General features: G+C 39.3%; 1 protein-coding gene across 6 annotated transcripts; it reads left to right on the forward strand.

Annotated features, from left to right (window-relative positions):
* Positions 1-19,833: 19,833 nt before the first annotated feature.
* Positions 19,834-154,105, forward strand: SRBD1 (S1 RNA binding domain 1). 6 transcript variants are annotated; one of them, XM_072856763.1, is made up of 24 exons: positions 19,847-19,973; positions 20,929-21,141; positions 21,318-21,428; positions 26,069-26,257; positions 27,580-27,662; positions 28,094-28,259; positions 29,305-29,667; positions 31,172-31,338; positions 32,392-32,509; positions 32,650-32,788; positions 35,657-35,753; positions 37,173-37,308; positions 42,964-43,067; positions 47,602-47,709; positions 53,835-53,992; positions 55,190-55,280; positions 56,355-56,462; positions 85,518-85,609; positions 99,702-99,784; positions 133,112-133,218; positions 135,813-135,989; positions 138,722-138,874; positions 150,450-150,634; positions 153,118-154,105. In XM_072856763.1, exons 5-24 carry the CDS (start codon positions 27,580-27,582, stop codon positions 153,405-153,407), a joined length of 2,925 nt encoding a protein of 974 aa, XP_072712864.1. In that variant the 5' UTR covers positions 19,847-19,973; positions 20,929-21,141; positions 21,318-21,428; positions 26,069-26,257; the 3' UTR covers positions 153,408-154,105. The 6 variants fall into 6 exon arrangements, with proteins under 6 accessions (XP_072712863.1, XP_072712869.1, XP_072712864.1 ...); XM_072856765.1 differs by having other exon boundaries at positions 19,864-19,973; positions 21,053-21,141; XM_072856764.1 differs by lacking the exon at positions 19,847-19,973 and adding an exon at positions 19,984-20,271.
* The last annotated feature ends 99,206 nt before the right edge of the window (positions 154,106-253,311 follow it).

A 253,311-nucleotide genomic window follows, 5' to 3' on the forward strand; every position in this document is an offset into this window, starting at 1 on the left:
ATTCCAAATGCCCAAGGTAAGATTTAAGTAAACACAGTCTCCATGGTGAGTTTAATGACCTAGCATCTCTGTGAGATCACACATGCATATTACGGAAGTCTGAATAAATACAGACAATATTAACACAGCATACAAAATAATATAAATAAACCTTATATTTGGCTAATTACATATACAATCTACTGCATACATAGCTAGGCCCCGATATCTAATTTGAGCCATCTGCACTTTTCCATGCGCCGAAACAAGCCAAGGTTTGGTTTCACAAATCATTTTTTCTAAGACGACTGCCTGCATGAATAAAGATTTACAAGCTCACTTAGGATCAGACAGCTCAAGCCTTACACTGCTTAGGAAAATACACATACCTTGCACTGTTTGCATTTAGTTTTATATTTTATTTTTTTTATTATACTTTGGGAAAGCATGTTTATGTCAAGACTGAGCTTTTAACACTAAGCAGTTTTTAACTTACCAAAAGACCCCGGAACAATATTCTTAAAATCCAGTAACTCGGGTACATTGAGCAACACAACAATGCTTCCTGCAAAATTCATCCGAAAAATTGGCTCAGTGGTCTCAAAAACTCTAAGTAACAGACAGCAAAGAACATTCCAACTGTAATTACCGTTTTCCACTTGAAAGTTTTTTAAATATTTGTTTGCTTGATTTTTTTTTCCTGTTTTCTTGCTGTGGGTTTGGAAGGATTTGCTTCTTTAAGAGTTGAAGAGCAAATGCTGTTCTTTCTATTTCTCACAGGAGGGTCAGGAGAGGAAGATACAGCACATGCAATATTTCTCTGGCAGAAAGGCAATAAGAAGCACTCTAGGTGCATTTCTGTACTCTGTTACAAAGGCTACAGCAGAGTAGTAAGCCATGCCCTGTAGTTATTATGCTTTAGGTATTCTTCCCAGCTGTGGTTTTTTTTAAAAGGACACAGAGGGCCTACAGGTACGCAGACTCAGGACTGGTTAAGGAGATCTATCTACTCCCCAGAAGTAACTTTTCCTGGTAGAAGTCCCCCTGGTCAGCCCTCTGAGACCAAACTGCACGTAGCTTTGTGTCAGGACTGCTCCCGGCGTACGCTGCTCACCTGCGGGAGCATCTGCACGTTGGTGTTTTGATTTTTCATGAGTGTTGCCTCAGCCCGACCGATTACTTGGCAGACAACTGCATCGTTAGGGCGTCCTGTAAAGCTGTAAGGAAAAGACCCCTGAGAGATCATAAAAGCGCAGCCTATTTGCACCAGCTTCTATTTGCATTCTTGCTTTAGGAAAGAAAAATACATCACACGGGTAACGGACAGCAACGATGGCAACACCAGCATGCAGTCATCTGCAGACAACAGCCTCCCAAGGCACGGGTTTACTCCCGCAAATCCCTCTCAGGCTGCTCGTCTCCTGTTTCACACCGAGTGGCAGGGGCAGGGGTAGGGGCAGGGGCAGGGGCAGGGGCAGGGGCAGAGGCAGTGGCAGGGGCAGGAGCAGTGGAAGTGGCAGGGGCAGTGGAAGTGGCAGGGGCAGAGGCAGAGGCAGTGGCAGAGGCAGTGAGAGTGGAAGTGGCAGTGGCAGGGGCAGTGGAAGTGGCAGGGGCAGTGGCAAGGGCAGGGGCAGGGGTAGGGACAGGGACAGGGAGGGACGAGCAAGCTGCAGGCAGTTTGTTACCTTCAGTCAGCCCCTGACCTTTCCCTGGCCTGTGACTCCTCAACAGCTCTGTGGAGAAACAGCACTATCTGGTGGAGGGAGTGAGTAAAGTCCTTCCAGGACTCACCATGGGCTTTATTCAATTAGTGCAAGCCACAATTGCAACTGCTTCGGAGGTGTGCTTGCCCAGAGTTGATTGATAGTTTGACTGGATTTTCAAGAGGATTTTTTTTTTTTTTACAGTCCCAGTGGCAGGAGACTATATCTGGCTGAGTCTTTACAAAACCAATGCTTATATCAGTTTCTAGAGCTTTCCTGAAGAACTGCTTAAACCTTGGAGAAATGTCAGCAAATTTTCAGGATTTTCCAAATACAGCAATATGAAAGAACAAGAGGAGCTTTTGTGTTGTTTAATTTTTAAAAGAAGTGTAATTTCTTAAAGTTATACTAAACAGATGCACAAGGAATAAAATCAGGCTTGCATGCAGGAGAGATTTTCAGAAACATCTTTATGTCAAAAATGAAATAAAAGCCAGAACCCAAGTTATAAACCTTGTGAAATTTGAGGAACTTTGGCTCTGAATCCACACTGGACATGAACATAGTCCAAGCATCATGTATGTGAAGATGTTCACTACTATGAATACATCCACTGAATTCCTTTAAACTTAATGGATATGCTTATAGAAGTGCAATAGTTGAGTGTTAGTGGGATCAGTCCCCTCCTGGCAAGAAATCAAAGATTGCTGGTGAATGCTGACTATCTTTGAAAGTCAAGTTATTATTCAGATATCTAATTTTGGACACACAGTTATGAAAAAAGCATCCTCAAGAGCATTTTCACTCCTGTCATGCTGCAAATGATCTTTAGGGTATACCAATAGCTAATTCATCTTTTCCAAAGATGAACAAAAAGCTCAGTCTCACTGAACTTGGTCCAACCTCCAACTCCATTCCAAGGTTACCTTTGTGTCCAGCCAATTTCCTACTAATTTATTCTTCACTTGCAAAGCATGTACCTGAGGAAGTTACTTAAGGCACTCCTAATGTTCTCTGTGAAATGTCTCAGCAAGAGAGATCTTGTCAATGTGTGATTAATTAGCTCTCCAACTCCTTCTAGTTTAATTATACTTTTGGTACTCTTCCCAACCTCTTTTAAAAGAACACACTAAACTCTACCTCAATTTGTTAGCTTTCATTAGGAATAAATCTCTCAGAAAATATCTGCATTGCAACTGATACGGGGACTGCAGGATTTGCAGCTTTAAGGTACCTGGTTCTGGCAGACACAGTGACACGGTGACTTCAGTGCAGTGTCTACCAGCCAGCCTGATTTCAGGCATGCACCTGGTTTGCTAGCCAAGACCGAAACCCATGATATCTTCTAGCAGTTCTTATCTGAGCTAGATAGATTAGAGCCAGCTTAAGCATATCTCCATGTGCCACAAAAACATACCACCAGTTGCAGAACATATGCTTAGGTCACATCTGGACTAGAGACTTCTGGCTCAGTTAGGCAGGGCTGTAGAGCAGTACGGTCCCAGACAAACACAGCTGTGCCAGGGACTGTCACCATTATGTTTTTTTAAATTATTTTCTTGCTTGTGGATGGTGATTTTATTATACTGATATAAAAAGCCTTAGCGCCATACGTCTCTCTGGAAAAATACAGTGGTATTTCTATACTGGAAATGTATTCCAAATATATAAATAGGCACCTACTTGGTCTAATGCACGTATCCTCTCAGCCTTCACATATATAGCTTTCCTTGCTGGCAGCATTCACTGTGGGTTTGCCATTTGCAGGACTGTTGCTATTCTAGACATGTATTTGCTGGAGAAACTCCTGGAGGGTAAAACCCATATCTGATGTGGGTTTGGTTTATCAGCCCTCATCTAGGGAATTTACAACAGGTTTCTTGGGCAGGGAACCTTGCAGTTAACTGGCATTGCTCAGGACTGTAACAGGAGTCTGTTGATATGCAGACTCAATTATTAGATTGTCCTTGCTGGGAGTAATTTTGGGACAGAGTGACAAGGAGAGAATTCTGGAATGGATCAGGCTGCAAGAGAGGAGCCCCTGCCCTAAATCAGCCTCTACACTTACACAGGGTGAGCCTTGGAAGAAGTGTTTTTCTAAAGGTACAGCTCACTCTCCGCATTAGGACCAGAAGAGGACAGGAACGTGAACTTCAGTCTTGCCTTTCCAGGCTGTTGTTTTCTTGAGCAGCACACAGAAAAAAACCCCAGTATATATGCTGCTTGAGTGAATGATTTTGTATCATACCGCCCAAAAAAACCCAAACAAACCTAAACCAACCATGCAGAGTAAGTAGGGAAAAGGACGGGTCCTTTTCCTTCCTTTCTACTCTACCAGTTAAGCAATTTCAGGCAAGGAGCAAGTGTAGTCTAGTGCTAAATGCAATTCCTTTCATCATAGGGAAGCTGGTCCTCAGGCTGTCACACGCAGCTGAGGGGTCACACACGTCCCTGAGGCTGGACACGCAATGCCTTTGGGGATCGGTTGCCATTTATCCATACTCCTGTTGGCTTTTGCTCTTTCTATTTCCCTCTGTAGAGAACCACAGTATTGTTGCTACTGGAAACTGTTCCCCATTTGAGGTGGACTTCCCCAAAAGAAACTCTCTGAGGGGATCTGAGTGTGTTTGCCTCCAGGAAACGGAATCATCTCTCCGCTTCCTCACACACTACAGGAGTGCAAGCCATACAACATACGGCAGGATACAGCATATTCTCCGCAGAAGAACAGGCTAGAAAGACCTACTGTTCTGCTGAAGTATTTAGTGTGAGTACACCAGAAGAAATTTTAAAAATAAGGGAAGCTGCAAGTCAGGGCAACTTGATATTTGCGTGCCTAGCCATCACTGGATGTAGTAAGGTTCCTGAGAATAGTGGCACGGTATACACAGTTAACTGAAGCATAGCTAGGATTCGTCTTACTGTCTTACCCAGAACCCTGTACAGGGTTTGGAGCATCTGTCACTATTACCTGTGACACTCGAAGGCAAACTCATTTCACAGTTGATAAGCCGCAGCAGAGTAGTAAGTGTGCCCAAGGTGTAACTATCATTACCAGCTTCTGCTAATTTTTTTGATGATTTTAAATTATGCATCAGTTCAGTAGTATCAATTAAATATAAAAAGAACATGCTTTTCAAAAGTAGGTATTATCACCACTTTACAGAGAAGAGGACTGAGAAAGAGAATGATTAAAGGGCTACATTTTGGAAGTGTCTCTGAATTTTGAGTGCTTTAATTGTAAAATATCTGACTAGAGATATTTTAGGTATCTCGAGTTAAGTGGACAGTTTTGAGAATTTAGTCCTAATCACCTGCTTAAAATCACACATGAAGTCATTAACAAAGTCATTAATAAAACCTGTATCTCACGATTCCCACAGCCTTCCTCCAGCCTTTTCCCACTGTAGTATTCAAGAACTCAGACTTTTTAAAATTGAGAAACTAAGGCAGAATAAAGAAGTGATGTAATGATTTATGGTATTTGCAGTATTGCCAGTCAAGACATGTAGGACATGCTGAGCTATGTTTTCTACCTGGCATCAATAACCAGTTACGATGATGGCCAAAGTGTAAAAAGGCCTATATGTAAGTGTATAACACTATACAATCTGAAATGTCAGGATTTGGGACTCTTCAGTAGACTTATTCCTGCACATGTCTTGGAGAACTGAAATGTAGTACCTAGCCACACAAGTACATAATATTTATGTCTTTAAAGTGGCTAAAGCCAAGCTTCATTTCCTAGTATAGTTGCCAGTTTCAACTCTTTTAAGACATGGACAGACCAGCAATGGTTTTTGCTCTAACATAAGAGAAGGAAGGGAGTCAATGCTGGGAGAAAACTTTGAGGTGTGGACTGGCAGAGACATCTTTTCCCACGTGGTGATGCCTAATGGGCCTCTACTGGCAAACGCAGAATAGAAAACAGTTGACCACTAAACTAACATGACTCATGACTTTAGAGTTCACAAACAGAATAAGACCCAAATGATGAGCAGGTCACAGTTACTCCTCCACAGTTTATTTTACTTTTTTTTCTCCTTTTTACGTTTGTGGATGTGGTTGTAAGTTGGTCATACTCCATTTTCTTCTGCATTTAAATGCCCAAAACATACCCACCTCACTATCTGTCCAGCTAAAAGCTTCATCTGTTTTTCTTAGTCTTTTCTATACTGGACTGTAGAAGCTTTCAATAATGCAAAGAATTTCTTCCTTCAGTGTAATCCCAGTTTCTTCTAACACAGCACAAGAGGGGCAGAAGGCAAAGGATGTGATCCTGCAAAGCAGAACACTTGAGGCAAGACAGGGCACGATCCACTCACATTACATACAGGTATAGGGAACTTCTGAGCCCAAGCAAAGCACTACAGGTCTGAGTTAGTACTACTTAACTAGTAATTATATCTCTGTAACCTCATAGCTTTCTACAAAACTTTCACACATCTATCCTCAAAGCACCCTCTTGACTTTCATACTTTCATTTTCAGATTTGATAGCTATTCTATAAAGGCAAAGAAAATTTGTATTTGATCTAATTAAAAAAACGTGTTTTCTTCCTCATGAAAATGAAAGGAAACAACAGTTTTGGTTTTTATTTTATCTAAAGACATTCAAAAATAAGTCTAAATTTACCAGATAACTTCCAAGAGACATCCTTTTGCTCACTCTCTACCATAAATATTTCTGCTTTTGGGCATATCAAGCATTTGGGGGCAAAACGAAAAAAGCAATAGTATAGACTACAAATGTTCAGTATCTAAAACCAATCTAGCTCTCAACTGAAAATAATCCATCATGGAATTTAAAGTTTTCCTATGAAAAAATAAGTTTGGGGGTTTTTGGTTTTGTTTTTATTTTTTAAGGAAGCAGACACTCCAAAATAAATGTGAGAGTGCTGACTGCCTTCATCTAAATCTTATACAATTATGTCAGTCACTTCTTGTTATCTGAATTTAAACAAACTAACAGGGCGATACTTGCCCTCATGCTGCTCTTGTGAAGTCAAATAGGTAACTGATCCAAAGGAACCAAATGTAGGGCTGCTGACTCTTAACAAATCCAAGATAGGACAAGTTACATGAATTATTTTTTCCAGGTAGTCTGAATGTTAATTAAAATGTTTAAATTAGATTAGTTACAGCATTTCTTTGAAAAAAAAATTAATAAAACCCATTGTGTATTTATCTTTTGTTCTGGCTATAACTGTCAAAATAATGTGATGATAATGTATGTCATAATCATAAGGGCATGGCATTTTTTCTGAAATGCTATTCAAGAAAAATGTTTCCCATCTCTAAGTTTAATAAAACTGAAGGAGTCCCTTGGGACTTCCTCAATACCCACAGTTTTAAAATTCTATCTGAGTCTGGGGAATCTGGTATCCTTCACCCATCCTTAGTGGAAGTGGAAGAAATTCACTTCATCTAGAGGTCTAGATGTGATGCTTTAAAAAGTAGCATAAAGAAAATATTAATGTTTCTGCTTTTGAATTACTCCACTATTCTCGTAGGTACCACAGTCCCTACACTACCTCATTCTTAATAAAATAAATAATTGAAAGTATATGTTCATTCAGATAATGTAGTACATCATTGCTTCACTTCTGTTTTCCCCCATTTATTTGTTTTAATCTGTTTGTTTATACTGACATTAACATATCTTTGTATCGCTTTCAAAGTAATGAGATTTCTGTTTTGTGCTCTTATGCTCCATTTTGTATTTGAATTTTTTAGACTACATTTAGCCTGGAGAGAAATGTTGGCACTTTATTTATTAGGATAAACACATACTTATAAATTAAAGGAGCACTGTTCCTTTATGTACCTCTTCCTCCAACATATGGAGATAGCTTACACTTGCTCCAAAATACAGAAAGCTGCTATCTGTACTAAAGAGCCATAAGGGAGAGAGGAAGGAAAGGGGGGATAGCAATCAGGTTAAAAACTCTAATATGGTTTTATAATTAGTAAGCATTTAGTATCACAGAAACAGCTATTATGCAGTATAATCAAAGTAGAATTTAATCGGTAATTCTAACACATTTTTCCAAGTCTGTGCTGATATATTTGTAACTTTACAAAATACTTATTTTGGACTGAAACTGTTCTAGTTTTGCCTAATCTTTTTTATACAAAAGTTTGAGTAATATCATTCCAAACATTTCTAAGTTATGTGTGGACTAATAACATAACCTTTTTCAGATGTTTCAGTAGCATATTTTATGCCTGAATATTTCAATAATGGCAGAGGACAGAAACATCACACCTAGTTTGTTTTGGGGTGTTTTTTTTGTTTTGTTGTGATCTAAGAAATGCCAAGCCTGGAAAAATTAGTATAATTGTTTCAAAGTTTTAAATGAGACATTTTCCTCAAGAAAACTTTGTCTAGGTTTCTTTTTCTTCTCACTCTAAAAGGACAGAAACTAACAATTTCAAATGCACTGGGATATCTAAATATTGAATTTCTGGTCTCCAGGGCCAATGACAAGATCATGAGGCAAAGCTCCCATTGTACTTAGCACCTTTTAAAGTTATGGTACTGCACTGAGATATAATGGATTGAAATACCTAATTTTAACAACCTCTATTTTGTATTTTTGGAAAGAGTTCAGATGTCTTCTGCTGATTCAGAAATTTATGCATCGACTGGCTCGCCATGAATATCTATCAGGAAAACAGACAAGCAGAAGTGAGAGTGAGTTCAAATATTTCAAGTCTGGGATTGTTTGAGTAAAAAACACTGAATTCTACTTCATCCATTAGGTCATTAATGGAATAGTTCAAGCCTTTCACTGAAACATAATACTCCTTACTTTGGGAATACAAGTCTACTGATGAGAGACAGCGTTCAGAAAGGTATTTGAAGTTGGCAAGCTGTGACATGTTGCCACTCGCCTTTTTCCATAAGGACAGTGCATCACCGCATGGAATATAAAATGTGGATGGTTTTCTTCTTTCTTGATCATTAGTGGATTGCATGAAATGGATGATAATGTATTTATTGTAAGCTGTCTGAAATACCCTTTATAGGGATTTTTTTTCTAGCTTAGCGGGTGAGTGCTTACTTACGGTCAGGAGACAACCAGTAGTTGTATCATAGCTGTTCCGAAGCCATGAAGCTATGTAGTGAAGCATATGTTCAGTTTAAAAAGACATCTGTAACTTCAGCAAAGTGCTTCAGAATAAAAAAGGACATGTAGTGCATATACAGTTTTCTGAACTGGTTCCCTATTTGACATAAGTGAGTTCAGGGAGCTTCAGCTGAAGATAGGGGAGACTAGGCAGCAGCGAGGTACTGCGCTGGAAGGGTGCAATTACTGCAACGGAAAGGCACAAATGCTCCATCCTCAACAGATGGGAAATACAGGATTGATTTACAAGGCATGATTAAAGTTAAACATGTTCCTGGGAATTGTCCTGGATAGGAATGTTTTCTAGATTTGTCCTTCAAACAGCTGTTCAACATACCTCCATATATCCTTCTGTTTTACAAGACAGCTTCCCAAAACTCTCTTAGGAGGGCAATCCAAAATTTATTTAATTCAATGGAGGGCCTTTCCAAACTCTACCGGAAACTCACTCAGTACCTCCTTTAATGGGTCAAGCACTGGGACTTGCATCTCTGTGTTTCTCTTTCAAACTTCCAGTTAACTTTTTTTCACAGGGACACTTTATAGAGAAGCATTTCTGGAACTGGGCAGAAGAGATCTATCTACGTACACACAGGACACTGATCATACTGGTCATTTATGGCAAATCAAGATTGATCATACTGGTCATTTATGGCAAATCTTCATGACATATGCTAAAATCTGCACACAGCACTCCCATCACACAAACAGGGAGTACAACAAGCTCAGAAGAGTTTGTGGCTGATCTACGAGTGAAAGATTACATATACTTACATTAGTACTTCAGATCCCTGTGATAGCCTTTCTATGTGAAACTGGTGATCATACATATGCAATCCATTTTTGCTAGATACAGTTTCCCTGACACAGCACTTTCTGATAATAGCTTACCCTCTAGTAAACATCAGTTTAAGCAGCTTGTAGTAAACTGGTAGCTTGACGATACAACTTTCCTTGGACAGATGAAAAGTGGTGCTAAAGTAATGTTTCTGCATATAAAGGATCAGAGTCAGAGCCCAGTCTACATTTACTACTGGTACTTACAGTGGATGACAACATTTGGATATTTATTGTACCAACAGAAAAATGTATCGTGAACCTATCAAATATTGGGACACTACAACAGCTTCAGGACAGAGGCTATGAAAGTTTAGGGCTCTCAGGCTCTTTCTTTCCAATTATTAACTGTTCACTCTTGAGCCCATCTTCTGATGGGCTTGTTAGACAAACCCTGCCTGCATGCAGTAGAGGCTGATACCTGGGCATGCAGCCCAGGCTGATACAGGGACACACTCATCTTCCAGATCTCCAGAGCCGTAGGAGCAGGAAACTCAGACAGCTCATATCCCTATTTTTCTCTGTTCTCTCCTGGAGCAGTCATGTGTTATCTTACTGTGCCTCTGGGAGAGGAAAGGGAGGAAGAAAGGAAAGATACAGAGCGGTGGAGCTGGGCCACAGGGAAGAGGGCAAAGGGGAGTAATGGGAGTGCTCTCTGGTATTGTGTGTATTTACGACTGGCATACTGTTGTGACACTGGGTTATTGCCCATCAACAGCATTTATTACTGTTGTTACTGAAGCAACACTGCCGAAGTAGGGGTTGTTACCTGATGTCATTTTGTTTGACAACAAGTTGAGAACACAAATATCTGCATTTTTGGGGGAGCTGATGTTGAATTGCTGCACATGTATTCAAATACAAAGAGACAAAACAAACAAGTTCATTTGATTTTGTTTCCCATAGAGAATCTTTCTTGTTATCTGCTTTCTTGTCACACTACTGTCAGGTCTAATAACATAGGCGTCATCTTCTACTCTGAATTATCTTCAGAGTTTGTCTTGCTGATTTTTTCGACAGTAAAATCTTCAATCACAGCCTGTCCAAGATACAATGGAGCATCATCCTGCTTTTTCAGTTATGACAGATGTATTCCTGCACCAATCCTGTTCATTCAGAATGTTGTAAGGATTTGTGTAGGTTTTTGCCTAAAACAACATACTGGTTGCTCTCATTTATTCCTGTTCGCATAAACTCATGCTGTTGATTTTCACTTTCAGGTTCTTACGCAGCCCATCCCCACTCTGCCTACAATGGCTGCTTCCTAACAAGATGTCAACACCCTTCTCTGATCACTGACTCGTAGGAGCAGGCAAAACTCCTTTCTTACTTTTTAATTCAAGTACCGAAGTGCTTTTCCTATGCTGCCCTTGTGCCTAGAGTTCCCCAGAGACACCTGCCCGTCTGCCCACTGGGCTTCAGACTCAAAACTCTTCTTTACTGTGACACCTACAAATGTGCACAATACCAGTCTGCTGTTCTTCTACCTACAGCTTGGTAGGATCCTGCTCCCTCACAGCAGCTCCCAGATCTTATGATAATATTAATAGAAACAACAATAAGGACTGAATCAGCAAAAGGTATTTCATAGACTTGTATTCTTTCCGAAAGGTCCACATGCAAAACCAGCTTCATCTGAATAATGACAGACTAGGAAAGAAAAAATAAGGGACTTTCAAACCCTTATGTAGGTGCCCTCTCTATACTTGTCACATGTGAACTTGTTAAATCCCTACCAATAAAAGGTAAAAAGGATGAGCAGGCTTTCTGGTTTTACCAGCAGTAGTAAGCAAAAGCCCCAGAGTTTATGGGCAATAACTCTTCTCCTTCACTGAATGTTAGAGATGACTGTAAATCTACCTTCAAAGGTATTTTAACCAGTGTCTCTTCCTATAGCAGCATGGTATTCAAGCTATTTAATATCACCTTCCCTCTCAAAGATTGATCACACATTTATTAAGATACATCACTTTGATCTTCTAGCAATTTATCTCACTTTTACTACCTGTAACTGCCATTTTAAAGAGACTTTTTTTAAAGAGTGGGAGTTTCAAAATAATATTCTCTAAATAAAACATCCAAATCCCCATGGTCACCTAAAGCCTTCAATATGTATTTATAAATCCCAACTATAAAGTAAGACTAGCAAATAATTGCATTGCAGTATATTTGGTGACATGACTGTACGTTTCTTCACCAGTGAAAGGTGAAGTGGCCAGCTAAAATGAGAACTAAGCAGCTAATGGAAGAAGACTTCATTTAGGAATGCGAGGAAGTGTAATATGCCACGCATATCCTAAATTAAGTCTCATGGCATTGCAGAGCTATGACTGCAAAGTCATCGTGTGTATATGGGTGGGAGTCGGCAAATAGCTGTGATGGAAGCTCAAAGTTTCTCTTTAATCTTGTAATGTGTTCACTGGTATTTTATTTACAGAAGCAATTACTTCTGGCTATATATAGTTAGTTGCTGTAATAGTTATTTTACAGAAATAGCAACCAAGTTTTATGTGTCAACATTCTCCATTCACTGGAATTTTTGGAACTTCTTGTCAGGGAATGAATGACCTGCGATGATGCAGGGTAACAGAGACAGAGACAAGCAACCAAACTGGCCATTTTCTAGGCCTGCTAGTACTATTAAAGCCAAGGTTGCTGGTCACTCTTTCTTGAACCTCACCACAGTGCTTTAAATCTAGCAAAAGTGAGGCATTACCTATGTTTATGCTACTTCCAAAATGTTGGCCTGGTGACCAAATACTGTACACACTTTGAACCGAACAGATATTGCGACCCAGTCTGCAAGACTGGCTGTAATTATTTAACAGCATGGTCACTAGGACTACTAACAGAACCATTTCCAAAGTATTTTTAACAAACCCGCAGGCTGCCATGCTAGTAAAAATGCGGACACACGTTATGACCACAAGCAGAAAGCAAGCCCTACCTTCACCCGGGGACGGCCACGCCATGGCCTAGCTGTTGGCGGCAGTCATCGGTGCCAGAAGGGCTGGATCTGAGAGGAAAATGCATCTCTGCCTTCAGCCAAGAGCCGCATCTCTCTCAGCTCTCACCTAGGACCAGGCTAATCCACCTCCTGCCGCAGCTCCGCTGAAGACGGTGGAATTTCAGGCAGGTGACAAAGGCCTTACGTGACCCTTATTTTCATCTTTACAGCTGTGTGGACTTGCCACATGCATAAAAACCCACTTGAAGTCTTTTGAGTTTTAAAGCACCAGCTCGCTTTCGAAGATGGGAAAAGAGAGGAAGCGATGACTGCGAAAGAAGGAAGTTCTCTAAATGGTTATTTGTGTCAGGAGACCTAGTGTTATGACTCCATTTTGACTACATACAAACTTTCTTATTTCAAAATTATCCACGGATTGCTTGGTTAGAACTGTTTAAGTATGCTTGCGTAAACTGTTGTGTCACTAAGTAGCAGACAACAGGGATCATGGCAAACATCACATACTGTTACTGTCCATGCACCGGCTGGGACTGGTCAAAATTTTTCTGGCAGGAATTTTCCTGTAAAATCTACAGTTACTAAAATCTAAGATTCTTATGCAGCCCCTTTATATGCTAATACCTGAGCGTATCATAGTCATTATTTATCCTCACACACCGTTTTAGGAAACGTTACTAGTAGCCCATTTTACCGATGAGGAACCGAGGCACAGAGAGAGTCTCTCATCGAAGGTCACACAGGACATCTGTAGCTGAGAAGGAAATTGAGATGCAGATTAATGTTCCCTAGACCAAAGCCCTTTTCATAGCTTGCTGAAAGCATCTGATCAATTTGTAAGCACTTAAGCTGCTATTCGAACAGACGGGAATAATGGACACATTTTGAGGCCCCTCCACTTGGCAACATCGTCTCCTGTTTTCAGAAGTGATGGATTCAGTCCCTCTGTAACAAGACACGCGGCTTCGTGGCTGTTGAAGGTCCCAACCCGGGTGCTTCTGCAGAGTCAGGAGAGGAAACTGGAGACTCTGATTTGCCTCTGAGGTGTCCTAGTCCCACAGGCAGGGAACTGATAGGCAAATATATATATATACACGGGGTAAAATAAAGAGGATAAATGCTTTTATATGGATAATAGTACAGGAATAATGGGTTTTGCTAGTTCAGTGGACTAACTTTGAGTGAAGTACGTCAGTTCTGATTCCCCCAACTGTGACTTTTTCCAAAAAACTGTTGCAGCCTAGAAACAAGTTTACTATAATCTTGAGCATGCTTATTTACAGAAATAAGAACTGACCTCTAGAGAAGTAGAATTGCTCTCTAGCAATCCCTAAGCCACCGTTTGCTTCTGATTCTGAAGACACCTTCTCTTTTGAAATAGATACATGCAGTAACCCAGGAACAATAGTCTACACTTCAGTCTAAACATCCTTTGATATCCCTTCCCTTCCCTTCCAAGACTTAGTTCTTTCTCCATTTCCTTATGTATATAGACTGGACATACTAGCACGTAACGGACCTTCAAGACTAATTCTGCAAAACAGTTGCTGGATCAGCTGGGAGGAGAGCCACACTATCTTCCTCTCTGCAGCTGTACAGGTAACAGATCATATATGGAATGCCAATGGATTTTGAAGATGCAGGATATGGTTCTCTACCTGTGCACGAGGCATGTAATTTGTCGGTGCCTTCATCCTTCACAACAGGGAAACAACAAGGCTGTGAGGATAAATACCAGTGCTTTCTGGAGCAATTCAGAAGGTCTTCAAACACACTCTGACAATAGGTATTTCATCCTATATGTGCATAGGGATTCTACATCATATGGACCATGCACCTGGCGTCACCCACACATAAAGAAGAGCTGCTCTAAACATGTACAGAGCAATTACACAGCAATGGCCAGTAGATTCAGTAGGTGTCGGACTAAGGAAGTTGTTTGCAGTGTCTTCTTCAAAGTGGAACTTAGGATCTGAGCATAGAGGACCCTCATTCTGAGAAGGCATCACGATAAATACTGTAAAGACTGTGGGGCATTCAAAGTCTGCAATGGTGGAGGTCACATGAGTATTCTGGCTAGGCAGGGCATAGGCTAAAGGCAGGGTCTAACTCTCTGACCAAAGCGATAAGCTTGCAGTAGTGGCAAAAGTAACAGTGACATGGAGCTTCCATTTACAAGTGCTCACTACCACACAAAATAAAAATATTGGTGCTTTGTCCAGCTGGCAAGTACAAAATATGAATACAGTGCAAACTATTTCTTGACAGATCTCTGCTTCTGCTGATTTCTATCAGTCCCAAATGAAATGGTTACTTAATACAGACCACCCATATCACTGCTGGGCACACAACAGCGTTTAGGAGTCAGAGGCACAGATGAGGATGCCACCACACTGTATGTTTGTACAAATACAGGCAGTGAGATGGTCTCTTTCTCAGAGACCTTTCAATATAAATATAAGGCAGGAAGAAACAGAAGAAAACAAAAACAGATGGGGATTACAAAAGCACTTTGAGAGTATATTGGCAAGATGGACAGTAGACTCAACACTGGCCATGTTCTCCTAGGCCTTGTAGACAAAGAAAAATTGAGGAGGTTTTGAAGCAGGGCTTTTTTTTTGGCAGATGCTCTTATGACTGCATTGTTTGCAAAAGGCCTTTGCTAATTAATTGGGAAATTACTGCTTTTTTCTTCTGCAAGGCCACGCAGACAGGTGCAGACAGATACAAGCAAGCTCTGCTCATGCTCTGAGCTGCCCAGACATAAGCTAGCTTCCGTCTGGAAGATGTAGAGTCATGTTAATGTGGCACCATGCCCAAACTAACATACCCTGCCTCTCAGCAGTGCTCATTAGCTTAGGTTCATACACTTATCTTACTTCTGGACTGGGGCCTTCCGGTGTCTGACAAGCTACGGGCACCAGCAGAGTTCTCCTGTCTTTCTGGCCTCCTCTATGTACATATACCTTTATGTCATTGCTTGCTGTCACCTTTTGTTGAAAAATGGACTGTTAAAAATCACCAATTCTCTTCTCCCAGTTGCACTCCTAAGGAAATTTTTGTCAGTCTGCCAAGATGATAACAAAACACATGAACATCTCATGGTTCAGCTCACACCATCACCAAAGCAGCAGTAATGGCTGCAGAAGAAGCTAACTCACGAGCTGCCAAAGCACTGAGCTAGGAAACAGGAGTATGGATTACATTCTTTATGAAGCCCGAGTACAGACCATACGACCCTCAGCACATTCCTGCAACGTGGCCAAGAACCAGGTTGCACTCTCATACCATAAGTGATCCAGCATCTGCCCCCAGTGGCAAATTTTCAGGAGCACTGCGAAGGACTGGATTTCCTCCAGCTCTTGAGGAGGAGAGAGCAAGACCCAGCACATTGCCCCACTGGCTCACCTCCCTCCCTGACATTTCAGGTGGCGTCAATTTTCCAGCTCCCAGAAAAAGAGAAGGAAATGCAGCTATGCTGCTGAGTTTCTTCCCACTGACCACTGTTAGGACCCATAATCCATCATCCTACACTAAAATGACAAATTTGACTGGTTTTATATTGAACTATGGTTACTGTGGAAAAGATACAGGATTCAATCCCCACTGGTAATATAGGACATGGGACAACTGCACTCAATTTAGTTTTTACCTTTCTATCAGACTTATGAAATTGCACTCAGCCATATGAGAATGCTACTGAGAATGCAACATGAAGGACACAGTGGGGGGGAAAGGGACAATTCAGGTTCCTCATCAGATTTTAATTCTGCCTCCTTGTGGTTATTTCAGTATGACAGTCTCACAATTTTCCATGGGATGTCTCCCTTCATCAGTAAGTATTTGCACAAAGGGCAGTATAAAGATTACACAAGGAGCTCTAAGCAAGAGGCTTTTTGCTTGGCTTTGCAGCCTAAATAATACTCTTTAAACACAGCTTTAATAAAAACATACCAGTTTATACTAATATATAGATGAGAGATTTTACCGCGGTAATACCTGGACTGTCTTCTGCAAGCAAGTATACACTTGTTTGATCTAGCCTGCAGACTTGCTAGGAAGCCGTAACAGCATAAAGCTGCAGCTCATGCACTCTCCGTTAGCAGGGCCCATGAGTACAGGTTAAGCAAGTGCTGCACTAGCTATGGCTACACAGCTTTTGGCCAGCACAGAGCACAGGTGGATCTTTTGCTTGTAAAAGAGCACAAACCCATACCTGGTGCTGAAGAATTTTTAAGCCCGAGCTTGAGAAAGCATTCTATTCAGGGCAATACTGGAACAGACTGACACTTAAGTCCTTCTGAAACCAGAGGGGTAATCTGTGTTTAAACTTAGTCCTATGCTTTAATCTGCTTTTTTACTATTTCGCTATCCTGAACAGAGGTAAATGTAAGCATGTGCTTTCCTGAGTGGAGCTCTAAAAGCATTAACATGCAGCAGTTCAGACAATGATTTATTGGTGTCAAGTCTAGCCCGTATCAAAGAACAATAACACAAAGAACAAGAATTACATCTGGGACATGAAAAGCTATTTCACTTTGGAACTGTATTGCATTGCATTAGAAAGTAAATCCTACGCATGTAAGAGAGGAAAAAAGCCTTGTATGATTAGACTAATTTTATTGAAAATTATCCAAATTAGAGAGTTTCAAATTTTATATACTTAACTTGAGTTTACAACTGGTTGATTCTTTTGAACTGAACTTTGAAATAATTGGGTAAATGCCTTTTTAAAGGTTTAGAGAAACGTCAGCCTTAATCTTTTGCAGCAGGGGTCACTATAAACAAATCTAAAAAAACCTGCCAGCATAGAATACATATGCCAGAACAGACAGTAAAATTGCTGATTATAGATAAGGAATGGTGTCACTGTAGGTGAGCATGAGAAAAAAACCCAAACATTTTTATATGGATAATTTCTTTAAAATCACTTGTACAGGCTTAGCCCATCCTGACAAGAATGGTGACCTAATTTCAAACTATTAATAGAAGAGAAATAAAGTTGACTACATGATATATACTTAGACATAGGAATTTTAATGCAGTGCATCAAAGGATTCAGATGATACAGGCAGTATTTTTATATTCTGCACAAAGTTTCACTGTAAGTATTACAAAATATAATCAGAGCAAGTATTTAAATACGATTTTAAAGCTATTTATAGCCACAATCTTTTGTCCTTTGTTATATAGTGCACCGCGTTCCTATATTTAAAGGTTGTTTTCACATTGGCATAAGAGCAGCATCTGATCTGAAATATAAAAAATCAGAACCTTACCTATTATAAATGACGATGTTTCAGCTGAAAAACTGTCTGAGGTTCTAACATGATTTCATATGTATGACATTAGCTGGTTAAATTACAACAGCTCAGTCTTAGCAATGGATATTTCCCTAGTATTAGACTAAACTACCCTTTGCTCAGCTCTTACTAGGACAAAATTCCACGTGAATCAGCTCTGAGCCTGCAAACACTTACACACTCGATTACCTTTAAATATGTGAACAGTCCTGTTGAGGTCTGTGAGTCAGATCCTCAACTTGTGTAAATCACAGGCCCTATTTAAATCAACAGAACTGTAACAGTTTATATCAGCTGAAGATTTGGCACCAGAGATACAACCCCCTGCATAAAGACAAGTATGTGCGTAAGTCTCTCTCCAGGCCCCTGAAAGCTATAGAGGTCAGGTAAACTTCACAGAAAGAGAGAGACGGCATTGAGCATTATTGTGTTTAAAGTCATTCCAGACCGTTGAACACACATTTATTATCAAGTCAAGATGAAAAATTATGAATTATTTAAGTTTATTACACCTTACGTTACATTTAAGATGTTGCCGTTCCAAGGCTGGAGGACAGCTGGCTGGTAGTTATGACCACGAGTTACAAATATTTATGATACAAAGCAGAAGACCTTTTAGGGTAATGGAAGCTCGAAAGGCGGCTTTAATGTAACAGCCTACTTGCTCCACTCTTCTAGCCATGGCTCCAGAAACCAGCGCCCATTAAACTTTACGTATGAGGTGGACTTCACAGGATCCTTGCTGAACATTAACTTAGTAGATAGAGATGAAAAAGGAATAGATGCAGAGATTGCGGGGCAGCATAACTTTATATGAAACTTGAAGATGGGCGACTGACACTTGGACACTTTTTCCAGCACTAGAGTGCAAATGTTTATAGTTAGAAGGGAAAATAATGCAAGTGCTAGTCTGCATGGGTGAAGGAACACGACCATCCTATGTGTATTTGGATCTACATGCTCTTATCCACTCAGTGGGCTGAGAGAAAGGGCATGTATTTATTTCTATGTCTTCTGCAGCCACCTTTGGTACAGGGTCTCAGCTTCACGCAAGGACGATTTCTGCTTCCCAATACCCCTGTGAAAAATAACTAACCACACCTTACGGTGGGGGATTTTGGCTAGCAGAAGCAGTGGAAACATTTCTAACACCTTTCAAACTCCCACCAACCAAGAAGTGAACCCGGACACTTTGCATCTCCACCCTTTGGCCTTAGTTTAAGTGAAAGGCGGCCGATCCTTTCGCATGGCAGCAGGCGCAGGGACGCTGGCCCCACAGCCCTCACCCCGCGCAACGCGAGGGGGCAGCCGGTAACCACCAACACGAGGGGAGGGGGAGAGCCGATAACCACCACCAAACACCGTCATCGCGTTGCACCTCAGGCACCTCCAGGCCGCGCTGGCCGTGGCGTGCGGTGCTGCTGCGTATGGACCTCCCCGGGGAATCCGGCAACCGACACCCGCCTGAAGAGGCAGGGAGGGGGCAGACCTGGCTTGACCGGACCCCCTTACTCAGGTCTGCCGAGGCGCGGGGAGAGACACCCACGCCTGCACGGGAGGGCCGGCTTTCACCCCGCCCACCGCCGGCACAAGCCGCGGCCCCAGCACACGAACTGGCGTCCCGCCGCCGGCCCCGGCCCCGGCCCCGGCCCCCCGCTCCGCTCCCCTCCTCTCCCCTCAGGGCGCGGCGCCGCGCCCCGCCCGCCCCGCGGCCGCCGCTCCGGCGCCACCTGGCGGCGGCAGCGCGGCCCGCCGGCCCGGGGCCTGCCGCCAGCGGGAGGCGGCGGCGCAGGGCGGTAGCGGTCGGCCCCGCCGCCCCGGGGGCTGCCCGGCCCCGCCGGCCCCGCTCGCGAACCCCCCCGCCGCTGGCGGGAGCCGCGGGGGCGGGGCAGTGGGCGGGCCCGCTTCTGGCCCCGCCCCCCTCCGGTGCCCGCTTCCTGCGGCGCGGCGCGGCGCGGCCGCCGCTTCCTGCTCCTCCCCGCGGCGCGTCGGGCGGGCGGCTCCGCCATGGCTGCGCTGGCGGCCCTTTCAAACCCGGCAGCCGGCAGCAGGGGGTAACGTCTGGGGAAGCCTCCCGCCCCTCGCCGGGCCCGGGCCGAGGGCGCGGGCGAGGCAGGGCGGGCAGCGGCCTGCGGGGCTGCGCTGGCCCCGCCGGCCTCCGTGCCGGGCCCCGCCGGCGCCGGCAAGCGGGGGGCTTCCTGTTGTCTCGGTCGTTCAGGTGGAAACGAGCCATTTTCTTCCTGGGCCTCCGTTTCTGTTCCCTGCCTCTCCCCCAGCCCGGCGGGAAAGGGTTGCTGGGGGCTCCTCTCGCCCTGAAATAGTGCCCGCGGCCCCGCTGTGCGAGAGCCGCGGGTGAGCGGGAGCAGCGATGCGGGCGGCAGCGCCCCGGGGGGGCCGGGGCAGCCACCGGGCTGGGGCTGGGGCGGGAGGGTGCGGGGCTCCCGGCCTCCGCCGGCATGCCTGCTGCGCGCCCCGCCTCCCTTGAGGGCAGGAAGGGGCTCGTGAGGTGGTTTATTCCCGTGGTTCTGCCTGGGAACTGGTGCCCTTCCCGGGCATGGGGGGTGAGAGTTAGCTCAATCAGTCCTTCCTCTTGAATGCTGTCAAGAGATCTGAGGAAAGTGGGGTGTTGTTCTGGGGGAGAATGGGGCTTCGAAGTACATAAAGTGTGTTTCAAGCTCAGTCACGTTTCTGGGCTGAAGAGCGGTGATTTGGATGGTAGTGAGTCACCAAGCAACAAACAGTGCTGTACTCTCAACTCCCCTTGTGCCTGCAAGACTTCTAAATGAATGTTACTGGTGTGATGAACTGTGCTGTGGCTGTCGCCACGCAGAGCAGATGTGCGTCCTTCAGGAGCGATCCCATCCCATTGAATTAAGCTGGATGGGAGCGTTACCTTAGGGCTAGTTTGCTGGATTGGAGGAAAGGAGTAGCTGCACACGATGTAGCAGTCTGTTGGTGGATCAGAAGCAGTATCCCCCTGGTTTCAGATCATGTTCTCTGTTTTTATAGGTGGTTTGAGATAAGTTGTTTAAAAAAAACACATGGAAAGTGTTCGTTCCCCTGCCTTCCTGTGCACATCTCTTCTGGTTCATTGACAGGCTGCTGCCTAACACAGGTTGTCCCTTTTCCCCAGTGGGACAACTGCTTATAGGAACAGGCTGGGAGGAGAGTGTGCTTTCGAAGGGCACAACCTTGGTGGTTTGCCTTTTTGGTGGTACTTCTGTAAGTAGTAGCAGTAGGTGGTACTCCTACTAGTCTTATACCTTTTCCTTTCTGATTAGCGTTGCGGACTGTTTTGCTGTATGTATGTACCCTATATGTCTCTCCCTTTCTTTCTGGCTGTAATTTTCCAGTCAGTATTGGAGTCTCCTGATTTGTGTCTGCGACTCCTTTCTCAGGCAGTCCTGACTGGCTTTGTGCAGGAAAAGTCCTTGGAAATCTACAGCACCAGCTTCTCTGAGCAAAAGTGTCTGGGAGTTCTCCAAGGTTTTAACCTCAAGAGGACTACAGTAAGTTGGATTTATATTTTGAAGTACAACTTAGTTGTTATAGGTGATAAAAACCTTCTGGAGTGATAGAGCTGTTTCCGTACAAGTCCCTACTATCAGTCTGCATAGCATTTTTCCTCCTTTGCTGCTGACAGCATGCTCACACTTTGATTTCTTCTTAGCATGTTATTCTAGCATGCAATGGAGGTGTCTTAAAATGACAAGCAAAATCAAACTGTTGAGAGCCTATGTGTAATTATTGAAGTGGGCCGTTCTGCTGCTACTAATAATGGTCTGAAATTCACTTGTCATGTGGGATTCGTAGTGCTTTTTATGTCCTACCCCAGATGCTTGGTGTTATAATAAACTGTCATTTGGCTAGTACTGTGCGACTTAAGAAAAAGCTAAAATGCAAGATTCTATTATACTTGCTATTTTCTTCATGCTAGAAAAGCAGAGGCTGCAGAGCAAAGTTTGAGGAGCTTCCTGCATAGGCAGATTTCCTTTCTGGAAGGAACGCATTACCTTAGATTAACTGGAAAAGAGCTTTAGAAGTTCTGTGTCCTTTTCTGCTGCAGAGGGATTTTTTTGCAGTTACTGAAATGAAATTAATTTCCAAGTATACATGTGGAGGTGGTGTTGTGTTTGTTTGGTTCTGTGTTGTTTGTTTGTTTTGTTTTTTTTTTTAAATCCTGTACCTTCAGGTAGAAGAATCTGTTTGAGTTGTAAGATGCAGTAGACTTTGTTGATATTCAGATCAATATTTCTCTAGTTATGAGGGATTTATGTGACTTAATGTTGTAAGGTTATGAGATCTAAATTTGCTGTAATGTCATAATCATTTGATCATACTGTGAAAGTATAATCTTTTCTGTAACTTTCAACTGTTAAATACAATTTTTTTTCTGAAGTGCCCTGTAGAAGATGTCACAGTCTATTAGGATTACTGGAGCAATTTCTGACTCTGAAAATTGTTGCTCTAATGGTGGAGCTACAACACACAACCTTGTGCTAGTGCTGGGCTTTTTTGGGGGTTTTGGGAGAATGGTGGGGGGAGGGAGGTTTTTTTCATCTAATTACTTTTAAACTATTATTAAACTTTTCTTTCTACAAGCAGTTGCTTATGCCACCTGGATTCACATATGATGAAATTTACTTTTAATGGGTTGTATCTTTGCATGAATAGGGAGATTGAAGAGAATATCAGTCTCTAAATGAGGCTTGGATTGCTCTTTAACATAAGACCTTTAAAGCCTCAATCTACTTATATTCTACATGCTGCCTAGAACTCCTATTTGGGGAGAGAGACCAGAGGAATGATTACTTCCCTGCTGTATGTTTTGTGCATATCCATGTTAAGATTCTGTACAGTGGAGTATAATAAGAGCTATGCTGTCACTCTTCTTTATTCCTGGCGTGGCCCAACACCAAACTACACTAGCCTTATTTTAATGAGTAGCTGACAGGCAGGGAGAAGTGTGCTATTTACAGCCATCAGGGTAGCTCAAATGCATTGTGGAGCTCTGCACTGGATGCAGAGAATAGAAGTGGTGGGAACAAAAGAACTGGCAACAAAACTGATGCCAAACTATTTGGAGAGTAGACCTGGGAGATATACGTATCTACAACAGCAATGGTTTAAATAGTTTCAGCTCTTCTTTAACTCTATCTCACCTGAAACCAGGACAGCTGGACAGCGTAACAGCTCTGCAAAGTCCTCTTTCATTTTTAAGTGGGAACTACTTTTGAAGAACACGCTGTAACTGTTTTGGGTTTTGTGGAGAAGCAAAGCATTAGTGATGACTGAGTGTGTGAAGCAATGAGAATTCAGGTGTTATAAGCACTGATTGCTTAAATTGCATGTGCTGCCTGCTGTCATTTGGGAGATGGACAAGCAGAAGAGTTTTGATTCTCTTGAATAGGTGATCAAGGGTCTAGTATGAAGGTTCAGTGTTAAGGTTTCAGCCTGTTGTACAGAGGCAAAATATTGTACATGGACCAATCTGAAATGAAGCAGGAGTTGGGAGCTAAAGTATGTGGGCAAGGCTGAAGTTTCTAGCTCCTAGCTCCTGTTGCCTGGCATGGAAGTAAAATACTGTTGGTGAAATTTTATACAACATGTAGAAAATAAGAAAAAAATAATATGTTAGCAAATGTTACTTGGAAGTTTGCTGGCCTCACGTGTGAGGACAGCTGCTAGAACAGAGCTGTAGGAGTTCAATATGCCAACTGGCAAGCCAGTGAGATCCTACACAGGGATAACTTGTGTGCGTCACTGGATACTGCGTGTTTACTTCCTTCAGGTGATAAGTACAGGAGGCACCAGTAATCCAGGCACTGCAAACACCTGTGCTAAGGTACAGCAATACTGAACATGGACACAGGAGGGGAAAAATGTTTACTCTGACTTGTGTCGGGTATAAATTGGTTACTCATCATTTTTCAAGAAGCAATCAGTTTTGTAATTGGCTCTTCTACCTCTATGGGACTTTTCTGGATTTGGGAAGGGGACACAGATCTATGCAAGCTCTAGTTTCTTTCCTCAGAGTAGAAACCAGCCCTCACTTTGCATATGGTTACCTGGAGGTGACAGAAATGGAAGAGGTAAAGGCAGTTTTCCCACTGAGGCCAGTCTATCTGGAAAATATAATAGGAGGTGAGCGGCCAACTTCATGCCATTTTGATCCCAGCATGCTGCGGGAGGGTGAACTTCCAAGCTTCCTCAACACTTGAGGCAGGAGACATGAGGGACCATATCCCAGTAGAAGCAGAGCACAGAGCAGGCAATAGCTTGTTTGATTGCCTTGTCATGTAGTCAGCGCAGTCAGCATTGTAGATGCCCCATGTGGAGCATAACTGTGTTTGCCTGTTTCTTGAGTCTTCCAGCCTCACTTCAGGGACTGTCTCTAAGCTTTTTTTAAAAAAAATCTGTAATAGTTATTTATCATAATCAGTGGCATTTAGACTTGTTGCTTTTCCATCCTCTTCCCTGCCTCCCCCTCTGCAGTGAGTGAATCACAGAAGGACTGTTTTTCTTAGTCATTAACTGTAGGTGTTAGCACACCCTAGCGCAGGCAGCTCAGAAGGAAAATTTAGCCCACAGCTGTCTGGCAATTTGGAATCAAATCAGAAGTACTTCTGAGGATTCAAATAAAAAAATGATTCTTTGTAAACAAAAAGAATATATGTAGCAACTGCAAGATTCTTTTTCTACAAATATAAAGTACAGTTAGTTTGATGTGTATGTTATTAGAAGGGGAGGTGGTTATGACTTGGCCCCACCTCACAGTGAAACATCGTGACTTTTTTTTCCTTTGTGATACCCCACGTTTGATATTCATCTCACAGATGTTCTTGGGTATTGGGCTTTTATTTTGAGTTGTAGAACTCTATTTTGGCTTCTGACCATGGCTTGTCTGTTCATGGGGAGTTATTCTGAAATAAGTTTTGTGCTTTAAATTCACATCTTACCTTAGTTCAAATTAACTTTAAGTGCAGGTACCAAAGCCTTTAGGAACAAAGTTACTCTTCCAAAGAAAATTTAGTAGATTAATAATATAATTAAAGTTGGAGTTTATGTATCTGAGGCCAGTCCCAACTCACTACATGCTTATAAGAACTGACACAATATTGATGAGTGGGACAGAGGACAGATTCTGTGCTGGTCTTATCTTCTTTGATCTTCTGGATCAAATGTTGTGATACTTTTCCAGCTTTCTGAAGGGCTGCAACAAACACTTAAAAGATGATCTAATTATTTTTTAAAGTGGAAAATCCAAGAAATCAAGAGAAAAACACAAACAAACATTGAACTGTTCCATGAAGACTTAGCCTTATTACATATCATTTTCTATTCTATTTCATGCTTTCCTATACCATTTTTATATTTGCTATATGGTAATTCTCGGACTTAAGGATGTAGGAGCAAATACTAATTTGTTCATGAAGAATGTGGAAAATGCCTGGTTTCATAAACCAAGGAGCTCATCTCCTATTCTTATGCTGATACAAAGACTTAAATCAGTCACCAGTGTCGGATGGCAGGAAGTACAATTAACTTTATAGAGCAAGCTTTACTCTTGCCATAATCTTACTTAATGTAACAATACAAATGTTGAGATATTTTGAGACACTGCCCTTGGCCACTTGAGGTGAGAGGGAAATATTAGCAGAAAAAAGACCTTGTGGATGAGGCTTTCCTTTTACCTGGGCTTTTGGGTAAGCCCCAAAACTATCATGGTGCTATGCTGAGTGTCCAAAACTGGCAGGGAAGTTTAGAGCGCGGTGTTACTTAGGAGGAATGCTGACCTCAGGTGAGAGAACATGCCTGTTGGCTTTTTCCTTCTTCCTTGCTATGATTCAATGGGTAACTATGAAGAAGCTGGTTAGAGTGTTTAAACTGATCACTGGCTTCCAAAATTTCCTGGAATACTAAAAAATACCTACCTAGTTGGATTAGCTGAAGAAGCATGACTGATAATGATATTGTAAGCTAAACACCTAGTTTGCAAACAGAGAGAACTGTGATACCTAACCATGTGAAAAGTGTCCCAGTGCCTGCAAAAAATGGATCAGAGATTCATCTGGGTCAGGTGTTAGCTAATTCTGGAAATCTTGGTGCTGGAAACATGAATCATGTTTTTTGTTTCTCCCATTCACAGATTAAAGTACAATATAAAATAGAAACATTATTTTCATGCCTCTGAGGTAATGGGAATAAAGAAATAGTTAGTTAAAGACTACGATAATGCCTGTTCAGCTATAAAGAGCAAAAGAAAACGGAGAAGCAGAGTGGCTGGTTGCAGGTGTCTCAGAACTGGCAGTGAAGTGTCACCTGGGAAGCTAATAAGGTGAGTAATATTTTTTGTGTTCTGTGGAAATTTCTGTTTTCCTGTGGTAGACGTGTATTCTAACCAGTCACATAATGGGATTTCAGTCGGTGGAACAGCACAGAAATGCTGACCTGCTACTGACCATGAGGATTGCTACAAGAAGGCGTTTTGCAAGCAAGCTAATAGCTAGTGCTATTTGATGTGGGCCTCATAGTCCTCATTCTGCTGTGGTGCTGAAAATGGTCACTTAAATTCTGGTACTGCTTTACAAGGAAGGCCATTTATAACAATAGTTATGCTTCTAGTGCTTGAACAGAGGCCAGAATGAAGTTCGATTAAAGAGCATTTCACCCTTGAGTTAAATGGCACTTTGCAAAACGCTTATCCAGTTTGTATGTGCAAACATGGGACTTTAAGGCTCTCATCACAGTGGTAAGGCTGGATCAAAGGTCAAGGTGCAAAAAGTTTTTTGGGTAAGAGAGCTGGAGAATAGAATGTGAAGAATGATGAAATTGTACCAGATATAGGTAAAATATGTTTATGAATTTTATAGTTATAGAAATGCATTTTTTGTTTGTTTACTTTTTCAATTTTAATTTTCTGGCAGGTAAAATTTTGAGCGTACCTAAAATTCTCTAACTAAAACTGCCAAATACGATTATTGAAATTCATGGTCCCAATCATTGCCAAAAATTCTGTAACTGATTAACTGAAATGCAGCTATTGTAGGTGTGAACCTTGGGTCAGGAGAAAGTCTGTGCCTTCCCTTTTTACCTTTGGTAATTGTTTTATGCACTTCCTATATCCTAATGAGCAGCTCTTTCAAAATCATTGTTTTTATTATGCGTACAAGCAACGGGTAATCTTTAAAGGTGAAATTCTGGATCAAAATGGACAATCTTCTTGTAGTCCTGTTCACATCAAAACCATATGCAAGCTCACTTTACTAGATCTTAATTTTATTTTCTGTGCTGCTTAGATTGATGGAGGAAAGACTGTCACAGTATGTAAGCGAGACCCAATAATATGTCTGAGAACCAGTACTCTTTTTGCTAGGATAGCTTTACATGTGAGCCAAATAATTACCTCCATTTGAAGAGGAAAATAATTTGAGAGGCTATACTGATGGTTTGTTTGTTTGCTCAGTAGAAAAGATTGTTGAATGTGTGCTGCTGTGGCCTAAATTCTTGGATACTAAGAAATCCAAACTTGCTCTGGAGGAAACTTTTGTGATTGGTGAAGACATTACGAGGGCACATTTGACAGTCAGTTAAAGGGCTGAATAAGAGAATACAACTTCAACCAAATGTTCTATTTCTCTCTTCTCACCTCTGTTTCAGATGTCATCTCTACCAAGGAGGGTGAAATCTGAAGCCAAAGCCCTTATATCAGAAGATGATGAACTACCTTCATTTCTTAATTTGTAAGGTTACTTTTTTCCTTTAGGATTTTTTTTAAAAGTTTATGCTAAGCATGAGCAATTGTGTAAGAACAACATTCAGTTTCTGAGAGGTTGATTAAAAAGTTTTAATGCACAAAACTTTGATTATAAAACACAAATTACCTATGCTGTTTCATGCTCACAGTGAAGATAGGGTGAAACTGGATTGCCAGTTGTCCAAAGAGGATTAAGTTTGTACACATCCTAGTGACCAGCTTCAGGAAAGCTTGGTAAATTGTTCCAGCCATTAGCTCTGCAACAGCATGAAAGACCTGTATTTGTTGAGTCTGCCTACCTTTCTGTTCATTTTTCCTGTTCACTTCCTTTCATGTCAAAAAACAGTCAGACTGGCTTGCTTGTGTATTTTTTTTATTCTTCTCATAAGCAATATTTTTCACTCGTTTGTTTTTCAGGAGCTCTGAATCAGAGGAGGAAGAGGAGGAGTGGGAGCCAAAAAGCAAAATCGCCAAGAGATCTCGGTTGCCAAAGAAAAATGAGGCAAAAACGAAAAAAGTTGCTGCTCCACGGTCAGCTGTGGCCAGGAAAAAGGTCAAGAAGGTAGCAATAAAAGAGGAAATGGTGAGTATCTGTAAGCAAGAGACATTTAATTACTGTGGTTGGCAAGTAACATGAGCAGAATTTTTCCAGCTCTGGTTCACTTGGTTGCCTGAGTCTGATCAGTGCATCTGATTCCACTCTTACTGTGAATATTCAGTATGTTTGATAAATGTGGCTTTCTTAAGTATTTAAGTGTCCCAGATCTAGGGACCCTCCTTTAAAATTTTGGCCAATGATAATGGGACATGGTTTTCCCTGGAGATCTTTTTCAATAACAAAAATAAATACCTCTGTTCTTCTTCGTGTAATGAAAACTAAACACTCTAATATCTCTGGTTTCTGTGTTGCATCTTTGATGTCTTCTGCCTTTTCAGCAGCTGGGTACCACAACAAAAAGAAGGCCTGTATTTATGTTTCCTTTCATGGCTGTTCGACCCAGAAAGGATCACAGTTTTATTATGATGAATATAAGATGCACTTCTATCAGAAGTTACTTACTTCTGTCGAAGATTAACATTAGAGGTCAGGTCATGACAGAAGCCAGTCCTTCTGGTTTATACTAATGTTTCTGAATGTTTTTGACATATGTGGCATATTGAGAAATACATTCTTGCACTCTGAAGATCATCTCTGGGGAAATTCACGAAAGAAGGTGTGGCTTGTCCAGGGTTACACAACATCTTAGACCAAATCTCAGTTCCAGTTCCCATGCTGCACCTAACACCTCATTAGAAGAGTGCTTCCCTACCCTGCTTTTCCTTGTTTTGTTGAGATGAGTGGAGGTAAGGACTGTAGGGTCAGTGTCTTCTGAAGGAGAGCCCAATTAAAGTCCTTCCAGGATAATTTTATTTCATCTTTTAAATCACAGTTCTGCTGGGTATGTTTGTATCTTTTCCTCCACGCAAGATGTATTTCAGGTTATTTGATTTCTGGCTTGGCATTTGCCTGCCAGACAGAGACATCACTTGAGAAAATGATGGTATCAAGTCTTCCTAGGTTTTAACTGAAATGTTGAACCAGTTTGTAAGAGTCAATACTTAATAAGGTTTCGATGCCTTTTTGGCAGGATGTATCCTTGCCTATTGCTCCTGCAGAAGATAATAGAATGCAATTTCTAAAACCTAAGGAAGATGATGTAGGCACTAAACCAAAAACTTTAAATCAAAAGCCAGAAGTGCCGAAAAAAATGGAAATAAATTTATTCCAAGGGAAGAATGTAAAGAGTTTGGAGAGTGATGAAAAACCCTCAACAAGTGTTCCTGTAATGGGAAATCAAGTGAAACATGAGAAATCTGAGGAGGATTTTGCATTCGATGAACCACCTTTTAAAAAGATTAAGTCCACTACATGTCCTGAAGGAAAGCCGGTAAAAAACCTAGGAGGCAACAAAGTAAAAGAAGAATTTGAAATGAACTGGGATATTGTACAGGTATGAGATCTTTTCCTTTTCTGAGGTATCAATGAAACGATTTCCTACATAATTAGCACTTAATCTAACATACAATTTGAGTCCTCTTGGTGTCAGTTGGAGTGTCAGAGAGTCATTGTGCTGTTAAGTAGTCATTAAACCTCTGCTTAAATTGTCATAATACATGTATAAATATAAATGTTGGTTGGTAACTGTTAAAAGTTAAAACTTTAACATTATTCAAATATCTGTGACTTAGGCAGTCTTTAGTATAAAGCTAGCCTGTAACAACAGTTTGCACATTTCTTCTGTCTCAGCACATGGGGGTTTTTGTGGATATAGTCAAGTGAAACTCCTACGGGAAGGGATGCTGAAAGATTTGGGGTGTCTGTGTGCATAGTTTCAGAATTTTTTAGTGTAGATCATTTTGTTGTAGAGACTCACTTGAGAGTGCGTATCAATTTACAGTACCATCAAGGAGGAGATTGCATTCTTGGAACAACAGTGACATCAAGGGAGATATCATCTTTGGTTTTGTACGATGTTAACTTTGAAGCTGTTCAGATGAAGACCGTTTTAGGATAGGTCCTGTTCTGGGAGGCTGGGTACAGTTATGGAAGATTTTAATATGAACAGAATGGGAATAGATTGGGTACATCTTATTCATCATCTTTAGTATTGCCTGCTTAAGAAAGCTGTAAAATTTTGTTCTTGAGTCTTCTGAAATATTCCTGGAAATGCAGATGGAGAATTTGATCTTTATGTATTGCTGCTCTAAAAGCAGTGAACATGATTGTGCAGGAGTTATATTTTTAGGCTTCAGAACAAAACTTTTGAAAGGCTTTTAAATCAGCTGTCTATGGGAATAACTGTAGTCAAGTACAAACAAACTGTGATAGTTAAAATGTTACAAAGCTAAGTTACTTATATTGTTTGTCCTCCATTCCGTATTGATACACTATAACTTTAGAAAGCCCAATTCATACAAAACCATGTTTAACTTTGTGAGGCTGGATTCATCTTGAAACCTTAAATAATACCATGCTAGTTCCCAATTAGCTGAGTGGGATTTGGATTGGCTTTGGATTTGTGGGGTTTGTTTGTTTGTTTTGTTTAATCATGAGGTATGTCAGTGTTGGTTTAAACAAAAAAGTTCGAAGTTTTCTGAGTTGCCATGTGCAGTTTGTTGTCTTTCTGTTTGTTTGGGGTTTTTTTAATTGTTTGTTTTTTTTCTGTTCCCAAGAGGCACTCCTTCCTGCATTTTTTTTCTGTAGTTACAAGTTTCTGGAAACATTGGTTGCTGCATGTCTTTCTGAAGTACTGGGTGTGGTGGCTGGATGCATGGGAAGCCTGGCATCCTGTCTTAGGGAGGACAGTAGTCCCTGCTGGCCAGCATAATATTCGGGGGGTGGTTTTGAACTTTGATTGAGAGGCTGTTTAAAGCAATTTATCACCTTTTTAAAATGTTTGGGGTTTTTTGTTTGGTTTTGTTTTTTGGTTTTGTTTTTTTTTTTGCTTGTGACAGGCCTTGTCAGAAATAACAAATGTTGAACCATGGGTGTGTGCAAACTTAATTCGCCTCTTTCAAGAAGAAAACACAATTCCTTTTATTGCTCGGTATCGAAAAGAACTCATCAATAATCTGGAGGCCGATGCCTTGCGAGAAGTGCAGCAAACATTGGAAGAGCTACGGTAAGTAAGTTAATAGAGGGAGGTATCTGGGGGGGGAGGTAAGTAACAACTGGCTGCTGCTTCTGTGTCCCTGTTTTAGCATTTTGTACACACTGCAATTATAAAGGAACTCCTAAAGAAGAAAGTTTAAAACTGAGGTAATTATGCTCGATGCCTGTTTTTTACTCTAAGTAACAAGAAATTTAGTATTATTAATTGCCAAAGAAAAACTAAGATCTTAAACTTTCTGCAGTTTTAGTAGCTTACAGGTCCTGGAGATACCTAGCCCAATTAGATGTAAGCTGCGCCCTTAGAAAAAGAATCACTGAGAATCCCTTGGCTCCCCACTTGGAACAGTGAAGCCTCTAGTGAAGAGCACTTCCTGAGGTTGTAGTGCATCAGGAGGGCAGGCTAAACCATCACAGACCATTGCAGCAAAGAAATGATCAGCAAAGCCTGCTGTGGGGGTGGATGAGATTTGCTCTCACTACTTCTTGCTTTTGGGTGGCTGTATGTTCTTGAGATGGCAAGGGAACAGACTTGCCAGCTATTCTGTCCACATGGTATCTTCCTCCTTGTACTCCCTGGTTATCCCCTAGCAGGAGATTCTTTCCAAAGAGGGAAGGTGGCCTGAGATAGTTCTTGCCTGAACAAGTAATTTAAATCATAACAAAATACCTTTGCTGCTTGTGGTTGCTCACAGGTATCTTATTGAAGTTCTAAGAGTTTAAAGTCTGGTACCCTGTACTTGATACTGCAGAACTGTCTTGATATGAATTACAACTGCAAGTGCTCATCAGAGTGGATTTAATTTAGGGCCTTTTCATTTGGCTTCCATGCCAGTAATCTTGCAAAAATGCCACAAGGTATTTTGATACAGTTTTGAACTAACTGGAGAAAGTGAGTAATAGAAACTCTTTTGGATTGTCATACTTGTTTTGTTGAGGATTAGCATGAGATACAATCTTCAGTGGTTTGAGAGAGCTTCAGCAGTGTAATAAACAAGGTCACAATCAATAGCCTTTTTAATCCAGTATGAAATGTGACTGTTAATATCAATCTCTTGCATTTTAGTACCGTTGCGAAGAAGACACATACAATGATACAGAAGTTGAAGAAAGAAGGGAAACTATCCGGATGCCTTTTAACAGCATTATTAAATTGCAGAACTTTGGAAGAATTAGACCATGTGGTCAGTACACTAGCCTTTTTCAGATAATCCTTAGTTTAAATGTAATCTTGCGTAACTAAATAGTGCATAATACAAAGTACATAGCATGACTGAAATATTTCCTTGCCTTTTAATAACTGTATTTTTTGTTTGTTTTGAAGTCTGCTCCTTATAAAACTGGGAGTAAAGGCACCAAAGCCCAGAGGGCCAAGCAGCTGGGATTAGAACCTGCTGCTCTCTCCCTTCTGCAGAATCCTATGGAACTCAATCTCTTTTCTTACATTAGACCTAATACCAAAGGTAAGCACTCTGCTTCTATGAGCAGTAATGTCTTAAATGCCTGAAAATGTTTTAAAAGGGAAATTATTTTAATTGTTCTGATGTTGCATTATGCAACTATTTTAAATTGCACAGTTCTTTTAGCAGTATGTGGTAGATTTTCAATTTAATGTCATGGCTCCCAAACCTTTCCGGCCTTTTTGTGCTGTAAATAGTAGTAATTCTGGTATACCAGGAGACAGAAGTCTGGAGACGTTAGAGTATACTCAACATCTGTATTTACTGGTAAGAGAGAGGGTACTGCACCACACACCTGAGACCTCTCCGTGGTTCTACTCTTACTTGAATTGTTTACTGAAGATTCAATGCTGATGGTATAAGGGGTTTATGCTCATACTTTTTACTGAGGTAAATGTTACCCATCAAAGCATATCTTAATAAAAACTGGCCTTGGCGACTGGGAGCAAGCAGGAGAGAGTTTTTGCTATTGAATGACAGTAAGGGTTGGAGGAGGTGTCATCTCTGAAATTTGAGTAGGAACTTTAACGATATGATTGTCACACGTAGACTGCAAAATTGTGTTTCTTTGTGAATGCAGTTATGGGTGAATCTGTAGGGGGCAATCTCTGACAATAAAATACAAAGATTGCTGCAACCTTCTGTATGGTGTTAAAATAGAGAAGTGCTTTTCTTCTTCCCTGCCCCAACATTTATTTTCTGAATTTTAATGTAAAAGTGCTGAACCTACTGGTGAGGCTGATTCTTTCTCTTCCCCCTTCTGTTGTTCTTTTATTTTATTTAAATACTGTTTATATAATGATCCTAACTTTGCATTGAAAATCAGTTACCAAATATTCAGGTTGTTTAATTACTGCATTTTAGCATATGTCATTATTTCATACAGCAGTACCTTGCAACCACATATCTGACTGTTCTGGCAGAATGTAAAGAGCCAATTAAAAATCTTCACGGTGAAAGTTCAAATAAATTATTTAGGATGCATTCAGAAGGGAGTGCTATTTGTTGCAACATAAACACTTCAATTTTTTGAATTGGTACACCTGTTTTCAATTTTGTGCTAAAAATAATGTTGCTTAGGTTTATATAATGGTTAGCATTTGAAAGGCGTATCAGAAGTTACAAACATACACGAACTGGGTCACTTCTATCAACTTGGGAGCTAGGTTGACAACGTATATACAGTTTGAGATCAGAGTGAATTTCTGTTAAAGGGATCAGCCATTTGCTGTGAAGAAAAGTTTTCATCAAATCTTAATAGTCGGTTATTTTAAATTCTCAGTGTTTTTAAACTTATACTAAAAATAAACTGAAATAAAAACAGCAGTTCGTGTTTGAAAGCCAGATATTTGAAAGTTATGGAAGTAGGCTCACCAGAAAACTTTGTTCTTCCATTTAGTTGTATGCATGGTCCAATATTTCTCTAATTAAACAAGTATGTGCTGTTTTTACAATGGACACAGTTAATGCCCATGTGAGTGTTGCTTGTTGAATGGGAACTTTTTGATTGCTACTTTCATCCTGATTGGTTTTGGTCTGTTCTATCTCATTCAAATTCTCTGCTAGAATTAAAATAATGTCGCCATGTACGCTTCTGGTACTCGAGTGTCTCCTAATAATTCATATTCAATATAATGCATGTGTTATAATTCCCTTAGCTTTGTATTCTGATGTTACATTACTTTTACCATACGAAACACTAACTCATAGATGTAAAGAGCCAAATTCCACAACTTCCAATCAGTTCAGACATTTAATAACATATTCTTATTCTCACACTTTTATTTTTTTTTCTGGCAGGTACGTTTAGCTTCCGTTTTTTAAAAAGGGGCAAGATTAATTTTTTTATAGTGTGTAACTCTGTAGCCAATCAGAAGCAGGGTTCTGGATTTAATAAAAATATTAGTTATTAGAGCTATATAGTTTTTTTTAAATGGCGTTAATAAAGCTCTTCCAAGATATTGGTAGTGCATCAGACAGCAGAGTAAAAAATAATGTGTATTGAAGGACACAGTAAATCCTGCACCTGCCAACTCTAGGATTCTTGCTTTTTGCTCTGAAGCATTTGTTACTGATTGTTGCTAGGAACAGGGTTAGATATATTGATTTTAAAATACAAGATGTCAGTTTTATTTCATTACCTTCTGGTTCTGGTCCAATTCAACCACTGTGCTAAGGAGAATGCTGTGCCACCTCTTCTGGTCTTTTGAATTGAGAGATGGTTCTGTGTGTTGGAAAGCTGAATGATTTTTATCAACTCTCTAGGATACTTTGTCTATGGAGACATTTTATAACTTCACTGTTTGAACAGTGTTTCGTGGGAGAGGATGAGAGTACCCTGACCTCAGAAGTGTCACTGTGCAAACTCCTGCTACAAACCGGTGGAAATATAAAACTATTACACAGAGAAAGGACAGGATTGCCTGCAAAGATTTTAGACAGTTTCTATATCAGTAGCAAAACGTGTAAACTTGTGCTGCAATTACTCATTTTATTACAACTGCAACAATTATACTTGAATATCCAATTTTACTGTTGTAAATAATTAATTTGCATCATAAATGTCAAGATCTGTTAGCATCAAAGTCACATAATTAGTACTTTTCTCTCATTTTAATGTCATTTTGATTTATGGTACTGCATTGGTCACTTTAGGCTCATTAAAAATTGTTTCAGATGTTTTGGAAAGGAAGCTTAGTTAAAAAAATTCAAATGAACTAGGATTCTTCATTGAAACCTCTGCAAATCAGTTGGATATCTTGCATCAATTTTCTTTCAGCTTGTATATGTTTTATTAGTGCTTGTGCAGTTGTGTAAAGTAATTTTTTCATATCAGTTTTTTTATAATTATTAACTGTTATTTCTTCTAAGGACTTTCAACTATCCAGGAAGTAGAGGCTGGAGTACAGCATATTTTAGCTGATATCTTTGCTAAAGATAAAGATACACTGGATTTTATCAGGAAATTGTAAGTTTGATTTTTTTTTTAATTTTCTAAATTTTCCTGGTTACATGGTAAGATTCAGCCTCCTAGTGTGCAGATATGTAATTCATTTTTTTTAATGATGTGAAAACAGTGTTACTGTGAGATTGCATTAGGTCCATTCCTTGACTTGTGCTGGAGATGTTCTTTAGCCTTTCTGCCTATCTGGCTGTCAGTGGAGAAGTCTCCCGTGAGCATGGCATGATACTGTGACTCCCAAAGACTGTTCCATATAGAGCATATCTCCCTTGCAGTTAGTGATCTCTAAGGGAAGGTTTTCTCTCCTTATACTTCTTTCAAGCTATGACTTTCCAGAGGTGTATCTACTCCAATATTTACTATTTATTTGTTATTGCTCCAATATTTACTGCTTGACACCAGTCAGTGTAATTAGCATGCAGTGATGGTTGATTTTGGCGTTGGAGGGCAAGCAAACGTGACTGTTTTTAGAGCAGAAGTTACTGATCCTTTGACTGTGTTAGCTGACTTTAAGTTTTCTTACATTACATAATGACTTCAAGGTTATTTGTCATGTCCAGGAGGATTGATGTGACAGAACAATAGTTGCTTGTTGTTTTTCTTTTTTCTCTGCTGCATACCAACTGGGACAGAACAGGGTTATCAAAGAACAGATACCTTCCTAGGAGCATGCAGCGTTGGTTTGAATCTGCTTGGTTCTGTTTAGTTGACTCTTGTTTGCTGTTTATTGTGAGTGATGGCAAACTTCATCAAAAGGCTAGAGCACAGCAATGTGATAATTTCAACGATGGGGTTGTTTTGTAAAGGATGTGCTGTCATTACCAGACTATCACTTTCATTCTTTTGACCACTAGAAGCTCCTTAATTGGATACACAATGCTCTACAGATACATCCTGTTGATCTGAAGTGTGTTGTATGTATCATGACAAACATTCAGGAAGCTATCTGTTTGGGATCCCTGTTACTCCTAAAAATAATGAAAAGTTTTACGGGTGTTAAGTGCTCAAAGGAAGAAATTAATTCTGAGGCTAGGCAGATTCAAGAGAGATGTTGCATTTCTATAAAATAGATAACTGCTATAATTTTTTTGCAACTTCCCCAAATTTGTTGTGTGAAGTTGAACCAATAACTGACCAAACTGAAGTGCAGATGGTGGTTTTTGAGTATCCATTCCCTTCAGGAGAAGGGCTGCGTTCAGCTTTTTCTGAGGTCTGCTTGAATTTCTTCTCTTGGTATGTTCCAGTCAGTATGTGTTATGTCAGTCTTGGCATTAAGATATGTAATACAGTTCTGCAGGTAATTGGAGTTAACATGACTTGTAATGGGGCAGACTCCAAAATTCATTTTTATTTAATACAAGCACTAATGACTTGTTACAAGCTTCATGCTAAAATACCTTATTAACATTGGTTTCTTTTATTCAGATGTCAGCAAAGGTACATTTGTATCCAGTCAGCCTTGGCAAAAGTGTCGTCCAAAAGTGGAAATGAAAAAGATATCGATAAATTCCAACTCTACCATGAGTTTTCTTGTAATATAAAGAACATTCAGCACCATCAGGTACACCTATAAATTTGTATTTTTTCTCAGAATTTTAACTATAGCAAAGGTGGCTTTGCTTTTTAATTTTCTTGCTTAAAACTGATTCTAAAGATACTTTATTTTGCTTTTCAGTTATCAAAGGCGATAGACTTTCACATTCTTCAAATTCAAATGCAGGACTAAGCTGTTAAGCTCTGTCTTAAGAAACTGAGCAGACAACTGCTTATTCAGAATGTCCATTGTCTAATTCATTCTCATTAAACCAATATTTATAATCACCAATTTCAATACTGGCATGATTTATTTTCAGCGTGTGTCATGCCCTCCCTCCCTTCCCCCACTGACAAGTGCATAGCAAGTGTTATCAGGACGGGGATAAAGGCTAAGCAATAATTTGTGGTCTGTGGGGGTGAGACTGGGGCATTGCGTAATAGAGGAAGCTGCTTGGTTGGAGTGTAAGTATTTGAAGCAAACTTGGATAAACTTATTCGTTGTTTCTTTTGGATGTTTGCTGCAGCACTGAGTCAGAGTGCTCTGAGCCATTTGACACTAAACCTGTCAGGTGAAACTGGTGAGAAGTATTAGGGAAGGATCCAGAAAATTGAAATTGAAAGTGACCTATAAAAGCAGCTCTTGTCAGCAGCAACGTCATGTAAAAGTTGAACAATCAAAATAGAAAGGCTCGGGGGAGTATCCCATGCGCTACCCCAAAAAGGATTTGTTTTGCAAGTCATCAGTATTCCCTTCTGTGAAGCATCTTTGGTTATCCTAAGCCCCAAGCCTAGACCGATGTGAGCAAAAAAAGAAATGAGGGTCAAAGCAAACTTACTAGCTGATGAGAAGCTGTTGACTTGATAGCTAGGCTGTCCCTGTTACTGAAGTTCAAAGGCTGAAGCGTGATGCACCCAATGCAACTGTCAAGACCTTTGCCCTGATTCATTACTAATCACCAAGTGAATTCTCTTGTTTTGGTCACCATTACCTAGCTTAAAAAAAAACCAAAACAAAACCCCAAAACCAAACCAAAGCAAAAAAAGCCACACAAAAAAAGACCCTCTTAGCTGCTTGCAACCAGAAATGTCCTTTTCCTTTAGAAGGCTGCCTTATTCTACAGCAGAATGCTTTTCCTTTTATATCTATGATATGCTCTCATTTTCTCTCTGCTTGCTATTTTAAAACAGTGTGATGTTTTGGATTAGTAAAGGATTTTCTTGCATGTCTTGAAATGAATTTATTACAAAAAATATTTCACAATGTGTATGGGCTAAGTTTAAACCCTCCCCCCAATATGGATGGTGTTAGGTGAAAGACTAAATTACTACAAGTGATTTTAATAGACAGGCCTTCTGTAGATGTTTGAAGAGGTACCTGTAGTTGTTCTCTTTGTAATAAGTATGAACATTTACTGTATTTATATCAGTAATTATTTGGTGAAAACTTGCTTCTGGAGAGTCTGGAAGAGTCAATAGAGCAAGCTAAGACTACTGTAGTGACATATCACAAAGATTTGTAGATTCATCAGGAGATTAAGTGTTGTGCTGTATGGGGTTTTTGTTTGGATGCTTTACTGTTGAATGAATACTTTGGCTGTCAAAGACCGTTTACTTTTTTCCTGCACTGAGAGTGGCAAATACTGAGATATGCAATGTGTATTGGGTGTACAAGTGTTTCCTGGGATGACTTAGTTCTTGTCCAAGGCATCCTTTTTTTTCTGTTTTACATAAGGAAAACTGTTGCTTAGGTAAAGCCAGGGCTAGAAACCAGATTTCCCAAACCTGGTCAGCACTCCGACCATGTGGCTGCACTGTTTCTTATCCAGGATGTGTCCTTGGTTTGTCTGTTTGATGTTAAGGTTAACTTGATCTGTTCTGGTTTATTTCTCCTTTTGTCTGTTACTAACCTTAATGCCTCTTTCTTTTCCCATTCTGGCTCTCCAGTGAAGTAATAACCACTGTTCTTGCAGCTGGTAGTCCTGTAGTCACAGGATGTTTTTGCGCTCTTATGTGTTTTCTTTCATCTGTATATTACTGCTATTGACTATTCTAACACATTGAATATTTCTCTATTATGAATCTTAAAAGTCTGAGTTGTTTGTGCTTCACTGAGGTTTCAGGGACCAAGGTATGTCAGGGCTCTTTTGTACTAGTGGAGGAAAAAATGCATTTTATGATCATGTCTGACAAGTGCAGTTTGCAGTTCCCTGTTTTGTAAAGATACTGTAATTTCTAAGTTCTGTTGATTTTTGGTTCTTTGATAGTTTTCCAGTTCCTTTCTTTGTCTCCCTTTTGTGTTTTGATGATGAAGTGAGGAAAGAAAAAAGTGTTTTCTTTATTTGCCATTTCTTCCTTAAGCTTAAACCCTAGTATTGTACTTCTGAAAGTCTTTCTCATAACCTTCAATTTCTTTATTACCCAACCTTACTACCCTGCTGATGCAAATTACCATTTTTTTTCCTTTTTTATTTTCTTGGGTTATAACCATTCCTTTTAATACCTAAAAGTCTAGTTTTTCCTTCGCCTAAGACTTTGAAGAAATACTTCTTTTCTGCATTCAAAAAGCTGGTTAAAAATGTGTTCTTGAATCTGCTTTGGGAGAGGTGTATATATCTTCAAGTGAAGAAATTCTCTGGTTTGGTTCAGGATCTTTAAAAGAAGCTCATACCTAAAAAAGACATAGGGAACCCTGAAACTCGGAGGGATTTATAAAAATTACTAATCCCCCAGGACTGCAGGTTAAATAGCTGTGTTGGAAGAACACTTGCAAAGTTCACTGTTTTGAAGATCTTCTCTATTCCTTTCATGACTGCGCACAGACAAGTGTTCTCAATGCGTTTAGCTAGAGGCAAAAGTAGAAGTCAGGTTTAAATCACCTCTTGCAGAGTTGCAAATAAGGGATTCCATAAAATACTGCACTGAAACTGGTCATTGCCTGAGTATGGAAGTGCTAGTAATCTTAAAGGTCTGCGTACAACCCTAACTCTGCTCTAGTTTACATGTAAGTAAAGGGGATGGGCAGTAAACTAGCATGTTACCTATAAGAGAATAAGCTGTGTCTTTATGACCAAAGCATTTGTAGCCATGAGCGTGCCTTGCAGCGTGTGTTACAATGAGGTAAACTGGTGTGCAGTAAGGTGTAGCTTGGTTCTGTGGTTCTGCAGCTGTCATTGCACATGCTGTAGTTCTGGGTTACTTTCTGTGCCGTTGTCATTTTGTATGTTGAGACATGCCATGAAATAATCGGGACTGGCGTGAAGTTGGGTTGTTTGACTGAAAAAATTAAAATACTGAACCTGAAATGAGAAAAAAAACTTATTTGTTTAAAAAACCTGACTCCAGATTTTGACATGATTGGATGCCTGTGGGTGTTTCCAGCTGGAACATTTTGCTGTCAGGAGGTTCAGCCACAGTTCCTTCCTTTGGCAGCAAGGAGAACCTGACTGGACTCTTAGGATGTAGTTGGGTAGCTACACCAACACTGTCATAACTAAGGAAAAAAAATCTTTCAAGAGTTTATTTGAATTTTTGACTAATTGTAAATAGTTCAGTGTTTGTGTATGCCTTGGGGTTGCTTTCCTCTATTTGGAGATGACTGAATTGGTGGGAGGAAAAGAATTCATGAATAAAGTGTAACGTCTGAGGCAAGTGCTCTATTTTCAATCTCATACTTAAAAAGGAATTGGAAATTAAAGTCCTTGGCAAAATATAGAAAACTTATTCAGTGAGTCTAAGTAAATCTGGAACATAGAGGAGAGCTGTGCAATGTGAAGGATGTTGTATTTTTCTGATAAACCGAGTAAGGTTTGATAAATCTTGTGACTAGATCAAATTACTGTTCTTGCTTTCTGTTAGAAATGTATGTTGTTTTTATTAACCCTTCCCCTGGATCTGATCCAGTCTTGCACAAAAACAGTCTTTCTCCAGAACTGAAAGTTTACTTTGTGTCTAGAATAGCTGTATTTGATCCTGTTACTTAAAAAAAAACCCCAAACAAACCCACCTTTATTATATTAGGGGGAGAAATTCAGTAATTACTTTCTTAACTGAGCATTTCCTGGATGATACTTCTTCTCTGAATGCATGTCACTTAAACAATCTGTCTATCCTGTTCTAAGAATAAAAATGTAAAAAACACTCGTGACTGCAATACAGCTGGTTTAAATTCAGGTGACTGACACATTCTGCGGACGGAGTGCCAGGAAACAAAATGTGATGCAAATATTGACCCCGCTAACAGTGTGCTGAATGATGACATTATAATTCTATCAGATGCATTCTCCGTCATGAGCATCATTTTGATTTCATTTTAGCTTGACATTTAACTTTCTCTCTTTTTTTTTGAAAAATAAAATCAGAATAAACATGAAAGCATTTGATTTGTTAAAATGTGTCTTTCTAATCTCTACATGAAAACATTTGCTTTGGCAGTCAAGGTACCAGATGCTATAATATTTCACATGCAATCTTTATTATTAGCTTTGTTGTTCAATGATATGTCAGGCCTGGTATGTCACAGGAGCGGTAAGGCTGAGGAATATAAATTGGTACTATGTCCTGGAGTCATTTTAAACCATTGTATTTAACATATGTGACATGTCTGAGTTAGCTAGTGATTGAATTAAAGTTCATGATTGACACAGAATGCTCTGTTGTGACAGTGCTCAGGGCCTGCTACATACAGCAACATGTGTAGTCATACAGGAATGTCAACTTCTAGAAGGGTTTTTTTTTATTTTTGCACTTTGAAGTATTTTGAAAGGGAAAATGAAATCTAAAAATGTGTAGTTTTTATTTGTAGCTGCTTCTAACTTATTCTGTTTCTAAAATCTCTTGACCAGTGAGTTTTCTTGATAAATACTATAGGGATTGCTTCACGTGAACACTCATCATCTTTATAGAGAGGTTAGACTAGTAGATACCCACCAGTATCCTCCAGGATCCACCACTTGTATTGTGATCTTGGTTTTAAATGTAGAGGCACAGACTTCCATTTGAAATAGAGCTCTGTGTGCAGATAGTATGTGTGCAACCAGGTTTAGCTTTAGGTCATGAATATGCAGTTGTGTACACAAGACTCTGCCAGAAATATGTGCATACATTTTAAGGCTGGAGTGTTAATATTAATGTAAAGAGTGTATCTACAATATTTTCAGGCATTTATGAACTAAGTGTGAATAACTCGAAAATTCACCCTCTTTTGAATTAGGCTAATTGCCTTTGTGTCACAAGTTCTGATTCATAATTAATTTTAAATTTGGATTGATCTTTGGAAGCAAAATGAAGCCTGAAGCTTAGGACTAACTTTTTCCCTTTCTGATCTCTAGTTCTGATTGGTATCACTTTTGAATTAATTTCTTGAGTTTTAATTTTGGTTATTAAACAAGATTATTCCAACAACTAAATTCATGCTGACTTGTATTATAAGTGTGTTTAAGATAAACTGGATCTTGAGATTGCAGACTCCAGGAAAAAAGTATGATTTGTTATGCCACGGCATGATTTAATCTGTGTTTAAATTGTGGATGTTATCTGTACATGCTAGTACTTTGTGAACTGATTTACTGTACAACCATCATGATTTGCTAGAGAATGTCAAGCAAGTGCGTACACAAATGTTAAGTTTATCTTTTGGATATTTTGTGTGTCATCTGTCTCTGCCATTTATGTTTGCACTCAGATTCTGGCCATTAACCGAGGGGAAAATCTGAAGATCCTGACAGTGAAGGTCAACATTCCTGACGGGGTGAAGAATGAATTCTGTTGGTGGTGTGTCAATGAAAGGTCTGCATGGATACATATTCTTACAGAAATCTTTTTTTTCTATAGACAGCTGCATACTGAAATATACCTCACATGTCTCGTTACATTAAGAGAACAATTTAAACAAATACTTATTAGATTAGATGAAATTAGCAAGTGGATAATTCTTATTCTGTATTTCCAACTGGTGTAGCATTATGCTGAAGAGATCATGCCTTTGGCCATATTTGGGGAGTTCTGGCACCATTCTTCAAGCAATTGAATTTTTAAAAATTTTGGGTTATTCTTTTATTTCTTACTGATTTGCTCTTACAAGTTGCTTTCCTTGAGCCTGTAGTGAGATGTTTGGTGTTGCATAATTTTGAGATTTTTTTTTTGCAAAAGTTTAGGTTAAATATATGGGGTTTTGTGCAAATATCTCTGTCAATCTTTTTCTTGGAAACCGCACCTTGATATCGTCTGTTGGAGAATATTGTGATCCAAACCGTGCATCTTCCCTGCATGTATAAAAGGCAGGTTTCTCTTTCTCAATAGTTTGAGATACTGGGCATTGTTCTGAGGATGTCTTAGAAACGCCTACCTTTGCATCCTAAAATTGAACAACCAAAAGGAGGAAAAAAGATAGGAGAAGATGCACTTTTTTTAATTGTAAAAAATTGTATACTGTGATACTGCTTTAGCATGCATTTTTCTTCCACACCAAGTCCCAAGAAAAGGATGTGGTAAAAATGTTCCTTGTCACTGTAGAAATTTAACAGTTCTGCTTTCAACACGCAAGCCTCCGAAAGAGTTAAAATATTGTTTGGCCAGATAACATAATACAATCTAGAACTAATAGTAAGTAACTTTTTTTAGGAAAGTATCAGGATTCATAAACACACCTAAGTTTCATTCTAGTTTTATTATCTGTAATGGAATTTCTGTCCTCCCCCCAAGATGTATATTCTGTAAGCAGAACGTATCTGTCAGTCTTGCTTTTACTGTGTCTGTGACAGAATTTGGAAGCACTGTGAGCCACAGATAATGGAACAGCTTGTCACTGCTACACAAATGAAAGTGGGATGTAAATTGAGATATTTTTGGTTGATTACACTTTTGTGAGTCATTCTGAGATAAAAAGAATATTGACCTTGGAAACGGAACTACTTATTAATACTTAGCATTCATGAGGCTTTTTGCTATTTAAGGACAACTTCTCCACCATCAGAAAACTTCAGAAGGAATGATTTTAGTAGATCTTGGTGCATTAACATCTAGGACAGATTCTGATCTTCCTCATTAGATTGACAACTGTGTTATCAAATTGACAAATAGTAATTGTGTATTCTGCCCTGCAAGCTTGGAAATGACTGTCCAAGGGTGGGAGTTGCATTCTTTTCATTGCATCGATTTACTGATGAGAGCAGAAGGTTAAGAACTCTTGTCTGAGGCAAGGATTTCCGAAGTTTGCAAAGGTATTACCTAATTCACTGAAGGTCACACTCAAAATCAGTTGCAGAACCAGAAATGCCACCTTGCTACAGAGTTTGGCCAGTATTCTAGCCACAAAACAGTCTCACCTCCTGCCTGTTGAATTAGTAGCAAATATGCTGACCTTTATGTGTTCTTCTGAGGCAAAGTTTTTAGCATTAAATGCCCCTGTGATGGAAGGTGGGTTTGGAAGACTGGAGTTCTTCATTATTTGCATTGACCTCCATGCACATGCTCTCCAAGATGACTGTATTTTCTTTGCAAGTTCAGAGTACTAGCCTGTAGAAGCATCTATATTTCCTTGAAATTCAGGTTTGTGCTGAAAACTCAGGAATATCCTTATGCCTGACCCTATGGATTGTATTTTTCCCCAAAAGATGGCATCTCTGTGGTTTGACAGCCAACGTAGCTCCATTAATACTAGAACTTCACTGGTCCCAAAGACTTAGTTGTGAAATGGGACACAGAAAAAGTATCATTGAGAAACAGCTGGAGAGGGGCTGCTTAGCTGGCTTTCAGTGTAAAGACAACATGGAATTGTTCCTTGGGAAGGGGTGAGATTTTGTTCCAAAGAGGAATTGCAGCGTTGAAAATGAGGTCTGGTGTTTGACAATCTTTTTTGGTTTCCAGACAAAATTCTCAGATCCTATGTAAAGGCCATGGTACAGGCCTTAAAGACATGCTTTATCTGTGGTTACCATCTTGGTACAAGTTTCCTATAATGTTTTGGAGGAAAACAAAGCTCTGCTTTTTGTGCTTCAGGTCTAAAAGCCTAACTGTGCTCTTCCTGGAACAGTCGTTGATTAATACAAGTGGTTCCTAACGTGGGCTGTGCTAATTCTGTACATGTATGGTTTCACCCTCTGAGGTGGATCAGTAGTCTAAGCCATTTATGCTTATGGTGGTCCCAGTTGCGAGCACACGCGTGTGGAGAGCTGATGAGCGGAGTAAGATGATATTATTTATGTGGAACTTTTCTAAATAGGGCTTCATTTAAAGGGCTTCAAAAGTCGGCTCTTGATTAAATAATCAAGAAAAATCTGTTCCTATGGGGAAGCTTAACTAGGCTGTGATGATCTTTAAAAATATACACACATGCTTTTGCTTTGTTTTTTGCAGCAAAGTGGATTTTTCTCTTTCCTCATGAAGTATTGGAATGCTTAAAATGCAGTGTTTGCTATGATTGAACTTACTGTTCGGATATTTTTGCATTTGTAGAAATTTCTAATAGGATGTTGCCTACATTTTTACTTGTATATAGGCGGGCAATAAAAATATCTGCTGTGATAACCTATTTACAGAGAAAAGGTTTGCTAACTAGCTTTAATGGATGGAAGAGAGGGGGAAACAGCTGCCAGGTTTCCAAATTCATTCTTATTTGTGTGGAGGATACTTTCTGGGGGAGTGCAGTCATACTTGCCACCTGTAAAAACTTCATTTTTATAGAATTGGATGGCAATAAGAGGGTTTGAAGCCTTTGCCAGTTTTATATAGGTATGGAAAGAGTCTCTAGTTACAAATAAGTATAATAAAACTATTTGCAAAAACTGTTAGCAAAGTGATGAGGTCATGTGGCTAAGCACTCACAACTCTGGATGTTGTAAAACTAAATGGTAAGCTTAATTCTGCTCCTATGTCTGTCTGCGTTAATGCAGTGTTGACTTGATCACGCGTTTCTCAACTATTATATGCACAGACACTTAGAAAAGCTGTTTTGGGAAATTGTAGATGCCCTTAAATAGCTGAAAAGCTGTCTGGGTAGGAGCAATTTAGGATTCTCAGTATTTCTGAGTGAGTGCAAGTAAACAAAGTCAAAAGTAAAATTCAGTCCTGTTTTTGCCTGGGCCTGTATCTGGACACATTATCAAATAGCCATAATTCTATCATGTTGCATTTAAAAATAAAACACTTTACAAAACTTACCCCGACGTATTAAAAAAATATGTATGTATTTCACTTTGCAGTTAGGGACCCAGGCATGTAAAAAATACACTAAATGAAGAAAACTCTGAATGTTATCAATATTTTAAAAAGAAATAACAGGTGGGCTGTAATAGAAAATGTTCATAGTCTTTTCTTCTGTTTGAGTATAATATATGTGGCTGCGTCTCCTCAATCTTTGTCCCTACTCATTGGGTGGACGGTCTCAGTGAGTCAGTTCTGCTTGTTCAAGGACCTCTCCCCCTCTGCCCCCATAGTAACTTGCCCAAAACAAAAAAATCAATGGAATAAATATCTGGGATCTCTGTTCTGGGGAGCTTTGAAATGAGGTGTATTTTAGGACAAAATTTGAAGTAATTGTCACTGTGGCTATGACCACTGTGCACAGTTGTCTTAGAAAAGGGAATGCTCCAAAGAGTTTGGCTTAGAAAATGTTGGGAAATAGTCTTGTGTTTGCTTGGTATTGTTTATTTTGTTTTCCCTTTTGCTAGAATATTATTTATACTTTAAATATATCAGCAACAGGTAAAAGAAAAATAATTTGCAAATTTGGGTTTTTTTGTCATTGTGTGGTTTTTTTTTTTTAAGGACTGCTGCAAAATTGATAGATTTCATTTTGAGTTTCAATAGAGATACTCAAAGCATTCCAAATGAAATTTGAATTGGGTTTCATTAATTGACATAAGTTTAGCTCTTGATTTTTCTGTCTGGACACAGTTGCCTTACAGCAGTAGCTCTGCAGTGACACTCACAGAGGATGTTTAGTCATTTTTTTATGTATAGAGGAATAGCAAATAATGCAACCCTAATGGAAATATGGAACCAAGTTCTTCATTCAGTTGTGGTAAGCTTTGACTTCTCAGTGAAGAGTAACATTTTTTTATATTTTCTTTAAAACGTAAAATATTATTGCATTCTAATACCTAACAAAGAAGAGAAAAGATAGGCCTTGTCTCTTGTCTGATAGAACCATGAGCAACTACTCATTCCATTCATATTTGAAGCTATGATTTCATTGCCTAATTATAGTAATTCAGCAGTTTATAGGACATTACTCAATGTAGAAGTCTTCATTTGTTTTTATCTGAGTTTTGCATATGTTCTTAAAATATTTTTTTATTTTTCTTTTTCTGTTCTTTTGCAGATGGAGACCAAAACAATTTTTAAAACCAGAATTAATGAGGATACTACGGAATTCGGTAGAGGATGCATATAAACGCCTTATATATCCTCTCCTCTGTAGAGAATTCAGGTAAGCCCAGAATGAATGTGTATTTTCATACTGCCAATTTCTTAACAATTCCCTCCCCAACTTTTTATTAGAATATCTTTTATCCATTTGAAAACATCAGCATGTTTTTAATGCTCTGTGCTTACAGAAGAAATGAACTATGTAGTCTTGGTTCTGTAGATTTAATTTGTGACCCTATCCAGTTTAGGCTACAGTAGAGAAATGATCTTTCTGTGAAGACATTTTACATGTTTATGTATTTATTGCTTGTACATTTATCTAATAAAGTACAGTTTAGAGCTACATTACCATAATACTTGCATCTTTATCCTTCTATTAGCATAAACCATTATGCCATTGAATTTTCCCAGCATCTCTTCATGTCACAGCAAAAGTACTGTCAGTGACATTTTTCTGACTCCTATTTTACCTGTCTGAAAGAAACCAGCAAAGTAATTGTTCTGGTTGGAAGTATCCCTCATGTTTGTCCACAACACTTTGTGGTGAACGAATCAGTCATAATGTTAGTCTGATACCATTTTTTGTGGGCATTGTGATGGCTCTAGAGAAGTCAGTAAACTTATTTCTGGTGATACTGTAGTAATGATGTCATCAGACAAAGTGGGACTTCTAAGATCTGTAATATTGTTCTAAATTTAAAGGAAATTTAAAACTTAGTATCAAAGTAACATTAATTAAATAGGGTATTTTCATGGTGTAGTATAGGTGTTTACCACATAATGGAAATTATTTAATGTGTCAAAAAGTCTACATTCTAAAAGAGTTATCTTCTAATGGCTAACAGTACTGATGGTGTGATTCTTCTCTTGAATACAAGAGAAGCTCCCCAAAGCATAATATATTTGGTTCTGGCAAGGCTTTCTGATATGTGACCTAAATTTTAATACCTGTTTTGAGGTAGTTCAAATGGAGTTTAGCAAAGAGACCCTGATTCTTGGACCAGAAATGTTGAAATTACTTGTATCAAAATGGCCTGTGTTGGTTATTCAGTACCTAAAATCAGCAATCACATTCTGAACTTTAGTTCTTCTGTACCTGCCTGGCTGTGCTCTTACGTTTCTGTTCAAAATTGAGTTGTTTTCCTGGCACTGTTCATGAGCATAATTGGCTGGATGTTCTATGTTCTTCCTCTCTGAAAAGAACTGTCAGGTAAAGTTTTGAACAGCAGATATTTCCAGTGGCTTTTGGGTTTTTTCACTACAGTATGCTGTGTTTGCTCGTTACTTTGCAAGCAAGATTGCTTCACCTCTTTTGATTAGTGAACCTGTTTTTTGCTACTTTGAATTTCACAGATTTTTGAAAGTGCTGAGTTCACTTTTTTTTTTGTGACCGCGGTACATGTAGCTACTTTAGGGGATGCACTGTGTGTTGTTTGGCCAAAATGATGAACATCTCATGATGGTGAGTCCAACTGTTGTCTTCTGTCACATGAATGTGAAAGTGGTTGTCGTTCCTAGCCTTCTCTACAATCAAACTCTTTTACAATAAAGAAAAAAGACTTACCTTTTAGTGGGGTTTGATTTTTATCCTGTATAAGCAAACTGACATAAGGGTTCTTCAAGGCTCTTTTATTGTGTTTTTGCTTCGTGGTTCCTACCACAGGACTGTTGTGGCCTGTGTGTGGTGTATAGCACTATGAGGGCTGCTGCAGCAGTAGGTTGCTGAAGATTTTCTGTTCTCTTAATTTACAAAAAAAAAGCTCACAAGTCATAAATGCAAAGAATACAAAGCTTGCTGCCTGTTCCTGGGTGGATGTCTGCTTATGTTTTACTCTCTGTGATAATTTTGCATGATTGGTGGTGTCTGGTTAGGAAAAGCTGAAACATCTCCTATAGAGAGGAATGCAAAGTACCTGCCAGTAGTATTCATGGTCCATGACCACTTAACCCTTATCCTCCTTTTATTCTCTTTCCGCCCATACCAGAAGCTGATTTTTAGGACTCTTGCAAAGGGCTGCTAAAGTATTCAATACCTCCTTTTAGCATTAATATTTCCAACCCACCCCCCGCTGTTCTTTTTTTCTTTTCTTTTTATTATCATTAAATGTTGGAACAGAAAGTTTCCAAGAGTGTATTGAAATTTCTGGTGCTTCTAGTGATCAGAAGAATGAAACTTGCCAGCAAGACAGTTACCTTATTTATTGTTTAATTTCCTTTCTTCCACTCCGTCAGATACCATCATTTCTTGTATCTGGTATAATAATGTCCAGTGTTGCTTTTGGCTCTTTGAAATACATTTTATTTTGTTGCAGTACTGCACGGAATGATTCCGTCAGGTTTTGATGCAAGTGATGTGGCATGGACATATTTTTAATGGATAATCCTTTCCTAATTTTCCGTGCTTTCTCAAAGTGAGTGCTTTCTCTCCTGGGTCTTCAGGGACACAAACATTTCTCTGTATATCTTGTTTCGCACCTGAAGCTAGTTTGCAGATATTTTTCCACGGAAAGGATTGCCTCTCAGACTGTATATGGAAGTGGGGCATTTTAAATCTCAATTTAAAAACTGACTCATAACATTGAATATAGAAGCTAGTAGGTTGTGATTAGGTTATTTGCTTTTATTGCAATATACCTGTTAGTGATACACAATCTGAGAGCTTCACAGAGTTCAAGGGAGAGGCTTGAAATTCTGACTTGGTTGATACTTTTTCATAAAGCAGCAATTGAAGGGTTTGGTTTGGTTTTGTTTTTTACAAAATAACCATTCCTCTCTTGTTTAGAGAGGAGGACTGCCATCCGCCTCTGCCTTATATCTCTGCCATATTAATGAGAATTGTCACAAATTGGAAAAACATGAAGCTGGGCATCTTGCCATTTAGATGAAGCCAGTAGTGCACTGAAAAAGAGAAAGCTATTAGATTGTTTGAGGTAGCTTGATATTTGTTCAAGGATCAAATGATTATCCCAAACTTGAAATTAAGGGCCAGTACTTGGGACAGTAGATCATGTCATTGATACAAGTGTTGAGTGAGAGACAGTTAGAGAGAAAAGAGAGGTCTATATTTGAAATTAAAAAATACAGGATATTATGTAATAGAAAGGACATACGTTATGTTCCCCTATGCACCTGGCACTTCCAGTAACATTTCCTGTTACTATAAAAGTTTCTGTATATCCATGCCAATTTTAAACATGATTTCCATAAGGTGCACATAACTAATAGCATGTGTTTAGGGGCAATTTTAATTCCTACATCAGCCTGCCTGTGAAGGGAGACTTGTGCGAATTTGCAGTGTGGGAGGACTTGGCCTTGTGGGCAATAGAGACCCCGTATCTCTGGGATAGATGGAAAGCTGGAACTTGGCCTGTCTCTGTACAAAGCGTCCAGTCCAAGAGCATTCAACCTTCCCTTGTTTACAAGCCACTTTTCTTCATTTCTATGAAACTTCATTTCTATGCACATGTGGCTGGTTGAATCTCTGTTGTGCGTGTATGTGGAAGATCCATACGGCTGTGAGGCTTAGGTATTTGCTTTGTTTTCTCTGGTCTCTCACAAGTGGCATCAAATTGTTCTGTCCCTGGACTCTCCCTGGAAGAAGCTCATTCCGTGGTTTAAATTATTTTTGTTTAATTTTTTTAAGAATGGGAGAAGGATGCTGCAAGACTGAATGATCAGGAAATGAAACGGCAACTGAAATTCAGTGGAGACGAGTGTAAAATGATGCTTGCAAGGGGAAGTAATTCTCTTTTTATATAGAATATTATGAGCTCTGAGCTATCCTGACACTCAGGAAAGACGCTTCGGCACTGTGGAAGATAGCTCCACATAAATGTTAAATGCTTAGAAGAGAAGATTATTTAGTTAAGGAATAAAGACAAAACAGAGAATCATTGATTTAGTTGGCCTCTATTTGGAATATTATTGGCCATTTTGGTCCCCTCACCTCAGGGGCGGGGGGGGAAGTAGTAAAAGGATTCATTAGAACTGGAAAAGTCCCAGTGAAGGGGAACAAGGTGTGAAATAATTTGTATGTGAAGAAGGATTTACTCTAGGCTATGACTCTTCAGCTTGGAAAAGAGAGGACTTAGAGATTAATGGCGTGTGAAGAGCGGCACGGAGTTTCTAGGGATAAATATTTACTCTCTTCCAGTATAAGACCTAGGGGGCCGTAAAAAATTAAAAATAATCAGCTTTTAACCAAAAGGTGGCAGCTATTTGCACAGTTTGTGATGGACCTGCGGAACTCACTGCCAACGGACTATGTGGATGCAAGAAATGTTCATGGGTTCAGCAGGAGACTGGATAGTTGGACAAGAGATCTGTTATGGGCTACTAAAGAGACAAATCATGTCAAGCTCAGGAAATACTCTGAGCTGGAAACAGATGGAGGCTATGACAGGATTATGGGACAGGTATACTAGTGCTGCTGTATCAGCTCCCTAGGCAACTCCTTATAGCCACACTTGGAGACTGGACACTGGGATAGAGGGACCACTTACCTGAACTAGTGCAGCCATTTCCATATTCTTGTTTTTAGTGGCAGCAATGTACAGAGTGTCTGATCTTTGGTGCTGAGGGCACATTTGAATTGCTAAGGAGTCTTGGAATGCATGTATACCCTTCACCATCTCACTTTAAATCACGTCTGTGTTAATTTGGTATGCTTGATACAAAACCAAAAAGCATGGGGATATAAGGGAACCTTTGGCTGTTGCACACTTCCTTAGAAAATGTTCAATTAACAATGTGTGAAAGAATCTAGACCTATCTCTAGACTGCTTTACAAACGAGAGATGATGAGGACTTACTAGCTCTTTCTGTACTGCTGTGGGATGAGACAGGGCTGAGCTGGTTGGTTGGTTGGATCTGGGCAAACTCAAGTCAAAGTCTTAAGTTCTTCCACGTCTGAAAAATTGCTCAGAACAGCTTAATCTCCCATCATGTCAAATAGCCCTTATGAGGGTTGTGTTTGAAGTGTTTGTAGCCTGCTTGTGTCATGCATTGATTGACCTAAACTAAACTTGAGTAATATCCCCCGCCCCATTCTTATAGGGTTAGTTAACTGGAATGCAGCTTTTTTCTTCTGTAAAAATAAACCCAGATGTTACTTTTTTCAGTGATGGGTAAAAGGAAAAGGAGAATAAGGTCACTGGCTACTCTTTAAGTTATATGAAGGCTTTACTGGATTGCTGTTGCTTGCCTAATTGTACTTATTGACAATGTAATGCAGCTGAGAATGGCAATAAATACCTGCAAAAAAAAAATCAGCTAGGTGATGAATATTTGTGTCCCCATTACTTTTTCAATTTTGCTTTTTTTATATAAGATGCCATACAAAACCAAAAATACTTGTCCTTATCAGTCATTGTCTTACTGTCCACATCTGGCAAATAAGACATCAGGCATCTTGTACACTTTCACTCAACGAGACCGATTTGTTTCTCATAACACTCTGCAGTAAGTGTTCTTGCTTGAAGTCATCAAAGTCAATCTTTGGTGCACGGACTCTCTTCTTTCTGTTGAAGAATATGGAAAAGAAAGGTAGGGAACATCATGACCCCATCAGCTTCCTACTTTGGTTCTGAGGAAGCAGAATACCCTCCTAGAAAGAACTCAAGTCTACACACTTCTGTGATGACTTAAATAATGTAATTCGTAGATGAAATTAAATGCCTCATGAGTCATGGTGTGCTAGCAATTAATTGGATAGGCCCTTCCAGATTCTCACTAGTACCTCTCGGCCTAATGATCATCTTTTTCTTTTTTTTTTTTTTTTTTTTTTTGCTGGGTAGTGATTTTTCCTCCAGAACTGGGAAGTTATGATGAAGTCAATCCATGCCTTCTTCATATCCACTTTTCTTTGCAATTAGGTATCATCTTTGGCAGGAAACTGTTCTTCGCTCAAAATTATGAGTTGATATCTGAATGTTAGTTGGTATATGTACATTCTTATGGGTGTTTCCATTATACTCTTTATATTGATTTACTTTCTTAGAACCAGAATGAGATGATGATATAGCTGATCCTTTTTAAAAAAAGTGTCAAAAACTTGATTGGAAGTGTAATATTTAATTAAAGGTAATGAAAAGAGGACTGGAAAAAGCCTTACAACTTTGGAACAATTCAAAAGTACATTTGAAAGCTAATTGAGCAGAAAATGTTTTTTACTTTCATCCTTCTAAGATCAAAGTTGACATCTGATGCAGAGAAAGAGTCTGTGATGATGTTTGGGAGAAATCTCCGGCAGTTGCTTCTGACCAGCCCTGTGAGGGGCCGTACTTTGATGGGAGTAGATCCTGGCTACAAACATGGCTGCAAGTTGGCAATTATTTCACCAACCAGTAAGTTTCAATTCCAAGTATTTTTGAAAGGACTGATAAAAATATATTCATTTAGAGGAAAGGATAGTTTCAAAACCTACTTTTTTATTGAATTGATTTTTTTCTTAAGCTTTTAGTGTTTTCCACGCATCCTGTCGTGCAAATTCCTTTCTTCGGGCTTAAGGCTAAGTTTCTGGCACCTGGATTCCAGTGTCTCTTTTGGTGTTATTACTTCTTTCTAAAATAGAACTTAAAATACCTTCTGCCTTCTTGAATACAGGTTCAAATAATTGTGCCTCTCAATAGTCAGCAAAGAGAACACCTGGCATTTTTATTGTTTAACAAAGAATTTGAATTTAAATACTTTCTATAACTGCTTTTTTCATGGGTAATATCTTGGACATCTGGACACTTTATCAACCCTTTTTGTTTAGTAGTATGTGTGTTAATGTGAGAAGTCAGAAACATTGTATTTGCAGAACTTTTTAGTTCAGTTTTTATACACATATAGAGCAGAGCCTTTCCAGTTCATCCTAATCTGATCTGGGAATACATACCCCTTTAGGCTCATGCGAAAATGGTTTGTTTTCTTTTATTTTGTTGTTGCTTTTTGTCTGACAATATATCCATCCAGGGCGGGTGTAAGGAAAGATGTGTTCTTGACACATGTTAAAATGGCAGTAAAGGTAAGGTAAATTATTATTAGCTTGCATTGCACCATAAGCTATCAGTACCAGTTAATACAGAGTTATTTCCAAATGTGATAGATGGGATGATGGGAAGAGCTGGCATTGGAGTTCTAGAGCTCCTGGACTGCAAGTCCTGAGACTGCATTCCTAATTCTCATCTCTCTTTACTGGATCTGTAAAATATACTAGACTAGAGCAATAAATCTTTTGCAGTGAATTGCTGTTTTTCTCTTTGATAATATAATAAACTTTATTTGCCTAATATGACTAGATGCTCATTATTTGTTATGTGGATATGTCTGCAGTGAACTAGAAAATGTATTAACTCATTTTGCTTTGGCAGCCAAAGCATTTTAGTCCTCTGCCCACCACACATTCCTTCTAATCGAAGAAAAAAATAAAAAGGAAAGATGGCTTATTAAGAAGCTTTCTTTGTGAATCATCAAATTAACTTCAGTAGTTTGCAGGGTATAGCTTTTGGATCTTTGTGTTTTTTATTAAATGGTGGCTTTGCCTTTCATTGTTCTAGGTCAGATACTGCATACTGATGTCGTTTACTTGCATTCTGGTCAAGGATTTCGTGAAGCTGAGAAGATAAAGAGGCTTCTGCTACAGTACAAGTATGCTAAAGAAACTTCCATTTATAACTCTTTCTAACCAAATGTAATGAAAATCTTCACTATATAAATAGTGAATTGCTTTTGGGTGGGATAAGAATTCTAATGATTTAACTGGAATTATTCTTTTTTTTATGTAGTTCAGAGTTTATTTTTTTTTAGTCTATGTTCATGCTTTTACACTATGTATATGTTAGAAGCATATGAAATCAAGCCATGACTATGACTTAAGGCTGCATGCTATGAATGTATCCCCATAAAGCTCTGTCAATCTATTTATTTTTAGGAATAGAAATTAACATTCAGCTAAGGAATAAGTTTAACCTCACTCTTCCTGCCCCCCCCAGCCCCCAAACCACTCCTCGATCTTTCCCTGTTCCAAAAGCCATATTTAGTCTTTGGAAGAGTTGCATTAAGCAAAGGAAATCCTGCTCAGATAGATCTCCAGACGGACTTGCAAATAGGGTCAGCATGATAAAAGGGTTATTGTATTCAACTGTTTTGGGATCCCCTGTGGACAGACATCTGGTCCACTGAGTCAGCTGCTGAACTGCCACAGCATACAGTCGAGTTTGTCTTTAAGCATTAGATTGGCTTTAAACAAGGTGATTTGATGGCTGACTGGCTGTGGTGGGGGCAGTCAGAGGCAATGACCTTGCAAGCTGTTGCAAACTATGATGTTCCCATTAAGGAATTAAGATTCTGATTGCTTGGGCTTCTGCCCTTTTTCATGACTCATAACAGATGAGGGAAATATGAGGTGAAAGGGTTTGAGGACTGTAAATAACATTATGTTTCTGTTATGAATATGAAGTATCATATTGGGGTTTTCTGCAGATATTACCACTGTTCAATTCCATTACAAATCAGTGAAAATTTTGACTCATCTCTTGAACTGTCACATTGAAAACCTGTTAAACACAATGTGATATTACTAGGAATATGTTCTCATTAAATCTGAACCTTGCATTTTATAAAATAAGATGTATTGGTCATTGTCGTGCATTGAATGCTATGTATGAAAAAGTCTAAAAGAATAATTATGAGTAACTGTTCATCTTTTTACCCCATGCAAAGCTGTAGCACTGTCGTGATTGGCAATGGCACAGCCTGCAGAGAAACAGAAGCTTACTTTGCTGACTTAATTATGAAGAAATATTTTGCACCACTGGATGTTGTGTACTGGTAAGATCGCTTTGCTTGCTGTGATACTCATCTGTTTAGCATATTTTAACTTAACAGGTAGTTTTAAAAGTAATTTTTCGGAAGTGTTTCTTTTTATTGCCTTGTTTTTCTGTTTTGGAGTCAAGCTTGACCAATCCTTCTAGCCAAAAGAAAACGGCTGTAGCTCTTTGGAGCATGAAAGTAGTTCTCCTGAGTCAGTAAGAGAGACTTACTGAAGCATTTTATTTTCTCTTCCTGAGGTTCGCTCCGTTGCTATTATCATTGTAACAAAGTATGTGAGAATACCAAGGACTTGTGTTTGGCATTGTGTGTTTATTTCTTGATCAATGAGGTTTAAATGCAAATAATAAAGCTTGTGTTGTCTGACTATGGTATGGAATGCTTGTTAATCCTATGTGTATTAAATGATCTGGAAATAAATACTTTGTTAATACCTGTCAGAAAGTAGTGAAGGTATTTGTCCTCTTTAAACTTCAAATTTTATCCATTAGTTTGTTGAAAACTATTCTGCTGTTGGTTTGGATGGAAACTGTACTATATTGCTTTATTTTCTCCCATGCCCTTTTTTTTAATTCACACCTTTATTTTTTTTAAAGCATTTTTGGTAATTACCTTCGACTATCTTTTGTGCTGAAGTTTAACAGCAGTATTTACTTTTCCCTGTCTTAACATACTGCAATAAGTTATCTAAATTTTTGAAAAAGTTATGACCTTTCTCTATTCAAACTACTATATACATTTAATGGAGCCTTTTCTCCATAGATTAGGAAGTTATCTTGGAGAAATGTTCAACAAATGTATTATTCCTGCTACCTTATGCTATCATTTAATTGCACTTGTTCTTTGTTTCTAAGACTTCTAAGTGAATTTGCAGCAAGATCTGATACTTAAAACTCCTTTTTATTTCAGGAGACATGGTAGGGTTTTTCTGATTTTAATTGTTTGAAAGGAAGGAGGCTGTTCAAGCTTCTGAAAAATTAGGCATCCTCTTTTCTGAATCCAACTGGAAAACAGTGGGTTTTTAATGACTGTAGAGAATGGAAAACACTTCATACTGTGTGGTTTTTGGCAAATGTTTAATTTCACTGTTGTTCACTTCATATAGTTTAAAAATCCATTATGTTGACATAAGCACTTTGTCTGAAAGACTAATAGTGATTTTGATTTATTTATTGATCATATGCTACAAAACGTAAATAACTAGTTTACACAGAAAAAGTATTTATACAATACGGTGGTAGATGGTTTTCTCACTGTGTTTTCGTCTTTTGCTTTAATATTTTCTCCCTGTTTATAGTTCAAGATTATAGAATTTGCAAAATAATGATCAGTATTGATTTTTTTTTTTGGCCAGTAGAGCTACCAAATTCTTGGAACTGATAAAAGCTCTTGTGCAATAGGAATTAGTATAAATGCTCTAAGGCAAGAAGTCAGGTTATCAAGTTGGTTGCTTTTTCTAGTAGTGACAGATATATTTTTTTTTAACCTTTCACTTTTTCTGAAACTTGTTGTGATAATTGTAGGGAAAATATATAAATGCAGTTGTTCAACTTGCAAGATTAACTCCTGGAAGTGAAAATTAGCATAATCAAAACCATTTTTGCTTTCAGTATATGTTTGTATTGTTAATGGTTTTCTTGCGCCGTGCTCATATATGGTGAAGAGCTAGTCCCTACTTCAGAATTAGTATGCAGAACACTGAGGTACTGCATATTAAAATAAAAATCAGAATAATGTAATTTTTTTTGTACTGCATGCTATAGGAGACGTATTTGATGCTGTTGAACTTTGTGGACTGCTGTTTGTGTGTGCCTTTATATATGTGGGTTTACAAATAAGGTGGACTTGCAGTCCTTTTGTCTCTCCACATTTTGACAGTCTTAACTGAGTTTCTTTCTTGAAGATAGGGGTTCTCATGTTGCCCTTTCTGTTAAACTAGTTTTATGTGCATCTCATTGCTTTATCCAGTGCTGGGGTTTCCCAGCCGTGCTGCTGAATCCTGCAAGATAGCTACTCTGTTTGCACTCTAGCTCCAGAAAACTTTCTTCTTAATCTCCTTGGTATTTCTTAGTAACAGAAAGGAATGATGAGTCCAGACATTCACCCCCCCACTTCTGATAATCCGGTGAAATGCCTGGAATTTATGTCATTTTGAGCTCAAAAATGTAAATGATACTTGCTAAAAGAGGAGCAATTAGTACAGAATTCTAATTTGAGCAATAGGTGACAGCAGGCATACATTGTGAGAGCTGCAATACCTCTTGAGGGAAGCTATGAAAGATGACTTGGAAGAATGTGCTCTGATCATCTTGATTTAAATAAAGAAGTCCCCCAGAATTTGTGCTCTCAGATCACAAAAAACTTTTCTGTGTCTCTGTACAAAGTCTTCCCTTGATTATGTTGTTTTCTCTTGATAGGGGAAAATATGAGGGCTTCGCTTATACATAGGCTGAATACAGATCTCTAATGAGTTCTGTGGAAACCCATGGTATGCTCTTGGATCAAGTGATCTCTATAAATGGTTTTTCAATTAAAATCTCTAAGAAACAATTTAAGTAATGTTGGAACAGTTTGTTTTTAAAGAAGATCTGCTTCAGCAGATTGCAGTTGTAACTAAAAAATGGATTGACAAATCAATTTAGTGTTTGAACTGTAAAAAGAAAAATGAACTAAACCCAAAACCCACCACTAAACAAAACAAAACAAAAAAACAGAACGAAACAAAATCCTCCAATACTTAAACTGTAACAGAATGAGTCTGTTGCATCTAACATGATACCATTTCCCAAGCGTTCAGCTTGTCCCAGTGATGCACTGACCTGCACGAAGGTGGAAATCCTTGCCCAGCAAAACAGAACTCAGTTCATTGCTCTGTGCAAGTTTCGGAGAATTGCCGATTGTATTTGCATTTACGATCTTTTTCCTTAAAGGAGTCCAAATGTAAAGTAGCTTGGCAGATGAGGCTGGGTTGTTTTATAGTGCTTTAAAACCAAAATCCCAATCAACTTCTTAAGCTGTCATTCAGAAAGGTGGCTGATAGAGAGGTACTACAGACTTTGGCTTCCTTGGCAAATAAAGCTTGTGATATGATACTACTTAAATTTTTTGTTAGAAGTGGAGAATAGGATCAGAAATGATTATAAAAAAATAAAAATCTGTTCATACATTTATGTTTAGTTCATCATATGGAACTTGGATCATGCATTTTCACGGAAATGAGACAATAATAGAGTCTGTAATTTTAGAAAAGGTGTGTGCTGTGTGCAGATGCATGCACAAATAATCTGGACAGGTACGCATTCTAATGAAGGTTAATGATAATAACCAGCTGAACACTTAATTGATTGCATGTATGTGCAGTACATGCTGAAAGATGCTGAAATAGTCTCTACTACTAAAGTCCTATACAATAATTTCAGAATTGTGCATTAAGTTACTCCGTGGCGTCAGTATCTGACTCTAGGAAGCACTTAACTACAGACTTAAATGAGAACACCATTTCACCTTTTTTCAGTTGTGTGGCAAGAATCAAATTAACTGATTCTCACTTTAAAATATTTCAGTTGTATCAGTATCAAAAGAGACTTCCAAAATAATTTTCTTCATTTCAGTTTCTCTCAAAAATATTACAATATTTTATTTGATTACTGCTTTGTCTTTTTTAGTGCTAATAAATAGATGAAAAGCAAGCAATTAAAATAACAAATCCTCAGCAATGGCAAGTACAAACTACGTATAGTTTTACTGAAGTTTTCCAAAGAGAAGACAAATCAGTGAAGACAGTAGTAGGAAATGAGGCATATGGCACGATTTTTCTTGTGGCTTTAAAACCTGTCTGGACTCAGTTTGACAGTTTTTGATTTAAAGCAAATATTTTTCACTATTTTTGTAACCAACATGCTTTCAGATACCTGCATCCAACCTAAATAACTGCAGGATTTTCTTTTTTTTTTTAATGTCGTTTCCCTTTTAAAGCTATGTTTATTGACTTAGATTAGGACTGGACTAGAGCCCAGACAGTCATATCTAGTCTTCAGGTTTTTTGTTACAAATCAGTTTTTGTTACAAGGTTCAATAAATATTCTTGATTATTTATGTTAGTTCTATTGTGAGTTCTTGCCAAAGATACATTGTATTATAACCAAAACAGATGTTCTGTTTTAGACAAATGTATTTGTTTTAACAGGACCAGAAATGTAAATGAAACAACAGTGTGTTCAGCATTAACATGGCAGATGATGAACTTTTAGGATTTCATTGGCCTTTTTGGATTAAATTAAAATCTTGAAAAAATATTTCAGGAATCTCATTCCATATTTCGGTCACTGCAACTGTTTTTCTTTGATTGCTGTTGGTTGCAGGCATCTTAGAAATGAAAGCTATCTGAATGACAGGTGAACTATGCTAGAGCAGGACAACAGAAACAGCTCAATCATCATATTTGGAAAAATAAAATCACAATTTTTCTTTCAGCCTCAGTGGTTTCATTGTCACAATACAAACATTCTTACTGGTCTGACTTGTCTTATGTGCTTGTTACATTATTGCACACTCAGAATAAAGTATTTCAACTCATATTTAAAAGAAAGTTTGATAGGTATCATGAGTTGTTAATCGTTTTCAATAAGCAGTAAAGACTGCAGCCAGGCATGTGTGTATTTTTGTTGTTGTTTTTTAGGTGGCTTGGTGTTTAATTTATGTTATATTTGGTTTTAAACTTGATACAAAATCCTTTTCTGTCACTTTCAGTAAAATCTTTTCTTGCTCTTGAGACTTTATAAGCAATGTAATTAATCATTTACTGCTGTTTAAGTTCAAACACTTCTGTACTGTGACAAATAGGGGAAAGTCTGTAATGTCTTGTAAAGTTCTCATTGGGTTTTCTTTAATGTTTAAATTGTCTGCTTTAGAATACTTAGAAATGTTCTGCTGAGGTAGAATAGGACTGTTTAATACCTTTTGAAGTTGGACCTTGGTGGCAAGAAATTGATTTGGAAATGTTTGTTCTACAGGATTTTAGGTCCGCTTGTATTTTATAGGTGTCTGCACATGCTTTAAATATCCTTTTCAATTTAAATGTGTGTTTTATGTTGTTGAATATCTACATTATACTCTCTCAGCTTTAACAAATGCCACTTTCAAGTTCCATGCCTCTACATTTCTAATGTTACACTAGCTTAATTCCCATTACTTTTCTGCTTCATAGCACTCGCAGTTTGAAAGGGACCTAACATTCGGGTTCACATTATGATAATTAGGTTTCAAAGCAGTGTGGGGGGATTAAGATGTCTGAAGTCTAGTTGCCGAATAAAGTTCAGAACTACTTGTAAAACTTGTTTGAGTGGTTAACAGAAGTGGTTTTATTTATTCAGTGCTCATGCAGCATTAATCCGTATTTCATCAGGTACCCACAGTGCTGTAACTCTAGATATGACCTTGGGACTTAATTTACCCCATCTCAGTTTTCCTTATTAATGTGCCATGAAAGAGGTACATGAAAGATAGCCAACATCAAAGCACCTTTTCAAATAAAGTGGTTGATATGAATCCTCTGGTATTTAACGCTGTCTGTCAAATGTTTCGGCTGGTTTGCATCCTTTTACAAGCTATTGCTTGCTGCATTAATGCAGTTGTTTCAAGTCTGTTGAGAGTACAAAGGGGGATAGGGATATGGGAAACTTTATTCCTATTTCTTTTTTATTATATTTTCTTTAAGCTGTTATTTTTGTCTGTTAAGCTATATAACTCTATTGATGACACATTTATGTACGCGCACCTACATACCCTAGGTCATTAGACATCTCATACAGAAGGTGGAAAGTAGTTTGGAAAGTTTTGGCAAAAGGAATACATATTCGGTAGAAACAATGCACACATCTGAAATGTGTGCTGAAGAACCTTTGTTCTGCTTTCATCTCTTTCAAGCTCTAGTGGAGTCATGAGAAGTCCTAAACAATGAAGAAATAATTTGAGGAACAAACAGGTTTAAAATGTGCGTGAAGCAGACATAGTCAATGAAAACATTTTAAATTATGTAGTGATTTCCAGCGAAACTGTCTTCTGTCCCTTACTTAAAAGTTACTGTTGTGATTACCACAGCTCAGTAAGAACTCGTGATCATGCACTCTTCAAATGAAAAATCATTTTGTGTATATTTATATTTACAGGAGACAGTCCTGTGAATTGGAACCTCACTCTGCATAGAGACTTCTTCTTCCTGCTACTCTTGATTATTCATAACTTTAGGTAGTAATTAGTCTATTCTTCGGCACAACATGGACTGTAATAAGTGTCCGCATTTAAAATAGCATCCAATGTTTGTTCCTGGTGCATCCACAGACTGGTATCTATGTTAAGCTGAACCCATACTATATTCAAAAGGGGAAATTCAGAAGTCATCTTAGATTTTGAAGCAGTGCAAGAAAGCAAAGATTCCCCTCTGCCCCAGCTCTGTTGCTTATTTTAAAAGTCAACTGTAGACACCAGTACCATCTCTAGCCATGTTTTTATGAGGGGAGGAAAAGAAATGGGTAAGCAGTGAAGATACAGTGGGACAGGTGAAATAGATGATAATTTCTGGCTTGTATAGCATGAATTTGAAACTTTTTAAAACAAACTTTATAAGCAATACACTTGACATATAATTATGGAATCATCTTTGAATTCTGTTTCAGAGAAATAACTTCACAGATTTTGAGATGAGAACAAGGACTAATTGGGAATATTTCAATGTAGTTAAAGATATTATGAACTCCTTTAAGTTCAGAAAAAGAGTAAGATACATGTGGAGTCTAGACTTTAGCAATATGAAGGCAGGGGGTCAGGAAGTAAATGTAACTAGCAAAAGAAATCTAAATCTTGAGGAAAAAGTCAATTTTTCCAGAACACTAGGACATGCCGTTTGGCTTGGGTCCAGGGCAATCTATGGGAAAACAGTCTTGGGGGAGAGAGGAAAGTTATTCATGCAACTTCCCTTTTATGTTTTCTCTTATAAAGAGAAAATCATAGTAACGGTAATACCAAGCAGGGATTTTAAAAGTTGTGTATTCTCAATATGTAAATCTCTTCAGACCTTTAAAGGACACTAAACAGATAAATGAATAAAATAACTTCTGTAAAATTAGGCAATATTTTAGGATGAAGAGCCATTAAGCATGTGACAATATGTTCAGGGGCAACTTTGCATATTCTTCAATTAGAAATGTACTGATCTCGAATACACTCTTGCAAATCAGATAATAAATGTGAGAAATTGATCACAATAATTCCTCTCCGCCCCTTTGTTTTTTAACAGAAAAGTCATTTGTTATATTTAGGATTGCAGAATGACTTCTCTATTTTCAATTTTATTTTATGTTCCCCGCTGAGCAGTAATTTGTACACAGGCTGTTTTCTTGTTATTTTCAGAGAAATAAAACACAGCTTTTTTCAGATAATCAGCTAGAAGACATCTGGTGTGAAGTCAGGTGAAGAGGGAGAACCATCCAAAAATATTTACAAACACAAAACAAGAACAGGTTGGAAAGGTAAAAGGTTATTGAGAGACGCCAGGCAAAGGATGTGCAATGAACAAGTGCTACTGTTTCTGCACTGAGTGTGCCCATCAGGTCCCCTGGGAGCAGTTTTAGAATGTGTGTATTGCATGGGGTATATTCATAGAGCAAGACTGGGCGTTTCGTTCCTAAAGCTCACTTAAAATTTAAATCAGATTTTTACAAAATATGTGTAGCAGTGATTTTAATGTTCAGCATAGAACTATTAAAACTATACTGTCAGTAGGGGTTTTATTTTTGGGGTGTGCTTGACTCAGTAGTAGAAGTCTTTAAAACACTATTTTTATCACTCAACATTGTGTGCTGGTCAGTGTTTCCAATGCAATCCCCTTTCTTAAGAGCTTTCTATGATGACAATGAAAATTACTCTGGCCTAAAGTCTCTTGTTCAAGGCAACTTCTAAAGCTCAGAAATGAAGAAGGATTTAGTAGATTTAAAGAAAAATGGATGACTAGATTAAATTTGCTAGATTGCTACAGTGAAACAAAACTAGTTCATTTCAGTGTCTGATATTTTTGAGGGGGTGGGGTACCTAACAGGCTAAAAATAAGCTTTTTATTTCAGACTGAAATGATTTAGGTTATTGTTTAATGTGGTTACAACTTTTGAAGTTTTTCTATGCCGTTTGGTCAACACCACAAGGTTCTTATCGGTTTAATTTCAAAGAAAGATCTTACTTAGCAGAACAAACATCACATAAGGCGATATTATAACATGCCCACTTCTCCCAGAATCAGTGTTCTTATTTGGTCTGACATCCTTCTTTCTCTGAAGGGTCACCAAACCACCCTTCCTCGCGATGGCTGACTCGCTCGCATGATGTTTGGAGTATCAGTAGGGATACCGAAGGATGAAACTTTCAAGTCGTCTACATCTGAAAGGTTGCGTGCAGGTCTCTGTACTGCGTGTGCCATCTCGTACTTCTGGGCAGGAGAAGGCAAGGAGCCTTTTGTTAAGAGTTGTCTGAGTGGTGGCCAAGGTCTAGGGATAGCTCAAGGATTGCAAGAAGCCTGAGGAACTGGGTTAGCTGGTGGAGGAAGCGGTGCAGAAAGAACGAGGGTGCAGTCAGGGAGTAAGGGCAGGGCACTTTCAAGGTACTTCCTCTAGACAGAGGCACTGAAGTATAGTCTATGGGAACTTTGCACAGCTTTGAGCTCATTTGAGCTGTGGCTTCCTTGTCTTTTCAATGCAGCAGGTCATGCCAAGGGAACAGTTCCATCTCCTCTTCTGTTCCCTCCCCTAATCATTTCTGAGCGTGAATGGATGGTGTACAGTCCAAGCTTAAAACTGAGGTTTGAACTTCAGCTGAAAAATGTGACCTAATGACATATTACTGCTTCTCACAGTGAGCATTGGATACAGACTCTCAACAGCTGCATATATGAGTTTTTTCCCAATACTACTTTTTTTTTTAGTTGGAGTGAGCTGAAGTACACTTGTTCCATGTAACTCTAGAGTATGTTTTAAAATGCTATCTATTCAACATAAGGCTTAGAAGGTTAGGTTTTGGTCAGTTAACTGTGAGACACCACACAAAGAAAATGACTCGTGCTCCGTAAGCAGCTAGGATTGTGAAGGTTTAATGACGTAAGCCTTAAATGTTCCAAACTTGGTATTGATACTGATCTCAAACCAGAAAATCTTAGGCTTTCAGGTAAGCTGCTGCAGCACTGTTTTAAGAGCTTCCAAAATTAGCATGTATGGTTCAGTGTCTCCATAGTCTTAGGTGGCTTTTTTTTTTTCTTTAAAGTAATGGCATGCGTGGTCACCTCCATTTCTCTTATAGTGGAAATGGAATGTAATCAGATTTGGATGTTACCTGCTCAAACAGAAGCTGAGAGAGGTTAGATAGTGGCTAAGCTGAATGATGGTGGATCTTTGTATTTTTTATTTGCAGACCATTGAAAATTCACTGGTGGCAGTTTAGTAGTCACTCCAGAGACCATAAGCCTACTGACAGTGGTCTGGTTTCTTTCGTGTCCTTTGTGAACCTCTTGGAAGAAGCCTGTGAACCACAGGTTGAAAACCACTGGGTTTGGACCTGAAAATACCAAGAAGTAGAAAGACCTAGAAAATTCATATTTAAAATAGGTGAAATTGCGCATAGGGAATCCTCCCTCTCATTTGTATTTGCAGGACTTTGATTACAGAAACTTGCAGTGTGGTTCTCGTTACCTGTGTCTGTGCATTTTACACTGCTAGCCTTTACCCATTGCCTGAGATGAAATCGCAAGGCTCCACGCTAGTATGGTATTGCCATGGTAGCAAAGTCTTTGATACTGAGAAGTGAATGTAAATTAAAGCCATTAAAATGTTAATTTATGATTTGAGTCAATATTGCCTTTCTAAAATAAGTGATGCTTGTGGTGTTTGGGATATTACTCTATTATCCTCTTCATACTTAAGAGATCAGAAACATCTGTTTGTGTGTTTTAAGTGACTTTGTCATGAAATAGCTGTGGCAATTGGTAGATTTTCACTAGTAAAGATTGGGAAAATTCATTTAGGCTCCTCACTATGTAAAAAAGCTCCAGCAGGAATTACTTCTGGAGTCCTGTCAGGAGTTAATTTAAGTAGAAGCATCCAAATATAGTGTGATTAATACTGAGAGCATCTAGATTAAAACTATATAAATACAAGACGTATCGTCTGATTTGTGAGGTACTGAGTGTTATTGCAGTCTGACCTGGTTGTATATTTGGATAGTGTTTTGCCTTCAAGTAGGCATTCTGTAGGAACCTAATAGAGAAGTAAGCATTTTTCCATTTGTGTGAGGTTGCCAATAATATGTTTTTACTTAAGTTGAGATTCTGCCAAACTTCATACCTATTCATTTGTGAAACCACATTTGGTGTTCTGCATTTCAGCTCTTACTGGGCGTCCTTTATTGTTGTGAGATGGGATCTACGGATTTATTTATTTATTTTAACTTGCTGTCCTATTATCGTTGATGCTGATAGCAGAAGCTTAGGTTAGGTGGTTAGATTACATTGGGCTGTCTAACACTCTACATTAGATACCTTAATTTCAGAGGCTTTTAACTGGTAGAGAAGTTACCATTGGGATGAAATTCTTCATCCTAGATCTCTGTTAGAGAGTGTATATGTGTGGGTTGCATGTATTTGTAAATTATAGTTAGAAATGTTAAAGAAAATTAAGGAGTGAGCATATGCAAAATGCTGTCATTAGCGGGGAAAAGTTTCTTTATTCTTTGAAGTATCAATACTGTTGAGATCTGGTAAAAATGAAAGTCTGTGGGCAGATCCAAAGTTTGGATAGAAGTTTCCCTCTGAAAATATGTTCAGGTTTGTTTTGAGCAGTAAACCTCAGGAAATTGCCACTTGTACAGCTGCTAACAAATTCCCCCAGTACCAGGAGAGCAACTATTACAAACCTTGATTTTAAAAACAACAACAACAAAAGACAAAATGGCTTGGATTTTAGGGAGATTTGAAATGAAATGTTAATGACTTCTAGGTGTCTGATAGCCTGAGAATCTTCCAGGACTGAAAAGCAAATACAACGTGTCTGTCAGTAAAGGAAAGGGCTCTTTCCCTTTGCAGTTACATAGAATTGTCATTTCTATTCCTGATTTCAGGCTATTGTCTCTTAGAGGCTGCTGGCAGCGCAGCTGTGAGTGCTACCCATGTTGCACCTTCACCTGGAGTAATTTTGTGCAATACTGAAACTGGGGGCTATGCTTGCCTGGACTCATTTAACTTTTCTTATCAACAAAGTGTATGGCAGTCTTAAAAGCTTCATGAATGACATTGAAAGAAGCCACAGCAACAGGAGATACTTCAGCATACTTCTGATCTTTTCATGGCGTGAGAGGCAGAGAATGTAGACGTGCTGTGTGTCTCAAAGGGCCTTTGAGTAGGTTATTTCAGCTTGAAAAGGGATTAGATTTAGATGACTGCAGTGTCGGACGGTTGTAACTGAAGGTGCCTATCGAGGATAATTCCTTTCTATAACTGGATCCCAGCAGTTTTGTCAATGATGAGTAAGTGGAGGGAAGGAGAAATGATCCATTTGTTGTGGTGGGTGATACGGAGGCAAGAGAGAGTACGTCTGAAAGGAGACAGCAAAAAGCACAAGCTACGTGAAGCACCTTCTTCAGTACCAGGCCCTCCTGGCAGCAGCAACTGGGAATAACGGGCAAGCGGAGGGGAAAGGACAGAGGAGAGAGTGGTGCTGGTTTTCCTGTTCCTTTTCAGTTTTGGGAGATGTGTTGCTTTGGTGACTTCACGTACAGTTGTAAATGTACTCATGTCCGTCTAGCAGTTCTGTACATTAGTTATTTTCCTTTCCTCCAAACACCCAACGCTCCTGAAAGCAGATTTGTTGCTCACATAGAAATAATGTTTTCACTTTAATCCTGTTTGCAACTGCAAGCAATATCACAGTTTCTAATTGTATTTTATGTAACAGCAAAAACTATTCCAACAGCTCCGTTGTCTGTGGAGCTTTCTAAATAAAAACTGGAGGTGAGGGGAAAGATGTCCATCTATATGCAGTTAGTTATTGCTAATATTAAATTGGCTTTTCACATAAAACTCCTCTCTCAAACCTAATTAATTTTTATATTTTGTTAAACATCTTTGGCAGCTAAGGCAACATGCCTACTGCCTGTTCAGTTCTTTTATTGGGTTGAACTAGAACTAACATTTGGATAAAATACATTTTGACATTTGAATTTGACATAAATGTTTCGGGGAAGCAGTTTAGACATGCATCTTCCATGGGTGATTCTCTTGTCAGCTTTATGATGTTGTACTGTAAATATACTTTGGAAGTGGGCTTTCAGTAAAGTCAGTGATGCATTTATTACTTGTTCCTGGTCTATTTTTCCTCATAGTGTAAAATCACAGCTCAAAGTTACTTCGTCTTTTTTTTTATTAAAGTTATTTTCTAGAAGTTAGTTTGTCATTTTTAAGTAAATCAAACTGGATATTCCTGTGTTACTTCTCGGTGATTATCTCTCTGCTGAAGGAAACGTTAACTCTAATCTTCTGCTATAAGAGTAAATAGAAAGAGACATTGTCAATTTGAATGTTTTAAAATGAAATAATTTTGAAATCATGATATAGTATCCTTTTAATATATGCCTTTTCTTTAGCTAACAACAACAAAAAGACTTTGAAAGCAATGCTTAATTCCTTTTAAAGGAATGCTTAAGGCTGTCCTCTTCTCTATTCCTCTTGTTTTGCCCTGCTCCTGCAGGCCCCGGCTGGCTCTGCCGGTACCCTGCTGGCTCTTTACTTGCCTGTCCACAGCCACTCGGTGCCTCCTCCGTCATAGCTTTCTCCTTGGGGAAACTGCCTAATGACCCTTTGGCTTTTCTGGAGAAGACCGCTCACTGGAAAGGCCGTGCTGCTCATCATTATTAGCAGAGCAAGTTAGGGGAAATTATTTTTCCTTTTGCTGGCTTCTTTTTGGTAAAGTGGTTTACCGTAGGTTGTAGCTTACTGGACTTCTGACACCAGCAGGAGTGATGTTTTCTGATTGAGATGGGATTTGTGAATAAGGGGTCATTATGGTGCTAAGTAAGAACGAAAAACTGGTGGCATTTAATTCAGAGCAGATTCTCTTCAGTCTTATGGTCTGTAGGGAATTTCTTCCAGCTTTTTATAAAGTAAAGATATAGATTAAATGTTGATTATAATGCTTTGTATACATATATTTTATTTAATATGCAATGCAGAAAGTGCAAAGTTGATTACTTTTTGGCCAACCTTAAATACCAGCATTATGAAGCCAAGCTAATTTGTGGTTAATAGTTGGTTGTGATAAACTAAAATTTATATTTAGTACAGTGAACTTTGGGGGAGATGCTTTATGCAAATTGGCTTTGGGTCATCTGAAATACCAGTTTTTGCACTCAGTACAAGTTGAAGCTTTTAATGATTAAAACAGGTCTCATTTCAAAATTGTAATGGAATATGTGGGTATGGTTTAAGTTCATGTCTACTCCTTATTTATAAAGCATTTGTAAGTTAGTTTCCATTGGATTTAATGACAAAATATAAGCTTGGGGTTTCCTCTTTACTGTGCCACAGTTGATATAATTAAATTGCATAAATCACATGGTGCTTGTGATGATGGTTATGTTGTGAGTCTTTATGAACTTCAGAGGAAGTTAAGACTTGGAGCTTCTGAAATGTGTTTGTTCTGGTTCTTAGGGTTTTATTAAACCCAAATCCAGGACATGCCAGTTTGTGGTATTAGTAATTTTAAGGTTTTATTTATATTTTCTAAGAAAATGTTTCAACTTCTTGAACAGAATTCTGAACATACCTGTCTTTGGCTAACTTTAGAAAATAATTTTCAAATTTGTATTTTGGAAGTATTTACGTGGCTTTTAAGGTCTAGATTCTCCTTTCTACAATCGCACAAATTGGTAGCAAAAAAAAAAGTGCAGGAAAGTGGCAATTAGTCCCTTAATATTGAAATCTATGTCTATACTTCCTTAATAGAATTTGCATCTGAATTAGTTGAACTTTTATGCTTAGACTTGGAAGCCTATCCTTTCTCTGGGGGCTAATATTTAATGTTTGTGCCTTGTTCTTTTCCGTCTGGTGCTAATCGTGGAGGAGCTTGTTACCCCTTCTCTGCCGTGGATATAAGAAACGCTCTCAGCCTCATAACCTGCCCAGTAAAAGCCCTGGAACGGTCCCATACAGATCTCGGTCATGTTGTTGCATGTGACGACGTTGGTGCACAAACGTGAGCTTCGTGCAGCTTTGGCTCAGGGACACGGAGATGCTGACGGCAGCAATAGTACTGGTCTGTCTACCAGGGGCAGGTTGAGGACAAGGCTTGGCTCTGCCACCTTCTGCGCTAGCCAGCAGAGCTGAGCGTATGCCCGAGGGCGGAAGATGCTCTGCCGTGTTAAAGGGTGCTGCATATCCCACCCTGGCATATGTTCTCCATAACCCCCTGTAGGAGTTGGCCGCGTCAGCCAGAGCACCTGCAGGCTCTTCGCTGCTGCGCTGCCGTGGAGCCTCTATCAGATGAACTCTTGCTCTCATCTGGACAATTATTATTTTACTATTGTGTTGTCTCTTCTTCTATAGACCCGATCTCCAAATTGGTTGGTGTTTTGTTTGTGTGTTGGTTTTTGTTTATGGTTGTTTTTTTTTAAGTAACAGCTGTTAGTTTTGAACTGCAAGAATAGTCTTAACAGTTTAACATCAGACACTTGAAATTAAGTGGGCCTTCTCTGTTACTGCAGGAATCCGCAGGGCACACATTTCCATTCATTTAATTTCTGAACAATTTCAGGTTTTCTTTTCGCTTATGGCATTTGAGGAAGCTAGGATTGTTTAGTGAGTTTTCAGTGCAGCACTGTTTGAAAACAAAGAGTGTTCACTTTTTAAATCTCCGTTTGTTTCTCAGGCGCTGTTCCAGGGTGGAGATATACTTTCCTGAAATGTATACATGGTGCTAAATGTTTAAACTGCTACTAAATAAATTATGAACCTCAGTTTAATATTACCAAAACCTCAGTTCTCAGCTACAGAGGATCCAAGTGTTCCTGTTAAAATGTAGTGGGTTTTGGAGTCTCCACTCATGGAAATATTTGAAACGTGACTGGACACAGCCCTGAGCAACTTGCTTTGGTTGACTCTCCTTTGAGCAAGTGTGTTAGACTAGCTGATCTCCAGAGGTGCCTTTCAACCGCTGTGATTCCCTGACATTCAACAGTTTCCAAAACCTGAAAGAATCATTCCAAGACCCTCACTCTTCATTGCTGGCTTGTCTTCCAGGATCCAGACATAAGAATTCAATGACCGATCCAGAGACATTGGTTTGGAGTCGATGCCCGTTGCCCATACGATAGGGTGCCAGTATTCACAGGTGTAGGTTGTGAACATCTGCACTGTCTGTGTAACGCTCCCCAGGAGACTCTTCAATTGAATTCCAGCGTATCTTCCTTTCTTGCTGCCCAGATATGAATTGGCAGGAAAGCTTTGAAATAACTTGCTCTCATTTTGAAGTAACGTGAGATGGGGAGAGAGAACAGAGCTTTGAATGGGGGAAGGAGGACATCAGTAGTTCATTCTGTGGCTTTGGTTTTGGGTGGAAGTTAGGCTGTTGATGGATTAGTATTTTTTTTTTTTGCCTTCCAAGCAAAACCTGAATATGAACTTCCTGGTGCAAACTTCATCATCAGTTGGAGAAAACAATATGGTTGTATTTGAAAAGGATGAGTCAACTGTTTTACTTTCGTTAGTGCCTTTGTTTAAAATTGTGTAACTGTGACCCGCAACTCCTCAAATGTTTCTAAGACTTTCCTATTATAAAATGGGGGGTCAAAAAGAGGGTTAACATGATTAAAAAGATGCATGTTCCAAGATTTTTTCTGCAAAATATTTGTCATGGTACTCACAAGTAATTAGATGTATTAAATGTGTTAATGAACCTTTACACTATTTTAAGGTATTTTATTGCTACAATTGCAGGTGATTGAGTATCTAAGTACTGTGTAACATACCTGTGACTGGAGAATCACTTTGAAAATTGTTGTGTAAAAAGAAGGACATAAATTACTTTAGCTGTGTTTTTATGATTTAGATGTAAGGATACCTCTTCAAAAACTAGAAAGCCATCTTATCCTATGCTTTCATATTTGGATAACTAAAAATAAAAGACTATTTTATAGTTGGGCATTTTTTTTCAAGTCTAAAAGTAATTAGAAGTAAGTGGTTAGAAATGAAGCATAAGAAATTTCAGTCCAGAATAATAATTTTTTTTAAGTGCTTGTAACTGGATGGAAAACGAAGGATGAAAAACGTTTTAAATGAAGTGGTCTTTCAGCATATGTTTATGGCAGTTCTACTGATCTTACTCATGGAAAGTCTCCAGTGTGGATCTGTCACAACCTGAGGGAACAAATTATTCCCTTTTAAGAGAAGGGGATAATTTCACTAATTCCAGTTATTTATTTTTGTCAGTTTTTTCCCCCTTTTGGTTACAGTCTTACTAAAGGAATTTGTTTTCTGTAAAAACATGCAATTGATGAATCCATTTCAAGTTTGTGGGAATTTGGTGGTTATTTCTATTTGTTTTTTTCACTGAGGTTGGTACATACTTCTGTTTGTAATACAAAATGAGATGGTATCCACTGTTTTAAATGGTTAAAGGATAAACAATAATACACCTAATGTTTAGCTCACTTTCATTTGGAGATATCTTTGATTTAGATGAGCATCTCTTACTGTAGATGCCCAGCAGTTGCATATATCAGTAAAATAATATTTAAAACTATGACAATGAGGAGCACCAGAGAAGACATGAAAGAACCCTAGAGGCCTAAAAAGAGAAAACTGTATAATTTAATAACAAAGCACTCAATCTACTTATGTTGCTCTACAGACATTTGAGTACGTGTTGTGGTTTAACCCCAGCCAGCAACTAAGCCCCACACAGCTGCTTGCTCGCTCCCCCACAGTGGGATGGGATAGAGAATCAGAAGGGTAAAAGTGAGAAAACTTGTGGGTACAGATAAAGACAGTTTAATAGGTAAAGCAAAAGCCACGCATGCAAGCAAAGCAGAACGAGGAATTCATTCACTCCTTCCCATGGGCAGGCAGGTGTTCAGCCATCTCCAGGAAAGCAGGGCTCCATCATGTGTAATGGATACTTGGGAAGACAAACGCCATCACTCCGAATGTCTCCCCTGTCCTTCTTCCCCCAGCTTTATATACTGAGCATGACACCATACGGTATGGAATAGCCCTTTGGTCAGCTGGGGTCAGCTGTCCCAGCTGTGTCCCCTCCCAGCTTCTTGTGCACCCCCAGCCTCCTCGCTGGTGGGGTGGGGTGAGAAGCGGAAAAGGCCTTGACTCTGTGTAAGCACTGCTCAGCAGTAATGAAAACATCCCTGTGTTATCAACACTGTTTCCAGCACAAATCCAAAACATAGCCCCATACTAGCTACCATGAAGAAAATCAACTCTATCTCAGCCAAAACCAGCACAGTATGTCGTCTTACCTTTAAATCTGTGTTTGAGGACAGTAACTAAGCTATTAAAATATGCTTGTTAAGGTAAAGGAAGCTTCATTTGATTTTAAGTTTTGCATGAAAAATGTTACCTTTTTCTGAAGAATGAGTAACCTACTCTTTTTCTTAACTTTCTTGGTTTTTTTCCTGTCTGTTGTTGTTATACTTTTTATACTGTAATGCTACAGTTCCTTCATAGGTGATTAATAGATTTTTCTGGAAGCCCTAAACTAGTACCTCAGTTTTACAGTCTTTTTTCCAATGAAGAAAACCAATTTCCGTGATGGACAGAATGGAACATTTTTTGATCAGCATCAGCTTTGAATAGTCATAAGCTATTCATAAACTATAGGAAAATGTCAAAGGAAACTGTTTTTTCCTGTATTAAAAAAAAGAAACAAAACAAAAACACAAATGGGGACTTCAAATTCTAAGAGCACTGTCATGATTAAGTTTGCAGAAATTTTTTTTGAGAGATAGCAGCATATAATTTTGATCAGATCTGCATGAAGCACCATTTACTTTATGTAACATTTTTCTCGAATATGTTGAGCTGGAGAATAAACACAGGAGGCAAATATATCTTCTGTGAACTAAAGCAGACAGCTTTTCTCTTTTTTAGGTGAATTCCAAATCAAAGTAAAGTAAGAAGAAATGACACGGCTAGAAAGATGTGGTCACACTTTTCCTTAGTATTTAATATCTCAAAGAAGTTTTCCTGCCAGCACTCATTCTGATTCCAGAATGCTTAATTTATTTTGAGTTTCTCTATATGGAAAACCTTGGTACTTCAGAGTTCAGCAAGCTGTGCCAGGAAGTGTCTGTAGCTTAAAAATATTTAATACGATGTTGTCAGATACAGCCTAGATGTTACGAGGGATGGGGAGGGAGGAGGGAGGAGCAGTGCAAGGGCATCAGTGATTCCCTCACACCGTGCAGAGTCTACATTGCATGGCTCAGCCCTAATTGAAGGGGTATAGTTGACTCCAGCCTTCCCTCGTGGATTTGTGCCGGGGAGAGGGTAGCTTGCTAAGGGGAGATCAAGTACTAAGATCAATGATACTGTAGGAAAGCGGGGGGGGAATAGAATAAAGCCTAACTCGAGCCAAAGCTACAGGTCAGAATTCTGCATGAACCAGGCTGTGGAGGCGGCACGGCAGCGCTGGCCGGGCTGCCTCCCAACTGCCCAGAGTGAGCATTAAAGGAAATGACAGTTGCTGGAGGTGCCGTTCTCCAAGAGGCATTTTGCTCCATATGTTGTGGTCTTGTCCAGTTATGCTCCACTCTGGGGACAAAGTCTCCATGAGAGTTAATGTGACTCTAAGCTCCAGCCTTTGGTTTGGCACAACTAACTGTCTTTTAGCCACAGCAGTTGCTGCATCTGTGTTGCCCGTTTTACCAGATAAAAGTGATTCCTGAGAGCAATTATAGCAACTGAATAGCATGTTCTTGTGGCCTTTCTAGATAATTTCAAACTGACTGTTCGCATGTGACACTCCTTGATACAATTTTTATTTGACTAAATCTGAATGCTCTATGAAGTTTGCTGACGAATGAACTGGTTGAGAGGTCTGTATTCACTGGAGAACCCGATGGACTCTCCTTAATGGATCACTGGTATCTTAAATGTCTGGTGTCCCACAGGAGAATGGTGGTGTGGGTAGGACGCTGCGTGCAATAGGGAAATGTTTTGGTTTGAAAATTAGACAGACTTTAGGCAGGCATCAGTTTCCCCAGTTATAAACTGCTGGTGACAACACCAAATACAGAAGGTACTAGCAAAGTCTATGTATTGCTTTATAGGCAGGAATATTTTTTTTTAAAAAAGTCCTTATTTGTTTCCAAAACCTTAGTTCTTGGTGCTTTATAATGCTCCGACTTGAATAACTATGCATGAACACGAACTGCTGAGTTCCAGGGTTTTACCCTTTGCCTCTACTGTTTCTAAAAGTAGCCAGGAAGGGTCTTACCTCTTGCAAGATCCTGCGCGGCTGGTGACGGGCTGGATGAAACACCAGCTTTCCTCATGTGCTACCACTGCAGGGCTTTCTGCTTGTCTGAGCTGAGAAGGAGCTGCTGGCAGGACAGCGTTGCTGATGGCCTTCTGCTCTGGGACTTGCAGCTTGCTTAGGTCTGCTGTGTTTCGTGGTGGTGTGTGGGGCTTGTTGGCTTCACCAAGCTCTTGAGAACTGGGAGGGGCACAGGCTGCGTACGGCTGCTCATGGAGTTCTTCAGTGTGGAATGGTTTTGCTAGGCTTTTGGAGGAGCAGCGTCATCCTCTTTTTGGACTGTGCCATGTTTTTAATGTATGCATCTAGGCTATTTCATTTGCAGAGTCTCTATAAATATGAAATGTGAGTGTTTAACATCACCTAGTGTTTCTCTTTTTGAAGCATGACTGCCAAAATCGGTTGTGTTTCTTGGTCTCCCTGTGCCCCCTCACAGTGGGTAAAAAGAGGTTAGGTAAAATCTTGTCAGTGTTTGGCTATATTTTTCTCTGTTGTATATATGGTTTGTTCTTCTGAGGTCATTGGGATAATTTAGTTGTGTAAAACTGTGAGTGTTGGCAGGAGTGGTCTTGGCCATACCCATTTTCATGCCTGTTTTATTTTTGAAAGTAGACTCTAGGATTTTCATTTCCTATGTCAGTCCTGAAGCCTTTTTTACTGTCTTTCCTTTGTTCTGATGTTAATGTTAATTGGCTATTGATAGGTAACTTTTTAACATATTTGAATATGTTTATTTATCATTATTTCTGCTTAGAATTACTTGAATACTATCATATTTCTAATCACATAAAATGTGCTCTTTTTTTTTAAACTTGTCTTCTTATGCTAAGGTAATATTGTATTCTACAATGTTATCCATATTGCCACGATTTCTCTTCATGACGTTGTTGCAACAGGGAGTAGAGCAGTAGTTATATTCTCTCTGATGTTCCTACTATACTACAGCGTTTAAAGTAAAAAATACATGACTTAACTGCTTTTTTGTTGGATGGTTAACTTGGAAGTAGATTTTGGACCAGGAGTTCAGATTTTTAAAGCTCTCTGCAAGAGCAGAAAGGAGCTTCAACTCCAACTGCTTTATGAGCAATGACAGGACCTGTTTTCTGAAACTGTCAATGAAAGCGGTGGGGGCAGTCACAGGTGACTGTCACCTTCAGTCTTGAGACATGCCACCCTAGGTCTTTCGCTTTTCACTGCAGACATGGGACGTGTATTTCTTCTGGGGATGAATCCGCAGCACCAGTTTTGTTCTGATAACAGCATCTGGCACTAGATTGATTTAACAGGCTATGAGGTTTGCTCTTTTCAGATATGCACTTGTACGGCAGCTTCTGTGCAGCTCTGACATGGCCACACGCTACTGTTGTTTTTTCTGCCTCCTAGCACCACGTGTGAAGCTAAAGCTCTTTGACACCTGCCATTTGGACCCTTTTCTTACTGAAAAATGTCATCATTTTCAGACAAGATGAAGACAGATATCTGATCATTCTTCCCTTTGCAGCGATGTGCTGAGGACATGATTCATACACAGATGAATAAAGGATTCCAGGCCATAGCTATCCAGTTAGTTTTATTAGTGTAGTACAGTAAGCGGTTTTTGATTTAGGGGTTCATAGAGTTATATCTAATACAGAAGAAATTAAAGCATGATAACTTATTGTTATATCTTGCAATAATTCTCAAACCTGTTTCATTCTGCTGCAAGTAGCAACTGTCTGATTGTTCTAATGGCAGGAAATTTCACACCACTTCTTGTTAGGGAGGAGAGTGAAGGTTGAGGGATTGAAATGAGAAAATTTTGACCTCTTCTGATTCTGTAATCAGTGAAGTATTTTGTGGGATATGTTTTCTGCATTAACCCAAATCTGGAAGTTAGTAGAAGTGGGCTGCATTTTCCAAAGTAGTAACTTCTTTAAAGGAGAACCTTTTTAGATCCTATGCCACAATTGCTCCTCCTATATTCTTGAAACCTGTTTTGTGCAAACAAATAGGCAGTTAGGTTGCATGTCTCAGAACATAGTTGTCCTTATGTTTGAAATATCCTTTTATTATGTTTGATTACAGGCAAAATGCTCTTAGAATGTAAAATCAACATGCAGCCCTCTTTTACGCTCCAAAGCAGTGAAAGTTGAAAATGTTGGGCTTTGTTAGCCCTAATATTTCCCAGCTTGTAGGGGAGTGGGTAATACTTGAGGACTACTATTTCAATAATTGTGTTTTTTAATATACTTACTAATGTTTCAGTCTTTGTCATACATTTCTTCTGAGATTTGGATGCAGGTCTCTTTAGTTAAACTGGCTTTGACTTCTTGTATTCCTTTTAACTTTTTATAAAACAGACATTGAGGAATTCATGCATTTTATCTGATGCTGAAAGACTGTAATTTGGTATTTCATTTCATATTCAAACCATTAAATTTTTCTTCTGCATATCGTTGTTCATCTGAAAGTGCATACTTCAGTTCTATAGTGAAGTTTAGTTCTGCATGAGCATACTGGAAAAAAGAAAATAAAATATTGTTCTAAGACTTAATGTTATTTTAAGATAAGTCACTATTAATGATTTGAAGCAATGATACAAACCGTGATTAGATTATCTTGCCAAACTCTGATAGAAACAGGCCTAATTCTTTTCTTTTCAGTAGGTTCTAAAGATCTACGCTGTCTACCAGGAAAGCCATCAGCTTGACTGGCACTAAATATTTGTGTCTGAACAGGAGAGAAAGAATCCTTAATGCAAGGATGGTTGCCTTGAAATTCTGTCATTTCAGAAGCTGCTTTATAAGGTGCTTATTTATTGTCCCTGCTGTAGGGTCAGCAAGCTGTTTCAAAAGTAGGGTTTGTGACTGCAAGACGTACTGTTGTTCTGTGTTGTAATTTGCTGCACGGCAGAGTTCCTGGTTTGAAACAGTTTAATAATTTTTGCTTTAAAAAGTCAATTGAGTTGATCAGGACAAGATTGCTTTCTTCTTTGTGTGGTATAATTTCTGGTAAACTTCATGAAATACTGAGTGAACTCATTCATACATGGGTAGACACATTTACATTTTTTGTTTTGAATTCAAAACACTGGTTGTAAGCAGAATTTCACCTAATATTTTCTATGGAAACTTACAGAATGTGGCTGAGCAACAATGCAGGGTCTGTATCACGGCTTATCATTTGATGTGCTGTCTGAAGACACTTCGTGGGCTTAACGTCTTGTGTGCTGGGGAGCTTCTGAGCAGGAATTGTTCTTTAAAACTTGTTCCTTCCTCTCCCCCCATCTAATTGAATGGCTTCACTACGAGTCACTATGAGCTTTTCTGTAGTATTTTTGCAAAAGACTATAACACTTCTTGTCTAATGTGACTGATTTTGAAAGGTGGACTTCCATGTAAGCAAACTTGTGTAGTATGTAGTGACTAACAGTTTTGAATGAAGCAATGGAAATTTGATGAAAATTCCTTTCCTATCTAACAGTATATTTTGTCATTGGAAAATGTATTTAATACTGGACTATGTCCTGAGTTCTATATATTGTTAAAATTTAAAGCTAAATCTTTAGATTATTTAAAAGCACAGATGAATTGTATGGGCTTTGGCTTAATTCTGTTGAATAATGATCGCTTTGGAGTATAATCTTTTTTCATGATCCTAACATCTACCTTTGTCATACCACTAGCTCATTGGAGGTGGGGGAAAGACCAGATTTTGAATTTCATCTCATCTGTCAGAATGAACAGGCTTTTAAAAATCTTTTCATAGAATCACAGAATGGTTTGGGTTGGAAGGGACCTTAAAGATCATCTAGTTCCAACCATCCTGCCACGGGCAGGGACACCTTCCACTAGACCAGGTTGCTCAAAGCCCCATCCAACCCAGCGTTTCGGGCTTTTTGTTCTTTGAATACATTATTGAGTATATACCAGAACCTTTTTATCTTGCACTTGCATGACATATGTTCCTCATAAGAAAAAAAAGTAATGGCTTGGCTGTGTCAGAGCCAGGGTCTGTCAAGCCTGATATCCTATTGTTCCCGTGGCAGAGCATGTGTAGCTGAATAAATCACAGCATCTTGCTCAGCCTGCACTGAACTGCCGACTCCAGTCAGCCGTATTCATCACCTCCCCATCAGAAGGAACTGTGCTGTGCACAGTGCGTAGGGACTGGAGTGCTCATGTATCTGAACGTGAGACGCTGGGAACAGCAGGTAACTCTGCCCATGACAGCAAGAAATCTGCAGCTTGCTGTTGTTAATGACGAGGAGTTGGAGGGGCTGTCAAAGTCAGTTCTGCCATGGGTGCTCTCCTGCTTGACAGAAAAGGAAAGAGCAAGACACAAGTCAAAATGCAAATAAAGGGATTATTGCTGTTTCATATGAAGAGCTGCTTTGACCTCCCCTAGGTGGTTTTCATTAGTCGCCAAAAATGGATACGTAGGGAGACGTATAAGAACAGACGTGGATATCTTATTTCTCTAGTACTTCCATAGCTCTCAACTATTTTTAGTTTTAGGCTCTTCTGGAGCTAGTTGTGATTTCTGTTTTCAGTAAGGCCCAATGTATTTCTCATTCATGAAATAGCCCAATCTTCTTTGGAGCCTGTACTCAATACAGTCTTCCCTCCCCTCCTCAGTTTGTTTTTATCAACATAATTAAAGCTTGTAGCATTCCAGTCGATCTTCTACCTGTAACATTCTTTTCTAGCAAATATTTGGTCATTTTATTTCATTTTGGTTTTCTGTCCTTGGTAATTCTTAAGCCAGTTATTTTAGTAAGTAACACTGAATAATCCTTTGACGCTTCTAGGCTTCTGCCCTTTGTAGGAGCCTCTAGCCTTTGTTGCCACAAGCTTGTGAAGAATATATTTATCAGTTAATATGTAAAAAGTTGGGTTAGAGGAGTTAACCACAATTACTAAATTTTGATTGGAAAGGGAGTTGAGTTACATTTTGGCAGATCATCATTTTATGACCAAATATTAAAAACTGGGCCCGTTTTGAGCTTGACATACCCTTTGCTTTTAGAGTGACCACAATTTTCTTCCAAGTATTAACACTGGTCTCTTCTTTGTACTGGTATTGTTTCTTAAAATATTATTTTAAAGGCTTCAAGTTGTCAGTCAGGGTTTTGGAGATTGTAGGAACAGTAAGTTATGTAAAGTTGGATAATGTTACTTTTTATCTCTCTGTACTTTATTAATCCAGTGTTGCATTTGACTGTGGGGAAATGACTTCAATGAAATGAAATAGTCTGAAATGTTGGTAAGGTTCATGAAAACATCAGGAAGCTGCATCCATCTTCAACCCTAGAAGCCTCTAGCTTGATATATCTTTTTTGTTATACTTACTTTACATTTTTGCACATAGTTTTGAAAAGGTTTTCAGTGAAAACTTACTATCTAAGAACCTAGTAAGTTTTAAAAAATGTGCCATTACATGCATGTGCATGAAATTAGAATAGAGTTAAACAACTGTTGGTAACTCTAGTTTGTTACATGTAATCTTTACCATTATGCATTTTTGTAGGTATATAATAGCTTTGAATTTAAAAAAAAAATAGTATTCTTAGGTTGGTTTTTTTTTTACCTTTTACAAAAAGGCTTTTCCTGTAAAAATTAAGAGATTGAAAATCTGAATGTTTTGAACGGGTCTTCAGATCATCTTTTCACACCAAATATGTAATGTTTACTTAAGCTGACTAAGAAAATAACTTGCTCTCGTAAATGTTAAAAGGCTCCTTAAAATATTTAGAATACATCAGGCATGGTCTCTCGCATACAGCTGAGGGACCACCAGGTGGTGCTAGTGGAATAGATTTAATGTTGGTTGAACTACTTCAAATCTGTCTTAACAAATGTGAATGAGACGGGTGCAGTATATGAAAACTTACTTTCTATGCAACAAGCCTGTTTGTACAATTAAAAAGAGTAAATAGAAATATTGTGTCGTGGCTCTGTGGTTTGGGCACTTTTAATTTTAAAAAGTTGGATATAGATGCTGAGGGGAAAAAAACCTCTATCTGTAGGATGGATAATGTGGGAAGCAGACAGTATGGAGGAATAGTCCCAGATATTTTACCTGCTTTTTTGTTAATTCAGAGAGCAGTTTATGAAGCTTGTCCGTTCACGTATTATAAGCATATCATATCATAACCACTTGCTTATTTACCAACTACATTTTGACTTCAAATAGTGAAATAACTTTTTAATAATGTTGTTTTAACTGTTAAGATTTTGGGCAGTGCAAGAATCTTTCCCCCTCAGGAATGCACAGAAATAAGGAGGGGTTGGGGGTCTAGTTTTCTTTTTTTTTAATGCATTATGTAACTTAAAAAGTTAAAGTAGAAACAAATTCTCGTTCTCAATATATACAGATTTTTACATACAGTTTTTACCAACTCTTAGGAGGGTTTTCTTCTGACTGTCTTGAAAATTGTATCCTTTAAAAAAAAAGGAGAGAGGGGGAGCTTAGGGAACAGTGTGGACCGCAGTAGTTTGTAGTAAATTTCTATGGCCTACTGATTTGAGCAGGTTTGGTTTTGTCTTAATGTGCCCTGACATAAAATATATATATTCTTTGAAAGCATGATGCAGAGCATTTTACAACATTAAATTAGCATAAATTATTCTATATATCATCACCCTTTTAAAGAGAAGTATTAGAATTTAAAAAAAAAAACCAAGCCAAAACAGAAAACCACAAAATGTCTGTAAACCAAAGTGACTGTCTTTTGTCTAGTCAGAAAGCAAAATCCAGAACAACTGCAAACAAAAATCCCCAAACCTATTTTGCTTGTAATCTTAGTATTGTGACCAAGCTAAATGTTTTAGCATTGTATGTGCCAGTGTCACATTAGTAACCACCTCAGTGTAGCTGAAAACAAACTAAATAAAACCACATGACAGCCACTAAGAGGTCTGTAAAATCTTGGTTGACTATGGTTGAACGCACCAGAGGATGGTTTCTTTGGAGTTTGTGGCCCTATGCATTTACTCTGGGTAACAAATTTATTTACCGTCTGGGTTTTACTGTCTTAGGCACAGCGGTTACGGGGTTCTGCGTAAGCAGAAATTCTTCCCCCCCTTTTCCAAGTCTGCTACACCAAATATTTCGTAGAATAACTGCATGCGTATACAAAACCGTATCAGAGTGGATGTCAAATATCCAGTATATGCTGCTTCTGAAAGTGCTTTTTATATCTTGTTTTGCTGCTTGAGATAAATTTTTACTTGGCTTCCCTCCCTCCTCCTCCCCCTGGTGTATAAATCTTCTTGCACTTGAGGAAAGGAAATGTGCTCTTTTCAAATGCTTCTTTCTTCCATCCTGAGTTGAATTTTATTTACTCATTTTAGCAAGGAGTTTTTGTACTACCTACCTTAAAATTTGGCACAAGTGACTTACTACCATAGAATGATAGTATTATTGCGTTCCTCTCACTTCTGAAAATTGTCAGTGTAGCATTAATGAGAATCAATAAAACGTTGTGTGTTAAAATTCCCATCCATGTCACGTTGTTTTTTCACTGCACAAAATACCGAGAGGGATCAAGCAATAAGCTGCATGCAGTAATACAGTTTATAGTACAGCACTGTAAAAACATGTGCAAAACACTAATTTTTAAATTCTTTTTTTAATCAAAATGTAATATCAATGTATTAAATTTAGAAATTGCATGAGAGGTTAACTTTTGGATCTGTTAGAATACAAAGAGATTGAAGAGCGATTAGTTAAAAGCTGTTAGAAGTATGTGCTAACGTGTGTGGTTTTTTGGAAGCAATTTCCAAAAAGGGAGTGCTTGCCAGATGCTGCTTTTATAAGGTGTGAACAGATTAAGAAATACATTCTGCTGCATTGTTCTTTAAACTACCCGTTCATCAGAAAAATCAGTTTGATGAGGCTTCTGTCAACATCTTTATTTTTCAGCAGTTAGGTTTTTGTGATATGACCATATTTCTGAACTCTCCTATGGGACTGTTTTCTGGATGTCATTTATAGTGAAGGAATGCCCATAATACTGAACCTTTTTAAAAGATCATGTAAATAGTTTCATTTTCATTTGCCTTGTTCAGCTGATCTGAGCAATTTTTTGCTCTGTTAAACCGGTTGTTTGAATGGGTCTGGAGTTATGCTAATGCAAAAGAGAACAGGATTTTATTCTCTGTATTTATTGAAAGATCCAGTCTGTCTGTAATATTGAAAGGCTCTTTTGAGTTTTGAATAACTATAAAATCTGACTTGTGTGTACAGCACTCTACCAAATTCCAGTTTTGATTGGGAGGGGCAAAAAAAAAAATCGGTAAAAACAACAGTAAGAAATTCTTAGATCTGCATTTTACACTATTTACTGTTAACATGCTTGGAACATTGAATGGGAAGGTGTTTTATCTCTTGAGCTATTCTCCATTTTTTTCTAAAGGGAGGGGCTTCTAGGTATCAGTTTCTTTATTTAAAAAATTGACCTGCTAAATGTTCTTAGAAGGGAAATTTATTGTCTAATTTTAAACCAATATAAAGCAAAGTTATGGTTTTTATTGAAAGGTCTGGTTCTTAAGGACTGTGGTTTCCCTCCTTATTCTAAGAGTGGAATAGTAAAAGTAAAAATAGTTCTGAAACTGACAGTATTCCTCTCCAGTGCAGTAGCTGCACGATGCCTTAATTAGCAGCCTGAAATTCAAGTTCTGGTGAAGTTATTTGAAGAAATGTACTGTTGATGCAGTGGTGTCAAAATTTCACAGATGAAAATAAACTTACACTGTGAATACTTGATTGCTGTTTTCTCTTGAGTGGAACTAGGGCACTCGAGGGTTTTTTAATTATGTGTTGTGATTTGAATTGGTGAGTTTATCATCATTACTGAATGAGTTTGAGGTGTACGTTTATGAACATAGTTTAAGTTACTGAAGATATGCAGCCCGTGTTTTTCTTTGGGGATGGCAGTGAGAGCGGGGAGAAGACAATATTACATGCTGCTGAGAAGCGAGCTGCAGCTCTGTGGCTCAGCCTGTATCAAGTTGGGTTTCTTCTGAGTATTTTAGGCAGTTAGCTTTAGACAGTGTGCGCGCACACTCACGACTTGGGTTTAGGTAGTAGTTTAATTGATGTTAGACTTTAGAATCTCGGTGTTTTTAATGAAATTGTTGGGTAGGTTTTTGTTTTGTTTATGGAAGCTGGTTTGCCTATTTACTTCTGGTAACACTTGTTTCTTGTGTTCATTTTCTTCATTGTAAGATTACTACAGGGGCTGGTACCCCGTACAGTGTGTATTTACAGTAGGGCCAGAATTGAAAAAGAATGGATGTTGCAGGTCAGGCAGGGGTGTTTTGGCTTAAATGGAGATCTTTTCCTTTCTACTGTCTTACTTTATAAGTATTCAGTTGATTCAAAATATTTTTCAAACGTGAGACTTTAAAAAAACACCAAAATATTCAATTAAGTCACTTGCTAAGTCTTTCAGTTATGTTGTTCAGTTGTGTGGTTTTTTGATTATCTGCTATTTATTTTTCAGCATTGTCAGCGAAGCAGGAGCATCTATCTACAGCGTCAGTCCAGAAGCATCCAAGGAAATGCCAGACCTAGACCCTAACCTAAGAAGCGCAGGTATGAAAGAGTATTTCATTTTATCACCATTTCAACACGGAGCTCAATTCTCACTTCTCAGGCTGTATTGTTTATAATATTAAGTATAATAAAAGTATAAAAAGTGAAGGGTTTGGATGTTTTGTTTCTAAACGTTACTTCTTCCATCACTTCTCATTTGAAGTCCTAGGTATGCAAATGACATCATCTTCTACTAAGGCCTGTAATGTAAATGTCCTTGTGGACGTATTCCTTCAATAGGCTGGTATAGGAGAATTTATGGGGATTAATATAACCAATGAATTGCATAAACTTTCACAGTTGGACGTGTCCATGCCCGCAAGAGCTAGATCTCTCTTCTCTTTTCCCTTGTACGTACCCAAATATCTCTAACAATAATAAAGCATTTTAAGGGCTAGGAAAACCGTAGGAAGAGAACAGATAGTTTTAAGGTGTGCATTCATCCTGAAGGATGACAATGGCACTTTCTTTGCCTTCACTGTGATCACTTTGAAGTCTTCATGTAGCTGAATATAGTCCTCAAGAAATACTGTTTAGTTTTAGTTTTTAAAAAAATTATCTATTTCAGCATAAATGTCACTGAGGTATAATACAGCTCAAATTCTTAGAAATAGACAAGTGCTGTCACTATTATAAGTTTCAGTCTTTGGTAAAAGAGTAGTCTTTAAAGATCAGATTCCCAGCAGCTTCATTGTTGTCCAAATTTTACTCATGGATTTGGTTTATTGGGAGACAGCTGTAAGGGCAGATCTAAGATTATTTTGGATTACTTCATTTGTGTATTTTTATTTGTGTGTCTTTTTGTATTTGTTTTTATCTACCCTAGTTTTTTATTTTCTTGGTTTTCCTTCAATTTGCTGTTGTATGCAATCAAATCACATTTGAAAATGCAGTAACACTCATGTATAAATCTTTTCCAGCCAAAATGCTACTGTTCTTAATTTTATTGTTATTTTAGCAGGTTACTGGCCGGGAAATCCTCAGGAAGGTGTAGAAGTAGATCAGCAGAAAACAGTTCTGAAGTTACGGGGTATTTGGGGGTAAAACTTTCTAGGATTCCTCATGTTCCCCTTTCCTCAAAGGGGAAAAAGGGATTTGTGTTAACTCAAGTGAATGTTTTTACAGGAATATTCTTTAAATGTCTGTATCAGCCCTTCCCTTTGCAGGACAGGGCTCTAGCTTCTTTTTACTTGACTCTTTGCTCCCTGTCTGCGAATGAACTCCGTTGTGATTATTTCTTCCCTGGGCCACAGATTTTGAATGTGTCATGGTATGGCCAGAGTGAATATTAGGCATGTGACATTTCTGTATTTGTGACACATGCCACTAACTTTCCCTTGGGCCAAAGTTTTTTATGTTGCTGATATATTAAATGTGTAAATGAACAGAAAAACACTGAAAAGGAGGAAATCTAATTATTAACAATATACTTTTCCAGATGTAAATGATTTTCCTTCTTTCCAAAGTTAATTTTTGAACATTTCAGACACTTTTATTTAGTATTGTGAATCAAATACAGTAAATGAAAATCAAATTTGTAATACATGACCAATTTCAATATTAATTATTTGGAGTTCATAATTTCTCCGTTATTACTAGGAATTGCTTCAGGCGTAACTTAAGTGCTGTTGCATCTGGCTTGAAAAGCATCAGCAATTTTAACGTGCCACAGCAGTACCACAGAGTAGATAGAAATTGAAAAAGGGTAGGATAGAAAGTGAAAAATAATTGCTTAGTTCCATGGATGTCAGCTGTTACAGAACTGACAGCTAGAAGTATATTTATTACAATAGAGTCTTTCTAGAAGTTTTAGACTTTCTTGACATCTTTTGGTGTCAATTTGTAATTAGCCGCGCTAAAGCTGTGGACATTTTTTTAAAGCTGAAGGTAAAAATGTGACATAACATTAGAGGGAAACATTAACTGATGCTTGGGGTTTTTTGCAAACTTTTTTTCTTGACTAGCTTTTACATTTGTACTTTTGATTTTCCTTTAATTTGCAGCAGACAGAAAAGTGACATGGTGTTAAAGCTGATTTGCTTTTTGTTTTAATTGTTGTGTTACATCACGTCAGGTTCCGTGCTTACATTATAGCATTTAGTACATTAAAGGAAGCTGACAGCTGCATGATGAAGTGTGACATTTATAGTTAAAATAAAAGGTACAACTGACATGAGATATCTGTGATCTTAACGCAGTTTGCCACTTTAACATTTTTCTCAACACAAACTTTGTAGAAGGGTTTTGGGTTTTTTGAATTACACATGTAGGCCTGTGTTTGTCCATCAGGTACATAAATGTAAAATATTAAATAATGCATATTATATGAGAACTTTCACATCTTGTGATATGATCTGTCATATTTGCAGTGCTGTTTAGCAACTGTTTGTGGTAAATTTTCACTTTATACAGAGAAATAGAAGACACCAATCCTGATAAAAATATTACCTTATTAACTTCTCCTTGGCTGAGTGTTGTATATAGGGGGAAAAACAGCGACCTTTAGCATTTCTTGGGGGTGCTAATTAAAGATATTAGTTAAGCCAAGAACTCAACTGGTTATTTTTTTTTCCCCTTGAGCTGTCTTTGAAGGTCACAGATGACATGGGTTTGTAGTAAATGATTGAGAAAGGTCTCATTATAAACTAATAGTGTATGTATAAAGTATAGTGGAAAGTCTTTATAGTCATGCATACAGCACTTTTAGTCAAAATTGCCCTTGCTTGAAAAAAAAATAATGCTTGTTTCGTAAAGAATTTGCTGGTATCTACAGTGCAGAGAATGGAATAGGGTTTCTCCAATTTTAGAATTGTCCTCCAGGGATGGCTACCTTCTTTCTGGCAGTAGGCAATATCAGCTCCTAATATCAATTCTTTACATTGAACCAGATTATTTAAAATTTTTCTAGCACCAAATCTTAATATTTCACGGAAGTGCAGAAGCTTCTGTGCTGTTACTCCAATTCCTAGAAAATCTTGTGGACTGGGACTCTACTAAGTAAGTAGTAAAGAACTTGATGAAACCTAGTTACTTGTGTTTGAGTAGAGTGAGAAGGTGTATATCCCCTTCTGACAGTCATTGTAGGATTAATGAGCAGAACAGCTATTTCTCAGCCTCACTGAATTAGGAGATAAGAGGCTTATGGGCCAGAGCAATAAAAGGATTTCCTACTTGATAGGCTGAGGAAGTTCAGCTGCAGCAGTTTAGGAGGGTTCTGCCTAGAGAACAAGCCACTGGAGTTCAGTAACAGGGGTTTTTGGACGGACTTACAATAGGGTTGCAGCCTGACAGAGAAGGGAATGCAAGGTTTCCTTGAATTCTCCTTCCCAAAAGCTGTGCCTACGGACAGGCTGAAGATTTGCGGTGGGAATTTTTGTAGGGGAGAATGGACACCATAAAAAGAGTGCTTAGCAAGCTGGAAACGTTGATCACCTTTGTGAAGCTTATTAATATGTCCCCCCTCAAGGCCTTGTGACCCCTTCAAGGCTCTAGAGTTAGAGGAACAGCAATGAGGGAGCTGCGAGGCTGGGCGGGTGACTGCAGCTCTGTTTCTGCCCCGGCATGTGTCCTCTGGCCACCTTCTTAGAGAAGAAGTCAAATGTTTAATTTGGTGGAGTTTTCGTAAAGCTGTTAAGTTCATATTTACTTGGCTGTCCTGTTCTTTTGTTGTTTTTTTCTTTTTTTTTTTTTTTTTCCCCCTGAGCTACCATCAGTGTAACACTTCATATTTAACCTTTGGTTAACTTTTATTCATGGCAACTTCAGGCAGGAGTCTTTCACTGTAAGTTGTCCATAAGATCTTCTGGATTACTCTAGGTCTCTGTGGTTGAGATTTGCTTGTGCCTTTTTTTAACGGAAGGCCTGGATGTAAGTTTCCCTTTGCAGTACTTGTAAGTACTGTGCTCAGTGAACAGTTACTTTGCCTTGCAAATTTACCAGTAATTCTCCTTGCCATTAGTTGTCTTTCATTATCAGAGCAGTTGAGAAGACTGTTTTGATGTGGTATTCTTTGCATGAGTAAAAGAAAACAAGCTAAACAGTGGTGACAAGCATTCCTCCCTCAAATGGACAGACTCTGTGACAATCAATGTCGACCTGTTTTTGGTTGCTGTTACTGGGCCTGTGAACTCTGGAATTAAATGGTTTTCCAAAGGTTGTTATCTTTTGTTTTACATCCATCCTGTCCTATATAGCTTTGCCCAAGGGTTTATTTTGTTGTGCAGAACCTGTATTCCTAATGAAAATGAGGCTTGAGAAATGGGATGAGAAATAAAATGAGTGTGTGCAGGTGTCGGTGTGTAGGCACTGCCACGCTTTCTGTATTTTCTCTGAGATAGTGCTTTTCCACTTCTACTGTTCGTTGTTGTTGCAAGTGCTTCTTGGCTTGAACAAGTTTGGCTAGACAAAATGGGAAGACTGTGGAGGGACAGGTGAAGTATATAGAAAGTGTAAGCACATATGACTCGTGTTGAAGGATTGACACACAGAAATACGGAATTTCTGTACTTCCTGGATGCCTGCAAACTTTAAGGTATGGTCAGCTAGTGGTGGTTTTGTTGATGCCCTTAGTACAAGGAGGATAAAGGATGCACCAATTGTCTGGCATGTGCTCGCATCAGGATTTTCTTCTGCCACCTCTCCGCTTCTTGAAGTGGATACCATGATGAAATGAATGTCGCTTAATAACTCTAAGAACCAGAGGAAACTGCTGAATTCTGGTGAAATAGTGGCCTGATAGTGGAGAATCACTATGAGGCAGTAGTCATGCTGGGATTTTACCCTGGTTTCGATATACGCTCAGTTATATTAAATGAGAAATGCCTTCATTTCATTAAATTGATGAATTGCCTTTCATTTTGAGATGACTGCTCTAACAAATAAGCAATCTCTTCTTTATTTCAGTATTTAAAAAGCAAAATAAGAACCTAATGCACTTCATTGCATTGATTTATAAAAATGCAGACAAACGTGAATATGTAGAATTCTTTAAACACAGGATGAGGTGGGAAAGGGGGTTACGTCTTTTCAGACATCACATTTGTGTAATCACTTGTTAGAGGAGATCTCATGCTAGGCCTCGCCCGTTTATTTCCATACCTTAATGCGATCATATGCATATGGCTTTTAATTTCCAGTTCTGTGTTCAGATGCTGAAACAAGAGCAACATATTTGGGCTTATCTAATGCAGCAACTCTAAGAAATGCTCATTTTCCTCTCAGACATGAAGGGCCTAGGGTCCTCTGTCAAGACCACGTAGTTGTGTCACCCAGTTGAGAAAGCAATGAATGTAGATAAAATATTCCCTAAAGTTACTTTTTTGCCAAGATTTGGAATACTAACAGGGCAGCCATGTGTGTCATGCTGCATGCACAGGTATGGTCCAGTATAGAAACTGTGTTGCTTCTAAAGGATGATTTCTGAGGATAAAGAAGAATCTGGGAGAGCAAAAGGTCACACAGCACAGCGTGCCTTAGCATTGTCAAATCCCATCTGCTTGTCTCCTCTCCACAGGGCAGAATACATTGGATTATTGTACACTCAAAGTTCAGCACACCACTTGCACTTTTCCTTGCAAAAGAAAGCCTTGTAGGCTTTGGGTGCTTGTTATGACTTTGAGACTGTCATGCTACAGGGTTTTATTCCCTGGGGTGCTGTTAAAGATAGAGACATACAGTTCAGAGCTGTCATACTGGCCAGCAAGTAGAAGGTAAAGATTGGAAAAAATGTAATTTCTTTTGACTTTATCTTAAGGAAAGTAAAACAATTTGATGATTAGATGTGTGGGACATAATGCCTTGATGTCTACTTGAGCTAATTTCTTCATCTTCTAAAGAGCACTACTCCCTCTTGGCTACTCAGGAGAGAAGGTCATTTTTCAAAAACTTTATTGGACAGAAGTCTTATGGTTAAATCATTCGCACTGCTTTCTAAGTGGAAGCTTCCTTCTACAGCTAATCGTAGAAGATTGGTGCAAGTTCCACAAGTTCTCAGAAAGAGTTAGAAGAAAGGAAAGTAAGCGCTGAATTCTTATGCATTAAAACATTTTTCCAGCCCGTTTAGTTGGGTTGTGTGCAATTACAGCAGTACAAAATGAAATGGTACTCCATCTTTCATCTGCTGTATTCTGTAGCATTTAAGAATGAGTTTAATTATACTGTTGGAAGGGAAAAGATGCAGCAGTTAGAAACAAAATGGATGGTGAACAGCAGTAATAGCTAAAGAGGGGCTTGTTCCTTCTCTCCCCATAGGAACCAGTTCCTACTAATGAGCAGAAGCTCATCTCAAGGTGTGGGTTAGGCTCTACAGTTTAAACAGAAGTTATAGGGAATCTGTGGATAACTTTAAAAAACAGTCCCTAACTGCAGATAGTCTGGAAGTGACTGGGCGTCCTACAGTTGAGCATGGACATGTGTGCCTGTTTCAGGATTTTGAGAGAGAGAAAAATGGGCTTGAATTGCCCAAAACCAGTGGCACAATGCTGAATGGGTTGTTACACAGGTGTTAGAGATGTTTGTAATCTTCACTTTCTTGCTGTTGTAGACAAGAATCTAATGTTTTCCAATCTGTGCAAACCTCATGGCATGTGTGAGAGATGGTATATAATCATTAACATCCTGCTCATCGGCACTGTGTTTCCTCTGCAAATGTAGAGTGTAGTAGTAGGCTGGAGTAGAGGAGTTCGATCTTCTGTGAGATCTGCAAGATCAAGACCCACTTAGATTCCCCTAGGCTTCTGCCTTGTTACAGAATTAAAACAGGAGATTATTTTGAGCCCAGTGAAAACTCCTCTGGCTGGCTGTTTTGGATCCGTATTTTCACTATACTAAGAGAGTTGGGTGTGTGTATGTGTAGCTTTTAACTCAGCATCATTCTCTGTGCACTTGTTAACATTTGCAATTGATGTGTAATCTTCGCATGCTTTGTGGAAAGATGTGATGTTCACCTTGCCTTCTTCTCATTTACCTATTTCTTATATCTCAGAGGGATCTGGCTTCAGCAGATGGACTTGGCCTTTTATTTACAGAGCATCATTTGCTGCGCTTCTGAGCAAACTGAAAATACCCCACCAGTTCTTTCTAAAAGCAATCTCCAGAAGCAGAGCGCTAGTCCAGGCTCTGATAAAGCCAGTTTCCCTTAGCATAAGAGTTATGACAATTATTTACTTCCCTCCCTCTGGAGATGTAACTCTGTGCATGTGTGTGTCTGTGTATTTTCCTTAGGAGGCTTTGTTGCTTCTTTGAAATGTGGAGCCAGAGGAGCAATGAATACAAGGTTGCTCTTCAGTTCGATGCGTTTTGGTTTCCTTTTAATATAGCAGTATGATGCATCGCTCACCAAAGCTGCTTTTCTTACTCTAGGCATAGGAAAGGACATTCTGGTCATTTATGAAAGGTTAGTTTTTGTTGTTGATATAAATGAATAACTCTTGTAAGTACAGAACTTCACGTAATTTTTTACTTTTAGTAGGAACAGTAATCAGTGGCATGGTGATGCAGTTAAAATTAGTACCAGTGGTCTGAATGTGAAAAAGCATGCTGATGATGTCTACCTTTTAAGCTGAGCAGATAGGGAAAGATTTTTCTGAATTTATACCATCCTGTAAGTCTAACTCATTTCTGTGACAGAAAAATCACATCAGGCTTCAATTAAATGATTATATGTCTCCCATCTCACCTTGGATAAAGAAAGTGCTACTATCCTGTGATACAGAAATTACTAATGCTTGAGAAAAGTGGTTTTGAGAATGTGTTTCTAAGAAAAAATATTGACTTTAAAAAGCTGCATTGTAATATTCAGTTGTCAAGGTTTTATCTTTAAATGTATTTACTTCCTTTTTGTATTCAAGCCATCTCTTTTAAAGATTTTTGTAGTAAATACATAGAACATTGTCATTCATTATTTCATTAATCTTAGGCGAATAACAGATTATCAGTTTTATGGAGTTAAAAGTAAACTAAAATGTAACCTTTTTAAAACAAAAACCTGCTCACTTGCCACAGAAGAATTTTGGATGAAATGCAGCTGTTGAGCAGTTGCTTAAAATAAATTGCATACTTTAAACCCACCAAGAAGATATATGAGGATTCAAAACTGTGTCACAAATCCTGACCTACTGAGAAAGAATGCTTAATGAAAAGACTACTGTACGTTTCACTGTATCCTTTGCACGGAGGGTGAAATTCAGGTCAACAGGATAGAAAGCTTCCAGGACTCAGGAAACCTGAACAATCGATCACTGAGTAAACATTATTGCAGATACTTATGGAGAGTAATTGATCTTGAACACAATAATAGGCTTTATAAAAGGATTTAAATAAGTTGTAATGATTCCATATCTACCCTGGTATGATATATTGACAGTAATTACATATGCACTTGTGAGTTAGTCTGTGATTACCTCAATATATTATTTTTTTTATTTCATGGACATTGAAGTTTCAACACAGACTTTTAAGGTGCAAAGGTTAATTTAAAATGGGAGGGGGGATGAGTTACTTGGATGTTATAGCCGCATGTCTCAGCAAGAACAAAATACGGAGGTTTTATAATAAAAATACAGAATGTTCTCATTTAGGACAAAATTGAGGTTCAACTAATCACACCCTAATAGCTTGTGGTTGCCATATATTTATTTGTAAAACTATCCACTGCCTTCACATCTGGAAGCTTCACTTTGTTTCAAAACACAAACAAATGCTTCCACTCATCTGAGGTAGCTAAACCGTCACAGTTACTGACTGGGGTGTGTTTTTATCCTTAGATAAAGACCCATGTGTTTAAAGGAATGCCATCGTTATGAAACTTGGACTTTTCGCCAAAAATGTTTTTCTGCTTGTAGTGGCAAGCAATATTTGAATGCTACTGTAACTAAAAGAAATGGAATTTTTTTTCTTCTTCTTCCACCTGTAATCATTCCTGGCAGTCTCTCATAGTGCATTTGGCAGAACTTTGTATGTTCATTTTCACTCTTTCCCTATCTACAGCCATTAAGCGTTTGCTTTATGGCGTGGCTCTTAGAGCAATGCAAAAGGGGAACATGCTAATATGCGATTGTCTGAACACAGAAGTTGGCAGGTTGCCTCTGAAGCAGGCACAGTACTTGAAACTATTTATAATGAATTTTGTTGTGTAGTTGATAAGATTTCTCACTGCTCTTGCACCCTAAATAGTGTGCACATCTGATTTGGGCCATAATGAGTGCTTTAAATCTGCTCCATTACTGAGAGGAGGCAGGTAGCCTAATTAAGAAGTTAGCACTAATTCTGCTTTTTTAAGGACTGGCAGCTGACATGGCCCTTGTATAGATACCATCTAGAGAAATAGTTGGAAGCCTGCTGTATTGTTTTTGCCCCTCACTGTTGAGAGTGGGCACTATTTTCAGTCTTTAGTCTGAAAAGATTTAGCCTGAAAACTATTATCAGTATTCCAGAGTGGTAATTCTGTCCTTTTTCATCCCTGTGAAAAAAGATATCTCTTGCTGTAGAAAGTACTAGTAAAAGAAAGTTATCTGACATGTACATGTGAGGAAAATAGTCTTAATTTTAAATTTGTCAGTTTGGAATTAAGAGAGATTTGATCTTTTTAAGAAAGGAGGAGCCAGGTAGTTAAGTACGTTTGCAAGTTCATGAGGGCACATCTGCTCATTAGCCATTAGGAAACAAAACATTTTCATATAATCTCTTATTTTCTATGCAGATCAGACACTGAGACTGACATGAGTTGTACAAGCAACTCTTATGGAGGCTTTTCACCCACCACACTGTCATTGCAATTCATCGCTGACAGGCAAAAATACTTACCTATCTGGTGGGTTTGTCTTGTCAAATAACCAAAGTATGGAGTGAATCGAGACCACCAAACTGCCTTTCTTACAAAATGTCAGAAAAGTCCTAATGACGAGACAGGATTTCAGTAAATATGCTTTCTGTAACCTTCTTTATTTCTCATTCCATTTCGAGGCAAAGTTCATCTGCATTAAACAGAGAGGACCACCTAGGCCATCCTGTCCCCCCAAGCTTTAAAATTTTACATTGATTTACTGCATGGCAGCACAACATGTTCCTGTCATTCCAAATATTGCAATAATGTTTTCTTCTTAATTGACAACTTCAAGCATTGCATCTATCAGGTGTGCAATTTTTGTGGTGATTTTCTAATAGAGGGCCATGTCATCCTGATCTTAATACCCTGTTTAATATTGAAAAGTTTTTCTTCACATTTTACTTAGACTAGCATATTTTAAGAATGGCATCTCAAACATTTCATGTTTGGCCCTGCTGATTACTTTTGAGAAATCTGATTTTCTGCTTTTGCCCTGCATGCCATCATGTAATTTAATTTGTATTTGCTTGAGCAAAAGTGAAGCATACCTTAATAACTGTAGAAGTGAGAATGTACTGCCTGTTTCATTTTCAGTCTTCTAAAAATGCACGGTTTCTAGCTATTCCTGAAATGCACTTTAGGCATACAAATAGTTTTAGACAATACCTGTATAGTGTAAAATAGTTTAATATAAAAAAAACTTTTGACATTTATTGATTTAATTTTTATGGGGAAAATGTAAGACCATCACGTTTTACTGTTTCTGATTTTGCAGTCTGGTCCTTGATAGCAGACCTTGCGCTTCTGCAGAGCCCTCATGATTCCAGTAAGACTCTGCTTGGATTCCAAGAGTCCAGCCATGTGGATCAAATTGCCAGAGCAGAGCCTCATTGCTCCCTAAAAAGATCTATCTATTGCAGTGTGCTAGTACTGTAACAAAGAAAAGATGGCTTTGCCTGTACAAGAGACAGTAGTTGCTAATCTGGACTGAATTGGTGCAAATGTGGATGGCTTTTACCTTTTCCCTATTGTGCTCTCTTTTATTTTGAATTTGAAAAGTTCTGGAGTAAAGTCACGGCTTTAGTGGGAATTCCACAGGTCAGCTATCTTGCTGGTACAGCCATAGGAGCTGCATCCCTTAAACTGTATAACTGACTGTTAGTTGATCTTCGCGCTTCGATATTGTAATGATTAGGCCTGATCCAGGAAAGCACTTAAATGCCTCTGTAACTTTATGCATGTGAATAGTTTTGCTGGTTCCGGTGGGAATACCAACATGCACCTGTGCTGAAGTGCTTTGCTGGATCAGGTCCTACGCCTCTGCTGGAAGCCTTCTAGGGATATGACGGCATTGTCAACCTAGCTATTATGACAAGAAGAGTCTGAATTTTACTTTTTAATTGAAGGTTCCCATGAGAAGGTTATGCTTGGAAAAGTCCTGTATCGACCTACCCATGTAGTTGTCTATTTCTAAAAGATGTAATGAAAGGACATGTGGGCAGTGAGATATATTTGCTCTCAGCTTATCTAAAATGTAACTTCTGAAATGTGTTTTGCCATTGGGTGGAACTAAAAGAAAATGCTCTGAACCATTGTATAGTTATTAAACAAGTTGAGTTTAAGAAAGCTTGCTAAAGACAAGTATAGTACCTATACATAGACATAAATGCATTCAGAAGAAATACATAGTTTTAAATGTTTCCTGGTTTGGATCAATACTTTCATTGGTGTTTTGTTCCACTTTTTTGTTTGTTAGGTGACTGGTGATACGTACCACCGGTGTTTCAAAGTAATTAATATGAACAATTGTTATAGGCAAGCATTTCAATAGTAAGCTATTGTGTGAGCAATAACCGGTGTACTTACACTGGTTAACCTTTTGTGATTTTTTTTTCTTTTTTTGACAAGAAGGCGTATGTGATGGCCTTTGAATTCAGAGCTTCTCTATCAGAGGCAGGCATATCAGATGTCACCAGCACAGTGCTTTCTGAGCCTAGCTAGCAAACTGCCATTGTCAGCATATGTTAAAATGGATAATAAAGGATACGAAAAGTCTTGCATGACCGAGCAGTGAACTTCATGTTGACTGTGCATTTAGCAGTGCAGATCTTTAAAAGCGAAATCTCTAATGCTGTATTTAATCGATAAACTTTGCATCTGTGGTTTGAGAAGCCTGCGTAGCTAATAAATGTTAGATTTATCTACTGTTTTGGCTTCAAGTATCAGTGTTTAGTGAAGTCATTTTCCGAAATGCTATGAAGTCTTTAACACCCTGCAGTAGTGGTTGTTGCTGTTTAAATTAGGGCTCCAAGATGATTAAGGGACTGGAGCACCTTTCATACAAGGAGAAACCGAGAGAACTGGGACTGTTCAGCCTGGAGAAGAGGAGGCTTAGGCAGATCTTATGAATGTGTATGAATACCTGATGGGAGGGAATGAAGAAGAGAGAGCCAGACTCTTCTCGGTAGTGCCCACTGTCAGGACAAGAGGCAATGGGCACAAACTGAAACACAGGAAACTCCATCTGAACGCAGGAAAACACTTATTTAGTGTCAGGGTGGTCAAACACTGGAATGGATTGCCCAGACAGGTTATGGAGTTTCCATCCATGGAGATATTCAAAACCCAGCTGGACACAATCCTGGGCAACCTGCTGTAGCTGACCCTGCTTCATCAGGGGAGTTCAACAAGGTGATGTCTTGTCCTCAAGAGGTCTGTCCAACCTAAACAATTCTGTGATTCTGTAAAGGTGCTTATATTTTTTTAATCTCTCTCTCTCTCTCTCTCATATGTATATGATAATCATAATCATGCTTGTGATTTTATATATATATGTGTGTGTATAAAATCAGCTATTGACCACTGTAAGTAGTTCCAGTTTTCCTGTTTAAACTTTATGTATGTATTGTTGACCAAACCACCATGCATATACATGTTTACTCCTGACTCCTGTCTATTCTTTGTCTGACCCTCTCTTGATTTTCTTAGAAATGAATTTAAGTGTAAAATAAACTTTAGGAAATGTCTCTTGGAATGACTAATGCCAGCTGTGGGGGTGCATCTGGAGGTAGCTTATAAAGGATCACAGTTTTCTTCTGTCCCACCCCATTTCTTTCATTCTTGCACAAGTGCACATGGTAGGAAAAGCAGCCTTAGCAACAAGGCCTGGCCTTGGTTTTTTGTTGGTTTGGGTTTTTTTGTTTGGTTTTGTTTTGTTGGGTCTTTTTGGAAAGACTTTTGGGGTTTTTTTGGCAAGACATTTGCAGTACTTCCAGACACTCCTGTTCTTCATCAGTGTTTACTTCACTAGGTAGAATGCATGTTCTAAGAGCTGCTAAACCATCCAGCCTGTGCTTACTTTACTCAGGAGAAAAAAGGTTTATAAATTTAATACTGGTAGAGTGGAACTCTTCTAGTTCAGTATATATGGGAGGGAGCACAGTTGCAAATACTGAATGAAACTCAGTATCTGCACAATTAGACCAAGGTTGAGAATTTACAAATTGACATTTTGCAAATAAGTATTTGTTCTGAGGCTGAGTAAGTAAAGGATTTATCAATAAATATAGGCTTCAAAAATGCAGTCTTGGTTCAACATTTGGATTTAGAACACCAAAGGTTCTTCCAATGTGCTCTTAATGGCACCAGAAATGTTGGAAATTGCTTTGTTTTTTTCTAAACATGGTTATAACAATGACAGATTGCAAATTGATGTGTTTTGGTATGCAGTTTAGATTAGTCAAGTCCAAGAACCATTTTCAAAGTGAACACTGAATTTTATGTCTGAATTATATAAGTATATACCTTAGGAAATACTATATTACATAAGTAAGTCTGTGAACAGTTACTCCATTCCTTTTTAAATGTTCATTTGTTTCTACATATCTGTGATTTAAGGTCAAAGGATACTTCAGAGTTTAATTTTAAACGTTACATGTGCATTTTAGTACGGATACAAGGGAAAAATTTAGTGTACACAGTTCTATTTGTTAAATCTGTGGCCTGAAAAAAACTTTTTTAATGTCATGATTACAGTTTGAAATCTCCTTAGGTCTTTGCTTGAATTATTCAATTAAAAAGTTTGATTAATGTACATTTCATGTCCTGTGTCTAACAGTGAAAAAGGATTCTGCTATATTATTGATTATTTCCAGGTTAAAAAAGAGATTAAATGTGTAGAAGATTTAAAACAAAAAAAAAGGCAAAACCAATTACATGATTCTGATTTGTAGATAAAACCCACAGTTGTTTTCTAATTCTGTTTTTCAGTTTCCATAGCTAGACGCGTCCAAGACCCATTAGCCGAGCTAGTGAAAATTGAGCCCAAACACATAGGAGTTGGAATGTATCAGGTAAGATAATACATATCATTTAATCTAAGTAATCTATCATGATAAAGTGCGACAAAATGCTGCTTTATAATTGTCAACTAGTTACGTCTCCTTTAAAAGATATTTGTAGGGTTGATAGAATGGTAGTAAATACTTAGAAGTCATAGACTGCCTCTTTTTTTAATCTCTACTTTTAATGATTGTGATTGAAACTCTGAAATGGCTGTAGCCAGATTTATACTCTATTAAAAACATCAAATCAGACAGGTAACCTGATCTGTAAAGCTTTCTCTTTTTTGGTATTGTTACAGCCATGGGGTTTTAGCTCTTTGTGTAAAATACAATGAAATATTGATCCTCCATTTAGAAGCCATTAATTTGTACTATTACGTGCATTCCTTCTTAGAAGTTTGAAATAAAAGCATTTGTTTTGAAGTTTTTCATTTAGTAAAGCTGAATTTGAAAATGTTTGACAATTCATATTTTTATTACATTTTGGTAGCTTATTTCAGAGAAGTAACTTTTACCTTCAAAGGGTCTTTACAAAGTGAATGGTATTGAGAAGTGGTACGTAAGTTATTGTCATTTTGTAGCATATTGGCATCCATTCAGGAAAGCATTTATGCATGTGCTTAAGTTCCACTAAATAGAGAAGTAGAAAAAATAGACAATTCAGCATGTGCTTTTCTCTATATTTTTGAAACTATAGAGTGTAAGTAAATTTGAAAGGCTGGAACAGAAGTCAGAACAGAAAGAACAGAATTGTCTGGATCTGTACGTTCAGGTTAGCACATGAGAGTTAATGGGACAGAATGCAATTAGCAGCCTGGAATCCTTTACTGCCACTGCTAAAGGCAGTGTGACAAAGAAAGGTGCTATGAAAAATTTCAAAGTAGTATATATCCTGTTTTGTGTCTTTGTTTTTTAAAGAACTGAGGTCAGCTTTTCAGTCCATTAAGGTACTGCTCGGTACTGCTTTTGCAAGCCCTACTTGTATGGCCACAGACTGTAAAATGTACTCATGTTGCTTGCTAACTGCAAAACTTCTCCGTAAAACTGACTTATATAATTAATCTTTCAGTATGAACTATACTATAGTTTTTGAGGAAAATTAGATTGAAGGGCTGAAATACTGTAGATTTCTTCAATGCATGTATCCCGATTTCAGTAAAAATGTGCTTTAATGATGACAGCTATAAATCAGGGGATGGTCATCTGGCAAAACGAGGAGCTTCAATCTGCAGCATAGTTGGTTTCCTTACTTGTGGAGACCCACTGCTTTTATTTATAACAATAGCAGCAATAACAACAATAATGAAAAGTGGTACAGATTTCAGCTGGTCCTTGCTCTAAGGAAAAATGTATTTAACAAAAAAAAAATAATCTTGAAATGCTATGTCAGCACTTAGAGAAGAAGTTGTCTGCTTTTTTTAAACAAATTTTTTAAAAATCAATTCCAAAATTGAATATTTTACTATTTGAAGAATACTGTGAATTTGTAAGTATTAGGAACTTGCATCGCTGTGGCTAGAAGGTATTCATTTAGATTCACACTATGTGCTTTAGCCTACGTGCACGTTGTACAAGCATGCGTCTAAAGCAAAAAGGCACGGAGCTGGCGGTGGTTGTGTGGTTTTGGGAGCGTGGTATTATCAGACAAGTGTTGCAATGAATGTATTGCAGCAGTTCACTACTGCCTCAGTGAATGAAGCTGGTGTCATTTACTTTGCACTGAAACAGAGCAGGGTAAGCACCGTGTTCCTGGCCCTTTCAGGGAAGCTTCTTGATCCACTAGATCCACTTTTACAAGTAGACACCCAACTGCATTATTTATTCATGTCCAAACTGGTTATATGAAAAGTTTCAGAGAAATAATTCCTAAAAGCCTGGTAAACGTAGACCTCAAAAATTGTTCTTTAACAGCTATCTGCACTTTTAAGTCTCATCATGGTTTGGATAAATCTTCTGAGATAGATAGATTTCCTGTCAGAATTCTTAATGATCACCACAGAAGCTATAAGGTGCTCACTCAAAGATACAGAAATTTGTGAGGTACTAGAGCTTTATGTGACACTATTGAAGGCAAATTTGCACTCTTTGAAAGCAAAGTCAGAAGCTTTGCCACCCTTCGGGTATGAGAGCTCTCTCGTGGCAGGGGAGGGGAAGGGAGGAGAAGAGGAATTAAGCTGTTATGAGTGGTCTTCCTTCAGAGAGAACAGTCACTTGCTGGCATCTTAGAGGGCAGCCATGGTTAAAGCTGTTGTGTCATACAAGGAGTCCCAGGGTAACAGCTGATATAATCCCTCAGGTAAAGAGTATATCTGGTACAGAATTTTATATTATGCAAGTCAATTTGAAAAGTTTTGGTATACATAAATTTATAACCTAATTGCTAGCTGTAGCTTTTTATTAATTTCTGGGATGAAATATGCAATGTGCAGTTGAGATCAAAAACATAACAAGCTTTTCACAGAGCACATTGCTTTCTTAGCCCACTGTAACTATAAACCTAGCATTTAGGTGTGATCTCTCCTTTCTTAAACACCTTGAAATTGGTATTTAGGAATCTGACAAATCCAGGTTTTGGCATTCTTGTCCTGAAGGACAGAGAGCGATTAGTCCTGCACCCAGCTTCTGCCTCTTTAGGCAGAGGCAGGCTGAGGCTGCGTGCTGCTGCTGATGACCGTGGAAGCCGTATAGCACAAGCAGGATGGTGGTTCGATGGGGGACGGTTGCACGCTCGCCGTGCGTTGATCAAAGTGTGAGCTCCCTGAAGGAGCGGTCCTGCCTTTTCTGCTACTCCTGCCCAAGTGCCCCGATCCTTTTCTGGTGCTGGTAATAGCTACACGATGTCCTGGGTTGGCGTAAGGGAAGGGGCAGCGATGCATAGCTTGGGTGGGAGTCCAGCTGGGGCTACTGCTTTCACAGCAGCCTGAGTTTTGATTGACTTGAGACATGGCCTCTCTGTCAGTTTAAGATAGCCAGAGGTCCCAGACAACTCTACTTGAAAGGCAATAGCCAAGAGACATTAATTTCTCTGTCTTTTCTGGGAGTTTTCTCTGAGAGATTGCAGCGAGAGACTGGCAAAGCAGAACCTGCCTGACAAGGACTGTAGCTTTTGTAATGGGACTGTGGCGCTGGAACATCGAATGTTCAACCGAGTGACCCCCTTGGGCAGGAGCTGCTGCTGCTGTCAGCAATGACGGTAGGGCTCCAGGAAAGTGAAGTGGTCATGTGTTAAATCTGCTGCTCCCAATATGAGCTTTCTCCAAGTCTGTGGACTGTCCCCCTGCCCCCAAGAGTCCTGTGGGAAGGGGCTGCATCTTCTGTAGTCCCTGCTTCCATGGCATTTTGGATCACTCCCACCTGGCCTCTTGGTACTTCACGTGCATGTTTGTGAGACTATTGGTGTTTTCTAGTTTTTCTAGTGCAAGTTTTCCAAGCAAATCTGCTCATTTGAGTATGGATACTTTGGGTGTGGAAATAAGAGTTTGCAGGTAGCAGGCGATCTCTGTAAATTGAGTCCCGTCAGTTGGGATTTGTGTTAACTTATTTTAGATGACAAAAAAATTTGAAACTTGTACTTGACCACCTGCTTTTATTCTCATTTCAACTGAGTTTGTGCACTACCAAGAAAATCAGGTTTGTCAGAGAAAAATAAACAGGCTCCGGATCTCCTAACAGGTATTTCCTTAAAAAAAGAGAAGCACAGCCTGATTTATTAGGGCTTCTCTCAGACTAAATTCCAGTTGCCTAGAGGTCCTTGTCTTCCTTCATCTTTATCTCATTAGGAAAATTGTTCTTTCCTCCCAGACAGCAATCTAGCCAAAATTAATTTATCACCTTCAGGCCATATTACTATGATTTCTTCTGTAGTTGAACATGAAGATGATGCCCAGACTCTGCCTGATACAGCATATGTTTGCCTTGCCACCTCCCCATGCCAGTTCAAAGCTAAATTCCTATTGGGGAAGAAGCAGTTAGTGACTCAAGACTTTATTATACTGCAAACTGAATTTTGGCTGATGAATTACCACTACAGTTGTAAAGATCTTGCAAGATGTAGATAAGAGCTGAGAACAAAGCTGCTTCACAAAGACTGCGGTTAGGGAATTGAATTCCAGAGCAAAGAAAATTAATAAAAAGTAAAAAAGATGCCAAAAGAAGAAAAAAAATTCCTTTCTCTCAAATAGAAACACAATGTTTCATAGGAGAATAAAACAGCACTAGCATAAATTTTCTGTCCACCAGTCCCCATCAAAGACAAATAGCCTCAAGTAAAGGGGGAATTAAATTAAACTTTTTAAAAGTCAAAACCTGAATCCATATTATAAGGCAGAGAAAGGAGAAATAATGCTAAGGGACTATGTTAAGTTTGGTTGGTCTTTTGCTGTTCATTTGATGTGCAAAATCCCTGGATGTTAAAAAAATCAGTAACCTCTAGGAAGAGAGCTAGGTGGAGCTCAAACTCACCTGTAACTTAAGAACAAAATATGTGGTGTGTGTTGGAGGATCAGAATTTTTGACAAGTCATGTATAATATTAAAAAATGTGCACCATGTCTGATCTTGAAAAAGCAACATCCTATTTGGTCTTTATAATTTTTGGAGTGCAAAAATCTCCTCATTATGTATTTTTGTACATGGTAACATCTTCACTGTTTAACACGTTTGGAAAATTAACATCCCAAAAGGATGCAAGAGATAATATATGTAGTTTTGTAACCTCTGAAGTGGAAGGATACTTGAGTCCAGATGTAGCTGGAACATTTTGTGTCAAATAAATAAAATTTGTAAACATACTCTTAAGGAGCAGTTCCTTCAGGAAAAAAAATGGTTGAGCTAATTCTTGGTTTATTTTCTATATAACGCTGGAAGATCCTGATCAAAGAAGAGTTTCATAAAGCCTAATCAGAATGCCTAATAATTAAATTTGGAAATGCCTTTTCTGTCCTTCTTGTCCTTTTTCCTCCCCGTGTTTCTCTCGTTATTGAAGTGCATCAGTTTGCATTTGATTATTACCTGTAGGACATTTTATTATTTCAGTTGCACTTTGGTATGCCTTTTAGGCTTGCTTTTTCCCCAAAAAAGATAGGTATGCTTTATTAAATGACAATGCAACTTTAGGAAATGCTTTTAATCAGATACACTTCCTCCTTAATAGGACCAGTACTGTCATAATGACAGTATTGTGGATATAAACCAGTTTTAAGTTTACAGCCAGCTAGTTAATAGCAAGGCATCTCACTGAAGTTGTATCTCGGTTCCTGTTGGAAAGGAGGGAGGCTTTTTTGCTTTCCCCTAGAAGGCCATGAAGAATGCTTTCTGCCGTCGCAGGCCATCCCTGCGTGGGTCTTTCCTTCCCTGCCTCAGTGCCAAACCCTGCTCATGCTGATGAGGGGGAACTGGTGGGCGGTGGTGGAAGGATCTTACTGGCCTCTCCTGCGTGTGGCTGAAGCTGCATGTAGCCCTTTTAGTTGGTTGCATTCTTTAATCATCATCTTCCTCCCTCAAAAGATGTGTGTGGCATCACCTCTGTCAGGTCTTTCTAAACCTCCAGTGGCTGCCTGGGGTGAGAGGATGTGTATGAGAGGTGTGGCGTTAACCTCATTTTTGACAGTAGTATGATTTCAAATCTTATTACTTTTCTGCACACCCATCATGACAATTATTTATCTGAGGCAAAACTGACTGTATATTAATGCTTAATAGCTACTAATTTTGGAGATGTTCGGGAGGTGAACTATTGCAAAATTTTAGAAATACAGGGATCAAAGGGACCTCAAGGGTATCTCTAAGTGCAAGAGTAAGATCAAATACAGTTGGGTCAGCCTGATACAACTGTGGGCTGAACAAGCCTACAGCATTATTCCCATTTGCTGTCTTTCCCGCAGGAAAAGCTGATTTCTCCCTTGCACTGCAGGTGTTTGTCAGCCTATTTTTACAAAACCCTAGCAAAGATAACTTGGTAGCTTTATTTGTTAAGCCATTCTGAGGCTTAACAAACTTTAGATATATTTCTTGGCTATCTAAACCAGTATTTTGGATAAACTAAATGTTGTGTGGTTTATTTAACAGTGGAAACTTGAAAATTAGTGTTTAAATAGGAAGCTGCTAGCAAAAAAAGCTGCAAAGTAGTTGGTGAGTACCAACAAGAGTTGTCATAATCTGAACGTTGGCCATCTCAAAGAATCAGTGTGCGGTTTAAGAAAATACTTGTCACCATTTTTCCTTAGAATACATATACAGTTTTTAATGGTGAAATATGAGAGACTTTGTATCTTTCTTGGTATCTGATTTTGGTTATATATCCTTTGCACAGTATGCTGTTATTTAATAACATGGAGCAAAGTATTGGAGCTGGCTGATTTTTCTCGTCAGGAATGTACATTTTTCACTGAGTATTTAAGAACTTTATTTCACTTTATTTTTTTTTTTGTTAACTAACCCATAGGGTATATGAGTAGTTAGGTGTGTTACTTGGATAGCATAGGAGAATCACTCATCCATGATGTGAGACTATGGTGACATATGATGTGCAAGAAGGTCTTTTTTAAATCTCTGAGGTGTGATTGTCAAAACCACCGCAAACTTGAGCTTGCTTTATTAAGCTTATTAAAACAAATTTGTGTTGGTTTGCAACTTACATTAAGAAAATGTGATGTCTTATTAGGTGAGCAGTGCTTTATGTTGTGTGATTCGCATAGCTCCTGTGGAAACTCAGTTGAGCAGGAATGTTGTTTGCTGGTCAGAATTGTAGGTTGCAGGTTTTAGCACCCAGAAGAACAGCTTGTCTACAAAATGCTTCAGCGTTCCTTCTGTATTATTGCACTGAATTTATAGATACAGTGAGGCAGAGAACCGAACCTCCTATGATAAAATGGCAATTTTGTGAGCTTGCTTATGGCTTTCTGTACTTAATTGAAATGGTTGCATAAAGAGAACCTTTGCTTAAACACTAGGTGTCTAAGGATACCAGTGCTCAGTTCTATATATCTCACAGTAATCAAACCACTTATTAATGAATGTATATCACTCCTTTTTGGCAGTATATGGCAACTGGTTAATTATGGATGTACCTTAAGTTGAAAAAACTTATAATAGGAAATACACTGGTGGACTGCAGTCTGGCTGAAACTGTAGGGTATCGTGAGAGAAACTGGCTGTTCTGATATTAAAGAAATTCCTAAACAACATAGACTAAAGGATATGTTGCCATTATTGTAAATAAATTTATGATAGTAACTGAACAAATTCTGGGCTGCTTCTGTATTGCATCTCGTCTCTGAACTCACTGGGACTTGAAAGACAGGGACATGTGGGGTAGTATTTCACAGTGCTCTTAGCTCTGCTCCTCAGTAAAGGAAACTCAAACCTCTCCTGTGAACCTGTCGTCTCCTGCAAAGAGACTATTGTCGCAGAATGTTTTCGCGGCATACTGCAAGGGATTGCTGGCTTTGAAATTTGTGGAAAAGGGAGAGGAGTACTCAAAGTTTTAAGGTGCACAAAAACTTTTTGAGGGATGGGGTGTGGTGGTTTTACCTATGAAATATTATTAAGGGCAGGGAAAAAAAGCGGTGTCTTGTCAGTAGGGAAAAGGTGTATTTAAAAAAAAAAGTGGATATGTAGGCTGGTGAATATGTTTGTACTTAATGCAGAACTTGTAACACCCAGCAACTTATGGAATCCTTAATTGTCATGTAGTAGTGGTGAAGCATTAGCTCTTTGAGGAAAGCAAGCAAAAATTGTATGTGCTTTTTGCCCAACATCTTTTTTAGGGTAAATTATGTGCTTTTCAAAATGAAAAGTAAAGCCCTGTGAACCAAGCCATCTGGCATCCATGGGAGCAAAATCTTTGCAGACAGCTTTGTCAGGGAGAGGTAATCACCCCGTAATGTTTTTTGGATGCTTCCCCACCCCAGTGAAGTAGGTCTGCAAAACTTAAGATTCCTTTCCAAATAAGTTACACCTCTGGCAAGTTTGTGTAATTTAATCTGCAGCAGCAGTTTTGCTGGCTGCCAGGGATGGTTTGTATATCCTTGTAACTTGGCAGAGTCTCTCCGGTTGTGTCTACCTATTCTCTGGTGGGCAAAGAGAAATCAACTGTCCCGTCAGCAAAGCACAGTAAACTTTAGCTAGTCTGTTATGGCCGGTTATAACAAAACAAAGGGACATAGAAAGTAGATAAGCGTTGTGTTGTTAATGATTTTAGCTAGTGCACTGTGTATATTCACTGGCATCTCCAAGCAGACGTGCCAGCTCGCTGAGGTGAGATGCTGCCCCTTTAAGGAAATGAAGGAAAATCTGTGCGTGTGTATTTACAAAGAGTGCAAGAGCACAGTGGTATTACTGCATCTGCACATGTCACTCACGAAGCTGCCCGTGGACTGCATCTCTTTTCACTGCTGTCACCAAAAATGCACTGTAGACAGCATTTGAAAACGTGTCAGAGATGTGCCTTTGTAAGCAACCTGAACTGCAGGTAAATTTTGGACGTTACTGCTAATAATCCCCCTCTCGCATTGCTGCTATTTATTATTAGAGAGTTTGTATCTGCATATGCGGGGGTTTATAGAGCTGCTGAGGTTTTAGCAAAGGTAGGGAAGTTTCAGAAGTGTTGGTATACCGAGGTGGGATGATCTAAGGGTGTTGATAGGAAACAGCTGCCGGACAGATTTGCCCTCCCTTGTCAGTTTGTTTCTGATTTCTTAATTACCAGCTCTCTTGGCAGAAGTTTGTTAGGAAGTTTTTTGTCACCATATGACAAGAGACTGGGTGCAAACTCTCTCGTGTGATTTGTGCTCTAATTGGATTAAAATTATATGAGTTATTGTTCACGAAAAGTAGGTGGTGTAAAAGTTCTTACTTCCAGACTACCACAAAAGCGGCAGATAGGAACTCTTGAGCAGAATTTCCCAGGTATAGGGTACCCTCTATGCAAGCCTCTTTAATATTTCAGTTTGATTTGGGTTTTTTTGCCGTGCTGTAAATGTACTTGGGCAGAGCTAGTTCAAACACAGGCGAGCTGAGTTACGATCCAGCCGGGCAGATTTAAACTCTTGCGGGAGACTGCTGACGTGGGAGCCAAGTGGCAAGAGGAGCAAAATGGGAGTTGTGAGGCTGGGATCCTGCAAATTGGCTCGACACAGCTTCTCTATATGTCCGTTTGGAAATGCTTGGTGGACTAAAAGCTGAAAGAGAAAAGAGGATGCTATAGTCTATCTTTTCAAAAGTATTTTGATTGAACAGCTTCTAAAATGTATGAGATGCTGTTGGGTTTCCTGTTTATATTTCAAGTGTTTAATAGACTTAAGTGAAAATACACAATTTTAGCAATGAAAAATTGTTCAGCTCCTTTCATCTAGGTTTCATTTAAATTTGCATGACTCAAGTTCTTTACATTTTTCAAACATTCTTAAAAATACTACAGTAAAAAACAGCCAGAGAGCCGCAGACTACTCTCGGCAGTACCTATATCCATGATGTGATATTTGTGTTCATAGAACTTGCGTTTCAGGCTCAAACATTCATCTCTTGTGTGAAGTAAGTTGATCTTTAATACGCTATGTTACACATTCTAGTCAGATTTTAATGTAAATATTGTAATGATAAAATTGGTTAAACTATGACCATAGTAAAAGCATCTCTAGTGTCCGAAGTCAGGTAAAAGTGGCAGTGGGGATGTGAATCACTTGCTTTGAATGTGTGTGGGGTGTCAATTTAAACACCATGAATGTAAATATTATTTGTTAGTGGAATTCCGTAGTCACTGCTTGCTGTGCAGCGGTCATCTGTTGCATCTGTTGTTTTGGTTTCATGAATTAACAGTATATTCATTTGACTCATAAGGAAAAATACTAATATTATCGTACTTTTGAGTGACTCTGTGTGGGTTCATAGCACAGCAGCTGTTGACTTGATATCAAAAAATCTGGAATCAGCAATAAATTTGTATTCACCTTCAGTAAGAGACCATAAGTGGCAATTAAAATTCTGATGATATTTTAAACCCATAAATGGTTTGTTACTATGTATGGTTCTAGTGGTAGATATTATGTAAAATAAGAACTTGATATGTTTCACAGTGAAATACATAAAATAATTATTCTTACTTAGTTTGAACAAATATCAAATTACGGAATGCTGCAAGAACTCCTTCGTAGGTTCACTTGAGCTATGGATTTATTTTTCTCAGTAACTGTTTACTATAAAATGTAAGTAAGTGATAAAAGTCCTACACTTTAAGTTGTGTTGTGGTGTCAGTGTACATATTTGTTTAAATATTGGATCTGTAATCAAATTTTTCCTCTCTTCCTTAAGGTAACATGAACTTAAATTAATGTAGGATGAATTTGAGTTAGTGTTGCTGTTCCTCATAATAATCCTGTGACAGTTATGTCATTCAATAGATATCACTGAAAATTGTAGTCTCTTCACTAAGACACAATATAACATGCAATATAACGATATATCTGTTTTGTAGTTTGTTGCTTTTTAGATTTTTATCTTGCTAATAACACTTTTTCTAACAAACAGTTTTGAAAAAATCATTTTAGAAACTAAAATCATGTTTCACTAGACAGTGATTAATATCTGTGACCTTTATTTTTGGATCAGGAATATAAATATACACTTTTTTCTATGTCAGTCATTGTCTAAGATTTCATCTTTGTTCTGCTTTCCATTACATACCATGAATTATATGAAATTAATTTAATCGCTACTCCAAACAGAAATTAAATGTGCCCTAATCCAGAGTTACGTTGTTTGCTTTTACAACTGTAAGTCATAAGTAATTAATTTTCCTTGGAAAATTAATTCACTTACCATTCCCAGTAGCATCATATGTTGACACAGGGTTATAGATAGTTTAATATTTTTGTTCAGCATGTTGGCCTCAACTTTGGAAGACCTTAAAGCAAAACAAATTCAAATTTACTCAACTGTATATAATTCAGGGTTATTTAAAGTGAATGTTGTCTTTATTGCTGTCAACCAGCTGACGATGATGATTCTAAAATTATATTCGGTCTTCCAGAAAACTGAAGTCTATGGACAGATGTGAGTTATTTCTTTAAAAAAAAAAATAAAAAAATTGTTTCACGTCAGAGATTTGGATAACATGGCCACTGGAATGCCGTTAGTAGTAGAAAAATTTAGCTCCTCAGAGAACATAACTATATATTACAAAGCCTTGGGCTAGGGGCAATTTTTTTTCAACATGCCTTATGTTGCTTGAGAGGCTAGTAGGTGATTCATTATTCCTGTTGCACTCGGAAATTTCTAAGTTGACTTAATTTGGAACATTGTTTTGTTTCCTATATTGTCGTGTACAGAAGGGCAGCTCGTTGCAGCACCAAAGGGGAATGTGGACGCTTGTGTGGGTGGCCCTGCTGCCCACAGCTGACTGTCCTTCAGAGATGGCATTGAGTAGCGTGGGCCACAAGTCTTCCGGAATGAGAGAGGCAGCTTTTAAGTCTAATCTTTCAAGTTTGCCAGGAGGACCTTTTTTTTTTTTTTTCTGTGCAGCTCCATAAAACATGGTGTTTATTACTTTGGTTTATTTTTATTTATTTAAGTCTCCCGGGTGAAACTCCAGTGACGGCAGTGTTGCAGTTCAAACAAGCAAGGCTTATTTTATAAATGTCCCTTTGTGGGTTGGTGGCTGCGTTTTGCCTGAATGCAGGGGGTCGGTATCAGTGGCATTTAATTTAGAATTTTGGGGGTGGAAAGTAGAAATTGACATTTAATTCCAGTGTAAAGTTACTGCTAGATCAGGCATAAAAATATTATTGCATTAGCAATCACAGGAAGAAAATAAACTGAGTGCATTGATAATATACAGCGGTATGGCAGACTGGTGTAAAATAGAGCAGTAGATGGAAGAAAATACTTTCAGATGCTTTTTTCACCACAACATGTTTTTATCAAGTAGAGAGTGTACAGAAAAGTATTCTACTAATAGAACTAGGTCCTACTAATAGTGCCAGCAAAGGTAAATTCATCTGTACACAGCAAAATTGTGTATAGAGAAATTTTATCGCACGTCTCTTGTACAATCTCTTATACATATATGCAACATCAGTGAATGTGTTGACAGAGATCTCCATTAAATTCTGTATCTGTTACTTTCAAATTCAATTATTTTGAGTTTCTTGGTTCTATGTAAGACACTTAATGCCTCTGTTTGTATCTGTTAATGTAACAGGTCTCAGTAGGTACTGCTAGCTCTTTCATTATTATGGCTTAATTACTTTCAAAAGGCTTCACTATGATATTTAAAAATACAAAATCTCCTGCAAAGAAAAGGTCAGTCTGGTGAACTGAGTTTGGCCATGTACTTCTCCTTGACAGTCACATATGTTACTGAAGCTGCATCTGACCTACTGCACTGGGCTGTTCATGTCTTCCTTACCTGGGCTGTCAGTTTTAACAAAGTGCAACTCTGACAGAGCCTACAAAAGTTGTTAATTTCTTCTTTTTCCCCTAATCTGTGACACGGTGTACCTTCCATCTCAGGAAAATGAGAAGCAAGCACCAGCTGTATCCTTTTCTTATCCTTTTTTGCAGGAGCTTGTGCTGATTACACATACGAGCAGCAGGCTCAGGACACCCTGCCCCAGTGTATCAGCATTCTTCTCACAGTTACCCTTCTGTGGCACCGTTATCTATGTAATGTATGTAAAAATGGTGTTGTGTATAAAATATTTTGGGAGCCAACCAAAAGCTGCTGTTGTTCTTCCAAATTTCTTGGCAGTGGGAGTTTGCGTTTCTTTTGGGAATACTCCCATTCATTTTATGATGACAGTGATTGTCTAAATTTGCAAGAAAAATGAAGTTAAAATAATTATTGTTTAAAAAAATCAGCAGGAACTACTTCTTCAGGCAAAATTTATATTTTGAGCTTGACTGTAGTTTTGGATTAGGTAATTCAGAGTTGGCACTAATTCTGAAAAAAACATTGAGCTAGTACAATAGGAAAAAGCCCAAGAAGCATGAACAAATGCGTACAGTGTCTCCTAATGTAAGTGCCTGGCTCTTTGGAGGCCACCAAGAAGTCTACAGTGATTGACGTGCATTCTGGCGACGCTCCCCCGCCCCCCCCCCAACAGCGTTGAAGTCAGTCAAAGTGTATAGACAAAGCTGAGTGAATACCAGTTTCCCCAGTACAGGGGCTATTTTTTCAGGAAGTCTAACTCAAACCAGATGTTTTGCTTAGGCCTAGAGTTTGTTGCTGCCAAGCATCTCATCAGAGGTCAGAGTTCTGGGCTCAGGGCCCTGCTAGAATTCTTTCACAAATTGCTGTTCGGTGAGGTTTTAATCCTAATGGAAAGAATAATGTGCTTGTAAAATCTGCAGTTACTACAAACACAGTATACATATTGTGGACTTCAAATGACTACATATTTCATTCCCATAAACAGGGAATGCAGATGAATGCAGTGTGTAATAGTTTTAGACATTCAAACTTAAACCAAGTATATAGTTTATACTACTGTTAACCATTTGCATTCTTAACACTCCTGTAAAATGAATAGTAATCTTGACTAACTATTGGCAGCTCGAAAAAGAAACCTGAAAAAAACCTCCAGCACGTTTTGACTTGTAAGCTGCTTCCTGAAGTAAATAGGAAACCTTATGCTTTTCAGAATGTTCAAAAAACACTCTGCTTGCTAAGGCACTAGGTTTGGCACAGTTTGTTTCTTTCCTTCTTTCCTTTTTTTGTCTCAGTTTTTAAACAGTTTCGTAACAACATTTTATGCTCAAGTTAATCTTACTTCAACTATTTCTTCATACAGCTAATTACTCTGAGGTTTTGGGAATGAATAGACCATATATACTCCAGCTTACTTAAAAACAAATGCTGGTGATACAAAGTGATAAGAACAAGAACTAGTGATGAAAAATCTCTCTCTGTTTTTGTCTTCTTGTTGGAAGCATTATTGATAAACTTCTGCTGTGATTCTACTGGAGTGAAGTTTGAGAAAGAAATCTCAGGTAAATTTGCTAGGGTGCTGCAGCCTACAGCTGGCGAAATGCAGCTTGATATAGTATGAAGATTGAGATTTTGGGTATCAGAAATTAACATAAGCTATAGAAAACAGTGCTACAGTGTGACATTGGATGATGTAACTGCTATCTCAGTACAGTGAGGCTATAGTGATGAGTTGTTAGAGTTTTATGTTGTGTAGCATCTTAGTTTTCAGTGAACACTGCTGAAGAATGGTATCTGTTATTTTCCGACTTTGATAACTCTTCTTTTAAGTCTTAGAAATATGTTCAGTTATATTTAATATAACTGCTGCTTCATCTCATTCCAATTTGTGAATTTTATGTAACTCATAAATGTGTTTTCATTTTGGTGAAAAGTGTAACTGAAGAAAAAGTTAGTGTCTCTCAAAAGAGTTAACGTTATCTTGTTCATGTGATGATCGTAAGTCAGTGATGGTAACGCTGGGAGGGAGGTAAATATGTATAAGGCAATATGTCTATGTTAATACTCTAAACTTTGAGACATGCTGAGGTGTTCCTTTACCGTGCAGTTTATTCTTTTTTATTTTAATCATTTTTATTATTTTTATTATTTGATAGGAAAATGGCATAATTAATGTTGATGTTACAGTACAGGTGTTACCTTTCTGGGGGAAAAAAGAAAATCTTTTAAATACTGGTGTAACTCTTTAGTAAGCCTCCCTACTGGCTAAATTTGTTTCACAGCATGGAATATAGAGATTTGTGAAATAAATCAGTGCTACATCAGTCTGGTTATTGAATAAGAAATTGATGAAGTTGGTATTTGGACAGCATACTAATTTTCAGAGATAGTATGCATTTTTCAGAGAATAGAAAAATAGCTTTGTTCCTGCTATATTCTTTTAAAAAAAAAGGAGAATGTGGCCAAAGTGTTGTTGCTAAGCTTCTCTTCCATTATAGTGTACACTTGTATAAGTAATATTTTCTCCTTGGTCTATTGAGTAAAAATGACTTAGGTTTGGATGTACAGAACTGAATTTGAAAACTTGAGTTCTTTTGATGGGTAGATAATAAATTTTAACTTTGTTCTGTTAGAATCTGCATTTTGATTAACTGAGACTAGAGTTTTTTGTTTAATAAACCCATAAAACCTGATAAAGACATACTACTTCTATTGCAAGTTGGATTATCTTGGTGCAAGCTGCTGCCTCAAGGTGAGAAAGCGAGTATTAAACATGGATTGAAATTAATACGTACGACCTAATCATTCAGATGCAATAAGAAAAAGTGGAGACAAACTGCAATCTTATAAGAGAAGCTTCTTCATATTAATGAGTTTCCATTTGCCAATAATTCTGTCATTTGTAACTTGAATCATTCATCACCCCTGCAAATGGTTCTTTCAAGATGTTATTTGCAATTTTGTCTCGTGTTTTTGTCCTTGATGTTGTGAAAATGACCGTCTACTGTTACAGGAATGAAAAGAGATCTCATTCAAACATCTTTTGTGTTTCCACTTTCAGTGAAAAATGTTTTTCAAACCTGCAGCTGGTTATTTCTGCAGGAGTTCCCACTTATATTCAGGTTTGATTGACATTTTGAAATGGCAGCTTTTCATGAAAAGCTGTTAACTTGTAGAATTTGGTTATGGTACTAAGACAGACTGACTTTGTTCTACTGTTGGGGCCTGTCCAACCTAAACACAACCCTGCATCTGAATTTAATAGTGCTACTCAGCACAGCGAGCATGAGCTTTTTTTGTTTTTCTTGTCTTTTTTTTTTTTAACACTGGTGCTTCTGATGTGTTTTTGAACCTGACCTGATAGGTACTCATCCTGATATCTTTTCTGTCAGTAATTGGGTTAATTGGCATTCTTCTTCTTTCTCCCTCTCCTGGCCTAGCAGGTTGTGCTAAGTTGTGCTTCCATAATTTGAGCGATGGAATATGTTTTCATTTTACATGATGAAAATAAGTGAAAAATGTTTTTTAGTGACTGCACAAGTACTACAGCGTCTGTCTTAAGATAAAAGGGACTATCTGCAGCCTTTATTACTATTTATTTTTGAAGTTTTGGGCGTGAGGGCAAGCTTATGGTATTAAAAAAATCTTCTGAGCAATAATTACTGATTTAATTTCTAGTCAAAAATTGAGAAAGCAGTGCATAACATAATTATTCTGCCCTTGTCTTTACCAAGTTTGTCTTTAGTATTATGCCAGAATGTTGAAAATGGGAAAGGGAGACATTATGCAAAACCAGTTACCCTCTGCGCTTCTTGCCAAGCTTCTAAATAAGGATGTAAAAGTACCTATATACATTAGCTGAGAGGAAGAGGAGTATTTTTAACTTTGAAACAGATTACTATTTACATAAGGGAACTACAAAAAGTAGATATCCAAGCATCCCGGCATCCATTGCTGATGTCTACTGTTATTTTACTTGAGTGTGAGAAGTAAGACATGGGAAATGTTTGGGGTTTTCCACAGGTTAACTGTACAGTCCTGTAAGAGTAAATTTGTAGAATTTGTATGAGGGAACATTTGAATCTTGTTTTATAAGGAGGTGAGTAATAGCGTCATTGATTACAAGTGATTGTACATTGCTGAGCTGCTGATGGATTAAAAAACTTATTTTCTGCATACTATAGGTAGAATTTCTGATCAACTGTTCTCTTAGCTGGCTAATTACTTTTATAAAAAGCTTCTCTAGAGATTTTTACCTACTCGTGGTGATACACAAATTGATATACTCATCCAACTCCATGCCACAGTAGTTTGTGTAGGATGCTGAGATGGTAATGTAAAATATGTCCTGCTTATGCTGTCTCTGCAAATGTCTCCTGTCATTTGCAATATGGCACTGGTACAGCCACATTTGGGTTAATATTAAGAACCATGTGTGTTCTTGCTGTGAAGTAAAATATGATTTGCTTGATCCTTTTCTTTAAAATTATCCAGACTAAGTGAAAGTGAATGTTTTCTCAGATGCTTGTTCTGTAGTTTCTAAATTTTAAAATGCATTTTTGAGTACCAACCAGAAGATAAATTTTATGTTGATGAACGAATGTTTACAGTTCTGTCCAATAATTTTGAATGAATGCTTGCGAGCTTAAGATGAGCTTTCAAAGCAAAAGGGAAAGCGTCCTAGTTGCCACCCGGACGTCACTGTTAAAAACTAATACACGCCACCACTATTCCTCGAAGCAAAGACGGGATACATGGGTACAAGCTTTTCGGTATACCCTTAAAGTCACTGTGAAATACTAGACCAATTGAATTAAATGGCAAACTGCCCACTGACTTTAAATGGAGCCAGGATTTTGCCCTTTAACTCTATCAAGTCCTAAGGGCAAGCAGATTTCATTCTTAAACAGACCAAACATGGCAGTGTTTCAAAGGAAGGTTGAGCTGTTGTGAAGTTTGACCCAAACTGTGCAAAATGCAGAGGGCAGCACGGGGACCTTGAACTGCCCTTGGAAGTACAAGGGGAACAGGTAAATGGCTACTGTCCTGTTGGATGCAGTGGAAGGTGGAAAGACACCATTTTGAAATGCTGTCTTTCATGTCATTTTCTATAGGAGAACATTCTTTTCATATGTTATTGACTGCAAATGAACATTCTTCGTTTAGAACTGGGTAGAAGAATACAGAGAGCAGGAGAGACTAACCAATGTGCCACTGCTTCACACTGTTGCCGTGCAGAGTAAAACAGGTTGGATTTTTCGTATGACTCTCCCAGCAAAAGGGCTAAACATTTAAAATTGATACTCTCTTTTTTTATTACATATTTAATGGTAACTTTTTCTGGTATTCCTTCTTTAGCATTCTGTGGTAAATTTTCAATAAGGTGTATGGTCATTTCATATGGTGTCCTTTTTTTTTTAAAGAAGGATCTGTTAACACAATGTTATTGATAAATTAAGGACTGAAACATTAGAATGATTTGCTGTCACAGAAATCTTGGATTGCAAGATAAAACTTTAAAGAAAAATATTCATTTCAACCAGGTAGGCATACATTTAGGGTCTTCAAACTCACTTGTTTTACAAGAGCAATTGTAATACTTATTTGCAATGGTGTAAGTAGTGTATATTATTATTACAGAGCAAAATGAAAATCATTTGGTGAGCCTGGACTTTCTGCCACATTTTTCTGGGCAGAATTAAGCATCCTTATAACACTTTCTTTTTTCCTCTCTAATTCACTGTTTTACGTTATCATACTTTATTTCAATTTGGCTTCCTCAACTTGCATAAAAATGCTGCTGTGAATCAAGGTTCTCATACCTGTTTGCTCCCTTAAGATTACCATAAATTTAGGCATCACAAAACCTCAAAGTAGGTGGGTTGATAGTCTGGACATTCTTTGTAAGTATTGAAACCCTCCCCATCTGTTTGGGTATTTTTTTTTTCCCCACCTTTTATTCCTGCTTTGTAGTTGTCCTTCATTTTATTTTAATTTGGCTGATAGATGCAACTATATATTAATGAACTGGAGGGGGGAAGTTGAGGAAATACTATTTCCATTATGTACTCCTAAATTTCTGTCTCTTCAGTGGAAGAGGTTTATATCAGTGACAGGTCCCATTTATCCCTAAATTAAAGCAAAACACTACTTTTAATCTTAATTAAGGCTGTTCTAAAGCAGTGTTCCTGAACATGCTCTCAGTCTTGTCTTCTCAGAAAGTGTGAGTTGGCAGGGTTGCCTGCTGTCTTCTGTCTCTGCAACTGTTTCTCCCTACGGTGGTGTAGTAAAAACCATGTTGGTGAATGTTACGTATATATGTTATGATGAATTGATATCTTGGGTAAGTCTGTTTTTGCTATAGCTTTTCCTTACTTGTCTGAGTACTTTACTCTGAGTAGCACTGTTAAAGAACCCAGGTATTTTGCTGAAAACACTTGTGAGTGTGGGTAAGAAGGGTAATGGCACAGATTTTGGCCTGAAGTTGTGCAAAATAGTATGTCCATGCTCTTTATTTTCATAGCATTCTTTCTCTCTGTGTACACATCATTAGACTGTCTTTCTGTTTTATCACATCCTGAGATCTGATCCTATGTTGCTATTACTAGGTACCATATAATTTCCCAGCTCTATTTAGTAAGCCACTATGCTTCTTCCATAATCTTTTCTGACAAGCCAGTGTCCCAAGTAAATGGCATATCTTAATGTGTTGTGGGGTTTCGTTTTTCAGGGCTTTGGGAAGAAGCGTGCTAAGGCTTCTGTCTCTTTGAGTGTCTGCATCCTGAATTTTAGAGATACCTTTCAGAATGGCTTTTTCTCTGTGGGTGGGTTTTTTGCCTTTTCTTCTTCCAGTCATAAAATGTGAGGTACATAACTAGGACAAATAGAAAAGAGATTAATATATAAATTATTTAAAGATATGAATGCTTTATGCCACCTTTTGAATCAGTTGGAAATGAGTGAATTCTGGGCAAGTGCAATAGTCTTCTGAAAATGCCGGTGTGGATTTACATTCCCAATATCCAAAGAAACAGCAAGCTGGAACTGGACTCTTGTATGTGACAAAGGAATTGTGTTGCTAAAATTTCAGGCTGTTGTGTAATAATGTAGTTTTTGCATAGCAATCTGTTTGCAGAATTTGTGCTTCTTCTGGGTTAGTAGTTATTGGAAATGTTCTAGTGCTGCAGCTCTCCAGGAGAACTCTTCCAGTGGCTAAGACTTGCAGACAGAGTTTCAGATTGAGAAAAAACATATTTTAGTGCAGTGAGGTACAGCGTGTGCAGATGGGAAGATAAAGAGGAAGAAATTAAACTCTCCTGAAAAATATGAATCTTGAGGTATCCATTTCTTTTCTGAGGCATTAGAATCGAATGATGGAGAAGACTAAAAGTACTTCAAGAGGATATCTGTGCAAGCCATCATGAAGAACATTATCAGTTGTAGCTTCTTGTTTGTTCCAAGTATAAATTTCAAAATGGCTGATGTGGCTAGGAGCATTTTTTCTTCTTTTGAGAAACATTTTCAAGAGGAACTAATTTCTTTCATGTGATGTGACAAAATGTAGAGCCTATGTGCAATGATCTCTTCTGATTTTCCTAACTATCTGTATTTCAATATACTTTGGACCAGGTTTCCATACATCATACCTAGGGGTCATTGGTATGCATATAAATTGAACCATTTGGATGTTGGTTTCCAGTTCTCTTTTGGAAGCATACATGCAATAATAACAATCTGCTCCTCATAAATCCCATCTAACTTAAAAGAAAAAAAAAAAGAAAAAAAACCCCAACCAATCAAAACCAAACTGAAGTACAGGCCATTTTTAATTTTTCCACATACCTGTTTTACAAAGTTAGTATCTTAGGAATATACTTAACTGAAACAATTTTGGAGCCATTCATCCTATTTGGTTGTGCATGTAAGGTGGTCTAGTTGATGTTGCTAGCAGTTAAGTAGCAGCAGGAGAACTTGGATTAGCTTTTGGAGACATTTTTTCCCATTGCTAGGATTTGACTACATCTGTGGTATTAAATAGTTTTGTTTTCCAACTTCTTGTCCAGACCTTAAATCTGTTAGTCTGAGGGGATAGCCTAGCTGAATCTAAATCTTGATTCCTGCCTGAAAATAACTTATGAAAGAGGGCAGCTTAATTTTTATCACTGAACTGGGCATATGAGCACTTCCTCTAGAACAGCATATAATGAATTCAGTTACAGCACTTTTTTTACTCCAGCTGTGATAACTAAGACAATTGCTTAATGAGAAGTGGTTATTAGCTTCTAAAGTGAAGGGTATTTAGAGCTGTGTTTTAATTGTTTCCCATTGATGCATGGGACAACTCAAAACAAAGATATGAAAACATTTGTAAGCTGACCCTGGACCATGCAATCAGAGAACACAGCGATCAGTGCATGAACATCATAAAATATTGGAGAGGTAAAAATGTGTGCTGCTTGCTTCTGGGTAATGATGCTCAGGTTGCAGACAGGAAATGAAGAATTGTAGTCCGTTCTTTTTCATTTACTATTACTTTGGTTTAAGAGAAATTCTTGTGGTTTTGATTTGTCATCCGTAAAACTGGGACTGTTTTCAGGTACCTATATCTTGGGAGTGTGAAGTTTAAAGGTTCTGCAATGTCTGCGCATATGTGGCTGTGGCAGGGGAGGTTACTGCTGTTCTAATTTCACAATATCCTAGCAAAACCAGAACTGTTACTGTAAAAAAATATCTCCCAGAAGTTTTGTCACCTACAGGTCAAAGTAGTCTGAATAAGTACACCAAAACCAAAAGTCACTACTTTGTATCTCTGTACCACCAGCTATGTATTTTCTGCCACTGAAAGTTTAGGAGAAGTTAAGAGTACTTCTAATGTTTTATGAAAGGACCTCAGAGTTTTTGACAATGCACTACTCACTACTCTAATGTGCGGATTTCCTAGACTCTTATGAGCAGGATCTAGGCAATCAAAAAGTGGTAGCTAGAGATTGAGTTCAGTGACTGGTTTGCTCTTAGTTACAGGATGAGTAACTGGAAAAATACCATGTCTGTTCTTGTATACAGCAGCTATTTAGTATGTCTTTTCAGGTTGCCTAATACCCCAAAACCCAAATCTAAACCTGTTTAAAAGGTTGTGTTCAATTACTGGTAACTTAAAAAAAAAAAATTAATTGAATGACTTTGGATTTTGCTTTCCATCCTCAAACCTTCCACTCTGTTTACAAGCTCCCAACTGAAATGCTCTCATGTCCTAAAGAAGACTGAATTCAAGTAAATTCAGCATTTTTCATTGCTAATGACAGTGAGGCACAAACCATAGAACCTCGTATAACTAGATCCTGTGTCTTTCGTGATGGGCAAAGTCATATACGTGTTATTTTAGACTAGTAGCATATTCTAATAATGTCTAGTCCTAATTATAATGTAAAACACTCAGAAATTTTTCTGCCTATCTGTATTCAAAAGGCTAACAGAAATGCAAATAGAACTCAAATGAAGACAGAAGCCTGTTAAGTAGATCACCTCAAATGAATTCCTTATGTACATGTAGAATTATTCATATATGTAAATGTTTAGAAAGGAATATTGAAACACTAAATTCCTGATTCAGCTGAAACCTCTCAATATTTGTCTATTTTAAAACAGAAAATGATATTGTAGAAAGTAGATTTTAAACCTGCATCAGAACTGTGTGTGTTCCAACTGTGGCATATGAAGTTGAGAGCTTTGCTATGGTAGAAAACTAGCAAGCTGAGATTTGATAAGCTTCCACATCATCTCTCAACTCTGATCTCTTTCTGTTGTGATGTGATGCTAACCCCTTTTCAGAATTGCAGCTAGCCCTGGTCTGCTGAAAGAAGTTCAGAAAGCAAGAGTCTTCTGCCTGGCGCTGAAATGTACCTGAAGACAGAGCAGTCTGAATATTGCAATTAAAACACCCTTGTATAACTTTTTTTAACCTGCACATAAAATGCCCTTTTTTTTTTTTTAATTAATTCTTAGGATGTGGGCTGACTAGGGTTTTTCTGTTTTGTTTTAAATAAGCTAAGCTAACAATTTGAAGAGGAAATTGTTTGGGCTTTGTGATGGAAGAGCATTCCAGGCAGCACCAAATCACCTATGCTATTACTTTTTAGGCTGCATTTTCCTCTTCACTGCCTGTGTTTTTTAAAGGGAAGAAAATAGACTGGTTTCCTGAAACTTTTCCTCTAATGGAGCTTCATATTTTGTCTTCAATATTTTTGTCTTCATTTTTTGTCTTCATATTTTGTCTTGGACTTTTCTTAGTTTTTACAATAATATGAAAAGCTAATTATTTTTGTTCTAAGTCTACTGAACTATCTAACGTAGTTACTGAAAAGTTCCAATCTCCTACTAGATTCTCTTTTTAATTAAAATGACTGAATCCTGCAAACACCTAAGCATATGCTCAATATTGAAGTGGCTTATCAGTAAACTTTGACAGGTCTTTGCTGCAGTTGAGTAAACTTAGAAGTGTGTATTTGCAGGATTGCCTTTGGATGCAAGAATTACCTTTGAATCTCAGGTGGTACACACCAAATCTTTGTGTGGCTGAGACCTGCGTCCTTGGTTATATCTCGCTCTGAGATGAGTTTGCAGGCTGGGAATGGCATTAGCTGTCCACGTATCCTTCTTTTGCATCAGAGGGTAGAAGTTGCTTGGGCCAGAGTTAGTGATGATGACTTGCCAGGCATAGCTGTCTTCCTCATCTTGCCACGATTTGGATTAACTCTGCTCCTAGCCAGCCATGTGCTGTAGACTTCACTACAGGACTTGCACTGGAGCTTTCTTGCCAAGCTTTGTGTGTTCCAGAAGGTGAAGCTTGGCCATAGCTGATCTAAGGTGTCTTAGTTGTCTCATTTCTGATCAGAGGAACTTCTGCCTTGTGTGAGGAAAAGTACAAAGCTTGATGCCTTAATCTAGGTTATTTTGAAGAACAATTGTCTTACGGTGTTCTTAAAATACAAATTCCATACAGAAAGGAACATCCAATAATAAATTTTTTTTTCATATTTAAAAATTCTGGATTCTTGTAGTGTAAGTAATAATTTGCCAAAGCAGACACACATTGAATAAGCCTATCTAATCATTTGGTTGATCCTCCTGGTTCTGCAAAGCACAGATAAAACTTCTGTTGAACTTCTGTCCTTAATTAACATAGTGAGACATCAGCCAGTGATTTCAGTGGAGCAGGCCTTGACTCTGTATTGCTCTTCACATTGTAAAGTAAGGGTATACTTCTGCAAATGTTGGGAGGCAAAAATAAGTGCTGCAAAATCAGAGATGGTTTTAATTCCCTTCTTTCTCGATGATATACCAGCTTGCAGTTGTAAATGTTTGTACAAATAGAGAACTCTATTCCCCCGAGCTTACAAACTTTAGCAAAATCAAACCTGAGGCAGTACAGTTGCTTTTTGGACTAAATGCTTTTAGCATTATAATTCATAAAGATACCTGGTTTTTAAATGCTCGTTTTCAGGAGTTTCTAAACTATTAAATCTTGAATTCTCAAATATTTTATTTCTTATTTTATTTCTTCATGATTTCCCAAGCTTGCCTAAAACTTGTTTTGGTTAAGCTTTAGATCCTTTATGAAAAAAAAGATTTTGCAAGGGAAATAGAGGTCAATCTTTAAAATGAATGATGCCATAATCTGCTGTCAGATTACACATTTGCAATGAATATATTCATATATGCAATAGTTAAAAGCTCTAACTTTGTAAGTAACTTGTGAACTTTGTAAGTCAGTAATAGGAATGCAATGATTATTTACAAATCTTCCACTAGAGAATACCTAAGAAAACTTCATGTTCCAAGCAAGTTTTATTAATTTGTTGCACTACAAAATTTTATATTGCTTTATATGTTTACAAATAATTTAAACACTATATTTTTATAATGTTTTAAACAAGCCTTTTGAAGGAATTTCCAGATCTTGAATAAAAGTAAGGGTTATGTTATGAGGCTACAAATCACAGCATCTGTCAGAGATACTGGGAAGATAAGTGCTTTTTGATTTTTGCTTTTCCCTCCTACCTACGGAGATCTTATTTAAAAAAAATACGTATATGACAAGAGTAGTCAATTGCTATTTCCATGTACAGGGTAGTACATGCATTATTCTTGTTTATGCCATTCTACTAGTTCATTTTGATTTCTCACTTTTTATATTATGCTAATCATGTTAGTAGTAACAATCATATACTGTCAATGATGGTGGTTCTGGAATGTCACTTGGTTTTGGGAATGAGAGAAATGTTGGTATTCTCTTTCACTTGTAAAAATTGTCATTGAGAACTTAATTTTTTAGTGCTGACATGTTAGTGCAGCTAATTTATTATTCAGTCCTGTCAACTTTTCAACCTCCAATGTGCAAACATTTTGCTTGTGCTATATATGTAATAGGAAAAGTACTAAATATACATTTTAATGCAAATTTTGTTAAGCTTAGTGCAGAGCAGATTTTTAAAAAGTCACAAACTTACTACCTCAGGGATTTTTTTTACCAATTAATTATTTACGCTTTTGCTTCAAATATAACTTGCTGTTACATGTAATGAGTGGTGCTGAAATTGGTTTCAGTTATCAAAGATGTGAATGACACAATGGATGCTTATGTACTCTGCCTGTCAAATCCATAAACACTGGTACTGAACAAACTTCTGTTTTCTCACATTTCCTGGTTTTCTTTCAGCTTTCAGTCTTCCATGGGTCATTCAATAAACACTACCCTGGGTGACTTTTTTGAGTTGCCATATGTCGATCAAAATGAAGTACATGCTTTTTAGTAAGCAGAGAAAATAAGCCTGCTTTATTTGAGTTTGGCTGTGTCTTCTGCAGGACAGTGTCTTACATTTTGTTTCACTCCTAGCTTATTTTTGCCTTTCGCTATGCAATGGAAGAGATTGGGAACGCAGAGGGGAGGAGTGCCCGATGAAAGCAAAGGAGAAGCCAAATAGAAGAGAGGGAGAGAACTGAACAGCAGGATTTGAAAGTGTTCTTTAAGCATATTCAATTTGAACTGATCTTCTTTTTTTTAAAATAAGAGGGGTATGACGGAGGGGTTGAGGAAAGTCAAATTGCCAAAAAGCTTTTTCCTGCAAGCGTTTCAGAAGGTGGTGTCACATTAAATAAAAAAAATTTTTCCCTCGTAATTGTATCATGACTAATTCTGTTGGTGTGGGATTAAAAATCTGCTGAATGTCATTGTTTGGCATATACATTCTTTTCTAATGAGGGAATGGATATGTCACTATTAAATATATTCTCAGTGCATTGCTGATATGAGTCACCTGGTGTAGCAGTTGCTAAGTGTGTTAGTATACAAACTTTGAGAAAGCCAGTGAGCGCGGGAAGTTGCTTATGTTAGACATCTAGGATATCATAAAATATGTATCAACTGTACAAATCTTTCCTTTCTAGAAAATACCCCTAAAGGAATTTGCATTTTTGTTGTAGTTTTTAATAATATTGCAAGTACTACATTCCTCACTAGAGATGAGTGAGGGGAACCCCAACTTGTCTTCAGTGGAGCTGGAAGAAGTGTGTGTATTTATATAGACTTTTACCAAGCTCCTCACATCTCCTGGGGGCTTCCCTTGCTCTGAGTTGGAACTTTATACCCAGGAGCTGCTGTTCCTCACCCATCTGCTGTAGGGGGATGGATGGTCACTGACTTCAGACTAAACAGAATTCCCACAGATGACCGGACTCACCTGGGCTTCATGACTTCTGTCTTGTACCTCTAGAAATGTACTATTCCTTCTCCCTCTATCAGTGTAATCTTTTTTTTTTTTTCCCCTTTTATCCTTCAACATTTTTCAGGAAAATCCCCAACTGAATTTGTTGCCTTTCAGCAAGGTGATCTACGAAACTCTACTCCTGATGGTCCTTGCTTTATCTTTCTGCAGTATTGCAGGGTATCTCCTATATTGGTAGAGCTTTAACAGCCCCAAAATACTGTTTTGGACTGAAATGGAAATGTAGGCTTTCCACCTAGCAGTTTGGGCGATCACCTTTGCTACTTATTGGAAAAAGAGAATGTCCCACTGAAATCTCCAGGAGTTACACGGTTGATTATAACTGCCATTCAGATTGCTGCCCCTTAGTTGCATAACAATATGCCTTGGAGAAAACTGGTACCTGCTCTGGACAGAGGAAGATGTTTTTGGATATATGTTGTTTTCTGCTAGCTTGCTCATGTCAAAGAAGTTAGCTTTAGAAATCAGACATATTTTAGCAATGGGTTTGAATCTGCATAACTAGCTTAGCAGTATTACTGCTTCTGTTAGGACACAAGCACATGTAAATATAAGATGAATTCCAGCAACTTGCAAGTAACTTGAAGCATTTACATGATGAAGTTTTCTTTTTTTAATGTCAGAGCTGACAGACTTTGTTTTTGTTTCATAATTTTCTTTGAAAATATAAATCCATTTCTCTCTCTTGGGATATTTCAGTAATAGTAATATGCTGTTAAAATAAACAGAATTTGGATTTTTGAAAACAAGAAATGATTCAGAGTTAAGTACATAGGATTACAATATATCCTATAACAATATAACATTTGGCGAAACCACAAATAATCTTCAAAAGAAATTCTTGAAGTTAGGTCCTTTTATCAAACATCAGAGGGATAAGCATGTTTTCTTAGAATCTAACTGAAAGGGATTTTCCAGAGGATGCTAGAGATTAAAACCCCCTGCCTGAACTTTCCAACATTTCCACCTGACATGTAAGGTGCATTTTAAATTTTTTTTTCTAATTCTGCACAGGAAAAGGTACTTATCATTAGACTATTTGTGTTACATTAGTCCTGCTGTAACTTAAGGGCTTGCCCTGAATGCATTTTGCTTTTGTGGTTTCACAAGCATTTGAAATGCAGCTGATTGTATGTAGGCTACAGCACTAGTAGAGAATGTTTTTCCCTTTTTAAAATTTTAAAACATGTTTCCATGGATTGAATTCTGTAAAATAATACAGTTTTGAACTTTTCCTGGGATGTGTTGTCCCACCTAATTTCTCATTCAGTAAATGTCATTCAGGCTGCACAGTTATACCACTTTTTAAAGAAAAAAAGGTATTTTTTCAAGAGGCATGTTGGTTAGTCTTACATGCCAATATTAGAATTCATGGATACAGAAGTTAATGGTAGGTACCAACAAAATAATGTTTTATGAGGTGTTAGAAGTGTTTCAGGACTTCCTTAAAGACAGAAAAAATTAAATTGCATTTACGTCCTTGAAGGTTGACTTTTGGATTCAAAGGACAAGTGAGGTATAACTTGATCAAAAACCAAGATAGATTGTCTGACGTGCAGCTCAGTCTTATTTGGGATGAACGTTGGTCTTGTTATAATACTGTAAAGCTGAGCCTGGGTCAAGAACCTGCAGGCTGCCTCCCAGACTTGCGAACTCTTTCCCTCCCCACTGCTTTGTGACCAGCATCATTAGGTCATGTCTGCACTACATTTGTAGGCTCTGCAGAGTACGAATAATTCTTGTTCAACTGCTTTGGAAGGTGCCTTGCTTGGCTCTTGGGCATTGTAAAGTAGTAACGATGCACGGGCTGGTCATGTCGATGTCTGTAATGTTTGTAAATGTAAAATAAGTATTTAAGAATTGCTGTGTGTAGCAGTAGAATTTTAAGCTGTTTGAATTTGTCTTTCAGAGAGACGTGCAATCATACCGTATTTTCTGAAATTATGATTTTTATAAGGGACCAGGAAAAGGTTACCAAATGCATTATAGTTATGTGTATTGTTTTAGTATTGGGGGGGGGGGGTGTTAGGTTGCCAAAGGTAAAGAGCTTAGAGTTGTGATTTACTTCCATGTAAAAGCTGCTAGTTAGGGTTGTTTCAGTCTAGCACTAGTAATCTAGTGTTTAGTGTGTTTGGTCAGGCAAAGTTAGTCAGTCTGCTGGTCTACCATCTATGCTTATGCAGATTGACGGCACAGCCTCTGGGCTTCATGTGAACAGTGGTTCTTTGACTTGATGAATTTGTCATGCTGATGACAAATGTATTTTTACAGTGTCTGTCCTGGTATACTGCTAGAAATAACTGAGCTGAGAGGCTATTTAAAATATTGCCTTCCTTTTCTGTACATCAACAGATTTTTGAAACTGGAAAATGGCTTTCAGTTACAGTTGTAGTAGCACCCTCTCAAGGAACAGATAGTTTTTTAGCAATGTTAATTATTTCCAGTGATTGATTGTAGCTCTTAAAACTGAGCAAAACAACAATCCTTGCTCTCTGCTTCATACTGTATAAAAAGAAAAGATAGCTGAAGTATTGGGGGATATAACAGTAGGACAAAACTATCATGTGCATAATGGGCAGGTGTTCTTAAACACTATTCTTTAGTGTTAAATGTTCTGTGCGGTGTTTAATGAAAGTACATGAAACAAAGTTATATTGATTTTTTTTTTTTAGCATGGGTTTGCAGAACAGTGGTTTTAAAATATGCAATATAATATTCTTTTTCTGGTAATTTTAACAAATTTACCACAGACTAATTTGAGCGGTAATCATGACCAGAAATCAAAATAGCAGCCCTTGATTTCCTTCCAGGTTCATGAATGTAAGTTACATTTGGGATATTTGGGATACTCTTTATAAAAATATTAGAAAAATGTAATGTTTGCATTTCATTTATTGGTCAACTACAATTATTTACTGTAGCAGTTTCAATTAATCAAGTAATTTAATTTTATGTATCTTGTTCCCTGGCTCACTTGATAATTCCTAAGACAAATACTAAAATACAGTTACAGTGCCTGATATTTCTAAGGGCAGATTAATTTCTATAGTCCTTCCCACAAAAAACTGAAACCAAACAGATGTCTAAGTACTTCCTAATGCTACCTGTGAAGCAAGGTGGCTTTGTTTTCTGGAGAGTGATGATAAATGAAAGTTTGCAGATTTGCACTGGACATCCTGCAGTTTGTGGCAAGTCCCATATTTCTGCTGGCCTTAGTTTCCATAAATTGGGGGTATCAATCCTTTTTATTGCTTGGAGATCATCATACAAAATGAAGTCTTCTGCTCCAGATCTTCTGTTCCAGCAATGAATATTTTTATGGTCGTCACTTCTAAGTATCCTTTTAAAACCTTAGTGATTTATTTGGGTGGTAAATTCAAGATGATGTTTGAAAATCGCACCAAAGGACATGCTCCTTACTTGTTAGGCATAGCTGTCGGGGCATCTTTTGTGCTTGACTCTGAGGAGGCTCCTGGTACGAATGGTTCAACTGGCTGAGGGAGCTAGTTTCTCCTGGTTTTGTAAGAGGAGTAGCGGGGGCAGTTGTGATATTTGTTCCACAGATAAAGACAGTTAATAAAGAAGAGTATTCTGATTAAAAAGAAAAGACAATACTTTACAGTTTTAGCGGGGACACCCTCATGCATAAGGGTGCATTCAGAGTTAGTGTTAGTATGAAAATGTTTTATTTAGAAGAATTTGCAGAGGTCAGCTGATGCAACAGTCTACCACACCGGTGTGTGGTAGGGTTGTTGGAGGCTGTGCAGCATAAAATTCTGCATAAGCACACTTTGAAAGTAGCCTTGCATATTGGACTTGGGCTTTATTTGCACAGGTTTTATTCTGATGCACCTAATGCAACAGTTGAGAGGGATTTCTGTCTTTACAGCCCTGTTGTAGCAAGTGAGTAGCATGGAGTATGTGTGCTTCTAGTAGTGTCTGAGTAATCTGATACCACCCCAGTGCATATAAATAGTACATAGAAGTATATAATATCATCTAACCTCTGATATTTGAGAAGATGAGTGAAATTTTTGGAAGGCTGGAAAATGCACTGTACTTTAAACCTTTCTGAAGTGTAACCTGTTAGCAGTAGGAAGTCTTGACAATGATATTGGGATGATAATGTTTTTAATTATCTACTTTTATGAACTAAATTCGTAACACTTCTCTGTGCTTTTTACCAATGTAAAGAGGGATGTAGAAATTTCTTCATCATAGCAAAAGTAGACTGTGATGGTCAGTAGCCGCATCTTGGAGGCAGATTTGCTGTCTGGAAAGTTTTCCTAGTGTTTGCAACTTAACATCATTCACTAGCTGAATGTATCTTACTTCTGTGAGGTATGGGTAGCTTAGGGGTTGTTTTAGCCATGCTGTCATGCTTATCCTGTTCTGTCAGATCTACCCATTCACTTTTTCTTTATCCATACCTTCACATACGTGCTGTGATGTACATTCAAAGTGGTACAACTGTTATGTGTTGGAGTAATAAAGAACAACTTGTGCATGTCGTCTTTTGCTTTTTGAATGGTGGCTGTCAAACAGTCATAAAGTTAAAAGATACAAATCATCTTTGAGAGACCTGAGAACTTGAGAACTCCTTGTCTTCCTGGCAAAAAAAAAACCAAAAACCACACACACACAAAAAAAACCAAAAAACAGTTGAATATCACAATTTTTCCAAAGTGTGTGTATTCTGTCACTTGAATTTTACACAAACTATTGCATCCGCAAACTTAAATTTCAGATAAATTCCAGCTTCACAGGATCTGTGAGCACTGGTCTGTCTTCCACTGGCAGAGGTATTTCAGGAAGCTTTGCTTTTGATTGTGATATATTCTTTCCTGGTTTTGGGGGGGAGTATAGTTGGCTGAATTGCTATCTAAGTTCACTTTCAGCAGACTGGAAATAAAGCTTCTGCTGCCGCAAGTCTCATCCAAACAACTGTTTAGAAAGATTAGGCCAAATCTATGGGTTATTTTCTTTGCTACACCCTATGCTATAAGGCATTGTAGAGACCATGAAAAATGTCTCGGTTTTGAATCATGTAACTGCATGTTATTCCTTCTGAAGAATGATCATCATCTTAGGGAATGAGCCTGAAACAGCAGTCTACCCCAATCTCTGCCACAGACCCTACTTTATATTCAGAGTAGTTATTTTAGACCACGCTTTTTTTAGAGGTGGCCAAGAACTGCTACAGTTAATGGAACTTGTGAAACTATATGATAATCAACTTCTAAGTACCTTGGAGTCAGTAGCCTTTCCTAAAAGCAGACAGAAATTTTGAGGACTCTGCCTTTTTTTTTTTCCTCCTTTTGCCTTCCTCCATCATAATGAAAACAATTGTTAAATTAGTATCTTTATTAAATTTTTAATTTGTGATTCATCATGGAAAATCTAGCCCAGTATTTGGAAGCTGTACGTGGCAAAGAAGAGAAAATGTGGGTGTTGTTTCTGAACAGTTTTATTCTGGTTCTTGTAGTGTGTTATATAAATGCATCCTTGCATGAGCGTGTGTGAGAGCTAGAAGCCTCTAGCTCTAGTACATACCTGGCTGATGGCAGGAGGAGGGAATATATAGAACATCCTCACTAAGAGAAGCTGCATCTTCACTAAGTCAGAAAAATAGAAACATGAGACTTCTTTTTTAGGGTGTGTTTTTTTTTGTTTGTATCTATTCAGGGAAGAAGCCATTGTGTTGTAGTAGCAACACATCAGTAAGTAGAAGCTAGCATTTGATCTGCACAGTGTACAGGTGTAGGCTTTGTGGTTGTAAGGCCAAGACTGTGTGCAAATGTAAGTACTTATGCATGTACATGGCTTTTTGCATGTGAACTCTATATAGGAGGAGTAATATTGGTGAAATTTGCGCTTCTTGTTTGTAAGTAACTTTATTATGTATCACATCATGAAAATACATCACATTACCATTACCGGAAATGAGGGGGCTATGAAATACATTGCTGCAAGTTTTACGATTGTTTCTGTTATTAACCACTACTTTGATGAACTACCAATATTAGTAGATTCGCATTGATGCTGTTGGCATGTTAAATTTAACTACGAAAACTTTGAAAGGTTTGAATGGCTTAGAAGGTAAAACAAAGTAGTAGATGAAGTGTTTGGTGTCTTGGCTTGGATCCAGCTTGATGTCCTAAATGAATGCATCACAAAACCACAACAGATCAACCCAGATTTACATGAGTGACGTATAAGAGCCCTGAAGCTAAGCCAACATAGTGATTGAATTAGCTCCTGCATTTAGAGAGGCTTCTCCCTCCAGGTCAGACTTCTAAGCACTGATGGGCTTGTGTGGGGAACTAAAAGTTATAGATTGAAGTATGCCTACATTGTGGAGGAAAAGAAATTTAGAGCTTCAGAACTTTTATCTTTGACAAGTGTGACTGATTTTTCTTTTGCGGGGGGGCGGGAAGGAGGGAAGGGAAAACATTATGAACAATAATGGAAAACCTGGAAGAATTTCCATTAGGGTGCTTCAGTCAAGGACCTGCCAATCTTCCCAGAAATATCTGTTCAAAATCTGAAACATTTTGTTGCTGCAGGGCTGATATGTACCTTATGTATTGCCCACCCTCATACAATACCTGGCTTGTTCTTTTAGTAAGTAACAACTGTACTGTAGTGTGATGCTCATAAATAGGACAATTTTGCAAACATTTGTGTGTGCAGGTGCAAAAGTACAGCATTTGTGATCTTTTCTCCTTATTTTTAAAATACTGTCTTTTAATAAACTGATATTATAGGTAAATAAATGTCAGATTAAAGACAAGACAGTGGATGAACAGAAGCATTAATCCTTTTGAGTAATCATTATGTGTTTAATATAGTTTTGTTTTTACATGATGCAGGGAAATTGTTATTAAACAGAAAAAATACAGTAATGTGAAGAGTGTCTTATTCTAAGGATTTGTATCATGACAAAGATGTTGCAAAGAGGTACTGGAGACCTTTTAAAAATATGTTCTACAATTTGGTTTTAACTAGAATCCTCACATAAGATATTGATAAGTTCCAGCAACTATTTTATTAATGTTAGCATTGTTTGCAGTTCTTATTTATGTACGCTTCGATATTTCAGTAACCCGATATCTCCGTTTTTGTTTCTCAGCATGATGTATCACAGACTTTGCTCAAAGCAACTCTGGACAGTGTGGTTGAAGAGTGTGTCAGCTTTGTAGGAGTTGATATTAACATCTGCTCAGAAATACTATTAAGGTGAGTCAAACATTTTCCTATTCCAGTAATTACATGGCTCTGGATCACAGAGTCTCTGTTTAGTCTGCCATCTGACTCAAGCTCAGCTGGAGCAAATGGCTCTTGTGTTAAACTGCCAATTACATGAAAATGACACATTAAGACAGTATTTCACTGGATCATTAAGAGTCAGTTTTTAAGGGTATGTGTGATTCTCCAGGGTAAAACTATTCTTCGGAGATAAACAGATATTTAAAAATTTTGAACCAACACTGCAATTTTAGTAAAACCTCATATAACTAATTTGTATTTTTACACTGAGAAAGGGATTTTCAAATGTACTTTCTGTCTCTTAGAAGGTATTTTTATAGGTACTGCTAAGTGGAACAGGTTGTATAAGTTGGGTGAGGAAAGGAGAAAAGGAAAGATTTAAGGGGAAACTGCTGAAAAATGTATCCCTTTTTACTGATTTTTTTTCAAAGTAATTATGCCATGTTTACTTGGAAAATATTCTGGATTTTATTTCTCTTGGTTAGAAATTAAAAGCTTATCCTCTCTTTTGAGTGCGTAGAATTGAGAATCGTTTAGCTGAGCAGCCTCTCAGGAGGGCAAAGTGTTGCTGTCATTCTCTGTAGTAGGAGGGGAATAAAAAGAATGTCCATAATCTAGGTAGTTGCAATTATGTTAGGTATCAAAGTTAGGAAAAATGAATTCTTGCTAGCTCTCTCTAATTTTTGTTAACCCCTTATTTTCATTCTTGAAAACATCTTTCCATACTTTGAAGAGGCTCTCTGTCTATTCTTTTTGTTTTTCTACTTTGTCTTCCATACACTTTTTCTGTGTGTGTATCTAATCCTTAGCCCGACTCCTGATTTACCTTCTGTCTTGCCTTCTTTCAGACTTAGATCAGCTATTAGTAAGAAAGAAAGCAGTACTGATTGGTAAATGAGGCTGACTGGCTTTCATTCATGAATAAAACCCTACCTGAGCAAGTGCAGTGGGTGAGCGTGGTCAGCCTTCTGCAGGGTACAACTATATCGCGCAGTTCAGAGGGCACCAGGCTGAGGTGCTGCTCTGTCTCCCCAAAACTGTGAATGGGGAGTGACACTGTCCAGTTATGGTTACAGGTGGTAACCACAGTTGGATAAATACTTTGTTTGGTCTAATTAACCTGGTTTATGATGCTCGTATGCACATGCTGCGTCAAGTTCTGGATGTAACTTGATCCTCAGCAGTTCAATTCTGCTGTTCTGTGTAGATGGGGTCTGTCTAAGTTTCCCTCAGATGTACAGTGTATGAAATTGTCACCCTAGCTAGAAAGCTAACAGGGCTTTCTGCTTGTGCTTTCTGATGCATCAAATATACTTGTTGACACATTACATGTGGAAGGGGTGACAGTGCTACAGTACTTGCATTACTGCTGAGTATCGTACTTGAAAGACTTGAGATCATCAGTGGAAAATTCTGTGAACTGTGTGTCATGTTCCTTTGTCAGTGTAAATAAGCTGGATTTCATAATGTTTCTACGAATTTTTTTGAGAAAATTCCATTCCTAATGATTAATATTTTGTCTATGGTTAACGGTGTGTGTCTCCAATTCTGAGGTTTCACCAACTTTGGATTATTTTTTTAACTTTTTCTTGAGGATGAGAATAATGGAAAGGTTTTTTTTTTAATATTTTTTCCCTGATTTTTGACTATTTTTGCCAGGTTTGCTGGTGGTGTTTTTCTAGAATCAGCCCATGCCATTCCACAAACAGGTCTCTGCTGCCATTGACTTAAAGCAATGGCATCTGATGTATAGAGCCAGATGGGTGACATTTCCTTCTCTAGTGCCAGGAGTAACTGTCCACCACAGCTCTCTTCCCTCTTTCTATGATTAACGTACTCCATACACAGAAAGTTGTGCTCACATGTACGTACAGAAAATGTGCAGCAAACCCACTGCTTCCTGAAGGAACTTGGCTAACTGCAGTTGCACTTCACAGGTGAGTTCTTTGCCAGATCCAAGCTACCCTCAAAACAACTCATGCAGCCTGTTCCCAGCTGCTCTTTTATCTCAAGAGCAGCTGAGAGAAAAGGAACAAGCTGTGTGGATCTGTTAAATTGTGTGAGGAAGGCAAGCTGCTCCCAGGCTGGATAGCAGACGTCAGCCCTTCATGTTGGGGCAAGGTGTTGCGGTACCATTGGAAGAGAATAGCTGAGAGGGGGCTGTTCTCACAGGAACAATTTATCTGTCCTGAACCCTCCTCCCACATCGTTTCCTGAAGAGGGCAGCTGGGGGCAGGCCATAAGACATGACAAATTGAATTGGCGTTAGAGAAATAGCCAACAGATCATAAATTACACATCCCTGGCTTACTAGTTAGGTATGTGCAGAACCATATTGCTGTACCAAGTTTTGTTGACTTGGGTGGATTCCTTCCACAGAACTAAGAGAAGGGATCCTTTTTCAGACGATGCCTTTGGTCTGGGAGTCTATTTGCAAATTTGTTAGCTGTTTTTAAGTTTTGTAAACCAGATTTTCTACAGTAATGTGTATCCTGGTAATGGATAGGACTTGTATTAATGAATATTCAATGGTAATAAATGTATTCTGTAAACTTTTCTCTTAGACACATTGCAGGGCTGAATGCTAACAGGGCTAAAAATATAATTGAATGGCGAGAGAAGAATGGACCATTTATAAACCGAGAACAGCTCAAGGAAGTTAAAGGTCTGGGTCCCAAATCCTTCCAACAGTGCGCTGGCTTCATCAGATTCAATCAAGAATACATAAAGACCTTCTGCAGGTAATAGAGATGTTGGCTATCTTGACTAAATTATCCAAAATATTATGAGAAGACTTCTTCCCTTTCTGTTTTGTATTAGGCTTGAGATTTGAGGAATCGTAGGCCTTTTCCCTCTGAAAGACAGTGTCTTAACAAATGAACTTCTTTAAGTCAGTAGTTGAACATAGGTCTCCTGCTGAATGATCACGGCTTATTAACCTAGTACTCTAAGTCAGGGTTCTGTAAGTATGTAAGTTTAATTACAAATTCTGCCACTGAATTGGTGGAAGAAATTTGGCATGCAGCAGTGTCATGATTTGAGATATTAAAACCTTACAGTCTTGTGTTTCGGGCATAATTTAGAGATTTTTAAATTCATTTTAATGTGGTAAAGATTACTCTGCAGAACATAATGGTAGTAAACTAGGGTGGATTTTCCTTCTCCATTACCTGGAGAGAGAAAGTTGAATAAGCTGCCTGGACCAAGCTCTGTCTGTGCTATACCCCTGTGCCTAGCAAGTGTGACGTGACTGCCTTGTATATCAAATGTGTAAGAGGCCCTTTCCCAACTCCAGTTTGTCAACAGTGGGTTGTCCTTTTCCCTGCCATCTCATTCCCTGTATCTGTACCAAGCCTTTCCCTCTTGCAACCATTCATAGTGCTTCTCCTCTTCACCTGAAATACGTCCTCTCCACAACTGAAAGTGCCATTTCTAGGGCAACGTCTCTTCTCCTGTCTTTCACATTTCTCCTTCCAACATAAAGAACTAAGAAAGGGCACAGCGGTAGCACCATCCCCACCCTTTTGCTGCTGACTCTTCTCAAAAAATATTTTCCTGGGAAGCACATGCTATTTTTTAGCCAACCCAATGCTCAGAAGCAATACTATATTCCCAGTTGCTGCTGGCCAAACAGCACACGCGTAACTTCCAGGCAGGAGGTAGGCACATTAGGACTGGCTTACTGCCCGGGTGGAAGGTATACAGATTGGTTGCCCATCTGGCAGGGAGGCACATGCTGCAGGCCAAATGGTGCGCGCTGTAAGCACCAGAAAACCAAAGAAATTGCTTTCAAGGCTGTAGATGATCGATAGGTCTTACATTGTACAGATCTGTTCTAGTGAATGCTGCAATACAACAGAGGAGGAAAAGGCTGACATTTTTAATTATTATTTTCTAAAAATTCACTGGTGAAATGTTTAAGAACATTGTATTTTTTTTTCCTTGCTGGAGCATGCTTCTGATGTTATTCAGGTTCCATAAAACGTGAGAACACTGTATAACCTGAGAAATCTACTATAACTTTGGAGCTTGAGGCCCAAATAGAGCTCTAACACCATGGCCTCCACAACATTTCCTGTGGGACCAGGGGGCAAAACCAAACATTTTTGAAATGGACTTTGAGAAGGTTTCATTTTTGTCATCTCTAATCATGTTGATGGCTATAGAGTCCTGTGTGAACTAGTTTTTGTGCTTTGTACTTGGAAGTTAACAAATAGTGATTATTTTTAAAATTGATATGGAAAGAGGAAGTTGTGTCTGTATTTCTGCCGATGGTCAATGCATAGGTAGAGCCCAAAGTGCAAGTGCTAGTTCTGGGTCCTTCAGTGCGTTCTCTTTTATCCTGCAAAAGCAGGAACCACTTGTGATTTGGGGGGGGGGGGGGGGGGGGAGGCAAGAAAGGAGCCTTTGCCAGTAGGAGTCATTTGATGCCTTTACTGCATCCTCAGCATTTTTTTTTACTTAAGAGAAACTTTAAGAGAAGTGTGCCAGTTGTAAATATGCTACACATGCAAAGATAGATCCCTTTCTCTCCTGTCTTCTGTAAAGTCCTCCTACCAATGTGGGCAATCTGTCCATGGATCTCTCTGAGACTTGGGGGGCCTTTTCATTATCCAGCCAATTAAAGAAAAAATTTTAAAAAGCCCAATCCAAATGCTAACTGAAGCTAACTGATTAGGCGTCAGTAATGTATTCATTAAGTTTTAAGGAAAGCTGTATTAAGATACTTTTGCAAAAATGGTTTATAAATTCTGAAATAGTGGTAGATTTGACCTTTAGCTTTTTTCCGTTCTAAGCAAATCTTGGTCTGAGTTCTTTTGATTTGAAATTTTTCATATTTTGACCTGGCCCATGTTTGAGCAGAATTCTTCAGAAACGTAAGTATAGAAAGTCAATAAATGTGGTTTAAGGAGTACTGATGTTTAAGCATTTGCATATTTTCCTTGTTCTGTACATATGCTTGAGATGCAATTTGCTTACCTAAAGATGGTATGAATAGGAAACTTTGTTCATAAATTTTTCAAATTTAAAATTATGCAGACTGTTAATCGACAGTTAAGTATGAAAGTATCCTCACAAGATCTTTATGAAGTAGGTAAATGCAATTGTCCCCATTTTACAGACAGAAGATGCTATCCAGGTTGCAAATGATACAATAGGTTGTGTAGTGTTTTCTTTATAATCTTGTCATCATGAAGAAATTTTGATGAAGCAAAGAATCCCTTCCCAATATTTGTTTCTACTTTAATTTATATGTATATTGATATGTTATATTTTTATGCTATAATTGTATTGTTAAGATTCACCCACAGTGACCTTTTAGGGGTTTTTTGGGTGTTTTGTTTGTTTTTTTAAATGAACTTTTTTTTTTTAATTAACATTATATAAAAGTCTGATTGTGTTTTTCACATGTGGGCACTGGGCTAGGATCTTGTTCATTAAGAATGACATGTCCATTTTTGATTTCTGACAGTAGTAAGAAAACTGAACTTGGAAGTCATGCACTGCTGACTAAAGCAGTGGCACAGGGTAAGAAGAAGAGCAAACCAACACCATGTGCCTCGCGACAGCCCAATCCTTTGGACCAAACTTGTATTCATCCAGAGTCTTACGACATTGCAATGAGGTAAGCAGTGGGAAAGCTTTTGAACCATTGACACTGTCAATTTTTAAAATGAAAGTACTGATTTTTCTGACAACAGCCTGCTCAGCCTTTTGAGACAGGAATACTTGTATTAGTTTGATGCTTTCTCCCCTTTCAAGAAAAAGGTATGCTTTGGAAGCTCTTTACAAGTGAAGAGTTTCAACTGGTGTGTTTTACCTCTTATGTGCATGCAAGTTCTTAATTTTATTCTTTAGTTTTTTGGTTTTCACGTTGTTTTTCAGTGAGGAAATCGGTGAATTTTCAAAACTTCGGCAGACTTTCCTCCGATGACACTGTCGTCTGCATACCACCGCTTTGCACCTCATTGAGACCACTTTTCTCAATTTCCTTTTGTTTGCCAACTCTCTTTATGCCACACATCACTTTCAGTTTGGACTTTCAGTTCACAAAGTGTGGAGACAAATCATTTGTTCTTACAATGTCTGAAAACTGATTTTTTTTCTTCTATCTTGCCTCCTATGTTATGTAAAAGGCCATAACTAAAACCATAAGTTTATTCTTAAAAATAATCTAACTGAAATGCCATGCAAATTGTCAGTCAGCGGTAGTTTAGTACCTCTGCATCATTAAGAACTGCTTTTACATTGTTGCTTATGTTCAACATGTGCCAAAAAAACTTTCTGCTTAGTGAATTTTGACCACCAGAATTTGTTTATTTGTGTGTTTGAGCGTGCATGGACATATGTGAGCATGTGTCATTATTATGAGCCTTTAATATTAAATTCTGATATTGCGAGATCTAATTAAGATGTATATATTAAGTTCTCAAATACACGAACACTATGGTGGTTTTACTAAGTGACCTTTGGCTAAAAGAAGAGGATGGTTTTTGTGTAGGTCAGAAAAAAGTAATTAGGAATCCATGTGTGCCTCTGGTTAGGGGATACTGCAGCTGGTAAATGCTAGTATAAGCTGTGATCTTTTCTATCATCAGCCCTGGTTGAAATTGGACTCTGTTTGTCCTCTTGAGAAAACATTATCTCCTACCATAAACCAGCACATATTTATTTTTTTAAGTGATTTGCGGTGAACAGGTTCTTTTCTTAAAACATGCTGGAGCTAATTTCAGCAGTAGCTAGATGCTTTAGGATTCTTATGATCTCTCAGAATATTATTCCTAGAGAAACAGTCATGCTTCCTGTTTTATAAACAAAACCACCTTTAAGCCTCAGAGAGAGATGCTGAATTTCTGACTTCATGAAGCTCGAGTTTCTTATCTAAAAAAGTCTTACAGGACCTTGCATTTTTAGGACACCTTCCCTACAGTATGCTCTGTTCTCTCTCCGGTGGAGATAATTGCATATACAGCTTCCTATGCATAGGTCTGCATGCTTTCCTTCTGCTAGGCATGCAGAGCACTTTTGTTTCCATCCTCTCCCTGCCACAGTTCATTCTTCTTTGTGCCTGATCCTAGGGCCACTGTGCAATTACCTGCTAGAGTCCATGCTCTTTGTGCAGTGTGTAGGTAACTTTGGTTTCTCCTTTTCCACGACCATTTCCTTTTTTTCTTATGCATCAGCATTTGTTCCCTGCCCTATGCATAGCTGTGGAAAAAATCAGGCAAGGTCCTGATCTTAATGATCTTACATTTGGTAGGTGGCTTTATAGTGTGAGGAAGCTTGGTCACACTACTGGAGATTGTTCAGAGTGAGTCGATGTAAAAACAATTTAAAATTTTTTTTAAAATTGGTTATTAAAAATTAATGTTGATTTTCAGTATTGTATTTCATTCAATTTAAATATCAAGTAGTCAGGATTTGGTTAATAGTCCATCTAGCTTTCCAGCCCTAGTACACTAATAATCAGTAAAAGTGTTCACAGTATTAATCCTTTCCTTAAAGGCTGATGTGGAAAGGTTGTTTCAGGGAGCAGAGCAGTGTAGCCAGTTAACAGTGGAATAGTACAGGAATTTATCTACATACAGTACCATCACAACGGTTGGTCCGAAAATAAAGAATTGTGACATTGTTTCCAGAGCAGCACGGATTACTTCTATATCTGAAGTGGTGAGTGGAATTATTACTGCATAGGGTAGCTCAGATATTCACATATAGCTGAAATTCTGGAGACAATTTTAGTAGGTATCACAAATCATATAACTGTGATTTGGAATTTGGCTGGGAACCCAGGATTAGCACTATTTAAAAAAAAAAAAAAAATCAATGAGCACAAGTTTTACAGCTCAACCAAAACGTAGTGGTTTGAGTCACGGGCTGCCACAGGCTCAAACCAAAAGGTAGTGGTTTGAGGAGGCTGCCACCTATTGCACAGCCAACACCGCTTAGAAGGTACCTTGCTGATTCTTAAAATGTGCTCAGGGTCAAACTCGTTGGACTTCGAGAGCTCCAAAGCCATTGCAGAAGTATGATGTGGCTACAGACCAGTGCTACCTATCATGTCATTTCTCTTTGGCTAATGCAATTACTTTAAAGTAAGTTTCCAGCTGTGCCACTGTCTGTTCTGTTTCTCACCAAACACTTTGCCTTCCTAGGCTGAACTTTCAGATGCAGTATTTAGATCCAAGTGCATGTTGTAGGTATTGTACCGTACAGGTTTTTTATGCAAAAGAAAATCAGTTAATACCAAAACAAATATAAAACTACAGTAACAGTATCTGCTAATGGAACACCAAAACTAATAGTGTAGCATCTGTCACTGTAATTAACTGAATCAGTCTTTTCTGTTTTCTTTGGGCTTTGTCTCTGTTGTCTTACTTCTTACATTTATGGGTATCTGTACACGCAGTTTGATGTGGAAAAAAAAAAAAGTCTCAAAGTGCTTTCTGTGCTTTCTATGAATGTACTCTATGTTCAACAGTATTTTTCTTTTTCTTGCAATCAAAAGATAGTTTCCTTGAAAGCTCATTAAATATGAAGGTGATAACTTTTATGCTATAGATTGTATTAACATGCACTAGCTTGAGTGCTAGTGCAAAGGGGGCAAATATCTCTAATGTTTTTTCATTGCAAATAGCTGTTTGAAGAAAAGAAAATACAGCTCTGCAGCAAACTGACAAAAGCCAAGAAGTATAGTATTAAAAATTGACACTGATGACATAAGAGCTAAATATAAACCAGACATCCTTTCTTCAAGCAACTAATGCTATAATTTCGCAATGATCATATATTTAAAATGACTTTTCAAAAAAAGCGTATGAGCTGTTAAGCTTCTCGGAACTTATGGAAACAGCTTTCCAAACCAATTTGCTGCCTAAATATGAATTAAGAAAAAATTCTACTAGGAATTCAGACTGCATGAAGGATTCAGTCCAAAGCTTATCAGGGCTGTTGACAAGTTTTGCTGACTTTGATAGACAGTCAATGAGACTGGCCTTGTAATTCCCTTTTGCTGAGCCTATGTTCATGAGAAAACTTCTGAGAGCCTGAAGATCAAATCATGTCCATGTTGTTGATTTGAGGTGTCTTACTGAAATCAGCCAACATCTGAAGGACTTTTTAACATCTTAGTAAAACCTAATTGATAATTCTTCTAATTTCATGTGCATGAGAAAAATTGAGACTGTTAAAGTGGGTTAGAATCAGTATTTAATACATGTATTTTTAAACAAAATACATTTTAAAGGAGTTCTGTTGCTTTGCTGCTTTCAAAGTATTTTTCTTCTTTTTCTGGGCTTACACAGAACTTTGTCAGGGACCATGTCAAGCTCACAGGTGGATCTGTGCTACCAAAGGGCAGAATTGTTGTCTTGAAGAAAATGGGCAGATTTGATTCAAGGCATCAAAATACAGTATTACATACGTCTTACCACAGAAATTAAAATGAATGGAATAGATTCTGCATAGAGAGTCATAAAGGCTTCCTCATGCAATGTCTACCGCATCTTGCCATGAGAAAGTAATTTGTGAAAATTTTATTGGATTAAAAGTTTTCATGGGAAATTACATTTATTTTTAAACAAAATAAGCTGGTGATTTTTATCCACTGCTTCTATCCAAATTACCCAAAAGCAGCAGTCCACATTACAGATTTATGACATGCAAAATTATCAGTTTTTAAAACAATGTTTTTGAGGGATAGAAGTTCACCAAAATTTGAAACCACTAATTTTCTTTTTCTGAACTATTTTGTAGCTTGAAAGGCCAATCCATTTAAAAAAAAAAAAAAAAAAAAAATGGTTAAAAGAATTGCTCCCAAGTGGCAACTTCAGTTGCCAAGCTTTAGGCTGGAGCCAATTTTTATGGCTGAATTAGAAACCCCTGAAAATAGGGTTTTTATAATGGAAACCCTGATGTAATCTTTACTGCAGTGGCACAAATGGTGCTGGTATGATTGATTTATGGCATTTAAACATCTTAACTTAAAATCTGTACAATTTCTGTAAAATAATTGGAAAACATCCTGCTTGTGATTTAACACACTCTGCAGATGACCAAAACATTTTTGTTCATGGTTTCCACACTGTGAAAGCTTGGCTTTGTCATGTGCAGTGATCAAGCTTACAAACACCTCTAAATATTATGAATCAGAATTTCCTAAAAGTTAAATAATAAAAAAACCAACTCTGTAGGCAGCGTATTTTCCTGCAAAGCAGAGCTGTGTTATAGGTTTCTGAAAAGTCTGTATGTGAAAACCAGTTTATAGTGGCAGAATCTTCTACATACAATTAATACAACATGTAGAGCATATCCAATTTCTTGGTACGTATTGTAAAAGAACTGGTAGAAAAACCAAGGAAACATTTGGGAAGTCCCAAGAAGTTACAACCAGGTTATGCTTATAAACCAAAATGCTGGAAAGAAAACGCAATGTTTTTTCTTTGTTGTATCAGTCTGCTGGGTGCAGTTGGTTTCGTATGACTGAATCTTTAACATTTACGGATTTTTATTTAAATCTCATAAAAATGCTCTTTGCTAAAGGTTGGTACTCAGAATGTGTATTTGCCGCTCACAGATTGCAGCATCTGGCAGACAGGTTGTATTTCAGTCTGGCTTAGAAATATTTTACCAATATTTATAAAAGATCTAAAGTTGTGATTTAGCGTAACGCAGGTGAGGATCTGCCTTGGCTAATTACCCAGGTTTAGGACCTTGCCTGGTAGAGCATAGTACTGCTCACTGTGGTTGGTTATGCCTTAAGAGAAGTTTTTGACGTACTGAGCAGAGTGACTTGCAGTGAAGGTTCATGTCTCACCCTTCGCTGTTTATTGATAATGCTGCTTGATATCCCCAGAAGGACTTCAAAATCCCACGAGGATTCAGCAAAGCACTTGTTCATGTGCTTATTCTTCACCGAAGTAAAACATTTGGATTTGATGCTCATTTCAGGAAAGCATTTATGTTAATAACATTTTATATTCCATTGTAGATGGACTGATCATTTTTCAAATATCTCTGGTGTTTCTGCTACTCTTTACATGGGTGGATGTAGCAGCTGATCCGTAGTGTCTGAGTTGCTATGCCGAAAAGCTACAGTTGCTAGCTTTGAAGGCAAGTACTGACACGTAAGAAAATGCAGAAGGAAAACTGTTGATTAGGGAGAGACCACCAAAAGAAAAGAGGTCTTCCTCTCCGGCCAGGCTGGCTTGCTTCTGTCCAGGTCCCCTAGTTGTCACTGAGCAACTGAGGCAATGCTTAAGGGGAATAGAAATCAGGGAGGGAATAGTTACTTGGTATGGTGCTTGAGCAATGAAAACAAATAGTTGTGTTCTATTTAATAATGCAGTCTACATGCGCATATTTTACAGAGGATAGGAGTTTTTACTGTGATAGGATACCTCTCCTTAAATTCACTACAAAGTCATCAGAACCATCTTTTGTCCACTTCAGTAAGACTGTACCTGCTATTCCAAGCTATTTAATGTGCAAGATAATATTTTTTGGTCAAGTCTTAAGCTTCTTTTTAAAAAGCCTAAAAAAGTTAAGCTCAGTAAATTAATTAATCTTTATGACTATTTCCAATAGGAAATAGCTAACCCTAAATAAGGAGAACACTTGCAGAATTAGGACCACTAAGCCTAATAAATAGTAGTTCATATTCATCACTTTAGAAGGCCAGTTCATTCACAGGTCTGACTATTAACTTAGTAGCTGGATTTTTAGAGGACATATTTCTGAAAGTTATCTTGTCAGTAAGTAGAAGAGCAGAAAAGGCTTTCACTGCTAATTGCCATCCAATAAAGATATTTTAAAACTTTTATGTGATGTAAAATATACAGTTAACAAGAATGATTAGAAGAACTTGGAAATAACAAAGAATTATCCTCCAGTTACACTATAAATACTAGACCCATAAATCAAGTGGTATTTTTTCATTTGTTGAAATTTTTGAAACTTAAACTTCCTACTGGTCGCATTTAAAAAAAAAATAATGAAGGAAAAAAATTAACTTATTTATGGAATGATCTCCTTTAACTGTGGTACTAATTCTTTGTGGATAACTAATCATGTTTCACTATTTTGTATCTCGGGTTACGCTTCAGTTATGTGATATATCGGTAGTCATGAAAACAGCTAACAACAGCGTGCCTAATGGTATGGTAGCAAAGTGGCTATGCTGCAGTGTAACCGTGCCTGAATTTCTTTTCTCATTTAGAATCTCATTGTTTCCTAGATTTATATGTTCAAAATGTCATAAACTATCTGAGTGCTTTCTGGTCTTCTCCATGCAGTCAGATAATCTTTAATAATAATAACTTATGCATTTGAGGAAAAACACATTGGTTAAATATCCTTATCTGGCTAAACCACATAAGTAGTTTTAAATATCTTTGAAACTTTCACTTTCAGTGTCCAGCAACTAATTACAGAGAGTAACGCGCAAATATTGTTTGATATATAATCTGCATCAGTAGTCAAAAATTGAGGATCCGTATCGCTAGTGAGAACAAGAACAGTCAACATCTGCATTATACGAATAACGCTTTTGCATTTCAAAACATTACTAAAACATAAATGTCTTCATAATTTAAGTTTGCTACTGTCATGAATGTACGTTTTACCTAACGAAGTGCATGCTAATGCAAAGTTGTTTTGTTTTCAGAGTGATTATGTTGCATTACCATTAATTCATGTGTGCACTGTGACAAGATGTAATGGCGTATCATGTTGCTTTAATGTAATGAATCCAGTACTGCCAGCTCTTAAGTCGTGTTGCTGGAAATGATTACATAAAACAGAAATGACTGTGACTAAAACCCTTGCAAAGCTTTAGAACTCCTGCACGTTATAAGAAGCTTTTAGGGGGGTTTAAAGTAACTTCGTAAAAATTTACTGAAGGCTTCCCTTGATAATAGTTTTACTCTTTTCTGACTGTTTCTTGCGTTCCACTGAAATTTGTATTATCTTTTAAGCATTGCAAGGGCTGTGCTATAATTTTGTGCACATGTGTATGTTAAGTGAACATGATGTGCTTATTTGTTACATTTATGCTACTTTTCTTTCTTTATCTGGGTAAGATGGATGAAATTATGTATTAAATAAAAACATCAGTGATTTAGCCATGACCATTCTCTTCAGGTCATGTAAGACTGCAAAGATTGCTTTTAAAACTAAGGTGGTTGCAGAGGTTTCTGAGTATCCTCTAAATCTCAAAACCAGAAAACTCATAGTCTCTAAACCAGCTAAATTGGGCTCTGTTCTGACTCTCCTAAGACCCTGGCAGCTTTTAGCTGAGTTGATGTGCTTTGAACAGAAAGTTCGCCATTCGCTCACTCAACATTTGAGGAAATAAGGATAGTATATCTTATAAGAATGACCTCATTTCAGAAGAAACATCTCATCTTTCCCAGTTCCATTTCTGTTAACTTTTCTTGAGGTTTTATCTTTCTAGTAGGTAAACATAGCACTTGAACTACTGCAACGTTGTTTGGTTCACATGTGTAGCCAGGAAAATACTTGAAGGGCTTTCATTTTTGCACAGATCATTCATGTTCTTATGCTGTGCAGCTGGAACTGTCATTTACAAATTGGGTAAGTGAGATATTTCAAAGATTGTAGTGAGATAGTTTAACATTATGAAGATCAAAACATGTAAATTAAGGGAAACCTCTTTTTTCCCTCTGTAGCCATATCCCAGTCTTATTACCGACTATATCCTTTTCTTCTGACCTTGAAATAACTCTCGAAGGAAGTTGTTGGGTTGCTTTTTTAATAACGAAACATTTAACTTTGTTCTTAGCAATGACATTTAAAAATAGAAATGATCAATATAATGCGCCACTGTTCAGTCAGAGATTTGTGCTTTATATTGATTTTTTTATTCTGAGTGCCCTCAGGCTATGTTCATTTGAGTGAAAATGAGACATTAAATATTTAACTAGATTCAACAGTATTTTTTAAAACTACATTTGTAATCACTAAGAAATTGCTTTCATTTGGAAATATTTTAAAACATAGGCTTTACCAAAACCTAACCTAAAAAGGTGAGAATTTCCAAAATAGAAATATATTGTTTCTGTTAAAGGTTCTTTCTTTTGTGTGTATGGGCACGCTGGGCCTTGTTACAGTGCTCTGTTCTGCCTATAATATACCTCGTAATTCTGAAATATTCTTAACCAAATGCCTGATTTTTAGAATATTAATAATTCTGCTGAGGTCTGTGGGACGTCTCATGTACATCGACTTGGGCACGTGTTTAAGCATCATCTTCAGGTGGAGCCAAAATTTTACTCTGAGCAGTAACCATGTTAATAAGTTATTTAAACAACTGTAATTGAAAACGTAGGGCCCAAACCTATCACCCTTGCCTGGATGAGAAATCCTTTTTAATATCAGATAAATACTTTCACTGGGATTTCCGGCGGGTGGGGAGACAGAGGAAGGAGCAGCGGGCGAAATAACTTTCATGAATACTAATTGAAGGCTCGGGCACCTGGGTTGTGTCCTGTTTCAGGCTGGTTTTCTTTCTAGCAGTCTGCATGTAGTGCCGTGCATTCTGATTGCATTATCCACACGTTCGACAGTTTTGTAGGTAACGGGGGTTTTTTTTATACATCGGTGGCTGTTCCATGTGGTTGCACTTACTAGCAGCGAAACCCACCCTGTTATCAATTTACAAAGCGAATGCGCTTCTGTGAAGCCCTAATGGTGAAAAAATGTTACTTGGAGGTACTCGAGCTGAGTTTCCATTGGAAGTGAAATAAAGCCAAGTACGTGAATGTCAGCAAACTCGTTTATAGGGGTGCATGGTAAAGCATACATTATTTAGAAGGCTGAGTCATGAGGCTGGTCGGGTTCGTCGCGTTACATCTGGCACGTCAGTCAAAGCGGGGGCAGCTGCCGCCTGTCACTAGTGCTCTGGTGGGGCATTGTCCATCCATCAACGTTAGCAGCCAGCAGCCCCGAGGAGGTTTGTGAAGAGCACATCACCTGGACCTATGTGCATTTTCAGTACTATCACTGCAACCGTGTTTAGTGCTCTTTTGAGACCAACAGAAGTTGCTTTCATAGAAGGTCTGATATTTTTCATACGTAGGGTCGTATTAGACTAAATATTTGAGTAGTAGTAGTGTGTTCTTGTTAGTCTATGGAAAATAAAAATTTGTATTTAATAGTATAAACAATTTTGCATCTGTTTTGATATTTAATTTGTTTCCAAACCTTCTCAAACGACTTTAAAAGTGATGTCAAAAGTTGAAATGCAGTCAATCATAACAAAATTTAGTAAGTCCTGAGAACAGTATCATCCACTGAATCCTTATTAATTTTTATTTTTTCTTCATATATTGCCACATGAAAGATCTGTATGTGTTACAAAAATTAATGTGAAAATTATATCTATCACTATTCAGTGCAAATACATGTGTTTGAGCTAACAGTGCACCTAAATCGCCATGCTTGCACTTGAATTCAGTAAAAAAGTGGGAGTCCTGACAGCCAGTTTTAATGGATGTCCTCCTTTTGACAAAATTAGTGCACACTTTGTAGTGAAGATTTGCCCTTGTGCTCAAAGATGAATTTTGTGATTTACGGAAAGTTGGATATTGCTTTAATTATGTTCCTTCAATTGATATTTTCTCCAAAAGAAATTTAATTTCGTGTTTCAGTGCATAGAGCTTTTTATCGCTCACCACCTGAAACAATATCAGTTGGGTTCCTCAGGTTACAAAAAAGAAATCAAGAAAACAAAGAAACCCCCACTGTGTCTCCTGCCAAAAGAAATACTAGCCTCAGGTTTAGATAAAAGCACAGCTTGTATTTTTGAGGGGGGAAAGGAGGATGAGAACTGGGGGCTTTTGCTTTCTTACGGAGCTGGAACGTCTCCCACCGCTCCCAAGCGCAGGGCACGAAGCTGCTGGTCAGCACTGCTTTTGCGGCTTGTAGTTTACACCTGTTGTGAAGTAGGATAAGGACAGGAAGGAGGGGTCTCTTGTAGGAATTTGGAAGGAGCGTTTATTTGGACTCTGGAGGAGAGGGACAAGAACTCTACTTGTCTGCTGTGGTGGAGAGCACGCAAAAAGCCACGTGCCTCCCTCCAGCGATAAGGGACATGATAAAGCAGGGTGGAAGAGGCCTGTTCGTGGTGAGATGCAGCGCAGGGTGGCAGGACAGATAACTGAAGTGTCGACTGAGAAAAGGAGAAGTTGTTTTATTTAGTACAATGTGGCTCAGCTTCTATGATCTACATCCTCATTTTCATTGTTTTATAACCATTAAAGACTTGTTTTGCATTTTTAAGTCCTTCAGTAAAATAAGGACACTTATTCAGTGGTAAATAAACATTGTCTAAGGCATCACTGCTGCATGTGAATTTGTCATCTGTTCTCTGTGCTTCTCAGCATATGTGCCAACATTGCTGAACTAAAAATCTCAGTCAGTGTGGTCTGGGGTTTTTTTAAATTTATTTTTTAAAAAAGAGATCCCAGATCAAGACATATTTATTTTAAAGTACTTCTTTTCAGCCTTTTTAGATGTCAGTCCAAATTTGTCTCAGTCTGCAATGTGTGTATGTATGTGACAACAGGGAAGGATGAGGGTGTTTGTGTTGTGTGACTGCTTTGACTTGATCATTCCTTAGTTTCTGAAAAACTAATTGTTCTTAACCATGAAGTTCATAGACAAGAGAAGTATTTTATGTAAAGTTTTTCTTATTCTTAATTTTGGTTAAAGATTATTTGTATTAATTTAATATTTTAAATGTTAATCGTTGTTTTACTAAATTGCCATTCATTTTAATTTGAATGAGAGTGACAATAAAAATGGCAGTATTATAGAACTCCTATTTCTAGGGAACTTCCATGGTAAGATAAATCTTTCAGTCATAAGCAGATTTGGTTTTAGCATGACATAAATCATGGGGTCTAAAGTGATTTACATGTTGAAATTTTGCATCTAGTGTTGTAGCCTATTCCAGGAGACACATGTGTACAGATAGACTCAAAATTTCCATGTTTGTCTCGGATCAGTGATGACTTGAGAGGATATGAACTTGGGAAGCTGTTCACTGTTCATATTTTTTATCAGAAGTTTTGTTCATGCATCAGTGCAAAAGTAATTAAAACCCTTAAGTATAGCAAAGGTTCAGTTCCCACTGAAGGATGTTACAAATCTCTCTCTGTATCTTTGTTTGAACTTCCCAGGTTTTTATCTTTCATTGGAGGAAATGCAAATGACATAGGAAAATCAGATATGCAGCAAAAAGTAAATGCAGTCATTCAAAAGGAAGGACTGGAAGGCACAGCCAAAAGGCTAAATACAACAGTGCACACACTGCAGCTGATCATTGATGGTCTGACTCAGCCTGAAGGCTTTGACATCCGAACAGGTAAACCTTTGTTTTGAAGGTTGTAATCTCACTTTGCTTGTTCTGCATACCAGTTTTAAACAGCACTTTTTCTTCTAAAGTTAGTAGTGGATTTCCATGGACGTGTAACTCCATTTCTTTTCTCAGACAAGGTAAAGGCTATCTCATAGTCAGATGTTTCTTTCCAGCTCAGTAGGTAAGGAGTGTGAATCCTGTCTTAAATCATGGCATTTTCAGCTGTAGGAAGGGGAGTTGTATGGCTGTTAACAAATGAAATTGTTTCAATATGTTGACTCTCTACTGATTAAATCTGTATTGGCTCTCCATCAGAGAAGGGAAGGCTGAGACCAAGCTGAAACAGTAGTAATAAAGGTCTGTGGAGCCGTAGTGTAGTAGTGTGCAGTCCTGCTCTTTTATTGCACTAGTTCCTGAAGACAAGTGTAATTGGAGCACATGGCTCGTGACCTGCCTTGGTGAAAACTTTGCAGTAGTGCTGAACAGTTTGAGGTGGAGGGGAAGAAAGATGAGGTAAGCAATGAAGTGAAACATTTGGAGATGCTGTTGTTTAATGAAACTTACAGCTGGATTCTCTTAGGACAGCAAGAGATAAAGGTGGGCAGCAAAGATGCAGGCTTGTAATAACAATAAACTTAAAATTTCTGTCGCCCTTTTTTGGGTTAATTAGTAGTTTCCTTGCAGATTTTATAAATATTTCCCACTAGTGTTCTTGTTAATGGGTATTTTCTATGTCTCCATTTGTTCCGGTGGTCTCACATCGAAATTACAGTAGGATAGACTATTAGCATATGAAGATATAAAAGCAAAAGAGAATCTTCAGTGGAAATATTCGTATTCTGCTGATCCAATACATTCAGCATTACTGTAGCCAGACTCTGTGACTGCAGCAGGCAGCCTAGTAGCCTTGTATAGCTGTAATTCATTGTCTTTGCAACCCTGCTAGTGACTGTCAGTGAGGAAATGCATTACATCTAACAGGGCTCAGGCTGATTGAATGGTTTGTACTCTACCCTGATTCAAAAAATAATCTTGCTTGAAGATTCAATTCCGCTGTTGTTCCCGACAGTAGAGATGTGACGTTAGGCAATTACAGACAAAGAGTAGCTTTCTGTGTATCCTCTTAAATTTAATTGAAATTCTATGTTGTTTATTTTTCCTGAGTGATTTTAGCATAAAGGAAAATGGGAAGAATTATTTGGGGAAAGGGAAAGAATCGATTATTTTTATCATGTTATTTTAAAAATCTTTTTCTAGCCAAGATCTTGCAAGGCATTTCTTGCAAGAAATTGTCTTTTTAACATTAAAGTTGAACAGCTAATCAGGTAATGGTAATGAATCTGCCAGGGCAGGGAAAAAAAACAGGTTTGCAAACATTTTAAAAGACTCCCATCATTCCTCTGAATCTTCCTGTGCTCGTTGCCCTGAATGGCTGTTTAGTTGCTTTTTTCATTGAAGTGCCACTGCACAGTATAATGGTACAAAAGGATTAACCATTTTGGACTTAAGCAATTAGCTGCATTCCTTCAGTAGAAAATTTGATGTCATTCAAAGCCTATTGCTGCATTTGCCAGCTTGTGTACTCGATTGGGGTCTGATCCACAGCCTGGTGAAGTTACAGACTGATTGATTTCCAGTGCATTTTAGCTATAAACTTGTTCAGGCTGTATTCTATTTCACAAAGGCAAATATAGGCAAATGGTTGCAGTCCTGGTTTGGTGATGCACTGAGTGGAAAATCTCAGTCCTATCACATCTTGGAAAAGGTAAAACAGCAGTAGGAAAAGGTTGAAAGGGAAGTTGTTGAGATGGCTCAGAAGGGCTTTCTGCAGGAGCAGAAAGTGGTAAGCAAGTAACAAGAGAGTTTAAAAGACCTATCTGTTCCTTTAAATGCAGAATGTGAACTTTAATGTATTGGGATATTACCTGGTTATAATCATGCATGTGAAGCAGTTGATCGTGTGATGTCATGGGAAACAGCTGATCGTGTGATGTCATGGTGCAGATGAACAGCAAGCCTAACAACAGTGCATTGTTGACTTTTCTCTTTAGTACGTGATGAGACTGAGTATTCACCTTCCTGTATACAAATTTGTATAGGAATAGAATTTTATGTATAATTTATGTAGCTCACGTAAGAGTCACCTCAAGTCTTTTCTCCCTAGCTCCAAGAAAATTTAAAGAATCTTTTAGACCCTAGCTAATATACTACATGCTTCTGATCCCCTTGTGATAGTTTCATATCACAGAGTTCACTATACTTATTACTCCATTAATCAGTGTCTTTTAAAGTGATTCTTAAAATACAAGAAATCAGTTGTTTATCACAGATGGGTCTTCATTTAAAAAACGTAGTGAAGCAGTATTTGGGACCTTAGAGCTACCTGGGGATGACTTCTTAATTAGAAACAATCAGCTGGAAACAACCCTTAGAAAATAATGCAAGCTTTTTCTCTAATGTCTTATTTTTGTTTCTGTTCCTTATAACAGATTTTGATAAACCTGACTTCAAGAGAAGCATCGTCTGCTTTGAAGACTTAAGTGTTGGTACTGTTCTGACTGGAAAAGTTGAAAACGCGACGCCATTTGGAGTTTTTGTTGATATTGGTGTGGGAAAAGCAGGTTTAATTCCAGTGCGAAACATAACAGAAGCAAAACTTTCTAAAGTGAAGAAGAGAAGAAGCCTGGGGTTAGGTCCTGGAGAAAGAGTGGAAGTTAAAGTGCTTAATGTTGATATTCCTCGATTGAGGATAACGTTGGATCTTATTCGCGTTTTATGAGAGAGATTTTTATGATTGAACTTTCATTTTAAAGGTTAAGTAATGTCAGCAAGGTTATGGAGATTCAGGCATTTAATGAGAGCATTGAAAACGAACAAATTTTGAAACCTTCAGCCTTGCGCTTTTTTTTTTTAAATCTAACAGTTTTTCCACATTTCTTGAATCCTTTCTGTTAATAACTGTTGGAACAGTTTATTGGATTACCTCCAAGCAACCTTGTTATTTTGTCTGCAGAGCAAATGAAATTCCAGTGGACTGTCAGACAGATCTCTTATCTGTTCTGTCTGTGCAAGATTTGCTGTCTCGATCTTTAGGCAGTACTGCACGAGCAGACACGTCTACTGCTCCCCTTCAAAAAACAGCCATTCAGTTTGCCTGTTTTCTGGTTGAGAGTCTAAAAGAGGGTACCTAGTTGTAAAAAAAAGTGATCTTTTTAAGTTAGTTGGTGATGAAAACGCTTCAAAAGTAGACTGAAAAAAGAGCATCTGCTAATACTGTTGATGGTTCAGAAATATATGGCTTTAATTTATTTGAGCAACATTATTAGGAGGTCTGTTTACCTGTCTTATTATTGCTTGTTCAGTTATCATTGATTAACACACTTTTGGATGTACCTTGGGATTTAAGGAACTTGGCTCAAAGGTGTCAAAAGACATTTATGTTGTTCTATACTTGTGCAAAATAAAAAAGTTTCTGGCCATCTTTTCTCAGTGTAGTGGTTCTACAAATGATTTAACAGTCGTAGTTCTCTTTCTTTCCAACATGTGCTCCATCAGTAACACTCCAGCTTAAGGATGCAGCTTGTGAGGATGCACTTGTCTGACCTTCTGAATGGTATGCACTTTCCTGAGCTTTAATACCGGACTACAGCCCATGGCTTGATTTAATAAAATAGTTCTAGTCTGTCTTGGACTCCTTTAACTTGACATTAATTTTTTTTCCATCTTTGAGATAATGTATTTTTCTGCCTGTTTTGAGTGGAAAACAATTTTTCAACACTTTTCTTCACACACTATGCTCATGAAGGTATGATTCCCCATAAAAGAACTTTTTGGTGTTTGTAGATGCTTAAAAAGCTTTTCTAGACTTCTGTTTTAATAAGAATGCTCATTGTTTCCTGCTAGGAGTGCCTAGCACATGAGGTTTGTTTCTTCCACCTAGAGAGTTTTTGTTTTGGTGGTGTTTCAAAGGGTTTACCAATTTGGCCAAGTTTGCAAAGGACAGGCGATGGTCTAGTGGCAGAAGAGCCTCCAGCAACAGCAGATGTACGTGGCCTTTCCTTCAAATTTTTGGTGCATTGGACGTTTCTTCGTTTGAAGTCATCAAACTTGCCTGTAAGTTGGCAGAAACTCCTGTCTTTAACAGATGAGCACAGACGACACCTATAGCGAGTGTCAAACATCTTTGACAAGGTTTCTAACTACAAATGTCCAAATAGCTGTTGGCACAGGGACTATATATTACTTAGGAAATAATAAGATTAAATGGCATCATTTAATCTCCCAGCTCTGCTTTAATTTTCAAAATTAAGAGCTAGGTATACACAGTGTATTTTGGAGACTACGGAATCATTTAGCAGATGGAAAAAAGGAGACAGATCTTAACAGCTTCACTGCATTTTGTCTAATGAATTACAAAAGACCATTCTCTATGATGCTAAGGTCAGCACAGCTTGGAATCATGTTTCTCAGGCCTTCTGAAATTTTCCTGTAATACTTCTGCAAAGTAGATTTTGTTGGTATGAAATTAGAAACTATGATACCATGTAACTGTCTCTGAAAACACAGATGCAGAGCAAAGAAGCTGAGATTATTTTTTCTTCTGCAAGTGATGTGTTCACTGATAATGCTGCAGTATTTTCCGCTATCTCCATCAGTAGAATTATCTAAGTTCTGTTGAGCTTTATATGATGTCTACAGTATCTAAGCACTTAGCAAATGAACTAAATTTGGCCTTCTCTAAGAAGGACATAAACTTGATCTTCTCCTGAAGCTCAATTCAGTGGCTAAGATGAAGAGTATTTTCTCTTTTTGTACTATTGTTTGTTACTGAAATTCATTTTTTTAATCTTTGATATCATAAGGACTGTAGCATCCTCTGCATTTTTGTGTGTATCTCTTGGATGATCATAAAATTCTCTAAATGAAAGACATCTCCTTGAGACTGTTTTTCTCCCTGTTTATTCACAGGAGGCTTCTTGCTTACTCAGAGGACTGACCTACAAATCAGCTTATGTACTAATGAGCTAGTTTGATTTCTCCTTAGTGGAACTCAGAAGCTTATTTTGTGGCATCACAGGGACTATTGGAAAATGTCATCTCTTTGAATTTTTTTAATCACACCAAAATGGGAAGTTCATGACTATTAATGTCTTAAATGTCTGCAGGTCTGCAAATGTAATCCCATTATTTGTCAGCTAATTCAGTGTCTTAACAACTTCCCACAAAAATACTTTTTCTTTCCAAGTTCTTTTTTCTCTTTGCCAGAACACAGTCATTATAACAGCCTCAAGAGAGTCGAACAAGGATGAATATGTGTTGATATGACCTTCTCAGTTTTTCTCAGATCTTTGGAGATTTTAAAATTCTTTCTTCTTAATCAGTTGTCCTCTTGAACTCTTGTGGCTTTCAGATTTCTGACATCAAAGCATCAAGACTGTTTTCTCTAATTCATCTGCCCCTTTAGTTTTTGAACCAAGAAAAAATTACTGGCTGGGTGCTTTTTCCCATTTGAGATGCTCTTCACGATGCAGTCCAGTGTTTGGAACAAATTCTGTAGTGCATAATGGTGATGCCCCCAAGATTTAAAACAAACAAACAAAAAAAACCCTGCTTCATGCTGATATTACTTAAATGCTTCAAAGTACAGATTCTCAGGAGAAGAATTAAATACGAGTCTTTAAGTCTCACTAAAAATTTTAGTTTTGCCTTAAGCTGTAGATTCCAAGGCATCTACTCACTGTTCCTCCTCTCCACAAGAGAATCCAGCCCATTGATCTTAGCTGACAATCTGCTTTTTTAGTCCTACCCTCACTCAAATAGTCTGGTATTTTGCAATCGCCTTCCTCCAATATGCAGACCCATAAGAAGAGCTTCTAAAGATTTCCTGTGCTTTAGATGTTACACAAAGGAGAAGAATTCTTCTACCAAACAAGATGGCACTTGTATGCCTGGCTGTAGTAATGCAAATCAAGAGTTTAAAAGAAGCCATTTGTTTTGGTTTTATTCCTGCCTCAGGCAGATTTAGACAGCATATATCAATTTTCCAGAAACTTGTCAACCTCAGGAATGATTTAGTATGCTGTTAAACATAATAAAATCAATAGGAAAACAAATAGAATTTCCATGAGGAGCAGACGGTTGGAGAAGCTTGTCCATATGGCATATAGACATGCTGGAATTTGGGGCTTTGTGGGGTCCTTGCATTAGAAAAATTGCGTACCGAGGGAAGGTAATGCATAATTCAGGAGAACAAATAACCTAACAGCTTTGTAGTAATGTGTCTTGAACTTGGTGTCTGTATTTATTTAACAACAAATACACTTAGAAACTCTATGCCTGGAAGCTACAAACCAAACATGAATCATATTTGCCTAATTTCAGAGCTTTATATAAGGAGCCTCACCCGCTCTGAAGTGAGTGCCAAGTTCTCGGTTCAGCCCAAAGAGCGCCTTTGCTTTTCTATCCTTCCTGAGGGTAATTTCTATAGCTACTTGGCTTTGCTTAAGGACTATCAGTCCTGTAAGAAAGTGGACAGAACCAGTTGGTTATGCCAGTCCATGTTACTCTATGTCACTCTGGCTTGTTCTGTAAACGTTTTGTTTAAGGTTTCTTAAAGAGCTGCGAGGGAGTTGGTGTGTCTATTGGTGTACGTAAAAGCTAGGCAAGTCAGTATTTCCCCTCCTCCCCTTTAGAGACCTTCTAGAGGTTTGAGAGCACCTCGGCTTACTAGTCCCAACTGTTCTTCACCCTCCTCACAGGCATGTAGAAGCTATAAATGTTTAGGAGTGTTTCATCTTGGGAAATCCTTGTGAATCCATACTCCATAAACCTTCACGAGTAACTGGTATGTCTGCATTTCTTACAGCAAACCTCAGTGACTGGTTTTTAGCGAACTTTGGTTGCCTGTTTTCAGTTGAGCCTCTAAATGGTCCCTTCAGTGGATGTTGCAACAGTATGCTGGCTACAAGTACCTCCTGCTGGGAAGCTGTTGAAGGGTGCTGCTTATTCAGAGGTGTCTCTAGGAGCTCACCAGTCGCTTCCATCTACTCCATGTTGGACCTTTGGTTGGGTATTTTTCCAGTTGGACATAAAGGAGTCACTTGTGACAGGTCAACCTGTTCTCAAAGTTTTTCTGCAGCCGATGGCAATTTCCAGAGAGACAGAGTTGAACAGCAAATCATGAGAACTCTATGTATTTTACCACAGACTTTACTACAGCTTCTGCAACTTGATCAATAGTTAAATTTCTTCAGTGTGGGAGGGACCAGTGCTGGAGTATTGCTTCTGTGTGAGCTTGTACAGTGGGGCTCGCTGCCATTAATCAGTCTGCTAGGTTTCACGCTGTTCCTATAGCTCTTAGGTCTCCTCTGGGCATGTTCTAGCTGCATCAAGAATCCTAAGAGATTCTCCATTCTTGGGAAGTGAGAGAGGACTGGTGGCTGTGCCCAGAGCGGAATGACTCATCCAATTGAGAATTTTAAGTCTAACCGAAAGTGCAGAGTGAAGCACTCAAATCTCACCTCACCTGCTCTCTGTCGCTGACTAGGGGCCAAGAGGCTTTTGAAATTGGCCTGCTTACTCCTTGTTTCATTGGTTGGAGCTTTTACCTTATTTGGGTTCTTCTAGAATTGAAGAAGATTAAGGCATGCTCAACACAGCAGTCCAATAATACCATTGGAAATTTTTCTTTGTTTGTTTTGTCTCCCTCTCTTGTTCTCCTCCACGAGGAGCAACAAAGAAGGGAACACAGTGCTGGGGAGAGGCATGATTTCCTTAGCTTTGATAAATCTGTTTGAGTTCAGACTTTCACTTGTGGAGAGGCTGTTTGTCTTCAAGCATCCTGGAGACCACTACCTCAGAAAAGTTAATCAAAGTGGTTTTTTCTCCTTATCTGACAGATCCATGTATCCTACTACACTTGTATGTAACTAAATGAAAAGTGTTTTCAGTATGCAATCAGCTAAGCTGGAGTTTTGCATTCTCATATCTCATTATCAGTCATGTTGAGTCTTCTAGTAAAGACTATGCCTTTATTTGTGGTCAAGTGGTGAATTTATTTGCGTGTGACTCACGATGAGGTATGTGGAAATAATGTCATGAGAACTACTACTATGCTTGAGGGCCATTTAAAAAGACTGAATAGAAGTGGAATCTTAGGAAAGTATTTTCACCTCAGAATTAAATGTGTGGAATAGCTTGGCAGAGAGCGTAAACTGCCACATACCAGAGGCTGTATATTGGCACCATGACTGCTTTTTTGTGTGATGAGGAGAGGGAGGGGCAGGAAAGGGGAGATGGAAGGAAGTGAAGAGATTTGGGGAAGAACATCCTGGAGATGTAAATGGTCTTACGGGAATGAAGTTAAGATGACGACATACAAAAGGTAGTAATGTAATGGTAATGTAGTAGTAATGGAGTCTGAGCCTGGTTATCTCTTACTCCCTGTACCTCACATGAAAGTAAAAAGAGTAAGTGTAAGTATTTGTTACAGCTAAAGGAAATTGCATATCTCATATCAGTACTTATTGCTACTAAAGAGTAGTATGGAACCATTTGGCTTCAAGTGGGAGAAACACAAAGTATGTGCTGCTAATTGATTTGCTTCTCATTTCCCAGTGTTGCTGTTTCTAACTAGTTTATTACGAGTAGATCAATCCTTGCTCATCAGCACTTCTGGCTGAGAGAGTGCAGCTGTTGTGTGCAGCATATGTGTCGTCCGTCGACACAGGGGGGTGGGAGTGCTCCAGTGCCGTGGGCAGTTGCAGCCGCCAGAATTTTTGCTCATTTATACCTAGTTGGAAGAGTTCTTGAAAGACTAGCGTTTGTCACAGCTTCTTTGATCCCTTGAAATTAGTGTGCTGCTATCTTCAGTGCATGGGGATAGATTGCAGAGCCAATCAGAAGCTGAAAAGAGCAGAAAATCCAGCTATGGGTATCCTGGGTAGAATTTTTTTCTAAGAGTATACAGCATCAGTGATTTGAGATCTGTGCTGGTGATTAACTTTTTTTATGTAAGCACATGCTTGTTAGCCTCTAAAGAAATTAAATCTTTGCTTACCTGAAAGACCGTCTCTCCTGGTGTGCTCCATGGCTGAGATAGTTACTCAGTTTTAAATTTGAGCATGTTCTCAGGGTGTTGTCTCTTGTGAGCTGTCTAGGTTACAACTGGTCCAAAGTGGCCCTAGTATGTTAATCTTCGATATGTTTTATGAGGCCTTGTGTTTCCTTGGACACACAAGGGAGTGATAATCTAAGAGCTGAAAGAAGCATCTTCCTACGTTTGCTGTTGACGGACTCTTGTGTGTGGTGATGTTATGTGGGCACTATTCATGGAAAGGAAGGGCAGGCGGTAAAGCTTATAAAATTAATAAAAGCATTCAAAATGGTATAAAAGGAAAATGTCTGCCTGGCAGTAGGAAGTCCTTGGCAGTGTCTGTCACAGTCTCTTTCCCACATTTCAGAGTATTAAGCTTCTCACTTGGATCAAGTTGCAGTAGTGTGTTTCTTGGGGGACCAATGTCACTTTGCATGCCTTCCATTGCTTGCAGACTTTTTTGGACCAATGACAATCTGGCCCTTTTTAGAGACGCAGCAAAACAACGATAATAAATCTCTCCTATGGGAGTGGACCTTCAGCTCATCTCCAAAACCAAGATTGCCCGCAGTCAAAACCCTCTGAAACAGTTCTGCTCCTTTTCCAGTTGTAAGAGGAGGAGCTTCCTCAACTCTTCTCTTGTCTTTGTTGAACAGAGTATCACTGGTTTATCATTATTTCTCTATGCCAATCTTTTTTCCTTTCCCCTCCCCCATAATGCTCTGCAGTGAGTTAGTTATTCCTAGGTAAACCAGAGCACTGCAGAGCTTTATTTTCAAATGTAAGTACAATTTCATTATTTCAGCATATGTTCTATGTCCTTTAAATGTAACTTGTATCTGGGTTTGTTGTGAGAAATACTAGAGCACTTTCCTTATAATCAGGGTGACAGTTATGGTATTAACTGATTTGGTGGTTATCAGATCACAACCATGTGGGAAGGCATAACTCTCTACAGACCATCTGTCTATATTCAAGGAGAACTTCTTGGTATTGTATGATCTTTAAATGTGGGAAAAGATAATAAAGGATTGATGCTTAAACTGACAAATCAGGCACCTGAAAGTTGGAAAGTGTTTGAGGGTGTCCTTTGGAGTCCCCATCCCCTGCACTAAGCAAGGCATGGGTTCCACAGGAGAAGTGTTATGTGATTACCTCATGTGAGGCAAGGCGATGGCATAGTGCATATCCATAGCCTAATTATAAGAGGCCAAGGATAAGTATAAACGGTATTTCCAGGCCTCTGAGTGCTTGACTTTGCAGCCCGAAGGAAGGTCTTTTTTCCAGAAATGTTATCATGTCCTTTTCTGGCTTGTTCTTTAAACAAGAGACTAAAAATTGCTTAGGAGCAGAAGGTAGGACAGCAGTCCTGAGTCCAGTTTCGACTGGGTTCAATCTCATTCCATCACAGGCATCACACCCCAGGATCCCTTTCATAAGCTTATTGAGTCCCTTTTAAAAATGCGTTTGGCAATGCATCCAACAGAAGCTAATGATTGTATTCTGTGTATAATAAAGAAATAAATGGGTGAGGTCCCAACCACACTGTCAGTGAACTGGGATTCCAGCTGTATCTAAATGGGAGTGTGACTGTTCAGATGGGATTTACATTAAGGTGGCGTGTTTCGGTACAGGCAAAGCTGCGTTTCAGTGGTATCAGCTTCTTTGTCAAATGCACAGAAGTTAATGATGTGGGCTGTAAAAGTAGTGTTAATTACAACATTAACGTTGTTAGTCAGCATTTCAAACTGAAGCTTTGCTGGTCATAATAAAATGAGGGACCCTGGCCTTGGAGGCAGACTTTGTTAACTTTGCCTTGCATGTAAGCAATTACAGCGTTCCAGGAGCTCCGCTGTATCTTGATGATCATAACAAAGTACAATTGTAGCTGAAAAATGAATGTCCAATATACTCATCGCAGAACAAAAATATAAATATGCCTGACATCTTTGTTCCATTATTTCGTTTCTGTTTGTAAACTATGTTCATAGACAAATCTATTTTGTATATTTCTGGCTAATTGCTGGCAAGATAGACATAAATATGTCTAGGAATGGACATGCCATAAACAAGCTATCCAGAGTTTTAAAAGAATGTATTTTGGTGGTTTTAAAAATAGGATGGTTTTGGTTAGCCGATCTTCACTCTGCAGATCAACATGCCAAGTAATGCTTGTTCACATTTCATTTGGTTGAGGGTGCAGGTTCATAGTTTTCTGTTGGTGCAGAAAACAGAGACAAGGTTTTGGGTTTTGATTTTCCTGAAGCTAGAAATATTTATGGGAATTACTTATTTAAAGAGTTAATTAAATGAAGCTGCACCTTAGCAACATCTACTCCAGACTCTCTGGGTGACTTTTCTAAATTTTTCTTTTATCCTCCCAGTTCTGATGTTGCATGCTTCTCCCAACAGCACCCTAAGGGAGCAAAGCTCATCTCATCAGCAAAAATAAAAAGGGGGGGGGGGAATGCAAGAGGCACAAGTGTACCGTGTTATTTAGGTGTGTGCAGTGTTCCTCCTGTATCCTGCAGAAACACCTCTGTTGTTTTTTCATTCAAACTCAGCTAAACGGTACTTCACTAAAATCATCCTTGAAGGAGCTTATACCAAACGGAATAGCAAAATTTTCGTAAGTAAAATGTTATCAATGGAACAGAGATTGACTGTTCATCATGCCTGGTATATATTGCTTTGTCTAACAACCCGCCCCAGCAGGCTTACAATTGTGCTCTCTCTGAAGACCCTCCCAGCTGCAAGAAGACCTGATTGACAGAATCTGTAGGCAGATGCACTTGCCAGACTCCAATAAAGACGGGGCCTTGGGAAAATCTAAGGCAATTATTGACGGGCAGCAATCCACTAATCAGACAATTTCAAAATTAATCCCACAGTCCCTTACTGTATTAGCTTTCCTCCTTGTTTGTATTTATACAGCAAATTCATGACTTCAGTGAATACTCTTCCTTCCAGCCCAATTATGTCTCTCTGAGGGTATTAAATTAAAAACAGAAGAAATATTGAAAGTGGCTTGCAATTAGTTTCTTTAAAAGGTGGTATGGCACTTGCAGGCTGGGGTTCTTAATATGATGCTTGATAATAAAAGTAAACAGGATTTTTTTCATCATGCAAGCAAGGCAAGTATTCCTACTATGCCTTGTTATAAAACGGCCTATATATAATGACAGAAACAAGTGATTTGATTTTGGAGTTTAATTATATTTTCATAAAATTCTTCTAGAGTAACTGACAAGTCCACAGTGTCTCCAAATAACATAACTAGATTTTGGTTTGTGCGTTTTGATTTATCTTTCCCTTGCTTTATTTTGATCACTTTATAATACAAAATTGCATTGCATTTGATTGTAACCTGCCTTTTAAATGAAGACTGATCCAAATAGAACATTTCTTTCACATGGAAATGAAATATAGAACCATCTTCATGGTGTAACTGTTTAAACATGAGTTGCCATGCCTAGACCCCTTGTCTGTGTATAGTGTATCTCATGCTTTTGAAATTTGGAATTCTGTATTGAGTTCTTGCAGTGGCTGCAGTTGTTTCTGCAGATCCGAACCTGAATGTAGAATTTCCTTTTTTTATTATCAAAAAGGGGCAACTAAAGAGAGACATCCCTTTAATGGAATTATTTTGCATCTTTGCACTACAGATGGCTATTGGCTCAGGTAGTAAGAGCACTGTGCACTTCTACTGTTTCCCACATATGGTAAGAAGCATACAATATTATTTTTTTGTTTATTACTGACCAGTTTGCTTTCATGTATAGAGGAATGAAAAAACAATGAGCCGATTCACTTGGAAGTCAATGGGTAAACTCTGTGTATGGGTGGGTTGGAGAGTAGATGGTGCAGTGCTAACTGTGCAAAGTGTAGAAAGTACTTCTGAGTTGAGGAATATGTGGGGCAGAGATTTGACTTGAGAGACTTAAGGCTCAAACCCTTCCTGGTAACTTTGGTGAGTTCAGCCCATTTCTCTGTATCTCAGATTTCCATCTGTGCACCATCTTGAACAGACACTGTGGAAAAAAAGGGATGTGAAAGTTTTATTGGGTTTTATTAAAAGTGTTGAATTGGTATAATTTTCCAGTAAAAAGGATAAATAATTCTATAAGTGACAGCAGACGTGGTTAACTGATCTTTTAGTAAATGTACGTGGAGATGGTGAAAATATAGTTACAAACACGCAAACTCATCTTCCAGTTTGAACAAAAAGATTGAATGAGCAGTGTCCATTTTGGGCTTTTGTAATCAGTCACAAGTTTGGATCGATTCACAGGGATGGAGGACCTATGAGGCAAGAGTTATACCCTAAGTAAACTATTTTCTGCTTACTCGAATGATTTCTCTAACTCTTTTTCTAGAGCTATGCAGTCACTTGTCATGGAAAAGGGCTGAGGTAACACATTTGTATGGTTGGGTACATTTGCACAAGAAGGCAAAGCTCAAGAGACACAAGGGTAAAAGTTCCTGTGCTTCCTTTATACTCCAATGTCTAACAAGGAACCTGCAACGATGCCAAGCTGCCTTTCCTAGTACAAGCAAAATCCAGGATGGAGCTACTGGTAGGCCTTGTTTTATATTACTTTTATTTGATTTATTGCAGAAGTTGTTAACACCCTATAGTTCTTTGAATAAAATAAACCAAGAAAACCTGTAAGAATCAGCAACAACATAAGCCAGGGAGCCTTTCATCTTCGTTATGAACTAATTAAGCTGTTGATTATCTAGGGATTAACACCTCCATATGTAACAAAAGATGCATTCTATGAGTAGGAAGCTCCGTAAGGTAACAGCTCATGCAATTTGGTATATTTCGATCTAGCTCAGGAGGACAGAGCATGAAAAGTGGGAGGCTAGCAAACAAAAAAGGTTATCCAGATTTCTGCCCATCCTCCTGAAGACATCTTTTAAAATCTATCAATTCATCAAATAGATTTCACATGAAATGATAAAAAAGTGCTTTAAAAATCACAGTGCTTGTTAAGAAAGTAGTACTTGATAAATTAAGGTCACAGCTCGGTGATGTTGGTGGAGCTTTGCCCTTTAGCAAGAGGCTGAGCTTGGAGGTTTCAGAGCCTGAAATACTTTCATATAACTAAATAGTATTTTAGTAAAGGAGGGCAGCTCTTCAGTCCATATCTGCCTGGAGGGATCCTTCTTAAATATGGGTGCAGTTCGATTTCCTTGCTCACACTGCAGTTCAGCCAGCTGATCATGCTGCTAGTCGTGGGCATTCCTTTGTCTTCATTTTATATGTGCAGGTGGATTCAGACCACTGGCTTTACATACGCCACCAGCTGGAAACAGCTTTCAGCTACGGTTGACCTGGGTTAAGTTAGAGCTGGTGACCAAAAAGTAAAAGTCGGTGTTACCAAAGCCTGAAGTTATTTGTTGCCCTTTAGTGGTTGCTGGTTCTAAAGCAACAGCAATTAGGTTTGTGTGGCACAATAAACAAAAATAGAAAGTGCGTTCATATGGATAATGTAAAGATTAAAGCTCTTGCACTCTCAGCTGCACACTGAATAGCTCACATTTTTATATGCTTTTAAATAGGAGAGCTGCGTAACATGACCCTCTAGTTGAAAGGATGCAGAATCGCTATACTCCCATCTGGATTATTACATTCAATTTAGGCCACATGAACTCCTGTGCTGAAGGTGTACATCTAAGAAAATGGTTGTGAATTGAGCGTGACTTGCATAAAAGAGCAAGTTGCACCTATTCTCTCTCGAAAAGCATCTGCTTTTAGTTAAAATCACAGTTGGCTTGCCAGCCAGCCATGGGGCCCCCATCTTCTTTTCTGTATCACCCCACATTCACATGCTTAATATACTAGTAATTTTATTATGGAGCTGTGGTCAAGACTCTGTGGCTAAGGTTGCAACCAGGTTCTTTTATAAGCTCTGTTTTTTGTCCGCCCCACTAGAGCTTTCACTAGGAAAATTGACTTGAAAATTGGCAACATTCACTCTGCACTTCATATCCATATATTTACATTCTCAGGCATGTTTAATTGTCATGCGCTCTGCTTTACTACTCTTTCAACTTTAACGTTAATTATCAGGCTCCACTTAAAGTTAAGCCTTTCTTGGTGTCTTTTAATTATAATAAAGCCCTAGGCAGCTGGGTTACTATGACCACTGCATATTACACAGTTCTTGGTTGTGGCCCTCAGTTGCCTTGGTATGGCTTATTCGTAGACCGGAAGCTCTTTGACTTTTTGTTGAATTCATTTGAGCATGTTGAGGGTCCCAGTCTGCAACTGAAAACTCTTCCTATTACTGCAGTAAAAGTAAGTGGTAATAAACATTCAAACAATTCATAGACACAACCTGGCTCCAGTTGAAGCTGATGGCAGAATTTCCACCAACATCAACAGGAAGGGGGTGCAGCTGTGGCTCTCATTTTGTAAATGACCGTGGGTGCTAACTCATCCTACTGTCTCAGCTAAACCAGCGATGTTTTCCAAGCAGCGTTTCCTTACCATTGTAAAAATTGAAATCACTGTTTTTGGCAAGATACTCAAAGTCTGCACGCTTGAGTGTAGGGATTATGTGTGTAGAAGAGTTGATCACTTATAATTGGTAAAGTTTGTTTTCAAAATGATGCTGAATTTGAAGAAGTGTAATGCAAGTCATTCCTTGTTTTCTTTTTTAATTGACTTTTCTCATCACTTTGTAAATGCAAAATCCAGACTTGCTCACAGAAGCTAAGTAGTAGTAGAGGATTTGCAAGCAGCCAGTTGACTTTGGCACCTTAGGCTGTGTTGCAAAGTGAATTCAGATTAAAGCAAGGTGGCAAAGTCTCAATTTAAAATGCAGTAGCTGTTGTTATTCCATAGGAAGAGGACATTTTTCCTATTCTATCTAGTCCAGTTTCACGCAATTTCTGAATAGTTATTCCTGACTACGTATGAGAAAGCTGTCAAGAATCTTATATCCAAAAATGACTTGACTTAACATCCAGACCAAATAATTGACATTTTCACACTCACCATCCTCAGTGTATGATTCATTATTTAAAATGAACCCGGATCTCCTAAGACCTCTACTTTCTTTTTTTTCAAAGTTTTACCTAGGTTCTTTAAATACATAGACTCTGCAGTCAGAGAGGTTTAAAATTAGTGAAAGAGCCAAAATTATCTGCAAGAAACAAGTCCTTTGATGTTTTCAAAAGAGATTTGATGAAGGTCAAAAATGGAAAAGCAAAGGAAAACAGAAAGAAGTCTGCTGCTAGAAGAGAGAGAACCTATTAAAATCGGGCTAAGAGGATGATGCTAAGGGGAGGCAAATCTAAAAGGAAGCATGGGAGAGGAATGGGAGACATTTTCAGGCAAAAGCAGAATGGATAGACATGAATACTCTCAGGAATGTTACTTGCTCTGTAATGCTGATTTTGAAAAAAGTAATCTTTTTTTAAAAGTATGCAGATTTTTCTCCTCTTCCACTGAACTGTTTGACGTATTCATTATCCCTTTTGTGCAAATTTTTCAGACTTGCAATGCATTCATTATTCTTAACATAAAGTGCAGTATCCTTGCCTCTAAAGTATAAATTCACATCCACATGGGGAAAAACTTGTCCATTCTTCTAACAGAAAGCATACAGTTCTACCATATGACAAAGAAGTTGTCTGAGAAGTCTGTGCAAAGTTGATCATCTCAAAAGTGTAGCGCTGAATCTGCCAATCGTACCAGCCCAAAGAGGGATCTGTCTTACAGATGCATGTCCAGAGGAACATACTGCAGACCTGAGACCACAGTAACTGAAGCTTCTAGCTTTAAACAGGTCATGGTATTGTTAGTGATGCAGCGAAAACCTACACACTTACCAGAAAAATTTAGGAAATGCTTGGGCTGTAGTTGTAGCTGGGTGATTTCAGGAATCCCTCTTGTCCAAGAGGGGTTTGGAGGAGTACACAGAAATTGGCCATTCCTACTTAAATGAGTAGAGCTAAATATCGAAACTCTGGAAATTCCTTTTTCAGACTTGGGATAGTTCACTCCTCTGATCTGAGAGGTAATATGAAGTAATACTGCCTTACTGCTAGCCTATTGATTGAGCTGGTACGTTCCCTGTCAAACTGTGCTTTGTTTTATTGAATATGGGAAGTCTTAACATGTTCTTTCACAGCAAAACCCTCTGCAAACCAAGAATCTGGCATATCTTTATTGTGTACCTACCACAGAGAATTGTCACTAGTCTATACTCTGCAGAGAGGGTTTGAGATTAAAAAAATCTCTTTACAGATCAGGCTTTTTAGGAGGCTGCACAGTGAAATCTGCCTTGTTGGTTTATTTGTGTGTATTGCAGTTGTAAACTTAGTGATGCATATATTAAAATTCATGTAACTTAGTATGATGCTGTTTACTAACTTCATGCAATATATATCAGTTTAAAAAATCACTCACATTATATATAAATGCTAATAAAATGAAATCCCTTAGCAGTCAAAGGAATTAGTCCATATGTGAGTGAGATACCAAGGCAGGTCTTGTTATTTTTATGAAACTGTGAATAATATAAGTATCCAATTGATAAAATTTTATTAAAGCTGACAGCCCTTAAGTGATCTAAGTGGTAAATATTGAAATGAAGATTCAACACCACTGCAGTACCAAGGGAGGCCTAAGGCAGTAATAAGGATTAAACAATGATTTAATGTTGTTCCTTGGGGGTAGGGATTGTTGTTTTAATGGAGAGCAAAAGCTCACTTCCTTCTAAATAATTAAACTGTGATTTGAGAAATTGATCTAAGGTAGTTGTAGTGGTTTGTTAAGTCCGAAAGAGATAAATGAAGGCAAAGTGTCCTGGGGCAAGGGGAAGTCAGGGGAGAGTAGTGAAGAGATAGTTTTGCAGGATAGATTCATGACAAGTGTCCCTCAGGAAGGGGGAAGCTGGCAATGAGCATATTTTATCTTTTATTTGTAATGTAAACAGACTTGTGCTGCCTGAGGCTGGGTAATAGCTAATGAGCAGGAGGTTTCCATGGGGTGCAGATTTTATTAGCACAGCTTATAAAAAACGGAGCTAAATTAAAAATGTGGTGTCTTCTAGATAATCCGATAATCAGTGATGCTACAGGGAGCACCTCCACCTAAGCAGAGCGAGTACATTAGCATATGCATGTAAAATTTCCAAACAATTTGTTCAGCAGTTTTTGTGAGCTGAATGGCTTTCCCATCTTGGTAGCAGAAGGCGGATTTCACATAATAGGGCTGAGTATTTTGGGCTGTCTTAGGAATGCAGGAATGAAGGAATTTTGTAATGTGTTTCGAATCTGTCATTTGGGTATAAGCAGTGGGAGACTTGGCCAGAGAACTTCTCATCGTATATGCCTCTTGGGTGATTGTTACAAATGGGATGACAGCTAGGATGGTGGTAGAGATGGGATATAAGTGGAAAAAGAGAGAGAGAAAACTCTGCCTAATTAGATAATTGCTTAAGGTAATTTCCTTGGGGTTCATGTGACACACAATCCTGAATAGTTCTAGACTACCGATGCAGAGCTTCCAAAATTGTGGTGGATGGTTTCCAACTAACCGCCCCTCTCAGTCTGTATGTGCGTAACACGGTTTAGAAACACAATTAAATTGAGTTAACGTCCAAGAAAACATTGAAATTCCCTCTATTTACTGGAAAAGACTATCTGTGCTCAATCCATGCCTTCAGGTGTAGATACAAATGGGCAGGGTACATGTTGTTTGTTCAGAATAATGTTGGTTTTGGGCTATAACACATCAAAGGAGGAATAAGTTGAAACATCAAAAGCCCCTGAGAACACACACCACTGTCCAACAAAGCCTCGTGACTACCACTACCAACGCCTCCATTTTTCTCAGCACCCAAGGCAAAGCTCAGAAGGTAAACTGAATGCAGAGCATGAATGGTAAAAGTCTTCTAGAACTTCAGTTTTACGATATCTGTAGTTTCCATCAATAAGAGATAAGGATATTCCAACAACATGTGGCTATCAGGAGCTTTGGGATTTAATGAGCGAGGTCCACTGAAACAGGAAAAATTAACAGAAATGTCCCTGTATATCTGTCTCCAGGCTGTAAGACCTGGGGCTAGCAGTGTTAAAGCTAAGGTTATGCAGTCAGAAACATGTCTTTGACCCACCTGCTCCTCTCTGTGCAATAAAATGAAGAAATGGAAGTGCAACCATGCAAGCAGGTAAGTGTGTATAAAATGATTTGCTGGTTTGATTTTTTGCAAGCAGACTGTTTTATATTGTTCTCTTTTGAATACATTTTACTGTAATTAAAGGAAAACCTCAGGCCCACCTGGTGTACAATCAACCTTATTGTTCCCTATTCCTCAGGCTAGCAGAGAGAAGATGTTGTACAATGATCCAACCATCATTGTTATTATTTACTGATGGTTTTCCGTAAGTGCTGGGCAGGTTGCAAGTTCTACTGTACATAGTTTCTTAGAGTGCACCCCTTGATGCACTGAAGGGTGCACTCCAGCTGTTTGGGCTTGGGTGTTCTCCAGCTGTTCAGTCTGATGATTGAAATCCATCATGTGTCTGCACTCATATTCTGTTGGAATGAAAAGTGTATAGGTTATTATGTTTTGGTACATTGGTTTGTCAGATGGGATTTGGTTTTGCATGTGTGCACCTTGCTTTTTATTTCTGTTGGAGAACACAAGGCAGAAGAAACGTCTTGCACTTGGAGCCAGAAGATGGTAGAACTAAGTCTCCAGAAATAGGTTTATCCTTCCCATGGGAGTTCATTCCATGGGCACAACCTGTCCCTAAGAAGATTTCTGTCTCCTGAAGAGGCAAACTCTGCTTTCTGGAGAGCTCCATTGTATGACAGAAGTGATACACATCTGAGGTTTTTAGGAAGCCCTTGGAGGAGATGAACTGGGCATTCTGAATGTGATTCGCGTTCTGTGGAAAGCCAGGATAGGGAGCTGGGACAGGGCTGACATGCTGATGGTAACTCATGTTAGTGAGGAGTTGTTATCACAGCATCACTGAGGTTGGAAGGCACCACTGGTGATTGTCTAGTCCAGTGTTCCTGCTCAGAGAAGTGACACGTTCAGGGCTATGTATTTTAGTACTTGACATCAGCTGGAGTTTCCAAAGGTCTGAGTACTTCCTGTGTAGGTATGTCACATGGCTCTAGTCCATACCTGAGGAAAGGATGGTGTAGGTAAATAAAAGTTATCACCTGCCAGGATAGAGTAACAGGGTAATGATAGAAGCATTACTTGTTTGTTATTGCACTCAGCTAATATCCATGTGAGACACCAGAATATTTCTAAGACATGGAACTAACCAAAATAAAATACTTGAAAATAATTTCCTCTGCCCCCAAGATGTACTTTGGCCACCAGGTATTCATCCATGAGCTTATCCTAAGTATTGGGAGTTGTCAATAGTAATGAATGGTAATACTGGTTGAATAATAACTACAACACTATAGGTAATCTTGATCTCACTGGCATGTGAGTTTGTGTTGTCAGTTCAGCTGTTTTGGAACAGGAAGAATTGGTTAAAATGAATAAGTGAAGCATTTTACAATTGAAAAATTATTTTCTGATCCTCTAGAGAGCCAAGACCTCCATCTATTTCAGTAGACCAGAACTGTGCTGTGGATAGATTTGGAAGTGTGCCCAAAGGGAGACCCAAGATAATCTGCTCTATGGAGACCAATATTTTACATTTGATCTTCTGTAAGGATACAATCCAAATTCTTGGATATCACAACATGGCATTTCATGATGTTTATTTAGGGAGAATAATGCTCTGTTTTAGACGATCAGGTGGTACACATCACTTCGCTAATAGGAACGTAAATAACGCCTGATTATCTGCTTACTAGGGTGTAAGTAGACGGTTCCATTCCTGCCTTTGCCCTATGCTTCCTGAAGAATTATCGTGCAAGTCACTTGTCCTTCTAGGCTTCCATTTGCCATATCTACAACAGCAGTAAGAGCAGTTCCTTTCTTACTGCTTTTCTAATCTGACTACTTTGTTTAGACAATCACCTCTTCAGTGCAGCAAGTGCCCTGTTCTCCGCATCTGAAATGGAGCTGAAATAAGAGCTGGAAAATGAATGTGAAGAGCTTTGTCACTGTTGGCTTAAAACACGTTTTTGCTATGGTCAGGTTTCTTAGAACAGCTTTTTTGTGGCAAACATTGTTATGTTTTGACTTAAATATAGCAAAATCTTCAACATGATGAAATGGCAAAAAATGTCACAGTTCATCATGCTACAAAGTATAAACAATCATCAAACAGGTGAAAAATACATTAAAGAAGAATAAAACTTCAAACAGGTTTTAAGTAGTTCACTTTTATGTTTTAATAGCTCTTTAGGAGCCTGTAAATAGAAAGTCAATTGGATTTCAGACTTGTTTCCATAGTTATATTACACACAGGGAGTATTCAATAAAACAAATCTTTTATTTAGTTCCTGGCAGGTAATTAAAATGTGCCTCTGCATTTTCTTGTCCGTTACAGTAGGAACTAATATCAAAGATTTCTAGAGTTTACAAGTATTCACAAATATATTGCAACTTAATTTTATCTTTTGAGCCGCAAACCTAGTGCTAACTGGAAGTCTTTAGTTAGTGGAAAGTTTGAATCCTGTTTCGCATTCTCAGCCTAACATTTCTTTTTACCTACAAAGATTTGCTCTCAGCTTCAAAGATCTCCAGTCCCATTTACACATTTTTCAAAGTAATAAACTCTGGGGAAAGCCAAATATGTAGAAAAACAGCAACTAGAAACAGATCACATTTAGAAAAAAGAAAAAATAAAATAAAAGATACTGTGTCAACATTCCTGAAAATATTAGGGGGGAGGTGTTCTTGAGGGTTAAAGTACTATGAAATCATTTTAATTTCTTAGTAGTCAGTGAAATTGGTTTTGTTTCAAGCATCTGATATTTTTCTAAGTACTATTCCACAAAGGACCATTCAGTGCTGTGGTCTCAGTACTGAATTTTCAGCAGTTTTAGAAGACAGCACCTGTAAATGTCAAAGAAAAGCTAGAGTGTCATTTCTTTATTGCTGACATGCTACCTGGATCAGTCTGGCTAAATCAGAAACTTTCAGTCTTTGTGTTTTTACAGGATTGTGTGTGATGGCACCATGAGGTAGGATTTCACAGCTGAGGATCATATAAAGATTAAGCTGCCTTTTACCAGCCTTACTTTTTTTTTTCCTGGTGTATCATTGTAGTCTGTTGCCCTTAAAATGTTTTAGTACCCACTGTCGGGCATGGTGACCAGTAGACCTACCAGGATTAGAAATAACTGTATCAAAATCAAAATGCCAAAATTAGGAAATGGCTCACTTTTACAGGAAACTGCCTCTGTGCTATTCCTTGTGTATTTCCCAGATACATGGAGGAAGATCACTTTGGGAAGGACTTTATCAATTATACTGATTAAGAGCAAGTTTATGATAATTAAGATTGGCCACAGTTTTGCATTTGGTAACTTTCCTCAGTGATGAATTTCCAACACCTGCCTTGTCATTTTGGCTACGATTGCCTGACTGCATTGATAACCAACTGCCTTGTTCTTTGTGCAATGCTAAGCATTGGTTGTTCTCCCTATGTTTATCTAAAACCATTGTAGTATTTCTTCCATCAGGCACGCTTAAGGCAATATATAATTTTTCAGCTGTGTTGGGTGGATCTTCCTGTTAGCAGCATTTGTATAAGACCATGCCATATTCTACTGTTCTGGACCAGCCGGGTACTATTGGGGGATCATTGATGGACACAGAGAGGAAAGGCTGGAGGTACTGGGGTCGTAAGAGGTGCTCCGCGATAAAACAGTCAGGAGCGATGGGGCTTCCCAACCTGATATGGGAAGGCTATATGAAGAGGCTATTGCCTTCCAGATGGCCATGTCTAAACGGAGGCAGCAGTGTCCAAAGGGAAGGATATCAACTCCTCAAGGACTGCCAGCTTGAGCTGTTGCCTATCGGAGGTCCGTTGAGTAACATGACTAGTTATGGCTATTACTGTACGCACAAATGCATCTCTGCCCCTTGCTGAGGTTTGACATTAGGCAATAGGCTTATGTTTTATGAGTATTAAAATATCATAGGTGTAGTACTAACTTGTACAATTTCTGGTATATCTCCCCCACCCTCACTTCTTCTTTTATGTTGGCGTTAGAAGAACAGTTACAATCTTTATTGTCCTTTAAAAACGAGCTTGGAGAAATTGTTATAGAAGTGGTGTAATCTCAACAGAATGATAAGATTTGCAGTATTGCTGATGGGCTCAGTTAGGCAAATAAAATTGTAGAAAAAAGCCTAAGCTGCAGGAATTTACAGGGATTTATGAGTTCTTGGCACAACTGGGAGTAACTGTTTCCATGAATGGCCATTTTCTCAAAAAGAAAAATTAGAGTTGCGTAGCACAAGATGTATGCTACAGTGGAAAAAGTCCTCATTTCTGGATTACTCTTGGCTCTATCTATTGTCAGAGCTAATCACACTGAGCAGTTCATCTGTTCGTTACCGTAATATTGTATTTACAGCATGCATAAACATAGCTCTTTTCATATTAAGCCTGATAGCCGCTTTAAACCTGTCTTTTATCTATTGCTCTTACATTTCTAAGCCACTTATTGCATTTGCAGATACTGCAACAAATTTATGTGTTTTATAAACCTAACAGAATGCCTTGTGTACTGATTGATGGAAAATCAGTTGTTCAGTTGCCAGGCAATGATTGATTTTCCAACACAGCTGCTCCAGCTGTGCTACAGATGCTATTTTTTCTCAGATATCATAGACGGTGTTGTAAGCTATTGAATATGATCCTTAATTGTAAAGATCTCTGAGAAATCAGTCATTTCAGCAGTTAATGACCATTTGGTCACCATCTTCAGCTACGCTTTGTGTTACCTAATAAGCTCGCAATTAGCAGTGCCACTTGGAGGTTACTTTGGTGTATTTTGCAAGAAGCCAGTTTGAAATCTGTGGCATAAGTAAATGCTTGTCACAGAAAATTACAGTTCATTACAAAATGCTGTAGCCAATAGCATGTGCTGATGACAGCAAGCCTTTTTCCTGGAATGCATTTCAGATTCCAGTATTTTATTTCAAACCTTGCTCAGCTGTATATGACTAATAAATAATAGAGGAAAGTATAACTCAACAGAAAATTTGCAGACCTTCTTTTGATCTGGGGAAGCAGACTTTGGTTGCTTGGCATTCTTTTAGATGACCTTCATCATTTAGTTGCAAGCTGTGATTTGGCTCTGCTATCCATTTTCACAGCAGCATAAAATATTGAAGTCAAGCAATATCAATAATTCATACTCTTATGGCATTGGGGATATCAATAAGAGGATCATTTGGATTTGCTAAAATTAAAAGTGCAATTCTGCTTAAGGTACAAATGCAAGTTTAAGGCTTTTAATGCTCATTATGAGAGAGGAAATTAAACTAAGTCTCATGTTTCATAGAAAGAGGAGCTGCAGTTGGTAGGTGTCCTGTCATTTGTACATTAGCCTCCTATTCACAGCAGAGTAATGTGTCCACTTGCTAAAATACACTGACTTGTTGGCAGACTGCGTCCTTTTTCCCTACCTTCCTCAAAAAAAGCATTTCTTGCAGCTTTCTCCCTGGTATAAAGTCTGATTGTTTTTAAAGAGCCAGTTACTGTTGGCATTGACGGTGTGGCTGGTTGCAGAGCAGAGAGAACTGGAAAGAGGGCATGGTCTGGCTTCTAAACCTGGTTTTGCCACTATCCTATGGCCAACTCACTTTGGGTGTCCTGCCATCTCCTGCATTTAATTAGAAGCTCCTCAGGAAGGAGAAGTGTTTTTCAGTGTCTAGTCCCATAGGCCTCGGATTTCAGTGGGCTGAAGCCTGAAGTAATATGAGTAGGAAATTAAAATGCAATTCATTCCCACTCCAACTTCTAGTACATGATATTTTCCTTGATGTTTTCTCTTTTAAAATTAACTTGACGTCTCCTTTGTCTAGTCTTATCTTCCACTAAATACATTTCTAAATGGTTTAAAATGCTGGATGACTTAAGAGTCTGGTAGACTTCCATGCAATAATTTTTGGAATAGTCATTTATACTTGCCCTGTGTGTTAAGGCAATATCCTCATGCACATCCATTTCTTCAGAACTGATATTCTTCCAAAATAGCAATAAAAAGTCCCTCCCTTTTTCAGTTGTAATTGATACCTTTCAAAGGCAGTCTACTAGAGACATTTTAGAATAAATTTATGCTTTCCTTCTGTAAGTTTTTTCTAGTGCCTTCTCTTTCAAGAAAAAGGGAGATACAAGGGTGACCTCTGCTTCTTTTCCTTTGGTAAATTGCTCAGCTTTTCAACAAAGACCCGTCCAGCAAATGTAGGATGCAACTACAGGACAAAGTCCCAAACCAAATTCCCACCAGGGTTACTAGTTTTTACTTAAGCAAGAACGAACTTCCCTCTGAATTAAATACCTCCGTCTTTCCATAAAGCTGGTACAGAGCGGTTCTGTCACTTTAGCATTTCTGTTACAGTCAGGTAGGCTGCAAGCTGTACTCACTGCACAAGAAACTAGAAAAGACATGATTTCCAGTTGTGCTTGTGTGATATTTGGGTAATCACTGAAACAAAAGACGAACCAAGGTCTGGGTTGTCTTCACCGAAGTCTGTGCATGCTCATGTCAGGCATACAACAGGTGGATTCACCTTTTAAATTCTGGCTTATTTCAGAAATGTGGGCTAGCTGTAGGGATCAGGCTGCAAGAAGGCGGCTTCAGCAGTCGTGGAGCAAATGAACAGCCTGGTTCTTCTAGCCCAGAGGAGAACCTGGAGGGAAGTAAAGTTAGCACTTCCATTCAGTATTGGTGTCGCAAGGAAATAAAATAATCCTTTCCATTGCTACATGAAAGGAATTACAAACTGCAGATGAGCATATGTGTCAGGATACTTTGACGTCTTCAGCTAAACCTGTGGATTAGCTGGTAACGTAGGGAAAAGCAGGCTGTTGTAAGAGAAAAACTTTGTCTTCCTCAGACCTTGACTCAGTTTTGCCCCTGGTGTAACTCTTTCCTGAACATCTCTGCCATTTTGCTGTGAGCGACATTGGGAACTGACCCTTCAGTCATATTTGTTTTCTTCTTGGTAGAAATGCTGCTCTTGCTTTTTGTGGGGAGGTTGCAAATGGCTGTTTTCTGGCAATAGCAGAAGAGGTAGTCACTGTGATCGCCTGATCTGCAGAAATCTGTAAGACGGGTCATACAACTTCATTTAAACTCCCATATTGAGTCTGTGATCTTACTATGCCTGTGTCTGGTGAATTAAAGAGCCCTCTACTTTCATGGATCTACTGCCCCTGCAAGTACTTGGAGACTGTGGCCGAGTTATCTCTTGACCTCTGCACATAGTCTGGATCAATAGAGCTCTGTCAGGCTTTGATTCTGGGGTGCACGTGGCATTCTTAGTACTTCTCTTCTGAGCCATTTCTCATCTTCATCTTGTTTTCAAATTTTATGTATTAAGAGATTCTTGGAATGTTTTTTCATAGCCATTTCCTATTCTTTGCTATCTTTTTAAGTAATGAGGACATCATAACGGTAGGCATATCCCAGTACAGTTTTTGCTATAATCAATGGGAAGGAAGCCCTCTCTATTCCTACTGAATGTTCTTCTACCTAACAGACCAAGACTTACTACCTTGCTTAGTTACATACGTTATTACTCAGTGCTCTTTGTTCCCTTTTTAGGCCTTTTCCAACTCACCATCCTCCTTTTCTCAATCATGTCTAAAACATCTAGTTTTTTATCCCGAGTTACATAGTTTTGATGAACATTATTAAAAATCATGTGATTCTGCCCCCTTTTCTTTAGGCAATTCAGATCACATTGTGTGAAAAGACCTATCATTACCCTCATTTACCACTGCAGCAACTTTTGTTGAACTTCTTAAGCATCACAGTGATTCTAGAAATAAATGTCACATAGCTCATGAAGGAACGTGAACTTTAACTATTTGTGTGTTCTCCTTTTATTTTCAGAAAGATTTTCACGTCTTTTAAATTAAACTACACAAATCCCAAACATGACATAGTGTTTTTCCTTACCCCCCTCCACCCCCCACCACCACCAAAATAAGCAGAGGATTCAAGCTACCTCCAGCTCCCACCCCTCCTCCTATTCCTTTTGGGATTTGTGACATTGGAGATGTGTGGTGACTGCTGAGGAAATTGCCCTAAGTGATATTGGAGTAATTCCCCTTCGTTTTAGTAATAAAGGTTGCAAATGTTTTATGAGAATAGCACCCCTGCAGTACGGAGAGCTACTGTGATCCATCACTTTAAATCAAGAAATCATTTGACACGTTTATTTCCTGAACAGGAAGTGTTCTGTCAGATCAGTTGGAAACCCTGAAATCTGTACATGTTAAGATGAAAGTCGAAATAGCAGACACTGTTCTTTTACTGGGCCAGTTCCGTTTTCATAGGGAGGCCACTCTACCAATGGGATGCTGAAGAAGTATCTCTTTCTTTCCTTTCTAAGTGTGTACATCTGAAGAAATCTATTAAAATAGGGATTGTAGTTAGTCACTTTGAGGACTGTATACCTGATAAATTATGTGGTAAAATATGATCCAAGACAGAAATACGCTTCAAATATATCACATATTATATAAAAGTGTTTTTAGCATGAAAAAATAAGCGAGAAAACTTCCCATGTTATTTTATTCAGAGAGTTGTAAAGTAGATTTTGGAAGTTTAACGCAAATCATAGTTGACTCATAAATGTACACATAGCAAAACCAAAACTGGACAGTTTGAAAACCACTGCTAAGCAGGGAGGTGGCAAGAATGGCCAATTGCACTTCCCTTGAAAGCATCAGTGGCGCGATAAACATTCTGTCTAGATCGTAGGTATAGAAGGGGCTTCCAGCCAGATTGTTAATTGTATATGTGTTAAAGCTAAGCAAATATTCTCAGGCTGGTCAACTTTAGCTTAAACATTACTAATATAAAAACTACGCTGGAGATGTATAAGCCTTGCATGCCAGCTGCATTTTTATTGGCCGTCTGCAACTTCAAAGGCTTTCCTGCTCTAAAGCCCAGGCAGGTACCGTAGGCTGCCCTCAAACCAGCCTTTGCTGGCTTATTGATTCTCAACATGGCTTTACCTACAAGTCGGTGGATTTGTTTTCAGTGTGAAATTGTCTTGAAAGTATGTTCTTATTGACCTGCTTAAGATTTTTTAAATTGTTATGTTGTTAATAAATATGCATCGCTGTTTTCTCCCTTCTTTGATTCTGTCTGTTATTTCACCTGTCAGAGAGATCTGTTTAAGTAACAGATGCCTGAAGTATTTTGACAGGGTGTTTGTTTCTGTTTCCAACATAAAACTCATGTGATGACAAGCAGACAGTAAAAAGAGATTTGCCCCAAATGTGCTAGAGCCCCACTTTTCCTCTTCCCTCTCCCACTTGAAAATTAGCTTTAGTGTTATTACTTCGGCACGTGCCTTGCTGAAAAAAAATCCCTCCCTGCCCAGGACCAGAGAATCCTGATCCTCCCTCTTTTTGAACAGATATTCCACAGCAAGATGCTTCGTGTGGTCAGGAAAAGATATTAGGGTCTAAGAGTATTGTTGAAGACAGGAGATCTAACCGTCATCTTGAACATACAACTCTTGAACATCTTGAAGAGTTGAGGAGGAATCCCTGAGATACCTGCTATACTCCTGAAAGTCAAGCACAGCAGGTATGTCTTGATACTCATTTGAAGAATTCATTTGCAGGGTTGTCTGTGTATATCAAAAGCAAAAATACTGAAGCATAACAACATTTAAATTTGCCCTGTCATGGTGCTGGTGTCAGATATTCAGTAGAATGACTCAGTTATTCCAGGCAACTCCACCGAATTCCAGTATTTTAGTTAAGATCAAAATCTAATATTCTGCTGGTATTCGTTGTGAAATAAGCCTATGTTGATTACCATATGAGATGAACCCGCTGCATTTTTAAGTTGTCATTTAGAAATATATGAGACTTTTGTCTTTAGAGTATCTTTGCCTGCACTAGCAACATTTTATTATAAAACTTACTTCAGCGAAGCTCCTTATGGTCAATAGTACCTCAAGATCAGGCTTTATAAATTGTCATGTCTAAGCACCTGCAGTGTTTTGGAGCCTTCTAGCTTGTTCATACCATGCAGCACAAGAGGGTTTAGAGATGCCCCAATGAGCAGCACTTGGGCTGGTTATGGAACCAGGTGGAAAATTGCCCCATGTGTCTCAATTAAATAATCCCCCCATTTTCATACAGTAAGACAACTGTTGTTACATGGTGTTAGCACCAAAACGTTATTTACGGTACTGTGGATGTATCCATATGGGCAGATGGTACCTGAAACATTACACTGGTGTGTAATTCTGCCCCTTAGATCGCAAACTCTCTGTAGTAAGGCCTGTCCCTTATTATGTCAGAGCAGCAGCTACTCAAATGGGGTCCTGATCTGGGATGAGGGCTTTAGATACTCTTATAAAACGGTGTAGTAAAGACCACGTTGTTAAAACTGAAAAATACATTAAGCAACCAACTGAATTTCCTCATTGTTCCCTATACTTACAAATAAAAACTTGGCACAGCAGCAGCGTATCTGCTTTTCTGAAGTTTTTGTCTTAAAGTCTTGGGATTAAAGTATAAGTGGTGAAGGCTTACATGACTACAAAGAACATCTTTACTATATGTTTTCAGATGAACCGTCCCCTGCCTGATTAAGTGTCAGCACTGTAGCTGGACTGCAAGATGCTGAAAGTCATTTTAGCCCCAAAATGTTCATTTTCAAGCATAAGCCTGCAGATAAAATCAGTTCAAAATCCGTAAGTCAGCATGGCAGAGAGATTTCAGGGCAGCCTACCTGTCTGGGCATTAGTGGAGGAAAAGCGCTTTGAAGTCGCAGACGGCCAATAAAAATGCAGCTGGCATTCAAACTTTAAATGGCTCCAGCACTGAGCTTTTACATTGCTGTTACTTAAGCGAAGGCTGAAAATTTTCAGAAAGTGCCTTCGAATACTGGTCCACAGTCAACTTGTGTACCTACGGTGTGACCGAATCCCATCGCCCTCATTTCCTTGTCATTAAAAACAAATTGTGAGAAGCACTCCAGATAACTCACGAGGCTGAGAAATATGAAAGCTCTGGGCTGCTGTCATGCCCGGGGGCGAGGATGGCAAGATCCTGCAGCAGTTCATGGTTCCCTCTCTGCAGGGCAGGACACCAGCTGAAGAGCTCCAGAAGGTCTGTCTGTGCCAAGGCTGGGCAGTCACGCAGGAAGGGCCAGGTGAAACTCCTGCTGACGTCTTGGAAGTGGGGACATGCATCTCACAGGCTGATACAAGGGCTATGTGAGTACTTTTGTTTTCTTTTGCATCTGTAAGTTGCCTGACCGTTCGCTTTCGGCAGGGTGGCTCCGTGGAGGTGATGTGGCACAAAGCCAGGAGGGAGGTGAGCTCTGCTTCCCCTGGCCTGCGGTGAGAACTGGAAGAGTTCTCTTCTCTTTGACCCCTTGGTGGATGCAAGCTCTTTCCAGGGCCTCGTACAGCCCGCAGCACGATGATACAGGGGTTTCTGGGCTTACTGGCACAGATGGAATACAAAGGCTTATGAATGAAGTTGGGATGGCTGGCTCTGAAAATTAAACATAACCCCCGGCTTTCTGAATTATCCATGTTTATTGGTTCTTGAACAAGAAAAAGATTTAAGGCAGACCCATTAGATACCCTTAAGAACTTAGTTAATTCTGCTTTTCCACGTGGTAGAATGTGCTGTGTCTATTCCTAATCCTGGAAAGACTTTAAATGCTGTTTTTCTGGCTTACAAGGATATTCCAGGGAATCTCGAGTAGCCTTCTTTTTCTTATGGACAGGTTCAAGGGTGGAAGATGGGGAGAGTAGGCAAGAGTGGCAACATAAAGCTGTTCTTTTGTTGTAACAGGATCATGGTATGGAAATGGTTGACAACCACTGCAATTGGATTTTACAGGGAAATTTGAATTATCACACTAAAAAAGAACCCATTTTTATCATTCGCAAGTCCTGAAATAGCATGTCATGGGTGTAAGCACTGAGCATTGCCTGTGCTTGGCCTCAGGTTAAGCTAATTTGGAGGAATGATAGATAAAATTTTATTGCTGGCATTTGTGGGTTTTTTTTTTAAATGACAGCTGTTAGCAGCTGCTTGGTGGTTTGGAGTGTTAGAAACAGCCCAAGCACAGCTAGACCAGTGAGCAGAGTTCAGGTAAAGCAGCAGTCGGAGATGCATGGGGCTTTGCCATTTCCTCACTGAGTAACCCCGTACACGTGTAGGTGGGTAGTATAGCCAGTTTATTTACAGATAATTTATGCTTTTATCCAACTATAGAGCACATAATAAAAAAACCTTCCGTCAAAATGTTTGCAGATGTTCTCCTTTGGCTTTTTCATTCCAGTTGCAAACTTCCTGTGTTTCCCATGTAGTGCAGAGTCTTGTCTTTGAGAAAGAAAGCACATTTTAAAAGTTGTAGCTACCTCTGTAGCTCACAAATGAGATCAGCTTCAGTTTAGCGCAATAATTTCACTCTGGTGGGAAAAAGTGTCTTGACCCTGTGTTAAAACCTCAGCTGCTTAGATTCTAGTTTTGAGTAGAATGAAGAAACAGTTAGAAAAAATCAAGCATTGCTATTTACAGATCGTATGCTTTGCTAGCCTGATAAAAACTTGCTGTTCTAAATAAATGCATCAAATGTTCATTGGATTAGGAGTGTAGAAAAGCAAATGTGTTCAAATCTTAAACACATCATAATTTTAAGCGTCCACAAGTGTTTAAAAAGTGTTGGTAGGAATGAGCACATATATCCATTCACTAGTTAAATATCATAACCTGTTTCTTTTCTAAACACATGCGCAAGGGAACAGAACACATTTAAAATGTTAAACACATTGACATGTTTACAATGTGTTGCAAGAAAGTGTTTAACTTCTTGCGCTCCAAAGCTAAACACTTTGGAATTAGAGGGTTTACTAATTCTGCATTTATTCAATATGACTATCACTTACTGACACTTATTGGATAAAGTTTGAATGGATTCGGAGAAGATTAAAAAAATAAGGGAGGAACACTTTGGCTTTGGAACCATAAGGGAAAAAGATGTGAGTTAATAGTCTACGGTGTTTTGTGGTTTATGTATATGTCCCAGTGAGCAAATAATTAAAAAAAAAAAAAAAATTGACCCCAGATTTATGAACTGTCCCGTATCTGGTTCATGTAAATACTAGTACTGATCAAATTAGAGGTCAAATTAGAATTCATTTACAAGGTGCATTTAAAATAAACCTTTAAAAATAAAATCAAGTTTTAAGTAAAACGCTATCTCATTGGCCTCCCAGATCACAAAATTAACCCTAGGGATCCTGGATCAGCAGTCGGCATGGCAGTACGGCAAGGGCAGGGTAAGGAGGTAACACTGCTAATTTTTTCAGGTGGGATTTTTAAAAGTACACTGTTCTGGCCTAGTTTTCTTTTTTGTTGAGCCAGTTCTGAGGCTTTCTACAGTTTAATTTCCACTTACCGTGGAACCAAAGATATGCTCAGTGCTTTTAGCCCAATCTGATTTGCAGGGAAGTTGATGGGGGAAGCCGGACTTAAGCGCATTTGGTGAAGAAGATGCGCCCTGCCATTTCTGGTGCAAGGGACTTGGAGCCCGGCGCAATGCCGTGCAGGAGCTGAAGCTGCGGGCTCGTGGTCTGTCAGACCTCGGGCACGGGCCAAAGGGTTCAGTTGCGCTGCGGGGTGCCGCGTGGTTACCTGCACTGACTCCAGATGTAAAACGAACTAACAAAATACCTGAGTGAAAGCACCGAGCTCTTAAAGCCTGTCAGAAATTGAACGTCTCAAGAAATGTGGAGGGTCACTGAAGGCAGCTTAAACAGCACTTCGCTGGAGCTTTAGGCAGCAGGTGCCCTGGTAAGGGAAAACAATTAGAAGATGGCCTTATTGCTGACATCCCTTCTCATCTTTTTCATAGGTTTAACTTAACTTGGGCAGAGAAGGCTATCTATTACTCTCTGTAGCATACGTTTGGGAAGTGCTGCATTCCACAGTACCCCTCCTCCCAGCATATGAATGATGTATTTCAAATGGAGATTACAAAAACAAAAGTGAAAAATCAGTGTAACCGATCTAAGGTTAAGAGCTACATTTGGGGAGTTAAGGCTACATCTAAACTGAGTGATGGATGCGCTCACACGAGGGGTCCATCCAGCTGTAATGCCTGGTTTTCTTCCCATAGATGTAGCGTATATCCTTGGTAAGACACAAGATAACTGTGGGTGTAATAGAAAATCTCAGGATTATAAAAGGATACCTGAGGTGAAAAGCCACGGGTTCCAAAGGCAGTGGAAAGCAACAGGTATCAGAATAAGCGTAGCGTGGCGAGTAGTTGATGACAAAATGCTTACAATATCAAAGGAGCTCTTCATAGGAGCAACGGGCAGTGTTGCAGCAAAAAAAAGGACTTTCATCTGAGAGCAAATGAACATTTTAAATTTTCCATTGGATACAGGTGCATGGGTCAGGATTGCACTTGTGTGATACCAGCAGAAAGCAACAGGACTTTTGGTTAAGAGGAGAGCTAGTCTCACATGGCAGTCTTGTTCAGGAAATGAAATCTAGGGGTAAATAACTTGGAAAACTGCAATTTATAACAAGAGAGGCAGGGGAACACATTAGTTGTTGAAAGCGTGTCCAGGCTTTTGTTTCATGGAGGGGGTGCCATCAGTGCAGTGGCAGGCAATATGATTTTCTCACCTGCCGTCTAGACTGTGCTGGGCACTGAGATACTAAGATACCCGAGATATGGGAGGGTTTCCTTTTCTTTATAAAAGAGAACACGGAGGTCTACCTGATGATAATATGACCTGGGTATTTAAGAGGATAAGGGCAATATCTGTGCTAAACACGTACCTAAATTAGCTGTGAATGCCTCCAGGGCAGCGCTGGTGTAGGGGTTGCACCTTTTAAATATTGTGGTCAAAATGGGAGACTAGCTGTGTATGAACCACTAGAAAAAACAACGGTCAAAGTGCTCATGTAGATGATGTTTACTCACACAACTTTCTGTCACCTCTTTCCTTCATGGAGATGTGGTTTTTTTCAGCTACACGGGTAAAATTTGCACACTGAATAACAAATCAGGGAGAGTTTTGGTGTTACAGAAGATTTGTGCTAGATAAACACTATACATGTATGCAAGCTAATATCTGCCACTTCTTGTTCAGCTTCAGGTTAAATAAGGACTGAAGGGACTTGTAGAGGATGGGACTTTCAAATTTTCAGTGCAACCAAATTTTTTAGCAGACTGTGGGCCAGATAGTATGCTACTGGGCCCTGTTAGAGACTGAAGGGAGAAATCTTACTTGTTGATAGAATTTTGCTTAAAGGCAGCAAGATGGTGATTCCTAAGGTGTTACAGGAAAATGTATAGGAAAAGACACATGAAGGTCATTTAGGGATTGGAAAACCTCAGAGGAAGGCCAGAAATGCTTTTCACTGGCCTCAAATAACAGCCACTTTGAGGAAGTTGTTCAGGGCTGTCTCTGGTGCCAGAAATATAAACCAAGTGAAGTGGCCTGCGTTGATGGTATAGGAAAAACTGGCTCCTGAAGCGAAGTAGGTGGGTTTGTTTGTCTTGGCCAAGAGAGGCTATGTATGTGTTCTAGAACATAATTCTGCTTTTTATGTGATGGCTTTACTAGAAGATGCGTCTGAGCAGAAGACTGTGTACGTTGATTGCATTTTCATTGGGTATAGTAGGTATAGCATGATCTGACTGAGCCCTGGTTTGATCATCACTTAAGTGCAACCACCACTCCACATTATACCCAGTCCCCGTGCTGGTACAAGTAGGTGTCAAAATAATAAAGCATCTACAGAAAAGGATTGGTGGGTCAGATTCTGGTAGATACTTAGCACGGCAGAAGGGCAGAGTGGAGCCAGTGAAGGATGGGGTTGTCTCCACTGGCATAAAATAAGACTGCATGAAGCATCCGAAGCAAATGGTAGTGTCACCAGAGGTTTGCAGAGTGTATAGAGAGTCAATGTGATGAAACAAAAACTTGTGATTTGAGACCCCTGAATCGACACCTCTTTGTTGAAAAGAAACACCCGTTATGTCTAATATTTCATATTCACCATGATGACAGTAGGTAGTGGTGTCTATTTAGGCCAACACATCCAGAAGCGGGGAATAGGCAAACACCCCTCCTGGCACCCAGAAGAAGGAAAGCAAGGGCAAGTGTAGTAGGATCAGGCAGCTGACCAGGCAGGCTGCCGGACCTGGGCCAAGCCAATTTTGCAAGGGAGATGGGGTATGATATATTTGTTGGGTGCGTTGTGAGTTCCCCCAGTGCTCAACAGTAGGAATTTGGACATGGGATAGGGAAGACCTCTCTCAGACTTCTGGGCTCCCGCTGTTTTCTGAACAGCTTGATGATTATGTCTTGGGGAAAGCAGCTAAAACAGAAACGTAGCACTTGCCTAGCACAGCCTGCTGCTGTTTCTTGCAGCTCGTGGCTTTCAGCCACTTGTTCTGATGTTGTCTCCTCTGAGAGCTCTTCCCACAGAGGGCAGATCATTAGTGATTGCTATTCTGCTGAGCCTCAGGCCATTGAGTGTTTTGGTTTTGGGTTTATTCATTATTTGACTAGAGAATCCTCTCTTTAATGGCAATAGCCAGATAGTCCTGCTCTCTCTGGAGACACTTGTCTGATCGGTCTAGTGTTTTCTTACTCAGGGTGCTCACTGATGCTGAAACAGTGTTGGTCAGGCTTCATCTTTTCATCCTGCAAGAGGTTGCCTTGGGTTTGTGGGAGGCTGCTGAAACCTGTCCCTGGGTGATTGGCAGCTGGGACTTGCTCTGACATGCAGTTGAAGGCTCTGGTAGCACCACAAACCCTATGTTTTTCCTTCATACTCTGTTCAGGTATTTGTGTTGGCACAGAAGTGACAACAGGTGCAAATCAATAGAAAGAAGCATATGGGAAACTTCTGGTTCAGTGGAAGGTTTTCTTGCAGAAAATGTGTCAGTGACACTGCTAATTAAGATGTTACTCTCATCTTATGCACTGTTCACCTGTATAATGAGTTTGAAGGAAACTTTAGCATCTAAATATATGGGCATAAGCACGGGAAGCGAAGAGGTTACATGCGTTGATACAGAATGATATGGACGATGTTTCAAGTCAGTGGGACAGCAGACTTGCTGGCTGCCAGCAGGATCTATTTCTGAGGAAGCAACAGAGTTGTGGGGTTTTTCTCAGCAAAATTAAAACACTGTTGGAAATGGAAACACTTTCATTACAGGATTACGAGAATCATTAATTTCCCTAGTTTCATGATTTTTCTGAAGCTGCGCGTGAGGAAGGGCATTTTTGTGAGTGAACAGGGGAACGGAAAGGCGTATGACAGCTGGAAGGGAATTCCTCACAGAAATGTGAGGAGTCAGCCATAAAACTGTATTGCCCCTCAAGACCGTAGGGCTAGATCTACAGGAGGTTATAAGGTAGGCCCCAGATCACGCACGCAATGCAACGGCGTGGATCAGGCTGAAGAGTGGAGTGGCATTCCTTGAAGTCAACGCTGGCGGAAAATCCCATTAACCAAACTAGAAGTGCATGGACAATGAGAACAAAGGTGGTTAAAGAGTATCCAAATGAAATTTACTTTTACATAAAGCACTTTTAATCCTCCGAGACTTGTTTCTGCACTGGTATTTCTGTTGGAAAAACCCTAGAAATAGAAAAAAGAAATTTTTTTTTACACTTATCATACTGGAAAAAAGATTGGCTAAATTGGAAGGGAAAGAAAGAAGCAGAAAAAGGAATTTTTTTTAAAAATCAATTTTGAATTTTTTAAAGATAAGGCGGAGAGATGCCTTTTGCAGTCTGGGAGTAAGAAAATTCCTTCAAATCTTTGAGTGAATTCCTGTCCTTCTTTTCCTAGTCTTCAGTCATTGCTTTTGAGTATCTGTCACCCTTTTGGTCAGTCAAGTGATCCCGATAATTTGGTAAAACTGTCATGTTTTCATCATCATTTCTTTACAGTATGTGTTTTCTGTTGCCCGCACATTATAACAGCAGAGATTTTATGTTTACTACTGGTTCATTGATGACAATTTGAATATCATCTGTGTTAGTGCAGATTCCTGTTGAACCAGTCAACAGCAGGTCCTCATCAACACCTTTCTGAAATCGGGCTGTTATCTTCTGCATAGCTATTTACCAGGTAGCCCATTGATGGTGTGCAGTGCTAATTAGAATATTTGTGGTACTGATTCAAATGCTTTGCAAAAGTTTATAGATATTGGGTTTTGGCTAGAATTTTATTTTGTATCAATCACATAATGCTAATGAAAAATGAAAACAGACTTCTTGTACAGGCTTTTTTTATCTATTCTATCTAGGTCTGCTGTCCTGCTTGTTTAATAGCAGCATGATATTAGTTTTTCTGACCTGGCACTTTCCTAGTGCTGCAAAATCCAGTCCACTTTTAAAAGGTGCAGTTTGTTCAGGACAGCAGATTTTTAAAAGTTTTTTCTAGCTTATGTTTAACTTTGGTATTTGCCATCATAGGGCCATATCCCTCACCTACCTGTAAAATCCATGCTTGGTTAACCACTTACCTGAGCAGTATTTTTTTCATCCTTGTGTGTATATCATCCTTCTTTTCAAGTATTAAAACAGAAAAACTAACAAATGCTTCTGCTTTTTTAATAGTATCAACACACTTACTTTTTCCTTCACATAAAGGACAAGGACATGCTGAGACTAATTTTTTGTTTCCAAACACAAAAAGCCCTCCTTTTTCTTTCCCCCTGAAATCTATCAGTCCTATATTTCTCCTGAAGTCTTTGTTTTCTCTTATCTAATTTTTCATTTCATAACTTTGAATTATTATCAATTACTACCTGTTCTTCCTTAATGTCATTTATTATCTATATATTTTTAATTAATTACCTTTGGATTACTGTTGACTTGACAGTAAGTTTTGGTGTCTTTTTGGCTGAAGTCGTTCCTTCTCCAAAATGAATCGTGGCTTTTGGGACATTTAGTAAGCTCTACCTAAAGTCATCTTAAACTCCTTTAGACATTGATTTAAATGGAAGCAAGACTGGACTCAGCTGTGGCTCTCTAGGTTTACCCTCATTATTGTTTTATTTCTGAGCACAGAAGTGGCACCTTTCCCATCATTGCCATTCACAAGGGATGAGAGAGAAGTAGAAAAGGACAAAGCAAGATATGAAGGGGAGACAGAGGAAACCTGAGCTCACTTCCTCGCTCTGCTTCAGGCATCCTATGATATGTGGGCAAGGAACATTGACCCTCTCTGCCTTCCTTCCTGCAGGATGGAAGTAACACTACTACATTGCCTCCAGAGGGGCATTGTAGGAAGAAATCTGTAATGACTATGAAGTGCTTTGAAAACACTATGATGGGGAAGAGGCAAAACATCCAAAGGAGCCATTTCTATGCTTCTCTCCAGTCCTGACTTAGTGACATCAAGGGTCAGTCTCCATGCACAAAGTCAGCTTTTGACTCTGGTGGCCGTGCGCAGAAGGCAATGGGTGGGAGTTTCAGTGCCTCCTTCATTCTGTGGCCTCTCCAGGGACCTCGTCTTGTCCTTGGCAGCTGTCCTCTGGGGTTGGTTACCGTTTGCTCCCTGAAAGCTTCTGACCTGTGTCATCTTTAGGGCTGCAAGTTGTTTGCTTCCCTCCACCCCCTGTATCTTTGTGTTCCGTTTCTGTTTTCCTAGTGCTATCTCTTTGTAGGCTTTTTATTTTTTCACGTCTCCAGAATTATCTTCTTTCGCCCAGCTCCTGATCCTCTCCCACGTGTTGCTTACGAAGGGGACAGAGCATGTCTGTTTGTGCACTGGTTGCCACTCCCTGCCTTGAGCAACAGCTCTGCCGCGCTGCTGGGCTGTACCGCAGTGTAGCCCTCCTTAGGGCGAGATGCTGGCTCTCCTCACGCGTGTATGTGCAGACAGGCACTGTTTCCAGAGCCATATACATTACATGGGTTCGTAGTTGCACACCGATGGGTTGCATTTCCGTGCCGGACATGCTGTGTGTTACCAGCAGGCTACCCCAGTGGCAAAGAGTGTGGGGCCATGATGAACTGATCCTGATTCAGAATAACTTTCTTTCTGGTGTGTCGGGGAGGAGGTCTAAATCAAGGTGAGTTCGTAGATCCCATTCACTGCGCAGTCCCCCAGAAATATATATCAGCACAGCTGTGGCTGTGCTGCACGGCCGTGTGCGGGTGAATCTGGGATTGCTCCTGGATACCCTTTATTATGAAACCCCGGAGCACTAGAGGTTAGATAACCTCCTTCACTTTTGTCGCTTCCTTCATCACTCTTCTGCCCATACACATTACTTGGGCATTTTTTGGTTTTAAACCATTTATGGTCCTCTCTGGACTAAGTGCCTTTCCACTCCATTTAAGTCACAGCAGGACATTTCATAATCTCAAATTACATATTTTTCTCTGCTACACCAGTGGTGTGGGTGTAATTTACACTCATCCAACAATTTACAGCAATTCTCTTACTAGCATGGGTTCAGCTCTCAGCTAATCAGTGCATCAAATTCAAGCACAATTCCAAAGCGTTTGCATGGAGATAAGGAAATCAATGATGGGTCATTGTTTCAGTAGCCCGTTATTGTGAATATAATGTCATGTAGCATATAAGAAAAAGTGTGATGTGTTTTAACAGAGACTAAAAGACATAAATTGTATACAAAATACTCTCAACATAAATTCCTTTTTAACTGCTCATCTCATTGTTACACAACCTCGGGTAACTTGACCTTCTTAATTGCCATATTTACAGTAGAAACTTGATACTGGACTGATTGCAAATGTATTTCTAATGGATTTTCCCCAGAGATATTTCAATAAAATCTGGTGAGAAGCTTTTCATTGCTTTTTGTATTACTTGTAAAAATGCTCTTCTCGGAAGCCGTCCATTTTAACAAATAATCATCCGTTTGCCTTTTTTTGCCTTTGATTTCCTTGCTGGAATTTGTGTTCTTTGGAATTTCTTGTGATAATAATGGTATAAGGAGTTCGTTCCAGGAGACATCTGTTATTTTGAAAAAGTGACCCTAAATTTAAGCTTCCCATAGTTGATGGGACCTTCAACTCAAGACACCTTTAAGATGACAGTCAATCAGCCTGAATAAATAAGTAAAATAAAATTAATTAAACAATGGAGGGGGAAAAAAGGATATCTGCAATTCTGAAGTTCATTATGCCCCAAAACCACTAAACTCTGTGGGTGCAAATGCCAGCATTGCCTATCTGCGTTAGCAGTTGCACTGGTTCAGCTGGTAGCTGTGATACAGGGGAAAGACACAGTCTAAGTTGGGGCCTGATGGAAATTTGTGCAAATCATAATGCTAGGAAGATTTTGCTTAGGAATGTCGTCAGATTTGACACCACAGCCAAAAAGAGGGGATGGGCACCTATCAAAAACGCAGTAACAATCAGCGGTAGTGGGATGAGATTTGGACTTTGAGGAGGATGAAAAGAACCCAAAAGAGACCAGATAGGGAAAGCTTTGTGGGACCTCTTGGAAAATAAAAGGAACGCAAATTTGAAATGGAAAGCTATAGGAAACCTTAGAAACCAAAGAGTGAGACAGCAGAAAGCTGTGGATCTTGGATGGGAGAAGTCATGACTTCTGAGGGAAGGGACAACAGTGATTCCAGAGAGGTGGAGGGGAAGGAAATTAAATGCATTGAGAGATGAGCTGGGGGACCTGAAGGGGAGGAATTGCAGCATTAAGGCACTGTTCTGCTCCCTTTGAGGATAAGGGGCTGAGTTTGTCCTCATCAACCTGAGTGAAAAAGTTTTCCACTACTGGAAGCTCTGCGGGAGCCTTGTGGGCTGACACCGAAAAAGAGTCAAAGCCGCACAGAGGGAAGGAGGCTATTGGTACCAGAAAGCAGAGAGGCACCTAGATATCCTCTAACTGTTATAGCCTAAGCCTATGCAGGGCCAAATTCTGCTCTCAGCTTGCCTAGTAAAGCCAGAAAATTTACCAGTTTCCCTGATAAAATTCCCACAGGCATATGTGAGCAACATAACTGTCTTGCTAAGACCAGAGTTTGGCTCCGGTGCCAAAAGCGAAGAGCTCATACTGAACCTCCAACACAGAGAAATTAATTTAGCTGAGTTGCATACGGCTTCCAAACAGGGTATAAAAGAGAGTGAGAATTACAAAAATGGCTTGATATATCCAGCTATAGGTAGGAACGTGCTGTTTTGTAAGATTTTTTTTTCAGAATGTTTTTACTGACATATGTGTGAATCCTACTATCTATATTAATTTATTCTTTATACTTATTATTTCTCCTAGAAAGATCCACAACCCGTTTTTATTTAAAATCCTATTGTATTTCTAATCCGCTGTCTTTTTTAATCTCAGTCCACATCATTCATGTCAATCCCAAAGAAGTCTTAACAGAGACACTGTTGTGAGGTTAAACATTGTGAGAACTTGAGGAAAATAAAAATCATTAAGTTTGGAAACATTAAACCCCAAAAAATGTTATTATTAATAATATTAAAGTATTTGAAAGGTAAATATTTAAACAGCTTTGGTTGCTCTGATATTAAGATTAATAAGTATTCTTAATTTCACCATGTAAAGCCCAATAAAACCAGACATGCATTTCTTGAAATAAATATATCTTTTTCTTCAGTGTAATTCAATGAAGTATGTTCTATTAAACATTCATACACTATTTCACCTTTCAGAGTTGCTGGAGAAGAGAATGTTTCTTTAACATTGAGCATAATTACACATCGATCATAAGATAAATGTCTTCCATGAAATAGGACTGTCCTGTAATTAAAGCTTCTTCAAATTTATTAAGGCAGCTAGAGGGATTCCTGTAATGAGATGCTGGGATGAAGTCCACAGCTCAATTCTGTCTATGAATGATGTTTCCCTAACTTCCAATTATTTTTTTTAAGTTGTTTCAAACACAAAAGCCCAACCCTAAAAAGTGCAAAGGGTTTGCTGGAAATGTGCAGAGCACCCTCAGCCCTCTCGGGGCTGAGCTGCTCACAAGCTCGGTCTGGATTCAGAAACTTGCGCTGTGCGGTAACTGGCTTTTTAAATAACAAAAGCCTGTTGTGTAAAAACTGCACTGAGATATTCTCTAACCATGATAATGCTTTAAAACTTCCTTTGCATGTCTGTAAATTAAAACTACACATCTCTTAATAAAACTTAAAGGAAGATAGATCTGTTATCCCTTGGATTTTATTATTTTTATATGAATTTTAGCACAATGAAGAAAATTCCAGGATGGTGGAAGAAAATGTTGGGATATTTTTTAAGTGAAAAGGAAGTAAAATACTTGCATAAAGATCTGTTTCTGCTAATCAGATTGCTGGCTGCTTAAGATCTGATTTAGTGTTATTTTCACTGCAATGTTTACTGGAACACCATTAAGAAATCCACTCGATGTCTTTGATTAAGAGCAGCTAAACAGACACCAGCAGCAAACTTTCTTCTTTATTTCAGTGATTTAAGTGAAAAAATAAAGATTCACTGAGCAGGGTGAAATTACCAGAATCGAGGATTTTTCCCCTCATTTCAACTAGGGGCTGTGATCATATTTTCCATTTTCTGCAGTCTTAGATTAATGGATAATCTTGGCTCACCTAGGACTATACACTGGGTATTTCCTTCCCTGCTGACCATGTCATCTGGTGTGTTTGTGCAGTCCTGCTGTGACTCGCTCACATGCTGGATAAACAAACTTTTTTCTCATTTTCTTTCTTCGCTCTCATTTCCCGTGCTCTCCTTGTCTTTGAATGGTCCCTTTAACTCTACTAGAGCTCTATACTGGATCTATACATACCATTATAAAGCTTGGTATTGGATTATAACGTTGCTACATGGCAAGTGTCTTGCACTGACGATATTACCTTTTCCCACCCGTATTCGTAAGCAATTCAGCAGGCAGGCAAACGGTTCCTGATAGTGGATCTTGTTCAGGAACATCTTCTCTCTGAGACTCTGGGTCAGTTTGGTAGTAAGTTAGAGGAAAGTAGCTCCTAAAGACAAAACCAACCCTAACCCCAAAACCGTAGGAGTGGAAAACTCCTTGGACCTTTGCCATTTTTAAAAGGAAGAATATGGGTCAGCGTTCATGCTTCAGGATAGATTGGATAGATACTGTGTGTTAGGAGGAAGTATGCTTATAAAGGATTTTCCATAGTTATAAGCTAAGCATAAAAAATAAAGTTATTCTACCCTACAGCAGTATAAATTCAGCTGCTTGAAGAAACTCTAAACCGGTGACACTGGTCATGCAAGTTGCCTTGTCATGTTCTGTCCTTCTAAATGATTAAAATGCCAAAGAAGGAGAGATTGTCAGGTTATTTAGAGTAAAGCCATTATCTTAGCATTTTTTTCCCCTTGCTCCCGAGGCTCCTTCCTGTCTCTGAATTAATAATGTTTTTAAATTTAAGAAACTGATTGTGACAGATGGCTCCTATGTACAGTTGTGTGCACGCATATGGGGATGTGTGTGCATACATACACTTGTGGTCCTTTGAAGCGTATAAGGAAATATCATTTTTGCATTGTGTGCATTACTTGGGTAAGAAATACAAAACCAAGCCAGTGTCAGCTGAACGTTATTTTTACGGCTATATCATATCACCGTTGAATGCGATTAACAGGGAAGGTGTCAGTTCAGGAACCTGAAGGCCATAAATTTTCTGTGCAGGAAAGAGACAGTATAAGGACCAGAAAGCATAGCTGTCCCGCACTGACTCACCACTTGTTTTAACTTTCTTTAGGGACTTACGAGAGCCTGACAGATCTCTTCTGTTTCAGGCTACACCAGGTGTGCTTTTGTGGCAAGTCTGTCAATGAAGATGTTACTAAGAGGTAGGTTTTGTAGGGCCTGGAAATAACCAGCAGAGAATAGAGTAAATGCCACCACTAAAAAAGCGGGATGTCCGCTAATTTGCAAAAGACTTCGGTCACCTCTGGACAAGCAAGTCAGATTTTGTGATTTTAACTGGGAAGCAGGTGATTCCCCATCCAGTCCCCCCAGTTCCTTGGTGATGGTGGGGCTTCTTGTTTTGAGTGTAATGGTGAAATGAGAGAAAAGAAATGTGCATTAATTAGGGTGAAAAAGAAGGATCTCTAGCCTTGCCTGGGAGCTGTAGTCTTTCAGCAGTTTGATGGATACAGAAGTGATTTTCTTAAACTTCAGGGCTGAATTTTTGGCTGTGTTTCAGGTTTTAGAAAAACAGTGATTTTGATTTGGAAATCGCTTGACAGAGTTGTCCCAGCTCTGAGTGGCTCTCCCTTGTCCCCAAGAGCCCTTTTTCCCCTAGGATAATCTCAGCAATTACAGTTTAACTTAAACTCGAGGCCTGATCTTCCACTGGTAAAGTCAAGGGAAGCTTAGCACTGACATGCAGACTGACACTCTGTTTTGCAGCAGTTGGTCTTATAAATATTTGTATGTATTACATTGTTATTTACGTATGTATAGTTAATATGCAATGCACCTTTATTAATTTTCGTTTCAGGAGACAAAATCTGTTCCCAAGATTTGTATTACCCTTTTAATCCATCTGTGTAAAGCAGGTGCCTGAGCTTAAGTCCAGAGAGGTCCCAGAAGACACGTTCTTTGATCTTACATCATCACGAGGTATACAGATCTCAATTTTCAGATTATTTACTATGTTTTCTGTACTGAATATTGTTTCTCATATTGCTCACTACATCAAATCTTTGGCTGAGTTTATGATTTCTTTTAAGATGTGTTTATGTTTTACTTATGTTATTTTCTTTCAATATTGTTTTAGCAGTTTTGGTAATGACATTATGAAAGACAGAGACAGAAAGATTCCCAGCAAGTTCTGTCAGTCCTGCACAGATTGGTTTACGCTCCTCAGTCCAGACCTACCAAACGCATATGTGGGTAATCTCAGTCCGGAGCAGAAACCAACACACCTATAGCATATGACAAAATTCTTGTCACTGATGGGAGTTACTTTCGGCTCCTATTTACTGTTGTTGTATCAAAATATTTTTACAATATTTAGTTGGAATATTTTCTGCGTGAGATGAGCAGATGCAATTATATTTATTCAAAGCTATAAAAACCCCTGTCCTTCATAAAATAAAAACGGTATTTTAAAAACAAAACAAAACAAAAAAAACACACAAAGGCAAAAAAAGTATTTTTATAGGTTTTGGGGTTTTTTTCCAAACTACTTCCTTCACAAGTCTTGGAGAATCACTTTCTACACAAGATTTTCATCTTAAAAATAACTCTCTGACTTCATTCTGACAGAAACATCCTCTAACATGAATCAGGGTTCTTCAGGAAGGAAAGGAGTGTTTTGGGAAAAAAATGCTTCCTGGAAAAAGCTAATCAGTATAAAAGGGAAATGGTTAGCAGCATCTGTGTAAATTTTGAGGAAAAACTGAAGTAATCCAAGTGTGTGAGAGATTTTTCGGCAACAGGAAAGCAGGTTATTTTCCTCAGCCATGTACACCGTACTTCTTGCCTCTCCCCTGGGGAAGCTGTTTTACTTTTTTTTTTTTCCTTGAAAGATTTGAGAAGGAAAAAAAAAAAGGAGAGAGTAAATTATAAATTGAAAATACACGTATATGATGACGCTCTTTGTCTTTGCTCTTCAGCTAACTTTTTACTGATCTTAATCAGTGAAGTAAGTATGTCTGTGTTAGGGATCCCTCTATTCCCTCAGCATACGTGTAATCCTATAGCTTTGTTTTGCCTTTTCCTCGGGACCTGTGAGATGGTTAGCCGCAGCGGATGTGGCACCTGCAGGTTTACTGTGCACGCAGGCATCTCTGCCATCGCGGCGAGGTCTCACGCTCGAGTTGCAGCCGTAGGAGGTCTCTCTTTGATCCCTGCCTCCGGGGAGGTGGAGAGGCCGGGGGCCGGATGGCAGTGGCGAAGCCCAGGTGGGGCGGTGGAGGTGTTAGATGCTCGCCAAGGGGTGGGAGCACCTTCGCTGCACTGGGACCTCCTTCACCTCGTGTGAAATGTCTTCTGTGGAGAATAGGGAGAAGCCAAGGGGATGGGAAAGATGAAAGAAACAGGAGACTCTGAGAGTCTCAACGGCACTGGCATCATTTTGGCCATGACCTCTGGAAAACCCAGAGGTAAAACACCCTGCTGTGGTGAAATGACTCTTCCAGCTCTTACCTGGTGTGAAGTGTTGAGGAAGTCGCCAGATCTCGGCTGCTTCTGCCCACCGCTCTCCTCTGATTGCAGACCCCCTAGGAGCGGGACGGTCACTCCTCACAGTCGTAAAACGCATTTCAGAGGTTGTTGTGTTCTCCTGCTGGTGTGCGGTTGCCCCCAAACCTGGAAACAAATCTGCACTTTAAAAAAGTGCTTCAGAACATGTGTATTAGAAATCTGAAGGGCGTAGTCAGTGGTGTCTCCGAGTGCTCCTGAGTTTGTGTCCAAAAGGGCCTGGTATTTAACTCTGCTGCTCTGGTTGTGGTTTATTTTTTATTGTCTAATCCTACTCTTTCATATAGGAACTGAAAATTACCCAAAGACATATTTTTGAAGAAGCACCATAATCATGCAACTTTGGTTTCTATCATACCCTTGAAGGGATGTTTTCTGATCCCACTCCTAGCCTAGCAGGCAGGCAGGGTTTACTCTGGCTTTGTAAGCTGAAGCAGGCAGACCAGGAGAGAGATGGAAACTGCAACTGTTTCTTATACAGAATACGGTTATTTTGGTGTCTTGCCAGTAACGCTAGAGTACCAACAGATGTTGCACAGGTGATTAGAGCCTATGCAGGTAAACAGAAGGAAACTATGTGGGTTATGATACGGCTGGAGTTTCTAGCCTTCGGTTAAATTGCTAGAACTCTAAATAAAATCCACCCGCCTGAAAATACCTCGCATTTGCTGTTTTCTTGGGTTGAAAATAGTTTCCTGAGGGAGATGCTTGTAACATTGGTAGAGGGAGACAGATTTTTTTTTTTTTTTTTAACAACTCAGAGAAAATATTATCATTTTGCAGGAAGAGCAACAGTTACTGCTAGAAACACGCTATCGCTGGCTTCCAGATTTGGAAAGCCAGACATATTATACATCACTTCTGATGTGCAGTATGTTATCTTTGACTGTAAAAAGGCAGGGCTAAGCTTAGGTAGGGGCAATGGCTGGCTTTGGAGGGCAGAGGTGAGCCTGGGGAGATGGGGCAGCCTAGGCTGAAAGGCTGGACTGCTTCCCCAGGCTTGTGTTTCCCTGATAAGGTTACTGCCTGGTCCTCTGCTGTGGGCCAGACATGCCACATACCACAGTTGATCGGGCCACTTAACCAGGGTGGACGTATTCACATTGCTTTTTATCTATTTATTTATGTTTCTTAAGAAATAGTAAGTGGCAAACCCTGCTCCCGGATCGGAAAGTGCCACAGCTACAGAGGGGGCATGAGGCAGGGTTCTGCACCGGTGGGAGCACTGGGTATGACAAAACTTCCCACTCATCCTGCTCCCTCTGCAGCTGTGCATCCGCTCCAAAGCGCGAGCCTTGAATTCAGGGGATTTTCATGGCTACCGTTAATTCCAGTGGGAAATGGCACAAATGTTATGTAGAAAATTGCATGCTGGGGAACTGCTGAATTTTACACATTGACTTCAATGGGGTCTTTCATGCTGCTGGAAGACCAGAATCTGATCCTATGCTTTACTTTCTCTTGGATGTAACCTAAGAGGAAAAGTGGGAGACTGGACATTACTTTTTAGGAATCTGGCCCTTCGCCTTTGATTTTGCTCCAGAGCGGAAGTAGCAATGTTTGCAGCTCCCACATTACCGGTGTGTATATCATTCTAGACAACAACTTCTTTGTTTAAAGATGCTTTTAGATGTAGGATTGAGTGCATTGAGCGCACTGATGTTTAGCCTTGTTTTTTTACCCATATACCTGCAGGTCTTTCATGGCTGTAGTCTTCTGTTGATGCATATGTTTCTGGTCTACAGGCAGTCTTTCACAGCATCGTTAACTGCAGAATGCTCTTTAGCAGAGAGCCATGGGAAACACCTGCCTTCTACAGTTGCCAAGTTTTTTTGTTTTTTTTAATACGTAGTCTTCGTTGCGTTGTGCTTATCTTTTATATATATATATACACATACATATACGTAAATAAATATATGCATATATATACACACACATAAATATTTCTGTATAAAGATATTCTGGCAACTGTCATGAAATAATAATAGTGCTTCAGCTAATACCTTTAATGTCCCTACTCTCAGCAATTTCATAGTGTGAATTTATGTAAATTCATTGTTTTCAATGATAAATTTTTTAAAAATCATGAGGCATTTTAATGAGCAGCTAGAGATTAGTGAACAAGTGCCTACACTCCTCTGTAGAGTATGTGCATTCAGTTCTCTTTTTAGGTATAATTTTAAAGAATTTGAAATTACTAGTTCATTTTTTTTAATTAAGGGGCCAGAGCTTTTGCTTCCATGATGCAGAATCTGGCTATATATTTATAGGGGTAAGAGAAAAGGTTAGACAATGGCAAATGAATGCATGTTTCTGAATAAGGTAATTATTTTTGTCTTGGAACATACGGGGCTACTGTGTTAATGTGTAAATAGTCTAGTTTGTATTTGGCAGGACAAAATTGGAGATAAGGATGGGAAAATGCAAAATTGGGCATGTTAAAGCCTGGGCAGGGGTAAGCTCTGGTGAACATCTCATAGACCAAGAAAAATTGGTTTTGTGAATTGATCTTTAAAGGGAATACTCTGCCTGAAGATAGAGAATAGGTTATCTTGGAATGGGTACTTTTGTCATGGACATACAAGCTACCACTTTTCTAGTCCTAGTGTGAGAAATAGAAAAGCTCTACGTCATCAGGGGGAGAGCTGTAAAAGCACCAGCTCTCTGGTCCATCAAAGCAGTTGGTGCCAAACAGCTCTGCCGACAGCCAGCTGGGGTGGTACTTAAAGGTGCTGCCATGAGAGACCAGGAGCAAAGTGTGTCAAAAGACCAAAAGTCACACTGCAACTGCCATCTTGGGAAAGAAGAGAAGTATAATATTTAGTTTTTTAAATGTTACTTTTCTGAGCTGGAATAGGAAATTCATCCGGAAGACGGGGCAGTGTGGAAAAACGCACAAACACAAGGGTGGGGAGTATTGCGTGCCACAGAAAATTGCCAGAGTTTGTAGCAACAATAACGAAAAAGGGCTTCCTGTGTTTTATTACGTATTATTGGCTTTCCAGCCAACATCGACGTTCTCCTGCTAGGACAGGCTGGCGGCCCCCAGAGAGCAGCTCCTCCAGATGACTGTTTGCGTTCGCCTGTAACACTTTTCCCATCCAACTGTTCCGAGATGCTTTCCAGTTTAAATACAGCCCCAAATCAGGCATTTACAAGGAGCTGTTGCTGAACAAATACGCTTTGAGAACAAGCACAAACCTGTAAAGTTTCTCTCCATCTTGTGAAAGCATTTCAAATGCCTCAAAAACGAGGAGAAGAAATAGCATAATTTGAGGCCTCAGAGGTGGGGTTATTTAGGTTTCCAAACGTGTCTCTTGCTGCTAAGCACTAGACACGTCCATGGCATGTTAACAGTGTCTCTGAGTTAAAGCTGAGCAGCATCATGGAACAGCTAGCGTTGAGGATGAAATATTAATAAAAGAGGATTTTGTCAACCAGCATGTCGTGAGCTGTGATTACGAGACTGCTAAAAGCCAGCCGGGAAGGTCCTGTAGAAGAACCCCCTTGGGTAAGGAGAGACAGCTCGGTGAAGAAGCTACGAGCTGTCAACAGGAATAGTTAATGGAAGGGCTCGCAAGGGTGCAGCTTCCCCCGCAGATCAAGTGGTGACATTTCAGAGCCATTTCATCAGGGGAGGGGAGTGAGATGTACAAGGCAATGATCTGAGAGCGTTGTGATAGCATTCCCTAAAGGGAGAAGGAAAAATAAATTAGATCAGTGATCTCCCTGAGCAGAGCTGCCAGTTGTTAGCATCTCTGAAGGGAGCGCACAAGCCAAGATGACACCACTGAAGGAAAAGGAGGAACTCAATTGTCTAGATGTACAAATGTATTATTTTTATTGAACCAGCGCTGTGGGCCCCTGTTGCAGGAGGTCAGAGCTTGACAAATGCTGGTTAAACAGCCCCTTTCTGAAGATAGGCTGTTGCAGAACAGAACGGATAGGCAGGACTGAAAGTGTTGTTTTCCTCAAGGTACTATATTTGGATGTCAGTCCTGTTGGCCGCTGCTGCGGCCCTGGGAGAGGGATTGGCGAGAAGAGTCCTCGAAGTTTTCAAAGGTATCTTTAGGCCTCAAAACACAGTTGTAGTCTTGGCTAGCACTGGTGTCCCTCGTTACCCTGCAGATGCAATGTCTTACAAATGTAATCTGAACTCATGCATTTTAATGGAGTGTATGCTACTAATCACTTAAAAATCAGCATTATTTTTTTCCCTTTGTAATGAGACTGAGCTTTTTATTTATATGTGGATGGAGTTTTGCCAGAAAGGATTATGTCAAGTGGTTTCATTCAGCAACGTGAAAACTCGTGTGCTTGTCTCTGCAGGTACAGAGAAATGGAAATCAGGCAGTTGCAAAGAATGTAAGTAATGACTCCACTTCTCTATGTGATTTTTTCCAGGGAGCAAGCTGTCTTTGAAAATGTGACTCAAAGTGGGACAAAATTTTCCTAGCCCAAATGTTTAAGTCTGTCTTAAAGCATAGGTATCGCTTTGTGGGACCGCCGTGCATTACTCTATAAAGTTTTATGTGCAATAATCAATAATTAATTGGGAAATTGGTGCTAGTAATTTTAGTAAACTGTTCATGCCTCTAAGCTATCTTGATTAGAAAATCAGAAACCGGTTTGCATTTAACTTGCACCCTTAGGACCCCTTGACTTCAGCGGGCTGTAGACCAGGCCCAGAGTGACTGGACATTCCTGTTGTGCTGAGGTCGGGGTCTCGCCTGTTGAGCAATGTCACCTACGTTTCCTTGCAGCCGCTGCCCGCAGGCGTGACCTCGCCTTGTCAGGTGGCTGTTTAGGCCCCAGCAGGAGAAGGTGATGCCCAGCTGAGCCCTTACAAAGGAGGTTTGTCTTGGCACAGACACAGGTTGGTTCTCTGTTGTCCTGTGTCTTCTACTGGCCAAAGCAAGTGTGAGGGCGACTGTCCACCGCTACTCATGACAAAGTTCAGAGCCACAGGAAAAATGTCTTGGGGCATCCCATTTACCTGTGAGGACAAGGAAATAATGGTAAGGACTGATACCTCCCACATGGTTTTAATGTCTGGTTTTAGGGCTGCAGTTTGCAGTGGAGATGATCTGAAGTGTGTAATAGTGTAACGTGTAGCTCGGGGTCATTGCTGAAGGGGAGGGGTGGCATAGTTTTGGAAACCTTTGTCAGACCTGGCCCCAAGGTGAGGATACAGTTGCCTCTCCAGACTTGGGTCATCTCCTCAGCAGCCACATCTGCGTTTTCCCTCGGCAAGTTAATGTTTTGTTCCGGGAAGGCAGCAAGGTATGGCAGGGTTTTTCTTCACTGCAATGTCTTCAGTGCTGTGCTGAGTTTTGTCATGCCTAATAATTGAGCTGATTTGGCCTTTCAGCAGGATAGTGGTGGTCTGAAACAAGGAATTAGTTTAATATCTTATGACAGAACTAATGTTAACACTTTTCTTTTCCCACTGGCAACGTGGAGCCTTCACTTGGCCTTGCGTTGCCAACAGCTTTTCCAGCTCATAGGTGACAGCCTCCCTTCTCTATGCTCAAAAAATGTAGAATCTCTCTGTTCCTTAAAAAAGGAAATGAAAGAATTCATTCTTAGTGATACTATGGAGCCAGCAAAGAACAGCAACCATGAGAGACGAAGACTGCAGCATTTTAGTAAAATGTTTCTAAAGGAGATTGATGACAACAAGGGAGCTGAAAGAGGAAGACTATCCATTAAAGAAGATCTAGCATGACCACAAGTAGAAGCCATTTTTTTTTAAACTAACTGCTTTTCAGTTTTGATTAATTACTTGGCACCAGAAATCGGACCTTTAACAGCACTGGGTCCACTGTGGAAATGAACTCACTGGGAATCATTGCTGCAAAGCTAAAGGTTTAGAGTAATGACCAGAGAAGCCAACTATTTTAGCTTTTTGTATTTTCTATGTGTGTGTGCAAGGAGTCAGCGCTGTTGTTTATCTGACAGCCTCTGGGTCAGAGGCGTTTGTGCTCAGAACAGTACGGCAGCATAAGTTCCAGCATAAGATCAAATCTAGACATAAGCAGAAATGTATCGTTTCCATTTGCAATCATATATTTCAATGGGAAGCATATTCTGCACTCGGTAGGAAATGTTTGGGAAAATATTTGACATCAAGAGAAAGCAAATGTGATTAACAGTATTTCTCCCATTTTATAAGCAAACTACCCAGCAGGTTATGAGCTCGGTTCAGTGCAGAAGTTCACTTACCTCATCTTATTCTTTGCAAAGAGACTAGCTCTTTGCTGATCTTCCTGAAGAATGGATAGTCAGAAACCCTAGATCTGAATGCCAAAGAGGAAAGAAACAGCTTAGGAAATGTTATAAACCTGTACACAGCTAAGCATGTCTAAAAAGACATTTCCTGCTTGAATTATATGAAGAGAGGAGTTCGGCTTTAGTGAGTGCTGGGTCCTGCACTTTCTTTCTCCTGGCTGGGTCAGGCAGGGAGTCCACCGTTGGAGTGCATTAACTGTTTGCAGCCATTTTACTCTTTCCCCACATTTTGCTTTAATCTGCTCGCAAGTGTTTGCATACCTGGGCACCTGCATAAGAGATGTGTGTTAAAATCATGTAATGGCTGTCCAGGCCTTGTTGCGATGAGAGCTGCTGCGAGCCGCTCTCCAGAGAGTCAGGCTCTGGTGAAAAAGCTCCTCCGGGCAGATTGGGAATAGCTCAGGAGCTCGCTTCTCTCTTCTCATCGAGTTTTGGATGAAAAGGCGAGTCTGAAAGCTGCTAATATTTATATTTTTGTATTCAGCTGCACTCTCTGAGGGCGATATCAATTATCAGCACGGAGAGATAGACACACAGAAAAAACAAAGACAGGAACTTTGTGCTCACAGTAAAACATGGATAGAGGGAAGGAGTTCAGGACTGGGGGGGGGCGTTAATGGAGGTATTTCTCCACCGACTTCAGCCAAGATCTCTCAAGGTTCATAAATTTGACTAGCAAGGCCTTTGTTTCTGTTGTTGCTGGATGATATGGATCACTAGGTAGCTTTTTCCATTTTTTTTCTTTTTTTTTTCCTTTTGTTTTATTATTTGCAAACTCTCTCGTCTCGGATAAAAAGAAACTGCCAGAATAAAGAAACCAAAACAGCCAGGCTTATTTCATTTCATTTCATTTCATTTCATTTCATTTCATTTCATTTCATTTCATTTCATTTTACACATCTTATCAAAATCCATGTTATTCTTCATGGGTGTTTTTCCTCCTGAAGTAGTGAGATTTCTCCCTCATCATGAAAAAGGTCCTGACAGTGTTCTTCTGGAGTATATTATTTCTGCCAAGTCATTTTATAAACTACAGTAAGATTTCAAGGCCCAAGACAAGGCTGGTCCTCGCCGATTCTATAGATCCCACGGCCCACATTTCTCTGAACTGAATGGGCTATAGCCCCTCCTGGCTGAGCCTGCTGATGAATTGAAACATCCAGTAACTATCGAATGTGAACTGGTGAAGTTAAACAGTAGCAAAGAAGAGAATCTGCAGCTTCCTTTTCTTTCAGTAGAGAAATCTGTATTTCCCTCAAGAGCCTTTTCAAAGACCTTCAAAATAAAGCTCAGGAGACTGAAGTGCCGTCAATTAATCACAACCTGAGTTCCTAGCGCAAGGCGCGCTGCAGCTTTTGGGACTGATATTTCAAATCCCGGGCCTCTTTCGCAGAAGCACCTGTCTGCTGTGTCTTGGGGTTTAATTTTGTCGTCTTTTTTTTTTTCTTTTCCTTGTGTTCTCTGATGATGATTCACCCTTCATTTGAGTTATTATTCTGGCATTATTATTCACTGAAGGGAATATGTGAAAGGGAGATGAGGTTTACTGAGAAGAAAGAGCTGATCTGTTTTTCACAGCTGTAAGGACACATATTCAAAACAGAATCTCCTTTTAAGTTACGGCTATGGCAGACTTAGTTACCTGTTTTAGGAAATGACTTTTACGTAAAAGTTTTGCACTTGAAGAAAACTATTTGAGTTCAGTAAACAGAAGCACTATTCAGTTCACAGATCTTCTGTTTCAAGAAGATTTGGGCATTTAGGGGTTTTTTCCTGGTTTTTTTCTTTGATACTCTCCTAGCAGGCTTGTTCTTATTTAAAGCATATTTCAGACAGTTCATGCTTTTGTAGGTCTCTTTCTTTAGCAGATAAATGATGTAATCTCTCTTGTCTGCACCGATAACTGTTTTCTCCGGGTCAACTTCTCACTGTTTGGCGAATGTGCAAAAACTCTCAGATAAAAAAAAAAAAAAAAGACTTTGTCAACATTGTATGTTTGGACTAGAATTAAATAAAAAGTGAGATGGAATATAACGTAGTTTTAATCTCTTAATTAACATGTAAAATGCAAGAAGTGCACTATGAACTATTTCTTTATATGATCAGACACATGACACTAGGACAGGAAGGTCATAGCTTCAGACAGAGAGACACAGGACAGCAGGAGATTTCCACAGCTCATTTAAAATAAGTTCATAGTTTTCTGGCATCTCTAGACTTTTGGGTCTCGTTGCTAAGGAAAAAAAAAGAAACTTAAGGACAAGGGAGGTTTAAAATCTGTTGTAGCTTTCTGAGCTTTTTGACTAATTCCAGCTTTCCTGTGTGAGCTTCAGTTTTATTAACAGTTTACCTATCAAATTATTATCTATCACTCTATTGCAGAATTAACGTTCGTGTAGACATGCAGCTTTATTCAGTGCTGATTTTTTAAAATATTTTAGGCATTACTTAAATGTTAGTAACACCTTCCTGTTCAACCTGTATATTCAAGGTACAGTCACAGCAACTGCTGCACAGTGTCTTCACTGGGAGAAAGGGGAGAGTGTTATTAGTACTAAATACAAGTGTGGACTTGTGCTAAGCACAGTTAGCTGCAATAACCATTTAAAGTGCCAGAGCCTACCTGCAGGCTCTGTGTTGTCCCTCTTTTCCTCAGTGGTGAGGCTGTGGCAGGAATTTTGGGAGAGAATTTAGGAATACCAACTGTGGCAGCCAAGTCACTCAGGGGAGGCAGAGGTCCTCTTCCATTTGAGGACCCTCTTGACTAGGAACCACATCCATATGTGTGCCACAGAATCGGCAATGGTCCAGTGTTTAAAAATCAGTAAAGCTGGTTGGCACGGGGGTACCTGCCAGGGTGTGGGAGCAGGAGAGGAGAATGAGAGCAATGTCATGAAAATACTGCACGCAGAGGTTTCCATATCACGTGCATTGGAGCTGCCTTCTGCAAAAGCAAAGAAAAAATGCCATCAGAAAGAAACACTGCTTTGTGGGCATCTTGCATGCAAATACATCTGTGCGCACATCTGTGCTGGAATACAGACATAGATACAGATCATTAACATCTATTTTCTGAAGGCAATCCAAAGTATCAATCACCTGAATTGCTGCAGTAAAACCTGTCTTTTAATGAAACAAAAGTGAGACGTGAAAATAAAAGGTAACCTACTTTTAAATGTTTATAGAAGATAAAGGTTTAACCACAAGTCTTTCATCAAATGGAAGACAGTAGGAAAAAAAAGTTTAGAAAATGCCCTTTGGCTGCTCTTTACTGTGTGGTGAAACCTCACAGTATCTCACCTCATATACTATATGGGCCCTAAAGGCAGCTGGAAATGTTTAGAAATACGTCTATTTTGGTACATGGCTGCCTCTCTATCTGTTATATCCAGCAGTGTTTCAAGGAAGGGAGATATTTGCTTAAATGAAAAGCCCAGACCAAAGTGTGAGATGGTAAATGGCGCTCGAGGGTATACAGCAGTCTAAACGGTGCCCTCTGTTAAAAGAATCAGCCACCTGACTGCTCATTAGTTAGCAGTAAATAATGAGGAATAGCTTGAGGCAGGAGCTCAGAAGTGCAGATGTCCCAAAATATTCACCCAGTTTGTGGTGTCATGAGATCTGTAGTGTCGTAAGGTAAAATACACTTAATCCCTCTTCTGAGTGAAGTAAAGCATTTTACAGTCTTTGTGGAGTCTAGTAATTTTGTATAATCTTTTCAGTGAGGATATCAAAAAAGGAAAAGCAAGGTCCGTGAGATCGGGCAATGACTGCATACTCTCCCCCCTCCCCGTCGCCTTGCACACCCAAAAGGCATTTAGCAATACGTGGACACCCCTGGAAATTCCCCCATCTGGATGCCGCCCCCTCCTCCCTCTCAAAAGGTAGTAGGTGGTGCTTTTTGCATTAGACTAATAATAAATCGGAATTTCTCAGATGCCTCCTGTTGTTTTAACGGGAAGACCAGCATCCCAAACCAAAATTACCCTGAAAGGGGGGGAGTCTGGGCGAGGAGGGCGGGCAGTGGCAAGGCTATGGGAAAAGCCCAGTTATATTTATATTTAACGGCAATGGTGCCATTGCAAAGAACTGCAGAAATATAATAGGTCTGAGTAGAAATTAATTTAAAAATCTACGGAGAGTTTTAAAAAAGGTTGTATCTTTTTCTGTTAAGGCATTTTTAAACCTTAGAGAGTTCTATAGCAAGGCTGGTTTTCTTTGCTAATTTTTAGGTTGCTTTGTATTTTGGGTGTTATCTATGGCCAGAAGGTATTTGCTGTAGAGTTTTTATAAGCATTCAGTCACAAAGAAGCTTCAGTCCCATTAAATTCTGATGAAACTTGGGCTCCTAGGTGCCTACATTTTCCCTTTTCTGAGCATTCCTCCTCCTCATCCTTTGTTTCTGTTTTTGCCACAGTTTGGGTACAGCTCCGCAGTTGTCTGAGGCCGAGTGAAGTGACAATCTCAGAAGGAAGATCAGCATAAAGACAAAAGCGAAGGTCTGTTCTCTGTATCTAGCCTGATACAACACCCCGTGCTCTGGTGAGTAGAAGACACCTCAGGTCCGGGTCTGTTCTGCCTTCTGCCCGTCTCCTTGACCCTTCAGCAGCACATCAGGGCTCAGCCGCAGGCTGCAGTAGGTCTCACCACGTCTCGTATCAGGTCACCCTCTCCCTACAGCTGGTGATCCCTACAGCTACACCCTACAGAAGGTGATCTTATGTCACCCTCTCCCTACAGCTCGTGATCCCTACAGCTCCCTACAGCTACACCCTACAGAAGGTGATCTTATGTCACCCCCTCCCTACAGCTCACAGCAGTACCTGCCTTGATGTTTCTTTGATGTGTCCAGCTTATTCTCATACCAGACAGCCTCTGCGAAGGTGTCTGCACAGGAGGGTACTCCAGGCAGACTCTGATGCCACGGCTGTTACACACTTTTCAGTCATTGACTGCTGTAATCACTGCCTGTGGGGGTACTGGTTGAGGTCCCTGCTTTTTTGTCTATGCCCCGTTCACAGTAGGTTTCTTACCTCCTCCTTGCAGCAATCTGCCTCTACTTGTGGCCTATTTACTATGCTTTGCATGTTCGTTATCTTAGCTAAGATGCTGACCTGAACCCTGCTCTCCCCCGCCTTCTTACCTTACAGCACCGTGTCAAATCCTGTTTGCCGAAAAGATTAAACATTTTTTTTCTCTGGTCTGAAAAATCAAACCCTGCTTGAGGGCTATCTAAACCCCGTAACCAAGGCATTTAAATTAGGAAGTGTTTAGTGTAGGAAAAGCTTAAAAATGTGGGCCTAGGCTGCTAGTCCAGGTCCTTTCTTTTGTTCCTGAATGCCTCTCATTGATCTCAGTGTATATGCCAAAGGCAGAGGGGACATTTGCAAACAGATGGGGAGCTGGGCAGTAGTGAGAAAGCGTGCGGAAAGGAGGAGGGATGCCACTGCTGAGGGTGCTCTGCCAGAAAGCGGGAAATCCAGCGGTGTCCCCCTGTCTGTGCCGGACTGGGGCCACCCTCACTCTCGGCCTCTTCTCCCCTGCTGATGCTGGGGTGCGATTGCCATCTTGGGTCCTGCATGTGCTCGAAAGGTTTCGTCCGCCTGGGGGTCCAAACTCAAAGGTAAAGGGGATCTCCACCAAATAACCGCTGAATGGCAACAGCCCAGGAAAGGCTGCCATGTGACTGCTCTGGGGACTTTAATCTGTGAGACAACTGATCTAGCACTTTTTATGAGCATTAAGCTTTCATATTCTCCGTTTCTTTCTCTGCCATGCATTTACACGCGTAGAAATTTAAAAAGAAAGTGCAAGTGGAAAGAGAAGCGGGAAATCCAACCTCAATAAACTCTCCATAAAATCCACAAATTAAGGGCAAGTACATCATGAAAGCATATTAGTTAGAGAGCTATAAATTCCAGCAAATTGATTGTCATATATAATCGAAAACATACTATAATATATAACAAGTTGAAATAAATACCGCAAACCAACCTCAGGCTATAAATGTTTAAGATTAGTCCTTCATACCACATATACCTGAGGTATAAATAAAGCAAGCAGGAAGGCTTAAAAAAAAAAAAAGGAGGAAAAAAGGTGCGTGTCCTAAAAATGGGGATTGAAATGAAAATGTGGTTCTTTGAGTTACACTCAGAAATTGACTGCAGATCGCTGGATGGTTTGAAAGGTTTTCACAGCATAGACATGTTCTCATGCACTGCTTAACGGTGACCAGTCTCCCCTTCTTGAGACGAACCCGTAGAGAAGCCTGCAGTGATAGTCCTCAAAGAGCGTGTCCTACTCGCTGTGTGCAGAGGTGACAAATGCAGAGGGTGGCTGTGACACAAGGTTTGCCTTGAGCAGCCGGCGTGGCAATGCCTTGACTTGATCGGGAATGGTTGGAGACCATCAGCTGGGACTGCAGGAGCCCCACTGGCTGCAGTACGGCTCTGGCCAGGTCCCAGACCTGCCCGTGCCCCCTGGGTGCCCCTTTCCACCCACAGCAAGCTGCACACTGCCGGGGGCACCTCGGTTAAGGCCGACCCCATTCACAGTGACAAGACACCTGCAGGAGCTGCCTCATGGTTTGCGACACTCACCAGGACCTGCTAAACACTGATGGGCTGATGGGTTTCAGATCACGTGTCAAATTACTGTGTACGCTCTTTTAAAGCAAAATACTTATCTTAACCTTCAAAACTAACATATGGACTGTCGTGGTTTAGCCCCAGCCGGGAACTAAGCACCACGCAGCCGCTCGCTCACTCCCCCCTGGTGGGATGGGGGAGAGAATCGGAAGAGCAAAAGTAAGAAAACTCGAGGGTTGAGATAAGAACAGTTTAATAGGTAAAGCAAAAGCCGTGCATGCAAGCAAAGTGAAGCAAGGAATTCATTCACTCCTTCCCATGGGCAGGCAGGTGTTCAGCCATCTCCAGGAAAGCAGGGCTCCATCACGCGTAATGGTTACTTGGGAAGACAAACGCCATCACTCCTAATGTCCCCCCCTTCCTTCTTCTTCTCCAGCTTTATATACTGAGCATGACGCCATATGGTGTGGAATAGCCCTTTGGTCAGCTGGGGTCAGCTGTCCTGGCTGTGCCCCCTCCCAGCTTCTTCTGCACCTGGCAGAGCACAGGAAGCTGAAAAGTCCTTGACCAGTGCAGCAACAACTAAAACATCTCTGTATTATCAACACTGTTTTCAGCACAAATCCAACACATAGCCCCATACCAGCTACCATGAAGAAAATTAACTCTATCCCAGCTGAAACCAGGACAGGACCTAGTACCCCAAAGCTAGCAAGAGCCTGTGTTTAATCTAACAGTGTGCGATTGTTTCTATGTGTAATCTGAAATGACCTGATGAGGATTCCCAGTGCCTAGGCTAGACGCCAGTTTCTTCTTTATTCAGTATATATTCAGTACCAGTTGCCTAAGGTGCCTTCCTGTCTGCATTATTAATGTGATATAGGCCTATGGTTTCCGGTATCATATATGTGGAATTTCTTTTCTCAGATCCTGAGCAATCCACACCTAACCCTCCAGTGGGAAAGCTGCTTACAAGTCATGGCACTGGGCCTTCTTTTTGAAACCATTGAGCTTAAAACAAGGAATATGTGATGTTGTAACCTACAGCACTGCCTCCCAGCCAGAGGAGCCTCTGCGTTATTAAGGACGCTTCTGGCTTAGCCAGCAATTAATTATGTCAAATGGGAGAGGCAGTGGGTGAAATCACACCGAGAAGCCGATAGGGATGGTTGGCAGTGGCATAGGGCAACCCACAGGATGGCCAGGCTGAAGATGCCAGCCCCGGAGCTGCGCGGAGGGCTCCCAGCCCGTCTGCCTGGATCCACGCCGGGGCAAACGCTGACCGGGAAGCAGAAATGTGCTGTCAGCTGGGGCTGCAGTTCGGCGGGCGCAGGGCAAACGGAGTCACTGGAGGTGGAGGCTGGAGCATCGCCGCACCTCAGCCGGCTGCGGGCACCGACTGCACAACGTTCCCAAACACTTACCTGAAAATCTTAGGTGGTTTTCATTCATGTGGAGCCTGTATCACACCATGTTTCCTTCTGTCAGTAACTTTTGCCAAAGCCCTTCAGGTGAAGATAGACTTGAGAAGCGTCCTGAAGCTGTCCGAAACCTGATACTTCCTTCCCGGCGGGATCAGAGTCCCGCTGTCAATAGCGTGTCAGTGCAAAATGGAAGCAGCGATGTTTACAAAATTAACAAATGGACTTCAAGTTAAACACTGGGCAATTTGTGAGACAGCTTTTTTTTTCCAAACGTTGACCAGTCTCCTGAGATTACTTGCAGGTGAATGTTCTGTTATTCTTTCTGGACTGACTTATTCTAACATCATGTCATTTTTAATTGCTTTTCTTGAGAAAATATGCTTGCAACTCCATCCTGTTAGCCTCCTTAGAATGCTCTTGATGTTAACCTTTTCCCAAGGCCGCATTCACCATTCCTAAATCACATGTATAGTTTTACTGACTTCAAATCAGTTACTGCAGTTGGGAATGCGAGGTTGTATTCTGTATATGGTATGTGCCCTATAGTATTAAGCTCTGGGCTTGCATATAGGACAAGACTAAATGGCACAGGCTCATTTATATTGGGCCCCAATCCTGCGAAGATGTATGTGCTGGACGTACTTCGAGCAGTCTTGCTGACTTCCCTGGGACTGCAGACAGGAAGAAAAATTTCAGCACGTGCCTAAAGCCTCACAGAATTGGGACTTACAATGTTAAATCCTATAGCAAGGAGAAGCTGTTCTCGCAAGACGTCGTTGGGGAGGTGCAAAGCAGAAGGCAGCATCCTATCTGCCAGCTCGGTGTCTGCCTGCCCTGCCTTGCTACGCCCCGGTCCCCGCTCCAGCCACCACAAAACTGGACAATCCCAGTGCTCACACGCAGATATTCACACCTCAGGGGGTCCCTGAGTGGGTGCAAAGCCTTGGCAGGAGGGGGTCCCCTCTGCTTATCATCACCGCTGAGTTTGGGATGAAGCACATAAACAATGTGATATTTTTGGCAAACCTAGCTATAGCTGGTGGACTGAAAGTACATCACTTGTTTCAAGAAGTAGCAAATATGAAACTGGAGGAGAGGGCAGGAAAGTATCCAGAACTGAAATGAATATTATTACTTTTCAGCAAGCTAACAGGACTCCTTGCAACAGGATCAAAATAGCTGTTTGTCAGTTATTTTGAAAAAAAAAGAGGAAAAAAAAAAAAAGATTTGCTGCCAAGGTTCATGAGGAAGACACTATTCTAATGCATTATTTTGGTTATACAGTGTTTATCACTTTTTTCCTTTTAGCCTGCACCATTAAATGTAAAAAGCAGATCTCTGAGCATCTAATGTTTCTTCAAACACCGTGTAGTGTCTAGAAAACTGAACTGTCAGACATGCTTGTCCTGTACACATATTTTGTTATTAAATGTGTTCGGGCATGACTTTTGGCAGGATTTCTTCACAGCTATCCTGAACTTTTCTTGACACCTTTTATGGCACGTAATACATCTGCAACTCAGGGCTTGGTAAGCCCTTAACTCTTTAATTATGAGCCTAGAAACTCCCTTCCTAATTATTGTCCTATAAGCAACATGATCTAATGCTCATGCCAAAGCCCAGAAATTCGCGCTGCAGGTGCTTCGCTTTGTTTGGCTGCCTTTCGCTAATTTTTTTGCTTTTTACGGTGTCAGGAGAGTAGTGTGTGCTCTGCATTCTTGTGTCCGTGTAATCCTGGAGCAGTTTGCAGTCGCTTGCTAGCTGACCTGACTGATATCTAGTATTTGTCACTTTTTCTTGCATCTTTTCCTCCAACTAAAGACGGTGCTCAGCTCTCACACAGTACATGTCGTTTGGACCAGGTTTAACCAGAGGACTGATTTCCTCCTGTAAAGGGTTAGGGTTTAGCATTGGCTTTTGTGTAGTACCAAGTAATGCCAGAAACCATCTCTTTTAAAGTGAGTGGGACTCGTATAAGTACTGTAGGAAATAAAAGAACAAGACTGACATAGCTGACATGTCTAACGTTATATAAATCCCATTTTACCCTACAGGGAAACTGAACTGGAAACTGGCTCAGTGTCTTGCCAAAGGCCACAGAGGATGTCGGTGCCGGAGAACGAACAGACCCCATGAATCCCGACTCTGTAGCCTTCGTGCGATCACTTTTAAAACCTCATTTCCTTCTGTTGGACTAATTTTAAAGAGAATAATGAGACAGGGAATTCTGCTTTCTTCCTTACGGCCTGAGGGAGGAAGTCAGGAAAAAGTTTATCTGATTATTTAATTAATTTAATAAAAGAGGAATTACCTACAAAGTTGTTTTTGTGACATTTCTATAAAGACCATAAATCATGCGTATATTTTATTAAATATTGTTAGCAAGCAAAGATACAGCAATCTACAAAAATCTAGAAGACACTTCCATCTTTCCAAAATATTAGAAAGTCCTATCTACTCATGCCATACTTACATGAATTTATACACACAATTTTAAATAAACCTAAATATATTTAAGCAAGAATATTTTGCTTTCTTAGGCTCTGAAGTTCTGTAATTCACTGCGAAGTATTTTTCTGTTCCTTTTCATATTCATTCAGCACTATGTATAAAGTTAATCACCTTACTAAGAGAAGGTTTCTATTCTTCCTTAAATCTGGAGTTGCCAGCACAGCCCCGTCAGCCAAGTGTCCTTCCGTAGCCTTTCAGAACACGTACAAATGGCGCAAGGTGTTACGAGATGCAGGCCACGAGGCCAAGAAGTTTAATGATGGATTTATTATTGAAAAGTGTATGCACTTTTCTAAAATACTAGTTGACCTTCAGGCTTCTCTTAAAATTGCTGTTTAAAGAACAGAGTTCAATACTAAAATAGTCCGTGCAATCTCCAGAGAGGAACCCAAAGGACCCTTCCTGGATGACAAATGATGGAAAACTTCCAAATCAAGTTGTAAACTTTCTCTCCGGGTAAATAAGTGTCATCCAAACCATGTAGCTGTTCCCTAAGTTTATACACTGAAAGAGAGAGAGCTTAAACTTCTCAAAATTCCAGACCCAAACAAATTCGAACTTTTGGATTAGTTCATACTTGGATTTGAATTTAATAATTTGGACTGATTTCTATAGCCATACTGTTTTTGCAATAGAAGCTTGCTTATGGCTGTATTTTTCCAGGCTGATAATTTTTGATAAAGCTTTCTGAGGTTCAAGATCAGCACCACCTGGAATCTTGTTTAAAAAAAGCAAAGTATTTTCCTACCTCTTCCCATGCAGCTGAGTAATTACTTTAAGGTGGATGTCTTTGTGTTAAATGGCATTGCTTCAAACTCTGTGCATGTCAAACAGCAGAAAGCTAGGAGAGTTTGAAAGGTTATCACTGTTTCTCTTCGAATTCCTGTGTACTGAAACCCTTCAGAGATGGCTGCCTACTGCAAATCATTGTTTGACAGCTTCACTCAACTTCGAGACTTGTCAACTCAGGGGGCAATCTGACAGCTCTCAGGCAATAAAGTAAACAAGGGATTTGGAGCGTCAGAGAAGGAATGCTTAAAATCATTCCTAATATTTCTCCTATTCATAACATGTCACCAAGCTGGTGAAGTTATGAAGGCAGCAAGTCTCAGCTTCTTACGCATCCCAGGTGGCATTCGCAGGGTGAGGGAAAGCTTGGGCAACCCTGGCAACCGGCTTCCACCAAGTGTCATCCAGAGTTGTTCCACTGATGGTACTCCTGATAATAATGAAAACTCAAGGCATTCTTCTTCAAATGGACAGTTTTTCAGATACTTTATGTACTAGTCTGACTTAAAAGGTGATTCGGTATTGGTGGAAACAGAACCTCATTTAATAGTTGTTCTTTAAAACCAAATATGACCAAGTTATAGGTTTTCTCTGTAATAATGTAGTTAAGGGCTGCTCCTTTCACAGTGGCCTGGAAACCTGCAGACACTTTGGTTGTACAAATGCTCTGATGCAGAATCTCTAATGGTGCTGGAACCTGCTGAGGGTTGATTGCTACATGGATCTGACCACTTACGTACCTGTTTATGGACATACAACATATTTGCACATGGTACGTTTCCTGAAGCAGTCACTTTTATGGGGTCCTGCCTTTGCAAGAATTATCTGAGACAGCTTAAAAAGGCTTTTTTTCAGATTCTGATAATCTGGGTATGTTCATGCAGACCCAATTGAATGCTCAAAATGATTTTAAGAGTAGCTTTTAAGAGTGTAACCTGGTTTTTTTGGCTATTTTCCTGGGTATGTTTCTGTATTCCTATCAGGGACTAATTCGATAGTATGTCTAACATACAATTTTGTAGGTGTACGTAACAGACAGGTTTTACCGTTCTAGTGAAGAATGCAAAACAAAGTATAGAAAATCTGACCTAATTTTTAGACTAGTGTGACTGTTCCTTGCACATCTATTTTGAGAATTCCTGCTGCTAACACACCTAGAGCTGACCCCTTTGTTAACTGTGTGGCATGTGCATGACAATAAATTACCTGTTGTCATTATTGAAAATGACTAATGGCCTGTTACCCTTTTAGGATGTTATTTAAAAGTCATTTTTCTAAAAGAAGAACTATATTCCCTCTTGAGGTAATGCTTTTTTTTTCTTTTTAAACAACTCCTTTAACTGTTGCTGCTCTGTGCTATTATAGGAGGTTTTAAACTGAGCTTTTCTAATTACAGTAGTTGTCGTGCAGCTAAATTGTCTTTGGATTCTTTTTCTAATAAGGACACCTAGCTGGACACCCAGCTTACGTAAATCTCTGTAGCTGTGTTTTCAAAGGATCTAATCTAATATAGACGAGCTGTAACATTTAGGGGTAATGTTAAAGATCTTCATTTACTGCAGTATTACAACTCCATTAATTCACATTTTAAACTGAGCCCTGACCAAATGCACTTCAGCAGCCACTTGTGCTTGCTAAAAGATTAAAGGCTCTGAACCATGTGAAGAAAGGAAATCTTTATAGATTGCTAGCTAATGGCTGTTTTCTTTACTGTTGGAGTCAGTGAATTGAATTGTAATGGACTGGATTGACTCCACATATGGAAATTACAACGAACAGGATCATTTTTTTTACAGATGAAAATTTCAGTCATTCTGGAAGTCAGCTATACACTTCAAATGCTGGACTGCAAGAAAATATCTGAAACTGATGAGTCGTTTTAGCATAATATTGCTTGCTTATGTATCTGTTCTGTACCTTGCGTTAGCAGCTTAATAGTTTCTATAAACGTAGTTGATTTGACATCACACGGGGAGGTGCGTGTAGCACCATGTAAAAGCCACTTACCTTGCACCATGACAGTATGGAGTGCTTGGGGTCTCCAGCTTGCAATACACATGAATACTTGGTCCAGGGCTCACACTAATTTCATTGCTACCGATGTGGAAGTAAAAATTGATTAGAGGAGTAAAATTGCAGGCGTGTGTTCTTTTGCAGCGTTCCTAAGGAGTATCTAGCCTAAGCTGTATTCCCAGATTTACGTCTCTTGCTGATACTGTCATGACAAACTCAGACACGTCATAGCCACTCAGACTAAGTGGCAGAAGGGCAAAGAAAGTTTCCACGAAAGTAAGTAAAAGCAGTACTAAGAAAGTAAGTAGACTTTCTTAGTTTACTTACAAAACTCTCTTGTTTACTTACAAAGAAAGTAAAAGCAGGCTAAAACTGCTATTACTGCACAAAGCTAGACAGAGACCGATGGGAGTTAATCACTGAAACACGAACAGACAGGACTAGCTTGTCATAATAAGAAGCTATCAAATCACAGCTCTGTTAAACTCTTCAACGTTTTATCATGAGCAGCTGTCAAACTCTTATAATTTCATGATTAATACATTACAGAGTGATTTCCTCCCTTATTCTGTTGCCTGTAGCATTTTTTTTAACTGGCAGTGGTATTGGTCATATTTATTTAAAGTGAGCTATCACTCTGCGTGTGCATGTACATAAATGTATAACAAAGCACAGAAAGGAGGAAACAATTCTCGGGCCTGGCTCCATGCATGGGAGGGGACTGCCCCATCCGTCCTGCCTTTCATTCTGCCCCTTGGCTGGCAAAGGAGGAGGGCTGTGAGCAGTATTGAAAACCGCTGTTAAGGTAGAGAAATATAATTTTCAGTGCCTGCCCTGTGTCTCCCCACAGTAATGTCTGTGAATAGTGCCACTAGAAATAGCTTCAACGTAATCTGTTCCCTTGGAAAAACAGAATGAAAAAGAGTTATTACTGATTTATACATCGCCAAATTTGGGGATGAAAGAGATAATTTAATTATTGCTAAGTCTCTTCAGTTTTCACATGAAGGCAAAAGTGTGGGTCACCGACTTTTCGGAGGAATGCCTGGGGCTGCCGACGCAGTGCTACAAAAGTCGTGGAGCCCTTGAACCAAACTAGGTGAAACAAGATGGCCACTAAATTCCTTAAAACTTTGGCCACCGAGAAACTTCTGGGCTGTCCCCGAGAGGCCCCCGCTGTCCCTCCCTGGGCAGGCTGGGAGCCAGTGACTCAAGGTGTTTGGGAAGTCTCTGGCTTTCATGTCTGGGCGTTTCACTTGAACTGAAATTAATGCCCTTGAAAATTACTGCTAAACAACAAGTATTACAGGCTGTAATAACTACCGAGCTGCTCTTTGCTATAGTGGACTCCTGCCAGGACAAGATTTCCATCTTTTGGGAGATATTTCAAAACTGCCTGCGGTCTGGGACTTTTTGGACTTGTGGCTCTATGGATTTGCTTGTTTAAGGCTGTTGGTGTTTGCTTTAAGTTTTTAAGAAATAAAATAATAATAATAATTTTTAAAACCTTTGAAGAAAAGAAAGCTACTGCCGGAGTCTATTTCTTTTGGAATTTCTAAAAAGGTTTCTGCAGAGGACTCCTTCATGACAATATAATTAAGCAATGAGACATGACAGCTAGTCATTTCAGGGTTATTACTGTATGCCTAAGGTGGCATCGCAGGCATGAGGGTGAAGGGCGAGTGGCTTTAATCACCCATTAAGTGCAATAATCCCTTTGATATGCACTGTCTGGAGAGACTTATCAAAAAGGAATTTAGGAACCATATTAAGAGGAACAGACAAACTGGTGAATGCACTAGGCGTGAACGTTAACGTGGATGTAACATCGCTGACAGACACTCAAAAAGCTCTATTTGTGTCAAGTTTTCATCTTTAGAGACACCCCGAAGGAATGATTTTTAATAAGAAGCAAAATATTGCAAGGACTTCTTCGGTATTTTTGCTTTTTTCCTCCTTAAATATTTGTCTTATATACTTTAAGCATAGATGATATGGACTTTAAAGTGGGTCAGCTCCTCTGTGCAGTACAGCTGGATAAAAATGCAGATGGCAGACAACGATGCAGTGCCTGCCCATAGCAGGACAGTCTTATCGTAAAACCCGGTGTTTGGTGATCCACGATCCTAGCTCACTTTGGTACCTTTGCCTGGCACTCTGCTCTCAAGGGAGGCAGTTCTTCCAAAGGAGAGAGTTCCTTCATGCAGCCTGTGAAGATCGGTGGTGTGGTTTCCACATCTGTTTCAGCTAGCAGAGCTGGGAATTGAACTACGGTTCTCAATGGCGATACAGAGATAGATGCCAAATTGCCGAGCTACTTCATTGACCTAGTAAAATATCTTGATTGGTTTCAAAGGAAGGGCATAGAACACAGTTATTTTCATATGAAATGGTTTATGGAAAGATATAATTTTTCAAAAAACATAATTGTGTGAATTTTTTAAATGCAAAGTTTTGTGCTAATATGCCACTAAGTGGAGAAATCCAGTGCCAACATAAATGTTGGTAACATGTTCGTCATATTTACAGGTCTGAAAATGTTAGCTTTTCCATGGCCTCCTTTACATTAATATAATATCAATACATTAAAATGATGATCCAAATGTAAATATGAGAGACAAAAACATTTGCTATGACCCAAAATATTGCTCTATGCTGTATAGAAAAGAGTATTTTGCTGAATTGGCCCTTGTTTGAACTTAGGTGATGTTTGCATATTTTGTGCTGTATACAAAAAGCTTTGCCCTTTCTTTGAAGCCTGCTTTGACTGTGTAATTACCATGCTCCAATTTCCATTTGGGCAATCAAGGTTGTCCTGTCAGTCGCTTTGAGTACATATGGGCTGAACAATGAAAATCTTCCTGCTGTGGGTGCATGGGGGGTTGTGGGGATTTTGTTTCATTAAAGAAGAGGGATAAAAAATGTAAACCTGAAAATGAAAATTGATGAGAATTGGACCTTGTGTTTTGTTTTGCCTTTCAAGAAAATTTATGGAAATGCAGTGTAGCAGGGCTGTTGCCACTGGTTCCCTTCAAAGTTAAAATTTCATAGTACTAAACAGAAAATGTATTCTTTAAATAATATTTGAAAAATCAGACTTTAAAAAAAATCAGCGAAATTCCCTCCAAAGAAAGGGTTAAAAAGAAATCCGCTAAAGTTTCCCTAGGGACAGGATAGTCCAGTTTTGAAAAAAGTCATTGTTATGCTAGTAATAGGATATGCCTTAAGCTTGTTCTTAAGTCTTATTTTCTTTACTGCAGGTTGAGAAAGTTTCTCTCCATCGGGTTCCATGCAGTTGTTCTGGAAAGGAATGGCAAAGCTGTGCAAGGCTTCGCATGAAAAAACCTCTTCCTGTAAAGGCAAGACCCTGCCAGAATAAATAGGGACCGCAGCAAATGATACAGATGGACATTTCTTTTAAGAGCGTGTGTATGTATTATATATAATATGAATATATGTACAGTATACGTGTGCGTGTGTGTGTGTTTACATGAATTTGCGTACATATCAATATTTTCAAAAATATATGTTCTGGAGCCTATATAATCAATGCAAGCTTTCCTGGAAACTGGGCTCTTAGCACAGCCCAGCCCGCCCACAAGTTCATCTTGTAGAATCTTGAGATGAAGATTAACGCGCTGGGGTACAAAAGCTAATTTCTTAATAACGATAAAGTTACCGAAAGCCATGCGAGCTATTGATGCCTGAAAGAGCCAGATGAAAATGGCATGGTCTAGTGATTAGAAGGTTTTAGTAGGAAATAATACTTTTCTTGTCACTGGGCTGCGCTGGCAGAAGGAGTGCAGCAGCTGGAACGCATATGCAGAGTGTTTACTGGAGCGACTCTTACACTTTCAGACAGAAGGAAATCCTGTGCAGGATTGGAAAGCGCAGAGAGCTGTCACCAGGGAATAGGCTGTCTGTGTGTCTCCGTGAAATAAAAGCTGTGCGGACCACAGACCCTGCAGTGGGCACTTCCTGCCCCCTTCGCTGCAGCAGTTCAAGATTGCTTTTTCTTTCTGCCTTTTTTTTTGCTTTCTGGAAGATATCAAATCTACTGGCATTATCAACAGAAATGCTGATGAAGCTCAGGATTTACTTTGTATCAAACTTCAAAAATCTGATTAAGGGTGGGTGTTTTGGTTGTTTTTTGGTTTGGGGGGGGGTTGTTTGGCAAAAGGAGAACCTGGAAATTTTGCCATCTCTCAGATCACATAGATTGATCTTTCTAGGCTAATAAGATATCTAATATTACTTGAGGTGGTTTTTTCGGTTTCAGGGGTTTTTTTTCCCCAAAGCTCTGTAGGTGTCTAACTACTGTGAATGCCTTTAAAGCAGCAGCAAATCCCGGCAACTAAAAGCTGCTAACACAGGGAGCATTTTATTGTTTGCTGATATTATAGCAATGACCAGTACCTGCTAATGAATAAGAAAACATGTTCATTATCCAAATAAGTTTTAAATTCTTAAATTAATGATGTGTTTATGTGACAGATTTGTGGGAGGGATTTCAAATATAATCAACATCAATCTGGCTACAGCCAAAATAAATTTTATGAAAAGTAAAACAAACTGTTGCACAGACAAAGTAGGCCTTCGGGGGCTCATGCAATAATCTGTGTTTTCTTATTTAGCTGTGTATAATATTTCTGTTCATTTCTTGTCCAGATAGAATCTCAGTATATATAACATTGCTGTTAAAGCTAAGAAGAGTCAACATATGCCACTACCCAAAGGGGAGGGAAGAAAGAAATGCATACTTCAAATTTTTGGTTCAAGTGAACAAGCCATGCCCAGGTAACTGTGTCAGGCATGGTGCAATTGTAAAGGTGAGCATGAAACATAAAAGCTTTAATTCCAGGATGGTGACTTTTCACAGGAATGTGTGACTATGTTGGGGTGTATGTTCTGGAAACCCCAGATGCTGCTGTCACTACTAATAAAATTGTTACAAGGTTCAAGGTTTTGGTGAAGTTCCTGCGTATGTTCTTTCTTTTACTGAACGGAAATGTCAAATTTAATCAGATGAAAAAAGAGAGGTGGGGCCCCAGTTTCAGAAGCACATAAGCAGCACTTAGGCAGGAGCGAAGTGGGCTGTAGCCCCAGTCAGCACCATCTGCTCTGGCCCGGGCTTGGTGGCGTGCGATGGATGGGGGAAGCCGTGCTGATGTTTGGGTGATGGGGAACTGGGTTGGAAATTCTTCGCTAGGCTGAGGCGCTGAAGGCTGCTGAGCACAGCAGCTGACTCCCAACAGGCCTGCTCCGTTAACCAGTATCATTGAGGAGGAAAGGCTTAAATTCCTACTTGCACGTTCCAGTAAAAATGCATTGGTAATTTCTGATTGTTTTCTTGACACTGTTCTGCAAATATGTTTTAAGGACATTTTTGCCTGAGAAAGGGCTTTTGGGTTGAGCTGAAGGCTTGTCACAACCTTTCATTCACAAGTTCAAATGCATTACATACAGCGGCCAAAAAAATCTGCTTTTGCGTCGTTGTCCGGCTTCCCTGTTCTCATTATTGGTTTCCAGTAAGCATAATGGGAATACGTGGCTGTCGTTCAAACAGATGAAAATCTTTGGCATTGAAAATGTATCAAGGGGTGCCTGTTTTTTAAAGGAAATATACCCCTTCCTACTATTGCATGGTTTCTTGATCAGATAAAACCCATCTTGTGCTAACGTTTAAATTAAATGCACTACATTCTGACCCAACAATAACAAAATCAAACCCACTCATTGCCAAGTATCATAAGCTCTTAAAATACATTCAGACAGTGCGATGATATTAATAGGGAAGCAGATATCAGGTTTCAGCCGACAAAGCAAACCACACGGTGGAACATGAGAAGTACTGTGCTTACTGACTTCAGAATAAAATGGAAGACAGAAGCCCTATCAAAAATTATACTAATAGTCTAATACTGTACATTTATATGGAGACTTGGCCTGGAATATCTCAAAGATGCTTCACAGAGACACGTTTTTATCTTATCTCTACATCTAGGTGGCTGAGGTAAAGAGGTTAAGCAATTTGGACTCAGATTTCAGAAAAAGCATTTTCCAAGGTGTGTCTCAGCAAAGGGTCTTTAAGAAACTGGGTTGTATTGCAGCAAAAAGATACAACATTAGACCAGGAAATTGCCAAACTCCATCAGAATTTCATAAGACACAGGGCAAAGCTTCACTGTGTGCTTGTCCTGTTCTTAAACTCTCCTGTTAAGCATCTCTACTAGCTACATTTAAGGGTATGACGGGGTACTGGGATGGACTTTTGGTCTTATTTACTGTGGCTGTCAGTGGCAAAGTTGGGAATAAAACTTGGTGCACTTTTTTTAAGTCTGTAGTTATCATAGATAAACATGCATCCACAATACATAATCTGTTGACATATTGGTAATTAACTTTTTAAAAAGCTAGTGGGAAATGTTGTTCAGACATTATAATATGATTGATAGGAAGGATTAATTTCCTGGCTTATATGTTGTTGTCCTTATATATCTAGGTCATACCTGCTCTGAGAGGGAAGATTATTGAGTTCTAGAATGTTTTAACCAAAAGAATGGACCGTGAAAACAAACTTATTCCAGCTCTGGTAGCTGCCTGGTGATTTCTGACAACACAGTTGCAGCTGCATCAGCAGTTTCCCTGGCCATACCTATCGTCTTGGAGGGTGTTCTGCACCAGAGGGAATGCACAGCTCTTTCTGGATCTCAGTGAGAAAGGCATGGCTACAAATATCATAATGAAAATGCTTTAATAATAAGATAGAAATAGGAAGAGAAATACAGATAGTGAGTAAGTCTTACATCCCTTCGGATGCCAGGAACCCTGCTTCTGTGCTGCATCAGACGGACCCTGGGTAGACAGCCATGGCACACTGTGCCCAGTTCCCCTGCGTGGAGAGGCTCCGTCTCCCTCCCATACCGTGGTGCCTTTTATTCAGTGTAACAAACAAAAAACCGTATTGCCTGCCTTGACAGGTAGGAGTGTTATCTCTTTCTTTCTGTCCACCAGAGCATATCCAGCTGCATGTATCCAGGAACGACACCCAGGAACAGTACGTGTTCAGGTCAGTCCAGCATGTCCTCTGGCGTTACCACATACGTTGTCACAGCGGTCACTCCTGCCAGCGTAAGGGTTACTAGGTCTAAGATGTGTGGCATGGCTTGCTCAAGATCACTAACTCCCCAAAGGCAGTATCTTCTGCAAGGCTCCCAATACGGAAGGAAAATTCCTGACTATAGAACTGTAAAGAAGTTTTCTCACTGATACAGCGGGCTTTACCTTTCATTCCCTGTTGATGATCATAGTCATTTACATAGTCATCTTCATTTGCATGGGGAATACACAGGGGCTGATTAAGTGAAGATCTCTTGGGTCAGGATGCATCAAATGAAGCACAGTTTTCCATATGAGTTGTCTGTGAGATAAAGATTATCATCTTTGTGTAGTTATGTCATTTTTTTTATCCTGGGCAGAATTTATTCTTCCTTTCTTTTTAATTAACCACTTGTAATATCAGACCTCAGAACATGGCCAGAGAACCTTCTAATGGAAGGCAAACCAGTCTTGACTTCTGTGTTAAATTTGCAAGGTTATGCAATAGTACGTATTATGGACATCGAGAATTGTCTGCTTCCTGCAGTCTTTGTTGTAGGCTTATTGATAATAATTATTTTATAATCTAACTTATAAAAGCTTGGGTATTGGTACATTCACTGTAATTGCATGTTCATGATAGGTCTTGGACCACACTCATGGAAATAATGGAAGAATCACAGACAGCTTAAATACTAAGGAATGGTTGGTTCAGCTTTGGTAGTGTGAAGGTAGTGTAAACAGAGCAAGCTCGTTTGTATACTAGTTAAAGCCAAAGAGTTTAAGCTCATTTAGCTGATGTCTTCCATGGGTTACCAAAACGTTGTCTTCAACTGTTTTGATGAACAAGTACAAAAAATATGGTCCTGGGAGTGTCTAGGATCCAGTCAAGACTCTAAAACCTGGATGCCCAAATATTTATCATGGAAACAGACTCTAGAACAAATTTCACTCTTGGTATCACTGTGCGCCTGTGACCCCATAAAGGAAATGGAAAACTATAGGAAATTTGTCCTTGTGCGTTGTTTGAGTTCTTTCTGTTAATGGGCTTAAGTGCTGCTGCTGCTACTATGTAAACAGGAATTAAAACACAGGTTGTATAAATATGTTGCATTTGAAAAATTGAGTGAATTTGGTTCACTGTCAATGATTAAATAGTCTCACTGCTTGATATCCACCAACTGTGCACAGAACCAGCTAAGGGTTTGCTTCTGAGCTATAAGTTGAAGTGTATAATATCATTCTGATAGTGCAGAAATTCTGTATTTGTGTACATATTCCTTCTGCAACAGGGTAGAATACAGTGGGTAGTGCTGATGGGATGTGACCCCATGTCACATCATCTCTGCCTCTAACAGAGGTATCTCCACAACAGGGTACTGTACCACAGAGGCAAAGTGGTGAGTCCGACATGGTGGGCTGATGTTCTGGACAAGAGAGTTTTGTGCACACGGATTATGTGGGCTTCATCTGGTTGACAGGTCTTTGTACACCCTAGCAAGTAATTTGTGGCACTCCGGAGCTCTGCCCTCAGGATTGTCAATCTTTGGCTAGTGTAAAGCTGTGTCCTTGCCGTTTGCTACTTGTCATTGGTTAAAGTTTCCTATCTGTTAACATGCTTGCATTTCAATATGTCTGCCTAGGGAGATGCAAACAGAAGTGCCAACTTCTTTGTCAAATCCCTTATTCTTCTGTGCATCCTTTGTCAGGCAAAGGTTGTTCTCAAGAACAAAAGAGAACTGTTTCCAACATGTTCACTTTTGCAAGCAATGCTTCTTCAGTGTCCTCTTTTTCTGATTTAACCATGAGGGGATTCCTCTGCCTGTTGGTGCTCCCTGTGGCTCAATTAACTTTGGAAGAACCTGTGCATCAGTACCAACAACACTTTGGGGATATTGGGTTATTCCAAGATATCCAGGTTCTGTCATAGTACTGATGCTGTCTCCACCAAGAGGCCCGGATACCCTCAGTTTTTTCAGCATGTTTCAGCCCACCTCATTGCCTGAGGAGTTTATTGAAACACTGTCTTAGACTTGCACAAGATGAGGGTTTTTTTCTTTAGCTCCTCCCTGTCTTGTCCAGTCTGGTTAATCCTTAGTTTATGAATAGGTTTGTGCTGAATTTATCATTATTTCTTTTTCTGATATGCAAAGTGGTGGGGTTTACTAGTTTTTTCTCATAAGCTGACCAAAGCTTTGACACTGGTTGAGTAGTCTTTAAGGCAGGTCATTTGGATGCTCTAAAGGCTGTTTTGTTATTTATAGATTATTATGGCTGGCTATAGCCCAGGTTAATACAATTCAAGACAGGTCAACTTGAGTTCTTTAGAAAAATAGTTGGCAAGTAGATCGACAACTGAGGAACCTGTCTGAACCTGAACATAAGAACTGTAAGTGAATAAAGTAGATGTTTGAAGTTCAAGCTCCAGGAAAGCAAAACAAAAATAAGCCACTCCCCAAATCCTTTCTGATGGGAGAGGAGACACCAGTGACTCAATGAGAACACAAATCTGCATTTTTTTAAAATTACACAAGTGGTATTTTCACAAAAAAACAAAACCAAGTAGTATCATGATTAATATTTTATTTGAAAAATCTCTAGGGTATACAAATTCATTGCTTAGCTACATGGTGACCATAACAATTGGTGCAGTCACCTTCAAAGCACTGCATAAACTTCAGCTAATATCCCTCATTCCTATGCCTTTTTCACAGCTATCCTGTGAGTTAAAGGAAAACATATACCTTCTCAAAGGAGTTTTTGTATTGATACATACTTTTATTGAGAAGAAGCCACCTTTGGAGGATCCATCACAGTGGAAGACTCTGCCTAAAGGAAATCCAGTGTCTTTTCTGGATCATAATCAGTGGTCTTCTTCCTCAAGCAGCCACAAGGTTGGTAAAAGAAAATAGGAATAGGAATACACAGCACTAATTAACCTGTGAGGGAGGCACTTGTTCAATATTTGATTTTGTTGAGTTGAGATACAGGTTAAGAATTAGTGAACTTTTACATGCTTACTTTGGAATAATCATATATTTTTAATCATGCCTAATAAATAAGGACAAAAATGTGTAAGGGAAGCTGTAAATCAGCATCTAAATAGAAAATAATTTTATGCAGTGAATGATACACTAATCAATATGAAGTTACAATTTTGCTCCTAGAATTAATGAGCTCTGCTTTTTCTTCTTGGCCTGACAAAGAGTTAAATGGCAAAAGTAGTTCAATTTTTATCAGCTCAGTTACTTCTCTTTTAGCCATTTACAAGATCCAGCTTATTTTGGTGAAAATATTAGTAGTCCTTTCATTAATTTTGTAAGAAAAAAATTGCAGAACATTTGTTTGTAGGCATGATTTTTGATGTATGGTTCCAGATGTGAGTAAGGAAGCTGTATTGTATGTTCTGAGGTTTTCCTATTGAGCATTTCTGAAATTTCAGAAATGAACACTGAGTAGGTCTAAAAGATACAGTATGGGGTGCATGAGAGATGTTTTTGACACAATAGGGTCAGAGAAGTTAAAGACACGTTCTTTGTTGGCAATTTTGGCAGAAATACTAAAACACAATGTGGGAACTGCAAACCTTATGACATTCGGTAAAATGTGAAAGGCTTCATGTCTGTAATATATGACTTGATGTCATGTATATGAGTTGGTAGCTTTTGCACAATATATAATGAATCTCACTTTTTTGTCTGAAGTTTGAAAATATTTTCCCAGTGTAAATAACTCATGCTTGAAGTGCAGTGTGAATTTAAAACCCCCTCTTGTCCAAGTGTAAAAAACTACATTTCATGATGTTGCAAATAATGCATTCTGTACTCCAAGCTTAATGGCACCTTATAAAAATGTAAACCATTTTGAGAAATCTTTGGTATCCAAATGAAGGATGTATAAAGAGAGGTATGTATAAAAGCAGGGAACCAATTACCCAGCTGCGTCACTGGAACTTGAAGTTCAGTTATAGTTCCCCATTACTTTGCTGGGTCTTTTATTTGCTGCACTTGTGTGGGCTGCAATAAATATAACACAACTAGACCTTTCTGCTTTTGTTAGCTGAGCTCCCCTGGCTTCCACTGTTGGAATGTACATTGTGTCTTGGGAGGCAGCACCAACATTTCAGAACCATTTCAGAAAAAGGTCTGTAAACCTTTTCTTTGTAATTGTGTTCATATTGTATTCAACTGTATTTGCCTTTAGGGGAGTGGGAAGCTCTGATACACTGAGTCCATTGTGCCTGAGATGCCCATTTGACTGGGAGAGGAACTGTCTGCACGGCAGTAGGGAAGGAACCTAAACAGACAGGACGATGAAGGCACCTAAAACCGGCTGTACTGGATGTGGCCAAAGCCTTATGTTCTGAATAAGGCAAATCCAGAGATAATTCACCTCTGATATATACTGTAATGCTGTTGTAGGAACAATATAGCAACACTTAATCTGAAACCTTGTCAAAGGCGAGGTGATTAGTGCCACAGAGACGATTGGGGCACCTGACATATGAGGAGAAGCTGAGGGAGCTGGGACTGTTCAGACTGGAGAAGGCTCAGGGGGTCTTACCAATGTGTGTGGGGGTAAGTAAAGAAGGTAGAGCCAGACTCTTCTCAGTAGTGCTCGGTCAGGACAAGAAGCAACGGGCACAAGTTGAAACGCAGGACATTCCATTTAAACGTAAGAAAACACTCTTTTACTGTCATGGTGATCAAACACTGGAACAGGTCACACAGAGAGGTTGTGGAGTCTTCATTCTTGGATGCATTCAAAATTTACCTGGCCATAGCCCTGAGCAACCTGCTCTAGCTGACCCTGTTTTGAGCAGGGGGCTGGACTAGATGATTTCCCAAGGTGCCTTCCCACCTCAACAGTGCTGTGATTGTGCAAGTCTATTTTAAAACAAAACTCACTGCACTCACTCACAATCCCAATCTCATACTCACATACTCAGAAGCACCACTTTGCATGTGTCCAAATACTCTTGCCAGCATGCAGGCACCAAGACCTGGGTCTGGCCACGGTTCCTTGAGGTGGAATGTTCCTTGAGGACAAGGAAATCTGGATATTGAGTTCCTATCACATCTCCTGTTATCCTTAGGCTAGCAACTATGTGCTGGCTTTGGGTGTCCTGTCGTACCCTTCAGGAGCTGACCATGATTGTGATCTTCTGTCTCTTCATCCTGTCTCACCTTTCTGAGTATTTATCCACTGTCTGACCTACTTGGCATCTTAAAGCTCCAGCCCTTTACCTCCTTGCCATTATCTCTCAGTGATGTGAGCTTTTGTCCAGTCTGGGTGGAGACTGTCCCTTGTTCTCCAGTCCTCCCTGATTTCTCATTCTGAATGTCCTGCAAGGCTGCATGTAGATGTGCTGGGAACTTGAGCATCTGCTAATCTGCATGCCACCAGTGCCTGCAATTCTTATGTGTCTTTTTCTGCTCCTCTTTCTGGTGCTTCCACAACCAGATATACCTATTCATTTTCCATTCATTCTATCTTAGCATTTCTATTACATTTCTACACCCCAGCAGTCTTTCGTGTACTCCCAAGGACTTCCTGAGCTAAAGTCTGTATCCATAGGTTTAATAACCCTTGGTGAACTTTTATTTTCCTTTATTAATTTGTCAAATTGCTTTTTGAACATATTTATAGTTAGGGGCTTTTTCCTTCCACAGTGTTGGGTGGCGATTAATTTACTATAAATCCTATGGGGAAAAAATGCTTCCTTTTATTTGCTTTACAGCTGCTGTCTGAGAGTTTGCTTTGGCATCCCCTAGGTCTTGTGTCAGGAGAAATAACAAATAATTGGCCCGTATTAACCTTTCTATTCCAGTCATGACTTGAAGACTGGCATATCTTCCATCAGTCATTTCTTTTCCAAGCTGAAGAATCACAGTCCATTTCCTCTCTTCTCTTCCGGAAGTCATTCCATACTGCTGATCAACCTTCTTGCTTTTCTCTGTCCTCTTCCCACTCTGCCACATGATTTTTGAGATGCAGGAAGTAAAGGTGTGCACAACACAGGTGGGCTGAGGCGCTGCACCACAGCATAATGTTGAGTCGCTGCTTTGTTCTCTATTCCTATCCTAATAATTCCTAAAATTCCATTTTCTTCATTTGCCTTTACCGAGCACCACTGTCTGATGGGCCTAGCCACAAAAGCTCCAGAATCGCTTTCCTGTGTTGTGGTGAGTACTTAACAGCCCATAAATGTAGATGTTTTTCCCTCTGCATGGATTTATTTGCACTTATTAATATTGAATGTTAGCTGTAATTTTATGCCCCAGTTCTTTTGCAATTCTTTGCAATCTTGCAATCAGGCAGTTTTTACTGCCTGACTATTTTGATACCATCACCAAACTTTATAACTTCATTATTTACTTCCTTTTCCAAATCACTGTTATAGGTAAGCCAGATACCACAGGTTCCAGCTCATTTATTCTTTCAAAGAATCTGAACAGATCTGTGCTGCATTGCTTCCCTCTGCCAAAGGGACCTAGACTGACCTCCCAGTGAAACTGTATATATGCGGCTGGTTGCCAGCATCCCAAATTGTTTCCTACCAAGGTGCCCAATAAACAAGTCAGACTTCCTGATCTGTACTTTCCCAAGCTGCTCATCTGCCTGTTCTGAAAAGCAGTGTCATGTTTGCCATCTTCCCTCGCTATGGTACCGACAGAGATTCAGGCAGCAAGTTGTACCAGCTAGTAGTTTGAGAATTTCATAGCTGAGTTTCTTTAGGACTCCTGAGCGAATGTCACTGCCTCCAGCCAATTTGTTAGTGTTTTAGTGATTTATTCTAAGACCTTTTCTCCTGACTTTTCAATTTGAGTCAGTTCTTCCAGGTCATTCCCCTGAAAAGAAAGGATCCTCTGTAAGTTTCTCAGCAATGAATTGGAGAGAAGTAGCTCTTTTGCTATAACCGTATCTTCTGCAACTGCTCCTGTGATCATCTGTCAGCCCTAAAGGCTCTCTGGCAGGCTTTCTGCTTGTGATGTTTTTGAAAAAGATTTTTATTGTTAGTTTTTACTGCTTTAGAAAGTTCTTTCTCAAAGTCACTTTTGTTCTTTCTTACTCTGGTTTTGCTTTTGACGTGCTTTAATTTAACTGTTTTCTGGTTTTCTCCATTGTATATGATCTCCACATTTCAAAGCATGCCTTCTTGTTTCTAATATTCCTCTTTGGTGCTTAGCTCTACCTTTTTTTATCTCACTTCCTTCAAAATCTCCAGCCAGCCATATATTTTTACAATGTTGTCTGTAAACAACTCTGTACCACTTGTGAGTAACTTTTGTTGATTATTCTTACTTCTTTTTGTCTAACCTACCAATTAATTATTCTTGGGCGAGGTTTTTGGTTTTGGCTTTTTAAATCCTCCAGGGAGGTAGATTATGAGTACATCGTGCTCCACATTTTCAAAAGTAACATTTTGAATCAGAACCTCTGCTGGGTTCAGAAATTAATCAATCAACAGGTTCTTTTTTTGGAAGTTCTCTGACCAGTTGCTTCATGAAAGTAGTTACTGCAGGTAATGGCAATTGTCCATCTGTCCGAGACCATCAAATTGCCTCACTTCTATGTGTTTTCTGTCCCTCCAGTGGCTCTGGTCTCACTCAGCATGTCACCACTGACAAGTTGATATGGTTGTCATACTGTCTTCTACCAAGTACCAAGAGACCCTAAAACCCTTGCTGTCAGTGTTTAAACCCAGACATTCTAGGTCAGCCTTTGCACACTGTTAGACTTCTAGCATTTGTATGGAAATAAGTATTTACTTGTGGTCTTCTTGCCTATTTCGGTGTGCACTACATAAATGGGACTTTATTATTGAGACTACTATTGAGATGTCATTATTTCCTATCAGAATTTTATTGATTTCTGACCTATCTTGTTTTTTTTCAAAGGATAGAGAGTTTTTATGACTTTCCCAGGAGAGGATGAGTCATTCCAATCTTTGTGCTCTTTCCACAGCCTTTCGTTTTAAAACTCCCTTGACACCTTTCTAACTTTAAGTGCCTACAATGTTGTTTTTTTTTTTTTTTAAATGTAGACAGGGACTGTCTTTCCTCTGTAGGCCTATTTCAAAAGTGTCCTTGGTTACTAATTAATCCTCTTTCCTAATTAGTCCCTCTTCCCTGATCAGAGAGAGAGAGAGAGAGAGACCAGTTAACCAAAGTGCTAATTTATAGGGTATTTGAATAATTATGTCCTGGTTGCCTAGGTTAATGCACATCCTCTGTTAAACAAACATCTGCTGCAGCTAGCAGGGTGGGATCTGGTCTCTCCTGGAGTGGAAGGGGTTGCACCAGAGCTCGAGTTAGGGCTATCAGCCTGAATTAGTCATGTTGCTTGCAGCACAACTGGCTCATTCAGAGATATCTCTGTTATCTCCACAGGACAATGCACTGGTTTATGTAATCACACCATGAATTCCTTACAGAGTACATGAGGAAAGGCAGATATCCAAAATGGGTTTCACAGCCACCAGTGGCTCTATGAGTACTCTCCAAGCAGGAATTAATTAAAGTCAAACAATAGGAAATACTGAGAAGATAATGAGGTTGGGAAATATGTTTCTCAGTAAGACATATATATTTAACTCAAAGCTGGTAGATGGTGCCTCTGCTGGACCAGGATTCACAATTCAGAATAGTCCTCTGGAGTTTGTTACCCAAGACGATCTTTTGGATGTCTTAGATGTAGCAAAAGTACTTGACATGAGATCAAGGATGTAGAAATGGAATGGTCATTTTCATTATATATACACTTGCAGGATATCCCAAAGGCTTGCATAATAAATTATTATTACACAGCATAACGAGAACTTTGTACACGTTCTGACTTTTTAAAAAATATTTAATAGTATCCTCTGTGATAAGAAATTTGACCGACATCTCAGGTGAATCTGGAAGTGGGAATTTTCAGAAAAAGCATCCTAGGCCCATGAATGAAGACACAATTATGAGCATCTTTTTTTTTTCTTTGTGTAAGTAACAATTCATATTGCAGTCAGGGTAGATATGAAGATTTGGCCCATTCTTTCAAACTCTGAAGTACCTAACTCAATTTTGCATTAATAGAAAAGATTCAAAATTATGTATGAAACCTGCCCGCAAAATTTCAAACTATTTGAAACTGTTGATGCTGACAAAAGACACTTTTCTGGCTGAAAATGAAACTGTGTCTCTTCACCATAGGTACTCTTCCTGGAGGCAGATACAATTCTTTAAAGTCAGTATCTCACTGACTCTTCCAATAAGTAATGACGGCTGAACAAGATGAAGACATTTGGGAATATATGTCATTATTCTAGGGCCTATATGTTCAGTAAATGGCCAAAACCATCTGCAAAATATTTTTGGAGGGAATGAGCAACATGTCACTAAATGTTGCAGTGAAGGAGAAAATGAGAATTCGTTTCCAGGCTCAACCTGGCTTGCTGCTTCCTTGTAATAAGAGACCATTTCAACACAGGCAGCTTATAAATAAAGTCTTCTCATTCAATGTGGAAAATATTGCACACGTTGTGTAATGTATATGTTAAATAAAAAAGTCTCCCTTGTTGGATTGGCAGCTTGAGGCTGCTCCATTAGCTCAACTGCAGAGTTGTGGGCCCCTTGGCCCCATCCCACCAACCCTAGCTTGGCTTGGGAAGTTAATTTTGAATTTGGCATGGGCACAAATTTATTTAAGGCAATGTTTGTTAGGTTCTAGCTGGTGGATGGAAAATATCGTATTTGATGCCTAAATTGTGACCTCCTGTGTGGAACTCCAGCAATGACTTAAAACTAAGAATAGGAGAAAATATGAAGTGTAGGCATAGATGTACTTCAGCAGTTTCAGCTACTATGGCTTCAGCCAGCTAAAACACTCAGCAGCAGAGCCCACAAGATAAAATCCTAGTTGTACAAGAGCCTGTGTGACTGGGCCCTAAAATTCCTTATCAGCAAAAGCGCTTTGAACTGAATTTACTAAACAAAAGGGGTTAACAGAATAAGATTTTGCTGGATCTAAGTTGCTCCAAATTAATGTCTATTTCCCCTTCAGTCAGAGTTGCTGTCAGGTACTTTCAAGGACTTCTCTTTGAGCATGTGCAATTTTCTTTTCCCTTTTATTAAAAAGAAATTCACTGTGTTTCTGCACTACTAGCTCTATCTACCCTTCAGCAATTTTGCCCTCTTGCCTAGCTCTTTATTTTGTAGATGACTAATATTGTCTCTCCTCATCTTTCTCACCCTCTTCCTGCTTCCAGCTCTCATAAACACTGTCATTGCCTCGGTTTCTGTGGCCCACATAGGCTGTGACCAGACTAACAGCGTTACAGAACCACGATACCATTGCTGAGGAAGTGAAGGAACTTTAATAACAAGCTCCTTTTATGAGAGAAGGTAATCTTTCTGGGAAAGAACAAATAAACTTGCTCTTTGTTTTGAAATTTCTTCTGTTTATTTTCAGCTAAACCCCATATTTTTCCCATGTTGTTAATGTTTTCAGGTGCCTTTCTTATTTTTTATGGTTGTTATGACCTTAACATTCATCAAAGCTGAATAGCTAAAATTGATTTGGTTTAGACATAGCAATAGAATGAGTCATGTCAGTAAACTTGTTCAACCATTTACTGAAGTCTGGAGCCTCATATGCATTTGCAATACATATATGCTTGAGAGGAGCCTTGCTTAATGGTTGTCCTAACAAAGACATTCCTTTGGGTCCTTCTCCATTTGTGACTTATTCCTGCTACTGCCATGCACTTGTGACTTTCCTCTGGTTTTTGGCATCCACAATGATTTGGTGAAAGAGCACAAAGGTAAAGCTCGGTTTTGGGAGGAGGAGATATGAGCAACACCCAGGTTACCCTTTGTCCCCTTGAAGCAGGGGTCAAGTTGGAGAAAAATATGGGTAGCATTCTGGCTAGCAGGTCAGACAAATTAATATATTGACATTTCCTTGAAAGAAATACAAGTCACGTGGGCTTTATTGGTTCCCCATGAGAAGGCACGTTTGTTTGTTATAAGGTCAGAGATATAGATGCCAAACTTGCATTGTGTCATGCATTATTCCAGCATGTTAGCCCTATTTTGTGGAAGATTAAGAAAAAGACACGCTTAGAAATAATTTTATATTTATTTAGCTAAAATCACAAGTAACTTGTTTTGAGGTGAAATCAGCTATAGTTCTTTGCCTTCAAACAAACGGAAGATAACCTGAATGCATTTGAACGTTACATGGCTGAAGCTTTTAAAGGTTGATAATGTCTACGTTATGGTTGCTACAAATGACTGTTGCTCAGAAATACTGTCAAAAGATTTAAGAACTTAAAAGTATATTTTGACTACTGCAGAGGCACACATGGGATAGTTATAGTTGTTCTGGAAAGCATATATCTGAATTTCATGAATCTTGTTCTTTCAACCGTACTTTTCTAGGAAAAAGACACACTGTCACTGTGAGTGCCCAGTTTTTTCAAGCTCAGTTTTCATAACTACACATACAAAGGGTTGCAAACAGATGACAAGTCAGCTTTAACAATATTTTATAATAGCCTTTAATTTGGTGGTCAGTAAATTATAGGAAACGCTCTTCTGCTAATCTTGCCAATACATTTCCCCAAACTTTCTCCCAGTAACCACATTACTTTTGCTGCCCAAATCACTGTAGTTTCTTGGACTTCATTTCCAAGTGGCTGACTGATGTTTGTTGAAGAATGTCTTGAAAAGTAGAGTAACTGAACTGATGAATGAATGTCAACAATGTGACTCATCCTTGGTGGCAGAAAGTCCATGTGAAGTGCTTGAACTTAAAGACATATGCCCAAAAAGGCGATGGTAAACACCATTATGTTGGCTTTTTCTAGCGAGACTGCTATAATAAAAGGCTACAGAAGGTGTGGCTTGCATCTTTCTGGTAAATGATAATGATAGTTATTGTTGTTGCTTTTAAATGAAGGCGTACCTATAAACTTGTATTCGCTGGTGCTTCCATGGAACGTGGGTTTTGAGTGGTTTGAAGAACATCTGAGATGCAATTTACAAGTATGCTGCTATCATGAAAAATGAGAAGCCTTATGAATATTACACATGGATCTAGTAAGTAACCTTGAACTCTTGAAGCCCCCTGAGCTCAACTGGAATGCAACAATATACATTTTCCAAGGCAAATTATTTTCTTGCAATGTGTCTGTCACAAAGACAGCATAGCTGAGCTTCTGAATACAAATAATAAATATTAATAGCTGGAGCCCGGGGGAATTCTGCTGATTTGTTTAGGCTACCATCTCAGGATCTGAAGTTTGAAGGAGATGCCAATACAATCTGATGCAAAGTGAAACAGCTGAGTTTTGCACACCACTTCTCAAGTAGCTGTGGGGATCCAATGAAGCAATGATAGCTGTAGTGAAACACTTTTAAAAGCAGCCTTGAGCTAGTCAAGCTACTTTTCAGTGTGTGGCGTGTGTAAAAAAACATCTTTGGACAGGTTCAGTAGTATTCTTTGGCACACTGACATTTTTATAAATTATGTCTTTTGCATTTAATATTTATGTGGAAGCTGTTTGTATGTTAGTGTTTGTGATGGGCCAGCTTCAAAAGGTTTGGAATTCCAGCTTCAGCTAAGCATTTAAAAGTTCAGGGGCTTGTCCAAGGTTTATCCAACCTCTCAAGTATGAAAACCCAGAGTGGAAACAGTCTGATGGGAATAACATACTGCCCTCAAACGGAGCCAGTCTTGTAACCCCTTTTGTTTCTTTTTTTCTCACTTACACCTCCTCCTTTCTGTTCTGTTCCTGATGTAGGATCATTCCTTAGACCAGGCCTTAATGCCCTCTTCAGTCGTACATTTCTAAGGACAGATTACTTCTACAAATCCTACAGACGCTAAATCAGGTCTGCTGTACTCAAGTTTCTGTCCTTCTCCCCAGGACTATTTTATATCTGCTGCATTATGTGATTTTTGTGCTGTTTTATTATTTTCTACATAAACGTGTGATTGAAGGAATACATCTTACTCCTGGAGTGGAAAGCCAATAAGGCTGGTGGCTCCTGCATCCAGCAGAGCTTTTTTGTAGTTCTGTAGAGGCTGCAAAGGAAATTGTGTCTCCTGTCCAAGTAAGTTTGCCCTTACCATAGGCAACTCTATCATTCCTCTGGGAATGCACTGGGAAAGTGCTCTCCACTCTCCAGTGTTATTTTGCTGTGGAACCAAGAAAGAGCGAGAGAACAAATTGAATTAAAAAGAAAAACTCTTTCTTCTCTCAGGCTTTCTAATTACGTTTTTCTGATATTTTCTTCTTATAGCTACGGTGGAAATAATGCCAAGAGAATTTCCTTGGTGACATTTTGGTGGTCTCACCTGGAGCCACTTGTAATAGAGGAAAAAATTCATACATCTCTTTAAAGGCTCAGTTAGGCTCAGTTCAGGATTTATACAACTTTTGGACAAATTTGAAATCCAGATCTGAATACCCTCAGTCTTTGGTGAATTTGAAGTCTCTCTTTGAAAACCAAATTACTGGCAATCATTTCTCCTCATAAAAAAAAGGCTGACACAAAGTACCTCAGAACAGCAAGGCATTTAAAACCTGAATCAGCAGCTTACCAGCTGAAATTGCGTCCGGGGAGGTCCAAAGCTGCAGTGGTGCAATGGGGGATGGCACCTCCTCCTCTGCTTCTCTGCCTGACAGCAGCAAAACACCCTGTTACCTGCTCTCCTCCTGCTAGCTCTGCTTCGTTTCTCCTTAACTGTCCTGGCAGAGCGATGATGATGATGATGGGTAGATTTTTAATGCCAATTATTTTCTAGCTGCTTTTTGTTCTAGTTTTTCTTTTTGTCACCCCAAAACTGATGCGAATCCAGACTGCTGAAGGCTGAACTGCTTTACCTGCCATGCAGGGTCAGCAAAGAAAGCAAAGACAGCCACTTTGTCTGTGAAACCATGGGCACCATGAGAAAACAGCACCCAAGTGGAAACAACCACCATGTCTATTTTCTTTACTGAAATGCTTTATTCTATGAAAGCATGTAAAAAAATATAGAACCACAAGTTTCATGAATAAGTTCGCACAGAAAGTGTAAACAATTAGGAAAATTGTTCCTCCACTTATATTTGTTTTTCTCTTTCTGTCTGAGTGATAGCCTTAAGCCTATGAGAATTACCGTGACGGTGAAGGCCTGCCAAGCTCTCTTTCTGAATAGTTCTAAAATGTCTCTGGAATCCGTTCTGTGTGAGGAAAGCACAGACAGTACCTTTCCTCCAACTCTCACAAACTAGTTTGGTAAATAAAATATGTGACCGCAAAAGGGAAAGAAAAAAAAAAAGGAAAAAGGGATACAGCCATCAGGCAGACTAATTTAAGGAATGGACACACACCAACGAGTCCATGGTCATCCACAAATGATATCGTATTTTAAAAAGGCTACCTCACTAAAATATTTGTGACAGAAATGTGGGCACCCGTAATAAGTGTGGTATGCTGCCAAAAGAATGCATATTCTAAAAAAATATACCAAGTAATAGGGAATTTGCGGCCATTTATCTTATAAACCTGTTTCCTGTTTTGGACTCAGTGGGTCAGAAATTCACTGCTGTAAACTGCGCAGATCCATTGACTTCTGGTTTATAACAACTGAAGACAGGGTCTAGGAGGAGTCTAAGCAGGGTTTGAAAACCGCACTTCTGTAATGTTTTTCATCTTTCTATACAGGACAAATAACAAAACTATATCTGAAATAGGGAATTACCCATGCTAGAGGGCATGGGATTGACCTCAGCTAATTTTCTCCCTCTTACGCATGCACACTGTGGAAAGGCTGTTTTGAAGGAAATTTTTTTTTTTTTTTTTTTTGAGGCAGAGGTGAGAAATCGTTTTGGAGATTATATGACACTATTTCCACATACAACAGTCCCAGCTTTAGCCTCGGGTGGGGGAGTTTTCCATTCCCCTCTCAGTTTATATTAAATTACATTGCTTTCTTGTCATAGGCATAATCCTTTGATGAGAAAACCTTGACGGTATTTCAGAAGAGGAAGAAAATCCGTCTCTGCAGAGTCACCAGAGACTTTGGCTATTACTAATTGATTCTACATGGAGAGCACGCGGTGGTGACAGCCATCAGTCTGAAACGGTGAGACAAAGAGTTTCTGACCTCCTTTGAAGTGCTGTGTGCAGGAGCTCTTGGAAATGTAAAAAGTTTCTCTTTGCCTGCTGAGGTCTTCTGTGCCGCAGGCCGTGTCAGGGCGATTTGTTCTGCGTGTGTTGGGAGGGATAAGGATGGGGACCTTGAGGGACGCCCTTCAGGTACAGCACTCTGCTTAAGCAGAGGGGATGTGGCAAGGCCACGTGACCCCCAGATTTTTCTCAGTTTGAGAGAGATCCTTGCGATGACTTGCAATGCCCCTTCCTAAGGCCTTGATTTCACTTAGAAATTTGTCTAGCAGAACAATCGGCTACAAGTGAAAATCATCATTTGTCTTGCCTGGTGCTGATAAGCGAGATCCCCAGTGGGAATGGAGCTATGCTCTCGTTAATTCAGCCTACGTCCCAGGCACGGGCAGCATAGAGGCTGTGGGAGAAGAGCACCTTCTGGCAGCAGCAGACAGCACAGATACTGAGGCGAAGGAAGCGAGCGTGCAGGGCTGTGGGGGCAGATGCTCCCCAGCGCAAGCAGCCTCAGCTGCAGCAGCCCAGTCCGCTGCAGCAGCCCAGTCCACTGCAGAGGTTGCCCCACGTCTCAGTAGATGTAACCCAGGCTTTGCAGCCTGCTCTTCCCAAACCAAGTCCGACTGTCTCTGCTGGCACTTGCAAGTGGGTCCTCAGCTGTCCTCTTCTGCAGCTGTGAGAGGAAAGTCTTCCCCAACCTGATACAGAGTTTGCAGGGTCCCTTTGGGCTGCTCCTGTTCTTTCTGTAGCATAAAGTGGAAGGAGGAAGATTTCAATTTTTGTTACAAGGCAATGAAGTCATCCTTCTCTGGGAAAAATATTGCTAACCTACCTGCTCTCTGCTGCAGCCTGGTCCAGTGCAGTAGCAAATCATTTGCCCTTAGGCAGTGTCTTTGCAATCCCTGCAGGATGGGCGCTGTCCCTGCCAGCAGTGGCTTGCCAGATAGGAGAGATGAAGCCTACATGTGCCATGGAAAGTTGTACCACCTTCTGTAGGTGAGCCAGCCATGCAAGCCTAGCTACACCTCCACGAGGGTATGGGAGGCTGGGGCGGGAGCCAAGCAGTCTTGCTGCTCCAGTGGGCCCGTTTGCTGCTGTAATCCAATGTGCTGTGACAGCCCTTTGCTGGGCTAGCAAAGAAAATAAATACTTTTAAGAAACTTCTGCTGATCCAAGAGATGAAACTGAGAAGCTGATAATAGTGAGCAGTTATGAAAGGCATATGATGGTAATGCAGTACCTTGGCAGGCTCCTCTCAAAAGAAAACAGGACATTCCTGGCACACCAGGTGACACTTCGCTTTAGAGTTACTGCCACAAAAGGCTGATTAACTTCTAAAACACAAACAAATCCCCCATGCCCCATCGTGAGGACCAGACAGCAAAAAATTCAGGTGCCCTGTACATTTTAACAGGGGCTCCTGTAAGTATGAAGAGTGATATGTTTAATGGGGTCTGACCTTCAGCTTTGGGGTTTGCATTTGTTCATTGTACCTGAATTACTCTGTGTAGTTAATCTTGAATGAAGCTATAAATTCTGTGCTTGTGTTCATATAACCTAAACGTATAATTTGAGAAAAATATCATTGAATGTTGGGAGGCTTATAAAATGGACTCGTGCTTGAAAATGGAGTTTGTGAGGAAGTAATAACTGATTGGACTTAACAGTCTTGGATGATTTCAAAATCTAGATTTGAGCCTGTATATAAAAAACATTTGTCTTGGACTCATTTCAAGTAGATTTTTATTTCTTATGAATGGCATGATTTAAGAAGTTCTTTTCCAATCAGTAGACTTGAAATTAACCACAGCGGTCACATCGCAGGAATTTCAGAGTTCAACTGAAAGGTGTTTTCAACGGTAGTATTTTAAATTATCCATGTGTTTTGTGATCACCTCTTCTGAGCTCTGCTGCCATTATTAAAAATATCACAGGCTGTGGAAGTTGTGTCATGGATAGAGCAGGTCAATTCCCAAGGTTTTCAATGAACAGGAAATGGTGCTGTTTTGCGGTTCAATCCTCTGAAAATAAGTGCAATAAATAAACAAGTAAATAAACGTAGCGAGACTGAAAATTAATTATTATTTTTATTCCTACTGATATTTTCATTTGACTTCTCTACCAAAAAATCCAATCATTTACACAGCTCTAATTCTGATGATGTGAGATTTCTTTTGCAAAAGTATTTGCTCTTTATGGTATTTTATTTATTTATGTTAGTCAAAAAGTTAAAATACCTTGCCTGAAAGGGAAAATATTTGGATTGGAATTGAAGTCCTCTGCTGCTCTGTAGGCATGAGAGTTGCCTCTGTGGGTAGGCTCTCCAGCCAGATAGCATTCAATGTGCTCTTTAGCCAGCGTTTTCCAAAGAGCCCTTCTGCAAAAGGGGAAACTACTGTACAAGAACCTGTCACATGAAGCTCCCCATGTATTAAGGAAGTGTATTTTCACAGTGTGTTGGACTTCGCTTGAATATTGAAATCCATTCTGAAATACTTAGGATTTTTTCTAAAATAACTGTTTTGGAAAGGTAACATTTTTTTCTAACAAGCTGTAATGGAAAACTTCCAACATTTTGTTTGAATTATTTGCAGTTAAGTAGGAAAAGACAACATGATGTTCTTAATAAACCCATAAAATATGTTGCTGGTAGAGATAGATATCTTAGGAGTAAAAGGTAATAATTGGCATGCATAAAAATCTGTCTCAGCTAATCAAGTGTGGTTTCAAATGATACATTTTGCTTCCTTAATTTTTCGACTATGGGAAGCAACTACTTTTTAATGTAAATGAGGATACACTTTATATTGCAAGCCTCCTCCTATTCACGTGTGTTTGACTGCTATGTTTCTCAAAATAACTCCACTTAGTAGCAATTTTTGAGAGCAGGCTAAAGCTCCACAGTCCTTGCAGAGCACTTGCAACCAGGTCAGTACAAACTATGTTTACCTTTTGAGATTCATCTATTATAGCATTTATACATGACGACATCACTACATCTGGTTTCTCTATAGTGTCAATAAAAAGTCTTGCTGCCTCTGGAGGCGCTTGGCCTTTTGGAGCTTGCAGACTTCCAGGGCTTGGTTACCCTTCCTTAGTGGATGGGAGGGCTGGTGGACCTCACTGTGCTTTAGGGAGGTCACGTTCAGCCTTCAGTCTCACGGTGAGCTTCCTGGTCCAGCCCGTGTCGCGCAAATACGGGAGATGGGAACTTGGCACATCCTCTGACATATGTGTTTTGACGCATGCTTCAGACAGGCTGGGGGACGATGGGGAACCCACTGCCTCAGCCTGACAAGGCAGGAACTGTCACCGAGTGCAGGGCTGGGCCGGACAATACATCTGCCTCTTTCTCCTCAACTCATCTATTTTATCTCTTTGTGCTCTTTCTGTGATCTCTTGGGAAAACAGGCAGAGGAAGGAAGGCTGATAAAGCACCCCTTTAAAAAATCCCTGTATTTCATGCTGGTTTTATTGCATTCATGCTGCTGGGGACTTTGACATGAGGGACATGTCATTCTCTGTCTTTTTCTGCCCAGCAGGAGAGTACGAACAAACCATTGGAAAAAAACTTTTGCAAAAAAATTTTATTGTTGGCCTAATTTTATGGAGGATTGTGTTGCTGTGGCATGCTTCCTTGTGCTCCCTCTGGGAAACAAGAAAGAAGTCAATATTTTTGAGTGTTTTAGCTGGAAATGGAGCATAAGGTACTGCCTGTGACATGAAAATTGCCCCTGTCGGGACTCAGGATACCCCTGTCTTTATCTAAATCAACTAAGCATGGCAAACCCTGGAGAACCCTTGCTCTAGTTCCTTGTTTTGGGAGACACTCATGGCTGGTAGTTCTTTTGTAGATTGGGCAAACTGTTGCTTTCACTGCTAAAAGCTGAGCCCCTGAGTAGATCCAAGAGCAGCAGCCTACAAAGGGATTGCAGATAGGGTGATACTGGAGCTGCAGTTCTGGGCTTCATTTCTTTGAACTAATAATATTGGTTGCTTCCTGAAGTCCAGCCTGGGCCTGGCTCCATCTTCCGTTTCTGTTCCGCTGATTTAACTCACATAAGCTTTTTGCTCCTCAGCAAATGCCTGCTGATGTTAATGAAAATCCTCCCCTTGGCTTAAAAGGACTTTGTGTCAGCTTCCTGAGGCACATGGACTAAAATGATTCCTGATGCCCTCAGGAGAAAGCCTGTTGGAGGGAAAGATCTTCCAATCTCACCTGCCTAGCCTCGGCAACCTGTTTTTCTGTGGTACTGGAAAAAAAGGGTCTTTGGAGATGTCTTGTTGTCACTATTCGAAGTATTTCTGCCATCTTGGAGACATCAGCTTCTTTATATCCCATGTGGATCCAAAAGAGAACTTCTGTCAATGGATGTATTATACATTGAGTTTTATTATGGGCTGCAGTTTGTTGAAAAATTAAGCCAACCCTGATAATGCAGAAGTTTTCACTGAGCAATCATGAAAAAACAAAGTTGTAGACAATTTCACAGTAAGTAAGCTCCCTCAACAATTTATAATCAAGATGATAACATAATATTATTTAAATAATACTGGCTGAGCTCTGACATATGTTTCCCTTCCTAAAATCTTAATCACCAATACTCCACAGAAAAAAAACAACTTGCATATTTTTGTTCTTTATCAACTAATTTGAAGTGAGTTTCTTAACACTGTTTATTGTTAATGGTTTATAACTGATCAGTAGCTGCCTCCTCATTCTCTGCAGAAAAATTTTAAACCGTTAAAAAAAAAAAACCAAAGGTGTGCTCCCAAAGCCTCATTTGTCCATGTGATTGATGGTGAAATAACCCAGAATGGCAAGTTTCACTCTAGATTTTTTGGTAAAGCAAGAAAAGTACAAAGACCAGGCTAATTTGCAGATCTGAGCACTTAAACCGCCTTAATGCTGTACAAATCTTATTTTACCCAAATCTCAACTGACACGCTTTTGATTTCTACCTGTAGGCTACTAACAGTTTCTTAGGGTAAGAACTAGCAAGTCAGTTCTGCTCTAGTCACTTCCAGAAAGCCAGAGGCATTTGTACCTGTGAACAGAGGGGAAAGACTGAACTAGAGTTAAAAATCTGGGAATGGAGGCAACTGCACAGAAAATGCATTTGTAAGTTCTGTTATGAGCTTCAGTCCAGTAATTACACAGACTCGTTGCTCCCTTGTAAAAATCTCAAAGGGCAAAGCTCCCAATCTCTATCACTCTCACTCCCACATCTCTTCTGCGTAAAGCGATAATCCTTTTACGGCACTGATTTTAGGAGACTGGCCTTGCTCCTCCTCTGCTTGCTACCTGACTTATGCACGTGGGATCTCCGTCTGCAAAAAACAGTGGGAAATTGCTTCTGTCAGGTCTTAGCTGCCCTCTTGGTTTGGGAAGTGGGTTCCCATCCACCCCTGTCTCACCCCAACAGTTGTTTCATTCAGGGATCACCGAGAGCCTCGGTGGTATCTGACAGGGGTTCACCTCCACTGCCTCTGAGCTCTGGATCTCTGACCACCAGGTGGTGGGGACGGTGGGACTCTGCACGGCACAGCTGGGGCCCCCTCCAAGCACCCCTCTGTGCTGCCACCCATGGCCACTGGGTCTGCACCGGGGCTGCCCCTTTCTGGAGAGGATCTCCTGGTGGGGTCAGGAGGGAAGTGGGGGAACACTAGGACCACATCATCTCCTTTGGCTCGGGGTTATGTTGTACAGCCTCAGATCACCAGCTGCTCCTCAGCTTCCTTCCAGATTCAGGCCTCTGCCCCTTGTGCGCTGGCCCATACAGGGAGATGCTTTGGTGACAGCAGCCACCATGAACCAGCACAGCTCCTGAGCTGCAACCCAGCCGCACGCCTCCTCTGCCTGATGGGCTGGTATTGCTTCCGCTGATCTAACCTACAGCAAGTTTTCATTCTATTTTAGCAGCAACAAAAAACACAGAAAACATCCCTCAAATTACTCATCCCTCGCCTATTAGCATGCCTGTGTCCTTGCAAAGTGCAAAGCCAAACCAAGGCTGCTGAAACTACTCGTTAGAGCTGTCTGTGCCGCATCGCATGGCAGCTGCACTATCTGCCATGAAGTGACTGAGTGGCTTTTGGAGCTTGGTAATGGGATGCAGATACTTTGACCTATAGGTTATTTATTCAAGTAGTCTTGGCCAACGGTAACCAGAAGTTAGTGATTTACAGACATAGTTGTCCACTTAAAACGACTAGGCAGTCACAGCTCCGCTCCTGATAGTTCAGCTGTCTCATCTGAAAAGCACAATTGCTCGCGCAAGTGGTGCCCTTGTTGCCTCTCTCAGTAGAGCCTTAAGATACACTGGGGGGGCCTTTATTTATTTATTTTTTTATGTTTTTAAAAAGGCTGCAGGGAACGGAGTGGTGTTTTTTCAAATGAATGTAACAAATCACATCCCAGATTTCCACTGTCTGGCTTTAGGGACCATTTACTATTAGAGTTTTCACCAAGGAGTGTCCTCAAGCAGTCTGAGGCAAGTATGGCCGCTAAATGGGGGAGCCTTTGGCACTAGTGGATGGACTGCTTATCTGCCCTTCCAGGTCTGACCCACGAAAAAGTTTCAGGAAGTGAAGCAGGGATGAGTCCTAAATCAGGAAGAAGGATTCTGCGGGCCTGGTGCTGATGCACTTCCAGTGTTTTGATGTCCCATGTTGCAGGGAGAGAAGAGGATACAGGAGGAGGGGTGGGCTTGGGCTTGGCCTCAGCACAGGGACTGCGCCAGGCTCTTAGGCTTATGCAGGCTTAATGCTGGGAGTCAGTCTTGCTGTAGAATCGGGTGGTTGGGTATGTGATTTAGCGTGACCTTAAGGGCAGCTCTTATTCTAAATATGCCCCATGTCTTTGAGTACCTAAGTATTTTTGAAAATCTGAGCATTATTCATTTCCTCACTCAGTTTACAATGCAAAGGATTGGTAGATGCTTGAGGATTATAAAAAATTACCAGTGTTGAGGGGTCTATGGCTAGGCTGACTTCACTTAAATACAAGCCTTTCAGCCACAGATACAGTCTTTCGTGGTCAAGGCTGATCTAGACTGACAGAGCAATGCTGAGCTTTACTCTCCTGCAGATAAACGGAAACTGGCAGGCTTAAAGCTGTCAGTGCAGCTCTTTTAATCAATACGAAATTTATTCAGAAGTTTTAGAATGGGAAAAATAATCAAAGGACGATAAACATTAACAATTTGATCCTAGGTGCTTAAGATATCATTCTCTTTTAATCAGTTACATCTGGGATACTGTGTTCAATTGTAAGACCCACTTCACCTGAAATATATCGGAATGCTAGCCAGAGCTCAGAAAATAGTGTTAAAATTAATCATGGGGAGGAGAGATAAGACATCTATGGACAGATAACTGTCTGCAAATAATAAAAAAGGGCACACTTCAAGGACAGAGGACAGGGATGTAATCTGTGAGAGGCAAAATTTTAAAAAAAGGATTTTAGGCTGAGCAGCAGAATATCAAAGCAAGGACTTTCAAGAACAAAAATGTGTAAAGAAAAAACTTGAACTGAAACAAAACTGCAAATTTTAAGAGCTCTTTCTTCTTTCTCTTCTCTCTTTATCAACCATCAGATTTATAACACAGATTTATATCAACCATCCAACGCAGTAATAACAATATCTGCTCTTCCCGAAAGTCAAAGGTGAAATATGGATGGATTTTCAAACTGCAAAATATGAAGCCTGTTAAAAAGACTAGTTGAGTGTGCCTTTATACAACCTGAATAGAATTTCACAGGCCCCTAATAAACTAACAGGAGCGTAGGTACAAATTTGGGACTTGGTAAATCTTGCACTGAAAAACCACACATCAGTATGTTTCAACAGCTGATGAATAAAAAACCTGTAAGAATCTGGAATCCAGGTGTTAGGAGCGCGCATATAGAGATGAGTGATTGGCTCCGTTGTGTTTAGCCATTTCGGGATCTCAGTCTATATTCACCAGAGATGGTCCGAAGGCTGAGATCACCAATCTAATTTCACTTGTCTAGGCATCAGTCTGGAAGGAAGTATGGTCCCTAATGTAAAGACCACTGCTTTATTTAGTAAGGCATGTAATCCTCTTGTGTAACATGAGCAATAATATCACATTACACACACTGTAACTAACAAATTACCAAGATTGATCTTGTAAATCCATAGAGAGAATGACAATTTACTACCCCACTGTAAAGCATTTGTATAATCCAAGCTACAGTTCCTAGCACAGAAGTAGAAAAAACCATCATTAGGCAATTATTGCAAACATCATTTTCATTTCTGCAGAGGTTGTTCTTTTTTAACCTAGTTTTTCAGTCGCGATTTAGCCAAAGACCACTAATAAATGCAGACAGCCTCTTAGAAAACCTGAAGTGTTAACTTGCTATACAGCTGCTAGGAAGAAAAAACTTTGTGATTTCCAGTACATGATTTAGTCTTTTTCTCATTCTTAACATCCATGTATTTTCAATGGACAATAATGCCTCACAGCCTAGAAAGAAGTGTTGAACAAAGCCAGCTATATTCTCCGTTCTATATTTAAAAGGGATGTGTTTCTGACTCATATGGTGGAAAGATGATTCAGGTTTTGTATTTTTCCCTTTTGTAGGGTAGAAACCAATGTTAGTACAACAGTGTTTGGGAAGATATGCTCTAATAGTACGTTTGAATTCTCAGCTGGGCCCAAAATCAAGATCAAAACAGAACACACTGTGGGTAAGAGAAGAAACATTAGCAACCAAAATAAATCTTTTAGACAGAGATGTGTGCAAGTGTGTGTGCAGTTTCACAGCCCTTGGATTGCCACAACCCAACCCTTAACTGTGTCACCTACCAGCAGAGCACACAGCAAGGAAATGTGGGCTATTGAGTAAGAATCAGCCCAGCGTGCCATGCCTCAGACTCTTCAATTCCCTCTTTCTTCTCCCTCACATGGGCATCAAAGTGGGTCTCTGCACATTTGGAGCCAAAACATCCCAGAGCTGAGCACTTCAGAAGCAGATTCATGTATTTGGACAGTGAAAGATATCCACAGGTTGTTAGAACCACGGGATGTCCTAGCTGGATTGTCCCACCTGTGTCGGACAGACCTATGCTGAGAGGTTATTGCACATGCCCTGGTCCTTGCCAGCAGTTTTGTGGGTTGTCAGCCAGGGCAGGTGATAGGAACGACCATGCTCCCCACATTTCTGCGGGAGACAATAAGGGCAGGACTGCCTTTTACTGTTGTTTCCCTCCCAGGAAGCATCAGGAATGGCCAAGATGATAAGATATCACATCACTTCACACTCCTTGCTAATATGCTTTTATCAGCAGTCTCTAGTGTGCATTTGCACTAGTTCTCTTGTGCAAAGAGTTTCACAGCCCTTGGATTGCCACAACCCAACCCTTAACTGTGTCACCTACCAGCAGAGCACACAGCAAGATCTAACAGCAAGATCACACACTGATCTAACGCTGCTTATAGGGCAGAACAGATCTTTGGGATAAAAATGTACAAATTTAGGCTAGTCTTTTCTCATGGAAAACAGTGACTTTGGTCTTGATTATTTCCCAGCAACACTTTTGCAGGTACACAGGTAAGGATAAACTCAGGTGCTATTCAAATTAATATTAAAATTACCAATTTTTTTTTACTTTTGATAGTAGACTAAAACAACTCTAGAGCAGTAATTTTGATCATGGTTAATTTTTAACTTTTTCCCTCATCGCTGGCTAAGGGACAGCTCCTCTGCACAGTTCAATTACAGCCTTCAAACGGGCCTATATGGGACAATAGCATATTTCAGACGAATGAATGCTGGAGAAGAGAAATCTGGGTTTTGTTTCTGACTCTGCCCCTGAACTCAGGCCAATTAATTTACCTCTCTGTGCCTTGGTTCTTTCCCCATCTTTCTTTTAAAACTTACATTCTTTAGGATATGGGATTCTATCTTACTGTACATTAATATGACCCTTGGTGCAATAGTTTCTCACATCTAATAGTAATATGCAGGTAGGAGTAAATCCTGATGCTATTGCAGCCAAATTCCCAGTGGCATGAAGAGGCCACTTTCTTTGCACCCCCAGATTTTTAGCTCCTGTAAACACCTCTCCTGTACCTACATCTCAGTGTGGAGGCAGCAAGTGGTTTCTGTTTTTCTTGCAAGACACAATATATTTTCTAATCCTGTACTTGCTCTTCTGGAATTACCGAAATGGGTAAAAGTTTACAAACCTCAAGTGGAACATGTTTAGTATGAAAAAAAAAGGATAAATTGCTCTTATGAGAATCGTGCAAAAGTTCAGACAGAGAGTCCTGCTTTGACAAGTCAGATCCCTGTGTGAATTTGCTGTCTAACACCATCCTAGCAACATTGTCACTCCTGTCACTGATAATATAACCAAGGACAAGATCTGGAGAGGTAAAGCGCACATTTACTAGGTCTTTAGGCTTAGCTAGTTTGTTGGCAGCTGTGAGATCCTGTTAAACTCTGAGATGCAAAATACAGTTGTTTTCAAAATTCATTGCCAGTGGCGGTGACAGATGCTTTTTGGAATGACACCCAGTGAGCTGTGAAACTCATGTAGTCAAGTACTTGTCCACTTGTCCCTACTTCATGTGTTATGGGAATATGTTTACACTCACTCTGTCTCGAATTTTTTTTTTTCAGCTGGATGAAGTGTTTTACAGATGCAGCATTGCACACATTGCAGAAGGTGGTATGTCGAAGTTTGTGCCCACACAGTGGGCAGCTCTTCCTTGTTTCGTCTGAGGGATTCTTCTCCAAGGTTAACTCTTTGGGGGGCACGATGGGTTTAAGTATTAAGTTTATTTTGTCAGACACTAGTGAGGTAAACCTTGTGGAGCTGACATCCCTGGCCTTGCTCTTCACACGGGTCAGAGTGACCATCTTAACCACACACAGGCTGAAGCTGAGGATGTAGTTACTTCACTGCAGTTGGGTGCGTCTTTCACATCCCCTGCTGACAGGGCACCCGCTTCTGGCTGAGGTTTACGCCGTAAGATGGCCTGCTGTGGCAAGGCTCACGTTTTTTATCCAGGCTAAGCAGCTGGTCTTAACTACCCCTAGGTTTTGTGTGAAGGCACGGGCGGCTGCGGGTGGTGTCTGCAGTGGATCAGCATCCCAATACTCCGTCTTCCTGATAGCTTTTTCCCTGAATGCTGGCAGAGAAGATGTTTTTCCTACCATGGTAATTCTTCCCATTTCTCTACTCTACTTGAACAATTATTATGATTATTGTGTTTGTTTGTCTTTTTCCTTATTGCATTAAAAGAAAACAGATTATTTTTCCTCTGACTGAAGAGTTAGATCCTAAGGTGTCCTGTTACTGTAGACACATGCACGTCACACATTTGTTTGTGCTCAGCATCGTTTTATTATACTGCGTTTCCTCTAAAGGACTGAAAAAATCTTTGCCACTTTTCTTCTCTGGATTTTCTCATCCTATATTGCTTCTCGCATTGCATTTAAAAAAACATTGAAGAACATTGTAGGGCAGAAGCAAGTGGAGTTAGAACAGGGTACGTCAGTACATGAAAAGGCGTTGCTCTACTTCAGTGTACTTTGAGTTACTGCAATGACTCTCCGTAAGGGGCTTAGTTTTCTGTCGTGTGTCTTGAATAGGGATTGAACTCAGGAACTATAGTACCACAGGGAGTATCCAAATTTAGGATAACAGAGGCTGCTCCTCTTGTAAATCTGGGATAACTCCTATTCCAAATCCCTGAAAGAGATAAAAGATAGTCGAGGGAGCCTAGTGCAGCTTCGGACTTTTCTGTAGACTTCCAGATCTGGGAAAATCATAGAATCTCATTTTACCTGCTTTCTCTCTTCATCTGTAAAATGGGAATGAGATTTCACTACCTCAGAGGTGCACCATAAGTTCGTGTTAAAGTTTGTGAGAAGTTCAGATACTAGAAATAGAAAACTTGCAAATCCCTAAAATGGGCAGATGTTTGGGCCTAGGAATATTAGGAAAGAAATATATGTAGACTTTAAAAAGGAAAACTTCTGTACCTTTTCATTGTAGAGATGACTAACAAAAGGTTTGTCTAGACAGGGGTTTATTTGGAATGGTTCAGAAAAAATTATAACGGAGAGGTACTACAAAGTTGGGGAATGGACTAAATCGCCCTATTCCAGGGAAATTATTTTGTGTTAATGATACACAGCCCAGTTATTCTCTGATGTCTTTCATCTCACACTTCCAGGCGACCATTTTGTTAGTTTGAAAATCTGAAATAGTCCGCAAAGATGAAACCTCTGCAGGTGATGGTTCTCCTCAGAAGAGGCATTTGTTTTGATTCTTTGTTTGCATTTTGCAGCTCTCTTTTGCGGCATCCTGTGATACAGTCTCCTTTTCAGCAGCCTTTCAAGTTAATGTTTAAACAGCTCTTGGGAACTTTTTATATCGAAGTACAAAAAAAAAACCCAAGGCAACTGTTGCTGCAGGATGTACTTGGGAGCTACCAAATGGGAGAGCTGAGCCCATCAGCCTCTCCCTGGGGCTGGACCCAAGGGAAGGAGGAGGACAGTGCTGGCGGATGGTTTTATGACGTGAGATGCAATGCTCCAGAATGACTCCAACATGTGGCGCGTTCCCTAACCTCCAGGGAAGATCCCTGTGGTAACTCGGCACTAACTTTCCCTCAAGCTTCATCCCCCACATATATTTTAACAGAATTTGTTTCCCCCGTTGGCTCCCTTGCAACTAGATTTCAACTCAGAAACTAAACACGGGGATGGGTTGGTTCCCAGTTTTTTGTGGTTTTTTTTTTTATTCCACCCTGATATATGCATTTATGATAACACGACAGAAATGCAAGTCTGAGATTTCCTAGATTTTGAGACTATTTTGTGTGCCAATTCTCTTCGTGAACTGGAGAGAGAAAAATTCTCTGATTAACAAATGTAAAATCCAGGGACAAAGAATACCCCAATTCAGGCATGAAACATCCCTCTTGGAGCGTGCTGGGCTCTTATCTGCTTGGTACTTTGTGCCCAGTTGTGTGTGTCAATGAGTGTAGCGTCTGCTTTGTTACAGAGCTTTCCTAAACGCAAAATAGACTCAGATGTAGCAAAGGCGATACGTTACCTCCGCTTGGAGCATCAGTGACTCCAGCCCCTTCCCTCTGCCAGGCTGTGGGGCAGGGCGGGATGGGAGAGTGTTGGAGGAGACCTCCCTGGTGAGGGTGACCGGTCCCTGTCCAGGCAGGACTGATGGTGTTCTCGCCATGCTGCTTTCTCTGGGATGATCCGTGGTGCCGCAGTGCGGGGTGCAGGTGAGGAGGTTCCTGTGTCCCTCTCGTTGCTGAGGACTGTGTCCCACTGTTTGGCACTTCTACTGGTGGAGAGAAAGGATGCTCGGATAAAGCTAAATAAAGACTTTAAAAGTCAACAGAAAAATCTAGGGTATTCCTCTTTATGGTAAACTTGGAAAAAGTGAAACCAGGTGTCTTTAGGGAAATGATCTAAAACAAAGGTGTGCGTTAATTGTTAATTGTGTTAATGAAAGGCAATGCTACTGAACATGACATGATCATCTTGGCTAGCATAGGAAGACATTACGCGAAGTATTATGGCTGTATGAAATACCTTTATATCCATTAATAGCATCTGTTTCCATACTCGCTTAAGGCAGGGGGTGATCAAACTCACGTGTAAGGCACTGGCTGTCCAGGAGTGGGGAGGACCCCACCGCCCCCTCCCACCCCTGCACACACACAAACACACACACACACACACTGGTGGCCCGGGCACAGGACAGTCGTGTGAAGGAAGCATTACGTTAGACAGAGCCACTCTCCTTGTAGCAAACGTCGTGTCGCCAGTAAGCTTTCTCTCTGTGGTGCTTTCTCCCCGTACAGTGCGGGCCCCGTAACAGCAGCGGTCTCTCTCTGGCTACCATCCATCCCTGGGTGTTGCCGAACATGCACATCTCCCTGCTCCAGGCTCTTCAGCCGGGTGGACTACATGAGTGTACGTCTGCAAGAAATTGTGGGTAGATATCTCAGACAGGGAAAAAAAAGCACTTTAAATTGACAAATCAGTCCAAACCACTAAGGTTATAACTCCTTTTTTTCTTCTTCAGGCAGAACAGTAAAACAGACCTGTTATTGGCAGCTCATTAGTAGTGAGACAGAGGCAATATGCACCATGACATCAGAGTGCTGCTTGACCCACATCTATCATTTTGTTAGAGATCCTTATTCTTGGGCCTTTCCAAATGCCTATAAGACATGCAGAGTGTAGAACTCTGTGGCATAAATAAGATACAGATTTTCTACTTTTTGATGTGTTTAGCACATTTTTGTTACTTCCTTTAATACCGCAGACCTTACATTCTTCAAGCATTAGGAGAACAAAAGGCTAAC

This window comes from Ciconia boyciana, chromosome 3 (genome assembly GCF_034638445.1).
Source record: "Ciconia boyciana chromosome 3, ASM3463844v1, whole genome shotgun sequence".
NCBI lineage: Eukaryota > Metazoa > Chordata > Aves > Ciconiiformes > Ciconiidae > Ciconia > Ciconia boyciana.

What these genes read in the sequence shown, in the direction of transcription:
- SRBD1 (XM_072856762.1), top strand. Translation starts at nt 27,580, where the DNA reads ATGTCATCTCTACCAAGGAGGGTGAAATCTGAAGCCAAAGCCCTTATA. An exon ending in TACATAAAGACCTTCTGCAG is followed by an intron (nt 135,990 to 138,721) that starts GTAATAGAGATG and finishes GATTTCTGACAG; the next exon opens with TAGTAAGAAAACTGAACTTG. An exon ending in TCTTACGACATTGCAATGAG is followed by an intron (nt 138,875 to 150,449) that starts GTAAGCAGTGGG and finishes TGAACTTCCCAG; the next exon opens with GTTTTTATCTTTCATTGGAG.